The 284,964-nt window shown below is 42.6% G+C and overlaps 16 protein-coding genes across 25 annotated transcripts; 8 read left to right on the plus strand and 8 right to left on the minus strand.

Moving 5' to 3' along the window:
• The first annotated feature begins 40,589 nt into the window (after positions 1–40,589).
• Positions 40,590–49,140, plus strand: LOC139211535 (thrombospondin-1-like). The gene is made up of 22 exons (XM_070841750.1): positions 40,590–40,608; positions 40,717–40,800; positions 41,102–41,661; positions 41,763–41,841; positions 41,967–42,056; positions 42,165–42,274; positions 42,608–42,733; positions 43,135–43,231; positions 43,348–43,521; positions 43,616–43,792; positions 43,887–44,060; positions 44,152–44,432; positions 44,517–44,735; positions 44,841–44,948; positions 45,376–45,535; positions 45,649–45,767; positions 46,191–46,425; positions 46,596–46,823; positions 46,915–47,186; positions 47,282–47,379; positions 47,479–47,618; positions 47,715–49,140. The coding sequence occupies exons 2-22, from the start codon at positions 40,737–40,739 to the stop codon at positions 47,720–47,722; spliced, it is 3,519 nt and encodes a 1,172-aa protein (XP_070697851.1). The 5' UTR covers positions 40,590–40,608; positions 40,717–40,736; the 3' UTR covers positions 47,723–49,140.
• A 2,189-nt stretch (positions 49,141–51,329) lies between these two features.
• On the minus strand, positions 51,330–75,744 carry fsip1 (fibrous sheath interacting protein 1). The gene is made up of 10 exons (XM_070841752.1): positions 75,485–75,744; positions 75,332–75,389; positions 75,053–75,222; positions 74,842–74,923; positions 74,652–74,744; positions 73,497–73,636; positions 73,158–73,277; positions 70,746–70,907; positions 59,947–60,099; positions 51,330–51,550 (listed from the first exon to the last, which is right to left on the minus strand). Exons 1-10 carry the CDS (start codon positions 75,644–75,646, stop codon positions 51,449–51,451), a joined length of 1,242 nt encoding a protein of 413 aa, XP_070697853.1. The 5' UTR covers positions 75,647–75,744; the 3' UTR covers positions 51,330–51,448.
• A 156-nt stretch (positions 75,745–75,900) lies between these two features.
• On the plus strand, positions 75,901–84,773 carry LOC139211751 (sushi domain-containing protein 4-like). The gene is made up of 10 exons (XM_070842112.1): positions 75,901–76,055; positions 76,668–76,809; positions 77,738–77,929; positions 78,176–78,367; positions 80,265–80,456; positions 81,393–81,584; positions 82,413–82,607; positions 82,699–82,831; positions 82,966–83,363; positions 83,446–84,773. The coding sequence occupies exons 2-10, from the start codon at positions 76,692–76,694 to the stop codon at positions 83,469–83,471; spliced, it is 1,638 nt and encodes a 545-aa protein (XP_070698213.1). The 5' UTR covers positions 75,901–76,055; positions 76,668–76,691; the 3' UTR covers positions 83,472–84,773.
• A 378-nt stretch (positions 84,774–85,151) lies between these two features.
• Positions 85,152–87,798, minus strand: LOC139212444 (hepatic sodium/bile acid cotransporter-like). The gene is made up of 5 exons (XM_070842986.1): positions 87,398–87,798; positions 86,987–87,191; positions 86,317–86,495; positions 85,433–85,632; positions 85,152–85,275 (listed from the first exon to the last, which is right to left on the minus strand). The coding sequence occupies exons 1-5, from the start codon at positions 87,796–87,798 to the stop codon at positions 85,223–85,225; spliced, it is 1,038 nt and encodes a 345-aa protein (XP_070699087.1). The 3' UTR covers positions 85,152–85,222.
• A 4,700-nt stretch (positions 87,799–92,498) lies between these two features.
• On the plus strand, positions 92,499–97,696 carry LOC139211942 (protein max-like). Of its 2 annotated transcripts, none has more exons than XM_070842372.1 (4): positions 92,499–92,631; positions 95,013–95,120; positions 96,148–96,286; positions 96,410–97,696. In XM_070842372.1, exons 1-4 carry the CDS (start codon positions 92,596–92,598, stop codon positions 96,592–96,594), a joined length of 468 nt encoding a protein of 155 aa, XP_070698473.1. In that variant the 5' UTR covers positions 92,499–92,595; the 3' UTR covers positions 96,595–97,696. The 2 variants fall into 2 exon arrangements, with proteins under 2 accessions (XP_070698473.1, XP_070698474.1); XM_070842373.1 differs by having other exon boundaries at positions 96,163–96,286.
• A 1,717-nt stretch (positions 97,697–99,413) lies between these two features.
• On the plus strand, positions 99,414–102,683 carry LOC139211943 (ras-related protein Rab-15-like). Its single transcript, XM_070842374.1, has 7 exons — positions 99,414–99,544; positions 101,092–101,152; positions 101,246–101,306; positions 101,400–101,477; positions 101,661–101,750; positions 102,318–102,383; positions 102,525–102,683. The coding sequence occupies exons 1-7, from the start codon at positions 99,421–99,423 to the stop codon at positions 102,681–102,683; spliced, it is 639 nt and encodes a 212-aa protein (XP_070698475.1). The 5' UTR covers positions 99,414–99,420.
• A 1,345-nt stretch (positions 102,684–104,028) lies between these two features.
• On the plus strand, positions 104,029–105,094 carry gpx2 (glutathione peroxidase 2). Its single transcript, XM_070843053.1, has 2 exons — positions 104,029–104,250; positions 104,741–105,094. Exons 1-2 carry the CDS (start codon positions 104,029–104,031, stop codon positions 105,092–105,094), a joined length of 576 nt encoding a protein of 191 aa, XP_070699154.1.
• Positions 105,095–107,051: 1,957 nt separating this feature from the next.
• LOC139212495 (signal-induced proliferation-associated 1-like protein 1) lies at positions 107,052–140,000 on the plus strand. 4 transcript variants are annotated; one of them, XM_070843048.1, is made up of 21 exons: positions 107,052–107,275; positions 122,823–124,535; positions 124,649–124,779; positions 125,887–126,075; positions 126,258–126,432; positions 126,996–127,099; positions 128,951–129,108; positions 132,310–132,889; positions 133,929–134,203; positions 134,324–134,581; positions 134,693–134,836; positions 134,932–135,089; positions 135,192–135,274; positions 135,505–135,920; positions 136,785–137,000; positions 137,572–137,734; positions 138,143–138,344; positions 138,669–138,818; positions 139,022–139,139; positions 139,447–139,525; positions 139,756–140,000. In XM_070843048.1, the coding sequence occupies exons 2-21, from the start codon at positions 123,050–123,052 to the stop codon at positions 139,897–139,899; spliced, it is 5,229 nt and encodes a 1,742-aa protein (XP_070699149.1). In that variant the 5' UTR covers positions 107,052–107,275; positions 122,823–123,049; the 3' UTR covers positions 139,900–140,000. The 4 variants fall into 4 exon arrangements, with proteins under 4 accessions (XP_070699149.1, XP_070699150.1, XP_070699152.1 ...); XM_070843049.1 differs by having other exon boundaries at positions 107,052–107,166; XM_070843051.1 differs by lacking the exon at positions 107,052–107,275 and adding an exon at positions 116,891–116,907.
• A 5,066-nt stretch (positions 140,001–145,066) lies between these two features.
• LOC139211589 (regulator of G-protein signaling 6-like) lies at positions 145,067–184,878 on the plus strand. Of its 2 annotated transcripts, XM_070841848.1 has the most exons (17): positions 145,067–145,329; positions 148,096–148,191; positions 171,440–171,539; positions 172,244–172,294; positions 172,431–172,537; positions 173,891–173,942; positions 174,431–174,495; positions 176,131–176,207; positions 176,982–177,063; positions 177,384–177,458; positions 178,204–178,305; positions 178,447–178,619; positions 178,945–179,070; positions 180,492–180,678; positions 181,462–181,551; positions 184,196–184,255; positions 184,519–184,878. In XM_070841848.1, the coding sequence occupies exons 2-17, from the start codon at positions 148,108–148,110 to the stop codon at positions 184,567–184,569; spliced, it is 1,482 nt and encodes a 493-aa protein (XP_070697949.1). In that variant the 5' UTR covers positions 145,067–145,329; positions 148,096–148,107; the 3' UTR covers positions 184,570–184,878. The 2 variants fall into 2 exon arrangements, with proteins under 2 accessions (XP_070697949.1, XP_070697950.1); XM_070841849.1 differs by lacking the exon at positions 184,196–184,255.
• Positions 184,879–188,227: 3,349 nt separating this feature from the next.
• LOC139212459 (zinc finger protein DPF3-like) lies at positions 188,228–204,526 on the minus strand. Of its 3 annotated transcripts, XM_070843003.1 has the most exons (12): positions 204,480–204,526; positions 198,321–198,481; positions 197,523–197,630; positions 195,159–195,286; positions 194,286–194,381; positions 194,017–194,077; positions 193,313–193,354; positions 192,599–192,739; positions 191,864–191,974; positions 190,873–191,677; positions 189,137–190,236; positions 188,228–188,768 (listed from the first exon to the last, which is right to left on the minus strand). In XM_070843003.1, exons 1-10 carry the CDS (start codon positions 204,509–204,511, stop codon positions 191,517–191,519), a joined length of 1,041 nt encoding a protein of 346 aa, XP_070699104.1. In that variant the 5' UTR covers positions 204,512–204,526; the 3' UTR covers positions 188,228–188,768; positions 189,137–190,236; positions 190,873–191,516. The 3 variants fall into 3 exon arrangements, with proteins under 3 accessions (XP_070699104.1, XP_070699105.1, XP_070699103.1); XM_070843004.1 differs by lacking the exon at positions 189,137–190,236; XM_070843002.1 differs by having other exon boundaries at positions 188,228–190,236.
• Positions 204,527–204,845: 319 nt separating this feature from the next.
• On the minus strand, positions 204,846–213,773 carry LOC139212052 (zinc finger FYVE domain-containing protein 1-like). Its single transcript, XM_070842497.1, has 11 exons — positions 213,189–213,773; positions 212,545–213,049; positions 211,266–211,480; positions 210,966–211,072; positions 210,750–210,858; positions 210,536–210,633; positions 210,213–210,330; positions 209,933–210,103; positions 209,527–209,707; positions 209,294–209,407; positions 204,846–207,462 (listed from the first exon to the last, which is right to left on the minus strand). The coding sequence occupies exons 1-11, from the start codon at positions 213,690–213,692 to the stop codon at positions 207,230–207,232; spliced, it is 2,355 nt and encodes a 784-aa protein (XP_070698598.1). The 5' UTR covers positions 213,693–213,773; the 3' UTR covers positions 204,846–207,229.
• Positions 213,774–215,749: 1,976 nt separating this feature from the next.
• On the minus strand, positions 215,750–216,587 carry LOC139212233 (rho-related GTP-binding protein RhoV-like). Its single transcript, XM_070842734.1, has 3 exons — positions 216,422–216,587; positions 216,282–216,340; positions 215,750–216,199 (listed from the first exon to the last, which is right to left on the minus strand). The coding sequence occupies exons 1-3, from the start codon at positions 216,585–216,587 to the stop codon at positions 215,750–215,752; spliced, it is 675 nt and encodes a 224-aa protein (XP_070698835.1).
• An 11,458-nt stretch (positions 216,588–228,045) lies between these two features.
• Positions 228,046–229,999, minus strand: LOC139212095 (glutathione-specific gamma-glutamylcyclotransferase 1-like). The gene is made up of 3 exons (XM_070842557.1): positions 229,604–229,999; positions 229,389–229,424; positions 228,046–228,852 (listed from the first exon to the last, which is right to left on the minus strand). Exons 1-3 carry the CDS (start codon positions 229,772–229,774, stop codon positions 228,406–228,408), a joined length of 654 nt encoding a protein of 217 aa, XP_070698658.1. The 5' UTR covers positions 229,775–229,999; the 3' UTR covers positions 228,046–228,405.
• Positions 230,000–231,029: 1,030 nt separating this feature from the next.
• LOC139211721 (delta-like protein 4) lies at positions 231,030–237,799 on the minus strand. The gene is made up of 11 exons (XM_070842062.1): positions 237,380–237,799; positions 237,041–237,292; positions 236,488–236,545; positions 235,724–235,987; positions 234,721–234,781; positions 234,294–234,424; positions 234,035–234,204; positions 233,547–233,766; positions 232,704–233,445; positions 232,467–232,572; positions 231,030–232,333 (listed from the first exon to the last, which is right to left on the minus strand). The coding sequence occupies exons 1-11, from the start codon at positions 237,431–237,433 to the stop codon at positions 232,328–232,330; spliced, it is 2,064 nt and encodes a 687-aa protein (XP_070698163.1). The 5' UTR covers positions 237,434–237,799; the 3' UTR covers positions 231,030–232,327.
• Positions 237,800–259,969: 22,170 nt separating this feature from the next.
• On the minus strand, positions 259,970–263,368 carry exd1 (exonuclease 3'-5' domain containing 1). The gene is made up of 11 exons (XM_070842399.1): positions 263,239–263,368; positions 263,054–263,122; positions 262,943–262,976; positions 262,753–262,829; positions 262,607–262,677; positions 262,397–262,483; positions 262,184–262,288; positions 262,013–262,093; positions 261,750–261,893; positions 261,467–261,658; positions 259,970–260,551 (listed from the first exon to the last, which is right to left on the minus strand). Exons 1-11 carry the CDS (start codon positions 263,366–263,368, stop codon positions 259,970–259,972), a joined length of 1,572 nt encoding a protein of 523 aa, XP_070698500.1.
• Positions 263,369–265,397: 2,029 nt separating this feature from the next.
• LOC139211718 (RAS guanyl-releasing protein 1-like) lies at positions 265,398–281,408 on the plus strand. 3 transcript variants are annotated; one of them, XM_070842058.1, is made up of 17 exons: positions 265,398–265,474; positions 267,184–267,359; positions 271,968–272,073; positions 273,552–273,614; positions 273,704–273,835; positions 274,520–274,673; positions 274,849–275,022; positions 275,850–275,966; positions 276,068–276,343; positions 276,739–276,819; positions 277,459–277,563; positions 277,743–277,852; positions 278,303–278,447; positions 278,610–278,646; positions 279,062–279,193; positions 279,828–280,147; positions 280,243–281,408. In XM_070842058.1, exons 2-17 carry the CDS (start codon positions 267,287–267,289, stop codon positions 280,375–280,377), a joined length of 2,160 nt encoding a protein of 719 aa, XP_070698159.1. In that variant the 5' UTR covers positions 265,398–265,474; positions 267,184–267,286; the 3' UTR covers positions 280,378–281,408. The 3 variants fall into 3 exon arrangements, with proteins under 3 accessions (XP_070698159.1, XP_070698157.1, XP_070698160.1); XM_070842056.1 differs by lacking the exon at positions 265,398–265,474 and adding an exon at positions 266,343–266,593; XM_070842059.1 differs by lacking the exon at positions 265,398–265,474 and adding an exon at positions 266,624–266,693.
• The last annotated feature ends 3,556 nt before the right edge of the window (positions 281,409–284,964 follow it).

Raw genomic sequence — 284,964 nt, forward strand, 5'->3', positions numbered from 1 at the left:
CAGCAATAGCAGGCGGTTTTGTCATTAGAGGACATTGATGTCCTTGGCCTGATGACATAATTGGACTCAGACAGACAGGTATGTCCCCTGTCTAGACCCACGAGGATACCTTACGTCGCTGTATCTCGATCATCTAGATAAATCTGGCTTGGATTTAGAGACAAGGCGTGGTGACAATTGCCGTGGTTGACTAGTAATGTAACCAAAGAACAAGATATTGCACTGTTTTTCTGTGCAAAAATAGTAGATGCACGATTTCAGAGATTGGTTTAGAAATATATAATGACTTGTTAGTTAAATGTTTTTATCCATGCTAACAGCATGGCATCAGGGGTGGCAATGTTGTTCAGTCAGTCGGTCCATCACTTTCAGGTTCAGGTTAAAATACCTCAACAAATATTTAATGGATCCTCTACAGACTTTGATTTCCTGACTTTTCCTGTAGCTCCACCATTAGAGTTTTTATTTGCTCAATACTTTAGTTTATGACTGAATACCAACAAAACTAATGATGCTCCTGTCAGCCTCAGCTGTACTTTGGATTTAATGGTAATTAGCATAAGTGTTAGCATGCTAACACACTCAACTTAGATGATGAATGTGGCAAACACTGTACCTGCTACCTGGCAGCACTGTCAGTATGTTAGCATTTAGCACGAAGCACCGCTGTGCCTAAGTATAGCCTTACACAGCTGTTAGCGTAGCATTGGACTTGTTAAACTCATTAAATTAGACTTGTTAAATCAGAAATGTCGTCATTTATATGCAATTTGAATTTCTCAGTGAATCCACAAAAACAAATGTAAACCACTCACTGACAGCGTTAATACATTCTTCTTGGGTGATAACAGAAACAGGTGGTTGCAGTTTTTGTACCCTTCCTTTGGCATTCAAGCAGCCAAGGAAGCTAACAAAACCATGACTTGGAGTGTTTGTTCTACCTTACAATAAGTATGTTTGACCACCCATTAAATGGACCAAGGCATGAATTTGGGCAGAGAGAAACAAATCATCCCATGTTTGGGAATTGGTTTTGTGTGGCCACTGGCCGCTGTAGGAGCTTGTTTAAACAGACCCAGACTGAAAGACTTAATGACCATGCTGACAGCAGTCATTCGAGATGTCTAGTGAGGCTGGAGCGCTGTGGCTGAGAGTCCTACAGCTGCAGAGAGACAGGGAGGGATGTTGTGGTCGCCGTCTTTTTATGTAAGCTCCAGAGAAAAGAGGTGCACACGATTCATTTTTAAATCTGACTTCAAGATTTGTTCTCCCACCAAACCTAAACCAACAGAATATAGGATACGCAGTCCTGTGGCAGCCTGCTGTGTTTTTTCTGCCACCTCAAACGTGTTCTGCCATTTGCTCCAGTGTCGTCTCAATTAAACATAGGCATGTGGACAGAGAACAGCTCAGACTTAAAAGTAGGTTCGTGTTTTTGTAAGGTAGTGTTGAGATTGGATTGCTTCCTAACTATAATCGTACATATTCTGGAGTCAGTTTTGCTGATTTGTTTGATTCCCCAAAACCCATGAGCTATTTACACGTGCTCAACACGTGCCGACCGGCAGTGGATGTGCATATGTAGAGAAAACAGAGACGGGAAAGGTGACGCAGTTACAAAGAAGCAACTTTTGAACATTTTGTTCAAGTGATCTCAAGCTGTCCTAAGCTGTATCTAAAATAAAGAGATGACACTGTTGCAAATAAGAGGTAATATTTTCACTGAATGATATCTCCCAGAATATCTTGATAGTGTCAGCTGCTGTTCATTGGTTTCGACCTGTGATCCTCTGGGTAATCCTTATCTTCAGCCCCACCATTCCCCAAGCTTTAGCCCTGCAGAATAGACCACATGTGCATAAAATGTCCTCAGGTCTTTGGGCCTCTTTATCTGATACAGACTTGGTCTGCTGCTCCGTTTGGATCTCTCTAACTTGGACCAGGCCAAAGCAAAGAAGAAGATCCAGATATCAAATGCTCTGAAGGTCCTCATCAGCTGTGCTCTGTATTCTATGTAGTGACATAACCAAACATTTTCATTATAGAAGATATTTTCCTCTTTCTAGTCGGTTTCAAAGTACCCTATCATAACATTTAGTGGAAAAAGATTATCTTACTTAAAAAGATGAATAGATGTTGCTTTAAAATAATTTCCAAATCATGAAATACTCTATTCATTTAATGTTGTGTCTAAGGTTCACTTTTCTTGGCTCTGTTTGCATCCCCAGTATCTCTTGATGAAAATCTGGATTCTTATGTGTTAAATGTTCTGCTATGTTTACCAGCTAGTCGCTAACTTTGTCTGCTGTTTGGTATTGGGCAGGTAGTGATTACTTGGTTATCAGAGACGCACAGCTGTCTGCTGCATCTGGAAACAACTCTAATAAAAGCAATGAGAGTGAACATAAACGTAAAAACCAAAACTATGAGCTGAAAATGCTGAAAAGCTCAATAAAACTGAGGGGAACCACAGAGTTGTGTAATAATTCACTGTGGATCGCTATGAGCAACACCTTTTACAATACGTGTAGTAATTTGATCCATTGTTAAAAATATTCAATAGAGCAGCATTTAGGCTCATGGTGACAACATGGCTGCTTTCTGTATAACAGAAGAATATAAGGCCAGGGCATGATGGGAGAAAGAGCTTGAAAAAATGGTCCAGAAAGGAGAAAGCATGAGTCTGCAGAATAGAGACAAGCTTCTGTTGGTGATTTAAGACTTCCCAGTCTGGATAATCATGGCTATCCTCCACATTCCAGCCCATAAGAGAACAAGATTAAATACTTTTGGAGAGGAACGCTGGCCGTCCTTCCTGCCGTGGTTAGTGCAATCGCCTTCAAAAGAAAGTCACAAAGGTTATTGTGATGAGATGTTTTCCTATGCTTGTGGAAATCTGGTTTGCTTTATCTAAAAGGCCAATGAGTGTTTGTCCCAGATTCAGCAGTCTGCAGGAGTATGACCCCCGCTTTCGTAAAAATGCCTTCATATGAGAAGTTTCAAAATGTGATGTCTGTCTTCCCTTCTGGGCATCTGGTTATTGTGAAGAGAGAAACAGGTTAATTCCGCTGCTGCCTTTAAGGATACAGTATATCATGTGGGATGCACATGATCAGATATGAAGACGAGCAGTAAGCAGAAATCAACTACTGATCAGACAGCATTACGCGGTTAAACAGAAACACACAATATATCTGAAAGGGCTTACTTTGTCCAGCGTATAGGAAGTGATGGGAGAAATGAACAGTGTGAGCAGCTCATCTTTTTCATCTAGCACAGACCTCTCATATCCCCCAGAGTCTAATTTTAGCTTTGTGTGTCCCAACCTGAAGATCGGAGTCAACTGTGGGTTTAGCATTTAAGTGAGATATTCCTCTTGTGTTTGGTTTAGTACTTCCTGTCTTTGCTTAGTATGTCCAAATAATTTGCCTCCTCTATGGAATGTAAACTATCATAGACAGAGATAGTTTTTGCTTTTTTGCATTCTACAAATACTCTCTCTTTACATTTAGAAAAAAATCATCAAGCAGAAAATGACCTTTTTGATGTGCATGTGTCTGCATATTTGTGCACACGTGCGTGTGTGGGCTCATCAGCACACACTCCTGTCAAGTATACACATGTGGAGTGTCATTTCATGGCTCTGACTCCAGCCATTTCCACGGCTGTGACGGATCCAAACACCAGTCAGTCAGTCACCCGGCCCTGCAGAGAGCCGTGATTCACTCCTTTGTGCTGCGTGACTCAAAGCCCTCTTCCCTGCCTCCACATGTCCTCCTTACACTCCCACTGTCCTCCGTGGACTTGGCCTTGCCATTTGTCCAGCTGCCAACTTGGACATGCTCCCCCAATGGTCAGCTGTGGGCTTGTATACTGTATTTCTACATAGCAACAGTTTGTGGACATGCACTCTGAGGCATACACATGCAAAAATGACAAACAGATGGCTGTGGAATGGAGTGATTTACATTTTTCTAATCAAAATGATTGGCTGCCCTTTTCTACATATTAACTCTGCATAATCTTAATCAATATTGAACCAAGAAAGGCCCTGAATCAATCTGATACAGGCACAACACAGCTCTAGTGAATCAACACGTGCAAATTGTTGCCTTTGGAAAGTGAAGAATTGACTCTTTCATGAGGTGGCAGTCAGGAAAAAAAATCCTTCAAATTGGTCCAACAATGAAAAAACCCACAAGTTCCCAAGTCCAGCTGAAGTATCATACGAAGACTGAGCCCAAGCGGGCGGATCTACTGTCGGGTGTTAAAGAGGACCAGATGATGGGTGAAGGTGTTTTCAGCCATGGGGTTTCCGATAGCTAGATGGATTTCTGAGAGGATTGGAAGAGAGGAGCAGAGCTGCAGATGTTGCGGCTTGTTCTGCTGCCCTGAGGTCTCATGTGTTCATCTTAATTCGGATTGAGCACTAAGTGAATGTGATTATGCAAGATTGGCTCCACAGCTCGGCCTTTGTCGGCTTCATTATTTACTGATCTCAGTGTACTTGCCACTGCAGCATATTCATAATGGCGTGTGAAGTGATCCCCTGGACAGGACAGGCCCAGGGTGAGACGAGGTTTAAACCAAATGACCTCAGAATCCCGAGGCCGAGTTTGCACCGACAGTTTCCAATAAGACACTTTCCCTCCCGAGGACGCTGTAAAAAAGCTTTCCTGTTCCTCTCCTCGTGAGCCTTGAACTAATTTCTTCACTTTCTCACCAGAGCTGTGCAAATAGAATATAAGACTAAAAGCAGTCACTGAAGTCAAATGAGAGGGAAAGTTAGCCTGGCTGGAGTACAGAGGCATGGTGTCATGTAGGCCTGGGAGCCAAACACCACAGCTCTCACACAGGGAGGGGGTGTCCAGTCTCTGCATATCCCACAAGAACCAGAAAAGTCCCCTTAAACGTTTATAATAGTCAACATCAGGATATACTGTGTAATGCTAGTCAACATCCAACAATAATATCTTGATTATCAGTAACTGTTGTTAATGGAGGGCTCAACACAACCAACCATCCAGGGTGAAAAATTACACTTAAGTGATCATTTGTGTTAATGGATCAGCAATTACATTTGAGAACAATCAGTACTCACTCAGAGCGTGGCAGAGCTTCGGAGTTTCATCTGCAATATGCCCAGCCGTCATTATTAGATACATGCTGAGGTCAAACTATTAACAATCGCTGTTTTTATGTAACTTATTCCGTTTTTTAAACCTGGGTCCTATTTTTTTTTTTACATAGTTTGTGTCCAGTTAGGAGCAAGTCAAGTAATGTTAAATGTATTGTACAAAGTTATAAAATGATGTACATTCAGCATCACACACTGCCAGTTGTTCTTTTGATAGGTGAAATAAAACATTTTGAGTGGGTGTTTACAGTTTATAACATTACTCTATAATAGATCTATATAATAGTATAGTCAGCCATTCTTCCGCAGTTAGTTGAACTGCATCCAAGAGTTTCATTTCTATGTATCACAGTGGTTGTGAAACAGCGAACCAGCTGTGTGTCAAACAAGAGCTTACAGGTGGCTGAGTGTTAGAGCATGTGCCATACGCAGCTGTCTCCTTCTGCTGCTCGTGTGTGAGCAGTTTAACCATTTACTGACAGTGATTAACTCGTGTTTTGATATTTGATCAGTTTGGCTCAGCAGGAAAAAGTTACCTCTGAGTCTCCAGCTACTGCTCAAAAACACACCTGGTTAACATGTCTGGTTATGTGACTCTGATTCACGTAGCCTAATTGGTTTAATTATGATGGACAGTTTCATTGTTTAGAATGGTGGTGAGGCAAAAATATTACATTTAAAATATTGTATGTTTAATATACTTGTAAGATTTAAAAGAGGGCTGATTTCAAATAGTTGTACACTGACGAGGTGGAGTTTTAATAACATCCGCACAATATGTCTCATGATCACAGTCTGAGGTGCTGATTCTGTGATCCCCATGATGTGGGAGATGCATGACTGTTCATCAGTCACGCCGATTCCTGATTCAATGATAATGCTTTCATGTTTTTCCTTGGGCCGGATACCTTTTTTATCTCGGCCATCTGTGACTTGTGCTGATTTGAATTTGCACCTGACAGTCAGTTGGATGTGTGTGTGATGTGTTATGATGAAGCAGAAATGTAAGAAAGATTCAACTACCCTCCACATTCAAATATTTTTTTGTTACTGTCCCAAACAGCAAGTGCAGTTAAGGGCACTTGTTGAACAGCTACTTTTTTAGTAATACAATAGAAGAGCAACTGATGGCCTGTCTGTTTGCAGTGCAGCCAAACAAACCCCCACTGGTTCAATAAAGACGTCAGCCAATAATAGTTGCAACTGTGATCTGATTCCATGCAGTCATTGGCAGCACAAAGCAGGTGTAGTTGTCCTTTAATCTAATTTTCACCATAGCATAACTTTCACAAATTTGACCTCTGGATCATTTGTACAGTCTGTGTTAAAGGGCCAGTATAGCAACTATACAAACATTAGCTTTAAACAAGATGGCAAAAAATATACCAGCTCACTGTGGCTGGTCATTCTTGTTTGATTACTACCTGCAATATTTAAAACTGATCCGCTGCCAAATAAATGTGAAAAATGATCATTGTCTTTGTTTCATAGAAGTATTACGATAAACGATTGCCGCTAGAGTGAATGTCAGTGACAAATACATTGCATTTCACTGACGTAATGAAAATTAAGGATTATAACTTAAATTACAATCACTAACATAAATATTCACACAGTAATTTGCATTATAAAGAACAAGGCTTCTACTTGAAGTCATGACTTTATTTACTTGCTACGGGTTAATTCTGCAAAGCTTTCGTTCATTAGAGACTACTTCCAATGAGAGAGGAATGATCTGTTGAAGTAAACTGTGCCCAGTCATCCTCAAAGTTAATGTTTTGGATCATTGAGTGTCTTTGCTTCGGGCAACATGGCCCACTGTTGAGTTGAAAAACAATAGCGCACTGTGCTCTGAAGCTAAAACATCTTCAGCTTGCCAAAGTCAATAAAGTTAGATTTTTGTCAGGCTTGACAAATGGCTCCAAGCAACAATTAATATGCAATGTAGAGATTTTATCTCCCTCTCTCCAGAAAAAGAAACACATTTGGTTCTTTCCACTGACTTTTGCTTTTTCTTAAAAAACTGAGGACAGATGAGGTTGAGCGATAAACTACCCAAATAGTGGAGAAAGGAACTCGGGTAGATCCAACAGTTCTCCACCTGGAAAACAAAACAGGTGAAAAGATGGAGAAAGATCCGCCTTTCTCCAGGAATTCACACTGTATTTTCCACCGAGCCCTGCGGATAAACATGGAGCACAGAGAGGGCTGTCTGAGAGAGAGCTGTCAGCGGGCAGTGACAGATCCAGCTCTCATCTCCACCGCCTGCATGGTCAAAATAGAAGGGACAGGAGATTCCATAGTGACTCCTCAAATAAGCAGCACACGGCACGACACCTCCCTTTACAGAAAACCGGGAAGGAAGATGAGATGGAGCCAGACAGAGACCTGCCTGTCCTTTCAGCCAGCGGAATGCAAAAACTAAACACTTTGGTTTAAACATTCAATGGTGCACTCCACTCGTCCGGATCTCAGCCGCCCTAACAAAAGTGAAGACCTCCCTTTTGTTTTTATGATTCATTTTTGTTCTATGCAGCATAAAAAAAGTACAAGGTCTTAGTCCTACGCCAAAACACAGCTGACCACATCCTCCGTGACAATACCAAGTACATTTGCCTGGTAAATGCTAGTCTTTTAGCCACGCTAGCAGCATGTCTCTAGGGAAAGCAGTGTTGGTCCACCACTTTGGTCCGCGGTGAAATATCTCAGCAAATGTTGGATGGATTGCGATGAAATTTCATACGAACGTTCATGCTACCCACAATGAATCCTACTGACTTTGGCGATCACCTGATTTCACGAGCACCACCAGCAGCTTGAGCATCTTCGATTTTTAGTCGCACGTCTTTTTTACAACTTTCATGTCCCCCAGAGGAGGAATTGTCATAACTTTGATGGTCCTTTATTTTTTCATCTCAGCAACATCGGGTCATAATTTCAGTCTGTCCCATGCTTTGTCTGTTCCATGTTTATGCTGAAATACCTGCAAAATGAGTATCAGCTGCACTGTTTTTAGTGCTAATTAACAAATATTAGCATGGGACCAAGCAGAACTAAGATGTTGAACATGGTAAATCATCAACATGTTAGCACTGTGTCCAGCCAGCAAGGCCTTCAAGACTCTCAGGCTTATTCCAATGTGAAAATTGTTCACATCTATTCGATTGAAATGACGACAGTCTCAGATGGAAGTTCTGCTGGTTTCCCACACTTCCATGTGTTTACATGTCGATTATGAATGTGATGCTTGATGCTTAATATGACACACGCAGCTGATGAGAAGCAAAGTCACCGTACAGATGCCATAATGTATGGAGGTCCTAAAGGAGTCATTGAGACTTTTGCCTCTTAAGAGTGTGTGTTATTTTAAACCCCTGCCCTGCTGTCGGGGCCTGTTTCCTGCTGATGTAGGTGGCCTCTGAGAGAAAAATAGCACTAATCTCTATGATGTACACCTTCAGCTGCTTATGGAAAACAAACTCTTGAAATGGGGCAGCAAAATGAATTTGCAGCTTTGTGCTGTCCAAAGTCGAACACACATGGGGTTTGTTTAAACAAAAGGCCAACAATAAATAAAACCCTTAATTTACATGAACAAAATTGTAATCATCACAGATCTTATCGTTACAGGCCTTTTTGCCGGCACTGAACGTGTCCATAAAAGGGCAAAGGGGAAGTGATGTTGTCAGAGTGTAACGATTCGGCAGCTGGTCTCCTGTGGAATCCTGGGCGATATTGGGGATGACGGAGACCAGCTGCTGAGTCAGTGACTCATTTTTACCTCAGTGGGGAGAAGGAGGGAAGGAGAGAAGGAAATGGGAAAGCAGCAGCTCTCGCCCAGACAAAGAACAGACACAGCCAGCTCCAGCAGGGAGACAGGCCAAACAATTTCAAGTCTGCTGTATCAGTTTGTACTGTCCTTTTCCTTTGGCACCGCACTTGGATCATGTTGCAATGCAATCATTTGGTTTATAAACAAGATATGATGAAAAAGTCATCGTAAAAGTATTCATTTTTTTGGTTATTTCAGTAATTACTATGGGATAACTGGAAGCTGGAACTCTGGAGGAAGGCTTTAGCATGTAGCTTTTATCTTTGTGGCTAAATGACAGCGACTCAAATATCTTTCTTTTTCTTCCCTCTCTCTGTCCCTGTTTCGCTCAACGACTTATGTGTGCAAGCCTGTGTTGTGTCTGGGTATTGGCATTAGCAGTAATTTTATGTTCTGACAGATGAAAATGGATCAGTTGTTCTCAGTCTTGGCAGTCAGGCTTTAGATTCAGGGGTGGAAAGAGAAGTGGCACTGACTCTCTCTTTATTAAAGTACAGAAAATATTAACTTACATTTATTAAAATGTTATTTAAACAAAAGCTCACGGCAGACCTTTTGTGTGCAGCTGTAAAAAAACATGAACTAATAGTTATTATAGAAAAACTTCTATCTCATAGTGTGATCGTTTGTTTTCAACTGATTTTTTAGGGCCCTACAATTTTTATTCGATAGATTCTAAAAATACCTTGCCATAAAACTCTTGTAGTGACAAATAATCATTTTCACTTAGCAGTCCTCGGCTCTATGATGTTTTATAGCATCTTTCAGCTCACTGTTTTGGTTGTCTGGCCCTCTCTAACCGCTCTCATCAGCTTTGTGTCCAAATGCAGCAGTCAGCTGTGTCCACGCAGAGGCTGTGATAAACCCTCTGTCTGCTACTGTATGTGATATGTTTTTACTCAATCCCTTAAGAGAAAAAATTGTTTGAAGCAAAGCTAAAAGAAAATACACAGACAGGGCAGACATTTTGTACCAGTACAGTGACGGCACACCAGTAAGCCACCAGTAAGCTGCTCCACTGAGTCAGCATGGACAATAATGGAATGAATGGAATTCAGCCATCAGTGTTATTAATTATACCTGTGCTTTCCCTGCTATGACGTGTCAAAGGCCTCTATCCTCCTGACTGGGTGAAAACAGCATAAACTTAGTTTACTGTGTAATTCATCCCTTGTACACAAGTACAATGAGTACCTGATACTCAATTACAGCAACAACAGGACTTTTAATTAAATACTATTGTACCTTGCAAGCTTGGCTTATAGAGGTAATGTATTTCCTTATTTAAGATAGTTAGAAATCTCCTGTTACCATAGCATTGTTGACGGCAGATGAACCCAATCTAATACATGAACTCTGGCACACTTCAGATCGCCTGCGCGCACACACACACACACACACACACACACGCATGCATAAACTGTTCGCCACCACAAATTTGACACAGATCTCTGTACCGTTTTAAATCCAGGAAAAGAGCATCTTTTCCGGTAAGATTTCAGATTATTGAAATATTACACAGCTGTTTGTCCCAGATGTTTTATTTCACAGCTTTTAAGTGGCAAATCCACACCACAGAGAGTCTGAGAGATATGTGAGTGTGTGCGTGGGCGTCTTTGAAGATGAATCCAAATGATAACCGTCTTGACTTAACAGCCCCTCCGCACAGTTTCCCCTTCATAAATAAGGTGAGACGATGATTATGGGCACGTCGCTTTCGGTTAAACTCTTTCCACTATTACGAGGAGATGAGTTTGATACACTGTGCCTTAATCATCATTAGACAATACAATGACGTGCTGCTGCGGCTCAGTAGCACTTCTCTGGCCAACGCAGTGAATATGACTGTACTTCAACGACAATCAATCAGTGCAACCTGTTAGCAAAAATCTCATGACATCAGCCCTGACTCCATTGGAAAGAACCTCATAAGATAAACAAATTGCAGGCTCGTACCTCTCACAGCTTCAGATGAGACTGCTGAACACATACTCAGATATAGCAAAAACACCAAAACAAAGATGGACAAACAGCAAACAGATACACATACCAGAAGAGATGAAAGACAGCTGAAATGTGAGAATCATCAGATTTTTTTCTTCTACATACCATTTGTGCTTTGGGAGTGTGTTTCCTCTAGATTAAGGGAAGCTCTGCGATGACGCGGTATTCTTGCCCTTATATGGCGACTGCTGTCCTCTCACTGTGTCCTGCTAAGAAGGACAGCCACTGCAAAAGTCTCAGAAACAGCAGACTTCAATTACATAACAGACTTGGCAGTGGCTAAGTGTGTACGCTTAGGGCTTAAACCTTGTGCCGCGCAGGATTTGTCAATGGAGGTGGCTGGAATGTCTGGTATGGTTGTTGGTACCACCAGCATACAAATCAGAACAATCTGCTGTTTGTTAATGCAGCAGAGAACAAACAAGCTTTTATTGTCCAAAGTGCATTATTATGGTTGTGTAACCAAGCTGAACAGGAAAAGACAAACATATGCATGATACCGATAATCATCCTGTAAAGACATGACGTTTGCAGTCGAGAGTCGGCCTCCTCTACTTAAGTCAGATTGAGCTTTTTCCACTCTGCCTGTAGCATCTGAAGGTTGATTAACTGATGTGTCTTTTACCGAAATCTCCATGAGTCAGAGATTTGTGTCCAGCCCGGTTTTGATTATGTGTTTTTGTTTGCTCGTCAGTGCTATGCACCTTGACTAGCACACACCATTTGGAACAACATGTCCGCAGAGACAGTCTGATTTGTCATTTTATGATAAATGATGTAAAAATAGCATTGACGTTGGTTCCCGTAATGGGAGATGATGATACTTACATTTTCTAGTTTTATTGAAGGTTTTATTGACTCAAAATTACATTTTTATCACACATCTGCAGCAAGTTAGCCATATAAGTACATGGCCAAAAGGAGTAACACAGATTCCTTGTAGCAGTGCTGTGCAGCTTTTGGGAGTCTGTGGTGATGGCCGTGAGTAAACACAGTTGCTATGCAATGAGGGAGACTGAAGAAAATCCTCAAAACTTCCTACAGCTGCCGTTTCAACCACTTAAGTATCTGTGTACACTATATTCACAGAGACTTATCAGATTCAGCTTGTTCACATCATACACTGACCTACGCTCTCTGAGAACCGACTGTTGCTATTAAATTTTCAGTACATTAGCAAGAAATATGCACACTTGGTGATAAGACTTCAGAAAGAAAATTTCCGCAGACAACTCTAAGTGATCAATCATTCGGTAATTTGCAATCTGTGGACATTTACTTGCCTGGAGGACTCTACACTGACTGGACATGTGAAAAAAATTCAACGGCCAGTAGTCCAACAAAATATGGAAAGTAAACTTTCCTGGTCTGGATGCAGTGTTTCATAACAGCGTATTTCGGTAAAAACACGTTCTATATTTCGATTGGACAAGTCACTCTGTTGGAATTCGCCAAAGGAAGTGCAAATGTTTGATGAAAGCGAGAGTGCAGATGGCTTTTTGTCATTATTTTATTGATTACTGGAACTGTTTCTCTTCAAGTGTAGTTACTCGAATTAAGGGAGGGATCACTAAAAGTTCAGTCGGTGTTCCTCTGCAGGAGAGTTAACAGGACTGTTATCATTGCATGATTGTTGAATATGAAGAATAACAATAGTAAGATAATAGAGTAAGAATAAGCATTTGTGAAAAAGTCTTGAAATGATTGAATTTGCATGCTTGATATGATATTTGAACAATAGATGATCTGCTATCAATTTATATGTGCCACTATTAATTTGAAACCACTATTTAGTTAACTTCAAACACTACCAGCGAATAGATAATTTAGCAGCATTTTCCTTTTAAAGCGACTTTAATCCATCTGTTTTATATTAGAAGATGCAAATGAAACACGTTGCTTCCACTGACGAATCCACAGAGAATTATCACCTGACTTTGTTGTTTTTCTCAGCTCTACAGAATATTTCAGTCTCTTTTATCTCATTGTTTTGGTTTTTCTGGCACCCGTTACTGTTTGATTCACTCTTACAGCTCCCATCTGTATTGTTTACAGCAGCAGATGGCAGCAAAAAAAAAAGTAAAAATCCCACTCTACACTACCTGCCCATGTGCCAAAGGACAAATGCACAAAAGAAGAACCAGGTATTTCCCTGAGGAGTTGGTGAAGACCAAAAACAGAGTATGAATTGGACTCACATTCACTAAGTGCCCAAAAACATGACTTCAGATAGCTGTAGCATTTTCCATTGTTTTTTTTCTTTATTTTTTTTTTGTTTTAGTTTAGTTTTTATTCTTTGAAAATACTTAGTTTTAATTTATTTTTTATTAGTCTTAGTGTTAGTTTTAGTTTCTTTTGGTAGAGTGGGGCATTTGTGAGGGATGAGATTCAAACTGGCCAGAAAAGTATTAGCTTATTAAAGTAGTATTAAAGTATTATTATGTGCCCCAGATACTCTGTGGAGCACAATCAGTGATATCTGATGTGAGCGTTAACATGGTGCGCACAGGGGAGTATTAATATTATTATGCAGGTTTTACCTTGGAATAAATTTTAGTGTAAATTGCCCCTTCATACCATTGAAGTAAAGCTTTCAGTGTGGGATGTGACATTGCGCAATAAGTCTGAAGAGGGAACTGCTGGACGTTTTAAAAAATAAATGCAAAACTCTTCGACTAAGTCAAGGCAGCAAATTTCATGTTGAAGAAAGAGGCTTTATTTTCCTCTCCAGCTGTGGCTGTTCTTGCTGGCTGCGCATTTCTCCTTGAGAAGAATCCTGGCTTCAATGTGAACAGTCTCTGCAGCTTAAGTTTGAACCCCGGCGTGTGATATATGAGCGAGAAGTGCTGTAATTCATCGCTACTCTGGTGGGTCCTCGAGGACTGGTGGTGCTATTTTCACCCACACGATTCGCCTGGTAGCTGATGTTGTCACCAACTGTGCTTAACATAGAGTTCAACCGAGGATGATTGAGGAGATTAGAAAATGAAAATGAAATCCAAAGAAATGAAAAGGTGGGGGTCTATTTTTCAGGTTGAGTCAGTTGGGGTTCTGCCTGTAAACTTTGGAATGTGGGACAGTTGACTCGAAGTCTGGTGAGACGTCCGACATGATATATAGTGTTAAAGCTGTCTTGTTTAAATTATATAAAACTGGATAAAAACAAGGCAACTGTGTTTATGTGAAGCCTCTCTCCATCCACAGCTGTGGTTGACCACAGCATTCTTGCCTCAGATACCATTTTAGTCATACCTGCTTATATGCACAAGCCGCAGCAGCAGCAGACAGACACCCAAATAATTATTCCATTTGTCCAGATGACTATACCATGCAGCCACCCAAGAAATGGTGCAAAGTTGAAAACTGATTCTATTTGAGTGAGCTAGAGTCAGAATATTTACTCCTAATGAATTACACCAAAGCTGATGAAGTATTAGTAATAATTCCAGCACCCAAGTGTTGTTCCAAGTGGATATTTAGCTCCGTTTTGCTATGGATTTATGGAAATGAGTATTCTATAATTATATCATAAAGGGAGCACTTGGGGAAAAATAAATCCTGGCGGTGTGATACGCTTTGACTTTAAAGATGGTGTGGTTTTTAATTCCTGGTGTGTGGCGCGCTAATAAATGTCAAAGTGGATATGCTATCTGAAAGTCAATACACTATTTGTGGGAAATAAAACTGCTTTCCAAATTATATTCGTTTATATCAGAACATTCCTTCTCTCCTTTCCTAATGTAAATAAAGAGAAGAACTGAGGGAACTGAAGACTGAAGTACTGAATGAGTGATCATTTAACGTGTCTGAGAAATCATCAAAAATGATTTACTACTCACTATGTAATGGATGCTTAATAGTTTACTTTATATGGAGCAGTAAATTGAGATTATGGACACTTAGTTATGATCATAATTTAGAGTCGCACAACTGAAATTTTTGCATCTATAAAATGCAGCGCTTTGCGAATGTGGAATTGTGAAAGAGGTCAGGGGCCCTTCAAAGTCAGTAGGATTCATCATTGATATCCTCCAATAGCTGTTGGGACATTTCTGGACCACAGTGGTGGACACTGACCAATAGGCCAACATTTCCATCCCTAGAGCTGCTTAAACCTTCTGTCTGAGTTTGTTATCCACGATATCACTAGTACAATGTATGCCGTGATGCAGTTCAGCTTTGCATGAGTCGTTTGTCCCTTTGGGTGGCAGCATTCACCTTCACAGCTAAAGCCATTTCTCTTTCCACAGAATACAGGTTGTCCATCATGCATCATGCAAATAAGGTAACGACTTAATACTTTTAAAGCTTTTAAAAACCTGGAAAACCTGTCAAAGTAGGTGAATCAGTGATTGGTATCAGAATGCAGTTCCTGCTCCTTCGGGGATCACGACTTCTGCTACTGAATACACTGTCATTCCAAAAGGTAAAACAGACTTTGTTTTGGCTTTGAAAGGTCAATATATCATGCGGAGTATTGAGTAACACGTGCCTCTGAGACATTTTTATTTTTCTGTAATACAACACTTTTATTTTATGTGCAGAAAAATATTTTCTAGGAAAATCACTACGGGTTACAAACTCTAAATTGCATAGAAAGTTTTCATTTATTCATTTTACTTTATGTTCAGTGCCACATGAGGTCAGACTCCAGGGACAGGGTTCATTATGATAACATTGTGACCACATGGTGACCCAATGCATTTATTGTATTCACCTCCCGTGTGATTGTGGATTTTTCAATAAAATATCCTTTTCACAGACAGACACTGTTGTGCTTGTGTCGCTAGGTAATAAAAGGATATTATAGGGGTCCTCTCAGTATGAAATTGTTACTATACAGGTCTGCTTTTCATCTTTATAATCTGATGCCTTCAGAGTTTGTCATTTTGTGACAGTTTGAAGGTCAAAAACATCTTCTCTTAGAGAATGCTGAAATATTTGAGGACAATTACATTTAATTCCATGTGAACTTATGAATTTTGCTTTTTGTGTGGATTAAATGGAAGGCTGCTAGCTGTAGTTTTATATTTCCCAAACAGATACGAGAGTGGTACCCGTCTTCTTATCTAACTATTTGAAATAAGTAAACAAGTGTATTTTCCAAAATGTCAAACTGTTCTTTTAAGCTCCGACAGGAGCAAGTGATGGTTTAACTAAAAATATTTATAAAATCAGAATTTATTGCCTCCTGACATGCAAAAATGCTACCTCAAGCTCTTTCTGCTACTTTCAACTATCCATTACTGGCCACTAGTCTTTGCCAGCTCCTTACACCCAAGCACACAGTACTTCTTCTGTCACATGTTGCTCCAGACATCTAATTAGATCCATTTCAGAGGCCATTCTGTATGAGTCTTCTGTCTTGAGAAGCGAAATGTGTGCCAGATGCATTTACATGATAAAACAAAGTACAATGTCATGGTGAAAAGCCATGGAAAATCTCCCTGTTAAGAGGATAATTAAGCTTCTGTGGTTGTCTCATATTTACTTCCCCTGTTGTGTCTGTTTACAATGATGCCTTCTTAGCAGACAGCACATAATTTGGACGTTGATGAGTGGAACATTTTATCAAATTCTGATGCGTTTATGGTGGTCCTCTCTTCCTCTTATCGTTAATCTAATGAATGCAGTCGTCCTCTGGGGGGGAAAAGGCCAAACCACAGGCCTGTTCATGCACACACTCAAACCTCACTGGTTCCACCCATGAAGCACTTATCCAACGTCTTCATTGACTGGATAATTTTGGTTATAAATTCATGTCATACTATGATGATGGAGAGGAATGTTTGGCTGTTACAGTGTCAAAATGTGTGCAGTCTTTTCTATTTCTCTGCCAGGAGCACATGTAAAATGAGAGACGAGAGAAAAGATTTCATTTAGCAGGCATTTATTTCAAGGCATATCACAATGACTTACATCTGTGTTTTTTAATATATATCTATAATAAAGCAGCATTAATTAGTTTTTTTTGACACCTTGGGGGTAAAACTCCTCAAAAAGCTTAACATCACACACACATTTTAGGTATTATGGCATTAGAAGGCTAACTTGTTAGCACGCAGTTGCCTATTTACACATCCAGCAATTTGTAGTAAGATTAGCATTACTTTGGCATTGTGTGTCTGTTGAATGTTACCCAATTTTCACTCTGTTTTAGCTCTGGTCTTGGTCTCCCTGCGATGATAACATGTTTTCCCTTGGCGAAACCAATGATGATATCCAATATTTCCATGGAATGGGCCTAAATGTATGTTCCAGTGAAGAAGAAGTGCAGAATGGCAAACACACAGGCCACAGTGGTGTCTGGCGGAGTATGTGGAAATATTGTTTTTAAAATTTGCTGTCGCCCCAGGCAAACATTTTAGATGCAAGATACAATCTGCTGTAGGATGATAGATGAAAAAAATAACATTCTGATTTTACCATGAAAGATTTGTGTAGAGAAACCCAAATCACAGAGTAACGTCAAACACGTGGTTATTTCATCCATTCTTTATAAATATGTTAATTAAAATGCATATATGAGGACATACAAGTGAAAACTATCATGAACTTAATGACAATACCATCATTGATATCTGCTCTAGTTTTGCTGAAAGTGTCCCTGCTAAAGATAGAGCCCCCTGATCAGTAAAGCACATGTTTTTTTCTTTTAGTGAGGAATGGAATAATTCTTAAGGAGCCATCACTCTGTGAACTGGACCTGTATATGTATTAAAATGTTTTGCTTCATGTTACATTATTGAGACCATAGAACAATCCACAGTCTTTCCTGATCCCATCGCAGGGACAATCTAGTCCACATGTGGTGTCTTTTATCAAGATCCTGTTACAGGAACCACACAATAAAAAAAGAAACAGAAGGCCAACAGCAGTGACTTGAATGAGGCTGAATGGTGACTTGAAGCAAACACACAAACAGCGGCTGTGAGGTCATCTGTGAACCTCAGACATGACGTGTTGGAGACAACCTTGCCACCGAGAAGGCTTCAAATGTTTATTAACGAGCTCCTCAGACTCACCACAGTTATGCTGCTGGATGCTTAGAATGATGTGATCTAATTCAGATTACAATCCAGCCTTTGTAATGTCATCTAAGATGGTGTTGTTACAGATGTTTACCGTCATAATAGGTAGAGTATTTGAGAGTAAGGCAGTGGTCACGTTTACTGAAGTTTTAAAGCTTGCTGAGGAAGTTGTGTTGGAAATATTAACATGATGGTCGAGCCAAACGCAAGTCAAAGCCATTAACGGTCGGATACCCAGCATTTGTGGTATGGATATCTCTTTCTGTGTGTCTCAAGAGCGCGATCAACACAAAAGCAGTGAAGCTATCAGAGCTCTAAGTGATTTAGCAGAAGGAAATAGGTTGTCTAATGTCTACAGAGAGGTTTGTGCAGAGGTATGCTTGCAAGTTTTCCATGATTGCATGTTCAAATCACAATAAATATCCCTCTCTGTTGAGCTACTAAGCCTGAGGTAAAATGTTCTGTTGCCCTGCCAGATGCTATTGCCATTTCAAGAGCCTGGCAAGGTGCTTACAATATAAAATACCTGCAGCAATGCTTACTGCTTGCAGCACTAGAGGAGAAGGGGGGGGGTTCTGGGTCATCTGGCTGCAGAGCTGAGAGATTCAATGTGTATCATAGCGAATTTATATGAGCAGTCTGCTTGGTGTTCAGTCCTGACAGAACCACACCAAAGTGTTTGGCACTTCCTTGACTCACATGCCCTCCATATGCATATTTACACTATATCCAGTCTGCAGCAAAGTTCACTGACAGTGCAGCCACGTTTCCCTGAATCTAAAAGGAACTTCTTGAAGTATATAGGCGACTTCTTCTTGAGTTTACATTTGCTGTTTATTGCCCCTGCTGTCTCCATGTTCTCATATCGAAACACCGAAGATTTTCCTCACCGTATAGGAACCGTGCCATAAACTCAGCCGTACCGTAAATGATGTCATCGGAATAAAGGCAGAAATGAGGTACAAAAAATGGCCTGGTCGCAGTCGTGAAATTCTTTTCGCTGTAGATAATTTGCAGAGCAGACAGACACCATATGAAACTGTATTTCGTAAGGCTATAATCCCAAAAAAGCTACAGCATGAAAGGCCGACAGTAAATTCTTGCTGTTTCATGTTCTGACTTTGTGTGTAATACGCAGATAAAAAAAATAAATAAATGTAAAAACCGTGCTCAGACGACCCTCGAGGTCAACACACAACCGCAGAAAAGAGCTCGACGCAGGAGGCTGCTCTCAGTGTGTTAATCCCACAACTTTCCAGAAAGTTTTTTTCACCTCGGTTGAGTCGACTTTTGGCTGTTAGGTCCGCTATTACTGCAGAGGTATAGGCACAATCAGCTTTTCCATGTGGTGGGCATTCCAGGCCACATCTGCTTTCAATATCGCCGCATGTCCAGCTGTTTCAGACCTATAGGCTACCAGTCTTTTCCCACTCAGTCCACTGAAGCTACTACAGTCAACGGCATCAACACTGCACAATTCCATGCACTACTGTGTTGTCATTGAGAATAGTGTTTATGGTGTTATTATTGTTGAGAATGAGATGTTATGTTCTGAGCGTATCTGAACCACTCGGATGAAATATGACTGCAGACAGCAGAGAGAGTCAGGCATTAATTTGATTGCTGTTGTTTACACATTTTGGAACACCATAACCACATTTATGATTGATGTGGCATCCAGGGGATTGTCATTTGCTTGTAGACGTTAGAAATTACTGCTCCCTGTATGAGCATCCATCTTTGTGAGACATCTGCTTTTGATGTACAATTTAAATCAAAAGAAACAACCATGTCTTTGCTTGTCCATCCACAGCCATGTGATGAGCATCACATCCTCTCAATGTGTTATTTCCTTCACCTCTTATGCGTGGCCACACATGCTCTACAACTGCACTGGGACAGAGCTGTGACAAGCTGATAAAATCTGTATCGGATATCAGCTGCTACCGCCTGGCCTCTGTCCAAAGTTAAGCTGGGTGGAGACGAGACAAGAGCATGTACATTGTAGGACCCTGAGGGACTACAGGGGAAATTCGTCTTGTCTTGATCGCTATAGTACTCTAGAGACTAAAGACCTCCTTCAGATTTATTCCAAATTGCCCTCCACTTTAAATGTGTATAGCTCACTGATACTGTAAACCTAAAAATAAAGTTCCTAAAAAGCATAAATCTCACCTTCATGTCAGTCCTCCAAGTTTGTTTTCCAGTGTGGAACGGACCCATTTTTGCCTTTTGTGCCAACCCCTCTATGCTAGTGGATGGGACATGGGCCAAAGGTAGTTCATGCTGGTTTATGTTCAAATATTCATTTATCTAATCAGTTTAGTTTTTATTAGTTGTTTGATGCTATAAAAGGGGCTCCAGCCCCGAACGCTACTGTGCAGACTCTGGCTCAAAATGACGTCACCAGCACAGGATGGCAGAGGCTGTATCCGGAATATTTTGGTTTTGGCTTTTGTACAGTCTGTGGGTGAGATTTATGCTTTCTACACACAATGGATGAAACAGTACCAAACAGGACCATGCTGACCTTAAATCTGAGATTTTATCTTACTATAATCATTCTGTGGCTTCACAACAAGATTGGAAGCCAATCCTCGTTCAAAACAAGCTGCAAACACAAGACCGGCCTATGATCCCTGTTAAAGTTTAAATTTTCGACTTGTCGCCTGCTACACATCCAGCACATATGGAGCAACATTAGCATTTGTTTGGAGTCATGTTTCCCGCCACTTGGTGAATGTCAATATTCACTATTGTTTTACCTCTGTTTTGGTCCCTACCAACTCCCGTGGGGAGTATCTGGCTCTTTAGCTGCTAAATGCTCCACGAAGTTCACCAGCTGCTGACCTGAACTGAGGGGACATGCAGGTGATCATTCTCTGTGGTTGTGCTGCCATCCATCAATGGTTCATTGTTATCATGATGAAAAATGAAAAACTATTAGCATAGATTCTGGATTTTCAATGACAGAATAAATCATTTTAATAATAAATAATATGAATCAGATGAAATATTTTTACATGTCAAACATGTCTGGAAGGGATTTTTAACAGTTTATTTGTTGTGTGGTTGTTTCTCAGCAGGTCTGACTGTGGAATTTGATAAATTTATGATTAATCTCCATGATAATGTTTCTCAAGAGGGAAGTTTCTTCCAGTAGATGGATTTGGTGTACAACATGTCAGTTTAAAGCATTAAAAGGTGTTTTTAACACATCAGATCAGTGCACCAGAGCCTTGTTTCAGTCTCTCGTCAGCAGCCTTCTGGCAGGACCCCGGAGGAACATCTCTGATGCTTCCTCACACACTGAATTTGCCAGCTGTTGTTGTTGTTGTGAGATAAACGACACAATCTGTGCAGCTATTTTCAGCCCCTGGTCCATGATATGCCCTGTCAATACATTAAGGTTACAACACAATTACACTTAAAATGAATAAAATCACAACGTATTCTAAAATAAAATGAAATGGCATGTTTGCCTCTTATCCAACATTAACATTTCCTTTCTGTTAATATGTACCCTCGTGCAATGCGTCTTTTATTCTGTCCATCACCACCTTTAAATTTGTACTGGCTGTCAAGCAACTATTCCCTCCCCTCGTCAACCCAAAATAGCCCTTTGCCATCAACTCGCCATCAACGACTTGAGAGTTCATGTGGTGATAGAGTCTGGACTCGCCTGACCCTGGTTCTCATCTGGACTTTGGAGCTGTGTCAAGCTGCCCTGGAGGGGAGCTGGTCAGACTGGAAAGATCCTTTTCTGGGGTTCTGCAGAGGGAGTGCAGCCAATCGCTCATGTTGTTTACTTGTCTTTTCCCAAGCAATCTTTTAGTCATTCCCCGACTTTTCCCATGTTTGCTGTCTTTGGTAGTTTAAGATAAGACTAATTATTACATTTTCCTGCCTGTCGGACAAATGGCTGTTTTAATCATCTGGTGGTGAAACTAAATCAAACAAGTCTCAGTCCAGGGACTCCAGTCCTGATTTACAGTAGTAGACAAGCTCTGCAAGTGTACATCCCAACTGCTCAAGTCAGTGCCTTGATCTGCTTCCAGCGCAGCCTCCAAAATGTTAAACTGTTTTACAGATTAGAATCACAATGCTGATTCTCAGCAGATAAATTTGCCCCCTGGACCAGCGTCAGCATTTTTAAGGTGACAGCTGATGCTCACAGGTCAAGTTCTCTTTTGTGTTTAAACTTTCTCCTTCAGTCCAAGGGTCTGATGCCCCGGGCCAGAAGCATGCTTCAGCTTCCACTATGGAAGAAGGTGGGGAGGCACACTGTGGAATTTGCCATATTTCATCTGAGAAATTATGCACTAACTTTTCTCTTTACTAATCTCATAATTACATTATTAATAATATCCATAATTGGATAGTTGAATGCACAACTGCACAAATTTAAAAAACAGTATTGTATTTACGCTCCAAAGCATCTTTTCCGATTGTATTCGTTGACCAAACTTGTGCTTATATGATTGTCAAAACTTACCCCGTCAGGTGGACAATAGATTTAAATGTTCCACTGGAGAGACATTTGAAAATAAAACACAACTAGGAAGAACTGTAAAACTGCTGCTGTGTCAGCAGTTTAAAAGCTGAATCCTCCCATAGGGGAGGGAATTTCCAGCTTGGAAACTACTTGTTTTTGGCTTGTCAAAATTGCTTGTAAATGTAGAAAGATGTGCAGCATCAATGTGTTCCTCTGTCAGTTCCTGCAAGGCTCCCATACTGAAACATCTTTAAACCAGGAGTTCGCTTGCTTAAGAGAAAAGTGTAGGGTGAAATGATATGGAAGCCATACAGTAATGCTTGGCAGTAATATCAGAAAAATGAGTGTGGTTGACACTTCCATATATCATGACCAAAATATTTACTAAATTATAGGTTTTCATGCATTTTTTCAATTCATGCCCCAGACATGCCATCCAGGCTCTTGTCATGCTACTTAACAAGATGCCATACATTTCAAATATCCATTCCCTCTCTCCAAATGCTGTCCAAATAAGAATTTTCCACTAGGTGCATTTTGTCAGAACCTATGGCGACCAGAAGAAGTCCAAGGACTCTGATTTGTTTTGATCCTTCATCAAAAGACTTAGAAAAAAAACAGCAACACCTTAAGTTACTCAGAAACCCTTCATCTTAAAGGGTAGTGTTTCTGTAAAACAGCTGGGAACTGTAGTTTTTAGCCACAGATACTCAAACAGGAGCAAATAGTGTAATTATTGGGGACTATTTTCACCTGTGGATGAATACATAATTGGTGGACTAATATTTAAAACATTGGGACAGTGTATTTGGGATTGATAAATAAACTATAACACAGTGACTCACTGAAGGTTTTCAGACAGCAATAGAGGTGTATGGCAGAGAGCAACACTTGTTGGTAAGATCAAGTCAGTGTATGTTTTGGTCTTTTCATGAGATTTTTTGACAGTAAGAAAAGTACTGACCATCACCAGCCGTATCCTTTAAACAAAGAGGTTCTCTCAGGCTGATGTCAACACAGTCTGTCCCATTGTTACTGTCAGCACAATATAGTGTTTCTAAGACTTTGTAATCCATCATTTTGTGATTGCTATCCTGTGTGGCACTAAAGTAGGAGCTTGTCCAGCAATCATTAAATAGCATCAAAACTGGAATGTCCAAAACTCCAATAACTCTTGGAAAACTAAAGGACTAAAGCCACGTAAAATCACATCCCCATATTTCTGCAATTGCATGAAAATATCACTCACTCTTGACCACAATCCCTCAATGGGCTTAAAACAACATTAAGATGGAAACTGAGCAACACTGCCCTGTCTAAAATTGAGACTTCAAAGCTATGAATTTTAAGACAGCGTTTTCCACTTACAATCAGTTACAAGTTGCAGTTTTCAGAGCAAACATGTGTACATAACCATGCATTTTAAACCAGTATTTAGCAGCAGTTGTGTTAATATTATTTTATCCTGGCAGATAGCTCAGCTTATTTGTCAAAGTAGTACCTTGTCAAACTCACTCACCATCCGGTAAGCAAATTCAGGCATCATACATCTGTCGGATGTGTTGCTCGGTGCTGAAAGAAATCTGGTGAGAAAGTGGAGTTGGGACAGAGTAAAAGTGTAGTCCTTTTCAGAGAGATTTTAACAGATGTTTTGTGATTTGTATACTGATCAGGGATGTGAAGGACATTTATTTGTCATTTGTAACAGTGCAGTGTGCTTTGGATCTGTGTCCTGCTGGATAGCTAACATTCCCGACTGTCTCAGAGATCCAGATTCAGTCACACATCATCTGCTCACACGTTACTCTCTTTCTCTCTCAGACAGACCAAAAGGCTATTTGTGTCCCTTTTTTGAAAATAAAATGCTCACGGTCACAGATGTTAATTTTCTTCTGAACCTCTCAATGATTCAAAATCCCCTTGTATCATCTGGGAAACTTTTTGCGTCAATATTAAAGTCAAACAGACCCCAAAGAGTGTCACAGTACTTGAGTGCTGCTTGAGGTCTTTTTAAACATGCATGGTACTGTTTATTTTGAGATACACTCAACTGTATACTCAAGTTAGCAAAGTCTAACAGCTCTCAGGCTCTGCTTTCATGCTTCCACTTGTGCAAAGCTCTGTTATCTCTGACTGTAAAACGTAACCACAGTAACACTGATGTGCTTAATGTTGCAAAATTGCATGAATTATACCAAAAATACATTAAATGTAAGCATTGACAAGTTTCGTCAGATAGTTGCTCCTGGAATGTGTTTGTTGAACCTGACCAGCTCGGCCTCCTTGGTGGGCCACGCCGGGAGACCTCACATGTTACCTACACCCATCAGACACCCATTCACCCAGAGGGTCTGTCAAGCGTGCATTTTCTACAGCACAACCTGAGACAGGCTGCATGCCGCATGACCAGTCAACAGAGAAGTGAGACAGATAAGTGTCGTACCTTTATACAAATATCCTTTTACAGTCAGTGAAACTCCATTACACAGGGGTGACTCAGTCAGCGGCTGCTGCAGATGACGTGTCTGCTAGAATACTCAGACCAAAATTCATCATCACTATATTTGTGTGTGTGTACTTATGTACTTAATTTATTACAATACGCATAATTAAATTAATGTCATTTTATACATACTCATAAATATTATCATAAATATTACATTATAAATTATTATACACAACTAAAAATGTAGATGTATTCTGCCTCTGACAGATATATTTGCTATTTTCAAAAGGTCAAACTTTGGTTAAAGGTTAAAGTTTAAACAAAAGGTTAACATTTTACAGGGACTGGATGTGTGAATCCTCAAATAAAACCAGGCACAAACACGCACCACACACATTGCACTCACTCCATGAGGTTGTGGTTGTTTGTGTTGCTGAAGTGTACAGTAGCAGCAGATCTGTGCAGACAACAGAGGCTGCAGGGCTGGCTTAGACACGGGAGCCTCTCAGGAGGAAAATGGGATTCTAATAAATCCGTCAGCTGGGGGAGAAGGAGCGCTATAAAAACTGCCCTCCATTAAAAACACTCAGCTGTCATGGCTTGTCCTTATACTGAACACTCTTGAGTGATTTCACAGTCAGCCTCTTTATTGCTGGTGCTTTTTTTTTTTATCTTTTCTAAGGCTAAAGTAAATGGGGTAATTAAAGTCACTATTTGTTTAGGCACTACAAATGCGCAGTTATATAGTGCCATGTGATAACATAAGGAAATTAGGTCTTATTTCTTTGTCATATGCAATAAAACATTTGCATGTGAAGGGATTTATTTACCATCAGCCTGTAGGTATGTTGGCTGGTCCACCATTTTTTCCAGACTGAAATGTCTCAACAGCTACTCGACAGATCGCCAATAAATTATACACAGACATTCATGGTTGCCGGAGGATGAATCCCACGGACTTCAGTAACTTCATGCAACTTTATTGGCTGACTTTTTATCAAGTTGCATCAGCACATTCATGTTTAAATTTGTCAAATATTTTGAATTATGACTAAATCCATGCAAAACTAATGGCATTTCCATCAGCCTCTGCTGTACGTTGTGTTTAGTGCTAAAATATTAGCAAATATTAGCATGCTAACTTGCTAAACTTTGTTGTCACAGTAGAAATATATAATAACTCCTTCAGATCAGCATGTTAGTGTTTCTGAGCATGTTAGCATTTACCTTGAAGCACGACTGTGCCAAAGTACAGCCTCACAAAGCTGCTGGCATTGCTGCAGAGTTAGTTTTGTTTAATACAGATATCTCTACTTCCTGCAGTCCTATAGTAAGTTTAATTATGTAGACTTATACTTTTGATATATTTTTTTTAAGTCACAATTGGTTAGTCTTCTGTACTGGTGATTCAACCAAGAAAGTTTCATTCCAACCGTAGTAGTTCTCCAACAGTGAGTTACATAACGCTGTTTATAAAGAAAATTGTAAGGGACTTTTTCATCTTACAAAATCAGGAACTCTGTTGTTTAAGGGCGTTAATTTGCATGTCAAAGTGCACCAAAATGTAACTCTGCACAATAATGAATCCACAGATTGCAGCTACTCTGTTTAGAAGAATTTATTTTGCTGCGAAACTGTGCCATTTTAAATGCTGCTGTGACCGGTGGGCCTTTACTGTCTTTCTGTAGCTTATCTCCAAATTTGCAAAAAAAAAAAAAAAAAGTCAGTGCTGTGAGAGCAGACTAATGAGCTGTGAGTGATATGATCTTGGTTTGTTTGGAAAAAAACCTCAGAGTGGAACATGTACACACCATTAAGGATTATCTTCCAACTTGTCTTGAGACAACACTATAGAGGCTGCTGACAAAGCTACAAGAAATTCTTTCATGATGCTTCAAACACCAGGGGCCTGATTTTTGTTTTAGACACATCTGCCAGAGCAGGATTTAGAGCTTTAGCTGTTTTGGGTTTTCCAGCACTTCAAATGTCAATGTCACCTTTTGAAGTGCTGTGATTAAATTACATCATCACAACCCTTAATCCAGGAAAGGAAGATGTCCTCCTCCGCTCTTCTCTTTGGTGCTGTTTCCTGAGAATACACACCTGCTCTTGTGTTGACTGGCATCTATTTGTGTCCTGCTGTCAATTTTCTGGATTGCTGTGTCAGTAGTTTGTCACGTAGAAGCACCAGATAATGAGCATCAGTCATTGGGAAGTATCCACGTGGCCCTGTCCAAAGTCTGGTCTTAGTTTTCTGTGATGGACATTTTAATGGTCATTCAAATAGTCAGTTTTAATTACGAGGCCACTGGAATACTTCAGCCAAGACAGCAAACTTAAGTCAAATATTATGAAAAGTTGTCATGAGATTACAGTGATTTATGGAAAATAATTGGGCTCTGTTGTCATTATTCGGATTATTGTTGTTTTGGGCAAATTCTTCACGATACTTTGACTTCTTGATGTCTGCATAACTTGGTCAGTGGGTTTACGTATGTGTCAGGACCCAGAGGCGAGACCGGAGGCCTTCTGAGTCTGCGTCAATCTCAAGACTTTTTCTTGAGGGATCAATAATGAAGCGATAATTGTTATCACTATTGCACCTTCTGGCCTGTTTCCAACAAATATGTTAACTCTATTTTAATTCATAACCAGGGTCCATTCCTGTGTCAATTATGTGTATATGACTTTATTATTCATTCAGGAAACACCCAATTAAACTTAATTACAATCTTTAAAAAGCATTATCGATCATGGTATTCTTATCACTAGGCACTGTAGAATTGAAAACTAATTCATAAAAAGTGAATAATATAGGCCTTTGGATTTTTCTGCAGGGCATGTGAGCCCTACCAGCAGCTTTTCTTGGCAGAGTTTCTGCCTCCTGATGGGGTCTGGAAAACATATATCCCTGCAAGGGCTTCCAGGAGATGCTGCCGCTCATTGCTGCGGCCCAGCAGGCAACGCACCCCTGTATTATGCCTCCCAGTGGGAGCACCACCAGAAAGTGTCAGTCGTGAGACTTTGGCATCTGCAACCTGGGGGAAGCAAAACACTTAGCTTCTGTTTCTCCACTTTCCCTGACACAGCACATCGCCAGTGGCACATGCCCACTGTGCAGGACCTCTAAAGGAGTATCGCACACAATGCTGGGTCAAGGGAAGTGGTAGCTGGACATGAATAAGTTGGGAGGTTTGGCTCCATTGGAGAAACTGGCCTGTGTTGCCTCATCTATCAGCAGCCTCAGTGGGCTTGTGCCACGTCTCTTCTCAGCAGATGACAAAATTCGCAGTTCTCACGTGTCCACTGTTACTATTGCATGGTGGGAGCTCAAGTGGTTCCTTGAGCCACACAGAGTTTGGTACCGCATATCTCTGACTATTCTGGAGCTGTGCTGCTGGTTCTGGTGCATCGTGTGGAAAGCCTCTGCCTTTTGATGTGAATATCAAAATTAAACAGACGTTTCAGAGGAAATATCCCGAATAAGGGGTTGAGATGTTTCCTGGCGCACTTCTTGTCCAATCAGTGCTGTCTAAGTAAAGTTGTCAGGGAAACAAAAGGACTTCAGTGATGGAGTGTGGCGCGGTGCAATCTCTGATTGATTCACCAGTTCGCCTTCATCAGCATTTAGAGGAGTTTGATGAAAGAGGCTTTGACCTTTCTGCTGATTTGGAACATTACTCATCCCTCGCTATTTCTTAAAGCTCTAGATGGAGCTTTCTCCTCTCTTCTTCTGCCTGGGATCATCTGCAAAAGAAATATCCCTTTAGCTCTTTTTGGAAATGGATTTGGTCCACGAAGCTGCACTAAGGACCTCCACTATAGTTTAGAATAAAAAATCACTGGCAGAGAGGGTGTTTAACTGAGACAGAAAACATTATATATTTGCTGACAGTGATCTGACGTGGGCCATAAACCAAAGAGGCACAGTAACATATACTGTAGCTAATGCATACTGTAGCCTAATAAGCCCAAATAATCACATGGAATAAGCCTTTAAAACCAGCGTAAAGGCAGGGGGCAAAAGCAGGAATGTCTTAGCATATGTTTTTGTTTAGTAGCTCTATCTGTTACCTTCCACCAAAATAACAGACAGTGATTAGACTAATTCCTGCATTGCTCCAAAGCTATGTCCGACGTCAATCTGTTCATTGACTTAAAAGTGGATTCATGTTCATATTGTACAAGCAGCCAAAGCTCCCAATTGGAAAAAGTTGCATGCAGCTGTCTGACTGGCTGTAGTGTGCAGAACAAATCACTCAGCTAAATATGGTTCCCAGCATTTGTTGTTGGCAGTTCATCAGAGATTATCTGATTGCCTATAGGAACTGCAGCGCTCCAAGCTGAGATCTTCACTGATAAATTGTCATAAGGAACATTTCCACTTCACACTGAAAAACACACTGAATAGAGGCAATAACTTTGTATAAGCTGTACTTTTTTATGGCATAAAATCTACAGTAATCTTATGCAGCTGCAACAGCACTGCAGAGATCATGCTATTCCTAATTTGGTGTATAAGTTCCCTTTTTTCCTTTTTTCTTCGAGGAAAGCCTTTTTGTCCAGAGGCATCCAGACGGACGCCCACACTCACCTCCCTTCAAAACAGCCGTAGAAAAACGTGGAGTCTCCATTTAGTCCCTGGAGACATTGCTTGCGCATGCTTCAGCTTTACCGTAAAAGCTCAGACATGACAGCAAGAGTTATAACTCCACTGCTGGAGGGAACCTCCGATTTGTGGGGCATGGAAAGATCCGAAACGAGTGGGAGGGGGAGGAAAGGGGTTCCCGGCACTCTTAAAGGTTGATGACCCGATATTTCAACCCCCTTTTTCTGAGAAATCACCATCTTTTTTCTTTTTTTTGGGAGAAGTCCCAAAAACATGGGGGAAAATTCCTCAGATTGTTGCGTATTCTAGTAACTCTGGTAGGGTGTTTAGCATGTTCTTTTATTCTCTTTTTATAGCACACTTGGGTGTTATGTTTGTGTCCAACCCCCCTCTCACCACACACAATCATGATCCAAGAGCTGGAGAAATCTTTTGAAGGTATTTATTGACTGATTATTGGGGAAACTTTATCACACATGTGGCAAACACATGCAGTGAGAATTAATCACTTCTAAACTTGTATGTTTAAGTGAAATGACTCTTACGTGCAAATATTTTTCTATTAATTCTTATTTTTAGAAGAAACATTTTCCCAATCAGTCATCATATGTGTGTGGTGACCAATTCACTGATTTCATTGGGAGACATGGAACTGTTTTGCCAAAAAAAAAAAAGAGAAAACATATTAAGCTGTACTACTTTGTCCACGTTGTACATAAATTATAGCTAAGAGCCTTCCAGCGAACATCTGCATGTTCTGGTGTGTCCTGCATTACGAATGACGGGAAGTGATGCACAGTCCCTCTGAGATGTGCAAAAACAGATTTGGACGTTGGAATTGACCTGTTTTCACAACATGCGTGTTGCCAAGATTGCAGCCAGTACACGAGTCACCTCTGTGGCCTCATTTATAACAACCCGTATCTTACAATTTGTAACCGCGATGTGCTTTTACGGACATGGAGATTAGATGAGTCAAAGAACAGCAATCCAATGCGATGCTTCACTGGGAAAAGTAATAAAATGACATGGTCGCAGGTAGCACCTGCCGTTGTTTCTGCCGGGAAACTCGTATTTACCCTGTATCCCAGGATTTCAAATGAAAGCCATGATAGATATTTTGCAATGTCGGTCAGCACGGCACTGAAGGAAATCTGTTAAACAACAACTACACTCACCATACAAGTCGGAAACTTTGTACAAAATGAACTCGAATGATGTATGATGCGCTGCACCTAATTTTTCATTTTAATGTGACTGACTGCCCAGTAGTCATGCTCAGCTCAATATTCATTGCGCTGCTGTCATTTAAACACAATGTGGTGGTTCGCTGATGTTGAACCACAAGAAAAACAATCAGTCGTGGTCTGTTTTAGTGCCCTCCTGAGCAACCAAGACAACACGAGGCTGAGCTTGCACCCCGAGCTGCTGCTGAACAGGACTCATGCTTGGATGAGTTATTGTATGTGAGCTGTTTAACAGTTGTACCAGGCCTTAGAGTAAGTGTTATGTTGATTGTAACACTGTGAGATGCGTTAAGGCCATCATATACAGCATTTACTTATTCCATTTGGCTCAGCAGTCAAATGTGGTGTTTGAGTCATGGTAAATTACCTGCAAAGTATTTCTCTCTCATCAGTGTTGTACAGGAAAACAAGCTCAGCCACACAGCGCTTACAGTACCACAGTAAAATGACTAAAATGATACCTTTTGAAGAGCTGTAATAACTCATCTTAATGTATAGGTTATGCCTGCGGATGAGAACCTTCAGCTCCCAACAACCCCCTGCAGCTGCAGCTGTAGCAAGAACACTGAGGAATATGCAGTGATAGGTTTTCAAGATGTAGGGACTACAAACAGTAGTCAGCACTCCCTTTAAGTGCTCTCCAAGCTGTTAGAGGCCCTCGTAGGCCGAATGGTAACAGATTCAACTAGGAAAAAAAAATAAGCCGAGACAATATCTGTTTTTGGGTACATTCTTAGGCAGCATTCCCAGACACCGACAGTGGCTTCAGCGAGACTCGGAGGCCGTGCTGGCTTTGCCAAGTATATTCAAAATACAGGGACAATTGAAAGATTGTCCAAGTGGATGATTGATGGAAAGAATGAGAGAAGGCGAGAACATTTTTTTGATCATGCGACCATGTCACGCACACCTCTAGTGAAGGCGCTGAGAATAATCCATTTGTACATGTTGCATGCATCCAGAAGAAACCTTTTTGAGTGAAAGTTGGCGTCTTTGATAGTTTGTCGGTGAAACTTGGCAGAAGGCGTGCCACTGACTGGAAGAAGCAGCACAAGCGGCAGTAAATAAATATGTCTTTATCAAGCACAAAGAAGATAATAAAATAAACTGCAGCCATTAATTAGCTTTTTCACTGTGACCTCGACAGACTCCTTTGATTAGTTTCCAGGAGAAGAGCGGTGGAATGGCTTTAGATGGCACTCTCCCCAGAACGTGGTGGACACTTACTCTACACAGCCAACTGTTTTGAATCAACGGTAAATACTACATGGTACATTTACAGACCTTAAAAGTGATGCCAACTAGGAAAAAACCTTTCAGTAAACGCCACAGAATTGCAAGAGTGCATGCAATCAATGCTCACATGTGAATGTCTGGAGAGGGACAGTGTGTAAACAAACAAGAAAGGTTTGCATTATGTGTTTATATGATGGTACTGCACCCATATCCATATGTTATCATAGGCTTTTGAAGTTATACACATCTCGAATCAGGTCATGCAGTGACTTGGCAAACTTGATCATGTGCAGTATGAGTTGGGAATTCCAGGATAGCTCTTGCAGAAGTGTATAACCTATAGCTTAAGGCAAATCTGTGCAATAAAGCTGGAAAATGTTAAAATCCCACCTGGTTCTACTCAGCTAAAACATCTGCAAGAATGTTAGGAATCCCAAAGATAGGGAAGCTTTTGCTTGATTTTCTATCATAAAGAAGATTTAATCAGAGGGTAGTGTACACAAGCAATGCTTATCTGCAGGGCGACCCATGCAGAGCAGCCCAGAAACTGGCGAGGGTGACAGCACTGCACTTTCAGAGTTTTATTTATTTAGGTAAAAAAAATGAAAATACATGCTTTCGACCTGTACTGTAAATGTAGTTTTTCCCCCTGTTAGCTCAAAAGTAGGTCAGTCATGTGCCACAGGTTGTAAACGGATTGTGAATGTCACGTTTTCCTCCAAAAGTCCCCCAGTTCGCTGAGGGGTGAAGGGAAGGGGATTCATGCCTCATACCTGCCTCAGTGGGAGATCGTCTCTGATCTTCTCACCTAAATAGCAAAGAATGTTCATCCTGCACATGAGTGATGAGGTCTTCTGGGCACGTTCTCAACTTTATTTTTACAATCTGTTATCTCGAAGCACACGTGGGATGAACACCTAACACCTGGGATGAAAAGTGGCCCCCTGACAAAACTGTATTGTTCTGTATGTGACCTATGACCTATGTGACTTTGCAGTATCTTTTCTAGAAATATGTAAAAATGGAGCATTATAGGTGAATTTGTCTTTATAAAGTTGTATATTGACTTCCTATTGATGAAAATGATGTGCCAAAACTGAAAATTTGCTTGCATAACAAAAAATACTACAAGTAATGTGGAAAAGGTCGCTTGTAGAGATGAACCCACAAATAATTATAACCTGACTCTGCAGTTCCCCTCTGCTCTTTTAGCATATTTCAGTTCATTGCTTTGGTTTTACACCCCCAGCTTTGATTAATTTTCAATTTGACAAAAAAAAAAGTTAAACTGTAGCAAATTTAATGCAATTTTAGTTTAGTGAACTTATTTGAAGCTGTCCAACTTCTATATTGTTCAAACTCTATATTCAAGCTACGTGATGTTTACAAGGAGTGAAATATTCCATCCCAAGACTCAGTGTTTTTTAAGGCTACACCCATCCTAGGATAGGAAATATCGTAAATGTCGACTTGTGCATACTTTAATTTACACATTTCCTCTATATACCACCTTCTGTAGTATTTTTGGAAACTTTGGGATCTCCGCTTCACCAGAATTTAAAACAATTTGAGCAAAGTTTGTCTGCACTTCATGACTTTGTCGTGACTGATATACATCTCTGTTCAAGTTTGATGACTAAATAGGCCAAGGGTCGTTCAGTTTAGTTTGAGTAAACTCAGTGCTCCTGTAAAGAGGTGAATAAAAACCACTGGAGGTGTTTAAAGTTACACCGTAGCAGCACTGAACAGCAGGGCTCCCCGTTGGCTCATATCTAACTCCATTAAGTTATTTTGACAGAATTAGACCTACAGTATGATGTCATGGGAAAGATGCAAAGTGGCATACTGTGTTTTAAATGGCTGCTTAGTGTCTGAGGAGGTGGCAGCATGGAGACGTTTGACCTCACCTGGCTGCCATCACCCCAAGGTTGTTGCACTATGAGTTTAATATCCTTCTGGGTCGAAACAGCACGAGCACACTTCCTAAAATCAGTGTGGAATTTTAAGAGAAGGCCAAGAAAAGCAGGGTCGCATAGCAAACTGAAATATAAGTGTGTGTGGGAGGATGAAATAGTGCCATTAACTTTGAGTTTGTTCTGTACAGGTTACTATTACAAGTTACTATTTCCTACTGAGGAATTGTGGGGGAGACGGGCTCTGATGGTGCTCAGTTAGAAGGGTTTGCCTGGGAGCTCTTCTCACTAACATCACTGCAGTGTCAACAAACCCATTTCCGTGTAGTAGGAGCGCTGAAATTATTCAAACGAACTGAAACCTTATCCACAACTTTGATGCAATGCATCCAAAGACAAAGAGCAAAAGCGGAAGACGATGTCGTCATTTTCAGTGACATCTTGTCTTTTGCAATGAAACTGGATGGCCTCCAAACAACTGGTGATTTCAGCTGAAAGAAACGCCAAACTGCACATACTGTCCTGAGGTCAATAAGGTAACACGATGAAGAGTGTTTCCGTTTTGCATCAGACTTATTTCGAAAAATAGTGTCTCCAAAATAGATTGTTCAACATTTTGGGAAAACATTATATATGAATCTACAGGCGAGAGACAGCGAGCTCACAGTTAGTAAAGACTGGAGACAAAGACAAAAAAACCCCAAAAGATATAACATAATAATAATTAGAGAAATATAGATTAAATTTACCTAAAGACAGGCTACCCATTTCCTTCTGAAGTTTTTAGAGAAATGATTATGATAAACCTGATGGACACTAAGGCAGAGAAATTTCTGCAGAGTTGGTGGAGACCAAAACTAGTTTAAAGGAGAGTGAATATCAAACTTACATTTGTCGGGTGGCCACAAACGCGTCTAAATGAATGCAATTGTTGCTCCATGTCTGCTGGATTTGTAAATGGGCAATGTTTGCCAACACTTTAGCCATAAAAACTTTATTAACTGTTAATCAGCCTTTATTCTATGACTATATCCACAAAGTCTTTTTAAATAATCTGTGACAAAACAGCTACTGCAAGTTTTTACTCAGATTTACTACAGATTTAGTGTTGTCTTAAGGTGGGCTTTTCCTTGAAATCTAAGGCCTAAGAGTACTTGTTGAACCATTTAGACGCACTTTCCAAAAACTCATTATCCACTTGTGTGGTCATCAGGAACTTGAGTGTGATGAGCTTCACTTTTTTTTTTCCACAAACCAAACACTCGCTCGCGTCTCTTTCAAAAGACCTTTAACATTCCTGCGTACAGTTCCCTTCTTCTTACACATGACTGGCCTGTGTGGTCTCTCAGCTCATTAGTCAAAGGTGTGCATTTAGCAGGAGAAAAGTCGCCGAACAGCAGCGAGCATTTACTGCCATCACTCACCAAACCTATAGCCCTCTGTGCTTGCACAACTGGCATGCGAGGAGCACCACGGATGACTTGGTGTCAGTCTGTAAATAGTGAGAGAAGGCAAGCTCTCAGAGCGTTCGTCCAACATAATCAGACTCTGACATCACTTGCCGGAATCGAGCGGACTCACTGCAACCAATTAATCATTTTCCTCCTCGCATACATCCAAGGATGAGCCAGCTAACTGCCACCACAAGACGGTCTGATCCCTCTCTGGTTCTTTGCAGTTCATCGCTACAGATTTTCCTGAGACTGAAATCCAATTAATATTTGCACATGCAGCTGAACATGAAACATGATTGATTATTGGTGCATAAGAATAAGTGCAAACTATTGGAAAATGCCTGCATAGAGAATATTTTCAAGGATTGTATTTTACCACAGACAGAGCAGGTTCTTAATAATGTTGTTTCACAGAACATCATCTTCACCAGGCTGCGCCAGCTCCAAAGCCACCAGCGACATCCATATTTCCCTCTTTTATCCCTCCAGGGCAAAGCATGGATTTTGATCAGTGGTTTACAATAGCTACGGGGTCCAAGTCATTTTAGTGCCCTGGCATGTGCTGTGGACAAGACAGCTGAAAGAATTTGGAAAAAAATTAGTCTGGCAACAAGCTGCATTCAGTTTGTTTCATAAATGATATCTTTGGGTTCCCAGACTTCCTTGGAAGAGCATCCAACCACTCTGTTGGTTGCAGTTACTGAAGTACATTATGAACCAGACCAGACAGGATTTAAGGCTTATTATCAGTGCTTTAATCAACTATTGTTCCCCAAATAACAGATGATCAGTGGTGACCTTGCTGGTGGCCACAATAGTTTATCACTGACTCATGTTATGCGTGCGTGTGACGAGTAGCCCTATAGGGCTCTTACTCACTCTTTCCACTTTCATTCTCAAGCTGCTGCATTTTTTTCCCCCCTAAAACATAACTTAGACAAGCTTGCTCCCCCTGGGCATGTTTTTTGACGTTTAAAGTGAAGACTGATGCGTTCGAGCAAGCCGAATGCTTGCCAAATAAAAGGTGTTAATACACGCTGGTCTTTCATGAACACTTTTCTTTCAAATATAAACATACTATTCCGTTGAAACTGTAGCTGCAGGGGACAATGGACACCATCCAGGTTAATGGTGGCATGGATTTTAAATGTCTGATGAATTAGTCATTGTGAATGATGGTAAGTTTCAGTAAAAAGTCTTAACCTGTTTGTACCATAACACTGATTCGGTGCGTCATACGTTATCTATCATAAATCCTATAAACTGCACATCCTCAGATGATGTTCCAGTTCAGCATGCTGTTTCCAATCTCTCATAAACATTAAACTGATGCAGCTTCAAAGATGGAAAAAAACCCCAATTTGCTTGATTTTCTCAAGAGCGGTCAAATGAAGTCAAGTGTTTAACAGACCACAGATTAATCAATTAGACTTTTAGGCATTTAGAAAATATGAATATCCTGTGTAATTTTCAGTTTTTACAGCCCAATAACTTTTTAAATAAGTTTTGCACTATTATAATGCACATCACAATTGCAATATGCTTGATTATTATATGAAAACGCCACAATCCTTACCATTTACAGTGATGAAGCTTAGTTTTATTTCATTCCTTAAGCACTTCAATTGCTCACTCACTGGGTGCCCTCCACCTGACACACACACAAGTGGTGAAAACAAGTGTTAATATCACCTGAATTGCTCAGACCTTTGAAAACACAAGTCCCCTTTTATGCAATATGACCCATATTTTTGTGCATGTGTCACCTATTGCTTGCGAATACAGTAATACATTTCATAGATAGACACCTGCATGCTCAGACGCCATCACTTCACTATAAATGGTTTCGCTCATTCTGTTGTTGAGAGATTGTCTGCGTTGCCATAGAGTTCTTTCTTTCCCAATATCTTGCCTGCGTCATCCCTTTGGATTTGTTTGACTGTTCTGACTGCATAACTGTTGCCAGCATTAAGCCTACTTGACTCTTATTCCCCTCCACGTTGTAGATTCAGTGCTTGGGTGTTATCTCTGAACCATCAGGGCTTTCTGTGACTTTGAAATAAATGTCTCACCTTTTCTATGATGGTGAACGCTCTGGGGCTCAAAGATCTGGGGACTAGAGGAGTAGTAGTTTGACATTTTGGGAGTATGCCTATCTGCTTCTTTGTAAAAAGATAAATGCCTGTACTATAATTATGAACTTACTCCCAGCTAGTCTATTAATTTAAAACAGCTCACTACAAGGACTGGAAACAGGGAAACAACAAAGTCAATTAATCATGTCATCAGCTTTTTAAAGGAAACAATATCATCTGTAAGCACCACTAAAGCTCACTAATTGATATGTTACTATTTGTTGCTTCATATTTACCACATTAGCTTAACTTAACAGAGAGTGGTTATCACTTTCTTATCTAACTCATACGGCTATCAAAGTTACATGTACATAACTCTTTTCTGCTGCTAACGCTGATACTGGGCGCTTAAAACATAAACTCTTTTGTGACCTAGGCATTGTTTGCACCCTCGTTTAATACATAAAGTATAATGTGTTTGTGTGAATATATTATAAATTATTACATTAATGTCAAATACATTCTGGACCACAGCTAATCCAGCAAGGTACTGAAACAGACTCAACTGTACGTGGAGGCCTATCTTGTGTTTTATCTAGAGCCCATGTAGAGAAGTGGACAGAAATCGGCCAATAAAAAAAAACAAATGAACTCTCCCACCCACTGACGGATGTGTACGCTCCCCCAGTAGGAAAGAAACAGTAATATGCTCAGAGTAAACACTTGCTATCAGTGGGCTGTCTCCGCTGTAGTTTTGGCTGACTTTAGTGGGCATTCATCAGAGTTTGGCATGTGTCCTGACCTCCAACACAGTCTTGTCAGTTACACCTCCCACGCTGTCACGCCCACAGAGATGTGCCCAGTCACACCAGCCCATGATATCTCCACAAGTCTTTCCCACGAAACCACAGACTCTTAGCCCACCATTTTCTATCTGAATGACCAGTGAAGCGTCATTACTGCCTTATCACTTCCTGCAGGCTTATGCTTCACCTAGCTGAACACCACATGTTGTAAATCCTGCATGTCACAGAGATCATAAACAATCCGAGTTCCTGCAGTATGGATACACTGGCTGTAGAACAGGTATCCAGATGTTGTGTCTCATCACAGTCAGAGGTCCATATATCTAACCTATTTTTAGGCAGTGCCTCTATTTTCAAGTGTAAGTCATCGCAGCGTGTAGGCGTCTCTGTGGTTCCTCGTTTTTCCAGAAGGCTTTCATCTCTGTCTACACTCAGTCTCTCTCCTCAACCTTCCTCTCAGTCTAAACGCTGACGTGACTCAAAGAGTTAGACATTTTTCAGTTCGTTCAATGAAAGATGCCAAACGCTGCTTTGGTCAGGGGTGAAGTGAAACTAATCTGTCAAGGGGATGTACGGGATTCTGCGTGTTGGTGGTGGTGGGCTGGGGAAAAAGAGAGAGAACAAGGTCATAGGTTAAATACTCCGCCATAAACCTTAATCTTCATCTGCATCTCGATGTCATAATTTGGAAGGAAATATTCAAAATATATGAGAATTTCAAACTAATATTAAATACACTCTTAACATTCAAATGGTGTGGATGATGGTGGAAAGTAACATTTATTTTGCAGTACTATTTCTACCACTATTTCTACTTCACTACATTTCAGGGAAAAATATTTTGCATTTTCCTTTTATTATTCTCAAAGATACTGGTCAAATACTCTTGACCAGCAAAAGCAGGACATAGCTTCCTACACACTGCCGAATCAACAATGTATAAATATTTAATAAATATATTAGTCACAGGAGCCATTTTTCAGTGAGTACTTTTACTTTTGATAAATGAAGTAGATTTTACTGGAAATGTTTAAACATAAATAGGATTTTGAAGGCAGGATTCTTAAGTAAAGGATTTGAGATGCATACGCCCTCCCCCAGAAAGGAATCCAAACAAACAAACTAATGATGAAATCTGAATACACTATTCAGACCATTTAAACAGATAATTCTTAAGAAAGGCAGCTTGTTTATGTATTATCTTTGGCTTTTCCTAACATTTACACAATTTAATGGATGAGACATTCAATGAAGTAATTTTCCTCACAATGTTTTCCACAATAGTTTAGATTTTTATATTCAGACAAAGCATCCCCCCCACACACACACACACACATTATTTGAATCCTCTCACACCTATTTCACACTGTGTATTTTAGCACTTTTAATATATAAAAAGTAATATATATATATATTTAGTATTTATGATTAATATATATTTTTACAGTTTCAAGCTTTAACACATGCCTTGTGCGGACAGTCATACATTCCCATTCCACACTTCTACAACTATAAAGAAAGCCAGACGCTTTTATCCTCCCATCATACCTCTGGTTCTCTCAGGCCACTTCACACTTACATTCATTACTCACTGAGTCCCCTGGCGGCCAGACTGGGAATAGCAAAATGAGGAACACACCATAAACCTGTAAAATAGCCTTGTGGATGCCATAAATTTGAGCTGGAATTAATACACGAGTTTAGATAATGGAATATAACTTAATGTTTTATATGACTTTTAAATCCAGTTTTTACTGGTTTTGAATTACCAGTATACGGAATGAATTGGCCTACTTGCTTCGGATCATATTAAAAACAAAATTATATATATATATGTATTTTTTTTCAAATGAATGACAGTTTAATAAAATTAAGAATATTTGCCGGACAATTAAACTTTTATTAGACCGGAAACGGCCGAGTCTTGGCTCGAGTGTGTGGACGAAATATTTGTCCGATGATGGAAACTCAGCTCAGGAATGCGTTCTTTCCCCACAGTGTGTGCGTCTCGGATGTTACTGTGACTGGCTGTGAGGTAAGACAACAAGGCGGTCCCTCTCCCTCCTGCAGCCACCCCATTGGTCCACACTGGACCTCAGGAATGTCCTTAAACTGTTTAAATAGCTCTTGCGTCGGAGGGGTAAGTCAGAAGAATAAGTCAAAGCATCGGAATAAATCCCGGACAGGAGCTCAGATTCTGCAAACTATCTACCTAAAACGAATGAGCTTCATCAAGAGCTAAAGAGAAACGGGATAAATAATCGGACTTTTTTCTCCTTCTTCAGTCAATTTCCAGAGGGATTTTTTTTTTTTTAATTTGAAGGTTTGTAGAATATTTTTATGATAATCCTTATTTATCAATGAGAACTTGTTGCTCGTGTCCCATAACGTGTAGTGTTTTATGTTTGTGTCTTATTCTTTGTTACAACAGAGATAACTTGAGATTTCGAGATGATGCTGTGTGGCATCTTTTTGCTGTTGATGCTTTGGAGTTGTGAAGGCGCAAGATTGACAGGTAAAGAGTGGGAAATGTTTGTTAATGGTCTTTTTACCTGTAAAACGTTATTAGCCGTTATATATGTTTAAAGTAATCATTCCTATAAGGTCTTGAACTGTTTCTCTGCCAAGTAATTATGAGCTCAGGAATATTAAATAATATTCTATTAGGGAAGTTATATTATTCCTCTGCTGTTTTGCTGTCACGAGCTGTATTGTCCTGCTAAATATATCATAGCTTTGTTTTTTTGGATTTCCATGCACACTGTCATTATGAGAGAAAAAAACTGAACAATGCTTTTTCTTTTCTTTGACCACAGAGACTCGGGATGATAACAGTGTGTATGACTTATTTGATCGAGCCCGGGTAAACAAGAGACACAACGGGGTGAGTCTGGTCAAAGGTGCTGATCCCTACAGCCCTGCATACAAGATCCTGAACGCAGACCTGATCCCCCCAGTCCCCGACAGCTCCCTCAGGGACCTCCTCGACTCCATCCAGGCTGAGAGGGGCTTCCTCCTCCTGGTCAACCTGAAGCAGTTCAAGAAAACCAGGGGCAGCATTCTGACCATTGAGAGGAACGACGGCTCCGGACCCATTTTCGAGATCATTTCCAACGGAAAGGCGAACACCCTTGATGTGGTCTACTCCACCATGAACCAGCAGCAGGTCGTGTCCATCGAGGATGCTGATTTGGCCACTGGACACTGGAAGAACATCACGCTGTTCGCTCAGGATGATCGGGTGCAGCTTTTTGTCGGCTGTGAGGAGATCAATGTATCAGAGATAGATTTGCCAATCCATAAAGTGCTGTCCCAGGAGGTGGCAGACATTGCCAAGCTCAGGATTGGAAAGGGAGCTGTGAAGGACAGATTCATGGTAAGCTCTACAGTGTTTTAGCGCAGTCAAAAACCCAATTACGGCCTAATGATGTCTTAATAGATTTAAGTGTCTCTTAACTGGAATTTATTGTCCTTCAGGGAGTGCTTCAGAATGTGCGCTTTGTCTTTGGGACCACTCTTGATGCCATACTGAGAAATAAGGGATGCCAGAGTGGAGGTAAGTCTGAAAAATAGATCAAATATATGAGTGGCATTATATCAAAGGATACATATGGACTGCCACACTGTACTCCAGCAGACAGGAATTAATTTGTCTTCTCTTCACCCTCCCTCCCTCTGCAGCTGCCTTAACTGATGTCCTGACCCTGGACAACCCTGTCAATAACTCCAGCCCTGCCATTAGGACTGATTACACCGGCCACAAAGCCAAAGGTGAGACCTCTCCTCCTCAAAGAAACAAGTCTGTGTCTCTGTTCTACTGATCAGTTGTAAACTTTAAGAGCTGAAGTAATTTATTGGACTCTTCTCCGTTACACTCAGATCTGCAGTCTGTCTGTGGCTTCTCTTGTGAGGACATCGCCAGCATGTTTAAGGAGCTCAAGGGACTCGGTGTGGTTGTTAAACAGCTGTCGAATGAGCTCCGCAAAGTGGTAAGCTCCAAAGGCCATCAGGGTCTGCTCTTTGTCATCATTCACTCCCACCTTTCCTCTCCGTCTCTCCCTCTGCATCCAGTTAACACATTCCCAGTGCGTAGCCACTTGTCGCTGTAATGTCAGTCCCTGGCCAAATCCTTAATGAGACCCATGTGAATACACAAATACGTCTGGCTGTCGCTTGCATTTGCACTGCTTCGCTAGAGTCGAGCAATGTCTTAATCACGGTGTTGGTCAGTGATTCATTTGTATTGGAACTTTGGCAAAGTGAAAGTTTTCCATCCTCCATCCTAAGTAACCCCCGTCTCTCTCGCTTTCTCCCTCTCGCAGTCTAAAGACAGCTCGCTGCTGAGAAATGAAACGAGGATCCACAGTGGAATTTGCTTCCACAACGGCATTGTGTACAAGGACAAAGATGAGTGGACGGTGGATGGCTGCACCGAGTGCACCTGCCAGGTGAGCATCATTACACCTGCTGGAATGAAACTTTAAAAAAAAAAAAGCCACGAATCTGCTGAGGAAAGACATAGCTGTGTGTTTGAACGAAGTGATAATAGTGTTTGATTTAGTGCCTCCCTGTATAATCACTTAAACACTTCTCAGCTATCAACCCCTCCAGCAACATCTAGTGAAGGCTGTTCAAGTGTTGTGTAATTAGTTAGGTGTTAGTGGGAGAGATGTGGTGAGAACTATGTTTTCTATCAACACAGCAACGAGTGTCATGTCCCTGATGAAGATCACTCACTGTCAAATATTGCAACTAGGCTTGGAACAGTACCAGCAAAGCCTGTATTTCTTTCTGTTACTAGTCAGCTCACTCATTATACATGTAATAATTCGACTATCCCTCTATTCAGAAATCTGCTACTGTGTGTCGCAAAATTTCCTGCCCTCTGATCCCGTGTGCCAACGCCACCGTGCTCGACGGAGAGTGCTGCCCTCGCTGTGAAACATGTAAGCTTCTTTTTTTTTTCATTTTTCACAACTTTCCTCTGACTTTCTTCATTTCCTCCTTGATACCTTTCCCCCAAAAGTAACGACCCCCATACGTTATGTCTTCCCACCTATAGCAGGCAACTTTACAGCGGACGGTTGGTCCCCCTGGTCTGAATGGACGCATTGTTCAGTGACTTGTGGTCGGGGCATCCAGCAGCGCGGACGCTCCTGTGACCGTATCAACAGCAACTGTGAGGGCACCTCTGTCCAGACCCGTGACTGCTACCCCCAGGAATGTGACAGACGCTGTAAGTCACTCAGCATTCTCAACACAGGGACTGTGACAATAAATATTCTCAGTTTGTGGGCGTGATGAATTAATTGTGTATGTGTTGCTCACAGTCAAACAGGATGGCGGTTGGAGCCACTGGTCTCCCTGGTCTTCGTGCTCTGTGACCTGTGGTGAGGGGGTCATCACCCGGATACGCCTCTGCAACTCCCCCACACCCCAGATGGGTGGCAGTGACTGCCAGGGAGAAGGACGTCAAACCGAAATCTGCCACAAGTCCCCTTGTCCTAGTGAGTTGAACTTCAGTAGCAAAGTATATACAGGATGGTAGAGTGTGCAAGTTCAGGGAAACACACTCAATGTTGTCGTCATGATACTTTTTAGTCAATGGAGGTTGGGGACCCTGGTCACCATGGGACACCTGCACTGTTACCTGTGGTGGGGGAATCCAGACCCGAAAACGTCTCTGCTCCGACCCCGTCCCCAAACATGGAGGAAAGGATTGCGTTGGTGATGCAGCTATGTCTCACGTGTGCAACAAACAGGACTGCCCTGTCGGTAAGCATTTAAGATTCAATAGAGAGTAAAGAAATAAATCATTTTTCACAACAAATCACCTTTTTAAAGTACCAATTGTTTTTCTCCACAGATGGCTGTCTCTCCAACCCATGCTTCTCTGGCACAAAGTGCATCAGCTTCCCTGATGGCTCTTTCAAGTGTGGCAAGTGTCCACTTGGTTACACTGGGAACGGCATCGCCTGCAAAGACATTGATGAGTGTAAAGAGGTCCCTGACACTTGCCATACACATAACGGAGTCCATCGCTGTGAGAATACCGTGCCTGGTTACAACTGTCTGCCCTGCCCTGCACGTTTCTCTGGTCCCCAGCCATTTGGAAGAGGAGTTGAACAGGCAACTGCTAAAAAACAGGTTTGTGTACTTACATACTCGCTGTGGTTATGGATAGTAGGCTAGCTGCTTGCATGTTTTTTAATTCTCTGTAATTTTCTTTAGGTTTGCAAACCCCGTAACCCTTGCCAGGATGGTAGCCACGACTGCAATAAAAATGCAAACTGCATCTACTTGGGCGTCTTCTCTGAATCAATGTTCCGCTGTGAGTGCAAGCCAGGGTATGCAGGGAATGGCCGTATTTGCGGAGAGGACAGTGACCTGGATGGATGGCCCAACATTAACTTGGTGTGTGTGGAGAACGCCACCTACCATTGCAAGAAGGTAGCCAGACCCCACATGAACAGAAACACAAAAGGCCGTTTTTACCCATCTGGACTCTATCATTGTGATGATTACCTCCTTAACCGCTCCTTTGTTCCTTTATAGGATAACTGCCCCAACCTTCCCAACTCTGGCCAGGAAGATCATGACAAAGATGGCCTGGGTGATGAATGTGACCATGATGATGACAATGATGGGATCCCCGATGATAGGGTGAGTCATTGCTGCAGTTTATTTTAGCCCCAAAGTGTGCTTCCCCCGGAGACCAGACATAGCAATCAGCAGCACCCGTCCTTCCTTTGGGCAATAGGAATGTAAAGTCTCTGTGTTTGTATGCTTTCACCGGAGAGTGGAAAGCCAGTAGCATAGGAATAGTGTAATGTAATTTCAGCATAATGTCAGAAGTGAGGACAAGATGGCTTGCTGCCCATAATTCTTATTGTGGATTTGGAAAGTTGGGCAAGAAAAATGCTGTGGTAAAAATTACCAGCTTGCTTGCAGTGGAATATCACATTCCAGCTAAAGTTAGAGCAATAGAAAGTCTTGAAAAGCAAAGTTTTGCTCCTATAAATATTATCTCTTTAAGCAATGAGCCATTTTAATAATTTTATTGTGCTTTTCATTGTGTCTATGAATTTAGGACAACTGTCCAAGAGTGTACAACCCTGCCCAGTATGACACAGACAGAGATGACGTGGGCGACCGCTGTGACAACTGTGTGTTCGAGGCTAACACTGACCAAACTGACACGGACAACAATGGAGAGGGTGACGCCTGTGCTGTTGACATTGATGGTGATGGTAAGTAATTTCTCCTCCAGATTTCTTTCAAATTATCTTTATTGCCTTTCCTTAGACTTGAAAAGCATTTTCTCAGTTCTGAAGGCTAAGATAAGCATGTTTTGACTCAACAGGCATTCTGAACGAGAATGACAACTGCCCGTATGTTTACAACGTGGACCAGAGAGATAGCGACAGGGACGGGGTGGGAGACCACTGTGACAACTGCCCTCTGGAGCACAACCCTGATCAGGTAACATCATCTTTCCTGCCATCCTGTGTGATATAGCTTGATCTGTCATGCTACTATGTAGAAGTGCAAACAATATCAAGGCCACAAATTGCACCTGCTTTAATGAAAGAGAGGAATGTGACAGTTTGAGGAAAAAACTAGTGCAACGCTCCCTCTTCCCCTCTCTATTCATCCATCTTTGGAACCAATATGAAATGTGTAATTTTGCTGAAGTGCAAAGACTGGACACTGGACACTTGTCTGAAGGGACATCGCTTGCATACCTGAAAACAAGGGGCTACATTTAAATCATGTGTAGCACCTCTCATATTAAGGCTGGTGAAAAACAGTGAAGGCAGTTACTTGATGTGAGGACAAGAGTCTTATAGTGTGAGAGTCAGTGTTTAAGGAATCTCATCATAAAGGAATTCTGTTCTCCTACAGATCGACTCTGACTCAGATCGCGTAGGAGACAAGTGCGACAACAACCAGGACATTGATGAGGACGGTCACCAGAACAACTTGGACAACTGCCCCTACATAGCCAACGCCAACCAGGCCGACCACGACAAGGATGGCAAGGGTGACGCCTGCGACCACGATGACGACAACGACGGCATTCCTGATGACAAAGACAACTGCAGACTGGCCTTCAACCCTGATCAGGTGGACTCTGATGGTGAGTCAGTCTCTTAATTTCATGTCAGATGTGGTTGGGTTCAGAAACACTTGTGCCATTTGTTAGACAAATAGTGTCTCACTTAGTTGGATATCCTTCAGGTTTAGTTTTATAGCTCCTTATCCAGAGTTTTCATCTTTTTGATTTCCGTGTCTGTCCTTTCCCCTCAGGTGATGGCCGTGGTGATGTGTGCAAAGACGATTTTGACCAAGATAATGTTCTGGACATCTACGACGTGTGCCCGGAGAACTTTGCCATCAGTGAAACAGACTTCCGCAGATTCCAAATGGTTCCACTGGACCCCAAGGGCACCTCCCAGATTGACCCCAACTGGGTGGTCCGGCATCAGGGCAAGGAGTTGGTGCAGACTGTCAACTGTGATCCTGGCATTGCTGTTGGTAAGTAACACACAGACAGACATCTCGCTCTAAGTACATGCTCACAAAGTGGTAGCGAACCAGTTGAAAACCATCTCTTGTCTTAATTCAGGTTACGATGAGTTCAGCGCTGTGGATTTCAGTGGAACTTTCTTCATCAACACGGACAGAGATGATGACTACGCCGGATTTGTGTTTGGCTACCAGTCCAGCTCCCGCTTCTACACGGTGATGTGGAAACAGATCACACAGACCTACTGGTCTCACACGCCCACAAGAGCTCAAGGCTACTCTGGACTGTCAATCAAAGCGGTCAACTCCACCACTGGGCCTGGTGAGCATCTAAGGAACGCCCTGTGGCACACTGGAGACACCCCAGGACAGGTGAGAGAGATTCATTGACTCAGGATTCGAGACACAATTTATCACAATTTTTGCCACTTTTCTCATTTTAACCATTGTGATTCATCCTTTTTTAGGTGCGCACTCTGTGGCACGACCCCAAGAACATTGGCTGGAAGGACTTCACCGCTTACAGATGGCATCTGACCCACAGACCCAAGACTGGACTCATTAGGTGAGTTTGAGTACAGGCACGTCCTTTCATTCAATTACAAATCTGCATAATTTATATTGAAATGGCAATGAGCTCATGTGATTATGCTGTCTTTTCCAGAGTGGTCATGTATGAAGGAAAGAGAATCATGGCCGATTCCGGAAACATCTACGACAAGACGTACGCTGGAGGGCGACTAGGCTTGTACGTGTTCTCTCAGGAGATGGTTTACTTCTCAGACCTCAAATACGAATGCAGAGGTAAGCACATATGCGATGGTTCAATCCTTTAAAAAGAATGCGTTCATCGCCTTAGACTTTATTTGTAACAAATTTTCTGTCTTTCATTTCTTTCAGATACATAATTGGACCACAGTGCCCTACAGACAGAACCAGTATGTCAGTATGAATATATTATACAAGACCTGGATCGATATCTTTTTTAACTTTTTCTTTTGAGAAATGCACATTGGAGGAATGAAGAGCAAGTGAGCTAAAATGAGGTAAACTGACCTCAGGACTCTAAGCCAAACAAATATTCAATGATGAATCTGCACCAAACTCAAATTGTGAGCACAGCTGCTCAGAAGAAATTGGCCCTCTCACTTTGTTGCTCTGATCTACGTTGAAAGGGGGGGGGGGGGCACATTTTATTGCTTTGCACACCTGAACTGTTGTCGGTTTGGAGGTATTCCTCTGTGGATGAGGGACCAAAGGGAAGAGCTTATTTTTAGTCATTTTTTAAAATATTTTCGAGCATTAATATACATCTGCTGTGGACTCAGAGACACTTGTGTTAGTATGAAGAAAGCAGTGGGAGAACTTTCTTAGGCTGGGGTAAATATACCCCTTGAAGGAACCGTTGAGGGACTGTGGACAGTATGGATTGACTGTTACTATCAAAGAGAGTGAATGTTGTTTATGTGTTTATGCATGTGTGCCATCCAACGAGCATAGTTATGAAGACAACCGCGTCAAATGTTTTATTTTTATTTCTTGTAATGACCCCTCACCCCACTTTAATGCAGACCTGTGTATACGAGGTCCTGTATTTAGCAGAGGCTTAGGGCTGGCCCAAAACATTCGTCTTCTCAGGAAAGAGCACTAGAACAAACGAGGAGAGCACAAAATTCAGGACAGCACAGGGCCCAAAGCAGACACACTGAACACTGCTTTGGAACAGTAATTATTAGCAAATATTATGTTAATATCTCTAATTTTTACTGAATGTGTCATAGGGACGCAAACAGTGATGGGCCAGTCTATTTCCTGCAATGAGTAAACCATTGTAAGTATGTTTGTATTTACATATTCATCTTAAAGGCTTTAATTTTTGCTCATCTCTGCATCTTGCCATCGAAAAAAAAAAAATCAGCAACCTATTCCAATCAACTGAACTCAATATCAGCCAAGGGCAAGATATAATATTAAATCTGACCAACACAGTAAAAAAATAAAAGATAGGCATCACTTACGGTATCTCTGAATATTCTGCTTCTGCACAGTGTGCATGACTGGTGTGCCTGAGCTTGTGTGTACATTTCTGAAAAGGGAAAATCAAAGGAAATCCTTTATGTACAAATATTACCTCATTAATTCTTTTTGTATTGAGGCCAGCAATACACAAGAATCACTTGTCTTAGCAACAGAGTATAAATAGGTTGGTTTCTTTGTTTTTTTTTTTAGCAAGACTTTAGTATCATTTATATGCTGTATATAAGATATTTTTGTAGCGAAAGAAGCCCAAACAGGAACATAAAGGATTAAAGAAATGTTGTCTCGATTATGTTGTGCTATATGTATTTCCTGTGCATTTTTTGGATAAATTATTATGTTTGTTTTATGTTGAGGTTATTTCATTTGTGTAGATATATGCTATTTAAATAATTTATCTAGAAGCGTAGCCTCATATGGAAGCGTTTCTGTCTGTATAAACTTATTTGCACACTGACATGAGGATGTCTTTGGTATTTGTTTTTTTTTTTTTGTAAGTGTCTTTTTTTAATTATTAGTGAAGCTTTTCAATAAACTTTGTACTATAGTTTCTACAGAAAGTGCTGTTTATACTCCTACCTGGTATTTTGTAATGTCAAGTGAACAATAAAGACTTCAGGAAAAAAAACTTATCTTGTTTGATTAGTGTCTTTTTGGGCAAATAAACAGTTAAATGGTCAATTGAAGAGCTCATGTTTTTTTCTCAGTGATTTTTGGACTCCATATCTCCTTTGACTGAGGTCTTCTTCCTAGAAAACCAAAGGGAGCCGGGCCATGCTGTGTCAAGCGACTGGAATCCATTAGTTGAGTCGAGTGAAGCCTCGGAGAAAGGGAGTATCCTCGGGAGTCGACAGCAGGAAAACTCGACATGAAGTATAACCCTCGTAAACAGCACATCCACACAGATCTGATTACACATTACACAGGCATCTCCTTACACCTTCAAACAACAAAACTCCACGTGAGAGATAGACATATGGAATTTTGCACCGAACTGGGGAAGTGAACTTAAATTATGACTGTGGTCCGCTCCAGCCAGTGAGAGTGTACATTTAAAATTCCATGCTGTAAGGCCCTGCACCAGTATATCATCAGAAAACAGAACTCAGACTGCTAAGTGAGATCTTTCACAGGGCCAGAAAGAGCTGTAATCTAAGGCACCAGTGAGGGTCGCGCCAGAAAACCCAGACAGTCTCAGTGTGCCGCAGGTCTCTTTACATTAGAAGTGACCTCATTCTTCCCATACTGAGCTCACTGTGTTTCCATTACCCCAAATGAGCAGTATATCTCCCCCACTGAAAATATATTGTATCAATTATATAGATGGTATTTGTAAAATGGACAACAATGCTACATGTGCTGCATATGTGCCTATGAAATTATTGCAAATGTATTAAATTAGTAAAGAATTACGTATGAATTATGCAGTCAGTCTGAAAGGTGTTTGTGTGTGCTCTTGTGCTGAGGTGTTTGTTAAGATTCCCTGACAGATAGCGCTGCAGGTTTCACTGATACGGGGGCTCTCGTTGTGGCTTGACCTTGGAGGCTCACCTGGCCGACGTGTTTTCAGCCCAGAGGAATGTAAGATAATTCCTGCCGTTAAGACGGGGTCAGAATGTGTGGGTGAGGTGAAGATTGAGGCGAACAGGCCCGTAGGTGTCCAGTGCCAGGAGAGAGGAAAGACAGGACCTCTGTGCTGAGGTCAGCCAGGTGCAGACTTGCTAACTCACACTGTGCAAGCAGGAGCAAAAAGGAACCGTGTCAACAGCTCCACAAATCTCCCAAACAATCCTAAAAGCATAATTCTCAAAGCTGACCATCTTTTGTCAGCAGAATCCCATTTTTTAAGTGAAAATTAAGCTGGAGAAAGGTCACAAAGGGTCCAATTTCAGAGGATCCTGCTAATCTGACCCACTCTGGAGAAGATCACCTATAGAAGCAGGAATGAAAGGAATGCTGGGAGCTGAAGTGGATCTGACTATCACTCCTGCGGAGCACACATCATCCCTCTGTCCTTATTAACAGCAGCCGCACATTACTAGCAGAGACATACTATATTTCAAAGGGGAGAGCTTTATTTGGGCTTAAAGTTAATACAATGTGGTGTTCAGCCTTCACCCCACAGACCCGCTGCTATCGGCTGAGTGTTTATGTGTGCAGAAGAACATTCTGTGGCCACTGTACCCGGTTATTAGATTTAATGACGGCAATTTTCTGTTCTCATCTATGATACTTAGGTTAATACAAAGGGTGGCCCCGCTGCTCTGTTTCCTCATGCAGGGCCATAAACACAAATAAAAACAATGGGACGTAATCCAGCTGCATATTGAAAACGCGGAGACCAATTAGGATAAAAGTATCGTTGACATATTGTGATGCATGTTCATAATCAGTTTATATTACTGTAGACAAGACAGGTTAATTATGTCTCAATACATCTTAAAGCTTTGCAGTGTCCTATTGACAATCTGAGTGAATTACATATGTTGATATTTACGTCATCTTTCCCTGACGGTGACATCCCAGCAATGATGCATCTTTTGATGGCCACTCTGACAGCAGACGCTCAGATGGATCACGTCCGTCTGAGTCTTCTTTTAAGGTCTCAATGCTTCAAGATCCTGGATCCAGCTCTCGGTCAGCTCACATTCGTCCAGCAGACTAAGTAACTGCTCCTCAGTGAGGTCTGGTGACTCGTTCTGCAGGAAGACACAAACATAATGTATGCGTGATTTCGAAAATATACACATGATTTTAGACTGTAGGGTTAAATGCATATAAAACCAAAGTGTGAAGTGAGGAATACGTGCAGATGTGCGTGCACACAGAAACCCAGTTAGTAGCAACCAATCAGAAACGTAGAGTAGGCAGCATCAAGGTCACATGTCCCCTTACACTACTGAAGTGATGACAGAATATTTTTCAGCTTGATATCTTCCAAATGTTTCCTTCCTAAATGTGTTTCCATTACTAACACCCTTCGCTAGACTTTAAACTCAGTTCTTGACAAATCCAGACTATCTATTGTATTAATGCATGACCTGTGATAACAGCGGCAGTTTATAATACTACACCTCACTGCTGCAGCTGTACCCTGTGCCTAGTTGGAAGCTGTCCGGGAAAAAAACACTTCCAGTTGGATATAACTGTTGTTTTTGTACTGATAAGTCAGACTCCTCACAGGCAGCCTTCTGGGAGTGTATGTGAGTTCAAGGAGGGAAGCCAACCTTTTGAAAACTGGGTTATGATGAAAAGGGCTCGGAATTTAAATAAATGTCGATATCTATTCATAGAAGTGATGTGTTATCTGGCAACTGTAATGTCTGATCTCAAATCAAAAATGATTTGGCTATGTAAACTTTCAATTCCTTTATCATAATAATAAGGTGACACATGACTCATTTACTATGCACGAGTGCTCGCAGACAGTTGCCATCTCTTGGTGTGAGAATGCTGTACTTTGTTTAGACAGCTGGAAGTCACCATTTGATTTGTTCCAATGATAGCAACTCATTACGTTTCATGACATGAGTATTATCCCAAAACCGTGTCCAGGAAAGCCAGACGGTAAATCTCCGGCCTGAATAGTAATCGCTGTCATCATTCTCTCAGTGTGTGCACTCATGTTAATAACTGTCATCTTACACTGAAGAGAATATCTCTGGTCTCAAAGAAGGGATGTCCTGATCCAGTTATTCTGTCCCTGATCCTGATGCCACCCTTACGGAGGTATTAAATGTTCACACATATTATCACCTTATGAAGTCAATATAGCTCCTCCTGACACTCCATCTGACAAAGTCCAACATTAATGCTCCTTTTAGCTCCGTTTTGGTCTCTACCAACTCCCGAGGAAAACGTGTGGCTCTTTAGTTGCTAAATGCTCCATTATGTTCACTAGATAATTGCTAACTTATGTGTCAGTTGTTTGGTGCTGGGGAGTAGGAGTGTTTATCACAGCCTTTTGCAAAAAAACAGCTGTCTGCTGTGGCTGTGCTAAGCAAAGCTAACAAGTTAAGCTTGGTACAAAAGGGGAAAGTGCAGGGAAACAGCTGACTAGTTTTATCTTGTTTTTACACAGATTAAACAAACAAGATATGAAGTGAAGTGAGAGTTATAGATGGGTGTCAGATGATTTGTTACCTTTGGACAGAATAACACTAGCTGTTTCCATTCATGCTAAACTAAGCTAACTGGCTGCTGGATCTAGCTTCATATTTAGTGTTCAGACCCGAGAGTGGTGTCGTTCATCAGATCAGATCAAAATTCCTCAAACTGTCACTTTATACATTTATACATATTTTGTTACATGCTACAGCAGCCAAGTGCAAACCTGTAATCAAATTTGGGTGTCAGAAAAATTAGAGCTTGCATCACAGTGTGACCCGTCTCAGGCACTCTGTCCTGAGACAGAGAGATAATTATGCTCATGCAGTTGTTTTCACCTCTTCCCCACATCCCGCTGAGTCACTCTGGACAAAATCACATTCCTGTGTCTCATCTATCCCCACTAGCTGAGGCTAATACTCTTCATCGATCATCTGTATTCCTCCTCTGACCAGCCACACAGACCACCCTCTGAAACTCTGCAGCCCCTCAACAGGACCCAGTTGCTGATATACATCTCTACCAGACAATCCTGTCCATGTTCAAAGTGTAATGACACCCCCTAGGTCATGGCAGGTTGGGCCATGTTACTCATTTGTGACCCCTGCAATTACCCAGACGCTGCACATCATCTCCTACCTATAGACAGGAGACCACAGGCACCATGGACACATTCCAGCCTCTATGCCTCCTGCAGCACTGCATGTTTTTGTCCTTTGACATGCATGTAGTAAGAGACATGGCCCCTTTGCCTGTGGACTTGACCTTCACCTCTAAAGAGTGGCGGGAGATGAATAAAGGCCATTATATATGGCATGTGTTTAGTTTTGTGCATGCATGTAATGATATGGATAAACTAGTCCTACACTTGGTAGGTTTATGGATACACTGGACTTCCTTTCCATGTTTATTCTCCAGGAGGTTTTAATAGGTATGATTGACATAGAGGAAAAAATGATTTGCTTGGAATGGCAACTGTAACATAAATTTGCACAAATATAAGTGAGCCATTACTGCAACTTGAGACATTAGGCAAAGGAAAATTCACTGATCAATTACAGGCAGTCAGTGTTCACGAATGGGGCAATAAAAACGTGCCCCACTGGCTGGAGTATTAATGGCCAAAAAATGCCTTTAACCAGCACCAGCCGTCTTGGACATGGGAACTACAATTTAGACTTTACTACAGAGAGGAGAGAAACATAGATGGCAGAGTGGAGCAGTTTTTTTTACTGCTGTGACAAAATGCTGTGACTCTTTAAAAGTATCTGACCTCAGGTGCCCTCAAAACTAAAGAGGCCAAGGGTGTCTGTGGGTGACCGATATGTGTTTTCCTGTCTGTCTGACTGTCTGCCTACTCTCCACACAGCCTGTTAAACCAAAGTGTTACAGAAACGTCAGCTCTTCACAGTCAAAGGCTTCTCAGCAGACACCACATCCATTTCAGTAAGCATCAGAATAAAGAGCTGAGAATAAAGGAGAGCTTTCCAAAGAAAACACATGATGTGTTTGGTTGAAGTGGTTCCGAAGAGTAGCCTTCTTCCACTGAGTTATCACTGAGACAGGAACAACAGTGTTGAGCCTGGTTGGAAGTTTGTAAACACAGCATTTTTATCAGACTGATTCCATATGGAAGCGGATGAGCAGAGTGGGAGATGATAAAACTTGTGTCAAAACTGGACAAGCTTCTGTTTTGAAACTTCCAAGTGTGGCTTTTGTGCAAACATGCATTTAGCACACTGAGAAAGAGGATATAAATACATAATGTTTACTTTGTTTTTTTGTTTTTTGTCAAAGGAAGCGTGCAGTTGCAGCTGCTACACTTGGTTTACACTTTACGTTTTGGAGTTATTCCAAGACATACGTCCTCTGGCATAAACATGTGAAATATAAGCTGGAGGTGGAGAATCTATAGATTGGTTTAACACTGACAATTCCTATGGGGAAAGTTGGGGGGGGTTAGACAGCTCTATGGAAAGACAGTATACTATCACCTAAGTTATACTCACAATACTAAGAAATATCAATGGAAGAATGGCATTTACTGACACTTCATACATATTCATTAGGATGACCTGTTAAAACGCACTCACTACCTGCTTCCCTGCTGCTCAGAGAGTTGCTGTGCACATTTCGACTGATTTGAGACGGAACAACAACTCATCAGCGAGGACATGGGCCTGACACATTATTAGATCATTTTATTACGATTCACACAGCTGATAAGAGCAGCTTTGACCTTAGAAACATTGGTTGCCTTTCATTCTTACAAAAGATTTGCATCGTTCACAACTGACTCATCAGGAAAGTCTTGGAGAAGATAAAGTTAGAGTCAAAGAAATCCTCAAGCCCTATATGTCTGATAGTTATAGTCAGAACGCCAGCATTACTGCTCCACACATCTCACACTGCTTTTGCTCTCCCACCTGCTATCCAGGCCTAGCAGGCTTTAGAGTATCTGTCTCAGTCTGGCCTGTAGCCACACAAAACCATGTGTAGAGAAAGTAAGTGTAAGGGAAAACCTCTTTCACTTTGACTTTGTGCACTGCCATTTGTCACTTCATTCCCCCTCCTTGTGGATTTGAATAGCAGCAGCAGCGGTGTCGGTGAGTTCACTGTGCTGTTTGCCCTCCAGACAGGGGAGTCCCGTTCCTTTCCCAACAAACAACAGCAGGGTGGGTGAACCGCTAACCTCTGGTAAAAGATCAAGCTTCTTGGCCACTCTCCTGTATCAGTTTCACACCTGGAGATGAGTCTGACAAAGCCAAAATTGTTCCTGCCCTCCAGCTATCTGCCTCGAAATGGACCACCACCTCTGTACAGCCCACTGTTGGCTCCTGTACACACAGGGTGCAGAACCGGTTTACCACAAGTGTGGGCTGCTCAACTTTCAAGGTCACTGACTTCAGTCACATACCTCAGCTTTATCGGCCACAGACCCGGGGGCCACTTCTCCACTAATATAGGAGGAAGAATTCTATTCATTGCACTCTATGTGCTCCCATTCAACTCACTACGCCCATTTTCTGCTGTAGTGCACCACTGACATCACTGTGAAGGCATCAACGTTAGAAAAAAACAACAAGTTTGTCAAATGCCAGACAATGTGGATGGTGAACACCCACTCAGAGACTCACAGTAGACATTGTTTACAGAAATATGTCCAAAAACAGCTTTATTCTCCTTTGATGGAAAAATATGGTGTAAAAACTGCATCATCATCATTTTCTTGAGATGAAAATTCAAATTTAAGTTTTAGATTTTTGAGATGAATCTAAACTTTTTTAGGAGAGGTTTAACAACAACAGTCTTCGGTGCCGCAGCATATGGAGTGGTTTACATCTCTCTATACGCAATTAACATCATTATAACAAAAAACGTCTACGGCCATGATTATTCAAGAAAAGCAGACTACTGTGGAGAACCCCTTTTGTCAAGCTGTCTCTATTTCAGGAGATCATAAAGTAGCAAAGAGCGTAACAAGCCAAAGGCTAACAGCCAGTAGCCATGAAAGAGAATCCCCTTTCTTCATGGCCCGTCTTTCCTGCCAAATCTGACCAGCCTCGGTAGTTTCACAACTGCAGGAGTTGGCACAACAATGGGGCTCAGCAAAGCCTGAACAGTGAACAGATTCAGGCCAATGCAGACCTGTCATGAGTGTGTGTTCATCTAATAACCTGCTCTGCTCCTCTTACTTAATTCTATTTACAAGTTGTATTCAGATATTTTTGTATCATTCTAGGATGCCATAGTTACTTTTTGTGGTTTTAATATAACTTTTATCATCCAACAACACATTACATAGCTAAGAAGTTAGTTCAAGAATTGAAAACTAAATATATTGTATTCTAAATGTGCTTAAAGCTAGTGTAGAGACATAAATCTGGACAGATGTTGTATTAATTCCATCAGAGATGAAAAACTGTTATTTTCACAAAAAATGTGGATTTACAGTGATGTAATCTCCCAAAATCCGATTCTTGAAATCAGATAAAATGCCTTCAATTGTGGCTGGTCCAAAACATATGGCAACGCTGTTGCACAAAAAGCATATAAAGCATATAAAGAGAAACTGTTTGATGATGTTGACCTGATTAGACCAAGTCTCCCTGCTGGAAGCAACCTGCCTTAGTGTAAATGTTGGGATTGTCCTTCCTTTCGTAGTTGATCTAGGAATGAAGCCAAATGAGGTTGCAGGAAAACGAGGACTGGATAAGCAAGTGATCACAGATTTAACTCTAAAGAGCTGAAAAAAACACGTTGAACTTATGTTAACTCCTCTTTCGGGAAATGTTTTCTTCTTTGAGTTACACTATAATTCCTGTTCATCATTAACAGAGAACAATGACGGCCATACTGAAAGTACACAGACAAATATTATGAACAGCGGACAGAATAATGGAAAATCAAAGGTGAGAGGAGAGATTCTTTGGCAAAGCGTTGAATTTCACTGGAATAGGAGGGTTATTCGGATTGAGAGAAAGGAGAAGGAGAGATGACGCACAAAATTACAAGTCTCAGATCTGAATCCAACGCAACACAGCTTTTGGTTAAATAAATCACTGTAAAAAGGTAAATCAAGGAGATCTCCAGTCAAACACATGAGTTCTTAACATCACACACTGGAATCAATCAAACTGAAGTAGAGCAGAGAATCTGTACTCACCGCTACAGTAGGTAGTACACCCCAGCGGCAGGCCAGAAAATAAACATAGATCAACATACTTCCCATCTGGAGGGAAAACATCTAATATCCAATCCATCCTGACATAGTCATCTTCTTACGTTAGCTTCCCTCTCTGGAATTCAATGTTCATTTCCTAACTCGTCATCATTAAGTAGACTCTACTTCTTAAAAAGGTTTGACAGACAAAGAAACAAATAGGAATATCTAGGCCACCGGGTGGGTTTCATAGCTTACATACTCATTTTGGACTAGATTCTAAAAATCATTCCAAATGAATGAATGATATTACCTCATAGGAGGCAGTATTAGTGGTTCACTGTTGATGAACTGGGGCTACGTATGCTAAAAGGGGGACTACTAAAGCCAAAGAATAATTGAAATGCTTCAGATACAAAGTTCTTAGTATTTTAATTCAAATACAAATGCTACTACTTCAAAGAATAATTTAGTATTTAGGGAAATACATGTATTTGTTTGCTTGCCTGGGGTTAAATAAGAAGGTTGATACCACTCGCTTGCCCGTGTGTTATGTATGGAGCTGGAACCAGGAGGCCATTAGCTTAGCTTAGCCTTATTTCTGTGTGCACAGATGAAATACAACATATTGATTAGGTGGAGGTGTTGGTAGACATATTTTTGAAGTTTGAAAAGAGCCAGACCAGCTGTTTCCCCTTGCTCCCACTCTTTATACTAAGCTAAACTAACCACCTCTTGGCTCTCACTCTGTATTTACTGTACCGACGTAAGAGCACCAATCAATCTTCTCATCTAACTCTCAAAAGAAGGACGTACATTTTAATAGTAAAGTATTGGTAGAATTTTGAGGAACACTTGCTTCATCTTAAAAGATGGTGGCCTTCGTTGAATTGCTCTGATTTTCACTTAATTGCTCAATACAACACTACAAAAGATGAATTCTTTCCATAAATCGATCTCCTCTCAGTTATCATGCTCTTATAAATGACCAAAGAACTAAGTACAAAGCTTGCAGAGTTGATACACACCAAAAGTCTGTGAGAAGAAGTTTGAGTTACGGATGTTACACAAATTAACTTTATGAGTATACTGCAGCTGTGTGAAACTGTTTAAGCATGCCCTCCCAGACAAATTCCATACAAATAAATCTTTTCTAACCACAAAACAAGCCCGGTGGCACTAAGAATATACACAGTGAGTGTGCTGTATACATTGCAGACATTCGCTTGGTTCGTTTATTAGTGACAGTATATAAAATGCAGTGACACACAGCTAAATGTAAAGACTGTCTAGCTACACCAGTAGTTAAGTGACTAGTGGTTTTGATGTTTTGTGATCAAAATGAGAGAACGGTTTCCTAAAATGGAGCTTAATAAGCAAAAAAATTCCATTTATGCCTCCTTAATTAGAGCAGGAGTAGGTTTGGGTTGCATGGCACGGTGCTTTGTTTGATGTAAGGGTGTGGCTGCCACATAATGTTTTTACTACCTCACTGTCTGTGAGCAAGAGGGGGATCTTTTATGTTTAAATTAGGCATTTATACATCATGTTGTGGTTCATCCGTGTGAGAACTGACGTGTTGGCGAAGTAAAAGCAGCAGCGCCGTGAGGAAGCAAACAGGTAGTTTTGTTGCACAAGACCGGGAGAAGCTTCACATTTGAACAATGATGAAGTCCTTTCGCACAAAATTTAAAGTCATAAATGTCAGAAGAAGCAGAAATCAGCGCTATCCACCTTTGTTCTTCTTACATTCCTGTGTTGTGCCTTTAGCTACAGGGTTTGGGGAAAGAGGTCTGCTGGTTGTAACTCTGCAGAGGCTCCTAAAAGCAGACAGAGCTGAATGGTTTCTAGGGAGCACTGTGGACATCAAATCTCAGCAACAATTGCTAGAGAGCAATGAAACACTGTGGAGGACAAAAGGCAATCAGTGGAGTAAATGACCATCCTCGGCCTCTGATCAAAACATGGGTGCAAAGCAAAGAAGAGAAAGACATCCAGCATCAGCACTGAAAACAAATGTGAGTCAAAACGTGCAGTTTACTTTACTGCAAACTGTGATACAAAGTGAGAGAAGGAAAATGGAGAAAAAATATGGGCCTGCAGAGACACAAATAATGCATGATTTCATATTCCCCTTGTGAGAATGACTGAAAATGAGCTGTGTGCTTGTAATAATTTGTCACATACGTGTCTGCCACTAGAAGCTCCAAGGAGTGTTATAATGCACAGCACAGACAGTGTATGGATGTAAGTGCTTGTGTGAATTGTGTGTGTGTGTGTGTGTGTGTGTGTGTGGGTGATTGAACATAGCTGCTTTGAACTCACAGTCATCTCTTGGCCCTGGCCCAGGATCTCCAGCTGCTGTTGGATCTCTTGAAGCCGCCTCTCCTGCCCTCTCCTCTCCTTTATATCCTGCAGGACCTTCTCTCCTGGCTGCGGGTCCCCGCTGCACTTTGAGCCAACCTCTGAGCCACGGCCCTGACACACAACAGACATGACCGGTTCTCATGGGGAGCAAACAACTCATCTCACATGTGGGCGTGCTTGGGTGCTCTCCTAGAGCTGCACTTCATTCCATTTAAATGGGGGTCAAACCCATATTAAAGTTCATCACAATTCATTTATGGTAAAGTTTTCCATTCCTCCAAAATTCTTGAGTTACAGTATGGTTATCTCTGCTCAAATGTAATCACTGTGCTAGGCCCTAAAAATGTGGAGTTGCACGCCAATAGTTCTTTTCTGCTTTTTACAGACACCACAGTGTAAAATCAGCCATCATTATTAAACCTGAGAAAGTTCAACACCTCGGCTACAGTCCACACGGGGTCCAACATAAATGACACATTTATGGCATCCACGTGCGCTGGGTTGACGTAATGAACCGCAAGCTGCCTTCAAAGCAAACTCTGAAAAAGGATCAAGAAGAAATGGGTGAGTCATGCCTGGAGGACCATCCACAGAGAGCTGATAGGTGAGAGGCTTGTCTTTCTGACCACAGGACGGATCTTTTTCATTGTCATCCCATTCAAATGACACATGATGTCAAATATTTAAACAGGTCGTAATTCTTTGCGGATACTGAAACCCTACGCTACGATGGAGGACTAGTTTCTGCAGATGTAGTGCGGTGAAGATTGGGTGCTGGAAAGCTAGCGTAGTTGTGGAACGGGTGGAAAAACATGGTAAGATGAACAATACTGTAGACACTGACCAGTGACTGACCTGTGTTAGGGTCATGTTTTGACCTCTAAAAATACACAGCCTCTCTCTAAAAGCAGCAGCTAGGCTTAAAGATTGTTGGTTCTGAGAGGATGCTGCCAACCGCAGGGCTGTTTTGGAGTGTTAGTCCAGCACCGTGTGGTTGAAATCTCCATCTCTCTTGGTTAGCCTGGATGCCAGGCAGGCGTATGCATGATCTAATAATGTTGAAATTGATGGATATTTCATAAAATGTCGACATCTCAATAGGGACCAGTGTACTGTGAAATGGTAGGTTACTGGAGACAGTGGGATCTAGCAGAAATTGTGAACTCAAAACCTGAGTTACTAAATCTATTATGACACATTTATGATAGGATGTAATCTTAGTTAAACCCAGGGTAGGAAGGGAGTTCAGTCAAGTTCAGCCAGTATGTTGAGAAAAATGAATGAATGCCTCTGCCCTTGCCTTGTTAAGAAGAAAAACAGACATGCTTACTCAACAAATATCACATATTACATTCATACAGATATTAGACAACTGTCTGGAACCGGTACGACTTTTATATCTAAATCTTGGCAAGAATATTCTAAGACTTTTCCCAATTGTGTGTGGCCTCACCTACCATTGCCCTCTGTCTATGTCTATAGGGAAATAATGACAGCTTCTATGTGAAGCCTCTTTTTAAGTGGTCGTTACTGGAGCCCTTTGGTTAAGCCTCCCTCGTCCAGACTACAAAAGCCAGGACCACTACGGGATCAGACTCCTGTCATGCACCAGAGTGAGAAATACAACATTCCAACCAGGAAAAATAAAAATTAAAGTCTAGCTTTACCACCGTCCTCACACCACTAAATGCATGTTTCTAAAAAAGCCCAAATCTTTGGGAGAAACAGTTTATTTAATTTGGAAACGACCGCTGCCCTATTTTTCAAGAACTATAGACTGCAAACTTTAAAATTGTTTGCAGGGCTTAGGGATGATAAAGCTATCACTGGCCAAAGTCTGAATTAATTTGGCACATGTGTCACATATTTTCTAATTAAACCAATTCTCTGTGGCTAATTAACACCCTATGAATTCTGGTTAGCGTAACAGTTCATTGTCCCTTTGTGTAAACATTTGACCCTAATTACAACAAAGATAGATGGTCCTTAAATTACACATCATCTGCCCTGGCTTTCACTGCCTTGTTGTATCACTGTCTTGGACCCTGATTTTCCTCTTTGTAGTAGCAATCTGTATCAGCTTAATTATAACAAAGGAAAATCAAACAAAGCTTGGAGGTTTTCATAGTTTTTACATACAATACTACTACGGAGCCAAGTGACACCTCACAGCCTTCTTTAAGTCCAAAGATTCCCTTTTCTGTCTTCTACTGAAACCAGTAAGGAGATGTTTTCACAATGCTGTTCATGGGGTCAAAATCATTTAACTCCACTCTTAAGGCATTTTAACACAGGAGGCATTCCAGCTGTGTTCAAGGTTCATCTGCACATAATAGTTCTCGTGTTTGAGCATAAAACAGGTTTGATGAGATGAGATTGAAATACTGTATGTGAACATGTAGTTGCTTTGACAAGTGATAGTTGAAAGCTGTGTGAGAAGTGTTAAAGTGACACACGGTTGATTTTCAGTTTCATTAAAGACTCTTCAGCCTATAGCTTATTATTTGCCGTACTTTGTCTACAGTGTTTCTGAATATATAAGCGATTAGGCAGGAAATAATAAATGAGTGATGATAAACACGTTTAGATCCATTTCCAAGGCTTTGGCAAGGGTAAACAGCACATTGGTGTCTTGTGCCAGTCAAACTGTCGTCATGATTCACTTCTTTCAGAAGACTGGGGGAATAATGTTTCTTGACCTTAATAGACTCCAGAGATTGTTCTAATACATTACAGTATTTGTGTTTCTCCAGCAATGTGTGAGGTTAGACTGAGTGACTTCCAAACTGAGCAGGGGAGAGAGACCGGGGATCATCTTATCTGAGCATCAGCAAAATGCTGGTAATTGGCTCCTTTTGGAGTAGCCACTTGACATGCAGCTGAAGACCTCAGATAATCAGGTCACCCATCAGAGTCACAAGGCCGCTGGGAGGCCACAGAGCTCTAGACTTTGTTTTCGTGAAGTATAAAAGACATGTCAAACATGGTAATCTTTTAAGAGAAAAGTATGTCAGCCTATCGATGGAATGTCAATGAGTTGATGTAAAGCGCAGCATTGTAAATGCAGCGTATTATGCTGCCTGCCAGGTTCACCTTGAATGCAGGATAACTGTTATTACAAAAGAGAAAAGACTCATCCGTGCATGATGTAACAACTCCTGAGAAGCTGTCCTTATGGTTCAGATCATGCTTTCCCACAAAAAGAACAATTTGCCAATTGCCATAAGTAAAACCAAAATCAGTGGTCATTTGTAGTACTTTCAGACGGCTAAAGCACGCATTTCACAGTGATGTCCTCTCATCAGCTGTATCATTTCAAATAGAAGTAATGCATTCCACCCTGAGGTTGTCAAGTGTTAAACAGCTGCAGAGGTTGATGGTTTTATGTTTATAATTCAAAACAAATCTTGGATGCCTAACATTCAAAAATACTGAGTGTGCTATGTTCCCATTAACATATAATCATAGGAACACATAATCATATCCCGTCATAACAAAACTAACTAAAACATTGTTACACAATGGAGGGAGCCACTGACGTTAGTAGCCAGGGGCCTCTTCTCTGCTCCACGGTGGGTTACATCTGTGGTGCCATTTTGCCAAATACAACAGCTGAATCCTCTCATGTAGACACATTCTCAGATACATGTTCTAAACAGCAAGAAAACAGGAAAAATGTCAAGGTCACCCTTATGTAGAAGTGTGTATCATATACTACGCCCACTGTTCGCCTCAGGTTCCTTCTTAGATTGGAATTAGGTGTTTAGGAGGCCAGTAACTGCTGAGAGTGCTTGACGACCCCGTTCACACATTTAAGACAAGCTGAACAGAGACAGCATGTTCTGAGGCAGCTAATCCAAGGAAGTGTCAACACTAAAATCTTAAACGCTACTGCGTATTCCAAACAAAGGCATTCATTCAACGTGTCCTCTTTTCAGTTCTTCAACTTCTTTATGCTTTTTTCAAACTAGCTAAGTCCAAAAACAGACAGAAAAGCTACACATCGTAGGAAGGAAAACAGAGGCCTCAGAGGCAAACATGATGCAAAGAGTTAATAACAACAATAAACCAACAAAGGAAAAACCACTCAGTTGGTTTTTCCTTGCAAAACACTTACGTGATGTGGACACTAGCCCATATTTCAAACAGCAGTTTGGTTTAGCATGCAGAAGCCACAAAGTGGCTCATTGGCCTTGACTGTGAGGGCTTTTGTTATATTAAAAATGTCTGTCAGTCACATTAAGTCACTCAGTCATTAAAAATCAGGCTACTTTAAGTAATGACAATAGCGTGTTTCTGTTATCAATTATCAATTTATTTGGTGGTTTCATCAATAGTCCAGCAATGATTCCTATCTTTTAAAAGATTATGACTGAGGCTCTGATTCAAATCCACAGTATTTTCATTTTGTAATTTTGTAGTTAGTGGTAGTGTGGTGTTGCTCTGATGTGCATTACTTTGAAAATCCATTCCATTTATGCTTTTCAATACTACGTAATACGCTACAATACGGTTCCAGCTGCAGCTTAGAAAACATTATGAATCTAACACTGTGTCAACAAAAAGTGAACATTATAAGCTTCACAAAAAGATTCACCTGATTAGTGGTAACTAAGTGTAAGTCCTTATGACGACGTTTGGCTACACATGGCAAGAGGACAGTGCTTTCACGATGAAAGGGTGCCAGCCATGCTGACTCACCTAGAGATGACTGGTGTTGGTCAGAACAGCCCGTTCCTTTCTTTCTCTCTCTCTGTGCCTGTGTGTGTCTCTCTCTATCTCTGTCTCTCAGCAAATCTGTAGTATAGTAGGAGCTCTGGCTGTGCCACGTGGACCCAGGCTACCTGCCAAGGCCTGTCCACATGCCTTGCCACGAGCGCTCCCTGTGAGAGCTGTTCGGAAGCTATGGCTGAGAGTCTCTTGACTTCTCCCTTTTCCTCATATTTCTTTCTCAGACTGACATTTTACCCAGCTATGACCTGTCTGAGGCAGAGGTACTGTAGCACAGATGTCGGCCATACATGTTATATACCTAGGTGCATGCAGAATCTTAGGTTAGCGAGGTAATACATAAAAATGCTTTTGGCCATGCAACACACAACTTTCACTAAGGTATCATTTAACTCTTCACACCGTAACTCCTTCCCCTCCACAGGAAAGTTAGACCACAAATCAGTCTAATACTGCTCCATGAGAGACCATGTGAGGGTTTGTATATCACCATCTAAAAAATGTCCCAGATATGAAATTTGTTTGCATCCAAGTTGTCTTTTTCCCCTCCAGAGGTCATGTTTTTACATCAGTATTTGGATCTGTGGTAGATGACTTGGTGATTGCTTAACATTCCTGAAGTATTAGAAGATTCACTTGAGGGTCATCTGGACTTTATACTTCTTTTTTTTTTCAGAACTGAGAACTGAGGGTGGTCTGGAGTAATCACTGTTGCACAGATCAAAACCTCCTGTTGCGGCTTATGATCAAAAACGCATATTGAATTTGATACTGGGTCAAAATAGTCACACCGCCCGTGTGTTCTCTGTATCTTAGCATCATCTGAAGATCAATCAAAGGTTGAAAAATGTTTGATCCATTTAAAGTTTTCACTGTTCTGGTTGTAGAACAAAATCTTATATTTCTGATCTCTCCAAATCATTGTAAGTACCTCAGTCTATGGCTTTTACTGTGTCCAACAGACTCCAAGCACCTTCTCCACCCAGCATCTCTTTGCTAATACAAAATTATTTTGGTGTTTGCCAAATAATGACACAGACAGAACAAATTTGAACAAAGAGCTTAAGAAGCAGACCATGTTAAATATTTATCAGAAGCATCTGGAGGGAAGAAATGTCCAAGCATCTTTTTGCACTTCATGGCCCCCAGTGTCACATGCTGTGTATCGTCAAGCACAATATGTGACCTAGATTTCAGCTGCTAAAAGTCATAGGGAGGTGGTGCTTTTTCAAGTGTGAGAGATAAAATATAGGGCTGTGTGCATTGTCAGTGTGATGCTTAAAAAAATAGTCTGCAAGCTAACAGCTGGCATGGCTGTGTCCAAAAATTGCGAACATTTTGCTCAAGTTATAACATTTTCAACTGGACAAATGCCAACTTCAGCAACGTATTAAAATACACAGAATAGTCGGTTGCGATAATACTCTAAATTGCTTTTATGTTGTTTAATTTGGATCATAGGGACAGGAGATTAGAGATTATTTTAAGTATTGTTTATTGTTAGTGTTGTTGTTACTGAATCATCCACTATAGAGTCTCATAATGAGTGGAACAGTCGAAAGTTAAATCTCAACCATGGCAGGGAAAAAACCTCTCTAAACCACTTAACACAACTGCTGCTGTGGATAACACCAGTGGGAGAGGCGTTTATAAGAAGACAATAAAATGGGTCTCATAGGAATTATAGGGTGGGGAAAGGGTGTGGAGTCTATTCTTTTTAGCCAAGATAACCTTGTGAAAATACCCAAGCATGCCACAAACCTGACATCTCAGTTCTCCCCATGCAGCTGTAGAGATACTCCTGCAGACTATGTAAGCCACAAAGGCTGCAAAAGATGATACTATGATTTAAAGGCTTTTCATATTTCCAAACATTTAAATTAAAATGAGTAAATCTCAATGTTTTCATGCTAATAATAAAAAAAAACACATCCGTGCACTGCTAAGTTGATCCATGCTGAGTGATGGACTTCAGCCACTGGTAGGGAATAAAATATTGTCACATCAGTTTCTGTTGTGAATTAGAATATTTTCAATATTTCACCGGGGATATGAACATTGTATTCCAGAGAGGACAGTTTCTTCCTCGGGACAGACAATAATATGTGTTTTCCTGCTGTCATCGCTATTAAAGAGAAACACATTGTTCTGGTTTGGGTTTTTTTTTTAAACTTTCTCGCTCTGGCTTTATTTTTTGTCACATTTCTGAACATTCAGACAATGTGAAGGTCAGCTGGTGTCCTGACTTTCTATCATGAATACAGCTTACATTTGATGATGTAAAATAAGAGCTAACCTACATTTCATACGAATGTAACATGACCAAAGCTTTTCCACATCTGTTTAATTACATGACCGGGCCGAACAGGATAAATTTGCTAACTATCTGCCGACCGCATTGTGTTGGTCAAAAGGGCGTTTGCTGCCCAAAACTCTGCTCTCTCACTTAACATTCACTGTACTTAAAATCATGGGTGCTCATCAGCAACCACACAATGTGACTAAGTGACCTCATGGTCTTACATCAAAATATAGCCAACCGATACACAACAGAAAACACAGCTGGAGTTACTAAGCACACACAGAGGAGGAGTTGAAGCCCTGTTGATTGGGGGAGGGATCCGATGTAGTCAGATATAGTGGGACAGTGACTGAGAACCATACTGTGTAATGCCATTTATTAATTTTCATTGTAACCACACTTTCCAAAAAAAATAAACCCACATTTGACAGAATAACTTGTGTCATTCACACACAAACACTAACACACCCATGTCACCAAACACCCAACAGCAGCTAATTCTCATGACAGAACCCCCCCACTTCTGGCTTCAAACTGTGGGTGGTGCAGGCATTACCACACAGTGGTACAGTAGGAGGGGTGCACTGTACATTAATTCTATGTGCCAACAGATGGCTTTAATGACAGAAAGGCTATTTTGGCCAAAGCCTGGGAAGAGGGGAGAAAATGAAGAACGCCAAAGCCAAAGGAGAAATGCCGTCATAAGCACAATATTGACAGCAATCAAAGAAAACACTGTTCAAAGATTTGGTTTGTAGCTACCTGACCTTTTTTCCCTATCATCAGATATCATCAAAAAGGAGCCAGAGGCAAAGAACACAAAGCTTTTTCTCATTGAGGCTTTTACCATGACTCACAGTGTGACCATATGATGAGTGATACCACACTTCCACCAATACTGATCCTGTGGTTTGTGGCATTATGACATGGATTATTCCATGCCTTATCATTCAGTCAGTACAGTTAAATGTGCACCTGCCACTGCACTGCCTTATAGATACAGACAGAGAAAGAACGCTGCAGCAAATAGCTGGTCCCAGCGCAGTGATGTGTGCTTTATCGCTACACATGCAAGTCTAAAACCTAGAATCCACAGGTGACCACCCCAAAGACATTTTCTTCTTTTTTTTTCCTGTGCAAAAATGTACAAAGTACACTTTCATACATTTTTGTACAAAAATGTACTGTACAAGTAGATGATTGGCTGAAAAATATGGGTTACTGGTCTTCCTAGCCAGCATACAGTAGGCTTTACTGTAGATGCAGTAAGCCTTTCTGCATGTGAAAGGGAAAGCCTTGTTCCTTTTCTGGAGCTGGCACTCCTTTACCTCCACCGGCTCTGTAATTAGGTTCTGATGGGGGGCTGACTCTCCCCTGCGGCAGTATCCCTGCCGGTGCCAGGCCTCACAGGCTGTATCCACCCTTGCAGGCTCAAGTGGAGGCAGAGACTCCTAAGGTGACTGCACAGGAATGTCAGGACGGCTTCTTCCTCAGAATATCAATCAAGACTTATTGGGGAAAAGTGCCGCCAAGTTCTGAAGTCACAGATTCAAGCCGTGACTGATCCTGTATGAGCGAGTGCTCACTGGGGAGAGGTGAATAACTCCCTCTCTTCCATGTAAAACGTGACAGATGATCAATCTAACAACAAGAGAAAACAAGAGACAAACGCAGAAAGCTAGGGTGTGATTTAGTGTCACAGGGAAAAACTGTTTCAGTGATGTGGAAACAGAGATATGATGGTCTTGTACGGTACATTAGACACTGTCTAGTAGGCAAACAAGCAGGTACTTGCTTCACCATCCAAATGGTTTCAGTTAGAAAGTAGTATCGGAGCAAGCTACTGAGAAGAAAGGTAACCGCAAAACAAAAGCATATTTACTTTTATGACCACCTTTAGGATTTATGAGCACTGATGTGGAATGACTGGCCCAGAAAGAGATTTACAGTCAGTGCAGTCTATCTTTAATATTCTGTATGCCACAATAGTAAGGTTGAGGAAACGGTTTCTTTTCAAGCCATACAGTTGTGGTATTCACCAACTTTTCATTTTTTATTTCATACGCTGCATGAAAAACACTAAAATACAGTGAATTTACAATTTGTGCGCCATGCAACCGACCTAAAGGTGAGTCATCTGGAGTTACTTGAGAGACAAATGCTTTGTATCATTGTTTAATTCATATTTTACATCATTTGAAAAGGAAGGCCTGCATTAGCCATTTCAGCACTAATGGAGAGCAGATGATGGATGGATGACGGGGAGTTTTGCTTTCCCAAAAACTCTTTTAACCAGGCAAGATGATTAAAGGGTGGGAACGGTTCGGGGGGTAGGTCACACAAAGTGACACACCCAGCTGCCCAGTAATATCACCGTTTTGTACGATTGGCCAAAAGTCCACTTGGCATCATGCAGGGAGAGCGTAAGGGAGTTGTCATGGGAGTCTGACTTAAAACAACAGTCAGTCAGAGTTATCGAGGAACAACAGTGTTTCGCTCATTCACCCTTCACATCACTTTGGCCATTACCACTAGCGGAAATATCAGTTTAGAAAATTTGGGAGTTTCCAGTGGCAGTAAGTCATGTCTTCATCTCAACACTCCCCACAGTTTGCCTATTGATCATGTACTCACCAACTAATGGTTTCAGCTGTGCATGTAATGGACAGTTTTGCACACCACTTTGATCATAATCGAATTTTCAAACTACCTTCAACTCAAGACAATGGAAATGTTGAGAATCGGTATCTTTTAAACACAGCAGGGCACAGCAGAAATGGCCTGAGTGCTTTGACTTCAAAAACTTAATTTTACTGCCATTTCCTTACAACATCAGATCAATGACTGAGTACATTTACAGTGGGAAAGTGAAATAAATAGGCCAGCAACATAAATATTCTGGACTTTATGACATAGATCATGGGCTATTCCAGCACTGGGGTTAAAGTACTGCAGTTTTTCCTTGTCTATGTCCAATAGTGATAGTAGAAAAGGGCACCCTAGGTTCTTCAAAACTGTGTTGTAAAGTTTTTATGACTTCAGAAACATCATTTTCCTCTGACAGTCTATGCAAGTGATGAGCATGCCATCTGGCCTTTAAAATACAGTGAGATAAGGTCCTGTGATAACTCACTGAGCTCATGTCTAGGAGCAGTCCCAAACTCCAGAACAAGGCCTGGAAAATTCTTACATTTATAAATATCTGTTAAGTTGGTTCTCTGCTGTCTGATGTAGTAGTGATGTACAGATCACAGTGCAAAGCCAGACAATTTACAGTATCTAAAGGATGTGCATTCCATATAAACATGCATTGAATCACAAAAAACACTTCACACTAAGACTAAATGGACAAAAACTGAACGTGTTACAATAAAATATTATATCAATCAATCAAGGCTTGTGTAAAGCACAAGAGGCTTTACAGTACGGCCTTCATATGGAAATATGGAAAAGTGGATGGAAAAATGAGGCAACCCTCAGTTCCGAATTACAGCAGCTTACAAAAGTCTATTTTTCCCCCTCTTACAAATAGGGGTGTGACTCCCTGAGGGTCAATAACAAAAGATTTTACAAGATGCTTCCATCGATGCCATGCTGAGCTGACCTAGTAATAAGACTTGATGACCTCATCTCAGTGCAGTGCTGGGTTGTGTCTAAAGGTGATAATGGTTCTCTATATAAACGATATAATCCCATGTAGACAGTAGTGCCGTTGGATACATACCTGGGACATGCTAATGTCTGTGTATGAGCTTTGCGCTGAGAGAAATTCTTCGACAGGAAGCAGAAGGCGGATTTTGGAGTCAATGTCATTCAGCTGCTCCAGGTCAGAGGGCTCTGGGGTGTAACCCTGGTCTATCAGGACTGACACGGCCCACATATCCTCCTAGAAGACAGCAGTCCATGGAATAAGTCGTAGAGTTCAGGGAACAAGCCTGCCTCATTTTGCGTTGAAGTCAGGCACCGATAAACATGATCTATCTACTGCTTATTTAGCAACTTTGTGACAGTGAGGCACTAGTCTGACTGCAGCAGGCGGTATTCACTGCTGGAAGATGAACAGGGTGCTGATCACTCTTCTCCATGCTGCATGCTAACTATATAGTCAAATGCCTATTCCTAACAGTGGTCATCTATCCCAGTTTATATCCTATGGGAAACAGTGGGAGGGTTGTGAACTCCTAAGAGAATGCAGGAGGGCTTTCATGCCTAAGCTGTAGCCTGTGAACACAGTGAGCGAGAGCTGACGAAAACTGGCAGAAGACAATAGCAAACATAGGGTCTGTCAACTTGGTGGAACAGACAAACAAAATTTTGCTAATGAGATCAACCAATTCATATGACAATGATTTGTGTTTTTCATATTTACAGATCTAATCTGATCCAGACTGAAACCCCATTTACACCAGTACACCAGTGACTGATATACATAAACAAAGCGGCACAAACAATGATAAATAAATAAATAAATAAATAGAGACTTAGATGAGAAGATTGATACCACGTTTGCACATATTAATTAAACAAGACATATGGTGGCAATTAGTGAATTTTAGAGGTGCCATATTAGAGGGATTTTGTTACCTTTGGCCAGAGGTAGTCTAGCTGATCCCCCTCTTTCCAGCCTTTATGCTAAGCTACGTTAAGATAATCATCACCTGGCTCTAGTTTCGTATTTAGCACGAGATAAGCTAAGATAATTTGGTGTTGACCAATTAGCTCATCTTAGCAAATAAGTGTATTACAAATGCCGAAAGCATGGAATATTTTTTACAGCATCAAAATAGATAAACGGTCGATGTCAGTAAAAGAGATTACATCCACTACTGCTGCACAAAAAGGTTCTAGTATTAATGACTGCTACTGTTTACAGCCTATGCAAAAGTGAGGAGCTTCTTAGGACAGGAGTCAGTAATATCAAAAAAGTGTGTGAGGCTAACAGCAGCAGCTTGTGGTAGATGTGTCTTGGGGGATCCTGCCAAGAACTGGGTGAGGTCTTCAAACTAAAGACACATCACTGCCAAAGTCATGGTGACATAAATATTGTGCTTGCTCCGTTATAACCATTCATGATAGCATGTCTTCGCAATAACAGGAAGTCGTTCCTCCTGCCAATAAAAAAATCCAGAGCATCTGTACTCCCCTCAGTTTGGTATCTGCCACCACAATTACTGCAGTATTGTTCTAAAAGTCAAGGCAAACATCATAAATAGAGCAGCGAGTCATAAAAAAAAAAAAAAATCCTGGCAAGCTGTCCCACGGATGCAGAGCTGTCGGGGTCAAGCTAAATGGAACCGTATGTGAAAGGTAAGTATGTTCCCTCTTGGTTTCCCAACAGACTTCATCCCATCTGACTTCAAACTGGCCTCACAGCTGCCAAAGGGGCTATTAAAGCAAATTAAACCTGGAAAAAACATTTGAAGTTAGGACTGTGTAGGTGGGTTCACAGTGAAATAGTCTACTGTTCCAGGAGGCACAGGGTCTCAGATGAAGCATCAAAGAAAAACAAGAGGTCTCTTGGCTCTCTGCTCTATCAGCACACCCTCACTGTGAGTGCAACTGTAGCTTATAATGGGGCTATAGGAACGATCTCGAGCTTGGCAGGAACACCACAGAGGGAATGGTTATGAAAATGTGATAATAAGTTGAATCCATAACATGCGGCATTCCATGTGAACTGCATATGGCACTTGACATCTGGTTCATAATCTGAACTGCTTTGAGGAGACAGAAGCTTCTGCCCAGAGGCCGTCTCAGCTGCCAAGCAGTCATCAAAACATGGATATCTGACCAGTGTTATTCTGCGGTTACTCAATGTGTTTAATAATGCCACTGGAAAGGCTAAATGTTAAATAATGATACACATTCCAACAAATTAGATCATGACAGAAACATTTTCTAATTACAGAGATTGTATTAAAAGGCTGTGACCATGACAATGGAATCAATATTTGCTTTTTGTAAATAATAAACACTATTTTTAAGTGAATATAAGCTCTAAGTGTTGGTAGCAGAAGCAATGGATGGGATCACCTGCTGAAAGACTTGTGGACATAAGGGGGAATTATTAAGGAACTTGGATAAGAGAGGCTCACCCACTGCATATGTTGTCTGTTAGGGCTTCATGTCAGCCTACCTCGCCGTCTGTGCCTCTGGCACTATCCTCTTCCTCTTCGTCTACTTCACGGAGGAGTTCGGCCAGACGGTCTTTCTCTGCCTGGGTCAAAAGCATTTGGTACCCCTCACCAGTCACTAGCTAATACATTACATAAAGTTTAAGAAAGAGAAGAAAGAGAAATCAAAAACAGCATTAGCATACCATTTCTATTAGGCTTTATAGGCTTAAAAATATGTCTTCTTCTTGAACTAGAGACAAATATTTTCCCCACTGGAAAAACAAACAGTTGAGAGACTTGCTCCAAGTCATACGATATACCCCAGCACTGCATTTGGCCCGACGTGAACTTTGACATACCTCAATGTTTCTCTTGACAAAGTCCCTCTGTTTATTCTTGCCTTTAGAAGCTCCACAGTGGTTGCCTTCAAATTGCTCTTCCACAGTCTCCTCATGGCCTATTTCAAATGATTCTGTCGAGCTGTCTGGCCTATTTTCACCTGTCAGGAAAGCCACACTTTAGAGTCCAGGAGGTAAATATTGAAAAAATAAGTCAGAGCTCTAATAATACCCATTTGCCAAATCTGACAGAAAAATCACAGAGTATCTATGGAAGTCATTTTTCAACCGTGAGTTCTATTATCTGAATCCATGTGATCAAGGAGTTTGCAGCTGCCTAAATAATCTTGGGACAGCGTGAAAACTAAACAATTTGTACAAAATTAGACTACTCTAATATAGCCCTGCAAGGTGGCATTGTGGGTTGAAAGAGCATGCTTCAAGTAAACTATAAGAGGTTCAGGCCACCATGATAACAAGAAACCGGCTTAAGTGTCTCTGCACAGAGCAGCACAATGAATTCCTCACAGTCTGGGCTGCTGTTTTGAGGGGAAAATGAGATTTTTTTTTCCATAGGGGATCTATATCATAAAAAGCTACAAGATCTTGATCAGGAAATTGTTCATGAGATGCATTACAGGCGAACTGTTATGCATTCACGTCTGGAAAACTGCTGTAATATCTGAGTACGTTTACGACTGTCTGCATCAGCCTACTATGAAGTGGGAAAACAACCACTTTGAGTTTCCTGAGCTCATGGCGCCATCAAGTGTACAATTTATGAAGTAAAATTGATAACATTGTTTTTCAGCCAACAGAGACATCCATCCATCGTCTATACAGCTTACCCTTAAGGGTCACAGGGAGGCTGGGGCCAATCCCAGCTGACATTGGGTGAGAGGCTGGATACACCCTGGACTGGTCGCCACAGAGACGGACAACCATTCATGCTCAGACGCACACCTACAGGCAGTTTAGTGTCACCAATTAACCTAACCTGCATGTCTTTGGACTGTGGGAGGAAGCCAGAGTACCTTCGCAAGCACTGGGAGAACATGCAAACTCTACTCAGAAATGTTCAAGGTTCAAACCACAAACCTTCCCAGCACTAACCCCTATGGAGATATGCCTTTTGCATTATGCATTCTCTGTCATGTTTGATTTTCACTCACTCACTTTGCTCCACGTATTGTCTGTCTCTGTTTTGCTCGCAGTCGGGAACCTGGGTTTCAAACACGAGCACAAAGTCGTCGTCCTCCTCGTCTGTCCCTTTAAGATATAAACATAATTAAAGATGCCTCACAGTGACTGTGTGTACTAAATGTTTCAACACTGCTGCTCATCTGTATACTGTTGCCATGCTTACCAGCGGGTGCTTCCAGAGCCAAAAACAACCTTGTGTTCAAAGCTTCATGGGCACATTCACAGTGACCTTCAGGTTTACCCTGCTGCAGAAAAAATCCACAGTATATAATATCACACCGAAAGTGACAGTGACTACTTTTTCAAAATCAAAAAACAACACTGGTTTAGTGAACTGATCATGTGAGTACAGTGAATACAAAGACCGTGTGTACCAGGAGCTCTTGCCAGAGTTTTGCTTGAAGTTCTTTTCTGTGACGCTTCACTTCTTTTTCTCTGCAGATCTTTGCAGACAGTATTTCATCAAGACGTCTCATTTCCTCAAAGGCGCTCTGTAGTTTGGGATCTTCATTCTCTTCATCAGTAACATCGAGGTGACCCTGACCTAAAAGATGCACAAGTATTATCCACCATGTGGGGTAACTTCATTAAAACGGGACCATCCTATATCTTAGTGTACTAGTGTTACTCCATTGTAAAGAAGTCTGAACTACCTTTGTCTGGACCTCTGGCTGTGGAGATGATTATAGTTTCTTCGGAGCTGCTCTGTATCTACGAGGAAATTGTATTCTGAAGTCACTGGATGATATCAGTTTTTGTCAGCCAGTAATCATGAATGTTGTAATGTATCGTTTTGACCAAATTACCTGAATATCAGCAGCGTCGTTGGGCAGAACAACAAGGGAAAATGCAGCTGCAGGACAAATTCTGTCACTGTGAGGCAATGACACGCTCGACACACGGCTACCTGTTTGCTCACTCGATGCAGGTCGGGAAATGTCGTCTAAACTGCCTCTGATAATCTCCATAGTGTGATTTCCTTAAACTGTCTCTCAACAACACGGTGTTGGCAGTTATTATTAAATAGCTTTTGGCTAAGTAATACCACCTGTTAACATAAACTTCCCAAACTTCCGCCCTCTTTCGGTAACCAGGGACGCAAACATTCCCGGATGTTGTGAGTATAGAGCTATGCATTTGTTACTATGGCTACCGGACGAAATCGAGGCTGCTCAGCTGACGCTTCAGTCGATTCAGCTAGCGAGCGTAGCGGGTACTAGCTAGCGGTTAGCCGTAGTAGCACCGCTCGGCTCGTTAAATCATATTTTTCTTGTTTCCGCCGTAGCGTTAAATGCCGTCGGTGTAGCTGAGAAATACAATATAAATGTCTACAGCGTGAGAAAGTGAGGGTGGAGGTTTCGAGGCCGTTTTTTTGTGGTAGGTAACGTTTACCAACAAGCTATTGCATGCTTAGCTAGCGCCAGCAAGCTAAAAAGGCTAATATTGGTCGTCTCGGGTACTAAATTAGCTAAGACAACAATGAAAATCAGTTGCGATGTATTCTGCTGGATATTCTTTTTCTATTACTGGTAGCACACAACATTACATTATATATACTCTGCGTGTTATTGTGGTAGCTTTTGTTTTGGCCTTGTACTGTGTAACGTTATCGAACTCAGTTTTCTCAGAAATGGGTGTGTAGCCGCAGAGAACCATTCAGAACCCGAGTTAGATTTTAGATGTGGTTGATGAAATTAGCTTCAGCCATTGCTTCGTTACCGTTGATGATTAATCGGAGGGATTGGCGTTGGTTTGTAATTGCCGTTAGCTTGTTAAATGCCTATGCTCTTATTGCTCGTGTTTTCCCCCCTCGGTCTCGTCACTGTATCACTGTCCCACAATCGCACCCATTTTGCTGGCAGCTGTCCAAGCTCTGCAGAGTACCTGCGCCAGGCAGGTGTCAGCATATGGTCAAGGCTATGGGGGACTGCTTTTTCAACATGATGTAATCATACCTTTTGTAATTAACTCGTTTTCTGGCCATACCAGGTTGAGTTGACTCTGCAGGGGAAGATGTGCAATGGAATGATAGAGTCAATATCAAAAGCCTTTTGGGCCCACACCTCAGCCACTAAACGGTCCTTGTTGTTGCTACTGGTCCTGACTGTAGTTTCCACTGGGCAAGGATCAGGTAAGAGACAGCAGTCATGTAATATAAGAGCTATGTGTTTTATGTCTGCACTTAACCTTTCCTCTGTCCATTGTAGAAACATTATCAAATCAGCTTTGTAATAGCGCAGGTTGAATGGGTGAACGTAAGGATTAAGAGGATCTATTGCTTCTTTTACAGCACAGGAGCCTCTTAATATTGATTTTGACATATGCCATTTTATCACAGCAGATTTATCATCAGTAATAGTACAGCTCAAAGAAAACAGCCCTGTAATCGCCTGGCGTGATAATGCTTAAATAGCATATGCAGCCCTGTTCAAATAAAAATGGTGCAATTCTGGCTAAAATGTTACAATAATCTAGTCAAAACAAATCATTCTTGTGACTGATGTATAACCAGGCCATGTACGTGTTGCCAAAAAAACCCTCCAGTGGTTTTAGATTTAAAATGGTAGGTTCACAAACAACAATTACAGCGAAGTCCTTCAGGCACATGGAGTCTCTCCAACTTTTTTAAATTTGTTACCACCTTAGCAGTACATAAGAATACTGCTGGGGAGAAGGAGCACACCACTGCGAATGCATTACAATATAGTGTGATGCAATGGCACACCAGAAGCTCAGCTACAGGTGCAAACATTACTATTGTGTTGATTAAATACCTGCCTTAACAAACAAAACACATTACAAGGTTTACAATTGCAGTACAATTCAATTACAGTACAGTAAAGCAGTAAAGCATAGTACAAGGGTTTGTGTAATGATGTCTTCACTGTAGGTGGTGCCACCACAGTGCCTTTCTTGTACAGATGGTGACCCCAGGCTATGCTGTGGATGCACTACTTAGCATTTGTCCCAAACCAAGCTCAAAATATTGATTGTATTAATTCTTCTGAAATCTAGAGCAGTTTCACAGAATTTCCTCTTCCTTGGCCTTCTCTTCCCAGGATGTGTGAGGCCATTTATGGTCCAGAACAGCTGGGTAAACCTTACAGAAAACAACAGGGGCTCATTCCCTGTAGGCACAGTACTGCAGTACAGCTGTGACCCGGGTTACCTGCCAGATGGACCCAGCATCCTCACCTGCACCACACTGGGACGCTGGACCTCTGAACCTCCTCGCTGTATTCGCAGTGGTGGTAAGCCATTATGTCCAATGAGGAGTTGCAGCGTTGTGAGAAACTAGCCTCATTTAAAATACTTCTCTCATAAGTAAAAACATCTTTATTTTGAGTTATTTTCACATTTTAATTATTAGGTACTTAAGTCTTTGTTATGATTTTTAACCAGTTTTGCCAATGTATAAGTCTTTTAAAAAACAGCGCACTTTTAAAGTTCGGCATTACTGACTTTATATGTGTTCATGTGTTTTTTTCCTCCATCAGCCTGCCTACCCCTCTCCAAACCTGAGAATGGGGGCTACACCTGCCACCCATCCCCCTGCCGAATGTTTTCCCACGGCACTGTCATTGAGTTCTTCTGTGATGAGGGCTTTATTCTCAGTGGAGACTATAACTACCTGACCTGTCAGGATGGACAGTGGGACGGCCCCATGCAGATCAGTTGTGTGAGCCAAGGTTGGTCACTCCTTAAATTTAAATCAGTACGTTCATATATTGGTCTTAAACCATTCTGTTCAATATCTGACCACTTAATGCATAAACACCTTTTACTGACTGTATGGGCACTTTTCATTGACTACATGAGCGTCTTTTATCATTTATATTCTTTTCCGTGTCTGATGTTAGGTTGTTTTGTATTTTTATATTTACTGGATATATAAATACGTACATATGTGTATTGCATTTATACCTTTTGCTGCTGTCATACCTCATTACCTCATATTGTGTTTCTTTTTATTTATTTGCTCTCTCTTTATATATCTTTATTTTATTTTTATATATACAGTGGTGTGAAAAAGTATTTGCCCCCTTACAGATTTCTTCTGTTTTTGCTTTATTGTCACACTTACATGTTACAGATCATCGAACCAATTTTAATATCAGACATAGATGACCTGAGTAAACACAAAAAGCAGTTTTTAAATGATGATTTCATTTATTAAGGGACAAAAGCTATCCAAACCAACCTGGCCCTATGTGAAAAAGTAATTGCCCCCTCCTTGTTAAATCATGAATTAACTGTAATTAACCACATATTTGAAAGCTCACTTCAATTTCACATGCCACACCCAGGCCTGATTACTGCCAGAGCTGTAGAATCAAGAAATCACTTAAATAGACAACATGAAGTAGGCTAAAAGATCTCAAAATGCAACACATCATGCCCCGATCTAAAGCAATTCAAGAACAGACAAGAAACAAAGTCATTGACATCTATCAGTCTGGAAAGGGTTACAGAGCCATTTCTAAGGCTTTGGGACTCCAGCGAACAACAGTGAGAGCCATTATCCCCGAATGGAGAAAACATGGAGCAGTGGTGAACCTTCCCAGGACTAAAATGACTCTAAGAGCGCATCAACGTCTCATGCAGGAGGTCACAAAAGAACCCCAAACAACATCTAAAGCACTGCAGGCCTCACTTGCCTCAGTTAAGGTCAGTGTCCATGATTCAACAATAAGAAAGACACTGGGCAAAAATGGCGGAGAGAAAACCACTGCTGACCAAAAGGAACACAAAGGCACATCTCACACTTGCTAAAAAACATCTTGATGATCCCCCACACTTTTGGGAAAATATTCTGTGGACTGACGGGACAAAAGTGGAACTTTTTGGAAGGTGTGCGTCCCGTTACATCTGGCGTAAAACTAACACAGCATTTCGGAGAAAGAACATCATACCGACAGTCAAACATGGTGGTGGTAGTGTGATGGTCTGGGGCTGCTTTGCTGCTTCAGGACCTGGACAACTTGCCGTAATTGATGGAACCATGAATTCTGCTCTCTACCAGAAAATCCTGAAGGAGAATGTCCAGCCATCAGTTCGATGAAATCATCATTTAAAAACTGCTTTTTGTTTTTACTCAGGTTATCTTTGTCTGACATTAAAATTGGTTTGATGATCTGAAACATGTAACTGTGACAAAAAAGCAAAAGCAGAAGAAATCTGTAAGGGGGCAAATACTTTTTCACACCACTGTATCTTCTGGAATTTCACGCGAGTGTACTTGTACAGGGACAATAAACATCTAGAATCTTTAAAGATCCAACTGTCGACAAAATACTGCCAGCAAAAAATATGCATTTTGTAGATTAATCAGTCCATCAAAGAGATGGTCTTAATCCAATCGAAAGTCTCAGCTGTGGAAGTTGATGTCTTCATTTAAACCTTCTTCAAAACAAATATGTATGTTAAGCTCTTGTCTTAGTTATTTTAATGGTTATTTTTTTGTCCCATGTGTATCTTTTTTTATCCACATTGAACTGCCTTTACCTGTAAAGCACTTTGTAACACTGTTATTGAAAAGTAATTACAGCTATTGACTGTATTTGTGTATGTTTTCTCCTTTTAAAGGATGTATAAGACCCTCCATGGTGCAGCATGGCTCAACTAATCTAACAGACACCAACAGGAGCTTGTTCCCTGTGGGCACAGTACTGCGCTACAGCTGTGACCCGGGTTACCTGCCAGCTGGACCCAGCATCCTCACCTGCACCACACTGGGACTCTGGACTTCTGAACCTCCTCGCTGCATACGCAGTGATGGTAAAGACAAACCTCTTCACAGTATTGTCTTCAGTGACACTGCCTTTTGGCAAAATAAACCCTGTTTATACCTGTTATCACTGTGCACTTTAACCAGGGTGAATAGGCAGGGTCTGCTTTAGGTGTATTATAGTTTGAGAATTTTCATTGTCTTCTTATTTTGATTTAGTTGTTGTTTATTCCAGTTTCATTTTCAATACCGTATTGCTTTTTCTTTGTATGATGAAGGACATCTGTGTTTTTAAAATCAGGCGTTTGTTTACATGAATAACATTGAGCTAAAATGAGTATAACTGGGAATCTGTGTCTCAGGCCTCTTTTGGGGCTGGTTTGTATGATCAATTTGTGTCTTAAATCAACATCCGGCAACTATGATAGTGAAAATGGACATATTACCCAGATTGTATCATAAAAAGAAATATCCATCAATGGAGACAAAGTTTTTATGACAGATACACCGAGATGAGCCATACTTACATACGACACCTTAGTGTACCCATGCGGTTCACTTTCCCACAGTACTGTGATTTAGTATTTCTGTGCACCTGTCAGTATGGGAAATGGGATAACCTCATGCTGATCAGCTGCCTCATGGAGGACGGTACATTTAGACTAGCTGACACTTCAGAACCATCGGAGAAATAATTACAAATTCTGTACAGAAAATTATGTCACCAGTTTATCAGAATCAGGACCAGTTTTATTGTAATGTGCACGCATATATGGAATTAAACACCAGTTCCTTTCACTGTACTTACACACCTTTCCAAGAACAATTTACAGGAAGATGGAAATAAACATACAGCTCAAAACAATTTTCATGATTTTTTACTACTATCTGTTTATCAAATTGAATTATTAACTATAGCTATAGCTAATTAGTCAATAACTACTGTTTTAACAGTTTTTTAAAAAACTTTTGTCCCTTTTTTTAAGGTTGTATAAGACCTTCCATCGTGCAGCATGGCTCAACAAATCTGACAGAAACCAACAGGAGCTCATTCCCTGTGGGCACAGTACTGGAGTATCACTGTGACCCAGGTTACCTGGCAGACGGACCCAGCATCCTCACCTGCACCAAACTGGGACACTGGTCCTCTGAACCTCCACGCTGTATACGCAGTGATGGTAAGGACAAACCTTATAGTACTGCCCGCATTCCTGACTCTGCCTTTTGGCAACATAAACACTCTTTACACGTGGTCTCAGCATGTACTATAACCTGAATGAGGTTATAGTACATGCTGTACAGGCAGTCAGATGTATTGATGCTGAGATAGCCTATAAGAGACATTTTGCTGCCAGATAGATAGATAGATAGAAATACTTTATTGATCTCAGGGGGGAAATTCTGGAATGCAATAAAGGACATAGTGAGAGGCAAGGCAAGTTTATTTGTAGGGCATCCTATTGAGTCCCTTAATTTTTGTTATATCCTTAAGGTGATAGGAGGCTGATTTTGTAATTGTCTTTATAACTGACTCCACAACTACACCAAGATTTCTGGCTTGGTTTGTGGTTTTTAACGTTAAAGATTGATGCTGAGCACTGACGTGTAAATTGTTCTCATTCGGCTTCAAACATTATCTTTATTTCTGTCCCTGTTTAACTGGGGAAATCTTGGCACATCCAATCATTTATGGGCTTAATGCTCTTACTCAGTACAGAGATCATAGTCACCTGGTGATATAATGAAAATGTGTGTTGTCTTATGATTATGGTAATATATTTAGCTGTAAGCTAATTGGAGCATGCAGACGTAAACAGTGGAAGACTGAGAATGGTGCCTTGGGGAGATCCATGGAAATCAATTTTTGTATAATCAGATATGTAATTGACACAAAGTAGTCCCTGTCCTTCAAGTGGGATTCAGACCAGTTTAGCACTGATAGCTTATTAAAGGAACATGGCACTAGAGTTGATGTATTTCTGTTTTTCCTTCATTTCCATTGACAGTATGTCAGACTCCATATCAGCCAGAGAACGGGGGCTACACCTGTCACCCCTCCACATGTGGAAGACTTTCTCATGGCACTGTGATTGAATATTTCTGTGATGAAGGCTATATTCTGAAGGGAGACTATAAATACCTCACCTGTGAGTACGGGGAATGGGACAGCCAAGTGAAGCTCAGCTGCCTCATGGAGCAAGGTAAAATATTAGTGGACACATTTGGACTATTAAATAGATAATTGCATTAAGTTCTGTAGAGATAACTGTCAAATGTTTATCTGTCTCTCAGACCGCGACCCAACTTTACCACTGGGGATGCCTGCCTTGTCCATAGTGGCATCAACAGCCAGCTCAGTGGCCCTAATCCTGCTCCTTGTGGTGTTGTTTGTACTTCTGCAGCCAAAACTCAAGTCCCTCCATCGGTGAGTCTGCCCTAGAAACCCTGCTTTTTAATATCAACATTTTTTCCTTGAAACCGGAGGCATTGGTTGGCACTTTACACTGAGAATACTAAGTAGCAAGTTGACATGTTTGTAACTTTGTCTTCCACTCCTAGACGTGACCAGGGTGTGTCTGGCCAGCCCGTGTCAATCATGGTGGAAGGCGTGCAGGTGACTCTGCCCTCATATGAAGAGGCTGTGGGTGGCAGTGGAGCCTCGGCCTCAGCTCTCAGCTCTGAGTCTCGAGTCCAGATAGTGCTGTCTGAGGGTCAGCACGCCACATCGCCAGAGGCTGGCCCCTCTAGGCCTTCTTCCCTCAAACAGCAGCAGTCAGAGATGGTTGTGGTCCACCCTGTACCACAGCCCTCATCCTCGTCATCACCGTCACCCTCATCCTCTGCCTGGGTCCTGGAGCATGCTGGTGCTGCAGCTCCTTCGTCCTCACAAAGAAGGCCGTCTGCAGGCAGCGACCAGCACAGCCTGTCTTTGGACTCTGAGACGGACTACTCCGATGGTAAAGCCCTGCTCGGACTCACTTATCACTTATTTAAAATTCCCACTTTGTACTGATGCAACCGTTTGTCTGCTGTCTTTAGATATGCCATTGCTGAAGGAGGCCTGAAAATGCTGCAGCCTTTGGACTTTCCCAAGACAACCAGTGTTGCTGCTGACCTGTACTGGTGAGCGGGGTGTCTCTGTAGAGTTTGTCAACACAGCTGTCAACACAGACAAGCCCAACTGAGGAGGCTCTGGGTGAAGCTGTTGGTCGCTCAGAAAAATTCCCCTGACCACCCCAAAGGAGAACACAGGAGGGATTCACATGTACATACATGGTTACATTTTTTATAGGAATTCCTACATTATGTATGTATGTCTAATGTCTGAAGCCCCGTTTGAAACCTTAGAACAAAAACAGAAAGGAACAGCCACCTCTGAAGGAGTGTGTCTTAAAGGTTGTTGGAAAAAAATGACGGATGTAGTTCAATTGAATGCGCAAAGCTGCAATTTTTTTTTTTTCCAAGCTAATAATCTCATCATTGTCTTGTTTACTGTACTTTCATTTAACCACATATCACCCCACTTAAAACACACATTGGTAAAGATGCATGAAGGCCAGGTAATCTAGATTGTTGTCCAAATCATGCACACGTACTAGATTATCTTCCGAGATTTTTGTGATCATTAATCATTATTTACGTCACTCCACATGTCACTGTACGGTCTAAGGCTGCTTGTCCACTCAAGAGTTCACTCTGCTTCTTTTTCACTGGATTGATGCCAAACATTTTTGAGAGATTTGTTGTTTCAGGCCTGCGTTCAACACCCCCCCCCCCTCTGCAAAGAACTCAGATGTATTCTCTTCACACTCATACCCTTGCCCCCAATGGCCTTAGCTTTCCACTTCTATGCACAGGTATCTGTAATATGTAAAATAAGGAATTTTAAAAATGAATGTCACTTAAATGCCTCCACTGCTTAGTGATATTATGTGTGGCTCCGTCAGACACATCACTTGTACACCAGAAAATATTATTCTCTTAATTTATGCAGGCTGCTTGGAAATTCCTGTTTTAAGTCTTAACAGGAAACTAAAAATGTATGTTTAATTTATTTGTGTCCAGAACGCTGTTGATCAGCCATGACTTCTGTTGATGCTTCCACAGCTCTTGGAAACTTCAAAAGAAAAAAGTCTGTTCACTTTGCTGCTTCAGTTTTAATTCTGCTGCAGGCACGTTGTATGTGACACTGTAAAACGTGGTTGGGAAGTTCCAACACACAAATGAGTAAGTGTACAGATAAGTGTAACGTCAGTGTTGACTTTGTTTGGCTGTCTGTTGAATTTCCTTTGGGTATTTTAATATATGTAAAAAGTTAAGTTAAGTTTATTCTGTATATACCATGAGATCATTTTGATTAAATATTATTTGAGGTGTTCAAAATGTCCGTTTCCTTCTTTTCATTAGACGTATTTTATTGTTGTTAAGTATTTACAACATACAGCACCAAAGAGCAAATGACACATGAATGATCGTGAATTTATGAACTCCTTTATTCATACTCATCAAAATGTGCTAAAAAGGCTTCAGTTATAAAAATTAAAAACGTAAGTGTCTCAGATATCTTGTATACAAAAGTATAAATACAAAATCTTATTGTGAGTCACTGACACTCCCTACTCCACTTCCCGTAGTATACATTGTACTGGCTCAGTAATTAAAGTATTAGTTGCTGCACATGCTCTAACAATTTTCAATATCACAGGCCTGAGTGACAAATATGCAGATGATATTAAAACAGTGGGGGCGCATCCTCACAAGGTAGGATTCAGTTCCTCCGTTTGCCCCAGCAGCACGGGGTCACTGTGTGCCTCCATCATGGCTGTTTCACCTCCTCTTGCTTTCCATCAACAACGTGGTATGTTGTATCTGTGTAGGAGAAGGAGGACATTACAATTTCTTTAGACTAAAGACCAATGGCTACAAATCTGTTGGAGATTGCACATGTTGGCCTGACCCCTCCACCCCTCCACCCCTCCTCCCAGCCTCACTCTACAGAAACACACGGGGCAGCTGTGACATTTACCCTCAGCTGGTGGCTTGAGTGCTCGGTAACATCTGAAGCCCAGGGCCAGGATGATGGCCTCAGTAGACTGGAATACGATGTATATCAGAGGAAAGAGAAACATGGGCCCAATGTCCTGCTGGTCGAAGGCCACCTTTAGGATGGCAACGCACAGCTGGACATTTTGACACCCTGTTTCCATGGAGATGGTCCTGCAGGATCTAAAAAGAAAAGAGTAGTTATTAGTTTTAATATTTCATTATTTGAATGTGAAAAAATATATTGCATTGTAGATATGTTTGTGCTTACAGTAAATTATCAAAAGTACTCACAGCACAGAAACATGGCTCTTGTGAGGCTTTTACTGTTTTATTATTGGATTATTATCACTGATAGATTAATGCGTAAGTAGCGTTTTAATGTCAGAGATGGGCATGGTGGAGTTCATTTGAAGTATTTACTGCTTTGTAGTTGAATCTATAGCAGTGTATCATATTTTATGGAACCATTCAGTGGTGTGTATGGGAGCCATAAGCTCTCATTCAATGTAGTGGAGTAAAATCAGCACAATGTTTCTCTTGTTGTGGAGGTGGACCCAAGATGAGTTCATAAGAGGAATAAATGGGTCCGTCTCATCATAAAATACTAAGCGTGCACTAAGACCACAACCTTTGAAGAGGGATCACCAATAATTTTGCTTAATATAGTGGTGTCAGGATGGAAATCAATGATGACGCTAATTGTAATGATGATATTGGACGGTCGTGTTTTTTCTGAAGTTCCTTTGGCTGTCACGTTTATAATATAAAGCATACTATGAGAGATAGTATTCAGCACGTTTGCTCAGTGTTGCGTTTGATATGTAGCAACTGAGAAACAGCTACGGACAGACTTGTTTCACTTACTGTGGACTGAGTTTGCATGTGATCGCCATGACATATCCCAGCGTATAGCCAGTCAGTGGCAACAGTGTAGCCACAGCCAGAACATCGGCGGTGAGAAGCAGCCACAGTGTATGTCTGTAGGCAATACCAGACAGGGCACACCCTATGATGGAACAGATGACCAAGATGCTGAGACCAGTCTGTTTAGAAAATGAAAAGATTGTTACAAGAGTCAGTTTATCTCCCCTTACATGCTACTTGAACATGAGCATTAAAGCATGAAATGTCTCTCTTTGTCTCTGTTTCCAGATGTGGAAAACATCATCTGGAAGCATCAGAGGCTGCTGCTAGTAAGCATTAAAGGACTGTGGCTTCCGGTTGCACACACCATCCCCCGCAAAAGTGATGAGAAGTAGGCTTTTTCTCTCAGAAGACACGATGTGTCTCATTCTTAAAAACATAGGTGACTATGGTAAAATTAGCGATGGCTGAATTTTGTTTAGCTGCTTCATTTTCAGTGTCCTGGCACTTTCAATGCCGGCTCACCGTCACACTATCAAGGCCTTTTCGCTTGAATACCACAGAGCCATCATTAACGTTACTGATAAGATACTTTTCTCCCTACGACAAGACAGAACGTGCGCAGTGAAAAAGGTCTATCTCTGAAAGATTATGTTTGTGTGAAGCTCACTTTTCTGATAACCGCTGAGTACTTTGGTTTGTAGTGATTAATGGCGATGCCAATGCCACAAGGCACCAGGATCAGTGTGAGAGCAGTGATGATGCCAACGTACGGCACAGCATTTTCCAGATTTTTGAAGCCTTGGCAGTAGATAAAGAGCAGCAAAGGCATCATACCCAGGGCTACGATGGAAGAGCATGTGGTCATTAGGATACTGGCGGGGTGTCAGAGAGAGAGGGAGCACAATTAGACTGACATGCTTGAAATGTAAATATTTCAAATAATACAAGAAAACTTTCTTTTTTTTTTCTATGGTGCTGACTTAAACTCTAACTGATAAACTCTATTCTTCTTGAATTATTGTAGACATTTGAAATCTTCCAACAAGACAGGGGATAAATACATCAGTGAGGTATTTACCTGAGGTTCATGTCCCCCATCGCGGCCAGGGATAAAACATTTGATAAGTGTCCCCCTGGACAGCAGCCGCAGGTGAGCACAGCTATGGCCTTAATGGAATTCAACTGCAAGATTTTGGCAAGACTGAAAGCAGTCAGGGGCATGATGCCGAACTGAGCCAGCAGAGCAATGATTACTCCTTTTGGCTTCCTGATGTGGGTCTTGATCTTGGTAATCTCCATCGTAGAGCCAACGGATATCATGGTGATGATGAGGACGATGATGACAAAGAAATTGATGGTTTTGTTTAGCATGGGGAACTGCTCCGAGACAGCCACGCTTTCATTGCCAGAGACATTTCCCTCATTGTAGACGGTAACTATTCCGTTGTAAATCTCCGTCACATTCATCACGGCACTCATCCCAACACTGCGTGTGTTTCACCTGTCAAATGAAACACATTAACAGCAAGAATATCAGTTTGAGATTCTTCTTTAGAAATGTTATACCATCTATAAATGCAGCCATTTATATTTCATTTCCATTTTCAGTGTTCAGGGTTATGTCACTTAAGTACTTTTTTAAATTTGGTTTTGTTTTTATGGTTTTTGTATGTAAAGTTTCTCATACAACTGGGTTAGAACTCACTCACAAACTTGTTAACCTACTCATAGAGCAGGTTGCAAGATGCGCACAATGGAAGCTTTTTGATCATTCTCAGAGAGCTCTACAATCCTGCCTCCTATAATGTATAAGTTACAACAACAGTTCAGGCCATTTAGGCTGCAGGTATTTTGATATTTTCATTAAAAAATATTGACATTAAGAAAATGCATAATATCACCAGACTCATAGTTTAAATACACAAATAGAAACACACTTAAGCTTGTGGATGTGGCGCACTGTGGTACATTTTTAACATTAGTCAACCAATAAAGCTGGGGGTCTCTGTCCGTGACTGTTTTGCCAAGTGCCCCAACTGCTGCTGACCCCCCAGAGCCGAGGCAGCTGGGTCAGACCCTCCTCTGCTCAGCGGAGCACCAGACATGCCTTGCCGACCACTTCTCTTTGAGTTGCCAGACCTCTCCGTAGTTTCCATGGAGCACAGGGACCTTTACAACAAGGCGCGTGCCACCCTCCTCACTGTCCCAGCGGCTGCAGCATCGACCTCCTCCCCAGCTTTTCTCTACCCAACACTCCTGATTTGTTTGCCCAACTCCTGAGTGTGTGATGATGAGGAAGAGGAAGAAGAGGGGCTGAGCCCTGGACTGCCCCAGACGAATTCAACAAGATACCAGAACACAGCGATCCCTTTAGTTATATTAATGATTAAATTTGCCATCACACAGCTGGAACATTAAGTGCATCTCCAAATTCAGAATGGGCACTTTTGGTGCCACGGTACCAGTAACTTCATCAATTATTGATAATTGTTAAGTATCACATCTGGGTAACAGAATTGGTCAGGATCTAAAGGTAAATGACACTTTGCACTTTTCTACACATCAAACGAACAAGCTGCAAAACAGCGATTCCAAGTTTATCTAGTTTGTTCCCCTTTGTAATTCTTTAACTCATTCCTCCATGCAATTGTTACTGCTTTGAGTCAAAAGGGGGGTGTGGGGAACAAACTGACTTAGCTAAAAGGTTAATATTGCAACAGTTTATTAAAAACTAGGAGCATCTTTCTGTGTTAGAGCTGAATTTTACTGAGTGGAAGCCTATTGTCACGCGAAATGAAATGTCTTTGCTCTGAGATTACACCACTACAAACTACTGCCTGTATACTGTACTATACTGTGTATACAGCATGTATACAGATACATTATTTTTCTGTTGCGATTGCCAGAAAGAGAAAACTAACCACATTTGTACTTAAGGGTCACTATTGTCTTCTATGGTAAAACATGTTTAATGAATGTTATTTGTTGCAGCCTGAGATTGAGGACATCTACAAATATTTAACAGATTTAAAAGCAAAACAAAATCATAAATCACTCATCCATAAAATCAAGGGGTTGTATTTGGGGAAAATTTTCTTTTGAAAGATGGCTTCTTCTTAAGTGGGCTAATAATAAATACAAAAACGGACCAATAAAAATTGGCTCAAAAAGCTTATAAAGATATTTCCATTTGATAAGCATCACTGTCTAAGAACTGTAAACAGAGACGTGGGAAAAGTTGAAAATGGGGATTAGGATACTTTACAGACATGTTGTCATATGAAAGAATATTGAACTAAAGAAAGCAGGTGAAGATGCGGACAGTCCAAGCACCTCAAGAGCAAATTACAGCTCTATGTAGCCTTCATTCCTAAACTAATAAACACATATAAGAGCCATGTTGTTGCACTGTGTGATCCATTTATTTAATATAACACACAAAAGTGTAGTTTGCAAAAACTGTGTGATATCACCCACTCAGGGATTCTTTCCTTGTTCTGGTTTTCACTGGTTTGCTTCCACTGGCTACCGTCATTGTAACGAAAGAATTTATCACACTGTACAACAAAATGGCTCTTTTGTGTGTTTTTCATGGAAATTGCTGGCAGTAATATAAGAATATAACATTCTTGCCCTTAAAAAAATTATTATTATTATCATGATAGGCAAAGCAATAAAGCTACTTTCTTACCTTAATTCCAGACCAACTTCTGCAACTTCACTCTGTACTCTCCCGTACGCTCATTACCATCTCCCTTCACATTCTTGTGTCTAACTCCTTTCCTCTGTGTTTGGACCTCCTGCCCTCCTCTCTCTGTCACATGGGCTCATGACAGCAGAGTAAGTGTGAACAATCAACAGCATCAACCCTGCCCTGTGGAACACATGTTTTCGTGTCCGTGTGTTTCGCAGAAATCTAGTGAATCCAGCTTTAAAGACAGTTAGTGGAAGTCACCCCCTACCCGTAGCGAGTTCCTTCGGTCCCTGTTTTCCAGGGCATCGTGGGAAAGTTGGGCATTGGTGGGCTCGATAATGAGGGGAGAATGTAAATGCCTCAGTACCTCTAAAGAGGCACTTTATTCATGTGGCCTCACTTGCATGTGTGAATAGACCTTCAATTAATATTATGCAACCAGGCAGAGGCATCAGTTCTCCTGGCAGCCTTTTTAAAAAGGCCCTTAGTTTATTGTGAGCCTGGGGCGCTTATTTACAACTCGCACAACAGATGAGATGTGTTAGACAAGGCTCAAATGTTGCTGCCTTAATCTCTGAAGCATGGCAGACATTTGATTTTCAAATCTCAGTGCACCACACATTCAGTGATTGGTATTAAAAAAAAGTTTTTTAAGAAGTAACAGTTAACAGTAACAGCGCACAGCTCCACATCTTGAACAGTGTCTGAGCATTGTTGCAGCAGGATCAAAACAAACAGAACCCCACAATTTAAATAGCTCAACACAACTAATATTACAAATGGTTTCTCCAAATTGAACACAAAATTTCACTTTTAATGACTACTGCAGTCTCAAAATCATCCAACCCTCTGAATATAATCTCTCATAAGAGCACTTATGAGACTTCACTTCAGTTTCTACAATAAGGCGCATACTAAACGCCGAAAGGCCTCCATGCCTGAACTCCAGGACGTACACCACTACTGATCCAAAAGCACAAGATGCTCGGGACCATATAAATAAGCTGCAGAAGTTTTGGGATTCTGTTCTGTGGAGCGATGAAACAAGACTGCAACTTTTCAGGTCTATGGATCAGCGGTATGTCTGGAGGAGGAAGAACGAGGCATACGCTGAATAGAGCGCTCCGTCTACAGCAAAGCATGGCGGTGGCTCGGTGATGCTCTGTGGAATAATTTTGAGTGCAACTGGATGCCCAAGACTGGAAACATATAGCAAGAAATATAGAAAAAACAAAATAGAAAAAATCTAAAGAGTTATATAACCCAATACATGAAGATACACATGCATATCATTTTTGTAATATCATTTTAATATAATATATTTTCCCTCTACAACAAACAAGAAGTCTAAGAAGATCTGTGAGTGCTGGTGTTTTATTTGGACATTCAGTGGAATCTCTTACAGGAACAACAGCCTATGATGTCACAAACCTTCTCCTATGTATGCACCAGTCTTGCTCAAACACTTTTACACAGCAATGAATGATACAACAAAACGGCTGTGCAGCAGAGGATAAAATCCAGTTAGCAAAGTGGTAAACATTGACAAATAAATGAAACAGCCAGAAAAGGAATAAAAAAAAAAAACACCCCAAACACTGAACTACATCAAGAAATCCTTTTGCTTGGACTTCTTGTGAAATTATTGTGAATTATTTGCACTCATTGGCCACTTTGTATTTTTGGTGGTTTGATTCCTGTTCTTTTTTATTTATTTATTTATTTCATTTTTTTATTGGAGCGATGAGACAGTGATGACAGTGAAGGTAAAAATGCTGATGCTGATATGCACAATGTTTGGGAACATCTTTTTTCATCTTTGAAGTGCTGCAGTAGGTTTCTAAGCTGTGTTCACTTGCTGCAGAAGCTATTTAAAGGTCCCATGGAGGCACAGTGTGCAGCCATGGATGGAGAGTGGGGGAGGGCAGCCAAAGTGAGCTAGGCCACCATCTGGCCTCATAATCATATGCTGAGAGAGGAGCCTTATTATTGTAGTACACTACCCTGCTGACAATGACCACTGAAACAGCAGATTTTAGCACAATGCATTCTGGCCCATGATACCACAGAATCATGTTGGCATGGAGGGTTTATTGGTGGGTATTATGTATGTTACATAAAATATGATCATGTTTAAGGAATTACTTGTTTTTTAATGGCAATCTAACAAAACACGTGTGCCTCATATATTTGTATCATTATGCATCAAATAATATTATTGTCCACCTGTGTAACTACACTGAAGGTGCTGAGGCTGCTGTGTTTGCAGCTTATAGGAGATAACGGTATATTTTGGTGGGCGCGTCCATAACCGTGGGCTTATGGGAAATATAGTTTCAAATGTCCGGAAAAGGCATTAGCGAAAATTTGGCTTAGCGTTGACAAACTACTACATTACCCACAATGCCTCACTCTGTCGCGCCTGCGCTGCTTATGTTTTCCCGTCCATGTGTAGGCGAATCACGTGTAGCGAACGCGTCGATCGTCATGTATCTGCTGTAGCAAAGCTCCGTGCTAGATCTGTCGCTGCACTTTGTTTTGACAGCTGCCTGTTTTCTTTTGTCATACCTTTTTACCGAAGAATGAGCGAAAACGATGACATCGAAGTCGACAGCGATGTATGTGGTTTAGTTTCATCTAGAAGTAGCTAGCCAAATTGTTAGCCAAAACAGCAACTGTAACATTTTTGCCAACCTACGCTATCTGATTTAGTTAGCTAGCTAAGTTAGCTAAGCTAGCTGGGTGTCTTGGCTAATACTAAACATGAAGAGGAATAGGAAGTGAGATGTCAGGGTGAAAGTGTGTTTTTGGAGTGCTGGCAGACTGGCTTGCGCATAAAAGTCGAGCACATTTCGTCTGGTGGATAAATTGCGTCGTTTTACTGCGAGCAAGTGAGGCATGTTTGCAGAAACACTTAAGCCATCCGCCGTTCGGATTTGGTTGCGCGTCTATTTGGTGAATTGAGGTACGGGTGCCGGGAGCAACCAAAAAGGACGTTTAAAAGTTTTCCTGAAGACTTTTTGCTCAAAGCAAACTGCAATGATGCAAAACAGCTAATTAAAATATGAAATATAAGACGTCATTTGACGATATATGTTTTGTTGACAATGTGGAAAAGATGCGATGTATGTACTATATACAAATTCTCCTCCACTGCAATTACGTATTGTAATATATAGAAAAGCCCCCTCCTGTTTTAAAACAGATGAAACATGAATCCCCGTGGATCTCTGCGCAGAATACTCTTTAACTGTGCAGATATAAAAATGCATAGTAACACAGAATATGTCCTCACATTTGAATTCTTATTTAAAAACCCCAGTGAAAGCCTGTTCAGGGTGACTGATCATAAAAGAGTCGTAAAGGTCATTAAGTGCGCAGCTGTGGAAAAAGTCACATTTCATGTAGGGGTGTATTCTGAACGGGATCCATTGAGATTGTAATCAAAATGAAATGTAAATACAAATATGACAATATTCAGCGTGTTGCAAATTATTGTGACTCTTCCTGTAATGCTCTCCATAATGTGCACATTTAAAATGTTCACAAATCATTACAGTGGGGAGGGAACTTCCCATCCATCACAGATGAGGTGAACTGATATTTTTATTTTTCACGTATTCAGCTTGTAGTAATATGACTCCTTTTCTGTATGGCACATTTTAAAGCAGTTCACTTTAATGGAAACATATAGACACTCGCACACCAGGACGAGTTAGCCTTTTAAAAAGTCATATTTGGTTCAGGATGAGTGAGATAATGTGGTTTTATTACGAAGTGAACTTTTATCTGCAGCGACTCTTTAAACGTCCATTTTGGCCGCTCTCTGCCCCAGCGCCGTATTTGCTTGAATAGAAGCGCAACAAAACCTAAAAGACAGCTCACTTGACCGCAGTGCAAAAAAAAAAAAAAAGACACGAGAGAAAGCTCGTGTTGTTAATGTTTAGTCGATCCGGGATCCGCCGGGCTCGCCTGTAGTTCGCTTTCAGGCCTCTGGTCCTTGTTTCAAACCCGTCCGCCTCCCAGTGCTGTTGCAGGAGTTTACACTGCATTTAAAACACAACTGGCCTAATGCCACATAAAACACACTGTACATGCTGATGTACATCCCTCACGGTGTACAAACCTGCTGCATTTAATAGCCCATAATGTGCTGTGGTGTTTTAATTGAGTGTGCTTTTGAAACCGTGCCAGATCCTCGATCCGGTCACATATTTCTCAGAGCCGTGGATTCCCCTCCCCCCATTTGATTAAGCTGGGATCTCCTGGTGGATCCTCACAGAGCCACAGTATGCATGTACTGTTAGGCCTGTCACGCCTACACAGTGGAGCATTTCAACGCACAATAGTTCGAAGGCAAATCTCAATATGAAAAGCAAGTTATGAGTTTAGTGGCAGCACTTTAAAAAAAAAAATCTAATTGTATATATTTATAATAGCTGGCAGCTATTTCATACTATTCCCCCCCATTAAAAATCTTAGATTGTTCTGTGTTTTCTATACTCATACAAGGATGAAGAAATGCTTGCAACTCTTTACTCATAGGCAGGAAATGTCGGCTGTTTTCAGTGCTGTCCACCCATCCCAGTGAAACAGCTGAGCTGACTGACTCCTGTAAAGTTACTGCAGGTGCTGAACGTGTGAACGTTTGCACACTAGTTTGTCCAGCTGAAAAAGTGATCCGAACCTTTAAGCAACCGAAAGCAAATAGCACGTCTTCAGTTGAGATTCTTCAAACAGATCATATGTGCTCGCAAACAACACACCGGCACCACAGGTTCCTCCTGTGTGTCAAGAAAATGACATGTATGACAAGGACAAGGAGAGACAAGACCACTGCTTATTCTACTTATTTATGTAAAGCAGCGTTTGAATATTGCAGCTTTAGACCGCTCCGTCCTCTTACATGTTAGAAATCAAGTAACGAACTTCCTTGCTTTTAATCGTGCGTGTCCTTGTGTGTGTGTTTTAAGTATGAACGTACCCTGTCCGTTTGCAGGCAGACAAGCGAGCACATCACAACGCGCTTGAGCGCAAACGCCGGGACCACATTAAAGACAGCTTTCACGGTTTACGAGATTCTGTGCCTGCATTACAAGGGGAGAAGGTGAGAGGAAAATCTGTTCATTTTATACATTCTGTGTCTCTACCAGCAAAGAGTGGAAATCTTTTTAAACCAGTTTTACATTTTCTTGTCATTATGCCACATCAACGAGTTCCTAATCCATTTAAAGAAAACAGAAAAACAGTACATAAGTAAACCAATGCGCTAAGACTATTTATTCTTTCACATTAAGGCCAGCTAAGTATTGGCATAAGTCTAACCTGCATGTCCTCAGAGGCAGTCAAACAAGCAGTTGCTAAATAGTAAGCATGATGATTTCCTGTACTGAGCTTTGTTGTTACATCTAGTTGTGCGCATGCAAATCACCTCGGCAAAGCACGAGGAGTGTAAGCCGGTCTAAAGACTGTTGGTACAAGCAACGTAAGGCTCAGGAGACGGCTGCATTTCTCTGACCAGCAGGTGGAAATGCAGGTTCTCTCATCTTGCGCTGCTGTGCGCTGCTCTCCAAACATGGTCACCCGCAGCAGCAAAGTCTGCAGCTGAGCCTGTGCTGTGCTACAGTGTTCCGCACGGACAGCTATCTCAAGGAGAGGGCAGAGAAAAAAAATAGGAAGACGGGCAGCTTGACATGTACCAAAGTTTTACAAAACAAAGTAACCTTGATGTTTCGATCTGAGATCTGAGATTGTTAAAACATGTCACAATGTCTGGGAAACATTGTCACAACTGCAGGATGAAAAGAGGTACGTTTCTACAGTCCATTTTAGATTCAAACTAAATCTGAAAAGTGCGACAGGCGGTGGCATAGCCAGCATGCAGATGTACTTAGTGTGTTTTCCTTTCCTCCTTTGTGTTAGGAACCATTTTGTAATCCGTCAGCACATGTGCCAAAGATTTGTGGCCCCTGGAATGGCTCTTTTGTTTTTCTTTAACCTCTAGTTATTTATTTATTTTTAATACAGACTAAAAACTAATTGCGTCATACATGTGTACAGTGTGATCTGTGTTTTACCTGAACAAATAGACACTGCAGCTTTGTCCCATGGCTCTCTGAAATTTTTGCTGACAGAACTCTGTCAAACAGGCTTCCCGAGCACAGATTCTAGACAAAGCCACCGAGTACATCCAGTACATGAGGCGGAAAAACCATACCCACCAGCAAGACATCGATGACTTAAAGAAGCAGAATGCACTGTTGGAGCAGCAGGGTGAGTGAGGGAAGTGCTGTCTTGTTATGACACAAAAGATGCAGTCTTTCAGATGCAATACGCAGTGTTTGATGAGTGTGGTGTTCACTGCAGTGTTTTTTTGTGTGTCTTTCTGTGCTGCAGTCCGTGCGCTGGAGAAGGCCAAGGGGAACACTCAGCTCCAGACAAACTACTCCTCTGACAGCAGCTTGTACACAAACCGCAAAGGCAGCGCGGTGTCCGCCTTTGACGGCGGCTCCGACTCCAGCTCCGAGTCGGAGCCCGACGAGCCGCCCAGCAGAAAGAAGCTGCGCGTGGAGCCCAGCTAAACCCGGGTCGGCCCCGGTTCTCCGAACAGACTCACCCAGCCCCGACCCCCTCCTCGTACCTGCCCACGCTCAGTCCTGCCTTCTTACGCCAGTCCAGGAGACAAGGTGGAGACTGTGTGAGAGAGGTGCTATTATGTATAAAACGCTTCTACCTTCCATTATTCCTCCTGGCAAGCATCCTGTCACTCCTTTCGTGGCCCAGCAACAACTTTTAAGACCCCCAAAGCGAGGCAGCTCTGCAGTTCTGAAGGACTTTCTGCTTTTCAGACCTCATGATAACCATTCATAATCAAATGTGGAGATGACAAGATGTAAGGCTTTAGTAAAGCCACATAAAGTTAACTTTTTTTTTTTTTTAATTATTATTTTTTCTTTGTTGGAGACTTTACGACCTTTGACAAAATGGTAATTAGGGATAGTATACCTTTTTAATATTCATACTTTTTCCAGAAAAAGAATGTGAAGTTGCTGTTATGCAAGAGGCAACCCTCCTTATTCAGTGTAGGTGGCTCAAGTTTTTGTCTTTGAAGATGTTTGTGTAATCAAATGAATCCCTCTATTTATAGTGATGCACCCAAATTGATTTCTTAGCCTCATGTCCGACCTCCCTCAGCTGTTTGGCTTGAGATTTTCCAGAGAACGGGAGGAGGAGCTAGTTGACCTGCCGTTTTAGTGGATTCTCCGCAGGTTCAACTATTTATTTTCCTCTATTTTTATTATTACCAGATAAAACGTGGGTGTACAGGAAAAAAAAAAAAATCCCCTAATGGATGCTGAATGTTACGCAATGCAGTTAAAGGGCAGTGACCTTAATGGAAGTCCATTTCAGTGTGTAGTATATAACACTGTATACTCTTAAATGGTGTCAGCTCTGCAAAGAAAAGCCTTCCCTTGAAATATTTGCCTGTGCTGGGAAAGATCTTTCTTCTTTTTTTTTTCCTTTTTGCAGAGGTATTCTAGTGTGTGCGTAATCAATATTTGTTTGTTCCATTCCATGGAAATTACAGGTATGTTGTACATACTGCCAACGGTTGTCTTGCAAGTTAAGGCATACCTTTATTATGAGACTATAAATAAAACTATTTTATCCTTTTGGGATGTATTTGTGACTCAGCATGCTTTTGATTATATCTTATGATAGTTTGTGTACATTACGCTTCCTAAGTTGCTATTATTTTATACAGTAGATGTTAAAAAGAACTGTTTTATGTGTGTTTTTGTGTGTTTGGGTTTGGAGGGGAAACATCTGAGTGGTGGAATGAACTCATCTTCTGAGATAATAGGATGTCTTTAATCAAATTTAAAGAACCGCTAATGGAATTAAAGCAATCAAGGTGGGTAATTCATTCATCTATTTGAGGATATTAACCATTTAAATGTTGCTAGATTGTTGTATTTGAACTTGGGTGTCAGTTGAACAAATAGAGGGCTCAGATTTCATTGTTTTTCCACTCAGTTTCTGAAAATAAGGAGTCAGTTACAGTAGACAGGTGCCGGTATTCAGGTTACTACTGAGGACACACCCTCAGAAACACATATCAGGTAATTTGACATAAAAAAGAGTTTATGTTGAGGAATTTTACACATTTTACACTGATTCTTAAAGTTTTAGTCTAAACATTTTTAGATTTGGTAGTTTTTGAGCAAAAAATGATCTAGTTAAATGTCTGCATTTCAGGATTCTTCACCAGGAGGACGTGGCAGTACAGGGAAAGGTGAATGACAAACGTTCTGTGCATTCTAAAAATATATATATATATTGGTCTCATGGCCTTTGTAATAGCTGACTACAGGTCTGCCTTTATTGTTTGTTTAAATAGCCCACTGTGATGTGTCCCAGGTGACACTCCCACTGCAAGAGGCAGCCTCTTCAAGGATGCAGGTTGTATGCTGCCTTCTAGGACCGTAGAAAATTTGAGTACATGTGGGAACGTAAAGTGTACCTGAAATAATCTACTTGAGTATTTGACGTGTGAAGGCTGTAGAGGGCAGAGCATGGAGGCCACAGCAAAACAGACGGCAAAGGTGATGCATATATAACGTGCGTATTTTAAAGGTCCCATATTCTGCACATTTAGTAGTTCAGACTAGTATTTGGAGGTCCTGTCAGAACAGGTTTTCATGGTTTAATCTTCAAGAGACAGTATTTTTCTCAGACCAGACATGTCTGCTGCAGCTGACTGTCTGAATGCTCCGTTTTAGAGGAACAGAAAAGTCTGCAGGCTTTGCTCTCGCCTTTGACATCTATATCTTACCAGTAGCTGGCAACAAGCGAAGGAAAAAAAAGAAATTGCGGATTCAGGATTTCGCTGACCTACTGAAGGGCCAGAGGAGGTCACGTGTTCAACAGACCCCCTAGTGACATCACAAGGGGAGCCAAATCTTAACAGAGCGTTTTCACTCACATTTACTGAAAGATGGAGCAAAAGAAAAAGTGAGAGGAGGATTTTTTCACAGTTGGACACACTGGAGACACATATTTATGCTGAAAAGACATTATCAAATGGATTATTCTTAATATATAAAATATAAATAATAAATATGATCAGTAATTAGCATTGCTAATGTATCTACAGTCTTTTTAGCTCGTTAACCCCTACATCTAAAATGCTATATTTCTAGCAAACGCCACCAAAACAATCTGCTTTTGCGAAATATTCAAGTTGGAGCGAGTCGCAACAGGCTGCGCTTGTGTTCGCAATTACCGATTTAAGAAGTAGGAGTGTGTGAGGGTCCGTGAAGGCAGCACGCCGCCACAGTGGGTGAGGACATCAGTCAGGAGCTACATGGGAGAGTCATGCTGTCCTCTGTGTCTTAGCTCCGATCATGGCTAAACAGTACGACGTTTTGTTCAGGCTGCTTATGCTCGGAGACTCGGGGGTAGGGAAGACCTGCATGTTGTGCAGATTCACGGACAGTGAATTTGATCCGTTACATATCTCCACCATCGGTAAGCCATCCATCAAGTTTTTCACAACTCCTCATATGGGTCTGCGTTCACCTCAGAGAGATCCGGACAACACTAGCAAATACTTTTTGCTCAATGAATGTTGAGGCTGCAACTTTTTTTTTTTTTAAATTGAAGTTTCAAGAGAATGTGCTGTAATTTTCCCTTTTGTTCAAAGTGTGTAAGCAGGCCCACTAAGCTGGTAGGATTAGTGCAAAATGCCTCGGGTTATAACAGCCATGAAACTGGCTGAAAAACATGTCAGAGCTGAGAAAGCTTCAGTGATGGTGACTAAAATAATAACATTTAGAAACATTTACAAACACACTGAAGGGAGAGCAGATCAGTGAACTGTGTCACAGTAACAATGGAGAGGAAGGAGGTCTACAGGAAATAGGACATTATTTTCTCTGGCCTCAAAGTGAGTGAAATTCTATCCTGTTTTTAATTCCAAGAATCAAACTAGTTGCTGATACACACATCAGTGCTTCATTTCACCGCTGCCTCTCTTCCTGTCTCTGGCACAGACTAATGACTTGGGGGGAAAATGGTGGCTCGGTCTTACACTGAAGAGTAAATCACAATAATGTAATGTCCACATAAGCAAAGAGAACATTTTAAAGAGAACCTCTACCAGCCAAATAAATCATTCACTGTTTAAGTGCCAATGGACCAACTCAGAGAGGGTCACCTGACCAACAAAGGGCCGGTCCCTCAGAGCAGAAGCACAAGAACAGGTGTGGTATAGTATAGTATAGTATAGTATAGTGGAACTGAATTAATTGATTAGCTGATTGTCTGCTGTGGAAAAGTTCTGACTATAAATTAAACATTTTAGTTTACTTTTCAAGCAAAAATGTCAAACATCTTATCAATTTAGCAAATTTGCTGCTTTTCTTAATTTTATATATGTCAGTAAACCTGTGCCTCAGGGTTTTGGACTGGACCAAATAAGCAGTATGAGCATGTGGAAACACTGATTGATTGAATAGTTGGAAAATAATCAGTTGATTAATCATTATTGAAAATGATATATATGTATAGTATAGTATAGTATAGTATAAAGTCAGAGAGCAGTGACTCCAAAAGCAGTGAAGTTTAGACAAAGGGGTTACAGATTAGAAGTTAATTTTGGCCAAGTATGTAGTTTTATTAGTATCTAACATAGAGGTAGCTTGAATTCAGTTGGTGTGGTTGTGGTTGGCAGCAGTCAGAGCTTCTCTGTCACATATGTTAGCTTTCTTGTGCTGTTACCCAGCAGAGAAAACACCCCCTTGTGGAGACGCAATGATTTAGAAGTTGGCACTATGCAGCCCCAGACATACTATTCATTAGGGATAATAGTGTCTGTGAACAACTCTCATTAAGTGCTCACAGACACACAAAAGCCCACGTGAAAAAAAGTTTTTTTTTTCACCAGTTAGTCTCAGTTGCTTGAATGATTCCAGTTTGATGTTGCGTTTGTGCAGCTGCATCTCAAATAGCCTCTGGTGCGTTGTGTTCAACCTGCTTTCTGTGAAGTAAAATGTAACTTTCCTCTATTTCGGTAGGAGTTGATTTTAAAATGAAAACGCTAGAAATAGATGGAATCAAGGTGCGAGTGCAGATATGGTAAGTTCTGTGTCATTTCATCGCAGTTGCAGTATGCTGGCGTGTACACTGTGTGATCCTCTCCTGCTGATGTGTGTTTTGTCGTCTGCGCAGGGACACGGCCGGTCAGGAACGTTACCAGACCATCACCAAGCAGTACTACAGGCGGGCACAGGTGATCCCTCCAGATGAGCGATCACTGTCGTCAAGTTACCTTCATGGTTTGCTGCAGCATTAATTCTCTAATCGCTCTGTTTTTTCTGTCCAGGGTATCATCTTTGTGTACGACATCACTAACAAGGCGTCCTTCCAGCACCTTGCCAAGTGGGCCAGTGATGTGGATGAAGTAACGCAATAAGCTCTCTCATTTCATTGCACTTTTGATTGCACTTGTTGCCTTTGACCGTGACTCAGTGTTTGTGTTACCTTGCTTGCTGCTCTCCCAGTGGCTTAGTGTGAGTGACGAGATGATGAAGTCCCTTATGTCTGTGCCGTCTGTCATTTTTGCTGTTGTTGCTGTTTTTTGCAGTGTGCCCCAGACACTGTGCAGAGGATCTTGGTAGGAAACAAGTCTGATGAGGTACTCAGGAGGCAGGTAACAAAGGACCAAGGAAGCAAGGTTTGATTCGACTTCATTTTGTTGTCTTTGCATATATGTTTTGCATTTAACTTCCTTGTTAAGTAATAATGTACTGTGTGGGACTTTGTAGATATATAAAAACATCCAGTAGTTCCCAGTGGATTCTAGTTTCCAGTGCTAAGTGCTAAGCAGACATTTCTATAGGACACACAGCTGAGTGTGACTGTTTTGTGTGCTAGTTTGGCAAGTATTTCGCCAACTATCGTTCAGAAATACTGCAGTAATTTAGCTTTCATTACTGCATAGTTTGCTTGCACAGAATTTGAAGGTTGGTGGTGGAAAAAAATCTCTAAATAGTGGGTGAATTTAAATTGGTCCAAAGTGGTCCCAGCATATCAGCAAATTTGTATGAATATTTCATTAAAAACAAATTGATAGGCAAGCTAATAACTGCTAACAACCTCAGTTACAAAAGCAAATGATATGTTTTTCATAATCGAAGTTGACCATCCACACTCCTAAACCCTGTGATCATGTACATCTGAAAAAAACTGACTAAAGCTACGAAATCCGTTATTTCTAATTACATCTAACTGGATCTTGCAGCTAGCAGAAACCTATGGGATGGAGTTCTTTGAGACCAGTGCTTCCACCAGTAGAAACATCCAGGAGGTAGGACACAGAAAGAACAGAAAGAGCAGAAGAACCTGTCTGTTCTTACGTTAGAAATATGCACAAACAGGGGGAACAGGGAAGTCCCCGCCACATTCTCATTCATCATCCCTGTTTATTTTCACTTCCTCCTTCATTCAGTCCTTCACCCGTGTGGCAGAACTGGTGCTGCAGGCTCACAAGAGAGACGTGGATAACTTGTTGGGATCTCTGGATGATTATCTGGAAAAGGCCGCTTTGGATGAAGAGAATGACAGTCAAAACACTGGCGGCAACGCTCAGAGGACCTGCACCTGTTAATAAGGGGTCACAGTGCCGAGGCTAAAGACATTCACTCCCCACCGACCGTGACTTGACTCGCCCTCCCCCGCCTGTTTCATAGAGGACTTGTTTGCCCCGGAGGGTGCTTGATTTGCTTCAATCAAGTCGGTGACATTATATGGTGGTAAATGCAGTTAGCAGCAGCAACCAGCAGAGGGCCCATTTTGTTGCATGATCGGTGAACTCTGTAGCCAGTGAAGAGTCCATCTACAGTGCATGAAGGTAGCTCTCCAGCAAAACTACCAATGCACACACGCTCTCTTCGTTTTCCTCAGTGAAATGCACTACACATCTAAATCACCTTTGCCCTCTTGTCACTTTTTTAAAACTCAATTCGCAGGCTACGCATCACAAATCTATTTATTAAGTTGCAACGAGTATAAATGCTACGTCAAGGTAGCCAGGGGACAAAGCTGAATTATTTACACGTTGAAACTCAAGCCGAGCAGGGAAGGTTTCATTTACACAAATGACTTACTTCCTCAAGGGAGACGATGTGCCATGTTCAATGACCTTTCTGAACACAGTACAGGTTTAATTACCATCTTGAATGTATATGTACAGTTTTATGAATGTGGCTGACATTGCCTACTGTTTGTAAGTACTGAAGCAGTGCTACTGCTGCTGAAAATGAGGTTTTCGGAGTCTTGGCTGAGTTGCCACAGATGTGTCATTTTAATATGCTTGAAACTCAAGGATGATGCAAAGAATCAATGTATAAGCGAATAAATTGAACTTGTCGGATTTACAGCTAATTAATGGGATAGCAGGGCCTTGCTGAGTCACTAAATTTGGACTGAGAGTGAAGTTGGGTCCACAGAGAGTTCAGACACTGGGTTCATTCATTTTTTATCACTGACAGTGAAAGACAGGACATCACACGCTAAATTTTTGATGACTGAGAAAACGGATACATGTCAGAGATACCATAATGCTGAATACATCCGATAATAAAGACTATTTATTGAAATGAGCATAAGAAATACATACTCAGGAAAATAATCAATTTTTAAAGAATTCCAATGATTGACAGTCCATGGCAAAAAGTGAAATTTAAATACTTTTGAATCCAAAATAGGGTAACGCACATTGTTGCAAATCATGTAAAAACTACTTCATACAATGTGTTGTTCTACAATCAGTTACATCAAACTATCTGAAACTGAAGAGTATAGTATGTCAGGTGTAGATCAGTTTCTTGCAGTGCTATTTGACACCCATGAAAGGCAGCTTTCTGCCCTAAGTGAGTCAGGTGACCAAGCAGTAGGATACAGTCACACATCGGGATCCCATCCATCTCCAGAGTGGAAGCACAGGAGTCGAGATGACGTTCATCGCCAAGACCTTCTACGACCTGAGGGCCACCACGCTGGAGGGAGACTCGGTGGACTTTAACGTGTTCAGGGGCCGGGTGGTCCTGATAGAAAACGTGGCCTCGCTCTGAGGCACCACCACCCGGGACTACAGCGAGCTGAACCAGCTCCAGAGCAAGTACCCCCATCGGCTGGTGGTCCTGGGCTTTCCCTGTAACCAGTTTGGATATCAGGTCAGTTGAGCGGCATGGTTTCCTCCGGCATGCTGGTATGACCCTGCAAAATCTTGCATCGATATTAGTCAGAAATCTAAAAAAAAGTAAATAAAATTACTTTATATGGTGATGATATTGAATTATTAATGTCAAACCTGCATCAGTTCACCTCTTAATACTAACCACTGGACACAAAATACAGCTTTTCAAATTGGAAGTTACACCCAATTCTCCCATGTTTGCCCAATGAGAATGATTCCCATTATATTCACCTATATATCAGTTCAAAAGAAAAGCACGAATTGTATGCAAGCTGTAGCTGCAATTATATTTTAAGTGTCTGCCTGACACTCTTGCAGAGAGTGATTTTGTTTGCTACATACAAATCATCTTAATTCCTGTTACCACTGAAATTAGAGGCAGACTATGAGCCATAAAGCCTTTTACAATACTGCTGTGGAGTTTGAAACAGCCGGACAACATGAAAATGAATTCTGGTGTTTTGCAGGAGAACTGCTCCAATGGTGAGATCCTGAACTCCCTGCAGCATGTGCGGCCAGGCGGTGGCTTTAAGCCCAACTTTAACATCTTTGAGAAGTGTGATGTCAATGGAACAAACACACATCCGGTCTTTGCCTATCTTAAAGACAAGCTCCCGTATCCCGACGACGACCCCAACTCCCTCATGCAGGACCCCAAATTTCTGGTCTGGAGCCCCATCTGCAGGACGGACGTCTCTTGGAACTTTGAGAAATTCCTCATCGGGCCAGAGGGAGAGCCCTTTAAAAGATACAGCAAAAAGTTCCCCACCATTGACATAGAGCCTGACATTCAAAGACTGTTAAGATTAACCAAGACCTAAGAATAGCCTTCAGTCCTAATGACTTCTCATCCATCAAAGTCAAGGCCGATGTGTCGTCTTCCACTCTTTTAAGCCTTATTAAATGAGGGTAATATTCTGAAAAGATGAGGGAATATTGTCTGAGGTCTTATAAGTGCTTAGGAGCAGTGGAGAACTGCATTCAGTATATGTAAAAGGGTTTTAAAGTAAAGCAGGATATTTCCTTTTGCATGTCCTTTCTGTTCTTGTCCTAAGCCAGCCTGGCCAGCAGATGGTGCTGCTGATTTGATCATACAAAGGATAACTTCTGTCATGCTCCTCTGAATTAGCATTCACCACACACACCATTCACAAAATGTTTTCGCTGGAATAAAATCCTAAAAAGCAATCATCTTTTCTCACTAATGTATCTTGTTTTAAATGGAGCGTATATGCAAGGGGCACCCCCCAATAAAGATGTGTGCCTTTGGTGCAAAGGTTGACAGAAATGGATGTTGTCACATCTGAAACAGCTCTGTGTGGGCATAGTAATGAGGCTTGAAATACAATAGGAAGTATGTGGAATTATGCTGCACGCTCACTAAAATAACTCACAGGACATTCCTCTGCATTATGCATCATCTAACGAGCTGATTCAATCTTCAGTTGTTGAGATCTGCTTTCTCCACCAATTCATTAGATCCACGTTTCAAAGTAAGATCTGCTGATACCAGTGGCCTAATGCAACGGCAGGAATGCTTTACTACCACAGTGACACCTAAAGACAAGTCCTAAATCATGCTTTTAGGAAAACAGCAACCTCTCCACTGAGGTAATGAGCTCTTATACAGATTTAGTTTTCTATGCACAGTGTGTATTGTTTGCCAGCTCTGCAGATTAGCTGTGGATTTTCTGCACATCCGCTCACATCCACATCAGCTGATGATGTCAGAGCCACAGGCTACATGAGCCAGGCAGTGCCCTAATGTCTTTGGCAGGTTGCTGCGGGGACAAACGCTCAGTCACCTGACACTGTTTTATTTCTGTTTGTAGACTTGCTGTCTTTGCATATCACATTTAAATATTTGTGTTGCTGTGATGCAGCAGGCCAATTTGATTTATATATTTCCCGCAGCTCCACCGGTCTGTGGTTGACAGTCAGGTAAGTAATGCTGCTTATTAGAGGCAGCAAATATTGGAGGAGGAATGTCATGGGGCCTCTCCTCCACTCTCTGCCTGCACTGCTCCCCTGCTCACACAGCTTGCAGAAAAATACTATCAAAGATCGCCTCTGTTGAGCGATCAGTCACTCAATTCAATTCTGGAAAATTATGTAAACTACAATCGATTAAAATAATAGAACAGAGGAAGTATCTTTTACATCTGGATATAGTATAGGATGTCACACACATTCTAATTTCATCTCTCTGAGTTACATGTATTTTGGCCCAAATAACCCTGGATGTAACTACTGCTAAATATTATCTAAGATATGAAAATAAGCACAATGATTTGTAAATAAATAGTCACTGTATGCCATTGTAAAATACCATCGTAAGACAGGACATGAGCAACAACAGGTCAAAGGTTACAGGTTTCCATGACCAATAGGTAAATGAGTCTGGAGCTCCTGAACTTCACTCCTGTGGGTGGAAAGATCACACGTAAACAAAATAAAGCAGAAACATCCGATTAAGTTTGTTCAAATTTGACCAAACGTAAACCAGGTAAAACACAAAACCGTGTCCAACAGGAGCCACAGAGGAATGACGTAATTAAAAGCAATATGTGAAAAGCGCATGTTGTAAAACGCAGAGTGAGAGCTCTTCGCTTTCCGTCCTCTACGTCTACCTACAGGTGAGCGCTGTTGCCACGGAAACGTTTGCTTTGCCCCCTTCTCGCGAGACTCCGGGGCAGAGAGAGAGAGAGGGAGAGAGAGAGAGAGAGGGAGAGAGGGAGATGGGAGGCTGCCTGAATGATCTCATCCCTCCAGCAGCTGCATAGCGCAACGAGGCGAGCCCGTAACTTTCTATCAAACTTCCAAGTTGCCTTTCGGAGGAAGACACGGGGCCATTTTCAGTTTTGAGCCGGAGCGAACACGTCTCGCCGCCAAGGTAAGAGGGAGCGCTGCGCAGTTTGGTGTTTGGGGACTTACTGGACCTTGTTACGAGTTGAAACAAAAGGAGGAAAAACCCGCTTCGTCTTGGGTGACATCCTAAAAAGGTGAGTCGGGACCGCGGTGTGGTCATGTGTGTGTGTGTGTGTGTGTGTGTGCGCGGTGGTGTTCGCGGTAGGTGGCTGTAGGAGCACAACATCTGTCGGCTGTCTGTGGACAAAGCACATCTTTGTGCAGTGTGGAGCCAGTGCGCAATCAGTGCCACTGTCTTTTTTTTTTGTTGCAACTAATGGTGGTAGACTGAGGTGGACGTTTCCACCCGATAAAATATACGTATCCGCTGCGTCGTTGTGTGTGTCAAGGGCATTGTTCCCTGCTCTGCTTTGGGAGACGACTCACAGGTGGTATCAGCACACCGCTGTGTTACATATAGCATGTGTGCATGTCTCCTTGTGTAACTGTCACCATCACTGATCTACAGCATGCTATATCCCGTGTTGGTGCCACACGAGGAGGGATTCCAGGCAGGTGACTTCCTTGTGCCACATCTGTGTGGCCCTGGGAGCTCTGATTTGTTTACAGCCCTGCCTGCCTCATCTCGTTGAACAGATTAGGCCAAGCTGATTGCATGGTGAACGTAGAGTTCAATCTGAACAATATGTTAAATGTCTGCTAGTTGTGGGATTTTGATGACAGAGTAACCCAACTACACCCTCTGGTTGCTCATTTATTAACGCTAAATGTGCAGGATCTACTCAAAACCAGCCTGTTTTTGTCCACTTTGAAGCATCCAGACTGTTTTGGTGTAAAAAACAGAATCCAGATTGTTACAATGGTGGCAACATGATGGAGTAGGGAAGAATCTGGCAAAGCAGAGCAACAAGGCAAACAGAGGTTTGTTTAGATAGTAACAGCCAGGAAACTGTGCCAGCTTTCAAAGTTCAAACACATGCAGCATTGTGTCCTAAATCAGTGTATTTACAAAATACCAACTGTAACAAACCTGTTGCAATTATGCAGGTAGGGGATTAAAGACCAGCGCTGTCCCCTCCAGCAGAATGCCAGCTCCTGCTCCAGTAGCAGTGCTCCTTGGAGTTGGATAACTTGGCGTGAGTCAGGTGAAAAAAAAAAAAAAAGGAAGCCTTGGAGCTGAGCTTTGGGCAAGGAACGAGGATTTTTAGCATTCTTGATGGGCTTAGCTGACCAGCGATGGGCATGGCTGATCACAGAGCCGCACTGCCATTTTTACTAGTGAGTCTAATCTCAGCTTTGCCCCGTCTGCTCGGTCTAAACCGTGGCTACTACTCACACCGGACTGCTTTTTGATCCGTCAGATGGGATGGATTCTTGTTGAGTATTAATCGAACGCATCAGCTCTGCATGTTGTTATTGGGGAAAGCATGGATGCTCTGTTTTAATCTGCTACAATGGTTCCCAACAAGTCTGCGTTTTATGCTGCAGATAAAAACACTGCGCAAGGTGAAGATAACTGCATGGGCCTTAAAACATCTCATTGAGAGAGAATAGTTTGCAGCCATAGCAGCGAATCCCAGATATGTAACAACTGGTTGACAAGATAAGTCCAAAGATGAGTTTTTTTTTTTCTCTGGCTGCTCTGTCCAACTCTAACAGGATTGTTCCTTGAGGGACAAGCTCATGTTTCTATCAGTACAAACACTCCTCCCCCTGGTTTATTACTGAAGGACAGTGTTTCTATTTTCAAGTTTTGCATCAGATGTCTCAGAGAAACAATTGTTATTGTGCTCGTTGTAGACTCTCTTTAACGTGCCCACACGTTCACACAGGGATGCTTCCTGTTGCTAAGTTGAGCTCATGTTTCTATTGTCTCATGTGCAATGGCTCGAAGGGAATAGCTTGAGCAAAGATAAAAGACAACAACAAGAAGAGCATTGTCTGCTTCATAATTTGCCGCTGTGGAATGTGTGGGCTGCAATTACGCTAAGTGGCCATCATGAAATCCTTATACTAACTGTTTACATTTTCTGATGAGTAATGAGATTATTGTTATGATTAATTCCCAAGTTAAGAGTGCATTATTCTTTATTGGGTTAATGATGGCGATGTCTACAGCAGGTTCAGATCAAGCAGTTTTTCAGTCGATGTCTCAAACTTCTCATCCTCACTTTTTGGATATGTGCAGCACTGGCTGCTGTTAGGCAGTTAGAGGCCCTGCCACCTTTAACTGTCTGTTACTGATGACAGACTAAACAGACCTTGAGAAATGGCCCTGGATGATCTGGTGCACCAATGTGACCAGTTTCTGCTATAAGGCCAATTTCTTCATGCTTGTTTATTCTGTGACAGACACCAAAATGACACAACCTTCAGTAATAGCTTTAGATATATCACTTTTTTTTTTAGAAGAAAAAAAGGAGAAGCTGCGCACCAGTTTTAACATGAGTGATGTGTCTGACGAATATTAGTCAGCCCATAGTCAGAAGTCAAATGACTTGATGGTTAATATGGCCTTCAGCGTTTTTTCATCTTTTTCCCGTGCCAATGTCTTTTTGCTGGTGACTGAGGGTCGATGAGTTTGACTGTAATGAGGTGTGATTACGGGTCGGCGTTTCCTGCTTGCTAAACTGTTGGAATGCTTCATCTTTGTCTGGATCGGACGGTCCACTGTATACCAGCCAATGGAGGAAAGCAGAGGGCTCGGAGGCCACAATAGTGATGATGTAATCCCTTTTCAGTGCGCTGTCACAGAATAAATGCGTGCAGACAAAGGAAAATTCCCCTCCTGTTCACCCCACCTGCCACAAAGTTTGGGGAATTTTGACCTTGCAAAAATGCACGGCAATCCGGACTCTGTAATTATCTATGTGGGAGCTTCTGTAGGGCTGACTGACGCTGAGCGAGTTTAGTAGCGGGACAGGTGCTAGTTATTCAGATCTTGACCTTACCTGACTAACAGTTGGGTCTCCATACGGTGGTCTGTTACTTATACGTTCATGAACTAAAGCAAAATCTCTGACTGCTTTCTGCGTCCAACTCTCAACCCGAAACCAAAACCCACAGTCATGCGGAGATCAGACACTGTAATTCCCCTTTTCTGCTCCCATCAAACCTCATACGTGCTGAAAATAGCACGACACGGCTTGGAGATCGAAAGATGGAGAAAGAAAAAATGAAAACACTTTGACAAACGACCACTTAGTTGAGAAAACTTAAAGCAAGAGAAGAGAAAAAAAAAACTTTCCATAATGAAATCTGGGATTCTGATGATGATGATGTGTTGCTGTGGGCTATCAGTGCCGCCACACAGTGATGACGTGCTCGGTATTGTCTCGACATGTCTGCCACTTGGTACACTGTCTCTCTGTTTGGCCTGCGTGCTGTCTCTGGAGCGGATTACAAGACTGTGCACAGAGAAGAATCAAAACATCAAGCAGAGTTCCAGCCCCTGCCCCATGCAGCGCCTGTGTGGGCAGCGGTGGAAAATGATTCCACATACAAAAACCACAGAGGTTTTGCTGTTGTCCCTCCTGTGGACCGAAATCTGAGAAGCAGACAGGAATGCGTGAGGGCTTGGTCATGGCTGAGCTCAAGACAGATCTCGATGCGTAGACAGGTCTGTTCAGCTTGTCCTCATTCCTGTTCGTGCTTATTACAGCTTTCGTTACTTTCAGGAGCCAGTTTTACCATGTGTAGAAAAACAGGAATGCTGGCACAACAATACACTGCGTGAGGTTTCCCCCTGACCACTCCTGCTTCAAGTTCTCTGAAATAGGAAAAGTGTTCTTGCTATAGTTTGCGTTAGTTAGTTTCCTGTACTGAAACTCAGAAAATCTCTCCTCATATTGCTCCAAAATTCCACATCCTTTGCTTTGGAACCAGGGAATCCATTTCCATCCTGTGAGTTCCTGCCTTGCTTTTAATAAAGCTGAGAGGGAAGAATGAGTCCACTGTGAACCAAAGGCTTCCTTTGCTAGATTCAGATGACTTTTTAAACAAATAGAAGTTTCAGCTGGACTGAGTGAAGTGTGGAGGGAAATGTCCTGCTGTCACTGTTCATGCAGTCTGTCCATGCCCTTCTGTGCTATCACCTCAGCCTTTAAAATAGATAGAACTAAATATTGGCGTTGAAATAATCAGGCTATACACAGTACAACAACACACTGTCGGATGAATTAGTCCCTTTTCCATGTTTCTCCAGGTGCAAAGGCCAGATACGGTTGGCTAATAACAAACATGGCTGCTTTCCCAGCCTTTCCTCTCCTGCTGCCTGTTTCCTGTGTGTTTCATTGATGTATTCCTGGAGGCCCTGCCTACAGATTTGCTACACAAGAGATTCATTTGAAAATGAAAGCTGTCATGCAAATAAGGAAATGGATATATGCTTGTATAATGCATGCATATAGAAGCTCTTGACACCCCATTTTGACCATATACTAACTGCTTCCTCCATTGTTAAAGTGCATGTTGTGATGCGTCTGTAAATCTCTACAGAACTGGTGCTTAGTTCAGCAGTTATACTTACTGTTTGTGCAAGAGAGGAGGAGAGGTGGTGTTGTTGCCATCTTTGTGTTTACATGGTTCTCGTACTTGTCTTGAATGCTGATTAAGCAGAAGTCACCAGCGGCTGTTCACTACTAGAAAGAGAAAACCTGCACCTGCACACATCCTGGTCTGTTGCTGCGCCCTGCATGTTCACCTTTCGCCTCATTTTGAACAGACTCTAGAAACCTAAATCAGGTGTTGAAATAGCCAGCGCCAGTTAGCAAAACACTCGATGCTAACGAGGCACTCAGAGAGCTCCTGTCAAAACTTGCATGTTTTCCTCCTCTGTGACTTGTGGGGATGTAACGTCCTGATTATTGCCAGCCAGGGGAGGGATGTGGGTTAGGGAGGTGTTAATTGGATTGTGCTTCACTCTGTATCCACAGTCTAAGATACAGAAGCGTTACTGGGACAACTGTCCGATGCTGTCTGACTAATAAAGCAGATGCTGTCATGTATTTTAGAATCAGTGTTTGTTTTTACATTTACAATGGAAACAAAAGCATTGAAGACCCTGCACTCTGCTTAAAATGAGATGTTGCTTGCATTGAACAGGCTCGGCAGCACGATAAATCACAGTTGCAGAGCTGGCTGGAGTGTCCCAGTAAGTGCAGTGCAGTGCAGTGCAGTGCAGTGCAGTGCAGTGGAGGCCAGGCCAGCAGCAGCATGCTGTGCAGGTTTTCACTGTGATTGTCTGACACAGACTGTGATTTAGCAGGGCACCACTGTTATGCAACACTAGCTGACTTATCGCAGTCCAAATGACTCTGTATGAATTGATTAACTCTGCGTGCCTGACTGTTTATAATTGGATTGGAAGTACACTGGACTATCCACTGGACACATGCCAAAATCAATGATTGGAAATGGTTTAGTGTATAACTTTGCTACGTTGTTGTTGTGGATTTTGTGTCTCATGCTGTACATTTAAAAACTACTTGCCATTTCTGACAAACAATGCTGATTACTGAGGCACACCTGAGCTTTCCATTGAGTCCTCTGTTGGGGAATTAGGCGGCCCTCCAAGCTGTATGGGACAGCACAGTCAGTCAGCCAGGCTTCTCCTGAACCATGGCAGAGAATTCCCCCGAGGTTTTCTCTGAGGATCTGAGGATAATAAGCCCTTCCTTTGTTGCCCCCCCCCCCTTCTTCACTGCGCTGGCCCTCATGTCAACTTACACCGAAGCTTCCCCATGTCCCCAGCACTGCAGCCCATGGTGTTACCTTGTTAAATCGCTTACCTAGCAAGATCCTATTCTTACATCTCTGCCGCCATCCTTGCAAGTGAAAATGGTTAATTACAAAATTGTACAGTACATCTTGTGTGCTCGGCACACAATTAATGTGCGGTGGCAGCACAGCAGCTATTTGGCCAGTGTGAGGGGATATTAATCAAGCTTTCACCTTGACTCTGGCCTTCCACGATGGCTGCCTCTGTTTTCCTTTGACTGCCGCTCTCTCATTTAAGGATCCTGTTGTTTCCTAGAAGCACTCTAATGCTCCTCTGTCACTGATATTAGTCTGTGGGGAGTCCTTGCACAGTTGAAATGCATCCCATTATGACAGCCTCATTCATCTGTGCAATCAAATTAGTTGATGTGTGTTACCCGGTTTGCTGCAGAGGTGTATTAGTCTGCCAAGCAGCTGTTGATCGATTGGCAGATCAGTTTGACTGATGGGAATGAACTCCAAAGGATGTTTAGAGGATCTCATGATAAATCTGATGGCGTTCCCTGGGGGGCCTTTTAAACAGCCTGTGGTCAATGCTGCTGCTGTGGTGCAGCTCATGTTTCTCACGTTTGCTCAGCAGGGTCCTGCCCCTTCCAAAACCGCCTAATCAAACGACTGCTCCTTCTCCATAACATCACCTTGCCACAACCTGTCCTGACAGCCTTGTCAAAATGAGGAATAAACCAACATGTCACCCCCAAAGTTATTTCATTGGTAAAATGCAGTTTCAGCAACACACTGAGTTCCTGTGTTGGGTCTCACCTTCTCTGAGACCTATCCATTCCTTTGTTGCTGACAATGTTTTCATTCTTCAGACTGTTATCTATCTAGTGATTTCATTAATATGTCTGTGTTTTAACAACATACTCAATGTTGTTGCATGTGCACATACGCTGTTTTTTCTCCCCCCCCCCCCCGGGTGGTTTAATCAGGATTCTGTCTTCTTCGTCCTCAGTGGTTTGGCTTGTTTGCCACCTGTGTAATCAGACAGGGGATGTTAGAAGACAGGGCAGTGGATGACTTCCAAACATCGCAGGGATCTGTCATTCTGACGCCTCTGCTGTGAGAATCTGTCAGGCAACTGTCGACTGACCTTGCTGCGCATACACGGTTGTACGCGAAGACCTAACTGCTCTCACCTCTGACCCTGTCATCATCCCAAATCCCCCCAACATTCATACCACACACACATACTCGTGCCCGTAAATACAGTCCCATTTTTGCAGTTTGAAAAACCTTAGTAACTCAGAATCACATGGAGGCTCAGTGATGCAAGACGATCCGGAAACCAGGAAGAATGAAAAAAAAACAAAAACATTTATTTACCCAAAGTGTCCTGTACCTGCCCCTTTAGGTTCCTCTGTCTTAACTGTACATATATTTTTATATCTCCCCCTGTCTGCTGTGACATTGTAAATTTCCCTATCGTGGGACTAATAAAGGAATATCTTATCTCATGCTGCTGCTTTCACCTGACATGACCGGTGTACTTTAATCCTGTTAGCAACCAAGATTATCATCCTCTGAGCTCTAAACTATCACAGGCACGACTAATTTTTTAAAAAACTGATATGTTTGCTTCCAGTTGGGAACAATTGGGTAACGTGGTTGGTATAAGGTCTGTATGTGCAAGCATGATGATTTTCAGGATAAATAATGACTGCCTCCATTTTATTTTCATTGTCAGTAGCCATGGGCCACAGCAATTAATGGCAGTATTGGCCTGGGCCGTGCTCGGACCGGCCCCGGGCAAGTGAGCAATACTCACTGATGGGCACATACATGCTGACAGCATGGCTGTCTGGCAGTGTGTGTGACCACCGGATGCCCCTTGCCTCGAGCAGCCAGCGGTGCACGCTACACACTGAAACATCTAATCTCCGGCACCAGCCTTCGCTCGAAATGCCATCATCTAATTGACATTTTGATTGATGTCTCTGATGACTTTCAAACTTTCCTGCAGTTCCACAACCCTGCTGCTACCAGCGGTAACGTGACATCGATCCAGTGGAGCAGTCAAAATGAATTAGAATATGCTAGATACATGAGATGTGTGAGCAGCACTGTGGATTTGTGTTGCTTGTGAGTGCCTGTGATCCCTGAATGAAGTAATAGCAGGCTTGGAAGTGTTTGGCGGGCCCCCTGGCTGAGCCCCATCCCCCGTCTTCTGGCACGTGGAGAGGCTGAATTATAGACGGCAAACACACAAACTATTCACTCAGCCCTCCTCCTTGCATCAACACTGTTAATTATACCGCTGCTACTCGCATCCCTTCTATTTTAATCCTCAACTGATGGAAATTGCTTCATCCCGACGCACACACATTTGAGCACACACAGAGGCGTGTGCCAGCCCCATGCTGAGCTGGGAGTATTTGTTTTGTAACACATAGGCTCACAGCTTTTCAGATATTAAGGACGTATTTACCTTTTATTGGGGGAGTAAGGGAAACGGAGTACCCTTAAAAACACCTCTCTGCCCTGTTTAACAAGGCACACTGCTGGGAAATGCTCCCATTGCATTAGGGTTAGGCCAATCTGAGTGGCCTTGTTGCTCACTTCTGCAAGACAAAATTTTGTCAAACACCAATTATGGCTGCATTTCTCACTACAGCGTAACAAGGGCAAATATTCACATTCAATAGCAATAAGGCTACAGTTGTTAAATTCAAATGCATTACTGCCAAGGCGGGAGTCGCCTTACAGCCCCTTTCAGGAGCTGTCAGCAGAGACAGTGGGTGAACGAGACTATCCAAGAGCGAGGGGTTACTTTTGAAATCCAAAGCTTTATTGCCGAGATGTCACGGGGAACATTCTCATATAAATCACAAAGCCTTTTCACCTGGAGGAGATGGTGCAGTTCGTTGCTGGGAAAAGGTACTCTGTCTGGCAGTGTGCCTGTGTGGAAATGGTTGTCACTACCAGTTTTCCGTGTGGAGCAGGATTAAAGTGGAATTGTCATATTGAATTTCTCAAGATGTTTTTTTTTTTTAAAGCTCCTGTGGTAGTTACGCCCATCAGATAGCATTGTATTTTTACCTCTTCAATGAACCCCGGCAGGCTGATTTTCCTGATGTGGTGAAACTGCAGCCGAGGACACTGATTACTCTAGCAAGTCATGTTCAGATGAATACATTACCAGAGGTACTGCTTGTGGTAAGTTTTTAATCTTCATCGTCCTGCCTCACTCCCCCTTCCCCATAGTTTGTGTACCTGGTCTGTGGTTCTCCAGAAAATTAAGTAGTAAATTAATGTCAAAATAATAATGATCTGTGGGGGATTTGCAGGTTTTGAATGCTCATGCACAGTGGCAATAGTCCAAATGCCAATGATTACAATGTGAGTGTGCTTATCAAGCACCTGCAGTTGAGAGTCAGAATGGCAGTTGACAGGTTGGACTTTGGGCTTCATCACCAGCTTTTGGCACGGTGCAACCACTCGTGGCAAAGTTTACTGCAATTACCTTTATGGTGCTCCATGAGTCTAGTGCCACTTACACGGCCAAAACGCATGTTCACAGCAATGAACCTGCTGAGAATCAACAAGTGTTTGACCCATTTATACCAGACTTCAGTAACAGGTAAATCCCAGATCACAAGCTATTACACATAACCTGTGGTCTCTAACTACATTTTGCCACTTACACCACCACTAATGCTGCCACCACACAGTATTACTAAAATACTTTACAACTGAACTCTGTTACACAGAGACTTTCAGTTCATCTAATGTGGGTATTGGAAAGTTTACAACAGAGATAACATATTTCAGGCAGTGCAGATATATGGGTGTAGCTTTCCAGGATGTCTTTCTTCATTACCTTTTAGGAAAGATTCAGAAGAACAACGTTTATGATTGAGAGGGCCACAAATCCAGCCAGTATCTACTGTTAGTCAATGAGAATATAACCCTCCACTGACTTCCCACCTGAGAACACTGCCCGCTAGGTGCAATTTGGCACCTGACCAAGCAGGAAACACCACAGCAGGTAAACCAAAGTCTATGCAGCGGTGGCAATTTAAAGCTTTTTTTTTTTTTAAGGTTTAAATTTAGACATGACCACCATGTTTATGTGTATGCATTGTACATTTTGTAGTTAATTCATAGAAAGGGCGGTGCGGTTTTTGTTCTTTTTGGACTCTACCCATAACTTGCATTTCAAACATGATTTCCACGAAAAGGTGATTTTAGTCGAGACAGGTGTTGCAGAAATAGCATCTCTACGAGCTGGCAGGGGACAGAAAAGTGCAGTTTTTGATGTTTGCAAAAACCAAAAGCATTTTTTCAAATTCAAAAATAGCTTTAGTCCCCTGAGTTCCCAGACTATATTCTTTTGAGCCAAATCGACTGCTTTGCACTCTTGTACTTTCTGTAGAATTTGGTGTTTTATTTTCAGGGTTTTGCTCTGTCGCGTATGTGTGTGTGCGCGACTCTTTGTCTCTGTGTGTACCTGTCCATGTGCATCAGGAGCTCTCTGTGTCTCTAATGGAGTCCAAGGGTTGGAGGCGGGCAGAAAGGGCAGGGAGAGGGAAAGTGCAGCCTAGAGCAGACTTCCACTTTTAAACCCCAGCTCTCAACTGCTGCAGTTCAGCAGCTAGGCAGTCACCTCATAAGAATGTTTTACATTCCTCTTAAGGCAGCAGCACACTGCATCCTCTCCATTGCTCTTTATAACACACAACTTCTGAATCTGCGCCTTCTCAATAAAGCCAAGTCATGTATAACCTCACATCAAATGGTAGACGCTAAACCAACTCCGGCTCGGTCTCTGGAGAGTAATGTATGGCCCATAAATTTGTAAAACTTCCTTGCAGACTGCTGAGGATAGCTTTGCATACTTTAAATCGACCGAATACAAGCCTGTAGCTAATAGGTCAAAGCATAAGAAGCAGTAACCCTTCTTTACTCTGGACAAGCAGACCACCTAAGCTGTTAGCGCTGCAATTAGATTTTTTTTAGTGGTAAATGGCCCTTTAGGAGTTGGACAATGGCTTTCATTGTCAAACTCCTGGCCCACCCAGATAATGACATTGGAAATAGGAATGGGTTTACCATGGCTAACTATAAACTATGTCAAGTGTTTCAAGTGCCTATTTATCCCGCCGTCTCTCCCACCTAAAACGTGAAACCCTGGTGGAGCACTTTCTGGATAAGAAGAGAGGAAGGATCGAGGACACCCTGCTGGAGATAATGGCAAGGAATACATTCTGGCGCTCCTCCAGAGCTGTCTCCTCGTGTAAGGCTGTGAGTGAAATTCACTTTGCCAGTGGTTAGCTATGCCAATTACTCACTGAACTGTGCTGCAGTGATAGCGAGGGGCCCAGAGTTAGGGCAGAGCGGCAGCACATCACAGAACAATGGTGATGATGAATGTTGATACACTGCCACTGGTTTTTGAAGTGCTCCAACTACACGTGGAATGTGCATCACATGTGTGGTCAGTTGAACAATTCAGCGGCTCAGTTGTCATGACATTGTGGTATTCCACTTTATCCAGAGCTGGTATTTCATAGATCAACGCTCTAATAAGATAGAAGACAAGCCTGTATTTGTGAAGTCGTGGCAGACTTTACAGTGTTTTTGAACAGACTATCACAGTCAGTGTTGCACTTCTCTCTAAGAATTTTGCCTGAACATGCCCTACTATTCTCTCTCCCCCCCCCCCCCCCCCCCCCCCCCCCCTCACACAGACGTTCATCACTTCCTCCACTGACATTGGTGGAATTCCAGGATCTCGGCTCGCGGTTGGGTGACGCTAGTATCGTTTGGCTGCCAGCAAGCCTGCCTGTTTTTCTCTGAAGGAGTCAGGTTCTCAGGTTTGCTCAATCAGACGGGCAGGTTTGTGCCTGGTTCTCAGCCAGATGCACGTACAGGAGGAGGGAGCAGACTGAAAAGGAGTAAAAAAAGAGCATTGCAGATGGAGACAGGGGAGTGGTGGAGATGTTTTGTTACTTCCTGCGCATCTGTTGTGCCCCTGGGCGGCCGTGGTTAGGCTACACCTCAGTGGATGTGTAGAGACCCCAGTTCACCTCATAACTCCTTCCTAGACAGGAAATTATATTGTGTAGGACTCAGTGGAATTACAGTTCCCTGAAGATTTTTTCTTTCTTAAATTCTCTGTCTGACCGGTGCCCAACTTTGTGGGAAAGCTTGCTCGCTGTGGAAGAGTTTAAGAATTAACTGCAGTCTACCTCCAGTCTTTGGTTGCTGCTTTCATCACTGTTTATACAATCTTCTTCAGATAGGAAGGGTTTTCTCTTGTTGCTTCCCCAAATCTCAATCATCTGTCCATTAAAATGTGTTGTAGCAGTGAGTCAGTGCATTACACAACAGATCCTAATGGGTTCAACACTGATAATTTTCTGCTTTTTGTTGTAAGCCTCCCTGTGCTCATCACAAATGTATCCTTCTTGGTCTTTGATGCCTCTCTTTCCTTTGTTTCTGGTACTGTGTTTGCTTCATCTCTATCTCTCCAGTTGCCCTCGCATCTAATTAATTTGGTTTTCCTGGCCGGCCCTTCTATACACAGCCATAGTGAGGTTCCAGTGCCAGGCAATTTTCAAAGACTTCACTATATTGGAATGGGGCCCCAGTCTTGCCCAAGCCAGGACAGAGAGACCTTTGTGCCTGCTGCCCAACAGCCCAGTCAGCTCTTAGAGCAGGGAAAGATTAGGAGACGGGGAGAACCAATGGGCTAAATGGTAGGGTGCCTGTTTGAAAGCCAATGGTGTCAGCCAAACAGCCCCTTAGCCCCATTGACGCACGCAGTAATTACAAGCTTGTAGGGCAGTCCTTCGGCTCCTTTGTCTCTGCTTTGGAGACACTTGCCCAGTCTACTGGGAAAGCTTCAATCCCTCTCTGTTTGGAGACCCAGGACGATGATTCTCTCAACTCCAGCATGTTGTCCTTTCTCTCTGGGACACCAGCTAGCCAAGACAACTCAGCAACAGAGATTTGCCCTCAGAATCCCCTGGCTTTGAGAAAATCCACCCCCCCCTTCCTGTGTCTTGATGATGACTCAGGTCTCATCCTCTCAGTTGCTCTGATTTTTACGAGTTAGATTTGAAAGACTCAGACCTTAGGTACATGTTTCTGATTCATCACACTACAGTGTTCATCTGTTCTGCTGACTGACTGCTGTCTGTCTTCTACCTTTAATTCCATGCAGTACATGTGTATGTGTGTGTGCTTTGTCACAAGAGGGCCTGCTGTCTGAGTCACCTGCAACACATGCAGGCTGAGTCTTCATAGAGGCATGTTACTCTATTAGAGAGCAATCCTCTGTGTCTACACTCATCCTTACAACCAGAACAACAAATTGTAGCACCTCAGAGGTGTGTCATGATATCACCAGCCCTTCGTCTGAATCTGAACCACCGTTTTGCTCATCCCTCGACAGGTCTGACAGACCAGCTGGGAGGTCAGAGCCCCAATTAACAAACGTTAACCTCATTTAGTCAACAGGCTCAAGCTGTCTGGGCATGTCCCACAGACTTATGAAAAAAAAGATTACTGTTTAATTCTGCTGGGGATGGATAGAGGATGGCAGGGTGGGTTGAAAGGCGACCGTGACTGCATTATGTTGTGGGTCTTTTGTTTTTACTTTGTTTCCTCCTAAATCCTAGTCTCCATGCCACTCTTCCGTTTAATCTGAAAAGATCATGAAGCCAGTCGCCTGCATGTCCGTCAGCGAGGATATTAGAGGCCTGTTTTCTGGGACATGTGTGTGCGTGTGTGTGTGTTGCTTCTATTCTTCTGTATGTCCCTGTGGACACTCAGCAGCATGTGGGAATGAGGCCCAACACTCTGGGAATGGACATGCAGTTTAACTATTTTCACTCTTATTCATGTCAGAGAAATGAGGGTGTTAGTAGGACATGAATGAGTTTTTTTTTTTTTTTTATTACTTAATGAGTTTTTATTAATCTGCTCCAGACACTCCCTCTACTCCCATAGCCCAAAGAATAGGTGCCCATTCATTAGAGGAGTGTACAGTTGAAGTGGCAACATTTTCTTTCACCTTATTTGAATTTCTTGTGGCTGTGATATTTCATGTAATAATGAAGCTGTTCTATCCTGGGTTTGAATCTGAAAATTGGCATGACCATTTCATTTCACGGTCTTAGGCGAAGAATGTTGCTCTTATCTGCTTATTATCAAACTGATGTTTGGATATTAGGCTCTGTATGAAACCCTGTAATGGATTTCTTGGTTAGCACAGTACTTTATGTTTGTATTTCACAGAAGCTGAAATATATATGAGCATAATTTTGCTGCAACACACTTTTGGACTAGAACAGGAATGATGCCTGTTAGTCCTCCTGCAAGACTTTATGCTTGCTTTTGCTCGACATTGGAGTAACCGAAGGGGTTTCTGAAGCATAACATGCACAGGTTTAGAGGTTTGTTGTCAGAAAACACTCTGTGTTTTGAAAAAAGGCTGGCTGGGGATGCTTTGCCTCAGGCATTCTGAAAACTGAATCATCTCCAGAGCCTTGAGATTTTACACTTGCACTGCTTGCCTGACTGTTAAGTCGATGTTTATATTATGAAACAAACTGCATAGTCTAGGGAACATTTGACCCATCTCGCAGTTGACTGTGTCACTGGGTTGATGCCATTGATCATACGGTATTATGCGCTACTTTCCATTTCTTTGACTGCGAAACACAACTTTGATTAATTTTATTGTTTAAAGCAAACTTGAGCATCTTCTTTTCAACAAGTAAGTGTACGTTGCTTAGTTAGCATAAAATTGGCCCTGATGCAGGGATGCGGTGTGAAGGTGGCTGTGCTGTAGCTGTCACAGTGCACTGATTGCTAGTGGCTAATGTGATCACAGCCACAGCCAGGCAGGGCTGAGTGAGAGTGGAGCTTAATCTTGCCTCAATGTCTCGATGCCAAATTGGCCCGATTTGTCAGGCAGAGGATCATCACCCACTTCTCAGATGACTTTCAAAGGGCCCCTTTGCTTTTTGATGTGCAGCTTGGGATATTTGAGAAAACAATTCACCAATGCTTGCTACTAAAGGGGGCACGCAAATAGACATCAAACAAGTCACAAGACAAGAGTCAGTGAGGGAGGGAGATTCAGTGGTCTGCTGGCTTGAGAGATTTAAGTTTATTGATCGATCCAGATAGTTTTTCTATCATTTGTATAGTCTTGGTTATGACAGAAGTCCTGAACAGGCTCGTTAAATTGCAGTCACCTTAACTGTTCTCTTTGGCCAAATGAAACTGATTAGGGCAAATGCATGATTTTGCCCAGACTTTTAGGAAAAAAGAGGCACATTGTTGAACCCATTTGGAATTTGGCTGAGCTTTCATGTTTCCCCCTTGATGCTTATTCTGAAATTGGTTCGAAAAGTAGGCCCCCTTATCTGAAATTGAACATGTCAGTGACTTTTCATTGGCTCGTAAAAAGCCGTCAGAGAAAAACATCCACATTCTGTTCTGCAGGCAGATGGCCTCACACGTTTTCAGAGCAACGGTTACATGAAAGATGCCATGTTGTATGAAGACAGATACTGGAGTTCTTTTACTAGATGCCCTACAACCAAATTAGCGCAGACATAATGTAGAAGAGTGTCAAATATGAAGAATCTTTAGAGTAGTAAAAAACTGGCGATATTTGCTTGCTTAGGTGAAGAGGAGAGATTGCAATTACCATTGTGCTTTCTCCCATGTCAGGGAGAGTGTAACAGGGCACTGCCACAGCCAATCAAGTGTAATGTTGTAAAGATCTGATTTCATCATCTTATTAATTTAAGACCTGCTATCAAGCTCTCTCTCTTATTTCCAGTCTTCTATATGTAAGAGAAAGTTGTGTGATTCAAGAAACAGATGTGTTTAGATTATCTGCTCTTATTTGTGTGTACTAACTGATTTTTCTTTTCTTTTTAGGAGTGTATGCTTGAAGTAAGGAAAATGCCAACTGGCAGTGTCGACGCAGTTGAGGAAGCAGTGTGCAGGCTTGAGTGCTGAAGTGGTGGGCTTGTCACTTCCCTTTTTCTGCCTCTTCACTTGATGATCTAGACAATCAACCTGCTCATGAAGTCAGGAAGCAGCATCCCATCCCAGAGGCAGCCATGTCTCCCTGCTAAGTGCCTTTAGCCTTTGGCACTGGTGTCATGACCAGCGTGAAGCGCCCATCCATGGAACGCACTGTTGGGGGTTCCATCCCCACCACTGATGAGTCTTACACCCGCCACCTCCGTATGGTCAATGGAGGAGCTGTGCCGACCCGCACAGACAATGTCCATGCCACTGTGAGCACAGGAGTGCCTAAAATGGGTGTACGGGCTCGGGTGGCTGACTGGCCCCCAAGAAAAGACATTGCAGGGACTTTGTGGCACTCAGCTACAGAGCCTGAGAACTCTGGTGTGCCCATTGTTGGAAAAGGTCACATTAAATTAGGCGCCATTATGAGCCCTCAGGACTCGTCAATGCTGCGTAACATCCACAATACTTTAAAGAATCGAACACAGATCCATGCTAACAACTACAGCCCTGACGCCCGTTACCTAGCCCCAGGAGACTACAAAGGTCCTGGACATAGAAACCCACGGCAGAGACGCATTCGTCAGCGCAGCAACAGTGACATGACTATCAGTGAGATGGAAGGCAGCGGAGACAGTGGAGAGGACTGGGGTCCATCATTGGGAGCTAAATGTTCCCCTCTTCATCGTGAATACGGTAGCACCTCCTCTATAGATCAGCATGGAGCATCTGGAGAGAGCTTTTTTGAAATGCTTAAGGGCTATCAAGGGGAAAAAGTTGACCAGCGTAGCCCTGCTCCAGAGAAACTGGAGGACATGCTGAATGTTGGGCCCAAGCAGGCCATCATTGATCTTCAAGAGAATGTCTTGGACAACCAGCCTCCTAAAGCCAAGGACAGAGAAAAGCCCCCAAAGAGACGAACAAAATCTGAGACGGGGGGTGAGTCGATATTCCGCAAACTTCGAAATGTGCGGGGTGAGTCGGACTCCCCCAGAGCAGGCTCTGATGCAGAGGACAGCCGGACAGATGATATGGGCCCTCCACTCAAGCCCTGGGTCTGTCAGAAAAGCTTTGCCCACTATGATGTGCAAAGCATGCTGTTTGATCTCAATGAAGTTATTCAGTTACGGCAGTCTGCAGGCAAGAGGAAAAACACCACCACGGGAGCATCTGCTGCCGCTGTAGCTTCGGCGACCTCCACCCTCTCGTCCACGCACAGCCTGCCTTACAGCTCCCCGAGTGGCAGCCAGGAAGAGCTCAGTTCCAGGGACAGTCCTGGTTTGGACGCAGGGGATGAACAGAGCAATGAAATGCTGCTAAGTTGTCCCTGCTTCCGCAATGAGATAGGTGCTGATGGCAACGGCAGGCGCAGATTAGGTGGTTCAGGGTATCATGGGCTTATGGTTAGTGGAGCTGGTAACAGTAGCTCAGGGACCCTCAGTGTGGAAGGCAACATGTATGAAACATCTGTGAGCACGCACTGCACAAATGCCGGAGTAGCTGTGCTAGAGGGACCGAAGGAAGGCCCCAGCACTGTCAGCGAAAAGGGCAAGCAATACATTGTAGAGCATGTGGACTTGGGAGCCTACTACTATAGGAAGTTCTTTTACCTTAGGGGTAAGATTCATTTAATTCCTGTCATTACATGCACTCATTAGTCTATGAATATGTTGTTTAAAACGATGTTTCTTTTTTAATTTGACTGTTTCTCTGCCACTTCCTCCCCTCAGAGCACTGGAACTACTTTGGGATAGATGAGGCACTGGGTCCTGTGGCAGTGAGCTTGCGCAGGGAGAAGCAGGAGGAGGACAAGGAGCACGGCCAGCAGTATAACTACCGCCTCATCTTTAGAACCAGCGAGGTCAGCCATAGTTTCCTATCCTTCCTACACCCCAACTTGAACCTCGACACCACATCACATCAATCCCTCTTGCCATGGAATGAATCCGCCCACATCATTTAACAATGCAGTAAAGTTAAAGAAATTATTTTGGTCGGAGAAGACAATTATTTTGTTGTATTTTTGTGTTATTTATGTATGTTACTTAAGTTCAATTACTTCAATGCGTGCTACATACTAGGAAGACCAGCTGGAGGCAAAACCAGTCTCAGTCCTTGTTTCTTATTATGCAACCAGCCCTTAGGCTACTCGGCTGTCTCCCAATATCAGCAATGTGTGAAGAAACTTCAGGAAGTGCACTCATCTTCCAGCCTCTAAGGCCTGTCAGTGCCCAACAACCTCAAACCACTGTGTGGAGAGATTTACATGTGTGTTTCAGTCTGTGCCTCAGTCATATTTAGTTGCAATGTTGGCTCCCATTCTTCGTTTGGTTTGGGATTTTGGGTTTTAAATTTTTGGGTACTGGGATTTATTATATGAATGTACATTCCCAGACGGAGGGTTTAAGGCACCTGCCTGAGGCTGTTTGTTGTGGACTGAAGCAGGACAGGTGCATGTGATTAATCCCCCGCACTTTAGACTGAAGTACTGCAGGACCCCTGCCCTTATCCCACCTTCCAAACATCAGGAACACAGGTCCATTGTAAACACAGGCCTGCAGAGCCTCAAGCTTGTAGGAGAGAAAGTCGAGGTCCGTTCCAGCTGCTTATGATAGCTGGGAGATGGAGTTCACTCCCAGAGCCTAACACAATGCAGACTTTGTATGCAGAATGCTTGGATAAGCCCTCCCACCTCTTCTTCCTCAGTTCCACTTTCTATTTACCCAAGGCTTTGGGTCATAATTGTCTTGTTGTTTTATGCCAGCTTCTTTAAGGGTGCAATATGAGGATGGCATTACCTTATAACCAGCAGTGACTTGTGTCTTTGTTTACTATGTTTAATGTCTGGCCTGGCGTATTTTGCTATCAGTATGTTCCATCTCCAAGAGAAAATTCAAAGCACACCAAGGATTCCTGAGATGCATTCCTTCTCTTCTGACACTCCTCTCTATAATCTCCACCCATTCAGCTGACAACTCTCCGAGGCTCTGTCCTGGAGGATGCAGTGCCTTCCACCTCGAAGCACGGCACCACCAGAGGCCTGCCCATCAAGGAGGTACTGGAGTTCCTTCTCCCTGAGCTGGATCTATCCTGCCTCCGACTGGCCCTCAACACACCCAAAGTCACAGAGCAGCTGATGAAACTGGATGAACAAGGGGTAGGAGGAAAAAGTTTGATTTTCCAAAACATAAATGTATTTATTTTACAGAATCAGTGCTATGTTCAGTTACTTGCCTGTATTTGTACAATTAGGGAATTTGTATTTTGTGAGTTCCTATGTTGTACTCGGCCCTGACATGAACTGCTAAAGAAATATTGTGTCTGACTGTTTTTCCCCAGCTGAGTTTTCAGGTGAAGGTGGGCGTGATGTACTGCAGAGCAGGCCAGAGCACCGAGGAGGAGATGTACAACAACGAGATGGCTGGTCCCGCCCTGGAAGAGTTCCTCCAACTCTTAGGGGAGAAGGTTCGGCTGAAGGGCTTCACCAAGTACAGAGCCCAGCTGGACACCAAAAGTAACAACTCCCAAACACCCTAGATCACACACACATATGATATGAAGAGTTTTAGCAATGAAAGAATGGATGGTGTTTTGGCTATTTCCTTTTACTGGACCTAATTTTCTCCTGCCAGCAGTCGTTTTTCTTTTCTTTTCAACTCTCTTCTCTCTAGTATCCTTTTCTCTTTGATGTGTCCATTACAGCAGTCACTCAGTGGTACTAATAATTATACAGTTGTGAATGAAAACGTTTATGTTCATGGCCTCATTGTCCACGAAGAAAATTTGAATTTTGATTATTTGAACATTCTGTCCATTGTTCTGGAAACTAATGTCACATGCAAAGGGCTCACTTACAGAACGTCACTCGAGTAAAACAGTTGATTGAGCGCTGGTTTTGACATTTCATCCAGACTGACATTGATCCACAGCTCCCTATTGTCTAGTTGTTTGGGCTATGGTGAAATTGCATCCTGTCTTGTGCAGGAAACACTGAGTGCACTGAATGCGCATGTGAGAGAGATGGATGGCAGTAATTGTACAATGGGTCTCAATGCTGTATTACTATTTTTCCTGCAGCGGATTCCACGGGCACTCACTCCCTGTACACGACTTACAAGGACTATGAGATCATGTTCCATGTGTCAACTCTGCTGCCTTACACACCCAACAACAAACAACAGGTAAAGATGGAGGGCCCGGCCTTTGTCGTATACCATTAGTTGTCTATCAGGGAATGGAAAACTCCTTTGTTTGGAAATATACAGTGGTGTGAAAAAGTATTTGCCCCCTTACAGATTTCTTCTGTTTTTGCTTTTTTGTCACACTTACGTTTCAGATCATCAAACCAATTTTAATGTCAGACAAAGATGACCTGAGTAAACACAAAAAGCAGTTTTTAAATGATGATTTCATTTATTAAGGGAAAAAAGCTATCCAAACCAACCTGGTAATTGCCCCCTAAACCTAATAACTGATTGTGCCACCCTCGGCGGCAACAACTGCAACCAAGCGTTTGCAATAACTGGCGATGAGTCTTTCACATCGCTGTGGGAGAATTTTGGCCCACTCTTCTTTGCAGAATTGTCTTAATTCAGCCACATTGGAGGGTTTTCGAGCATGAATGGCCTGTTTAAGGTCATGCCACAGCATCTCAATTGGATTTAAGTCCAGACTTGGACTAGGTCACTCCAAAACCTTCACTTTGTTTTTTTTTGAGCTATTCAGAGGTGGACTTGCTGTTGTGCTTGGGATCATTGTCCTGCTGCATAACCCAAGTGCGCTTGTGCTTAAGGTCACGGCCGGACATTCTCCTTCAGGATTTTCTGGTAGAGAGCAGAATTCATGGTTCCATCAATTACGGCAAGTTGTCCAGGTCCTGAAGCAGCAAAGCAGCCCCAGACCATCACACTACCACCACCATGTTTGACTGTCGGTATGATGTTCTTTCTCCGAAATGCTGTGTTAGTTTTACGCCAGATATAACGTGACGCACACCTTCCAAAAAGTTCCACTTTTGTCTCGTCAGTCCACAGAATATTTTCCCAAAAGTGTGGGGGATCATCAAGATGTTTTTTGGCAAGTGTGAGATGTGCCTTTGTGTTCCTTTTGGTCAGCAGTGGTTTTCTCCTTGGAACTCTCCCATGGAGGCCATTTTTGCCCAGTGTCTTTCTTATTGTTGAATCATGGACACTGACCTTAACTGAGGCAAGTGAGGCCTGCAGTGCTTTAGATGTTGTTTGGGGTTCTTTTGTGACCTCCTGCATGTGACGTTGATGCACTCTTGGAGTCATTTTGGTAGGCTGGTAGTCCTGGGAAGGTTCACCACTGCTCCATGTTTTCTCCATTTGGGGATAATGGCTCTCACTGTTGTTCGCTGGAGTCCCAAAGCCTTAGAAATGGCTTTGTAACCCTTTCCAGACCGATAGATGTCAATGACTTTGTTTCTTGTCTGTTCTTGAATTGCTTTAGATCGGGGTATGATGTGTTGCATTTTGAGATCTTTCAGCCTACTTCATGTTGTCTATTTAAGTGACTTCTTGATTCTACAGCTCTGGCAGTAATCAGGCCTGGGTGTGGCAAGAGAAATTGAACTCGGCTTTCAAAAATGTGGTTAATGCAGTTAATTCATGATTTAACAAGGAGGGGGCAATTACTTTTTCACATAGGGCCAGGTTGGTTTGGATAGCTTTTTTCCCTTAATAAATGAAATCATCATTTAAAAACTTTGATGATCTGAAACATGTAAGTGTGACAATAAAGCAAAAACAGAAGAAATCTGCAAGGGGGCAAATACTTTTTCACACCACTATGTATCAAAGATCCTTAAAGGAAGGGTGGATCATTTAGAGGAATGCATGATATGACTTGTGTCAGGTGTCAGCTTTGATTTCCAACTTTAATTTTAAACTTGTATTGTGTCCAAGTGCCATGTTTGTAATTAAATAGAATTTAGCGAATGCTTGGTATGACTTTGCTTTCAGATTCAAGTCCCATTTTTCTCTAATGAAGAACTTGTTTTATCCAATGACTAGTTGCTGAGAAAGCGCCACATAGGCAACGACATAGTGACCATCGTGTTCCAGGAGCCTGGAGCTCACCCCTTCACCCCCAAGGCTGTTCGCTCTCACTTCCAACACGTCTTCATCATTGTACGAGTTCACAATCCATGCTCTGACAGCACATGCTACAGGTGGGTCTTTGTATTTGAGCAGCAGAGATACAACTGTGTCAGGACAATGGAAACAAGTCTAAGTCTTTGGTTTTCTTCTACGCACGTGTACATGCTATGTGGTTTGTTTTGGTCAAAGAAAGAAAGGAAGGAAGAACTTACCAGAAAGCCTTGAATTATGCAACTGACATTGAGGTTAAGGTTAGCCCACCAGCTATGAATATGATTGTATCAAGAGACTAAGGAGACTCATTACAATTTTCAGTGGGCCGGGCCGACCAAACCAAGTAGCAATACTGAATAAAAATCTGGTTCTAACTTCCCAGCTCCATGCAGAGCTGCACCCTTTTTATAGGACTCTTAAAAGCTCCACACCACTTTCAGTGCTACCAGCGGTGTTGTTTTTATGCAGGTAGCCACAGTCGCATTAAGACAAAAGCTTTGACTAGAAGGCATGGGTCGAACATAAAAGCCTGCTGCGTGACCGTCCCATCTTTCTGGATTGTGTGTGTCTGGATTGTGTGTCCACTGTGTCTTTGCATGAGCATAAATTTGTTTGATTATAGTCAAATAGATGGGAACTGATGGGAGTTCATCTCGTCTTCTCCACCGCTGGCTGATTCTTGGCCTTTTGATGATCTGCTCGCAATGCTCTGTGGCATTCACACTTATGCATCGCTACACCACCGCACACACGCTTTCTATGTTCTGCATACACAGATATTATACACACTTAGTTGCTCCCTCTCACTCTCGTACCCGCGTTTCTCCTTTTTTACCTGTTTCTCATGCTCACTTGCACACATTTACACACACACATGCACGCACTTTTGCCCTTGCACAGTGATTCACTCAGAGGCTCACTCTTCACACACTCATATAATACAAGCCCCCTCCCCATCCTTACCCTCCTCCTCTCCCTGCCTGCCACTTTGCCTTTGGGCAGCATGAGCCGGAATGGTCTGAAGGAGTTAGCGCCATGCACATGAAGTGCTCTCTTCACCCGGACATGCATGTGAGCGGGGAGGATTGTTGAGAGCAGAGTCCCCTCAGAGCTCACAGAGTACATCTCAGGAGCGGACGGGTCAGGCCAGCTCTCACCCGCGTCAAATTTGGGCTAATTTATTTCGAGCCCTTCTTGTCTTCTCACCGGCAAGTTCCTTTTTTCTGACCAGCTACTCCATCCCCTTCGACAAGTGGACACCTTCATTCAGCTTGCTTTTTGCCTAAAGGGTGCATCTTCTAATTCACACTCTTGGAGAGGGGAAAGGGTGAAATGCTGGTTCTCCTGGTTTGCCTTATGGATGAAATGGAGAGGCGCGGGACACAGAACCCTTGAGGACAATAAAGCTACCCCACCCTGAGACACCTACACACTCCCAGCTTTTGGCTTCTACTCAGATTCTCTGGATCATATGTTAAGGCTTCACTCCTGACTGCTAGTCACAAGTCTTTCCATGGATGCCTTTCCTTCACGGTTTGGAAAGAATTCTGTGTCCGGACAAGAAAACACAGACTACAAGGATTCACTACTAGCTACAGAAGAGAATCCAGTTATCATCGACCCATGAAATTTATTTTTGTCGCTTCGTATTGATTGAAGTTTCAGGATATTGTGCAGTAATACTTTGAAGAAAATGATTGCTTTTTGATGAAACCAGGAGGTGAGTGTTTAGTGTTTGTGTTGATGTTTGGAGGTTGTGGTGTTTTTTGTTAAAACTATGCAGAGTATTGGATGCAGTGATTCGACTTTACCACTTATTGGATACAAAACTCTATGGATTTCAGCTGAATGCTTGTCACACACTTGCAAACATAAACAGACACACTGATTCTTAGACACACACATACTAGCTTGAAATTTGATTTCCCACAAAGAGATTATTGTTTGTTTTCGTTTTCTTTGTCATTTTATGTGATGTCCTTATACAGTATCTTGCATAAGACCATGTCAATTATGGAGTGTCTTTACTTCTCTAATCTCTATTAAAAAAGAGTATGTTAAGATTTGTTGAGTCATCCAGTTATTAATAGCCTGTTGTTGCCTGCTGCTGAGATTTGGTTAATGCTCAGGTCATATTGAGCCAGTCCGGAGCATTAGAGGAGTAAGTGGCCTGGGGCCAGCGGGGTGCTAATCTGCTGCTTTCAACCGCTGCCTCAAAGTCACACGGGGCCAGCAAAGCAGATTGCATAACTAGATCTTTGTTTAGGAAACGTACGCCGTTTGTGTTTGTTAGCTCTAGCCACGAAACTGCTCCTCCATACTATGATGGAGCAGAGAGTGGCAGGGTGTCTGCACTGGAAGCTGGCTTGTCAACTGTGTTTGAATGTATAGTATTTCTACGCCGGGTGTAGTCAGGCATGGTTTGCAACATTTCTGCTACAGGCAATGGCTGTGTTATCTGTTTAATGGACTGGATGGAGACTTGTCAGGACTGTCGCATCAGCTTATCTAAGACCATGTCTCGGTTCGCACACTCCTATGGGCTTCTAGTGTATATGCTACTGACTGTATGTGTTTATGCACTTATAGCCATTTAACCTTCATACTTAACAGTGTGAACAGAATGGGCATAAACCATGTATGTCTTCCCAAATGGGAAATGAATCCCTATCTGTTTAAAAGCACACTTTGCTGAATTTGTTCTACACAGAGCCCATTTCCTATGAACAGCAGGTATGAGGCAGCATTACCTGCACCTGTTAACTAATTTAAAGTAATCCAACTCAAGAGCAGCTATTGTGTGCAAATGGAATAGGAGCAGTAGAGGGTAACAAGAGGAGAGCCTTACCCGTAGGTATTTGAACGCCCTCCTTTATACTCACAAGTGAAACAGGTCAAAGGCAACAATACCTTAAGGGAAACTATGTTAAGATGTCTCTGCTATACTTTTTTTTACATGTGTTGTATGTCCTTGCAGTGTAATGTTTTCTCCTGGACCATCTTGGAAATAAGTTACGTTAGCTTTTACTCTTTGATCCTGTGTCAGGCTTCAGTTCTATGCATAAAACCATGTTGTGTTTAATGCTATTTCTATTTTATGTTGTTTTATTTTGATGTTTTTGTGTTGACGGAATCCAACCAAATCAACCCATACTTTTACAGTGTTCTGCTGCAAAGGTCTAAAAAAAAATGGTTTACAGGTACGAATTGTAATGTTAATTTATTAACAAACTATTGCAGTGACCTCAAATCTCTCCTCCTTTGTTTTCTCTCTGCAGTGTGGCTGTCACCCGTTCCCAAGACGTCCCCTCCTTTGGCCCGCCAATCCCCAAAGGCGTGACCTTCCCCAAGTCCACTGTCTTCAGGGACTTCCTGTTGAGTAAAGTCATCAACGCTGAGAACGCAGCCCACAAATCAGATAAATTTGGTGCCATGGCAACACGCACACGGCAGGAGTACCTGCGGGACTTGGCAGAGCGTCATGTGACCAGTACTCCAGTAGAACCCACTGGGAAGTTCCCCTTCATCTCTCTGGCGCACAAACGACGGGAGAAGGTGCGTCCATACAGTGGGGCGGAGCTTCGGAGCCTAGGAGCCGTGACGTGGCAGGTTCATGCTGAAGATCAGGTAGCCGGTGCTGAACGTGAATGCCTGTTGGCCATTTCAAATGACTTCATCATCCTGTTGGATCAGGAGGCCAAAGCAGTCGTGTTTAACTGCGCCACACGTGACGTGATTGGTTGGTCGACGGGGAGCCCCGCCTCCATGAAGATCTACTATGAGCGTGGTGAGAGTGTATCGCTGCGCTCCATCAATAACAACACAGAAGACTTCGGAGAGGTTGTCAAAAGACTGGAGGTCAGTGGGGCACCAGGACTGTTCATGTCATCAGAGGTTACACTGAACCAAACACTCCATCTCTAACGAGCAGCTTGTCACAAACAGCCCAGTGCTTTTACCTCTATTTAAATGCATACATTAATCGTTATATTTACAATTTAGCAAGTTATGTGGAAAGCGTATCCAATACAGATCAATACAGATCAATTGATGAGTGCAAAGCCTTTTGGAATATCCCTGTGGCCAGTGACGTGGTGAGAAGTGCTTAGTGAAGTGGCATCAGTGACTTTCAGTCCCATGATGTGTGAGGGCATAATGTTCACCCTGTCCACTTCCTTGACAACAGAAGTACGAAATAATAACAACAAAGTATTGTTGATGCTATTGTAGCAACATAAGGGCGTATCATCAAATTATATAGTAACTAACTAGGCACCACAGCTGTTGTGTTGACTCATACATAGTAATTTGGTGATATGATATTATTACCTCAGTGTGGTGAAGGTAAGGCAGAGCTGTTTGCCTGGGCATTTGGGTCGTTCTTCTGACAGTGCAGTTCTAGTTGGTGGTAAACAGCAAAGGTTTGCTGTTGCCTGCTACCAGTTCTGGCATGAGCCCTCGCTTGTAAAGCAGGAATGTGTTGTGTTTTTTTTTCCTTTTTTCATTTCCTTTGTTTTGGGCATCATAACATGCATCAGAACTGACTGGCTCCCAGGCTGTACCATCTATTATTTTGTCCTCAGTTAACTTCCCACAGGTGGAGGGAGAGCTAGACAGGTTATCTAATGGTAGTTGTCATGGGAGCGTAGTGAATAATTTAAATGGAAGTGCTTGGTATTCATAGTGTGTGACTGAAATATGTACCCCATTCTTGGGTGGGATTAAAAGCTAGTGTCAGATGCATTTTAAAAGATGTGGTTTGCATGGAAGACGTAATTTAGGGTTTGTTTGTTTTTTAAACAATGTTTTTAAAAGTTTTATACATTATACATTACTCTTTCTCTGATTCGTCTCTCTCCATTTCCACTTCCACTCCCTCCCTCTATCTCTTCTGTAGCTGTTGACCAAAGGCAGTCACACCACAGAGATGACCCTGCGGCGTAACGCCCTGGGCCAGCTGGGCTTTCATGTCAACTTTGAGGGCATTGTTGCAGAGGTGGAGCCTTATGGTTATGCTTGGCAGGCTGGGCTCAGGCAGGGCAGCCGCCTGGTGGAGATCTGCAAGGTGGCGGTGGCCTCGCTGTCTCACGAGCAGATGATCGACCTACTCAGAACCTCTGTTACTGTCAAGGTGGTCATCATTCCTCCGCATGAGGACTCCACACCTCGCAGGTAGACTGGCTGTAAATGACGCGAAAGAAACTGTACTTTATGCCACTTTATGCTGTCGTCTGTGGCGTTTTGAGGCTGCCTTTAAACTATTCTGACTGTGAACATTTCATGTGCCAACAGAGGCTGCTCAGAAATCTACCACATGCCGCTGGTGGATTACAAGAACCACAAGGAGGGCATGCCCTACGAGCTAAAGTTCCCCTTCCGCCCCACCAACAACAACACCAAGTGGCCACGCACCTCATCCAGCCCTCAAACACGCGCTGCTGGCACAGGGGGAACGCTGATCAAGGCCCCGCCTCCAGATTTCAGTGACCGCAACTCTGCTGCTATTCCCCGAAGTGTGTCCAGCGACGGACGACCCCTCAATCCCAAAAGGTCACAAAATAAATTTAATGCTGTTATGAAACTTGCAGACACACTGAACACGCAGCTGCCTGGCTGCAGCGTACAGCTCGTCTTTAACGGCATACTTTTGCATGGTCACAGATATTCCCCAGGGAACGACAACTACGCTCTTGCTTGCTCCATTGTGATGGGTCGCACACTGCAGAACACAAACTCCCCTTCCAGCCTCTCCTACACAGACACCATGAGCTCCAGCCATTGGAGGCAGAAGTCCATGCCTGATGGGTAAGTTCGTCTGCTCTCATGATGGGTTACATGACGCTAAATAGGCCTGCCTCCCTACCTGGCAACATAGGTGACCTCCCTCATCTCCCCTCTAGGTTTAACAACAACAACTGCCAGTCCCCTGTGTCGTCTGTGCGTCAGGTGGCAGGTGAGGGGGTGAATGGGATCAAAGCGTGCTCTAGCACTGGCGTCGGATGGTCCCGAACTGGAGAGGGGGAAGCGACCAGCAGACTCGGGGATAAAACTAGTGGAGGTAAAAGAAACTCCAAACTCTGGTCTTGATATTAGCAATAGCATTAAAAAAAATAGACCTTTCATACAGGCTTCATTACTCATATGTCTTTGCTTCCTACAGACACTGTGGTTTCCAAGGTAGTGATTCCTCGACTCCAGCCGTCAGAGCATAGCAGCCACATGTCTCCTAACAAAAGCACCAAGGTGAGCAGGAATCAACAAGCACTGTGATATATGTAATTTCCTCACTCTTATTTGATGGAAGGTTAGAAGTTGATAAAGTAACCAAAGGGCTGCTGTTAAATCACTGGTTATGATCATGTGCCTTTGAGTGGGAGGACAGTCATTAAAATCTTGCTTGCAGTATCATTATGTGTTCTCCAAGTCATTCAAGTGAAATATATACTGTATTTGTAATCTTATTTCTAAAACAGCAGGATGCTCCGTACTCATCCAGCCAGTCAAGTAGCAACACACTCTCGAGCAACGCCTCCAGCTCCGCCCACAGCGACGAGAAGTGGTATGAAGTGGGCTCACGCTCGGGAGTGCGGAGCGATCTCGAGCTCAACGGCTATCTTCAAGGCACCTCCACTGACAGCGGCATCGATGCCACCTCCTTCACTGCCACACAAAGCAGCACATCTTCCTCCACCGGTGCCTTCAGGGCCCAGGACAAAATCGCGTGGCAGGATGACCCAGCAAGCAGCCAGAGGGCGACAGACACCCCACCACCAGCACCAGACTCCCTCGCCATTGGAGGCAGTGAGATCCCAGCAAAGAGTCCATCAGCCTTTCCCCTAGTTCCCGATAGTGGCTCCTACAGCCTGAGCGATGCCGCCTCCCACTCCAGGTGTGCTGCTGTTACAGTCAGCTGAGGAATTCATGCCCTCGCATCAATGTTTCATTAAACAGACAGTGATTCATTGTAGTCCAGATATATCCTGTACCATCCCAGATGGAAAAGTCCAAAGCTCTGCGGTTTGGCATTAACAAAGGGAGAGAGGATGAATGAACTGTGTGTGTGTGTGTGTGGTTTTGCATTTGTATGTATCTCCGTCTCCCGGTGCCATGATAGAAAGGAAGTGCTTGAAGTTGCTAGAAATGCAGACTGTGAGCTCAGCACTGTTCCCCCACTTCTAAATCCCACTTCCTTTGAATCAACTAAAGCTTTCCCCTCTCTCTTCTTCACTCAGCCAGAAATAACTCAGCTCCACCAGACCTGTACATTGGCAGCTTTGTTTTATAGTATGTGCACGCACATGCGCTCCTGCACACAGACGCAAAAGTTGCCGTTTCAAAATTCAAGCTTTTATGCCACACTACGGAGAAATGTTATTTGAAGAAATGAAGTGCAAGGACACTGTGTCCTATTTTTATCTATAACTTTTATCAGTTGATCCCATCTGTCAAGGTAGTAAGAGATGTAGTGATGGAGCAGGATAACGAATGTTTTTCATGAGAATCTGACAGTTTGAAATAGAGGAAACATGGCCATCTGGGCAAATTCATTTTCAGTCAAATTAAAGATGCTGATGCTCAATCATGCTAATTGAACCAAGGCCAAAATGAAATTTAGCAGAAACCATTACATGAATAATAGTGCACCGCCACTTTTGCAGCCACCGATTCTGCCCTTGGTGTTTTTATATTATGTAATTACATGAATACTCATGGATATGTTTTACCTTCCTCCCCCTCTCTCCATCACACTCAGTTCTGGCCACTCAGGGAGTCCGGTGGGCCAGGGCTGCAGCCCCATGTCGCCACAAGACGAGGCAGCTGCTGCGGCCACCTCACCCACATCCCCGAACTCCCAGTCCCCGGGGTCCAAGACTTTCTACCCTCGGCAAGGAGCGACCTCAAAGTACCTGATTGGCTGGAGGAAACCTGGAGGAACCGTCAACTCTGTGGACTTTGGCAGCACTCGCAAGTAAGATGGGAGGTTTTTACTAAACATCTGTGAATGTTTTAAGCGGTGTCTCCTGCAGTGCTGCGTGCTGTGAACATTTTCCTTCAGTGCAGAAATGCGTCCTGCTGTTGGTGGTGTTGATGTTGACTGGGGAAAGGAATGAATACTGTCATATTTTGCCCCACTGACTGCTCATCTAATATTAATGCTTTTTTGATTTGGCCAACACTGCCCCCATGTGGTGCAGCTGGGTGGTGAACCTGTTTTTAACAAAATCATTTGGTTTCCAGGGAAGGATGACTAAATATAATTGCCCTTTTTCATTCATTCGAGGCAGCATATGTCTCATTGTTTGGCCCAGAGGGTGACTGCTTCATTTGTGGTTGCTGACAACTGCTGTTTTCTCACTGTACAGCTGCTTTACAAACCACAGCTTTTCATGGTGAGGCAATTAAGTGGGGAACTGTCATGTTAAGGGCATGTAAACCCGCAGCTCCGTAACATTCACAGATTGCCCATCCAGTCTTTAAATCACAATGTTATTTGAATTTAAGAGGTACCTCTCTGAGTTAAATCTTGCTTTTATCCCCAGGCGGCATCAGAGTGATGGTCTTCTGGGTGGTCAGCCGCAGCTCAGGGCCAATCTCCGGGGCTCCCAGTCGCCCCAGCGGCACACTGCCAAGTCCAGTCTGGAAGAAGACTTGAAGAAGCTCATCACACTTGACAGCCCTCCACCCACCACAAGCGAAGAGAAGGTACTGGCTGTGTCTATACTGATGCTGGTAACATAGTAACAAACCACAGTTATTCCCAGGGGGTACCTCTTCAGCTCCCAGAGTTCATTTGGAAAACTCAACTAATTAACTTAAGTAAACTGATCTAACAGTAGAAATTAAGAATATTTACGCATTTGTGTTAAGGAGGAAAGTAAACAAATATGACTACGAATTGGTGTGATGCATAGATGCATAGATGGATAGATGGTTGAAACATACAGCTGTGACATGCAAACTTGAGCAAAGCACCGCCGTAAGACCCACTGTTTACTTACATACTTGTTTACTTCGTGTTTATTTGAAAGTGATTTTTTGAGTTCAATACCATTTGCAGTATTTCTCACTTTGGCTGACCTGTCTCTTACCTGTTTCCATCCCTACCTGAAGCCATTGTTTCCAGGCCCGCCGCCCTCTCGTCGCTCCCTCCAGAGAACCCTGTCAGATGAGAGTATTTACAGCGGGCAGAGGGAGTCGTCCTCCAGCGGACAGCGTGACACGCCGACTGACCTTCTGTTCAGCTGCTCCACCATTCCACGCTCACCCACCACTCGCCATGGACCAAGCCGGCGAGCGTCACATAAATCCTTGGGTGAATCTTCAGTATTTACAGCTGATCATAGAGGAGATGGCGGTGTGATACACAGTGTCCTGTGAACCATTGTTTATAATTATAACAAACGTAATGAAGTATGATAACATGATTTGCAATACACAGTAAATCCTCCTTAATGAAGTTTGTAATTTTAATTTAAAAACACAGACAATAGACACATCTGAATGTTAGAAATATCACATACAATCTCAATTGTTTGGTGCTTCGCTGTTTGTTGCAAAATGTCTCTGTTTTTCTGTCATGGGAGAACAGATTCAAATGCTGTCCACTTTGTTTTACTTTGCTGTTTGTCCTTCCCAGGAGATCTGTCAGCCCCAGAGAGCTCAGAGCTGGAGCAGGAGAGGAGGAGGCAGCAGCTGCAGGACTCTGTGCTCATGCCCCTGCCTGACACTGGGGCAGATGGTCCGCTGGACTGGGCCCACCTGGTAGACGCTGCCAAGGCCTTTGAGGGTAGACACACGTCATGTTTTCATTTCCTCCTCGTAAAGCATTGGAAGTGAAGCTTAAATACTGATTTTACTTTTCAGTGGAAGGTGTGGCAGAAAAAAAAACAACTGCTTGCTTCATACTCACCAGAAGAGGGCAGTGTTGTCTGTATTTGTTCTCTCACCGGGTCTAATAATAACAACATCTTTTAACTGTTTCTTTTTCAGAGCAGAGGCTGGTCTTCCTAGCAGCCCAAGAGGAGAGCTCCATGGCTGAGAGCGCAGCAGCCACCAGCCCCCAGCAGGCTGAGCCTCAGGCAGCCCCGCTGAGACAGCCCTCGCCTGGGTAAGAGGCCTCAGGTCATGGCCCGGGACCAGTGTTGGCTTTAATCTACTGGTGTCCAGCACCGTGCCCTGGAAGACCCTGCACATTTCACTCCAGTCGAACACTACTGCAGCTGATATCACTAATTAGATCTCCACTCTGGCTGACTACGTGCTAAACAGTAAAACCAGCATCTCTGGTGTTTCCTTGTAATGAAAGCGTTTGTAAACTTAAATAGGACAGGACTCAAACCTTTTTGCTTCACCCTTCAACACTGTTTCAGTGTTTGTTCCAGCTAATGTCCTGTTTTTTTTATCCTTTTTTTCAGAGAGACTCCAGCCTGCCTGATGGGGAAGGTCAGCCAGCTGGAGTCAATGGTGAAGGCTCTACAGGACGACTTGAAGAAGGTGAGTTATGGTCTCATTGTCCAGCATGTACCAGTATCCAGCATGTAAAGCCACTATAGCCATTAGAGAAGCTATGAGCATCTAAGGAATCAATGGAAAACTTAATTACATGTGACACAAAAACCAGACATGCAGATTTAGACTGACAATATCCGATGTATCCAGTTTTTTATTGTTTTAATGTCAAGATCTAAGATCAAATGGTTCACGCATGTCTTTTTCACCACCAGGAGAAGGACGCTAAGGCGTCGCTGCAGGCTCAGATCCAGAGCCTGCGAGAGGACAACCAGCGTCTCCTGGAGGAGTCCTACAGCGCCTCAGCCAAGCTGAAGAAGTTCACAGAGTGGGTCTTTAACACTATCGACATGAACTGATGCACACAGCCGCTGACTGCTCTACATTAGGAGTCTGACCACTACTCAAACTGGTCTGAAACTTGGTTGTTCAGCCCTGCACACAGAATTACACGTAAAAACGTACAACACAAACTGTTTCTCTTTGGCTTTTACAAACTAGTGCCAGCGTGGACTTACATGTCGTCCTTCCTCGGCCTTGTGGATCTGTGGCACACTCACCACGGACAAACAACATTATTTTTTGAAAGACCAGGAGAGTTGAAGAAAAAGAGCAGAGGTGCGACGGTGCATCAGTTTCGATCAGCATGCACTCCCTTCCTTAGAATTTCACAAATATGATGCTTTGTGTCCAATTTAATGGATTGTTATTATCCCTGCATGTCAGAGATGGCAAGATATTGAAACTAACCTAAAGGGATTTACAGTTGCTGTTCCCATTTAGCTCCCCAGCTAACCTAATTACAAGTGAACAGATTTCCAATTAAAAAGCTCCAACACGATTTGAAATGTGTTCATCCCTTGCAAGAGCTGGTGAACGTAGTCCCATATTCCTCAGACAGAGGTCGACGCTTTCTAAGAATAAAGTGACAGTGTGTTGTGCGTTAATCGCTGTTGACTTTACTTTTCCCAGTTCGACGACAGCAACACTGACTATTTTTTATTAGTTCACCAAAAGAAAAGCTAAATGAGACGGTGGGAGATGTCAGCCCTGGATAAGACACTATGCTTTTTTTCAGTAGCAGTGTGGGTAGGTAGACGCAGACACACAGACAGACAGACAGACAGACAGACAGACAGACCCTTTGCTTAGCACATAACTGTAAACACTGTAAGGTCAAGTGCCTGTCTGTACTGCCAATGTAATAAGATTGTACAAGTATATGAAATGTTTAATTTCGTGAGGGGTTAAAAAAAGGCAAAACTTGTATAGGACTACTGGTCAGAAGCTGATAAAAAAAATATATATTATAAAAACACAGAATAATATCGGTGCCATAAAGACAGAGACTGACAATTCAGTGTCACTTGTTCAGATTATTGTAAATAAATGATGTTAACATTTATTTTCTCACTGCTGCCCTTGATATGATATATAAAGAGTATTTATGACAAAGATGATGACCGAGAGAAGACAAACAGCCATATGCAGTTAGAGATCTGCATGTACTTATAATGGCCAGTCTCACACACACAGAGAATATATATCCTTTTAAATTTAAGCAAAGTTTTTAATAGGAGGAAGCTACCTTGTTATCAAAAATACTAATTCTTATTATGTTTTTTTGAAAGTCCTTAAAGTTTATTTCCAGCCTTGCCTGCTGCAGCGGATTAATTGACAGTGCCACCCAGTGTTGACATCATGTAAAGTGCTACATGGAACAGATCCCCTGCTCTATCCATAGCATGCTAAAAGGCCTCAATCTGACCCGGAATTTCCTCAATAGATTAAATCGGTACTGTTCGGTAAATGATTACAAAGTAAGATATTGTGTAAATCCCTAAAATTCCAGCTACAGAGTTTTCTGTAGTGTAAAAATGCTTGTAAACCCGACCTGGATTTGGTCCGATGATGACCACACAAGGGTCCTTATTTAAGCCTCATATCTGTTTCCTTTTGTACTCAGATACTGTGCAACTGTACATAAGGAGACTTTGATATTCATCAGAATTTGCACCTTCATTCTTATTTTTTAAGATTATTTTTGATGCATTTCTGCTTTATTGGCTAGGATGTAGTGGGGAGTGAAAGGACCAATAATAACGATAAACAGGGGATAAGACAGGACATAGACCAGGAGCCGGAGTCAGACGTATGAGTCCCAGGGCCCCAAGCACAGCAGATCGCCCCTGCACCTTCATTCTTAACATGTGTGACAGCATGTGATTCTGTTTCCATTGAGCTGTGACGTGTAAAAATGTTTATATCTATTAAAGATATTTTGTTGAACTACACTTTCTGTCTTGCAGAGTGGTCTTTGGGCATGCTGTTTGGTGGCAGATATAAACCAATTTTAAACAAACCATTGATGCCAACAAAAAGATAAAATGACAGAATATATATATAAAAAAAATGTTTTGAGATAAAAACAGGAAAAGTAATTGCACTTCTGGGGCCATGTGAGGTGGCTTTAAGAGAACGGATACCTGCCTGTGTCCTGGCAGGAGGTGTCTGCCTGCTGTTGTGATTAACAGAGACCTGCTGTTTTTCCACTTAGGCCCGATTACATAAAGCAGTGGCCCTGACACAGACGAACCTCGATCACACAGACTGATGGATGAGGATAACCTGAAAGACCCTCTTGTCAAGACGTGGATGATTATGGATCCGCGAAACGACTGGCGTGTGATCTCTTGCAGAGTCCTGGCTATACTAGTGCAAAGCTGGTTTTGGATATTCACTCAAATTAGATTAAAGGATAGGCTCACATTTTTTTATAAAATAATCGTCTCATGGCCGCATGAGGTTTTCGTCCAGGACGGTCCATAATGGCCATGAAGAGATCCCTTTGTGCATGAAGCCACTACGAGTCTGAGTTACACTTTAAAATGTGTACTTTTTAAAACTCCATGGTATCGCCAGCACGCTAAACACACTCACAGTGTCTGCACTTACATACTAACCTTTCACACTTAACCACAGTAGTTTACCCTGTTAGCATGCTAACTTTTGTTAGCTACCACTAAACACCAAGTTGAGCTGAAGTATTGGGGCATTAACAAACTTTGGCAGATTTAGATTTTGACTTGATACCGGTGCAAGATTAAATGTCAGATGATGCCCAAAGTTATAAAAAAATGTATCCTCTGGGGACCTGGAACATCTGTAGCAGATGTCATGGCAATCCAAGCAATAGTTGTGGGATATTTCAGCTGACTGACCGACACTGCTACAGTAGTATGGGCCAAAAAAAGGAATTTTATATATGTTTTGCAGCTTGATTCATCTAACTCGGACTGCTGATGTCTCATATTAGCTTTGGCTGAACTTCAGAACACGTTTTGCACAGAGGAAGTACTGCAGACATTCCCCCCATTTCCTACACTGAAAACACACCAGGAAGAGAGAAGGAACAATGAGAGCAACCAGTTTCTCTTTCAACATACATGTGACTATTACTGTAAGGCATTATTCTTATATACCTATATATATATTATATTACTTTCCTTTAACTGATTTCTTTCTCCACTGTGCCCGCACGTGTTTAAATGCATTGCCAGCCTCACAGTATGTATTTGCTGAGCTAATATATACACAACACTCCCTTTCCGTCACTAAGCAGGATCTCGGTGGTGTCGTGTGTGTGTGGCCAGTAGTGTTGCTCTCTGGCAGTGGTGTGGCTGTGAACAGGCTGTTCAATAATTTAGTATTAATGCAGATTATAGCAGGGCTGGCCCCCTTAAAGCAGATTAGAGAAGTCCCTGTCTGCCTGCCTGTATGTCTGTCTGTCTGCCTGCCGGCCTGCCTGTCTGTCACCTTGTTAATGATGGCTCCTTAATGCCAGAGCAGCTCGTGGGACAGGAAAATATGCTGATCGCAGGTCGCTGCAGCGTGGGTCATGTGTGCGGTTTGCTGTAATGGCGGGGGATGGGTGATTATGTCATGTGGCTAAATGGTTTCTATACAGAAGAAGACATGTAGTAGTGATAGCAGAGCTCTAATAATGTGTGGGATGGGGTGGTGGTGGTGGAGGGGTTATGATATACAATCCTTTTCCTGCTGAAAAATGTGTGGGGTAAGCACTGTGGGCTGACAAATGCTTTCACACTCCAATAGGAACGCCACTCACGCGGGTGTGTGACCTCGGTTTCCCTTGGTTACCACTTTTACTGAGAACAGCAGTTTTTAGTCGTACAAATTTTCTGACTTCATCTGCTTTCGCCTGAGGAAAAAAAATCCTGAACTGAACACTGAACTTTTAATAATGAGAATTTGGCTTTTCAACTGTTTGGCTTCATAAAAAAAAATAAACCCCTGTTCATTCAAGGTCTTTTCTGCAAGGGAAGAAATATTCAAGGCACCTCTAATATTTTCAAAAGCAGTGAAGAGCGAGGGCTTCACAGAGCCAGACCATTTGCTTAGATAGCAACACTTTGCTGACAGAGACGAGGAGAGAAGAAGAGGAGACGGCGAGGAGAAGCCAGATAGTTCTTTGATAACTAGTGAACTGGTTCTGTCAACGCAAACATCTGTATGTGTGTGGCTGTGTGTGTTCACTCTGCATGCATGCGTTCACAAATTGGCTATGCCATGTATTTCTGGAGTATCTTCCTCGGGGGGCTTTTGGGATCTCATTTATTGCGGGAGAAAAGGTTCATTCGTTCGGGTTGCCATTTAAGCTTGAGTGATTCCAGAGTTTCCACAAAGAGAGAGGCAAGGAGGAGAACATGCAAGAGAGGATTGCTGGAGACAGACGCAAGAGCGCGTGTTTGCCGTCCTCAAGCACAAAAATGGAATTTGTGGTAATGTGAGGAGATAAAAGCTTCAGGATCACCGATGTAAGTTTGTGGAAATGTGTCTGAGTTTGGATCACAGGCTGCTGGGGGAAACAGAAACAGAAAACACATAAGCTTTGAATGGAAATTGAAAAGCATTATCTCTGAGGCTGCTTGCTCAAAGAGTCTGGGATATGTATTTATAGCGTGCCTCTGTGTGCGCGCTCAGTAACAGTAACTTGTTTTTATATTAGCATTTCAATATCTTCCTAATGAAATGTTTCTCATTTTCAGCATCGGTGGGCGCTGCTGCAGTGTGCATCTCCCTGTCCTCCTTTCCTCTCTGTGCAGCCACCGCTCCCTCTCCCGCTCTCTCTCCCACTCTCTCTTTCTCACACACACTCTCTGCCTCGTGCACACACACACACACACACACTCTGTCTGTCTTTCTCCTCCCTCTATTTCCCTCTTTATATTCTCTCTAATTCCTTCATCCCTCCCCCTTTCCCAACTTGATCTGTCCCTCTCTATTGCACAGTACCTCCCTCCCTCCCTCTTTCTCTTTCTCTCCCTCTCTCTCTATCTCCTTCCCTCTCTCTCTCTCTCTCTCTCTCTCTCAAACACTCACTCTTTCGCCCTCGCTCAGACTCGAGCACATGCAGACAGAGGGAGAGGGGGGATGAACAAGGTGCACACATGTGAGGATCTCCTGAACTGCCGGGGCAAGGCAGGACTGGTGAAGAGGGAAGAGGAAGAAGAAGAAGAAGAAGAGGAGGAGGAGGAATAGAGGATACTGCAGTGACCAGCCAGCTTCTCTCTCTGTCTCTCTCTCTCTCTCTCTCTCTCTCTCCCTCTCTCCCTTCTTTTTCGCTGCTTCACTGCTTTCATCACCCAGTCTTCTTCATCCCCTTCTCTCCCCCTCTGCCAATTATACAATGAACCTGCCTGCTGCTTGTTGCTAAGGGGGAGCCAGCCGGGGGAGCAGAGTGGACCAGGAATTATTTTGTTTCTAAGGTAATGAATGCTTCAATCATTGCAACTGTCAGGTGTAACAGATGTTGCATTGCACTGGGCTGCTCGCCTGCTGAGACTGAACAGGGGTTTGGGTCTCACAGTCACAATGTGGTTCTGGGTGTATCTGGTTTATTCTGTACATGTAACTCTTAGCCAGTTTATTCAGTTTGTTTCAGAGAACTGGGTGTCTATTGGATTGTTTATTTGAGCCACTGCAGGGGAGCTCTCTCCTATGAATATTTGTGTGTGTGTGTGTAATATTCTGTGTTTATCTCCTCATAAATTGGTGTTTGCTTGGAGTGCATGTGGAACATACACTGTACACGAGGGCATGTTGGTGCTTTCTGGTCGCCGGTCTCTCAGCAACTGTCAGTGTCCGTACTCCAGTTGTTTCACTTTGACACAAGCTTTCAATTAACATGTTGGATGGGCCCCTCTGTGGAGTTTGATTTGCATGCTTGAGCAGCTTGATTGAGAGGAAGTTGTTCACTAGAATTACAGCCTCCTATCCACAGGGGACGCATTGGCACACTATTGTTTCTTTTAAGCAGGTGCTATGCAATCCATACCGCCTGCCATTCTATACGGCCCCTGAGGCAGATGCAAAGATTAGCTGTCTAATGTGCTCAGACTCTAAAAAGAGCACAAACGCGTTAGCCAATAGAGAGTGCTGCACTCCGCACTTCTGGTGGCAATAACAAACAGTAAGGCGAGAGCGGATGATTACTTATTCACTCATGCGCACCACCACGCTGTGTGGTGTAATAGATTAAAGCGTTCAACTACGGCGACAAAGCCACCTTACGTGTGTGCCGTTGTGCAAGCTGGTGGCACACACTGAATTTGGACTATTTCAATACTTCTCTCTCCACCAGAGCCATTATGTGCAGTTGCTGAAACTTGTAACATTGCAAAGCTGCAATTAAATAATTCAACTACTCCAAATCCCTTGCCAGCAGCTGGCCCTTGGCAAGATGCAGTCCTACTAATTCAGTTCATGTATGAAGGTTTGATATTGTGCCTGCTCATGAGTGCATGACATGAAATGCTGTCTGTATTCTGCATGTCCTCCCTTCAATAGCTCATCATAGTTCTTTTTGAAACACAAATAGCTGTTACAGTGAATAGCGAGGCCCGGTGAGCTGTGTGATTCTTTTTTTTTCCCCTGTCAGCTTTATCCACTCGCACTTTGTGTTTTATAAGTACCAAAAATTATGAATGTGTCGAACTGTGTAATCCACCCCCCCATCCTCCTCCACACGATTAAAGGACTAACAAATGCTTTAACCCATTTAATACACACGGGAGCCTTCAATGGCAAAGGGTAGACGGGGCTAAGGAGGCTCGATGAAGCCCAGTCGTCAGCGTAGGTTATGGAAATCCTTAGTTAAGCAGAATTAATTCTCCTGAGAGAGTGAGGGGGAGGGGAGGGAGAGGGGAGACAGCCTAGAGAAAGTGATGGGACTGTGTAGAGGTTGTAAATAAATCCCTTAACAGCAGCTCACAAAGAATGAAGCCTGGAGAGGTTAATGTGGGGAGCGCAGGCAGATCAGAGGTAACCATCATATGATTCCAGTTAATGGAGTGAACACTTACTGATGCTTAGCATAAAAACAACAGCAAACAGCGTGGCGAGCAGTGAGCGCAGTTTAACCATCAGCGTCACCTCAGCGAGGGTTCATTCATTATGAACATCATTTTTTTTTTTTTGTTAAGAAAGATGACTCATCAGCCACACAGCCTATGTGTTGTAGACACACATCTGTGCTGTATACATAATTACTGCCACCCTGACTCCCCTGAGCTGATATGCCACTGCAGTGGTTCTCCATCCCGCCATTTTTTATCAGATGGACCCTTTAATCAACACCCCATGTTCCAAATGCCTTCTTTTGAATTCGCAGTTGAATGTTAATCAATTACACGTGTAATTAGGAGGATATGGTGCAGTATTTCTTTTATTCAGCTGAACTGTCAGTGTGGTCAAGTTTGCGTTTGGACTCCTACCATGCGAGTGCCAGAAGTTTCCACCATTTATCCGTTACTGCTAGTCAATTGTTTCAGCTGTTTAGGAATTATTTTTAGCAAACTGTTTTTTAAACCATTTATCCAGTTAAGTTTAGCAACTTCAACTAGCTCCACATTTATAGATAGATAGATATCTATTTCAAACATTCATCCTTAACAGTTAGCTAAATACTTTAACAGCAAGGCTACCTTTAGCTGTAACTATTACGCAAAACAGTTTGAACTGTTTTATTCATTAGCTAGTTCTAACATATATCCAGTGAACTTTAGCCATTTCAATTGGCTATGAATTTGGCTAATTCAACAGTTATCCATTACTTTCTGTTTCAAAATTTGGGCATATGGGACATATTATTGTATTACATATTGTAGTATTTGAATTATTCATCCCTTACTTTTAGCATTATCTATTTAATCCATTTATCCACTCTTTGAACCCCTCCGCTTATGCTAACTAGTTTTCATGCTCAATCGCAAGTGTTCAGGTGTTACAGCTATTCATCTTACATCAGCCTACCTGAGCTGTTATCTGTCCCTACTGTGACAGGCTTCTCCTCTCTGAGACAGCAGCACATATTTTGGCAGCTGAATGTCATGACGATAAAAGCTGGAGGAATGTTGTTCCTCAGAGGAAATGGAAATGCTGTCTGATATTTATCAAGTCGTCATTTTGTGTTCTCCCACCGCCCGGTGGATGTAAGGTGCTGGGTTCATGCGGTTCATCTGTTTCTTCAACAGGATTGTGTGAAAATGGCGGAAGGGTCCAGAGACCAGGGAGGCGTGGGCACCACTGATGCGGAGGAGGACTCCCCGAATATGATCGTCTACAGAAAGGTAAGGCTGACTTCATGTGTGTGCTGCAGCATTTGGCCTATATGAAGGGAGAAGCCTTCGCTGAGAGGCAATGACCCGTAGACAGGCTCTTGACAGCTCCACTGGTCCGTATCAGTGTGTATCTACCACACACTGGTTTCACTGTCAACCTCAGGTGTCAGGAAGCCTCTCTTTCAGCTGCACTCTATCTCTCTCACTCAGTCCTTCTCTTCCTTCAGGACCGTCTTCCTACCATCACCCATCACACGTCTGGTAAACTTCAGCCCTCCAATGTTTTAATAAGCTCTGAATCCCATCACTGAGGGTCTGGGCAGTGAGAGGCCCTTTTAGTGTCAAGGGTAATTACCTCGTCCCCGTGGTGCCTCACTTTTAATAGCTGCTGTTTGATTGGAGAGGATGAGCAGTTTTGGTGGTAATTATGTGGATGTTCGGCAGGGAGGAAGTGGTTGATTTTCCAGGGCCGGGATTGGAAACACCCAGTGAGGGGGTGGTTATTCCTCGTCTACCAGCAAATAGTTTGTTATTTCTCTCCCAGCACTGTGACAGCCCACTTTAGAAAATAGAAAAAAAACGCGTCTTTTGATCATACTTAAACCACGGCATCCACGGCTGCTTCCACGGAGCCTGCTGTCTTGATTATGGTGACAATTGTCCTATAAGCAGGATGGAGTTGACGGATCCTGTCCCACTGTCCCAAATCTGTTGTTTCATCCTGCTCCTAATTAATGTCCGTTTATAAAGCGAGGTAAACAGATTAGTAGAGGGATGGGCGAGACAGGATTTGAAATAATTGTTGACAGTGGCTGCATTAGTGGGAAAGTTTCCCTTTTAGGCGTTGATGACTGTGTCACTGCGGAGTTTGGAGCCAGGAGACGACTTGAAGAATCTCCTGTAAACCTGCATCTTTGCAATAAACACCTCCAGTTGGCAGCTCACCTGGAAGAACTGTCAAGGCCCCCCTTTGTAGTCTGCTAAATCTCTCACGCTACTTCCGATAATGATGCCACTAGAATTGGGTGCTCTGAACAGCGTGTCCAACATCAGCAGCTGGCAGCACAAGGGCTGGTGGAAATGCATTGCAAGCAACAACTCACATGTCGACTGTAAATAATCCACCTGATTTGGGCATTTCCAGTCACCTTAACATCCCCGCCAGGAATGCAGGAATGATAATCAATGATCAGATCAGAAGTATGACCATCTTGAGAGAAATGGCACCTCTCCTTGAAGCCCAGATTTCAATGCGTGTCCCGGCTGTCAAAAATATGTGCATAGTACTGTATGCGGGCCTGTTTTGTGTGTTTATTCGACATAGTAACGCATTCATTGTTTATTCAGTGTTGTCATTATCCTCCATGTATTCTAAGAAGCTGTCACGCTGGAGAGAAAACATGCTGTAGCTGCATGTAACACTGGGTATCTTCATGGATTTCACAGCAGAGCCTCATTACGTAACGCTACACATGCCTGGAGGCAACACATTTAAGAGGCTAGTTTTTGCTTGTCAGGATGCTGCCTGAGGGAATATTCATCATTTCATGTTTTAGTCATTCACAGTGACAACAGACAGATGATTCTGAGAGTGACGGGATCCTCCCGTTCCTTCTTGCTTTGAAAAATTTTTTTTTTGATTTGCAGCTTTTGAGGAAGAAAGCTGAGGATGCAAGTGCAGCTGGTTAAGCAAAAGTGGTTTTCACATACAAGGAATAAATAATTTGTCTAAGTATATTTGTCTGAGTATATGGTCCTAAATTTAATTTATTAGTTGCAGTTTCTTTGTATTTTCTCATATTTCATCTCAGTGCCAGTCACTAGCTGAAGACGTCAAAGAGGCCAAACGATAGAGAGGTGCTGGGGCATTGAGGGCAGAGTGCCCGTGGCCTCTGGACTCTGTGGGTGGGCAGCCTGGCGCAGTGTGAAGGTGCTGCTTGCAGAGAGGCAGATGGCCACCAATATGCTCAGGCGCCTGGGAAAACACTGGCAGCTTCATCCCAAAGGCCTGAGCCCCTGTCAGCTGGAAGACATCAGCATCTTACTGCAAGGAGCAAAGGCTTGTGTAGACCTAGGCAAGAGATAAAAATATTTCAAAGTGTGGGTAGCACCTTTGTGAAATATGTATAGAAAGTAAGGGTTGAAATACTTATATTGCCGTTATCTGTTGCAAAACGATTAAGTAAACTGTGTAGGCAGTTAGATAAAGGCCATCAGAGAGGCTGAGTGCCCAGGAGGGGAGGAGGTTGTCTCTGTCCATGCAGTGTTGGTGCAGCGCTATCTTGCTCTGTCTCTCTCCTCCCACGAAAAGAGGAAGTGAAGCAAAACAATCCAATAACTGCAGGACGTCTTGTTGCCTCAAGAACTTGTGGAGAAAATTTGGTCTAGCAGAAGTAGGTTGCACACATACTGTAAAGTGCACACGCACACAAACACATACGGGAAATCACACACAAGGCTTCATGCTGCTTTAATGCACGTGTTTTTATCCTTACTGTGTTTGGTACAGTTAGCAGACAGAATGTGGAGGGTAAATCAGTATGATTGGCACCAAGAGACACACAAAACAGAAACTCAAACCATGATGAGAAGCACTACTGTGCTGGGAAATGCAATTAAACCAAGGAGAGAGGCCACTTTACTGCTCTGATGGGGTAAAGCTCACAAACTATTAATAGCTAGCATCCCCTTAGCGCTCGTGTGTGTGTGTGTGTGTGTGAGTGTGTGAGTCTTTCCCCTTTCCCCAACCTGTGACTTGCAGGCCAAGACTATTGCTGTGATGTCTACCTGGTTTTTGACACACGCGGTTAATTGTTGCCAAAGGACTAAAACACTCCTGTCCTACCCAGGGAGAGTTAAGGCTTTGTGCTCCATCCCATCTTCTTTTTATTCAGATCATTAAATGTTTGATTGGATAATTCTTGGCAGTCAACTCATACCTGAAGGCGGGTGTTATAGCCATAATATGTGTAGTACAATCACACAAAACATTCATTCAAATGAGTTTTAGGAGCCATTAGTGGATAAATATTAGTAATGAGCCTCGCCAGGAAGTTCAAAGACATTACTTGATGCGAGTGGCCTTTGGGTGTGTGTAAGCTTCAGCACTCTATTAGCAAAGAGTATGCTTTGGTTCATAATTGCAACTGTGTAGTATTCTAGCTCTCTAAAAGCTCCGTCTGTGAAGTGAATCAGTACAGAAAATCTGCTTTTTAGCCAAGTTAATGGCACGGCGCTTAAGGTGGCAATGTCAGTCTGTGGGTTGGTTAGTCCACCACTCTGTGGGTTGTCTCAGTAACTCTCAGTGGGTGCTGTACTGTGTTGGGACCGCCCATTGTTCCGACAGCCAATTATTTTGAATCCCAAATAGCCTGAAAAATGTCCCACCAAAAGCAAATTTATCTGACAGCCTATTTTCTTGAAAACCAATGTCCATTGCTCTGTAGGCTCATTGGTCTGAAATTATACACTCTCCCTGCAGTTCAGTGACTGAGTTTTACCTCAGTTGGTACACGCCACCGTCACCTGAGACCTTAGATGTAGTCGATGTAGCCTGAGTGTCTGTCCATGCCATCCAGAAAGCCATAAAAAAAACTGTTAGAAATATTGAAAACATCATGCAACACTCCTGGCCCAGCCAGGACTGTACCTCCTTAGGCGACTGAAGAAGTATAACATCAAGAAACATCTGTAGGTCCATTCTATAAAGCCACCGTGGAGCATCCTAACAAATGGAAGCCTCCAACATCATTGGTCTCACCTCCAAGTCGACCGACTGCACGTAAAGAGCGGCTTCAGCCAGGCAGCTAAAATAACCAGCAACCCATCGCACCCAGCTTCTACCCTCTGGGAGAAGCTACAAATCTCCAATACAGTATCACCTGATTCAAAAGCAGCTTCTTTCACACAGCAGTAAGAACACTCAACACTCCCTGCTAGTCCTCTTTTCCAAGACGCATACACGTACCTAAATGCCGTGTACGCACTGGTCCGAAACCTGGCTGGACTTAGTTACAACGGTAAATCATCATTAGACATTCTGTCTGTTCATCTAATTAACATGTTTAAGGTTTGGGAACAATCAAGGTTATGGAAAAAAAATGAAAATGAAAAATAAAGTTGATTATTGGCTGGAAATGGGTAATGAAAAGCAGTCAAAAAGCAAAAAAAAAAGCTAAAATCACTTGAAATGTTGCTTGGTGTAAAGCCAGAAAGATGGCCTGTTCAGGGCAAAACCCCAACCGATTCAGCACCATGGACAGGCCCAGCAGGAAGAGTGTATTCTATGAACAATGGGCATTTGTTTCCAGGATAATGGGCTGTTGGACAAATGGGCCTTCGTTCCAATGGGACATTTTTCGGACAATTTGGGTTTCTGAATAATGGACCATCAGAACAATGTGAGGGCATGGCTGTGTCACTGTTAAAGAGCAAATGGCTGCATTTATATACTACTTTTAGGAGGAGCTTGGGATTGGAACAAAAACAACAAAGATGCTACAAGCCATGGCTGAAGTCTTGTTTTTTTTTTTTTTTTTCTTCATTTTAACAACCTTTCCCTTTTCTTTTTCTCCCCCCACATTCCTTTTTTCAGCCTTTCCTCAGCTTCTTGCTAATTAATAATTGAAGCTCATTTCAAGCATTCCATCTCTGGAAAAATATCTGGTCCTCTGAGACATCATATCCCCTCCATTCATTTATTCATACCCAGCACATTTTTTATCATCACTTGGTATTTTTATCCATGTATGTGCGTCTAAATGTGAAGACGAGGGGACTAGGTGGTGAAAAGGGAATAAAGTCTCAACAAAACACAGTATTTATTAGTTAGTTGGACAGATTTTGAACTAGCATCTGCACGAACATTATGTTGTGGTACATGATAGTGGAAGGTTTCTCTTGCAGCAGGACAAGTTATGACGACTGTGCCACTCCTTCAGACTGGATAGATGCTGAATCTAACTTAGCCTGAGTGACGAGTTAAGCAGAAATTACTGTCAGTGCTGACTGCAACCTCCCACACCATCCACATCGCTGACTGTCAGCCGGTTTGGTTTAGGATGATTTAGAGACCGGACGCAGAGGGAGTTTGCTCCTCTCCTACTGTATCAGTGTGGATAATCAATCTGGAGATATTGCAAATATGTGTAAAATTACAGCAGTCACACTAACAGAAAGATGTAAAATCTTCTTAAAGTGGTAAGAGCAGCTGTAAATTACTGTAAATGGTAGCTTCCCACATCGTGCATTTATCTGCCACGGCAGGGACTGACAGCTGGTTGGGTCTGAAGGGCCAAGAGCACTGAATCGCTCTAGTTTTGCTGGTCAGGGGGAAGCTTGCTTGCCTGCCTGTCTATCCGTTGTCGCCCATGAGTCACACTCTCTTCTCTCTCTGAAGTGCCCCCGAGGCCCATGGAGGGTATATCTCTCCTCTTTTAAGACTAACTTCCATCCGAGGTGTCTACGGGCCAATACTCTCTGTTCCTCTGCGCACTTAAGATAGCGCAGTCCGGTCAACTCTCAGGATATCACTTCTGCAGCTGTAGGGACGTGTTCTCTCAGTTCTTTATCATATATGACTGTTTTAACACCGTCTCCACTTGCACCATTGGAGCCTTTATCTGACGCGCTGGTATGGGCTCAACTATCAAGGTCAGGCTGAAGCCTTGTGTGCCTGTATGCTAAGTGCCAGTGTGGGTTGCTTTCCCAGTTGGGTCAATACGATAAAACAACAGTAACAGTGTAAAGCTCTGTCTCTTATATAACCAGCTCGTGCGTGTTGGCCTGTCTCTTCTTTCCAGTTAAGCAGAAGGACCAACACATGAAAATCCTGGAAGTCCATTGGCAAACAAATCATAATTGGATAATAATTCACAGTGTTTTGGCGGCCTGCGCACTATGTTGACAGGATTATTCACCTCATCCGTAGAGAATCACTGCAACTGAAATAAAAGGCTTTTCTCCAGTGAGGAAAGTCCTTCCTGTGCCAATGCCTCTCCTGGTCTTCCTCCCTGTTTGCACACTGCTGACAGTGTGCTCTTAAAGGGAGCACATTTAATAATGCAGCTAGTGTTTCTGTGCCTAGTATTGGGATTGAAGCTTAAAGCTGCACATGCATGCATAGGGTGATGCTAATAGGGAGTTTGCTGGGTGAGTAGGGGGTCTGCTGGCACCACTGTGTCCCACTTCTAAATGCCCTCCAAAACCCCCTGAGCCTCCTGCTTATCGCAGGCTGCTTGGAAGCGCACTAGAGATGGAGTATGCCTTAAATACCTCCTACTGTACTCTGAATAACCTCAGTATCTCTGCAGGACACTGAGGGAGCTCACTGCGCTCCTACAGAGTGGATGATGTGAGAATACCAGAGATGTGTATAAAATTACAGCAATTTTCGAGGAGAGGATTTCCACATTGAATAAAATTTCCATTAACTGTCTTGAGGTTGATGTGTAATAGCATCAGCGTGGAAACTGTTGCCCGGTTAAACTGTTGTTGATGATGCTGCTAAAGAATAAACTGTCGTGTCATCATGTATGGTGAATACTAATGGGTTATTGGAACTGGGTCTGACATTAGTATGTTAAAAGCCGCTGGTCCTCCGTGCCTTGGGGTGACAACTTTGACAGCAGTGACTCACTGGACAAACTGTAGGCCTGTGGTAGTGCTGACACACTGAATTAGTGAAGAATAGGATGTAAAAAGAGAACAAGCTGTAGCAGTCCCACATGGTTTTGTCACATTTTTGAAACCAAATGCATTCACAGTAACAGTGACAATAATTCTATACATACACTGGACTTAAAGATAGACGCACAGATATCAATAGGAAGTAATTCAGCCCTAATGACAAAACTACATACGCTCTCATACGTCTAGCCCTGGAGACAAACCAGAAGACCTCATATAACAAAAACTAAAAAGTCAGCAATGTGTCAAGTTGGCCAGACAAGACCCAGACAGGTGACATCTGCTGAACAGCCTAGATTCTATTTAGAAAGCAAGATTAAGCTCAAAAGTCCATGAGACAGTCAATTAAAATTACATCATCGACTGTGCTGGATGCTTAAAATGAGCATAACTGAGAAATATGCTGCATCTAAAAGGCAGGAATTCACATGTGCGGTGAAAACAAGCTGTCAGCATATCACCTTATGAGGTTGTATAGCAAAAGCAAACAGTTGCCTCATCACACACTCGCTGTAAATGTAAATTAGTGTTGGCATACATTTGGAGTCGTGCTTCTGGCCACCTGGCGAATGCCGGCACATTATTCTCTCTTCTTTTAGCTCGATTTTGGCCTCTACCAACCCCTGATCAAAATAGCAGCCGCTTTTGCTGCTAAATGCTAACTTTTCTAATGCTAACTTTGGGTGTTTGCTATTTGGTGCAGAGCAGGTTATGTCCAGAGGGTTTTTAAACTTTTTGTGTTGCATACTGCATCCACGACTATTTAATTGTAAATATAGAAACATTAATCATCTCTGCTTTAACAACCAGTGTCTGTGCATAGCTGCTGTAAATGTTCAAAAATGTTGTGAAAAAAGCGTGATCTATATTGAGTTATATTTTCGGTTAAAGATGTATGTCATTTCTGCACCTTCAAATCCTTTCATACTTTTAATAATATAGAAAATATTTATAGGAGGTTTAGTTTGTATATGCATTAAGCTTTTCTGTCCTCTCTTTTCACCACCGGTGTTGCGTCATTAAGCTGTGGAGATGGATTAACTTTGTGAACTGATCTAGTTTTCAAGGGTGCAGTAGCAACCAAGGCTGATGAGCATAGGTCATTTAAGAGGCTAACCAAATCATTTGTGTGCCCAGTGTGTGTGCAGAATGAGCCATGAGTCTGCTTTTACTCAATTGGGCTGATGAAAATTTAATAGTTCATTGAGCGTTAAGGATGCAGGAGCAGACGGTTCATTTGTTCTGCAAAATAACAACTTTAAAGGAACATTAAAAAGCGATGCTCGTACAATCAGAGACAATCAGTAGACAGTGTAGAGCAAGTATTCAGTATCGGAAACACTTTGGAGATACACATCAGACCCTGCCTCTGGAATCTCACTTCTGCCTGCTTTTCTTCTTCTACAACTTTGTCTTCTTTATGCTTCAAGTTCAGCTGTGTCTCGAAATGCTCCTCACCTCCCCTCGTCCAATTTTCAGTCTCACCACACTGACGACACTGAATTCGAGAAAAGAACACATTTGTCTTTTGTTGGTCTCTCATCGTATCCTTGAATTAGAAAAAAAAAAGCTGCACTCTACTTACCCGGGTTCAAGATATTTCATATTTTGGTCTTTGAATGCCTCATTAGGCTGCTCTGCCTCTGCTCAGACACTACATCAAGTTGGAGAGGAATGGAGAATATCCGAAGAACCTAGTCTCACTCATTCAAACATGACACTGACGTGGCTTTTAATTAGCTCTGACAAAGACAAAGAGCATAATACAACAGGGTACAGCTTGTCACACAATGAAGACTGCAAATGAAACATGCTGATCAACAACCTTACATATGTACGGTAATTGGAGCACCATCTGCCAGCACTCCCATTTGTATTGTTTGCAGACACATGTGATGGGTTCATAGATCGAAATTAGTTCCTCTTCAAATAGAAGGTGTGACTCAGATTGCAGAGCGGTCACCTTTTCAATTTAGTTTTAGAGATTATTTGTTCAGTGGTGCATTTTTAAGAGTGTGCCCTCATTATACACCATCTCTCCTCAACCCCTGGGACTTTTGTTTAAAACGTTAAGCAGCCAAAGTCACAAGTTTAAGGCTTTTATAGGTTGAAAGCTGAGTCAATTCGCAAGGGCAGTGAGGAATAAATATTTGTGATCAGCATACTGTCCAACCCCCAGATATTCTCCCAGGAAATTGTTAATTTCAGAGAGTTTTCCTGCATTTTTGTGAATTTATGGAGTAATTTTGTTGCCATCATGTGGAGTTGGGAGGATGGGGGAGAAGGGGGCATTGAAAAATGTAAAAGTCATGTCTACGAACAGTAACATTATATGAAAAGTTAATGAAGGAGACAAATATTTTATTCACAGACAGTGGATCCTAAAGGATAATTTTGTCCAGAAAACAGACAGACTAGATTTTAATAATACCAGAAAGCCTAGAAATAGAAGAGAGGGAAAGAGTTCTTAGCTGAACTATTTTGTTTGGATTTGTCATATTTTTCTATTGATTATGTCAGAGATGCTCTCACACACACATATTTACTGATCAGACAACAAAGGCAATTCATGTTCTGACACCTTGCCAGCTAAAATTGCTGTATTGGACTTTAGAGGCTTCCCCTACAGGACAGGCTTTGCTTTAATTCTGGTGTACTCTGTTATAACTTCTTGTAGAGGACAGACACTGACAGCGTCAGAACTGTCTGTCTGTCTGTCTGTCTTTTAGTCACGTCACATCACAGCGTTATCAGCGTGCACGGACGCACTGTCCAACCCCTGATACATTTGTTTTTCGCTGCCTAAGAAAATGGATGTGTGGCATGACCAGAGAGTTGGCAGCCCTGAGAGAGAGGCAGACAGAGAGTGTCATCTGTGCACTGTTGAACCACAGGTAATGATGCAGTGTCTGTTCGCTGGAGTGCTGTGACTCTCTGTAATTGTCTTTGGGTCGAGGCTGAAGCAGAGATGAGTCAGCCAGGCCCCAAATGTTAATCACCATTACCCGCCAGTCTGACTAAACAGCCCTGGGAGGAGAGACCAGACCATTTGGCCTCACTCCAGAGCATGGACCTGCATCCCCAACCTCAGACCACCCTGACTGTGTAACTTTGCCGCCTGGGGTTTCTCAGTTAATTTGTATGCTGTCACTACAACTCCCCAATCTTCAAAAAGGAATTGGAAAATTGACTGAAATGTCCTTGTGTGTTTGTCTGGTTTAGTCACAGCTGCAGTCATAAAAGACTAAACCCATTTGTCAAAAATGACAGTGTTATCCTCTGGTACGCAGGGAGATTTCCAACGTAGTCTGTGACGATAAGGAGGTTGGACTATCTGACATTATGTGAGTGAGTTAGATAATCAGTGGCAGATTTTCTTCTTTTTTCCTCCTCAGCTTGAAAATAATAGAAATGTCCTTGTGGGGGACCTTGCTTTGTGCCGACTCCCATTTCTGCTCCAATTTCTTTGTCAATAACTCACACGGCAGAGGCCAAATCCATAACAAAGTCGTGATCACTTTCATCACACTGAGTGATAGGAAAACTTGAAAAAAGGTCTTTTTGAACTAGGCTTGATGAAGGTATATGAAGGCTTATATTTTACTTTCTATACAAGTTCTATTAGCAATTTACATTGGGTTTGTATTGCAAGCAGTACAGTATACTGTTCAAATTTCACAAACACATACATGAATGACTCCTCCAAACCAAGTAGTCCATATCTTCTACTCTCTCCAGAGCAGGAAACCTTTATTAATCCCAGCTTCCTTCTCAACTACTACACATGTCAGGCAACATGATCCTAATTTCTTTATACACACCAATACATCCAACTTTGAAACTGACACCACTGCATTTGCTTTAAATGGAAAGTGGTCTTCATTAACGCAGAAGACAGTAGGAAGGGAGTGCTGAAGCTTTTAAGCTCGTACTCATCAGAATCGACCAGGCTCCGGCCAGGGAGAGAAGCAATGACGATGCTGCAATAGGGTGGTAACACGAGAAGAGGCTAACAAGGTTATTCCCACGCTTCGGAGGCGCAGCTGGCAGCGAGGAGCAAATGCACATTCATAATTGTGTCCGTTTTTTCCACAGTAAGGGCTATAGGTTTGAATATTGCTAAGACTGTAGCTGACAAATATGTGATACATATCAGCTTGTATCAGTCTTGTGCTTTGCTTGTTGCACCCTCGTTTTAATGCCTTTGTTTATCTCCTGTGCTGCAAAAACATCAGATGTTCACACAGAGAAAGTAAAAGTGTGCAACCACATCACAGTTCACTTATAAAATCCGAGCAAACCACGGAGCATCCCTGCCGCCAGGCTGCTGACAGTGCCGCCACGGCAGTGGGGAGGGTCTGAGGTTCAGGCGTAGTTTAGCCAACCTGACTAACATACAGCACCAGAGCTGAGAGTGAATGAGGAATGAGGAAACGATAAACTGTGCTTAGGGCAGGGTTTCTACAGAGGTCTGAAGCTCGCTTCTTGTAAACTGAGATTGAATGCCTACGAAGAGAGACTCTCCAAAAACGTGTGCCATTATCCATATTTGTATGATTAATAAAATCCAGACTAAAAAGACATGCAAAGACAAGACGGTAGACCTCAGACTGTCCCTCAGAAAGTCTACCGTCTGCAGAAGATTTTTTTTTTAGGCATGGTCAAACAACCGGTTATACAGACTTTTTCCTTTGAAGTACACTAAGGCCATTGGTGGCTCGCCAGTTAAGAAGACACAACATTGCACTTGGGAGTTCTTGGTAGATGTTTGTCTTTTAGTGGAGTCCCCCAGCCTGCAGCCTGTATGCCAAGCTAACATGTCCTGGACTGGTTTGTCCACTGAGTTCGCTGAGATGAAAGTGAAATCAACCCTCCCTTTAAGCTCATGATAAAATAGTAAAATGTCGAGGTAACAACACTAGAGGCATTATCTCTACTGTTTGAAAATGACTGCATTTAAAGAAAACAGTAATCACATGCTATGATACTATAACTCATCAGGGCCATCCTATTAAACTGGCTATCTGTGCCTGTTTCACATTAACATTCACACATGATTGTTTCAATTTTATAGGAAAGCACCAAATCAGTTTTGGAGTCACACTGTGATAAGTTCAATCCTCCCTCTAGCCAGAAAATGCTGTTAGTTAAACCAGAATCTCCCTGAGCAGTATGACATCCAACCTCAGCGAAAATAAAGTAATTTTGCAGCATGTCTGATGAAAGGCACAGAAAAAGTTTTAGCTCTTATTATGAAGTTTTTGCACGTCAGGATCAATTAATTATATATGCACTTGCATTACAAGGAAGAGGGCACATTAGCAGACGCTAAATCTTTGCATAACTCAGGTCATGGCCTTTTTGAAATCATTGTCTAAGGCTATGCAGAGTTTGATTTCAATAATTCAAAGTCACCAGTGCCCTGCCTTCCAAAACCAGACGTCATGATTAGATGTTAGAGGACAATTTACAAACTTCGCTGCTGTGGTGAGACAGTGATATTGGGGTTTTCAGACTGCAATATTTTCTTTTTTAGAATTATTCTTTTAGTTATTTTTTTCTGTGTAATATATTATTCATAGTTCATAACAGGAATATCCTAAGTCCTGGTTACAGAAATGCTTTTAGCAGCTGCTGTTGTGGTGGAGAAAACAAGCCAATTCTGAAGTGCAAAGTCCTAAATCAGGTGTGGCTGAGCTGATCGCCTTGCTAAAAATCACAGCCAGCTGTCACGCACAGATAGCATACAGCCGGGGATGAAAACAGAAAAGAACACTTCACTTCACTTTGAAATATGTTGAGAGGATATTAGATCACAAAGCATGGCTAGTCCCTTTCTAGGAAGCTTATTCAATAATTCAAGGGGGTGTGATGGTTTGGTTGCAAATTTTAGCTTTGCAGACATAATAGATGGTTCATTTTTGGCTCCCCTGAGGTGAAAGAATAAAAGATTTATGAGCAAATTTGGTCGCTGCCGAGCAATGCATTAGCTAGCACTGAAGGTGGTCTGTTGACATCATAGAGAATCAATCAGCAGTGAGTAAGGATTTGATGCCATAAAACACCACGTTTTACTATCTATTGATCATTCAGTCAGTCAGCCGGCCTTTAAGGTATTACAGCTCTCTAACACATCCTGTCATAAAGCACTTTTTTTTTTTGCCTGTGATGCAGTTGTAGGAGCTTCCCTCGGCCACCTCAGGCCTTATTCGGTTTCATTAAAAGATAGTTAGAGGATGCTAATTGGGCAGGGTTGGCGTGCGAGCGAGAGGAAGGCAGTGTGAGAAAGGCCAGCGCTACTGACACGTCCTCTGCAGGTCCCTATCAGGAAGAGGAGTCATCCCTCCAGGGACTGAGAGCAGCAAAGCACATTACAGGTGTGTGGCGCTGCCTGCTGCCCTGTGGCACTGCGAGATGAGATTTTCCCTCCACATGTCAGCCCAGCCTCGAGAATTTCATTACCAGTACCTGCGAGTTGGAAGTAACAAGGCTTTATTGCCAGCATTGGAAATCTGTCACCCAGCAAGGAACAGAGTTGTTTTCATAGCACCTCACCAGATTTGAAATGATGCTCTAAGAAAAACATCCTGCTGCTTCTCGGTTTTACACACAGAACTGCTGGTCAGTGTGGAGCTCGCAGTCTGACAGCAGCTTTGGCTTGTGTGAGTTTCTAAAGATCTGTGCTCCAATACGCCTCCTCTCTCTTTCTCCTCTCTTTGCCCCTAAAAGCCCGTCAGCATTCTCACACTTGCCGGGGAGAACCAGCACAGGTAATAAGAACGTCAGGTCTGCAGTAACAACAGTTTGTGAGTGACAGTCGTGCCCCGGTGGAACACGGGGGAAGGGATGGAGCTTAATAATACACAGCAGAGCTATAAAAATCCCCTCTTATGCCAGTAGCCATGACAGGAAATCCATGCATCTTGAAAGGTCAAGGGCCTCTCTTCCCCACTGACTGAGTGTGAGCACACAGGAACAGACCTGAGAAACAGTAAGGTTTTGAGCTAAGGTAGAAAATGTGCGGAGGATTCAAACGTACCCTCTCCTGAGAGATCGGCAGAATTAAGAGCAGATGGCGTCATAGAATGATGACACACACAAAAAAAAAGGTGCTATGATCCTTTAAATCTATACTTTGCTAAGCTGATTGAGATGTATGATGCATCATTTGGCTGTTTAGGCACTCACACCATACCCATTTAACAGTTTACTAACGACAGCTAAAGAACCATCCGTGTGTGTTGCAACGGATGGAGCTGAGTGCTGACGGGACAGTTGCCCACTTCTTGCATTTTACTGTTACTGTTAACACATCTTGTCATCTCAAATAACCACCTCAGATGGTGGCTGCATGTCTTTTGCAGAATCTGGTGTCAATATTGAAGGGAAAGAGGGACGTTGCGGACGTCTGACGCTCAAACCCGTCATCGTGGCACCCGCAGTCCTCTCCTCTCCCCCGGAGATGAGTAAACCCTGCGATGAGAGTTTGTCTCCTGTGTGTCAGACATCAAGAACGGGCTTGTGGGCCCAGTGAGGGACGAGGCAGACCTGGGCTTGATGACGCCTGCTCTCCTCTCTCTCTCTCTCTCTGTGTAACCCAATTACCACCAGGCCTTAAGGAATGGGACGGGCAGGCGGCGTGTCAGGGGACGACGCCAACATCAAAGATAGACAGATGGTTCTGAGGTTTTACCACCTCAAACTAATCTCCTGCAGATATTATTAAAGGATCAACTGGTGCAGTGCCCCAGATATGGAGCCAGAATGAAGATATATCGATCAAGAGAGTGAAAAATTGAATTTAAATTCAGTGTCACCTCTTTGACACGGGTAGCAACCAGCTTCCATCAGCCACTCGGCTCCTAAATTGGCAGCAGCAGAGAGAATTGTGCCCAGTCTGGGCACCCATAGGGGCTCTAACTGGTATGCATCCGCTCTCGTATCCTCAAAATAGCACAGTGTTATCCACCCGACACTGTCACACCATTGTTGATTCCCACTTTTACATTTTAGCAGCTTACCTCTGTCTTGCATAACAGTGAACACGCTGCGACTTAGAGGCGAGACTTTTTCCTGTGACTGGCTGAAGAAAAAAATAGCTGATAAATGATAGAAACCCCTCTCTGGAAAGGACTCTGAAACTGACAATGAGGCAGATAGCAGCAGATGTTTTTTGTTAGCTTTCTCCACAACAAGCTGTCACATCCCACCTCTCCTCCTCTGTTGTTTTTTCATTACTCCGCATGCAAATAGCCTTCCTTCGCTTTTCTTCCCTAATTACAGACTTGCGGCTGTGAGGATACTGAACCTTATTAGGATCCGAACCTTTACTGAGTCCCACAGGCACTCAAAATGCAGGTGGTGTGAGAGATGTTGCCGGTGAAAGGAGCCTCTCTGCATGTAAATTGCTAGTAAATGATCTCTTAGGTAAATCTTGCACGAGAGAGAACTGCAGGTAATGTGATTCTCGCTCTTTGGAGCAAAATGACCTTTTGTGGCTTGTTGTAGCTACGGTTCATTTTTCAGGTGTAATAGGTTATGGACTCATGCACAGCGGAGTAAAACCAGGCTATAAAAGCAGCCAGTCAGATGTGTGGTGTGCTGATGCCCTTCATTTCAGACAGTGTCTTTTTCAGAAGTAGCCCCTCGATCCGCACTGGCCACTTTATTTTAGAGTGGACTGTCTATTCAGAGGGGCAGCAGACTCATGTTTTCCCAGCACTCAAGCCCTTAGCAACCCGTTGAGTATCTAACAACAGACATTTACAAGAGGGGAGATGATCTTTTTCTGTCCTCCTTGAGTCTCATCAACAGAAAGGTGACCTGATGAGTCACTGTGGTTTGTGGGTAAGCTTATACTCTCCTGAGTATAGCCTGTCTTAGCCTCACTGCGTTTCCGTCTGCCTTTTTGCTCATAAGATTCCAGAGCTTTGATTTCAAGTATCTGCTTTTGATTTGGAGGATAAAGGGGGATTATTGCATTTTTTTCATGTAAGAGTCAGAAAGCACTGACAACAAGATTATCCTTCCCTTCCAAAGTGCTCGATTGTAATTTAGTCAAGATAGCTTACTGCCCATCCTGGATCCAAACTTGACAAACTTTTAATTGCTCAGCTCCTCTTGCTACTGTGTTGCTATGGATATGGAGAATCTAAGCTCACGCACGCACACACACACACACACACACACACACACACACACACACACACACACACACACACACACACACACACACACAGACCCATCCCATCTCCAATCCATATCGCACCCACGTCAGTTACCATGAGGGATCGTCAACTGGCCCAAACAAGTGACTAACGTCCTCATCAACACTCTCTGTCCCAACATATGGGTCTGGTTGGTTCAAAGTAATGCGTAGCAGCCCAGTTGGACACTTCTGGATCTGAACATGTTTCCCCGAGGTGTCCAATCAAACAGCAGCTAATTGGACTCTTTGTACAGTCCTGCGCCTCTTTGTCAGAACAGAGTCTCTATTGTATTGTTGCCACTTGAGCTAAAGAGACTGCTAATGCCTGGTATGTGATTGAATTACACGTGAATCCACAGGGCAACGCCTGACTTGAGGAGAGACTGTGACTGAAAATTGTGCCGTCATTGCAGGGGCTGGTTCGCAGCAATAGATGCTCTCAGCCAAGGGTCTCGTTGCTGCGATGGATTTGCAATTGTTTGCAGTTTGCCGACAGGAAACACGGGTTGCATCCTAATGCTCTTGACGTGTTGCCTCGTCTTTGAGAAAACGTGAAGAAGCCATTTATCAGAACAACACAAAAACCTGCTGTAGCACGCTTTTAACCTTCACCAGGCTTTTCTCGAAATAATGTAACCCAGGGAGCCCAGATTTGAGTGGAAAGGATTCCTTTTCTCAGCGTTCAAACAATTAACTGAAGTGCATTTACAATCCATCGCCACAAATGATTACAGGGATTACATATGGAAGGTATTGGCAAAAGGGAACACGGCTTCACTGAAGTGTAAAAGGCTTTTTTTCAGCTGCGGGACCTGATGGGAAAACAGTTGTTTATTGCAGAAAAGAAAAGCCTTTCCCTGCAGGGCATTCCTGCGGAGATGGCAATTTGGAGAAGAAATGGATCAGTGAATATTTCTTTTTCAGAACCTTTTATGACATGGTTGGTGCCTCGCTGAAATGCAACATTAGACGTAGCAGGTGATTTATTTTGTTCGTTATTGATGACATTCACCAAGCGACTGTTTATGTTTTTGCGTAAGTGTTCATATGCACATGCTCCACACATGACTGCGCATGGGTATGTGACAGCGTGTGCAAATGTGATTCATTCACACGTCTCCAACGCAGAAGAAGTTTCCAGCCATCACACTTGGTTGGCAGGGCTTTTCCAGTCTGCTGTGTAGCTCCTTGTGCGGCTGTCAGTGTCCCTCCCCGGTGTGTCAGATCCAGCAGAGAAGCTCTCGCAGCTCCCTCATCATGACTTGGCATGCTAAGAGAGTTGGATGGTGGTGGTGGGAGGGGGGTCTTCTCTCTCCAACAGGCATTATTCTCGCCTCCTTCCCCAGGGCACCGCACACCAGCTGGAACTCACTTAATTATGCGCCCAGTATGACGCAGAGGTCAAAATGGCTCTCAAAAAAAGTATGGTGTGACAGGTTGTGTACTTTGCAGAAGTTTCTTCAAAATACGTCATCCAACAAGTTATAAGCCAGGAGAAACTGTGTGCAATGAATATATATTATTATGTCATTATCTCATATTTTGTAGCTTAAAAAAATGTAATTTTGCACATTGTCAACTTTATTAAAGTAAATTGGCTTGAAGATAAACAAAATATGTCAGAAAACTACAGCATATTAAAAGATTGTCCCTCTGTATGAGGGTGAAAGTGACTCAGGAGAAGAACTTTATTACTTAATTAAATTAGCAATGACGGGGACCTCATCAAGTAGAAATAACAGCCATTTTTTATTTTCTGTTAACATTTGCAAAAACAAAAGTCAGAGTGAAGAAGTACACGTGAAACAAAAAGGATGGCTACGGGCCAAGTGCTGAGGGAGGTTACTGTGCTAGTAATGTCCTACTAGCCCACAAGTGTCTGGAAACATAAGTAGTGGTGAAAAAGACAGCGAGGGAGATCGCCTTGGGAAGGCAACCGTTCAATGAGCCAACGGGGGCTCAGCCAGCCACAGACGCTCACAGTGAAGGAACGGTGCTTAAGTTTAACACTGCAGTCAGCAATCCAAACAATGTACAAAAAAGAAAGTGGGTAATTCAGTGGTGCTTTGAGGTAAGGAAGGAAGTGGATGTATATGAAGCAAGTTTTATATAATGGAAGGCAAAGCAAAAAGGTTCATCTAGGCCTAAGCTAATTGACTCAGCAGCTCACTTGAGGCAAATTACAAGGCAAAGCAAACCAGCTGACATACAGCTTCAGGACTTTTAAAGAAAAAAGAAGAAAAGAAGAACAAATGTCTTGTCTCTCTAAGCCAAAAGCATTCAAACATATAAAGTCCAAAGTTTAGAGTGTTGTATCAAGCCAGAAGTCTCTCAGAATGAGGAACTAGTTTATGAAGAGGCCAAAGTCTTAATTGTTGCCACGTTCTGGCACAATGTGGTTTAAGAAGCAAATTTAAAGCATTGTCACTTTTGCTTTGTTTAAATTGCATCCAAGGCTCTGTGTGGAGAGTAACGTGGTCTTAACCTCAAATGGTGGAGTGAGAGAAGCACAAGGAATCTGTGTAAAGCAGGAAAGTTCGGGAGTGCAGTAATGATAGCCTCCATCATGTCAAACATGGGACACTAAGCAAACTGTCTCTCTGACCTGTTTGATGCTGGAAAACCACATAATACAAACCTCCAGCTGCCTTGGCAATGCCCCCAACCTCTATGTTAGAAGTTAGAACGACCCACCTATTAAAACATTCAACTATGAATGTATTCAGGACCTGTGGTGAGATAATGAATAATCATTTATTACATTATATCCATTTGTTGTCGAAGGTTACAAAGTAATAATTTATTCATAAGGAATTTATCGGACTCTAGAGGATTACACTGCAGGAGCTGGAATTGTTCATTTCAATAACTGGAAAATATTTAATATATTTTATGTATCAATATGATAGTTGAGGCTTATTTAAAATGATTTCTTATGCTGGGCTCTTATTTTCGCCCCAGATTAAAACAGAAGAAGAAGAATGGAGGGCAGGCCTTCATTACATTATATCATGCTGCTGTATTTCCAGTGAACAATAAAATCCATCCAGCTGCTTCTTATTTATAATAGCATTATTCATAATATAATACAATGCTAATGAATCCTCATACATTTAAAATATGGTTCTGTTGTAATATTCTTAATGTGGTAATATAGGTTTAATATAGGTTAGAAAAAAACAGGACACAGGCTTTTGAGTATATTTAAGACAATTAATGTATTTAAAAAAGTACGACGGCTGATCTAGGTTTCTGAGTATGAGTTGGCAAACTTGAAAACTTTCCAAAGACCCATCAGTATTTCATTTTAATCCAACTCTCTCCGACACGTCATAATTATCTCTGGGCCAGAAATGTATCACCTGGACATCCATCGTTTTCCCTCATAGACCCAAAAGTCTTTCAACAATGACAAGTGTGCCTGAGCCCCACTGATGGCTCCTGAATCATTAATGGCACTATTACCGCCTGATACATCTTTTAGCAGCAGCTGTCTCATTTCTGAGGACTGGGCCAGTTTTTAATAGCTTCGTCTCTGGGCATTTTTGGAAAAGGGGCACAGTGTTTCAATTAGTAGGAGAAGTGACTGTTTCCATACTTGCCGCCTGCCTGTGAGAGTTCAACATGTCGCATTTACTTAATGGTTATTTATGTCGCAGACGCTCTCATTTGATTTCACTTCATTAAGCCCCAATTACAAAACCATGTTGCAGGAAGTAGTTTTAGACATTAGAGCTCACTGGCCTGCCCTGACATGAATGTGGACTAAATGCTTTTCATTAACTGGTGGCCTTAGTCGCTGGGGTCGTACTTCACCTCCTGCTTCTCCCTTGCATCCTCGTTACACCTCTACCCTCCTGGATGAGATATTCAGAGAGCTACTGCTGCCCCAAGGGCCAAATAGATAAGACGGACAAATGACAACACACACACACACACACACCTCTAGAGGCAAACACACGGCCATGCACTGGCACAAATTCGCACACACATGTGCAGCAAATGCAAACATACAGTGGCAAGATACACAAGTGTTCTCCTGATAATCATTTATAGAGCTTGGTGGCGAGGGGCAAAGTGCTGTTATCGCATGCTAGCAGCAATTTTCAGCTCTCGAAACCCCTCCACACCAAGCTGCAAACACCATTAGCTTGTACATCCAGGAGATACAATGTGCACTTTCCGTAGCTGTGCCAAGCACTTCTTGTCTGCTGTCATCCTATAGGGAGATAATGAGTTCTTCTTTCTATACCGCTATACCCGGTCCAAGGTCCATTATCATGTGAGAACAAAAGGGCTTAATCCTTTCCATGTTGTTGTGTCTCAGGGGATTTGGGAAGTCCTTCAGAGTTGGATCAGAGCTGATTTCAAAGCTTTTTCCTTGTTGTTCTGCTCAGAAGGTTTGTCTTCAAAGGAAATACTGTGATGTTTCACTGCTAATCTGCTGTGCCCCTGATTGTGCTCATGTAAAACTGTTTATACTCACGTGTAGGCGAAAGCAGGCCTAAAATACCAAGGCTCCGTTCTCAACACAGAGAGCAGATGTAGCTCCCCCCTCTCTCCCTCCTCCCTCCCCTCACTGAGAGATTTATCAACAAGAGTTGAGGCAGTAATTCTCCATTGTGGATGTTCAATAATTCATGCCAAGACACTCTCTCAAGCTTATGGTGAGAGATTGGTAATTGTCTTGCCACGCATTGCTCTCTCCCTCCTCTCTGCTCTGCATTATGTGTGTTATTAAATCCACATACATCTGGGTGTTTTGTTGTAGATTTACAGGCTGCGTGTATGAATCATCCAGTTAATGCTTTGCCAGGGAGTATGATTACCTTTGATTGTAATGGTGGAGTAAATGTGATGCTGCATGCTGCACTCGCTGCCTGTTGGTCTTTTTTTAACCTGCTTTCCACTTTTCCACAAAATACTAGATTTTGGGCTGATGATAACTTAAAGGCTGAATATCAAATTGTAGCAGTGTGACATATTGGTGAAAATGATTTATGTATAATGCTGATGTCATCCCAGTGCATATATTTAACAGGACACGCATGCATTTAAAACACAGGCTTGAAAGTCTGCACCCTCATTGGACATGAATGGTCAAATCCAGCATACTAAGAATTGTGTGAATGTAAATGGTTAAATGTGCATGTAAAAGTACGGATGTATCATCAACTACAAATACATGTTGTCGGACAAACAAGTTGTACTAAAACACAGCTACTTGTGTTTAGTGAGGCTGATGGGAATTTTTTTTTTCATTTTGCAGATGTGTTATTTGGTCATAAATCAAATTGACATTTTGAGCTGATGGTGGCGCTAGATGTAACATTAAGAGATCGCCAGAGTTTGTTACAATCAACTGAGGCAAACATGAATGTTTGTACCAAATTTAACGGCAATCCATCCAGTAGCTGTCGAGATTCATCAGACTGACAGAAGACAGAACAACATGGCTAAAAATAGCAAACACATAAACATTAACAATGTCATACATACCTTTATTCAGTGCTTTAGAGCGTGTCTGTCTGCCGTAGTGGTGGGAGTTCATTTACAGATATGTGGTGTTAAATGTTGAATGAACAGGGGAGGAAGGAGGAAAGAGGGAGAGGGTCCAGACGCATCCTTGAAAGGCCCGAACTAGAGCACAGCGTGATGCAGTGTGCCTGTGATCGTGACGTGAAGTCATCTGTGAATATGGTGGGAAAATGAGGGAACATATTATAGGCCACTGTGGATGAGAAAAAAAAACATAAAAGGCTTCTTTAAATTCAGTGTGTGTTGAGCCCATGAGTATAACCCTTAAAATTCCCCTAATCAGCTTTGTCATACTGTAGCAGAGTGTGTGCGCTCGTATGCACGTGTGTGTTTGTGTGCGTGCAGTGTGTGCTTACTTACTAGACAGATGCTTAGGGAGCCATAAAGAATTTAACAGCCAGCACAACGACCTTAGCAGCTACTGAACTGCATGTGGTTGGCTGCTGATAATACAGCTAAGTGTGCAAAATCAGGATGTTTTTGATGGTCATTGATTTGTAGTGATACTCCATCAGGCAGCAGTGCACTGAATGCTCACATCAATACGGGACCCGACCCGACTACTTGAGCTCATAAACAACCTGTTAAAGGACTTGACTCAACACAGGTTTTAAAGAATAAATTGTTTCTCTATGTTCGTGTGTTTATATATAAATCCATATATGGATTTTATTTATGTTCGTGTGCATGTTTGTTCATGTGTGTCCGTGTCCTTGAGCGACCGAATGTTCACTCGTTTGGTGTGTGTGCTCTCCCCTGTGTAGTGGCTGAGTGGCGAGCTGTGCTGTGCTGTGCTGTGCTGGGCCTAATTTTAGGCTGCTGATGTGCGCTGTGTTCGGGGCTCTGGCTGTGTTGGAGGTGTGATGTTTATCTCTGCCTCTGGGGACTAGCTGTGACAATTTTTTTCAATTGACCAAAGCGTCTGACCAAACCCTTGTTGCAGCTAAATAAATCATGCTCCTATTGTACCATGTAAATATGTGTGTGTCAGTAAACCATTCAACCTAGTGAACCTTTGACCCAAACCCATTCTGTCCTTAACCCTAGAACACTAACGTCTTGTGATTTTCACCCACACGATTGTGGTCACGTGATTTTCATTGTGTTTCATTGTCTTTTTTTTTTTTTTAAGGAATTTTTCATTAACGATTCCCAAATTTTTCACTAATTTTAGAGCCTTTTTATAGGGTCCCCTCGTGATACCTTTTTTTCGTTTTATGAGACGTATAGGGGAAAATAAAAGAAGAGTACTTCAATTTGGCATGTGTTGTTGTACTTTAATATATTTTGATGAGAAGTATTTTTTTATCGGGTATATTATATCGGGTAAAATATCGGGTGATGGTGTTACTAACTGTTAGGTTAGTGTTCTAGGGTAAAGGTCTGAGCTTCACTTAATCAGGGTGGATGAAGTGACACCCAACTCTGTTGTTCCTCTCCAATCTATGTAGCGTTTTAGCATCTTTAAACATGTAGCTGCCTGATATTACCCTCAGGGGTTGATGGAGACCAAAAACAAAGGTAAAGGGAGAAAGCTTTCTTTGCTGCTCCCAAGTGGCCAAAATATCAGTTGATGCAGCTTTAACTCAACGTGAAAACAAATTCTTCACTCTAAAAAAGGTCCTTTAATTTAAGGTTTAAATGTCCTTACATTGGATGTTTTTCTCCTCTATCATCATGATGATTTTATTTCAAGAAGAAAGAACAAAATGTCCGTGGTATTCCCAGTTGTGTTCTTAGAACCCTTTTAAATGAGGGCTGTAGAATATATAACATGTATTTTTTTTTAACCTTTAACACACTCCTCCTCTGTCCTCCCCACAGATCGAAGATATTGTTACACGAATACAAGATGAGAAAGCAGGAGGTGTAGCCATCAGGACTGTCAAAAGCTTCCTCTCCAAGATCCCCAGTGTGGTTTCAGGTTAGTATATGTGCGTAGGTGTGCAAATGCACATTTACATATGCTGCAGTTCCTTGTGTGTTTCTTCCTTAATGATGAAGACGATGTTGGTGTGCTGATAATTCTGTGGGTGTGTTGTCTCATGCAGCAAGCGGACTTACGAGTCAGAATCAGTAAAGCAAATATGACCTTTTGGGCTCATTTAAATTGCTGCTACTATGGTTGGAGGCAGATGATGTCTTTGCCAATAAGACCTCAGCCACTGAGGAAACTGCCTTCGGTGCGATGCTGCCCTTGTCACACTGCGGAAAAGCTACTTAACTTCTCTTTTTCGTCTGCGTTTCCTCTGTGTGTATGCACTGTACTCCTTCGTGTGTTTGTCCATGAAATGAGTCACCGGTGTTGGATGAGGGGTTGCTCCCGCTCTCCCAGAGGCTTATTCGGACTCACTCCTTCACATGGCTTCCCCAGGCCTGATGGTCTCACAATGTCTCTCAGCCACTTCTGCCAAACACAAAAGCCAGGCCAAATATTGTGTTCTCCAGAAGTAAAGACTGCAAACCTGTTGGAATTATGTTAAATTTAGACACCTACTCAGCGTTGACACCTTTGAACAAAGACAGACTTCTTCAAAACTCATTCGTGTTTGGGGATTGCAGCTTTTGTGGAAACTAGTGCAGATGTGGAACTGTGACTTCTAACCCATGTCCTGCTCTGAATACCAGGGGCGGACATTGTTCAGTGGCTGATGAAAAACCTCTCCACTGAGGATCCAGGTATGCCCGCTGAGAAATCTGTCATTAAATCTAAGCACAATGGAGCTCAATTGAAAAGAAAAGGCAATCATGTCAAATCATGTCTCTGCCCCCTTCCTCCCCACCTCCACCTGTCTGTGTGCTCCCGTGTCAACAGCTGAAGCCATCCACCTCGGGAGTCTGATCGCTGCCCATGGCTACATTTTCCCCATCTCTGACCACGTCCTGACACTTAAAGATGATGGAACCCTTTATCGCTTTCAGGTAAAGAAAACTACACCATGGGAGAGTCTTTGATAAGTGTCAGGAGGCCTTTTAATATAGAACAATAAGATGATGGTACTTTATCAGAGGGATATGTTTATTGCATGATGCTAATGAGAGCAATCCTTGCTAAGCCTATTACTCATCCCACCAAGGTCGATACTGTATATCCCTGCTGGACGCTGCGTCAGAGCAGGAGGTGGGCCACAGAACAGGACCTACGGGCCAGCTGTGCAGCTTGTCAGAGGGGTGTTTTTTTGCTGCGCTCCATCTGATCCAGCATGAACTTTGACAGGTCCCTCTGATGGCTACGGGCTCCGCAATGACTCATTACAGTGACTGGAGCATTAGAATCTTAATCCAGCCAGCCAGGCAGCCTCCCCTATGGGAAGCACTGAGCTGGCTGCACGCTGGCTCTGCACTTTTCACTGTCACCAGCCTGCTCCTGCTCCTCCCCCTCAATCTACCCCTGAATGCATTTATCTTCACCTCTATTGCTCAAGATTAAAAGCCATTATTGTGCCTGCGCATGGAGGGCAGCGTGTGTCACACTTGCTCATTCAACAGGGGCTAAAAATATTCTCTCTGATGTTGTCGTGATGCAACAGGCCCACGTCATCAGAACATCTAAAAAGAGTCCACGCTGCACATGAAATGTATTGGCCAGTCTCCATAGCTGTGCTGTACGGATTAGTGACGGGGAATTTTGGTTTGCTCCTCTATAAATAGATACTATTCCGGTAGAGATTTAACCACAACTATCTTCTGTTGTTTGTCACAACTTTGCAGATTTGTGCGTGCAGTAGCGAAGCCTTGTAGATCGGCTTCATCCTCTCTGAGTTGAACTGACAATTATCATGCCGAGTGAGAGCATGTTAACCTTTTTGTTCATTACATTCAAACAAGCACATACATCAGCCTCAGCCTTTTGCTCCTAGGCTAATTTCCATTATGAGTAATAGTGGAAGTAAAATATGTGGATGAGTACCACCAACTTCTAATTCTGCCCTGCTATTAAGAATGCATGATAGATGTGAGTGATCCATTATTAATAGGCTTGGGAATAAACTTAGAATATGTAATAAATATCATTTGCAATAGACAATTAAATATGGATAGAGAGAATATAGCTACCATTGCTCCCCAGATAGTTATGTGGACGTCAAGGATCATCATCAAACACAGAATCGTCTTTCGACTTGGTGTGGAGGTGCAGAGGGAGAGTGGGTGGTGGGAGAAATGAGATTCCAACATTCACATTGGAGAGTAATATTGTTTATCTAGAAAAGAATGTAACGCTGATTGTGTGAGTAAATAAACAAGTTCTATTTCAACCCCTTGTGTTTTCATCAGTCTCCGTACTTCTGGCCTTCAAACTGTTGGGAGCCTGAGAATACAGACTATGGTGAGTCATACACCGTCTTTCAATTCTTGTCTCTTTCTCCAAGCCAGCAAGATCTCGCTAAAGCCTTCGGCTGTCTCTGTTCCTCAAGAGCTGAAACACAACTCATTCTGTAGGTCTGCTGTTGACACTCACTCAGTATTGATCCACGGGTCCGTTCCCTGTAATGTATCTAGCCCCGAGGAACCCCCACCACAGAAAATCCTGTGGGATAAGATTAGCCTAACCAAATAAAGAGACATTCACTGATATGAGCACATCTCCGGCTCTCTGCATGGCATTTACTTGAGGCTTGTTATTTCAGAAGACAACACACCGCCTGTCTGTTCCATTCATTAGTGTCGGTTCACACAGCTGAGACCTCAGTAAAAAACAGAGCTGCATCCGTTGGAGATATTCCTTTTTTGTTTTTGAGTTACAAAGCAGACGAGCCATCTGACTAACTCTGTTGCCCTCTTCATGTCTCACTCTGTCTCTCTATCCCCCTCCAGCCATTTACCTGTGCAAGCGCACCATGCAGAATAAGGCCAGGCTTGAACTAGCTGACTACGAGGCTGTAAGTATACTGTCATTTTGGTTTAGCGATTGCCAGGAAGCTATCAGTTCAATGCTATCATTGTTCATGCACCATGATATGATGACACTCTGAATTTCCTGTTTTCCTGCTGAAACTGTGTCCTCTGGGGCCCCCGAAATATCAATATCTATTCTTCCCAGCAAAACTCCATTATAGAATTGTAGACTTTTATACAAATCTGTCAACATCCTTTTTCAGCAGCACCATATGGCAGAGGACGATGCAGCCATTTACTGGCCCCAAAATATATACAGAAGTGTCTACGGGCCTAATTGGCATCAGCAGATCAATACAGTCTCATGAGGGGCATTACTGCAGTGCAGATGTCTTCCTGTTGTACAGTAACAATCACACACTGCACTTTACTATTCTAAATTACTCTTTGCAACTATTGTCCAGTAGACTTCCATTCTCTCCTATTCAGGTCACTTTATACCTCTAGGCCTCATTTCTCTCACTGTGAACATGCCTGTTAGTTGGTGCCCAGAATTGTTTCTCTCTTTGTAATGAGGTCATGTACTGTATCTTTGACAGATGCTTGTTTGAGTGGTGTTATTAAGGACACGCGATTTAGCATGCAGCTGTGTTATGTGTACATTATGGACCTTTAAAGAGCTTCTGAAGCCGTTTTTTTTTTTTTTCTTTTACCAAAGCAAAATGCATCACACCACACTGAGTTGCATTCAGTGTAGTCATGAGTTTGTGGCGAGTCGAGACCTTTGTTGGTAATTATCCTCCTGCTTTTTCACCTCAGAGATGATATCCAAAAATGCAAATTTTGGCAAAACATGTCAAATTCTAGCCTTGTAATCCAAACTATTTTATGCTTTCAAGTCCATATTGTACCTGGTGGCAGGGAAATATTTAAAGGAATAGTTTGATATTTTTCAGAAATATGTTTTTCCTCATGTCTGTGCAGTAAATATGAAGTCACGGCGAGCAGCCAGGCAGCTTAGTATTATACATAGACTAGGAACACGGAAGCTGTTAGCCAGGCTTTGTCTAAGAGTGACAAAATACGGTAGCCAGCACCACTAAAGTTCACAAACATGTAACATGTTAGTTACATGTTAGTACAAATGTACTGTAGTTTCACAACTTCAGGAAAGTTACTTGGACTGCGCAACCAGTCATCGCCACATAACCACAATCTGACATTTTACAAATGAGATACAACAGTCGATCAGATTTTGCTACCTTTGGGCAGAGCCAGCCAAGCTGTTTCACTCTGTTTCTAGTCTTTAAGCTAAACTAAGATTACCAACTGTCTGTGATGCCTTCGCATTTACCATACAAACACAAGAGTGGTGACTCTAACTCTTAACTCTAGGCAAGAAAACGAAAAAAACGTGTTTCCCAAAATGTCGAACTATTCCTTTAAGAATACAGCTTACGGCTATTGCACTTCAATCTTAGTGTACAAAAATGGTGCTCAAGCGTGAAGCACAAATACTGTGTGGTAGCAGCAGTTCAGAAACTTGTTCAGGGACATGTTGGTTGGAGGTAATCCAAAGTCATGGCATGTCATTACAGTGAATGGATAATGTAATCATCTAAAGGCCTTGAATTCAAATAACCTTCCCCCCTAACGCCGCGCCTGATTGGTTCCTCTAGGAGAACCTTGCCCGGCTGCAGAGGGCTTTCGCCAGGAAGTGGGAATTCATCTTCATGCAAGCGGAGGCTCAGGTCAAGTGAGTACTCGCTTGTACATGTGAGTCAGAACGTGGCAACTGGGAGATGATGATGAAGTCAGGTTTATACATTCATACGTATAAAACACCAGCATTTGTCTCCATGCATGATTTGAGTGTTATTTCCCCAAGGAAGATAAAGGGATGCAGTGTGCAGTGTCTGCCGGGCATCGGGCCATTGCTTCTCTCGTTAACAATGCTCTGTTTTCATGCCCTGCCTTGACTGGAGGTTAACATGCATTAGTTACAGCATGTATTCCCCCACACATAAAGTAGTCCCCCATGGAATTAAACACACGCACAGTTCTCCCTAACCACTACGTCTTAGTAAGACTTCCATCTGGTGGCTTGCATGTGTAAGCACAGCACTGGTATCTCATGTCATTCAATGAGGAAAGAAAGATCCTCTTCATGTCTTGTTTCTAGAAATCTTCAGTCATGCCATCGTTTGTCGGCCACTGTTTTGTTGTATTTAAAGCAATAATTCCCCTTATACCTGCACAGTAAACAATAAAGGCCGATCAGTAAATGTCAGTTATGTAAGAGCTCGGCCCTACCGGCGGTGAAACCAGGCATCGCTTGGTGAGGCAAGCAGACAGGTTAAGACATACACTCTTCATCCTTTTGTTCCCTAGTCTGGCCTGTCAGCGTGCTTGTGAGGCTATGTGACTTAACTCTGGGGCCTGTTGTTTTTTTTTTTTTTTTTTTTTATTTGACCTGATATTTCAGAGGTATGTGCTCTACGTATGAGTGGCCTGCTTGCTCTGTTCCCAGGATCGACAGGAAGAAGGACAAAGCAGAGAGGAAGATCCTGGACAGCCAGGAAAGGGCATTCTGGGACGTCCATCGGCCAGTGGTGAGTCAGGACCAAATTCGTTTGAAAAGAAAAGGGAATTAAAGAAGTGTTGGAAGAAAGAGAAAAAAAGATAGTGTTGTGTTGTTGACTGTTATCATTTAAAGCCTGAAAACAGCAGACTCAGCTCTACTCACTGTTCAACTGGGAGCCCTGTTTGGGTGTTAGTAGAATCAGATTCGGTCACTTTGCATATGAGCCTTTTGTGAGCGTGCCACTGCTGAATATAGAAACAGCTTTGTATTGTGTGAGGAGGACAGACTATACACGCTGTAGAAACACTCTTATCTGAAACACACTCTGTCTCCTGTCGCCTCCCACAGCCAGGCTGTGTCAACACCACAGAGATGGACATCCGCAAGTGCCGAAGAGAGAGGAACCCACACAGGGTTAAAAAGGTGAGGAGAGGAGACACAGCTGGTGTGATGCACGAATTTAGCTTTCCAAACCTTAATATTCTCATCTAAACCCTGGAACACTGGTTTTTAGCAAACATATTGACCCATGACTGTCCCACACAGGGAGCCATAACTCCAAGTGGATTTGTTCTGTATACACATGAATATACACTATAGGAAATATTTAAATGAAATATTTCATCTTGTTGAATAGTGTTTATTACAAAATCATTCTAAAATGTAATTTAAAAAACATTTTTTGTGTTTTTATTATATAATGACAATATACATTTTTAAAGATTTGAATGATAATCTCTCAATAGATAATAGATTTTTAATAAAATATGTTTTGAGTTATAAATAAATACTAATCAAATTCACAAATAAGTATGTGTAAAACCAAATCTAAATAGATCAGATCTAAATATCTAAAGATATTTATTCTAAAAATTTCAATTTCAATTTCTTTATTGTCATTGTAAGTCGAGCAAACAACAAAACTGAGGCAGCAAAATCAAAAATCCACCATGTGCAATTTTTCTTCTTCAGGATGTTAAAACCCCAATTTGCCAGACACAATATCGAGGTCATTGCCTTGGTGTCTTCAATGGAAACTAAGGCCCTGGTCCCTCAACTATTGCCTGACATTTATCAAACTGCAATATTGGCCTGTCAAGGTTTGTCAAAACCCTTCGTCATCACAACAAAACAAGGTTTAATATGTCTCTCTTCCTGCCCTCTCCAGTCAGTCTATGGGGTACCAGATGACGGCCAGAGCCAGCCGAGCCCGGTCCACATCAGCTCCCAGCCGACCAGGAAGCCCACCAAAGAGGACGTTCAGAAGGAGGTAACTCAGTGTGACGGTCCTCTGCATAGGTCATTACCACCGGCCTGCCTCGCCCATCCATCATAGCAGCAGCCGGGGACGCTGACTGATGAGCTGTTACCTTATTTAGCCTCCTCATTACTCTCTCTCCCTCTCCATCAGATTAGCTTCTTGAACATCCAGCTGGACAGACACTGTATGAAGGTTTCCAAAGTGGCCGACAGCCTGATGAGCTACACAGACCAGTTCATGGAATATGACCCGTTTGTGTCGGCCACAGAGCCCTCCAACCCCTGGATCAGTGATGACACTTCCTTCTGGGACTTGGAGGCAAGGTGAGGCTGGAGGGACCGTTTTGGGATACGGACTGAGAGTTGGAGGCTGATAGTGCCTCAAACCAATGCTGAGGTCAGGTAGAGCATGGAGGCCTCGGTGCTGATGAACCCTTGTTGTCCTGAATTAGGAGGGATCTGTCTGTTTGGATCTCATATCAAATGAAAGCTAATGCGGGCATTTGCCAAAGGTTTACTGTGTGCTGACACTCTGGCCTCTGCTCTCTGTAGACTGTGAGGAAAAACGACATGCAAACAATAAACCCCTGTTTTTTATTCTATCCTATGTATTCTATTTATTTTTTCTAATCTGTTGCGTTCGGAATAGTCGTGACCCCAGCCAGCAGCGTGTGAAGAAATGGGGCTTCTCTCTAGAGGAGGCACTGAAAGATCCAGCAGGACGAGACCAGTTCCTGAAGTTTCTGGAATCGGAGTTCAGCTCTGAGAACCTGCGGTGAGGATGTCACTGTACCTTATGTGCCTTTCCTGAAGAGGTTATATAATATACTCATATTAATATATACTTGTATATAAAATATACAAATATTCCAAACAAGCTGCAAAAACACTGTACACTAAGAGCCCAACATCAAACTGCTGACAGACTAGCTATTGAACACAATGGTGCAATTAGCAGCTAAAGAGCCAGATATCCCCCTCAGGGGTTGGTGGAGAGCAAAACAGAGCTAAAAAGCAAATGTTGCTCTGTACCAGCTGAATAATATAAGTGCTAATATGCAACTGTTTGCTAACGAGTTTACAGTATCAACTTAAAAGCATGAAAAGGCCAATGTTTATTACAGCTTTCTGAAGCCCTTAGTGACAAAAAAAAAGTAATTATTGCGGGTTCAGGGATTTTTCTCTCACTACAGTATGGCATGCTGTGTGGGGTATTGTAGTATAATGATGCATTTGCTGTGTATACTGACTAATGATGAGTGCAATAAAAAGAGTGGGGCATCTTTCTGCATGAATACTAAGGCTTTTATGATAATTATTACAACTCCTTAATAATTTTTAGATACAAGTGACATTAATTACCAAACATTATATCCTGCTCATTTTCAAGTTCACGCTTGCATTTGGGGGTCCTACTAGATTAAGTTTACAGGGTTTAATGGTCATAAAAGCTAATTATTTTTCTCATAGCAGTCATGGCTGTAACCAGCTTCTGTCTGAATGCTTCGTTTCAGAGGATCACAACAGTTTATATATTTTGTTGTGGCTTTCAACACATTTATTTTAGCAGGAGCTGACATTAGTAATGAAAAACAATGGCAGACTGTTGGTTTCAGCAGGTTTTCTGTGAGCAGAGTCTGCCGAAGGGCTGGAGGAGGTCATATGACCAACACACACTTACTGAAACATGGCCCAAGACAAAAAGAGAGAGGACAGTTTCTTTTAATAGTTTGGTGATCTGGAGGCACACCGAGGACTTTTACGAAGAAAAGAAAAAAGAAGAAAGAAAAGTGCTTTTTGCATAATATGGGACCTTTAATCAAGTGCAAGCTTACGGTTTTTTGCTTGGATACTTCTATTTTATGCTGCTTTATATTTCTACTTCACTACATTTTATATGGAAATAATATCCATGTTTATGTGACAGCTTAAATATAAAACGTGTGATCATCTTCTAAAATATAGGAAATTCTTGTCAAGAGAAGTATCTTAACATATTGCAGAAATATTCATCCTTCATCAATATTAAAATGAATTCATTAAATATATTCAAAGTCATGGTCGGCATATATCATGATAATGATCATAATTAAATAAGCAGATTAACTGCCATTTTTTATACATATCTTTATACATATGTTCTCATATCTCATATGTTTGGGGACTTGTTATTAATTAGAAATGATGCTGTTGTAGGTTCTGGTTAGCAGTGCAGGATCTGAAGCGGCGGCCGCTCCAAGATGTGGCCTCCAGGGCGCAGGAGATCTGGCAGGAGTTTCTCGCCGAGGGAGCACCGAGCTCCATCAACCTGGACTCTCACAGCTACGAGCGCACCAGCCAGAACCTCAAGGACCCCGGACGATACAGCTATGAGGACGCTCAGGTGGCCCGCGTTGTTTGTACCTTGTGGATGAATTCACATGGTTATACATGTCCCTGCATGCATGAACACACACTTAAAATAGTCTCAATAAACACCAGACACATACGGTATCTAGGTGTGCACCTGCGCTAGACACAACACCAACAGCAGCTCTATAGTGCTACAAAGAGAACATTATTTAGTGGTGCAGAAAAGGCATACTTTGCTAAGAAAACAGTGACAAAATAAATATTGTGTATTTCTTTTCTTTAAATTATGTCCTACTTATACCTCATCAGTACTTTCCATGGTACAGATGGGTTTATCGTCCACTACGTTCCAGTTTACCACACACACACTGCAGCCATTTATTGCCACTTGCCCACAGAAACACTGAGCCCTTCCACCCCACTCATGTTACACAAGTGATTGAATGAGAGGGCAGGGAGGAATAGAAAGAGAGAGGAGAGAAGAATGACGGAGTGTGTTTGTGCCAGGGCCTAATGAGGCGAGTAATGCCATGAATAGGTTGTTCGCTCGGTTCACAATGGATTCCTCTGGTTCAAAGTGGGTTGGGGATGTGTGACGTGGAACGCCCCCCCACTGGCAGGACATTAGTCAGCTTAGTCTCACAGGATGCTGCCGTTTATGTCAACACGCTCGGTTTGCATTACCCCCTCAGAATCACACATACATAATCATGGCATAATCAGACCTCCTTTGTTTCTCTACACTTCTCTTTACTTTTCATTTCCCTTTTTTTCCAGGCCAACACACACTCATCAGGTTTTCTTTCCATTGCAGGAGCACATATTCAAGCTAATGAAAAGTGACAGCTATGCACGTTTTTTGCGATCCAACATCTACCAAGACCTCCTGTTAGCCAGAAAGAAGGTGAGCTGCACTCACTGACCCCAATGTCACCCCTCTTTCTTTCTGTTTTTTTTTTTTTTTTTACAAAAGTTTGTCAGTTTGCATTTCTAATATCATTTAATGATTTAATGGATATTCCAGGTTCGTATCTATTGTATGTGTGTAGTCAGTAATGAGGGATAGGGTCCTGCAGTCTTAGGTCTTAGGTGCAAAGCATGTTATTGTTTGATGCTAATTTAAGTGCATCATTGAAGTGTTTAATTAGTTTATTTACATTGTGTTACACTGTTTGTGCCAAAAAAAAGGGCCATAGTTTGACTAATACATGCTGCAAAGTAATTAGTGACAGTGGTAAAATGTATATTTACAAGTAAATTTACTCAAGTACTATACTTGAAGACAATTTTGAGGTACTTTCCATTTTGTACTACTTTATACTTGCACACTTTTTGGATCCAAATATCATATTTATATATATATACATATATATATATATATATATATATATTTGACAGTTTAGTTCATTTGCTCTATTCAGATGATTAGTACAAAACATAATCAAGTAATAAATCATAATAATAATATAGTTAGAATAAGTCCTAACTTTACTAGCTGCAACATAAGTGATACACACACGCACACATAAATCTAATTTAAGAAAAATCGAATTTAAATCAATATTTGGTGTGACCACTCTTTGTCTTCAAAACAGCATCAGTTCTTCTCGGTACACTTACACAGAGTCAGGGAATTTGCAGGATCATAGTTAGATGTATGATTAACCAATTATACCAAACAGGTGCTAATGATCATCTATTTCATATGGAGGTTGAAACACAGTCATTAAGTGAAACGGAAACAGCTGTGTAGGAGGCTTAAAACTGGTGGGTGATGAACACAAAGTAGTTATACTGCATCAGCAAGGTCTCTCCCAGGCAAAGATTTCAAAGCAGACTGGGGTTTCAACACGTGCTCTTCAAGCTCTTTTGAAGAAGCACAAAGAAACGGGCAACGTTGGCACAGCGGTCGGCCAAGGAAACTCAGTGCAGCAGATGAAAGACACACTATGCTTCCTCCCCTTTGAAATCAGAAGATGTCCAGCAGTGACATCAGCTCAGAACTAGCAGAAACCAGTGGGACCCTGGTACACCCATCTACTGTCCGGAGAAGTCTGGCCAGAAGTCTTCATGGAAGAATTGTGGCCAAAGATCCAAACCTCCGACGTGGAAACATGGCCAAGTGACTCAACTGTGCACGAAAACACAGGAACTGGGGTGCAGAAAAATGGCAGCAGATCCTCTGGACTGATTAGTCAAAATTTGAAATATTTGGCTGTAGAAGAAGGCAGTTTGTTCACTGAAGGGCTGGAGAGCGGTACAATAATAAGCGTCTGCAGGCAGCCATGAAGCATGGTGGAGGTTGTTTGCAGTTTGGGACTGCATTTCTGCAAATGGAGTTGGGTATTTGGTCGGAATCAATGGTGTCCTCAATGCTGAGACATACAGGCTGATACTTATCCATCATGCAACACCATCAGGGAGGCGTCTGATTGGTCCCAAATTTATTCTGCAGCAGGACAGCGACCCCAAACATACAGTCAATGTCATTAGGAACTATCTTCAGCATAAAGAGGAAGAAGGAGTCATGGAAGTGATGGTGTGGCCCCCACAGAGCCCTGATCTCAACATCATAGAGTCTGTCGAGGATCACATGCCCTGGCAGCCAACATCCACAGAAGATCTGTGGTTAGTTCTCCAACATGTTTGGAATAACCTACCTGCTGACTTCCTTCAAAACTGTGTGCAAGGGTACCTAGAAGAATTGATGCTGTTTTGATGGCAAAGGGTGGTCACACCAAATGTTGATTTGATTTAGATTATTCTCATATATATATATATATATATATATATATGTGTGTGTGTGTATTATTCAGAAATTGAGTACTTCTACCTTTGTACTATGATGCTAATACTTTTATACTGAACATTTTGAATGCATGACTTACTTGTGACAGAGTATTACTATTTTTACTGAGTAAAAAAAATCAGAACATTTCTTCCACCTCTAGATATGAATGTTGTTTTAATGCACACAGGAAAGCAAAGCAATTCAAAAAATTGGCTACAAAGGTGGGTCACTATAGTGTCATTTTGGCTGCATTTGTCGACTCTTAACCAATCATATGCCAAGCGAAGACAAACTGCTGCATAGAAGAGAAATGACCAACATGCTCTACATACATATGACGAAGAAGAGACTGTACAGAAGTGGTTGACAGATGCAGCCTAATCTTGTAGCAGTGATGGTGACTTGGTGATGGTTTTATGTTATTTTTTTCTACCTCCTGTAGGTTATTAGCGTAATTCTTAAGACTTGCACAGCTAAACAAGCTAAATTTAGCTGTTACTGTGTAATATGGAGCTTTTCAGCAAATCACAGCTGCCTGTGTTCATGCTAGCCTCTCTGCCCTTTCCCCGTTTGGACACTTTTCCCTCTGCTGGCCTGTCACTGACCCCACTCCATGTCCTAAAAATGCAACTCCCACATTGTCCCCGGCCCTCATTGTTGCAATGCTTGGCCCACTTTTTCCCCCCACTAACAACACCCCCGTCAACACCCGTACCTGACCCAAACACTCACCCTGCTTCCCCCCCTCCCAAAACAGCAGCCAGCAGACACTGAACAGGGCCGCCGCACCTCCTTGGAGAAGTTCACCCGCAGTGTGGTAAGTCATTTGGAGCTGGGGCTGTTCATATCACAAACCACACTGGCTGGCTCACTATCAGTGGCTTTTGCAATTATAACCATATTACACTATTATGGTTCTTTATACCTGTAATAGGATGTGTAGTTCTGAATAAGATAACACGCTAGTCACATGAATGGTTGCAGCCAAGCATTTTAGATAAAAAGGCACCTTGTTGTTAGAGATTTTGTGTGATTTACAAAGTCAGTCTAGTAAGGTGTCGGTGTTAATTGACCTTTCAGGGCAAGTCATTGACGGGAAAGCGCCTGACAGGCCTGATGCAGTCGTCCTGACACAGCCTGTGCTGGAGGGGCACAGCCACACCCTGTTGGAGGGGTGACGGCCACGCGGGGGCCAGGGCCAGGGCACAGACAGTGGAGCTGAACTGGACGGGGCTGCTGTGGAGGCTCTCAGACACTGCTCCAAGGACTGCTGCCTAACTGGCAGCGCAGCGCTGGGCCCGCTGGGGCGAACACCCCAAAGAGAACCACTGAGGAAAAGACTATGCCGACAAGGGGAACCTCAGCCAACACACCACATGGCATGCAGCATACAGTATAAGCACATTCAGACTAGGGCTGCCCTCTTTTTTATCACTTAGTCAGCAAATTGTTCTTTAGGCTCTTTGTCGACTAAGCTGATCAATTTATATTGTTTTCATTTTGTTTTATATATATACGTGTTCGTTGGATATTACAAAGCACATGTCTGGTATTGAAACAATATTCTTTGAAAAAAAGTACATTTAAAAGCTATTTACCACAACATTTGCAATTAATAGACTACAGCTGGAGCCAGCCCTATCTCAGACATACTTGGTTGAATACAAGGTCAAAGAGGCACATTAAAACCAACTCAACATTTTGCAAATGTCTCTGTACTCACAAGGCAGCCAGCAATAAATAAAGTGTGAGACCACTTCTTTCTTTTTTTTAGAAATGTATCCAACCTCTTTTTATATCCTTGAAATTTCTATTATATCTGTTCCTTACAAAGCACATGACATGTCAGATAAATAGTGAGGCTGTAATCAACAATACAGAGTTGGGTTTTTTCCCCAATATTTAATGGCATCTACGAAACAGATTTTTGAATTTTTCATGCTTCATTACATTCCAAAATCTGGCATAAGGGCTTAATGTAGCATTCACACTGCACCGTTGCATGTTTCATCCAAATGTCTTTGTTGAGGATTAATGTTTGGGTTCTACAACAGCGCTTTGTAATGAGACTTATGGCAAAGATGAATTTAATCCATTTGGCAAATTGGTCCACTGCTGTCACAATATCAAAGTCCAAAATGTTCAGGCTGTGCAGTCGAATCAGTCACTTCTGAAAGTCTGTGTGAATAACTGAGAGGCTTCAACATAAACATGACCCACTGTGTGAATCACAGTGATTTCAGGTCTTGCTTTAGTCACAGTTCTGGTCTTCACAGTCAAACGTGAAATAGCATCCTTTTTAGGCTCCTTCGATAGTGTCGTTTTTTGTGTTTCCAGTGCCATGGGTCCATCTAGTGGTGGTTAAACCACAGGACCAGCAACAGAGGGTTACAAGACTGTATTAAGCTGTGTTCACATCTTACTGAAGGACATCATGATGTCAAAACTAGCTGTTCTCTTATCATGGAGAGATTTCAAGGCCTGCAGCCCTATATGGGATCATTTATGTTTTGTTGCTTTTTTACTGCATGGATATCTCATCTTTGTTTTCTAAAAACATGAAACTTGCCCACTTTTGTTTTTCAAAATGTATGCCGTGACTCTCCATCAAATAATCATTATGTGTTTTAATGACTATGGGGGGAAAATGGTGCATGTTATTGGACCATAATGGAGTGTTAACTTTGGGGGAAGAGGGATGGCTCTGACTTTCCAAAGACAGCGCACAGACGGCTGAACTGGAGCAACAGTCCTCAGTAAATGGAAATCAATGCCCTGATATGCCAACGGGAACACTATGAAATCTGTCATGGGCGCCGCACACTGGACATTAAGGCCTCTGTGCTCCATTGTGACTGGAAGGCTTCTTCTACAGATAGAGAGTGCTCAGACTGAGGAGATTTTAGTCTCACAGCTCCCCCGTGAGGCCAGAGACTGCTACAGTGACAGAACACACTGCTGAGTGAGTGAATCATCTATTATTTTCTATTAGAGTCGTTGCAATGCACTGTACAGGTCATATTGATAATCATCATTATTATCATAAACCAATAACCTCTTCATTATTAGGTAGAGAGAGATGTTTAACTCCATATACCAAATGTTATTCTCAGCACAAACACAATGACACTTATGTACTGGGTGCATTGTAGATGTAAATTGGCTAAATTTCATTATGTAAAAGCACACTTTATTATGATATGGGAACATTACTATGCATGTAACATATTCAGGGCATTTTGTGCTTTTTGGCAATTTCTCAGTCAGCAAGGTAACTACTGGCACTCCAAAACACTCAAGCACCTGTTATCTATTCATGGGTACCAAATAAAAAGAACTCTGGACCTGTCACTCTCTTATTTGTGGTTGCATCATGAAAAAAAAAAAAACTAGTCAAATCTTTTCCTATCCTCTGTTTCAGCGCGGATCTGATGTCTTTTTATTCAGACGTGTATTTGTGGGTGTTCACTGCCACAAACTCATAATTTCTATACCTGATACAGTAGTACTCGCCAGCACTAGCTTTCATCTGCTTGCATGAAACCACTTACTGAGCTTTACCAGATGCTCCATGCCAACATGTATGAGCGAAATGCCAACATGAGCATGCTAACATGAGCGTGTTACCATGTATCACTACATGGTAATATTTACTGCGTTCACTATCTTGGTTTAGCTTGTTAGCATGCTAACATTTGATAATTACCACTAAACACAAAAGCTGGGGATTCTGGAAATGGCACTACTTTTATACGTATTTTGTCACAAACCAAAGCTTTTAGGCCTTTTGGTGGCGCTTGACAAATCAAAACAGACAAAAAAAGTTGTGTAAATTCATCTGTGGTTCAGGAGCATAAGTATGAAAAATTACCCCTCATGATGTCATCAGGGTTATCTCAGTTTGGACCTGGGGATTTCACACATCATAACAGAAAGCCTGTGCAATTAACTGGAAGCATGGAAAAGAAGTGGGTGTTTATCTAGTGTGAAGCATCTTGTGAAAAAATGCTTTCAAATTGGATTATGGGATCCATCCATCCCTATGGTAGTGCAATACTAGATGACTTTAAATTATCCAGAAAACAAGCTGCCCTAGGAAATAGACTGAGTGGAGTGTTAAACAAAATAATAAATGAAGAAAACTGATTTCCATATGTTGGCCTAAAATGAGATCTCCCCTTTCCTTCTATTTTAGTAGTGAATATCCTGCTGCTTCAGCTTGTCTGATCAGAAGCTGTCGCTTTGACATTTATGTTTCTCTATTCCAAGAACACGATCATAGTGATCAGTTTCTTGTTCAAGTACTAATCTACTGCCACTCTGTGATGAAGTGACTTGACATATTAACAGGATCCATGTGAACCCTGCTCTCATAGCACTAATAAATAAGTTCCCTTCAGTCATTTGTAAGACTCAGAACATTTGTACTTTATACCTGTGGTTGACATTCGGATCCCATTTACTGCTAAAAGTAAATATCCCTCTCTGCAGGCACTCTATTGCTCATGTATGACCTCTGACCTTTTTTTGTGATTTCTCAAGGAGCACCAACCGATCGATAGGAGCTCCATGTGCCGAAGCCTCTTTTAGTCGTCTGGTTCCTATTTAGAGCCCAGAGTTACCACTGCTCTTACAAACTCGAGTGCTGTTTTTCTCCCCGTTCGCCTGCTCACAGGGTCTGAGGGTCACTCCAACCTATTGATCCAGTCTAGGATTCTTCTACTTATCAGCTGCCTCCTCAAAATGACATGGTGGTCTTTCTCAGACAAAAAAAAAAAAAAAAACAGCATCGAGCATTACTGTTTATTCTTTATTTTTTCAGAACAATAAAAATAGTTTAACAAACAAAGACTTCTTCATTTTCTCCATTTCGACTTGTATTTACAGCTGAAGATGAAACAAACACCCAGTCATGTCCATTTCATCTCCTCTTGGCTCCGTTCCCACCCCGATCCTCCCTGTCCACCCCCGGCAGGCTTGACAAGAGGGTACCAGGGCCTATTGCTGTGTCTTTGACGAGGTATACAGGCTATTCAATGATTGGTGACACATAACTCGAAGCAGACATCACTGACTTTTGCATTTAGGAGCTTCTCCTTTTGCTTAGAAACTGCACCACACTAGGCCTGTTCCTATACGGTAGGTAACATTAAGCAGGTTATGATTGATGACACATGCTTTCACTTACTGGCATGACTGGAAGATAAAAAGACACAATGACCCATTTTTACTGTGGAAAACACCACATCACTAGAGAAGAGGATGAGATAATTGAGAAGTCTCGGATCCATTCTTTGTCCAGAGGAGATAAACTGCTGTGTGGAGGGTCCCTGAGGGAAGTGAAGAAATATGGTTTGAATGCACAAGCACTTACGCAACTCATACCAGACACATAGGATTAATGGTTAGCTTCAAAAACGGAGCGGCTGTTATTACATTGCAGCGATACTGAATAATCACATGGAAGGACACCGACACCTTACACAGTATGTGCAACCTATGGACCTAAAAGGGTTTTTGATGCAGAGCTTGAAGCACCTTCTAAATGTCATAAAGCAATTAGGCCCTCTAAAGCACTCAACGGAAATGTCACAGATAAGGTGGACTTTACAGTTTTCACTTCTCGCTAAGTATGTGGATCCGAGCAGAGTTTTGTCTCTCTTGCAACACTATTGGTTGTGACAGCAGTGAGAATCACCTTGATCTACTGAAAGTGTAGATTTCAAACAGGAAGTGGAGAGGTTTTGCATGGCGAGTTTGACACCTGGTAAAAATCAGCAGAGACCAGACAAAGCTGAAGCTTGTTATTGCGATGTTTTCCTATAGCATGAGGCCGCAAGCATCCTAAATCCCTCCGGGGAGTTGATTATTAAGGGATCCTTGTGTGGCGGTTGGTTATTGTCCCTCCGTGCCATCTGAATACAATCACATGAATCAGGGCTGAGCAGCTGAACAATCAACAGCAGAGGAAATGAGAGATGCCTGAGTAGTTGTGGCTGTTGTGCACCTGATCGGGACAGAGGTATCAAAGCAGTCTGAACAAACCCAAGAGGTCATACTAATCAAACTTTTAAGAGTTCAAAACAGAGAAATATTATACATCAGAGAAAAGAAAAAAAAAAAGAGAGCTAAATTACTGCGATGCATTCGAGTCAGAGAGGAAAATAGACAGCAGACAGAGGGACAGAAGCAGAAAGATAAAACCCTAGTTTGTATCCATGTCAGAGTATTAATATAATAGTCCAGAGGTCTGCATGTAATAGTGGTGGATTTGAGCACCATCTCTATGGCTGGGGGGGGTCAGAGGGTCACTGGTCCAATCAGGTTGGAGGGTCATGGCTGTCAGAGCTGGTTTCCAGTGCAGAGCGGCAGGCTGGCACAGTGATGAGGATAATGACGTCTTAGTGTCACATTGGATCACACAGCAGACACAGTCACAGAGCAGGAGTGGGCAGGCGGGGCCCCAAATGCACCCGTTGGGCACAAACAGTCCAAAGGCCTGGCCTTTAGTGTTCCCATAGTTCAGTGGAGCTCCAGCACAGTGCAGAGAGGATGAAATGAAGCTGGATCTGCTCACATTTCAAATGTTCAAAGGGAATCGATACATATCGTCAAGGGAGCAGTTGCTTCAATTAAGCCACATGGCCTGCAAAGGTGATGGATGTCTGTGCATCCATTTCAGTCTGTCATTTTAGGCCCAAATCAGGAGGAACATGAAGGCTCATAGTTTGAGAGTTAAATCCTCTTCTTCACTGGTCACCCCCACTCATGGGCCACATGCCAATGTGCTGAGTGCTCCTACAGCATATGACACATACAACATGGGTAAGACTCACATAATAATCCTGAACAAGAGCCTACAGCCAAGCTAGCAGCTCTGTGGGCCTATACTTAGGCACAGAGGTGCTTTGGGCTAAATGCTAACGTCAGCATGCTAACATGCTGAGATTTAGCAAGTATAATGTTTACCATATGTAGTCATAAACCAATACTGGCCAAATTGAAATGGTGGTGCTAAAAGAAAAGTCAGGGGATCACCAAAGTCATTAGGATTCATCCTCTGGGGATCACGAATGTCTGGGCAAAATGTTGTCAATCCATTAGTTGCTGAAATAATTGAGTTTGGATCAAACTGGTGGACAGACAGAAGCATCATCAAAGCCACTAGCATGGCTAAAGTGTACAATAATGTCCGATTACTGTTCTCATTACTACGACTTGTCAGATTGATTTGTGCAGCTTAAAAAGACAGGAGATTGAATGTAATTTGGCTTTGCAAATTTCGATCACTCAATCTGTCCAGCTGTCCAAAAAACTATTCCCATAACGGGCTAGTTTAGTCATCCAGGATAACTCATTAACAGTCTGAATAGCCAATTATCAACCATCTGCAGAATTTTCAGGACGAGAAAAAAAACAAAACCTGTTGCTTACCTTTCATTTATTTAGTCCCTGTATCTGTAAAGACTATATTTATAGGTTTCTTCATCTCCAAGCAGGTCCGGTGGCTGTCCTTTCATTGGTTCCTTCATTTTCATACAAGTTTAATCCAGAGTTAGAGCGGTAGAAGAGACCTTCATAGTCACAGGGACTACTGATATAAAAAAAAAAAAAAAACAAACAGAAAAAAATCCAGTAGCTCAAGTATGGGTCTGCAATGACATTCAATCATCTCCCAAACACACCGTCTCATTTATGCCTTTAAAATTTTCAATTGTTCAAATTTCTCCAGTGTTTTTTGTTCAGAACATTAATGCTCCTTCTGCTCCAGTGAGGGGAGAAAAACAAAACACTCAAAAAAAACATCTTCTGTTTTGCATGGAGACCAAGTCACTTGTCAAGAAACACTGACAGTTGTTCATTGCCTTAAAAGTTAATATATATATTTATATATAAAAAAAGGTGTTCATAAATTATTCAACAATGTTCAGTAGATAAAATACCACTTGCATTTCTGTCCTGAAATTATCACTTTGTGCTTTTAGCAAACAAAAAACATTGAAAAAGAAGCAGCAGCTTTTTGCCAGAGGTTAATCCGTATAAAAAAAGAGTGTCTCTTTAAATCAAAAAGATTCTCTCTATCTGTGTCGGTTGGATATTCCGTTGCTGTTTGTGGCGGGCTCCTCCAGCTCGTCGTCCTCGAAGCCATGAAAGGTGGAAGTGTCGCTCTCCGAGGTGGTGCCGAACAGCTCCTCAGCTCCAGTAAAAGTCCCATCTTCCTTCTCTTCTCCACAGTCAGCTGGCACGCACGACGGAAGAGGAATAGAGTCAGGTGACGGATCACAAGCAAGAGCAGCACAGAGTTAGTAGTTAAGTCATGAGGCAAGAGCATCCATTTCTTCCTATCACACATTATGTCGGCATGTTCGCACTCACTTAAAGGAAGCTTATGTATTGTATGTATATCATGCTTTGCTGTACTCACTTTTGCATTGGCAGGCTGAGTAGGGAGACCCCGATTTACCCGTTTTCTTGTTCGAGCCCTGGCATTTGTTACAGTAGTTGGGAATGCTGGTCCCACCTGGACCCTTTGGACCTACAAGGAAGTTTAACATTTTTTGCTGAGGTTGTATTCTGGTATCTATAAAAAGAAAAATGTTTGCATTGTACCTTACTTATAGTCAATTCTCTGTTTTATAATAATGATAATAATTTAAATAAGAAACTTATTTTGTGTCTTATCCCCATCAGTCATACAAGATGATAAAATCTAAATTATGGGGGCACCTGGTGATTTTGTGGCATTTCATATACTGTGTAAAGGTATTGGTGTTTTTCTCAGAGTGACTTATTTTCACTTCCTTATTCAACATTTAAGAGGTTCTTTATACAATATCTCAGCATCTAAGACAAAAACAAATGGTTAAATAAATGCACTGGAGTTATGAGTGTGCAGTTTTTGCATGCTCATCTCTGTTAAAGGCAAAATGCAAAAACAAATCTTTCAAAAATAAAATGATTAGAAATGTAAAAATGTAACCAAACATTCATGCAAATGTTTTGTGTATTAACATATTTTTAACAAAACTACAGTGGGCACAACTATATGGAGGAATTGTATACATAACATATAGTGCATATAGGAAGTAATGGTCATGATGTTTGTTTGAGGACACCAAACATTCTGATACATCAGAGGTGCAGCAGTTTGACTTCTTACGTTTGTGTCTGTCAGTCTGTTGTACAGAGGGGGATCTGGATGCCACGGAGCTCCTCTCTCCGGCTCTGTCCTCCTCTGCCAGGTGGGAATGGGTGTAGTGGTAGCTTAGTCCTGTACGGTTCCTGTAGCGCTTCGCACAGACTGCAACAGATGGCAGATGCTCAGTCCTACTGCTGTGACTGGTTGCATTTCAATATCTAAAAATACATTTGGCAACACATCATTTCTAAATGTGGGATTTTTCCCCCCTTTTCTGACCACTTGTGTTAGACACCGCAGTACGGTTTGATTGTAGCGAGACCTTCACAAAGCAAAGAGTCAAACACCCACCAAGTGTCTGGCAAGCTGGTAATGCCTGTTATTAAGTTACAAAGCAACATAACTAAAAATACATACAGGCAGATTTTGAAATTGTAGAAAAAGCTTAAGTGCAGAATGATAATCTCATCAAGTCTTGAAATATAAACAGGTGATTCATAGAGCACTTTTGATAACAATACTCCGTCAAATAAAACGCAAACACAGACACATAATAACCATGTCTCAGTTTTCCTCACAGCACAGCACCACAGGCATTTTTCTGCTTGAGAAAAGTAAGATAATATAAAGGGCTAAATCAATACTAACAGGACATGTGATACTACCACTTAACAATCTATCAAAACAAACACCTTGAATAACTACTGTAGAAAAGTTTTTTCAAAATCAAGGTACCTGAGGTCGAAGATTTTGAGTTCTGCTTTTGTCTGTATCTGTCTGAAACAGAGAGGACGCAAAAGCAAAGACAGAAAAAACAGCATGAGAATGTGTGTTTACAACAGAGGAAAATCCAATCTCCCCTGCGGGACTTTCCATATGCAACTTGCATGTACAGGAGTTCTTGAGGCTACAGTGACACGAGTTCACCTTGTTTCATCCAGTGGCTCCATCTCAAAAACCTGTGCTGGTGATTGAGTTACAGTGGGGTTGACTTTCTGACAGCAGAAGCCCCGACGCTACTCACAGATACATTTACAGTATAAAGCTAATAAGTAGGACAAGTGGGCCACATTTTTTCCACTTAAAGGAAATATATTTAGTGAGCATGAAGAAGGTCATTAATGCAAGGAGATGATAAATTAGGTCTGAGATAAATAAAGGAAATCACAATATCAAATTCAGTCTTACATTTTATTGTATATATATTAGACATTATGGATAAAAGTACAAAATAAATATTTTGACATTCTAAAATGGCAAGTTGTACAAATTTAAGAGTAAATATTAAACTAAAACTCAATAATGAACAAAAGGCTCAATAAATGCCACAGAAAAGATCAGACTATACTGAAACAACCATATTGGAAAGCCAGCATTGCACAGTCACCGATTAAGAGGACATGACACTAAAACAAACGTCACGTTTCATCTCTACTTACTGTCACAGACATATGGCTTGTCGTCATCCAGATCTGCCCTCCTGCGGCCCGAACCCCGACCCTGAGGAGAAACATCCAGATGCTGCAACGATCTGCAGTAAAATCTACGCTCGGAGCTTTCCGACATGCACAAAAAAGCTGCTGCAGAAGTTATGCACCACAGGTGTGTGTAACACAGTCAGTGGATAATGCAATTCTTCTCAAACAGCTTCTGTGCTGCTTACAGCAAACTGCAGCTCATGACAAGTGATGTCCACGCAGTCACTTACTCTTCCTTTGCCACGATGCCTTCTCTTGGGGGTGTCCACCTCGTAGTCGTCATCGTCATTGAAAGCATCTTCTGCCGCGTCTGCCTCCAGAACCCTCTGAGAGACAGAGAGAGAGAGAGAGGGAGAGGGAGAGGGAGAGAGAGAGAGAGAGAGAGAAAGAGACAGAGAAAGAGAGAAAAGGAGACAGAGAGAGAGACCATTTCAATACTCAGCTCTAATTAAAACACCGGCTTGCTGAAAAATAAAACACTGAGCAGCCACAGCAGAGAGGAAAGATAAATCAATTTTCCAATTCTCAACACATTCTGGGTGTTTTTGACAGATGTAGTGTATGTTCTGTTTTTCTGCCAATTTCAAGTTGAAATGCTTAAAGATCATAGGCAATAACTGTTTATCTTGGGAAAGATGAGCCATTATGCTCCAAGCCCCCTCTTCCTGTCGACATACATGTGTCCACATGTGCGTTTGGTGCAATGTGTGATGCTGAAAGTCAAAAGCAGTCACACCTCAGGAGACAATAAAGATCAACAATGTTTTGCACTCATAGAGCTCCTGCATTTTAATTAAAGTTGTGGGTATTTGGGTATCACTGTATATGACAATCAGTAAATGGGAGTTGAAGTGGGCTACTTGTCCAAAATGCCTCTCAGTGAGACAGCAGTCAGCTAACGAGCCCTGCAGGTCAGCTGGAAAATCTTGGCAAGTTGCCTTGACAACCGGTTGGGGCGCAACACTTCACTCTCCGTGCCAGGGTTCTCAATCGTTTGAGTGATATCACTGAACATTTACATTTGAAACGTTTGGCTGACGCTCTTAACCACAGCGACACACACACACACACACACACAGGACAACCTTTCTGTCTGAGCTCACCTGGATCTCAAGCAGACTCTCCTCATCGTTCTTAGAGTTGTTCCTCTTGTCTAGACCCTCTCCCCGTAGCAGAGCCTCCAGCGTGGTGCTCTGAGTGGGCAAGGTGTCCTTGGACCTGAGGCTGCCGTCTGCAAAAAGACAAAAACAGACAACACTTTATAAATCATCAAAATACCAGCTCTGTCTTTACACTTCTATTAAACTACAGACATGCAAACATGTCTATTGTTCCACAAAAAAGTTCCACAGATTTATAATGGAAGCAGTGGTTCTGATAATGATGAATGAGCTGCAGTATGTTACAGTCCTACTATTTTCCCCTGAATCACCATCAAGAACTGTAATTGTGACGCGAGGCATCTGTGCTACAACGTCTGACCTCTGTGAGCAGCTTTCTATCAGCATATTTCCATTATGTCTCCTCTCTTCCACTAGACCTAATAAAAACATGTGGTAAATTGCTAGAGCATGTTTGTTATAGCAACTGTCATCTTTTTTTGCCTACAACAGAACGTGTCATCACAACTATTTTCACAGCACTATATTACTAAAAAAAAAAACACGTACGTGTTTTCATTCTGAAAGAGACCACATTGTTATCGATGAGCTCCTGAAAACGCTGCACTATGAAGACATTAGGCCGCCGTTGTCCACAGGAATCTCTGAGGTACAATGCAGTTAAGTAGCTTATCACTTTAACCTGAACTGATCATGCAGATATCTCCTCCTACAGTGAGCTGAAGATCTAAATAAACAGTGGAGGAGGCAAGCAGGTTCAGCAGACAAAGCAGAACAAACAAAAGCTTTGACAGTTTGTCTGATCTGCAAATCTTATTTACACAATCTCTTCTGCACAGACAGCCTCATGGACATCCATTGCATTGTGGATGTTTGAAAAGAGGACACACTTCAAAGCCCTCTCACTCCAGTCTTCTATGAGCCCTTCATCTTACCACGGCGCCCACTAGAAAGACTTTTGCAGAATACTGAGCATGAAGTGCTGAAGCAACAGAAGACGGCATAGAGAGGTAGATATAGGAGGTAGGCGTGAGAAGCAGATACAACACACTCCTCTAAAATGGGCCCCTCCACCATGCGGTGGCAGCCCCTCACCATTGTGTCTGCACACGTTGACTTTCAACTCTCCGCGACGAGACAGACCCCCCCTCCATCTACTCCCCTCCCTCCCAACCCATGGGAGCTGGGGGGCTAAAAATAGAGCCGGCAGCAGCCTGCAGCAGGGAGCTGATTCTGCATGCAGCCCCAGTCTCTAGCACACCATCAGTTAGACAGGCTGCCGAGGCAGCGAGACAGACTCTGGCTGCTGCCCTGTGCTGGCCACCTCTGGCCAGCTGCACAATGTGCTCCGTGTAAGAGACGCCAGGTTAAATCAGGGTACGTTTCCCCTCCGCTGGGTACTCGCAGACAGCACATACAATCCACTGCTGGAGAAGGGAAGGGACAGCAGGGTGGTGGTGGCGGGGTCTTAGTGAGCGCAAGCTCAGTGGAAAACAATAGGCTACAATGGGATGTGTTTGGGAAACAAAGACTTGGTTCACATGCTATCTCTCCATCTTGCTTTCTCTTTCCAAGCCCACTCCCTCTTTCATACTTGCTGTCCTTCCAACATGCACTGCTGAAATTTAATTTGAACTAAAGCATCATGATTGTGGAGCTTTCAGTCATAACAAAAAGAGGTAACATGAGGTGTGTGAGATTCTCTCTTTTGTCATGTTCATTCCTAAGGATAATGTAACATCCCAGTGGGTATGCAAGCCTTGGGCACAGAATGGACCAGTTACTTGAGCTCAGGAGGACTGGCTACAACACACACACAGACGGCAAGGCAGGCTACAGGGAGAAATGGAGAGATGAAAGAGGTGCCAGCGAGAAAGAGACAGAATCGGTCAGCAAGGGAGGTGGTAAGGGGAAAATAAGGTAGACGGAGAACGTAGAGGAGAGGATAAATGTGTTGAGTGAGCTGTTTCGACTGGCAGCCAGAGAAGGCCAAACTTCATTCCATAACATTTATTAAATACTGTCTGCAGAGGCCGAACTCTGTCTCGCTGCTCCCAGCTGTGGTAAATCTAATTACATGTTCTACTTCTCACAAAACAAGTTTACCAGTCGGGATGAACACAGACACATTTTATCCTCGGAAAAATGACTGGCAGCCTGTTCTGCTCAGTGCGCCGAGACAGAGTGATATGCTTTTAGCCAGATTATTCCCGATCATCACCAGTAATCACATGAGCTGAAGGAAGTGGTGGAGGTGGGTGGGAGACGGCTGAGCGGGAGGAGAAACTGAGGGGAGCAGAAAGAGACGGGCAGGTGGTCTGTGGAGGGGAGGCTGAGGGATCTTACCGAGCTGGAGCCCATAGATTCCCAGACGGGGATCCGTGGTGTTATGCAGCCGTCTCTTCTTTCTCCAGCAGCGGGCCGGGTACGTGTACATCTGCCCGGCTGCAACCCCTGCACAATAACAGTTGTAAACATGCAAGACAAGACAGTTTCAACTGAGACACATTGCTAATAGATAGTAAAATAAAAACTGAGTCTGCAAATAGGATTATATTTCTTTGCTTTCTTTTTCTTTCTTTTAAGATTTACACCATTTTAATTTCTCAGATATTACCACTTTGAGACCACTCAAAACATTAACTCAAAAATTATTATTAAATTATTATAAAATTAGACGACTGACATTTCTCATAATCAAATGATTGTTGAGGTCATTCTTACTGCAAAAAGACTAAGAGTCTACAGCCATGCTAGTGGCTCTGTATGGAGGCATGGCAATGCGACCAACTAACCCCCTTTGGACTATTGGTAGAATAAAAAGCTGTTTGGAGACATCACTTTGGGCTGTGTTAAAATTGGGAGCGATATTCTTCACAATTTTCTGACATTTTTTTAACTCAATAATGAATATAATAATAAAAATAATGAAAAAAGACAATAATTAGAGTAATTAGGTCATTAGAATAATGAAAATAATCATTGTTTACAACCCTAGATGATGATGAGAAGAATTATTTCTATAATTACCATCATTATTATTTATTATGTTGGTGCAGACACAATTTCTACAAGCTTAATAGACAAAAATAGGAATACTCTTAACTCTAGTGTAAAACATTGTTTGTGTGTGTTTTTGCCCACCAGGGCTGCGGTGGTGTCGCTCCATCCAGATGTAGCAGTTGTTCTGGGCCACGCCGGTTTGTGAGTCCAAGAATGGCAGGCGGACGCTGCGTTCAGCACACAGACGGGCATTGTAGCTGCGGCACTGCTCAATGGCGTCCTTATAGAACTGGTCACCCAACCTGCAGGGGAGGGGGGGGTAACACCAGCAGCAGAGGTCAGTGAAGCTGGATGATGCGGATGGCACGGCAGAGCCACTGATGTGGCAGCTGGTTTGAAGAAGAACCGTGATGTGATCCTATTTGTAGAATCTCTTTTCATCATGTATCAATGCCCTGATAATGGCCTGTTTCTTTGCTGGCGACAGATTATTTAATCAGTAAGCTGATGCAGCTACAAGATTTGTATGCAAGTCCCTAAAAAAAAAAAACTCAACCCACATAATGCTGTTCAAACTTATAACCGGCACTGTTCAATGAGTGTCAAACTGACAGCCGAGTATCTCTCTCCTCTTCCAGCTTGCCACAAGGGAGAATTTGTGGAAAGAAAAAAAAAAACAATGCAACCCAGTTACAACACTGCAACGACTCTGCTGCTCCCACTCCTGAAGTTAAACATATTATTACCTCTGTGGGCTCTTTGTCTGATCTGATTCTAGATGGGCTGTGAGCTATGGTGGCTCTGACTGAGTCACATTATCACAACAACATAGGATCTGGGAACTGATATGAAGTCTGTCCTCCGATCAGGAAGCAGCTAAGACTCTCACACTTCAGTTCCACTTTTCTTAGTGCCACTGAGATTTTGGCAGTCCCTCAGGGCTTCAATGTTAATATTCAGAGTGAAATGGGGGAGGATATTTCACATTCAAGCCCTCAATCGCTGCCACACGCCTGGTATGGTAATTAGCCTACTTAATTAATCTCAGCAGAGTGCCTAGCACAAGGGCAGGTTCTAATTTGACTATATCAAAGATGGGGGTAAATGCTGAAACTCTAAAATCACAGCAAGGTACTTTGTCTGTGATTTCCAGTCTGCTGTTATATCACGGGCTCAACAGGGCAAATCATAGCTACTGGTTCTTCTAGTACGAATACTTCCACATCGGCATAATGAAGTTCCTCCACGTGTTCTCAATTACAACATTAGGAAGACGGCCATTTTGAAGTGAAACTAATGAGCTGCGGGCTGCGAGTCGAGTCTGGAATCTTAAACCAGGGGCGGAGGAGGTTGCAGCCTGATTTGTCAGCGTCTTCCAGATCCTGCTCTCCCTCCCTCTCACTGTTTGCCGCTACCCCTCCATGAGACGACGGCGAGCAGATGAACAGCCGAGCAAGGAATGCTGTCCCGCACAAAGCCCACTGCTCTGCGGTTCAGACAAAGCCACAGTGTGTGTGTGTGTGTGTGTGTGTGTGTGTGTGTGGCTTCTGGGAAAGAGAGGCTTCGTGTTAGTGTGACTGAGAAGAGTAAACAGTCACAGGTACAGAGCGAGCATGGGGAGGGAAGGAAAGGTGTGAGAAAAAGAGAGAGATGAGGGAAGTAGGGAAATAAAAACAAGACAGGGGCTTCAAAAAGGCATGACAGAGAGAAAGAAGGTCACAAGCCAACAAAAAGATCATGAGTTATGACTATGAGACTTTTTCTTTCCTGGTGTTGCAACCAGGCCAAGATAGTGGCTTTATTGTTGTTAATAATCATGTCATTACTAGTCTCTGCCTTGCAAAGGTGTCATAAAATGCTTCTTTGTGAATGCAAAGCCAAGAAAACACTGGTTTCTGAGATGTAGCAGCACTTTCTCACCCTTTAAGATGAAAGAGTGAAAGAATTTTTACAAGAGGAATCACGCAGAGATACACTCAAAACAGATTGGCCACACAAGTTCAGTGGTTGGTTGTCTTCAGCAGTAGCTTGATCAAAAAGCTACACAATAGTAATAATAATAATAATAATAACTAGCTGTGTTGAAATGTGCATTTCATAGATTTATACCATATGTGGGTCAAGTGTAGGGTGTCCAGCAGTAAATCTCAGTCAAACAAAGCCGCTTCACTGCCTTTCCTTGATATCAATGCACATGCTCTGATGAGATATCAGTTTACTAAAAGCAAAGCAGAAGTCACGCTCAAAAGGGTGCGCACCGCGGAGCGCCAAGACACTCCTGAGATTTCTCAAGTTGAACACACCCAGAGAGGATGCTGATCTGTCTCAAGTGAAATATGCAGGGGTTTGGACGGGGGCAAGAGAGAGAGAGGGAGAGGGAGAGAGAGCAAAAGGTGAAAGTGTTCCGGTGGGTGCTGGCTGTCTGTGCGACGACAAGCTCTCCATCAGGGCCCCCGCTGCCCCGAGCAGCAGGTGCTCTGGCGTAGGTGAGAGATCTCTCTGACACTTGTAATGAGTGACAAGACCCACACCACCAACAACACGGGAGGAGAGAGAGAGTCATACTGACAGACAGACACACACACACACACACACACACACACACACACCTTTTTCCCCACTTGTCTCTTTCCGTTTTCCTCACTGTTCTTTGAAACTGAACTGGTTATTTTAACAACTTGGGTCTCATTTTTATTGTTTTGGCCGCCATTCAATTATGAAAACTGTATACTCCCCTAATTACTCGATTGCTGAGATCTGGGAACGTAAGTAGATGTCAGATGGAGTAAAAATACACAAGCAATCTGATAATCATACAGATTTTGGACCAAGGGTAAAACTGAGGTAAACAGTAAAATCACAACTGTCTGTTGTAAACATCTGTCACAGTTTACAGACCAGCTTCCGGGTTCACTTTGACCTACTGTACTTGCCATAGACGTGCATGCACACAATTTCCTGCACAATGAGGGATTATTACAACATTTGACGTGCACTCAATTTCAGTTTCACCTCCATATTAGCTGGTTTAGATCTGAGATCTCCAAACTTTTTGGCCTGTGATTCTTAAAACAATGGCCACCCTCATCACTGAATATGCATCATTTTCCCACAAAGGGTAAAATTATCCAGTAATTAAGAAAGATTTATGGGAAGTCTGGAAGAAAAAAAGGTGCATTATAAATATATATTTTTTGCTTTCCTAGCCCTATAGTTTTTAGTGGGGTTACAGTTTGGGAAACACTGGTTTCAATAATCTCACTACGCTGTTAGCCTTTTACTATTTTTTCCCAGTGTTCCTGAATCTCAGCAATTAGTTTAATGGATCCAGTTCTACCAAAACTGACAGAATTTAACTAAAAAAAATGAGATCCATGCTGTAATAAACCAGCTAGCTCTACCTAAAGATGTCAAAATTGTGTGGAATCAAACTGAACTAGAAACACTCATTCTTGTGTGGAAAGGTGCCTCAGCGGTATGTGCTACACATCCTCAATATCTTCCAGTTGAGTAGAGAAGGTGAGTGTGTGCATGAGGGCGAAGAACAAAAGCAAATCTTGTGGCCAGTGGGGCCTCTGGTATCAGCACGTTCGTGTCAACGGTTCGCCGTGTCACATGACTGCATCCGTAATGTGCGTGTGTCAACACGCATTTTGCATATCTGACGACAAACTTAAGTTTGCAGGAGAGCAGCTTACAGAGGCCGTCTTCTCCTAAATGGTGCAGCACTCGGGAGATCTGACTTGTGAAAAATACAATGAAAAATGAATGAGAATAAAAATCTTTGATCTAAAAACACAACTTCGGTCTGTTCAGCTCTGTTCAGGAGGCTTCTCAAATTTGCAGGTGCACTGCTCCTTCACAGGAAGCTAGAGCTACCACATAACAAGAGAGATGGAGGAGGAGGAGTAGCGGGAGGAGGAGGAGGGCGGCCTACACAGTGACTGCATCCTGACAACAACCTCTGATTACACCAATCAGAACAACACAGTCTGGGTGAGGGCAGGAGTAAAACCAGACCATACACCTCCACACTGCAGCACCAATAAGCACCAGGCCTGACTCACTATACAGGCTCCTCAACACCAATAACAAGGTAGCTCACAAATGGGGAAGGTTCTCGCAGATGTAATGTCAGGAGAGCTGCGGCTGGAAGACGTGTCCACCCCACAGGAAACTCCAGGTGTGGCTAAAATTTTTATGAGCAGCTTCATGAGCTTCTTTACTAATCAAATATTCCAGACTCCATTTTAATCAGGAGATTCTGGAGATTACTGTCCTCCCCATGCTGGTAGGAGGGCCAGACCTCACACACAGACGAGCACAGGCTTGCACGCCGCGGCTTCATCCGCCACATCTCTACAACAAAGTCAAACCAGCATTTCATTTCCCTAAAGTGAATCATCTTAACACAAAAAAAAGGTCAAACTGGTCCACGGGAGCGACATCCAATTAGTGTCAAGTGTGACTAATTATAATCTGACAAACGTGTGAAATGAAGTCAGAAACCCAAGACAGGGGCTAATTATAGCACACTGAAACACTTCATTAAGCACAGTTTATAGCAAGGAGACATTCCACATCAGAATGCTAAAACGTCTGCGAGATGAAAAGGCAGCGTGACGGCAGACACACACTGCAGCTTGTTGGGACTCAAGACAGGGAAATAGTCCAACAAGGTAATAATGAAGTGTACTTTCCGACATAGATCATGCACTTCTGACAAAAAAAAAAAAAAAAGCATATATATGTGATGAGAGAATGAAAGGAGCTACAAGTAAGTATTATTTATTCAACACATAAATTGAGCACTTTAACATCAGGCGCTTCACTCAGCTGTACAGGTGGCTGTGAGTGTATTGGGCGATTCCCTGTGGCAGTCTGCAGCGCATGAAGGGCTATAAATTCTATAGAAATTTTGCAAATGGCCACCATCCACTGCAATGAGTATGCACAGTGGGGTTGTCTTGCTGAAGGCCACTTTGACAGGATCCATGGCCCCTGTATTCAGCCCAATTCAACTGTTATTGTATCACTGGCCAACTAATCTCTGAACTGGACACATGCAAAATTATCTCCAGCAGAAAATGTTCACAGGTAATTAAAAAAAAAAAAAAAAAAAACAGTCTGAAGTGGACACTCAGGTAGCAGAAACACCATTCAGCACCCGTCCCTAAGTGTAGCAGCAATGTCACAACAATGGCAACAGTGTGGGTTGGTGTGCAGGGCGCTGTGTGGTCCACTCCTCGTGCTTACAGTCCACAGAGGTGCCAGGGTACCTCTGTGGAGGAGCAGATGGTTCTCCTGCTTGTGCCCAACACTTCCTCTCTGTCGGAGCATCTCTCTGACAGATGGGCCCAGGATCCTGGACCAAGCTAATCTCCAGCACTCCTCCACTTAAAGGCACAGTGGAGAGCCTTGCTCTGCCTCCACAGTCCCAACGAGCCATGATGGTGAGAACACATCAATACAGGCTCAAACGCCTCTGTCACGTCCAACTGAGTGCGTGCGTGTCAGGAAATGTCACATTCGTATCTAGTTTAAAGGGAAAATGACAAGAAGCGGGGCGCTAACTTACAGTAGATATGTTCACCAGTGGAAATGGCCAAACAATACAGCAGAACAAAGGAGAAAGGGAGAAAAAGGTGGAGCATTTCTTTCAAGTTGAGGGATAAAAATTGAGCATGCCAGGGGCCATTCGAGCACGGAGTGACAGCCTATTTCCACCGGCGGACTCAAATTGCTGTCACTTTTGTCGAATTCGCCAGCAAGCATGCAAATACAAAATGCCTCCTCCCTTGCTTTACCGGGTCCTGACCACGTCTGCGCTCGGAGGAGCTAAAGTTGACATGTCGACAATTCACACTAACTATAAACGACTTTCGGAATGTCGGCTGATATTCCGCCGCTATGCCCGACCGAGCACGGAGGAAATCGGCTTTTAATTATTCGGAGCAGCGCAAAGGCACGTTGTCGACAGTTTTCAAATAAATTTATAGCCCAGGAAAGACGACATTCTCTTTTGTTGAATGCACGGCCGTGTGGAGGAAAAGCTCCTCCGGTGCACCCAAAATGTCAGGCAGCCGTACGCACATGTTAAAGACTAAATGTTAAAAGCTTGTGGAATAAAAGAACTGTACGAGGCTACTTTGCCATGCAAGAAGTACACAAAATGAATTTGGACAGCTTAATCTGTCATATGCACACGGCTGGAAACCACATGCACGGGCAGCCAGTTTTAACATACAAGTTGGCAACAAAGTAATTATTCACAAATTGCTAAATGTCTAAATTACTTACGCTTTTAGTGGATTCTGAATGACAGCCGCCATTTTGCTACAATGTAACGCAATATCGGCGTCTTGCAGTTCTGAGGGAAACCTACGGGAATTGACCAATCAGAGCTCGGGGTGAATTCGTGGACCAATACATCTGCAGCATACGCGGATGGGGCGTGGCCTTCTGGGGTAAACTGTCAAAATTATTTTAAAGGGTTTTCCCTTGTATTTATATTGTGCACTGTAAGTGAATAACAGCACTTTTAAAGAGACCCTTACTGGAGCTTGGATACATTGCAAGTGCACCCCCCCCCCACCCCTGGCGTACCGAGACCATGCAGTGCAACTGCAAGTGGCACAGAATATCAACATCGAAGCTTGGGTTTAATTATTTATTAAAATAATTATAAATCATTTATCATCATCAATAAGCACCAAGCAAATATTTTTCCCTCTCTTAATCTGAAGCTGCAGTGTTGGTGAGGAATGGAAGCAAGGCTTATAACACACAGGCGTGCACAAGATCTATTCCTCCCACATACAGTACAGTGAATGGTTTGACACAGCGAGATTGAAACACACAAACACACAGACTCACACTAAAGACATGGAGGCAGTTCCATATTATGTTTTTGACAGACGGGAGCTGATACAACTTTAATTTTAATCAAATCTTCCACCATTTCGGCATGTATCCACACATCATCACCTCAAGTTATTGTCCAACAGTCTTAAATGCAGCAATCACTCCCTCTTGATTTGTAGTGTGTAGGTGAGAAGTGTCGATAGCACCCAAGCCACTCCGCAAACAAAAAAAAAAAAAAAGGATGTCCCTATATGTGTCTCTCAAACACCACAAAGGATAGCCAAAGCAACAGACAGCACAAATTTCCATGGAAAGTAACCCCAGTGTGAGTAATCTGCAACGACGTGTTTCGTTTTCTATACTGTGCAATATTACCACCTCAGAGGAGGATGTGCGTGTGTGTGTGTGTGTGTGTGTGAGAGAGATGCAACATTCAGACAGATAAATCTATTTTGAGACAAGGCAGACACAGCATCTTCTCATCAGACATCAGAACTAAAAAGTTCCACGTTAGGAGCAAAGGGAGCAATAACTTTATCTACAAAGCTTACAATCAGCAAAGACCCTTTTTTTTCTCATTTTTGACAACAAAATACAAGCATATGTGTTAAAGGCATCACCTTGTGCTTTGTATGATATCCAAAAGTAAAAGCCTCATTCCTTAATAACTCAAAACTAGTGATGATGCAAGACAAGTTAAAGCTGTCAGTCACTAGAAATGACTCAACAATTCATCATTGCCACAATTGAGCATCAGTTTTTTTCTGTGTAATGCTGAAAGACAAAATGAAGAAAAAAGGTAATATGGTTAGAAAAGGTGGTTCACATACAGCTACTACAAAGTATATAAATATCTATGCAGTAACTAACGTCAAACAAAAAAAAAATAAAACAGAAAAAGAAAATATACAATAGCTTTCAATAACGGAGGTAAAATAACAGGAAACAAGCTACTAAAACAGGACAAAAAATGAAATGAGTTGACCTTTGTCAGGAGTCCTTATCATGTCAGACCTACGACGGCCTGGAGGCATGAATGCAATTTGTAAAACTGGTTTCAAGATAAATTTGGATATTCCTCAGGTCTGCAAAACAATATCCATACAACCACACAGACATCAACTGTAAGTATTTAGAAACCAATTAAAATCAAGATGTCAAGAAAACAAATTTGAACATGAAACAGAAACATCTTTCAACATGTGCACACTACAATGCCGTTTGGTAAAAGACATAGTGAGGTTAATTCAGAGACCGTCCTCTGAACAAGTAAAAGGCCATGGACTTCTCGGACTGTCATGCATGCCAGAGTGCTAATAGGTTTTTTTTTGTTTTATCTTCATACATAAATAATTTTCAACATTTGAAAAGTACACTCCTCTAACATAGTTCTATGTCTTCATACGACCACAAATACATGATAAAATATAAACATTATACCAGCACAGACACAGTGACCTGAATGATTTTTGGCACACCAGATATCCACAATCTAGTCCTACTGTAGTAGATTTCAGCTCAGTTTGGGACAGACAACTTGATCATCCGGATATCTGGATTTTGGCCATTGTAAGCAACAGCCTATAACAGCTGAAAAAGGCTTAGTGCAAAAACTAAAATCTTGCAATGCAGCATGCAATGGAAACTGCAGTTACACCTGCACGGATATAAAATATCTCCTCGCCATTACACAGACGACATCAGAGAAACAATGCTCAATAATAAGAATTGCTGGAGACTAATCACAATAACCCCACGGGGTTCTCAACTAACTAAGATTCTTTAAATGATACATTTTTTTTTATATTTTCTGATAGTAGAAAAATAGCTCAACAGCCTTATTTAACGTAAAATCGGGGATTTGTGTCAATAAGAATCAAAATATTCCCTCTGTGAATAATCAGAGTGGAAATGCAGGTTTCACACTCAGTCAAGTCATCTCACATGTTCTGGCTGTTCTACAAAGGCCACAGGAACTCTGACGTCCCAAATCTTCTAAATGTCCTATATATACTGTATACGTACATACATACATACATACATATATATATAGATATATATGCCTAAAAACTTCCTTTCCACAGATAACAGACAGAACCATTAGAGTAACAGAGGTAAGGCAGTGACAGACTGCGAGCTGAGTGAGTGGTTCTCTCCGGTGCTCCGAGGAAGGAAGGCCGTCCCTGTTAAAGTTCTCCAGGTTTCTGGTTGCAGCTGGTGCACACGCGCACAGGGTGGTCCCAGCCCCGCGATGGGACCGACCGACGCTCCGGGGAGCAGTCGTCACACACTCCTTGGCCACAGGCGCGGCAGTGGTGCTTGGACAGCTTGGCAGTGAACTCGCGCTGGCAGTTGTGGCAGGAGAGGATGTCCTGGTCAGGCACCCAGTAGGCTGGACGGGCTGCGTCTTTCACTAGGCCTACAGGGAACACATGACACAAATACACACAAGCACATATTAGATATAGTATAAGGTACATGGTATAAGACAACAGTGTTTTCCGTTGACACCACACATGGTCGTCTGTTTAAATCACATTAAACTTCATCATTCAGACAGGCTCACTCCAAAGGACAATGTAGACCTACACTGTATATACACTGGCAAAGGGCATAGATCTACAGGTTTTGATAACCTTATATCACGCTATATCAGGTTACCTCTGTCTAAAGGTCTGCTTACCAGCACTATCCAAAGCTCACTAATCAGTCAGTTATATCTGGTTTGCTTAACCAGTGCGAAAACTGAAATGTATAAAACAGCAAATTGTGTTTTTATGGGGGTTATAAGCCAGACTTGGCAGGGCCCAATGACTTCCTGGAGGCTCTGCTGGTTGCCTGGCAACTGCCCCACCCCACCCCGCAAGTGTGTATTTCCCAAAACGTCGAGTTATGCCTTTCATTTACATCTATGGCCAATTTCCACTATAGATCTCATCCATTATGATCAAATGCTGTTCTATGCTGAAGTAACGACATTTATTTACTCTACTTACAATACCGACTGACATTAGTAACTTTTACCTCGGCTGTTGGTGTCACAGCACGGTCACTTCTCAAATGTCCAGGCTTATTTGTCCACACTACTGTTTAAAATGCACCATAACTTCATGTCCTTAGCCATCTTGGTTGGGGTATCCATGGAAACATAGAAACAAGATTTGGATTTGGAAACAAGTAGGCTAATTTTGTTGTGATTGGACCAGACGTGGCTCGGAGGTATTTTTGAGGTGGTGATGGATACATAGTTTTCAGCAGGATATCAAAAACATATGCATCTAAGCCCTTTTATCAGCAAATATAGGCTTACAGTACACTTATGTAGCAGACTAACATACATTAATAACCATACTACTTTAGCTTTAGATTAGGCAAATACTTGTGGGTTTCCAAATTTGATTAAGACAACAACCTGAAGGGAAAATAAGGGCTATAATTTGTGGCGTGTATTCGAGTGGAGACAGCATTTATTGTTGCCAACACTTTGCAATCTCTTTCCATGCAGCAGAGCCAGTTTTCACAATCTAAAACACATTTTGGATTATCTTGGCAGAAACGCGTCATATCAGCTGTTATAAAAAAAAAAGTTCTGCTAATAATCATCAGCCCAAAGTAAATTTTAGGCATCAGAGAACAGCACGGTCTATGACAAATGCTTCAAGCCACTTCAAAACACATATACAGCAGGGAGTCTCATAAAACGACATGAGTAAACAGGGTAAACAGTCGTCTATCTCACCTCTCACAAATCTAAACAACAGATACAAGGTCTGACAGTCTACATCAAACATTAGGCAACTGAGCACTTCTACATGGAGGCACTGCCACTTATACTTCCTGAAGAGCTTGTCAAAGGCAGTTTTAGGTTCTGTAGTAAGTGTGTGTGGGAGGAATTTCATTTAGTAGCTTATAAACATTTTTGGCAAGAATAAGCTTGACAAATGCAAATTCAGTATTTGAAGATCCGCATGCAGTGAGGGAACAGAGACCTGTGAGCTTTTAGTTGTGCAGGATCCATTACAGTACAACTAGGCCATTAGGGCACCCCGTATTCCTCATAGGGGAGGCTTTAACAGTCTGACTTCGGCATTACATCTTTGAGAGTTCAAACCAGACACAAAGCCTAAATACTTACTGTAAATGAGCAGTTTACATCTCTGCCAACAGAGGGCATCATATCCAGTTACTTACATTTACTGGGTCATTATCACCCTTACATAACAATCCTCTTTAGATTGGGCAACACTCACCCAGTGGGATGTCAATAGCAGTGACCACAACCCCTATGGTGTTGGTCACCGCTTCTCCAACCTTCCTGGCGAGGGTTCCACCTTCTTCCTCCTCGAGCTCTGCCTCAAGCAGCTCTGCATAAAGAAAATATCTTTGCTAAAGCCGAGCTCACCCAAGCTTTAAATGGCTGCATGAGACACAAAGAGGAAAAAGAGGTAACACTTGACATTACTGGAGGTGTGTGTGTGTGTACCTGCGTATGAAGCTCTCTGCTCGAAGCAGACGTCACAGACTCTGACAGGGGCGAGACCCCAGCCTCTCTCTGGGACGGGCGCAGCTTTGGAAGAGCAGCCGTCACAGAAGCCCTCCCCACAGGCACGGCAGTGATGTTTGGTGTCATTGTCCTGGAAGACTGTGTGACACTTATGGCACACCTTGTAAAAAAGAAAAAAAAAAAAAAAAATCACAGGAGTTGTTATTGACCAAGAGCTGGCTCTGTGAGCAATCTGAGTCTGTCCAAGTTTTATCTTGTGACATGCAAACATAGATTGTGTAATAGGCACAGAGCACCACAGACAGTAAACATCCCCCTGGACACAAAGTGTTGACTTGGCTGTTGCTGGCGGGTGGCAGAGGGTGGGGCTGTGTGTGTCACTCACCAAGATGAAGGAGTTGGGTTTCCAGTAGGCTGGGGCGATCTGATCTGTCAGCCAGGAGGTGACGGCCTTGGCAGGCTTGACACTGAGCTCTGACACAGACTGTGCCACTAGGTTGACTCCATCCAGAAGCCGCTGCGCTGCATTGCTGTTGTCCTTTAAAAAGCCATCCGACTGCAAAAAACAGATGGGTAGATAAAGGGTTACCTCTGACCATATAATTACAGGTCTGTTTAATTAAGAAAAAATCTGATGAATTAATTAAATGGCTTGCTTCTCTTACCCCTGGCCATACATGCTGGATCTCAGTGCGGACGACGGTATCCACAGGGTCCTGGTTCCCATACCAGTACTGACGGCTCCGATAGATCACTCCACAGTTGGGGCATTCGATAACGTACCTGAACATACATTAGACATATAAATGTGTAACTGAGTTATTATCTGTGGTATTATTTGGAACATGCGGGTTAATATAAATAGAAAACATTGATTTTAGGTCAGAGTCTGCTTTGCCAGTGCTAAAATTAGGCTCTGTAAAAGTAACATAAGCCTAACCCGAGCGTAGTTACATGTGACCCTGTAGGTCATTCAGCTGCAACTCACCCAGACCAGGCGTACTTGGCGAGGCCCATCCATGGAGAGTCTGAGGAAGCTGAGGTCTTAGGGACAACTACCACCTCCTTCCCCCCTTCATAGCAAGCCTGAAGTGATGCACCACAGAATGACTTTAAGTCGGAACTCATCAGTCATGAAGTCAGTGGCATAGGTGAGAAAGCTCAGTTGTACCTAAGTGATGCAGGTGAACTTCTGGGCTTACCTTACAGGTGTAAATGCGATTATCATACTGAGCAGAATAACGACAACGATGCTTTGCCTCGTGGCACGCTCCTTCTCCCAAGTGGTTCATGCTGTTCTTGCAGCCGGATCTGGGATAAAAGTAATATGCTACAATGATTAACAATCTGGAAAGTAAAAGATTAAAGGAGAGACTGTGATTGTTAAAATGCCTTTTGAAAAGCAGGGAGGTACTCACCCACAACTGAGGCACAGGCTGGAGCAGGTGAAGTACTCGTCAGGAAAGAAACAGCTGTGGGCAACAAGCTCACCTGTAATTTCCCCATTAAAGCGCTCACTCAGTGCCTGCAGGAGAATCATAGACGAGCAGAAATTAGCAAGAATAGGTGCACTTTCTAAACAGTAAAATGATACGCTTAAAACTCGCACTGCGCTAATTGTATTAAAATAAGCCTTCTCTGAATCCAGGAGCCAGTTTATCAGAAAACTGTGAATCACTTCAGTTCAGTGCTGGTCAGAGGCCGGATAACTGCCCTACCTGCAGGGCTTTAAAGATGACCACAGGGGTGCGTGGGGAACGGGTGGCGTTGTTATCCAAGAGCTGCTCCAGTTTATTCTGCAGGCCATGGAAGTCAGTAGGGGGGCTGAGAGTCTGAGTGCCCCAGTACTGGACTGAGCTGAAGGCCTCTGGGAAACGGGAAAGTTTCTTGAAGCGATCCAACAGCAGCCGATCTATTGACTCAGATGACTTGTCTATGACAAAACACGAGTGGAGACGTTACCACAGTGTGTACTCAGAATATAGTGTAGATATTCAATCAGTGCATCAGATACAACATGTGTTCAGGAATATTCAAGAAGAATGTTGTAGCATCAGCAATCAGTCCCCCCCCCCCCCAAAAAAACATACTTAATAAACAAGGAAACACATGTAGCTCAGTCATTTACATTTGTTGTCCGAAGTCATGAAGCTCATACAAGTGTTTCTTCACATTTTACAACATTTACTACAAATCTTGTGTACACTCCAAGGCCTACCACATTTAGAGTGTTTTTCTCCCTCATAAGCATTGAGATCATTTCCATGCGTTCATTTCTATATAGAAGAACAACTTGTAACTTACTTGAGTGAAGTAGAACACCACATTTTAAATAACACATTTTATTTTCATCCGTTTCTCTACTATTGCATAGCAACGGAGCAAAGACTTCATAAAGAAATCTGTGTTTGCATCAGTAGCTATAATCTGACAAGAGGAAAAGCAGACAAATGCTGACCGTTGGAGGTTATCTAACTAACACAAAGTGTTAGTCTAGAGGACTAGAATAGAAGAATAGAAAGCAGGTGCCTGTTTACAAAAACACATTTAAATTGTGGTGAATATCAGGCATTGGCAAAAGGCTGACAGCAATGCAAAGTATGAGCTGTAGAAAATGAACTAAAACATGCAAAAACTGGTTCTGTCTTTCAAGTGTCTTCAAGCTGTAAATATGTGGCTACACAGTTTTTTCACACCTTTCATGGAATGCAGATTGCTACCTCCAGCAATACAGAAGAAAGAAAGAGAAACACCATAGGCTAATATTTGCTAAACTTGTAATTATCTGCAGTGCTCAACGCTTAGTTTACTTTGAAGGTGCTGCCTCCTGTCCCTTCCTGTGATGCAGAGCTACAGTCATGGTGATACAGTCACAATGTACTGTCCCAATGGAGGTAATATTCTATTAAAAGCTTTGACATGTCTAATAAGTGTGTAACAGATGAAGTAATGACTCTCAACACTAGTGGGAGTAACAGAAGTGTTGAAATATTTTACCTGAGCCAAGCAACTTAGTGTGGACAGTTTCATGGAAGATGACCACCGCTGGACCCAAGGTGGACAGTGGGACATCCAGGCCACAGCGGGCCGTTGTGGCCTTCAGTTCCTTGGTGAAATGCTTCAAGTAAGCATCCGAGGCGTCCCCGAGGAACTTGAAGAGGTCATCATGGAGACGGTCGGCGTGGGTGCGGTAAATGATGAGGTCGGAGATGGCGAGCACCTTGAGCAAGAGTCGGGTCCTCTGGCCCTGTTTGGAACTGTTCCCAAGCAGCCCCTCTGTGTCGATGACCACCACGTTACGGATGGGGTCAAGTGCCGCCCACACCCCCACCGTGCACGACTCCTGGGTGGGAGAAGTCTTGAACACTTCCCTGCCCATGAAGAATGTGTGGTTCAGGGTGTGAGATTTACCCTCTCCGGTGTTGCCAAAGATGGACACCACCTTCAGTAGCTGGTCAGGGCCGCAACTCAGGCGCTTTACAAATGAAGTTTCGTCTTTTACCTTCGGAGAAACAAGAGTTTAGAGGCAAAAAGTTAGTTAAGCAAACAACCAAATGTGCAGTCTTGGCAAAGAATTTAAACTTGTAGGTATTCTGATTCTATTTCTATTCAATAACATGCATCACTTTTATGTAACTCACCTGCATTTCCTCATTCTCATCAACCAGGAGAAAACTGGAAACCTTCTCCAGAAGTTTTGCTCTCTGAGATTTGATCTCATCGGCTATTCGGGCAGCCGGTGGGACAGATACAGAGGTGATCTCTGCAGGTTTGGGCGGTGGGGGATAGGATGTGAGCTGGTGTTTCTTCTTGTTCCCTCCACTGTGGGTGCGTTTCTGACAGTCTTGACACATGTTAACTTTGCAGTTCAGGCAGCGGACCACAGATCTGTGGCGTTTGCCCTGGTCTCCATTGCTTCCTTTGCAGTTGTCACAGTAAGGGACGTGCCCTGGACCTATCTGAACCCGCTCATGGTTCTTCAGACGCTCCTGATTGTGGAGCTCCAGCTCACAGCGAACACACTGCAAGCTTTTGCATTCATCACACTCAAATGCTGCTTCCTCGGAGCCACCACAGGCATAACTCTCTTGACATATTAGACTAGTATTGACTCCCTTTTCTGAAGATGAGCCATGCCCACTCATCGTTTCTTACAACGTAAACTTGAACACAATGCAGTGCTTATTGGAGCAGCTTTGACAACAGCTCTAGATAAATCGCTAGCAGGTAAAAATGTACAAAATGCAGTAATACTGACAACTGAAATGAGCTAATACAGTGACTAAATCTATGAAAACAGCTGCATGGTAACTGGGCTGGATGGCTGTAACAACTAAGCCCCAACAAACGTAAAATTTATCTAATTAGCATAGGCAGAATGAATTTGAAACACGGTCTTAATAATGTCATTTAGTGCATCCAGCAGTAAAGGCAGAAACAGCCGTCTCCTTGAGTTACACCTGATATCTGTTTTACCACCAACAGTTAGCTTGTTTGTGCATTAAAGTTAGCACTTTAGCTGCAGCATTACATTAAATATATCTAAGGTTAGCGAATAATACTAAAATAATACAGAAACATGTGCAGGTAGCTTCTACCAACCGAGACAATGAACTCTCCCTGAAAAGATGAATGTGCAAATGTTGATGCTAACAACAGGCTAGCTAGCAAACTGACCCTCAACCGCTCGCTGGCAAAGTCGGTGGATAATTTGGCAACAAAGCACCAACACGTAGCTCACAACTAGCTGGGTTCGACGCGCAGTTTTAACTTTTCTCCACAGAAAAACTGTAATTAGCGAGCCAGAGAGCCCTAACAGTTCATTGTCGTCCCAACAAGCTGCTAGCCTCCAGTCTGTCAACTGAGCTGTAACAACATATCAACAAAAACAACAGCCAGCCGATGTCAAAAGCTCGGACATCCGCGGACTATTTTACTTAAAAACGGGAGGAAAATCCGCGCGATTCGGCTTGAAAAGTCTTTAAAAAGTGTTACTGGATTTGGATCCTTCCGAGCAGTGTCATTGTTTTGTTCTTCAGCCCCCTCCCTGGCAGATTTCTCTAGCTACGTTATTTTGTTGCCAGGTCAGATCAGCTGATCAGATTATTTTCAGTCACAGGGTCAGAGGAGGGTGGCGTGCTGTTGCATGATGGGAAGCGTAGTTCTACAAGACAAGCTAGCAGTGAGTTTACTCTCTGTGGCTGTGGAACAATGTTTGTGCCGCTTCTACAATGTTTTTTTGAGCTCATAAAATCCATCTTGTTTGTTTGTTTACCTCAAATAATTTCACCTTTAAACAAGCACTACTATTGCACCTAATTCTGTAACTGTTGGCTGCAGAGCTGCAAGATTTAGAGTGTCTTGCATGTAAAGTGATAAATCTTTCATGATAATAATCCTTCCTGTAGATGCATAGTAGAAAACCACCACTTTCTACAAGATCAAAGAAAGAAATACAATCACATATTTAAGTTTGCCTTGCAGACAATGCATGTCCTATTGTTTTTTTCAGTTGTCAAATATTAAGATATTGGTCTGAGTTGGTGTATTAAATTGCTCCAAATTCAGCTGTGCGCTTTAATGAATGTATCTTTTTTTAGATTATAATAAATGGTTTAGGGAAAACCTGAATTTTTGTAAGTTAAAAATTCCACATGGGTGGGTGTTTTCAAAGCAGTTGTTAAAAACCTGCATCAGCATAAGCTCCTAAACAGAGGATGGATTTAAATGGCTTTTGTCTTGTAAAGTAGCGCTTCAAAGCATCAGCAGGTGACCATTTGTCCCAAGTGGCAATTTGTGTTTTCCCTCCATTTCTTCACTGACAGTATCTTTCACTGCAGGTTTTTTTAGATTCATTACATAATTCTTTAAAAGAAACACAGCAACTGGCATTAAATATATGTTACACTGCAGTGCATTTATTACAAAACTTTAACACACACACAAACACAAATATGAACAAATAAAACACAAAACCATCAACCACTGTCCTTACACAATGATCTTCGTATGAGGATTGTCTTGTTTCTTACAGGTCCTTAAGGATGGATGCCAGTGCAGGTTATTAGTGATACTTGATGATGTTTTGTTAGTGCACAGTCCACATCCTGCAGAGAAATACTTTGATAAAAATGCACCATTTGTCCCAAAAATCCCCAAACAGACCAAGCTGAGTACAGTTAATCCACTCTTTGGTTCCACATCAGATGAGCCTGAAGATTTTCCTCCATCCACAATCGCAAAAAGTCTTTAAGCGTTTAAGAGGGCTGAGCTTTTTGGATTTTGAGCCAGTGTGCTTGTGCTTGACAGCAGCAAATATAGCAGAGTCAAACACATCTTTGAGGTTGTGCTGCGTCAGGGCCGAGCACTCCACATAGTCGTGCGCTCTGACCCTGTGTGCCAGCCTTCTGGCCCGGCTGAAGTGCACTGGTTTGGCTCTCTGCTGGTCCAGGTGAATGAGGACGTCCACATTGTGGCGAAGGTCTGACTGAGTCCCGACCAGAACGATGGGAGAGGTCGAGTTGCCAGCACGGATCTGTGGGATCCATTTGGAGGTGATGTTGTCGAAAGAGACGGGGTTGACCAGGCTGAAGCAGAGGATGAAGACGTCCACGTGGGCGTAGCACAGAGAGCGAAGATGGCCAAACTCCTCCTGGGCAGATCAAATATAAAAAAAAGATGAGCCAGGAGGGTCTAACCAACTAAAGAATCACAACGTGGTGTGGGATATCTACCTGTCCTGCAGTGTCTATGAGTTTGATACGAGTTGGAACTCCATTCACATGAACCAAACCTGGAAGTGAGAAATAAACATCAAGATTTATTCCTGCAGAATTAAAGCAGTCATTAAATTTAAAGAATAACCCTCACTCACCAGTAAAGACATCAAAAGCTGTTTGTCTGTACTCGCTGTTGTACCCATTGAAGATGTAGCTGATGATCATGCTGGTCTTCCCCACAGCTCCATCACCAACCAGCATGCAGCTCACTTCTTCCCTCAGCCTGTAAGGTTTGTCATGTCTCTGACAGGCCTCTGCCATCTTTTCCTTACACTGTTACTCCATTATTCCTGCAGCCTCAAAGTCCATGCGGCAGTGCAGCCTTACTGTAAAAGATGTCTTCTCCCCCAGGGGCCCGTTGGTGCCAATAAAAGGCGAGGGGACACTTCGATTTGAAAGAACAAAGGCGCCCAATCAGATGAGTGGTGTCCCAACACTGCCCGTCTCCGTTTGATGCAGATTAACATAGACACACCCACCGAGAGGGGCCTGAGTGCTGAGCAGAATCAGCTGATGCGACCTTTTAGTTAAAAAAAATAAAATAAACAATCACTAACAATAATGATCTTCTGTTCATAGATTCCTCGACTTCATACACTTGCATGTCAAATTATGCATTTGAAAGTGTAACCTGCCACATGTGGAGACCCCAACTCCTACTGTAACAGGAGACTGAAATATGATCATTGTGTAATATATTTTATCTATCATGCCAAAAGCTCGTGCTTCTTATATATTTGCGTCTCCGTCTCACAGTCTGCCGTCCAGAACATTAATATTGTCACTAATTGTGCTGTAATACCACCATTGGCCCATAGAGGGAGGTGTTGCTCCAGCATCTTCTTCTGCATGCTGGTGTTCATCTTTGTGCCTCATCCAGAAGCTCGTTTCAATTTCTTTTTGTGTGGTTCGACTTCCAAGCTGGTACATAATTAACTTTCATAATGAACCTCGTGTAATGCACAGTGGCCTCTGTGCTTTTTTGGTTCTCTACTGGGACGTGGATGTGATTAATTTCAGTAATTAACTGTCAGCTCGGCTCTCAGGACGCATGCTGCCCAAACATCATATCTCAGGAACTTTGGTGTCACAGGGCATTTAAATATTTCCAGGCTTGCTCGCCACCTTGTCCTGTTGTTCGTGTATTTTCAATCTATGAATTCAATTTTCTGAAAGCTCACACAGGCAGCTTTATTCTCTCGCGTAAAAAGGGGCAAAGGGCACAGCTGAGGGGGCATTGTTAGGCTGTCACCACCTGCAGTTTATAGCAGAAACTTCATATGCCATGTTTCATACTGTCTTATCCAGGGTGAGAGGGTTCATAAACACACACACACGCACAAATTCTATATTTATTGAAAATAAAGTCACAAATGATAAAGGTTCACTTGCACATTACACTACAAAACTACAATTAGTGATGATGATAAGGCATTATTGAAAGTAATGGTCTCTCGGATGCACATTGACCAACACGCTTGTGCAATAACATTATTAAAACATCTGCAGTGCAGAAGAAAGTAAGATACGAGCGTTGTAAGATGTGGTTTCAGAGATTGGGACTTGTTTGGGGGTGAAAATACAGCTTTAAACAAAGTGTTGTTCCTTATCTGTCTGAGCCTGCAGGAAACTCAGCGAGCATTGTGTTGTAAAGTCTCTGCTTCCTGTTTGCCGTTGTTTCTCACTCACTCGTTCTCTTCTCCCTTTCTCTCCCCCCTTTTTTCCCACCACCTGTGATAGAGTTTATTCCCCATGGTAGGAGGACAACATCTGGTCCACCCCCCCCCTCCACACCCTCCACACATGCACACACACACACACACAAACACACACACACACACACACACACACACACACACACACACACACACACACACACAGTGTTGCCAGCTCGGCTCCCATGCTGCACCTCTGGCAGCTGTGAGTCACAATGCTGTTCCTTGATCCAAGGTAAATGTCAAACACAGGAAACAGTCTTTAAATATCTCTACATCCAAAGATTCTGTTTCCTGCAACAGCCTCTTTTTATCGTCATACATCAACCAGCGAGCTGCTCCTCCAACACTACAAATGCAAATACAAGCACAGTGATACTACATGCAAATGTGTTTGCATGTTTGCATGTACCTTAACTTGTGCAGCAGATGTCAGCAGCGCACTGATGACTTTAACAGTGCCTAGAGCTTGTCAGTTAGGGTGTATATCTGATACTGTAAACATGTTTTGTCTGCATTCTCACGCTCTCTCTCTCTTTGCATGACTAGACATACAGAAATGTATCCTGACATAGATTTATGGAGGTAATCTGCTTAGTAAGAGTCTCTCAGTATGTGCAGCTTAGGGAGAGCCCCCAATATACACGCAGCACACTTCAAAATTCATTCCACCGTGCTGACGGACTCACTCGTGCGAATTTATGCAAATACAGGCTCTAAGATGAGCTCAAATACCCCTCATGTCTCCCTGAAATATTGCTCCGGTTGTTAAAATGTAAACACTGACTCATGTTCCTGCTGTATGTGAAATCTGACAACAATAGAGAAATCTGCCAGATAGGTGTTAAAAGATTATGCTCCTCCCTAAGCCAGAGATAAGCGTGGCACACTGGAGACAGGGCACTAAACAAGTGGCTGATACAGAGATGATGTGATAAACAAGCCATTTGCATAACATTTCCTGCATAATGTCTCTTTAAGTAGATATTGCCTAGGCTCTTAAGTGGTGAGGATTAGAGCAGAGTCGGTGCTTCCATCACATCGAGACCTCACATAATAGAAATCTGGCCTTCCCCTCTTCTTTAGTTCCTAGGTGTGACTGAAGGGTCGTGGCTGGGGCACACTGTCACTTGCTATACATATATTCACCATAATCTCTGTAATGCTGTTTACGCTGGGCTGTCAAAGGTCCTGACCTCGCATGCTTGAATTTGACACGAAACATAGACTGTCGTGGATTAACTTTTATTGCCCTTTGGCCAGTTCCTTTATTTTTGCTGTAGACTGAAAACATTTGGGTTTGACATCAAAATATGAATATGAGACAAGAGATCAACATTTCAGCTTTTATTTCCAGGTATTTACATCTGGATCTGATACACAACTTAGAAGATAGCATTATTTGTAACGGAACACCAAATTTTTAGGCGAGCAAAAGTATTGGAACAGATAGACTTAAAATACATTAACGTGAAAAGACTTAATATTTAGTTGCAAATCCTTTGCTTACAATAACTGCATCAAGCCTGTGATCAATTGACATCACCAAACTTTTGCATTCTGCTTTTGTGATGCTTTTCCAGGCTTTCACTGCAGCCTCTTTCAGTTGTGGTTTGTTTTGGGGGGGTTTCTCCCTTCAGTCTGCTCTTTAGCAGGTAAAATGCATACTCTATAGGGTTGAAGTCTGGAGATTGACTTGGCCAGTCTAAAACCTCCCACTTCTTGCCCCTGATGAACTCCTTTGTTGTTTTGGCAGTGTGTTTTGAATCATTATCTTGCTGCACCATGAAGGATCTCCCAATCAATTCGGTGGCATCTTTCTTTAAATTGGCAGACAAAATGTCTCTGTAGACTTCTGAGTTCATTTTGCTGCCATCATGTGTTACATCATCAATGAAGATGAATGAGCCCATCCCAGAAGAAGCTATGCAAGCCCAAGCCATGACATTACCTCCACTGTGTTTCACAGATGAGCTTGTATGTTTGGGATCATGAGCAGATCCTCTCTTTCTCCAAACTTTAGCCTTTCCATCACTTTGGTAAAGGTTCATCTTTGTCTCATCAGTCCATAAAACTTGGTCCCAGAATTTTTAGGCTTGTCTCTGGACTTTTTGGCAAATTCCAGCGTGGCCTTCCTATTCTTCTTGCTAATGAGTGGTTTGCATCTTCTGGTGTGGCCTCTGTACTTTTGTTCATGAAGTCTTCTGCGAACAGTAGACTGTGACACCTTCTCTCCTGCTCTCTGGAGGTTGATGCTGATGTCAACAGTTGTTTTAGGGTCTTTCTTTACAGCTCTCACAATGTCTCTGTCATCAACTGCTGCTGTTTTCCTTGGTCTACCCGTTCGATGTCTGTTACTTAGTACACCAGTGGTTTCTTTCTTCTTCAGGACAACGTCAGGAATTGGCCTCACTGTTCCAATACTTTTGGAGGGGAGTGTAGGCTGCATTTTGTTGTGTTTCCACATTAAATTACAACCACCAATTCAAACAAATTTCACATTTTAAATGCTTGTAGCACAATTGCACAGCCTGCTATCAGAGCAGAAACCACACTAAGTGTCTACAGCCATGCTAATTGGCTCTGTGAGGTTTTAGTAGTATTTGGAAATGTTAACATTAGCATACCACAGTAACATGTTCACAGTGACAAAGCTAACATGCTAATGTATAGCAGGTATAATTTAGCGTAATATCATGCTAATATTTGCTAAATAGCAGAGGCTGTTGGGACAAATAAAAAGTTTGACTAGATGATGGCGCTAGATGAGTTATTACAATACATCCTGAGAGGATCATGAATGTGTGTACTAAATTTAATGAAAAAAGAAAAACAACCTTTAGTTTAAGATATTTTCAAGACCATAATGTGAAATTTATTGTGGCGCAAGAGGAAAAGAAAGGGGATTAGAGATAAGTCATTAGGACTCTTCACCAGGTTTCATAACAAACCATCCAATAGTTGTTGAGGTATTTCATTCAGGGGTTAAAAATGCAATACGTTGTCCTCCTATTGCCCAGAGCATCAGTTTAAGGTCCTCTATGATTGATGAAAGAGTCATGTCATGTATCTCTCCAGTTTATTAGTAACAGGAAAAAGCCCCCTTCCCAGGTTCACTTGCACCTCAACTCAAATTTTTGCACCTTATGGCTACTGCACCAAGTGATTCATGGGAATTCAGTCCTGTGTGGATCTCCCCTACCCGTGCCCTACCTCCTGGCTGACCCCTGTTGTTCACATTCTTGAATTGTCGCCAGTTATTCCAGGAAAGCATAAACTATGTCTGTGAATACAATAATCGTGTGAATCAGGATATGCATGTCTTGCCTTTTTTGTTGGATCAGTGCATTTGCAGTTAATCTGAATTAATATCATAACCAGTATTGTATCATTTGGATCTGAACCAGCTTAGGGTTAAGTCAGCATGTCCCAATTTTTAAGTAAAGCCTAAGTGTTTTTGGGCTTTTGTCGGCCAGCAAGGATCCCCGTCAATTTAGTTACTCCTGCTCCATTAAACCCTGGCAGGGGTCCAGGAGCAGTGGACTAATCCCACTTTACCCTCCAGAGAGCATCACAGGGGGTCTGTCCTCTGTGCCTCGTGGGATAGACAGCAGCCCTGCTACAAACAAGTATCCTTCAGCTCATCTGCTCAGTGACTGTGGCCATGGGAATATGCATTTACATTAACAAATGCATTGATTTAAGACACATTTAGAGGACCCTGAAATTTTTTTTTTCTAAGGATTACATGGACACAATTGATTTTTGCCAAAGTGTGGACAGTTTGGGATATTTCACATGAGAAATTTACATATGTGCTGTTTTATCTGTGCTAGTTTGAACAGGACGAGGCTAGTTTGCAAAAGGTGATCAACAATCATGATTTAACAATCTCTAAATCAAAATGAGAAATGACAAAATGTGACTGTCACTGTCAATCAAATCTTATCAAATGACCACCACACACACAGGCCTGATGAACCAGAGAAGTTTTCTGCGGTCAAACTCTAAAATGGCACAAGAAATATGAAGCTACTGGCAGCAGCCTAGTTAGCTTTTATAGTTCACTTATTAAAACATCAAATCTGGTTTGATGCTACATGAGCTACCAGAACTGCATTCCTCTCTGAGTTGGTGTGGTTGTCACAAGGCTTGGCAGCCACATTGTGGTGCGCACATATTATGTGTCACCTGGCTTCTGAATGCTTGCGTCTGTGCTTATGTGCCATGCCATGTAGTCGATAAGAGCTGGCTGCCCTGCTTTCAATACACGCATTAAGTTTATTGTTTTCAAGTGGGTCGAGCATGATGGCACAGATTGGAACAGAGACAAGTCAAGAGAAGGGTTATAGTTCAAATGAAAGGCTAGCCGCTTGAACAATGCCAGACTGCTACAAGAATACAGACATTTTTTAGAAGCTATTCAAGTTATCATGATTCCACGTACAAATACAGATCCACTTTAGTCCCCCCACGTTTGAATGTTTGATCTGATGCACCACGGGGAACTGATAACAATATCACCAGGGGCCTCACCCGTTGGCCTTTGAAACATCTGTGTTTTCTTCTTATTTGAGTTTCATTTGGCTCCACATCAATCCACACAGCAGCATATGTTCTTGCAGAGCCCCGATTAGAATCTATTTAAACAGGAAAAGCTGCCGCAATTGGCTGATTAACATGAGAACACGATTTTTTCAAAGGAATAAAACTTTCCAAACAAACAACATAACATCATTACTTGCCATTATACATTTAGGGAACCTTTAACTCTCAAAAATGAAACATTAAAAAAAAGTTGTTTGTGCTGGTCAACATCTCAGAGTTCCCTCGAGGTCATGTCGAGATTGCTTTTATCTAAATCTGTTAAGTAAGGGTGTCAGTATTCAAGTGAGAATTCAAGACTGAAAAACATAATTGTGTGAACAAAATAAGATGCTCTTTTAATCAGTTAAGATACATTTACCAGCAGCAAGAGGCTATAATATTGCAAAGTTCCCCTTGTGTGATGCTGCTGCACAAAGCCTCTTAACTTTCACAATGACTCTGCAGCTGCTTGATTGTCTGCTGCAGTGGTCCCACACTGTAAAATGGCATTGATATCGAACCTCTGTGAGTGTGTGGGAAACAGAGCTGCCTTTCCTGTTCTTTGAGAGAAAACACTCCAGAGAAAAATGGCAGGAAATCTCCAGGGTCTTTTGATTCAGACTGCGAAAGTGACTCAGAGTACCTGTGGGCTTAGAGGCCTCGCGCTGTCGGGGTTCCTTCTTTAACAGCAAATGTTAAAGTGAAGCCGAGGGTAAGAAAGTCTATCAGGTATTTAGAATGAACAATTCAGTGTCGTTGCACGTATCAATTAACTGAGCAGTGCTTGCTGTTGAAATACAGCTTGAATCTGCCAACAGGGGGGGCTGGAGCCTCATCCCACTTCTGCATCCCATCCACTGAAACCTATTTTCCCTTTTTTCACAAAGGCGTCATTCATCTTCGAGTGATATTCTCACAGATCATATCTATAAAATCAGGCAAAGTCTCAGACATTTATACCTCAAAATTATCTGTAAAGTACTAAAGTTATAGAAAGAAATATTTAAATCACACCCCTTAATATTCCCGCAGAGTTTATTGACATCCCTTGTTTTCTCTGTCTACATTTATCTCTTTCAAGGGGGGTGGAGGAGAGAAGGTGTGTGGTGCAATTGTTTCAGGGAGAAACATTACGTCATTCCTTCGCAAGCACAGAGTTGCTCAATCATTCTGTGGCACAGACCTGTACCTCTCTGCACAGAGTGTGAGTGGCACCCACTGCACTCACTGACGCCCACTTATGGGTCTCTTCCCTCAACAGAACGTGGGTGTTCAGTTAGGATTGTGTTTTACTGTTTTGGCTGATTCATCCTTTAAGAGAAAACTTATTAACAGGCTGATAAAGGAGATGAAGAATGAACAAATATGTCCTCAAACTGTACTTGGAAACAGGCCACATCCTGAAGTCATGAGAGGTTGTTTGCTAAACATCTCTGAGGCACTGCTCATGGCACTAAAAGGAACCCTACCTGCTTCAGCCAATTATTCTGTTTGCACAAAATTAAGACAACGAGAGGTTTATTTGGCTTCACAACAGTGATCATAGACGTGCACGCTGCCAAAGCGAAGCAGGACTACACTGAAAGCTCAGAGCTTTGCACTTGCAGATGAGCCATCAGCAGAAGTGAAAGAGGTTTGCAATGCCTAACTTAGGTGGTCTCAGATGTTTCCTGGAATTCTTGCAAAGCAGACCAGGAAGCATATGTACACCCCACTACCTCTCCTCCACTTAATACCATTGTTAGCTCAAATATGTTTTTTTTTAGTCTTGTCTCGTACACAGTAAAAGTGAAACAAAAACATAACAAACCCCTGGGAAAATATCCAACTCTGTGGCCTTTGGAGCAATTGATGGATACCAGACACTGGCTTTGGAAGCTGTCACTAATGTGTCCACCATGGCATCCCAGAAAACCAATTTTAAAGGAACAGACTGACTTCTTGGGAGACACACTTTTTTTTGCTTTCTTACCAAGAGTTAGGTGATAAGGTGCTGATTCTACCAGCAGCCAGTTAGCTTAGCATAGCATAAAGAAACAGGGGGGGGAAAGCTAGCCTCTGTCCTAACATAAATAAACCTACTTATAAGCTCACTAACTTACACGAACACTTGTTGGTTTAATCAGTACAAAAACTGAAATGTGAAAACAGCATGTAGTGGTCTGCGGATGGATTCTTGGGAATCGTGTGGGTTCTTTACCAAATGAACAAACAAAATATAGCACCCAAACCACATGCAGCTGTTTATTTCCTCTTTATTAGTGTTAACTATGGCCATGCCTCCATGGAACTTAGCTACTAATAATTTTTATCAAGGCAACAAGGCTTTATAGATCATGCAGCACAACATACTAGGTGTACAATGCCAAAATACATGTGTTTCAAGTTGAAACAGATAAAAAGTTCAGCTCGCTCCATCCCTGAGGATGAGAAGGATATTCAGGGAATAAACTATTCAGGGAATAAAGCAGGAGGCAGCTCTCTGGCTGGAGCTTTAATTTTGTCAGGCGCCTGTCCTGCTGCAAACAGATTGGATTAAAAGATGCAGAGGGTGTGAGTCATGTTCTGTTTGGATGAGAAGAAACAATTTTGACATCAACCACTGGCGATGATGAATGGATTAAAGAATAGCATTTATCATTGCACAATCAACTGTGTTCTTTCTTTCCTGCGTCATGGAAGAAACCACAAACCAGACTGAGTCTTTTGATCTCAGCGTTCAGAAAGCTGCTCTTTTAGTTGAATATAAAAATGGAACATCAGTTACACTTTATACTTTGCAGACGGACAGAGGGTCGAAAGATGGCATGTGGTTTACTGCCAAATCATTAGCCTTAGTTTGTGCCTTTTTAATGGACAGTCTTCCTCTCGTGGTGAAGTGGCCTCCATGACCACACAGCACTCAAGTCCACTGGCAGGAGCCCGGCGAGGGATGGAGCTGACCTCCCAATATGAGACAGCTAGGGCTCTAAAGCGGATGGACTCCATTAGTGGCCCAATCGCTTTCTCTTTAACACACTTCCAGGGTGACCTTCAGCCCTGCACTGACCAAGCCACGGTCAGGGGTCAGGGTTCAGACTCGGTACACATTAGCATGCAGGTGAAGGCTGCCAAAATGCACCAACAGGAACAAGGTTTTGGACGATGTATGATCGCCATTCTGGGTAGCGGTAGGCCAAATGCGCATCCTTAGGACATGACCTCAATCTCCACTTGTGTATTGTGTGTGCCCCTCACAATCAGAGTGTGCTCTGTTCAGAGGATAATGACTGACACCTTTTCCTGGAGAGCATGTGAACTCAAGAGGGGTAATAATATTGATTTTGAGTGCAGAGTGCAGAGTGCATAGAGAGCACAGTGTCTCTATGTATGTTCATAATTTTATGTCAATAGAACAAAATTTTACATGAGATTTTATGTAATGTCGCTGTGTATTCACTGCAGATGCACAAAGAATAGACATAGTGGTGCATGTGAATGTTTTTCACCTCTCTTTGTGCATAAGTATCCTCTAACACGGTGACCCCAGGGTGTCATATTCCTTCTGCATCTCTCCATGGAGCACTAACAGTGTAAGGGGCATTTATTGATTTACTTATCTTTATTATTATAGCTCTAATGAGAGGTGGCAGAGTGAGTTGTAAATCATGATGCGCTAATGCAGCACAACTTGAAATAAATATTTCATGAACACGCTATAACTACCTTTATAGAGCAGTAGGTGTATTTTCTTGAGTAATGCTGACGATGATTTTGACAGTTTTTTGATATAGCTGAATATGCGTCTTTACTACATCAATTTTATGGGTGGAGCGGATGAGCTTTGGTATTTGTTGGCTTATGGAAATGGATAAAAATGTTGATGACTATCATTAAGTCAGAGATGAATTCTTTCACCAAGTAGATACCTTTGTAAAAACAAAAACAAATTAATGTGGAGAACTAATAATTGATTGGGTGTGGCAGAGAGTACACCATGTTCACTGTCTAAACTCATTGTTGGACAAAAACTGGTTGAGCTTACCACACGTTGTCATGTCATGCTATGAAACCACAGATGATTGTTTGTGTTGTTGACTGGCTGACTAACTGTCTGGCTGAAAACAGAACACTGTGTCTCTAACAGCTCAGGGAATTTGATGTTTCGCTGTGGGCAGTAAACTGATTTTCAGTGGTGATTTAGCAAGAGCACGACTCACCACAGGAGTTCTACCACAGCTTCCAGTTTAAAAGACAGCCAATGGGTACAGCGCTTTAGTTATGTAATGATAGGTTATCATGGTCTGCCCATATCAGCAGTCTGTGTTGTTATACATTACATGTTCTGGGCATGTGACTCTCAAGTCTCACCGCTCAGCTCAGACCTTTGGCTTAGTTTTGGGCTGATTTCTAGGAAAGTAGAGCAGTGTTCCTCAAAAAAGGTGCAGCTTAAAATGTGGGCTTGTTTGTCTCGTGGATGAAACTATTTTATGAGTCTGACGTATGGCATGCGCACATGTTAAAGTAACGTGCTCAAGGCTTAGACATGGACAGAAACCCTATCTGTACCCCCACCCCCTAGCTAGACCCTCATACAGTCTGTGTACTGAAAGCAGGCAGTCTTCCATGGTGGGTTTTTTCTCATATGGCTGACTGTGTTACTCTACACAGATTTTGCACCAACACCAGCAACACTGGACATTTCACTGATTTATGCTTGATTTTTCCTTTAATTGTCTCCTGAGGTTTCTTTATTCTAAGTGAAATATTTGCATATCTTAACGTATGGCTTAACCATAAAATAAAATGAATCATTCTAGTTGTTTGTGCATCCCTTTATATGCATTTCCGTATGATTCATCCTGACATATTTATTGTGTCTGGGAACATTGGGATCTAAAATAGATTTTTAAGTTATGTTTTATGGGTCTGAGAAATGCTTGGCTGCACAATGGGAATTTAAAAGATGGACCACCACTGTGCCTGGCAGGAGTTAAAGAGGTAGGAGACCTTGGCAATTTTGGCATCATAAAAGAAAATGTTTTTATAGCCTGTTGGTTGAGACATGAAGTCAAGACCTGCATAGAACTGGATCACAACTGCACATCCAGGATTTAAGCAAACACATGTGTACTATATGGTGTAATTGCACAAAAGATGGCTAGAAGCTGCTTGGCCTGTGCACTTCGCAGCTCCCTGAGGAAAAGTCAGCATTTCCTGTTGGCCGGAGGCTCTAGCTGTACATTCCTCTGCCACGTGATGTGGGAGCATGAGGGAAGGGAGTCTGTATGCTATCAAGCATTCAACTGAAAACATAAACATAGTGGAGACTTGTTCAAACTCACAGTATGCGAGAGCCACAGATATTAGCAAATCACTTCATACAGATTTTAGTGCTTTTATTAAAATACATTTCTAAAAAGTACACAGTGTAATAAGACCCTTTTACAACAAAGGTGTAGGACATGTCTTCATTAAGTAATCTCTTTCTGTGAATTTTTAAAAGCATTGCATGCTTCAGGCATTAGTGTACAGTATGTAGTAGAGTATGCATGACCTAGATATTTCAAGTTCTCTGCCTTTAGTTGCAAAATGTCAAACAAGAAGGTCAAAAGTAGAGCACTGAGGAACCTGAGAAGACACTGTAAGATTATGTTATGAGCTAAAAATTCTCTGCCACCAAAAATATCACCCATGTTATATTTTCCTTGAAACTGAGTCAGTTATTCCTCTTTCAAACACCACATAAGCACCTTTAACATATGTTGCAGGACCCAGTTTAAGCCAGTATAAAAACATTAGCATTTTTCTGCCTTGTGTAGTCTTTTGTGTAGCTCCCAGCAGTGAGGGTTTTGAGTCTGTTGCTTTGATCCCTCCACAGTCATGCCAATGTTCAGAACAGCCGCCTCGATAGAGAAAAGGTGCTCATCCTCTACCTCGGGACAGTAGAGCCTCATGAACTCTGCCAGGCGAACGAGGTACTCAATATTGTGGCCCGTGTTGCCCCTACAGACGGCAATCTGGGCGGCAATCTCCCTGTCCGAGGCCGGGCCGAGGTAGATGGGGTTGTCGGAGGTGGCGATGTAGACGAGGGCCAACAGAGGAGCCTGACCCTTCTCCTTAGAGATGAACTCCACCATCTCTGTTATGTAACCCCCCAACACAACCTCTCTCATGTTCAGGTACTGGAGGGACTCTTCAATCTGCGAGTCCGTCACCTCGTAGGCCACTCCCCATGTGCAAGCCTGCAGGGAAAACAAGTGATACAGTGTTTAGTATAAATGACTGAATATAAATGGAAGAATTACAGTATGTAATGGTAATCAATGTAAAGTATAACATATTTTGTTTGATCTAGATATAGAGAACATTCAAAGCTGGGAAACAGAAAAATTAGACTTTCTGGGAACTCTTCTTAAGAGTGTCCATACTGAGTGTCGGTGATCGCACCTTTTTAACTTGATATAAATGTTTCATGGCCACATTTGAAGGAATAAATGCTGCTGTAGTAAATCAGGATGAAATAAGTCAGGAAAAGTTAAGCTTAAGGGTTTACCCAGTTTTTTTTATTCCACAAAGTCACAAGACGAAATAGTTTGGACAAATGTGGTGTGAGAGCGAAAGGTGGGTCGTCTTTGTGAGTGTTGTGAGCAGTTGTAAAATTGTAAATTTGCTTCTGTTATTTATTTTTTCTTGGAATGGCAATGGTAGGGATATAGAAAGCGAGTTCACCACTGCAGTATGAAAATAGACTGTGAGCTTGCAAAACAAGGACACTTACCTCCTGATCTTCCACTAGTGTTACCACTCTGCCTGGCTGTGGAAAGCAAGGACAGCACAGTGAGGACATCACATCACACAACCACAACAGGTTAGAAGTTTTGCACTTCAAAACAACACAGAAAACACAGAGGAAATAATAAAAGTGCGACTAGATTCATTCCAAAGTCACAATAAAGCCTTGAGAAAAACATCTGAACTAAATCTAAATCTTACCCTTTCCTTGTCTCCTCTATAAAAATCATCGCCATGCCAGAAGCGCCTTTTGTATCCCTTAATGAAGCCAATTTTGCTCCTCTTATAAGCAAAATTAGGTTTCCACACTAAGGAGCCATATCCAAATATCCACAGGTTGCTCTTTTCTTTGATGATGTCCTGAGGTTTCATAGTGATCGCCTGGCTGTGCTTAGAAAAGGTGCTTTAAATCGCCACTCCTGTCAACAAGTAGCTGCTCTCCGATATTTCCTCTCGTTTCTACTGTCTTATACATTCCAGTACATCCCACTGTCTGTGTTAAAAAGTGCTGAAGGCACAAAGTAACCTCCCAGCTCTCAGTACAGTCTTGTAGCGTCTGTTATGATAACCAGAGACACTGTTTGGATGTGTGGATACTGTCCGTTTCTCTTCTATAGACCTGATGCACATACACGTGTATTTGTTGTGCAGAGCACATCAGAGCGAGACGGCCTCGACCAATCAATAGGCAGAAGGGGCGGGATTAGCAAACGGATTAACCAATCAGGATCATTTAAGTGGTAACACTTCCACACCAGAGTCAATCAGTAGAGGAAAGGAAAACACACAGTCCTCCAGTTATTACAAGAAACCAGTGGACTCAAACTGCAACTGGCAAGTAATTCAATTCTTTCTTTCTCTTTCTCTTTCTCTTTCTTTCTTTCTGTCTTTTTAAAAATACTCTCCTTTTATGACACATGCTTATGGGCCTTTCATTCTAATTTTAATAAAATAATGTGCAAGCACCTCTGGTACCCTTGAGTGTCAAACAGTGCCAGTCCCGCAGGTAATCACATTACCTATAAATAGCTGTGACTGTTATATCTGTGCTCTCTTAAGCTCATTACGTGTCTGTGTACAGCTGTACAGTCTGTCTAGCACACTATTGTGCCCACACAGGCTATGAAAGGACTGCCTGAGATGACCGGCCTTCAGCCCATCACTTACTGAGCGATATCTGATGAGATAACATGAGACAAACAAACTTCACACAAAGCTTACTGCCCCCAAGTGGCAGTAAAAGACACTGTTCTATTAGTGAGATTTAGCTGATGGTTTAGTATCAGCTGCAGGGGTTCAGGTGAGTGACATGAAAGATGCTCTAAGTGTGATTTGCTGGTGTGTGCTGGGTTGTTTTGGTCCCCCACTTTGCTGCGCTCGTGCCTCCGTAGTGAAAGGCCATATGCAGATTGTCCCACTGACACATGCACAAGCATATGCAGAGTTAGGTTCCTCTCGTTTCACTCCATCCCCTCCCCCTTTCAGTTTATAGTCACAGCCATAAGAGATAACATATCATCAGAGATCACAGCTAGCCTCTAGTGCCTGAGTTACTCAGCGATATGCTATCTAGAGATACAGTAGCTGCTCAGAGAAGCAGTTAAGCTCTGCAGACAGACCACACGGATTCTTTATTTTCACATACAGATGTTTTTTTTTTTGTTGTTTTAAAATATATATCCTTTGATCGAGTAATTCCTTACATTGCTGCCAATTACAACGCCGTCCACTGAATGACTGCTAACACATTGATTTCACATCACACTGACACAGACGTCACGGACATAGACGTGGAATCACTGGAAATGTTACCAGGCCGAATATAAGACTCTGCATCTATAGACAATGAAGCCGCTTCCACACCGGCTGACACAGACAAAGATGATTCCAACATTTGAAATCTCTATTTGACCACATGTACACTCGGCCACTGGGGAGCAACAAACAAACGGTGTACCAGATATGTGTTCATTGTTTCTTTTTATGACAAAAAAACAATCAAACAAAACACCAACGACACTTGAAAAATAAATTCACCTTCTCTGGGCATCGACTTAAAAACATACTTACATACTTCTAATCTCAACATATAAATATACAGTATATACAAAATAATCTTATAAAACATAGAAAGAGAAAGATCAGTGCTTCATATTCTTAAATTACTAATGAAATACTAATCTTACAAAATAACATTATTGGTTCAGTAATTTCCTTTGAAGGCGTCCTTGGTGCGATAGTCACTTCATGTATTTCTTTGTCTTTATTTAAGGGTGATCTTGCATAATATAAAAACGAGGCCTCATCATGAGTTTCCCTGCATGGCGCTACAGCGTATTTCATCTTTTGATCTCTTACGCCGCCTCCATTTTGCTGTGCAAAGGAATCAAGATAAGGTGGGGCACAATGTTTTTAACACATACATAAGGCTTTGTGATCTAGGCTGCATACATTCTTTATTAAAAAAAAAGGATTTGATTTATAAAACTGATAACCCTAAATATCCTTCAAAAATGAACCGTTTTCAGTAGCCTTTGTCATTTCTTTCTTTTTTTTTTTGATTTAGCACAATGCTGATTTTTGTTTGCATAGCGCAACGCAGGCCAGGAAGAGTGGAAAAGGCTGTCTCCTTCCACGGGCTTGTTGGCAGCCTAATGTGCTGATTGCTGATTACTGCAATAAGGTGGAGAGGAGTCCATCAGGATCCTCCTCTTCTTCCAATCGACGCGCAGATTTGCTCATTATTTCAGTCTTTTCAGTCTTAACATTCTCACAAAGTTTAGTAGCTTCAGTTCTGTTGAATTCCCATCCAGTTATCAAGTTTTCAAGAGCAGCAACTTGCATTTAAATAAATCCCAGTCCCTCCACGCTTGTAAACAGTCCACAAGAAATCCAATGTTGACAGTGAATAATATCTTCGGTTTATTATACCTGCAAAAGAAGAGGATAAAAGGGCTCAATTGGCTGCTGAAACAACAGAAGAGAAAATGCTGTTTCCTGTTATTAAAAATGTTCATACTCTACAGAAACAAGAAAATAGACTCCTAATTGGAAAAAAGCTTACCTCAGTTGCAATGATGCATTCATTTTTCTCCTCTGCTATTACGAAGACAGACTGGTACATTGAATCTGAAGAACATATTGTTGATATTCTACACTCGGGGCTTTCACTGTGGGGTGAAGATACGTTACGTCAGTCAATGAGCACATAAACAAAACCCATCAATGGCCTGATGTTCTAATCAACATATTCAGATCTACAAATCTGAAAAACAGAAACAACCCTGTCTCGAGCACTCACCTGTACATTCTACTCAAATGCTTTTTTTCTGCTATTGTCTTTTCACAGTTTTCATCTTTGTCCAGAAGGGACGGTTCATCCTTGTACCTCGAGGAGCTTTTGTAGTCCAGGTGGTAGTGGTTGATGTGTTTGTGATTCGACTTTTCTCTGGGACACTCCACCTCCAAATCGACCATTTTATTGTTGTTCTTGAGCTCTAGAGTGGAGATGAGGTTCTCTTTCTGAAAGTCACCCTTGGAGAGGTTGTTCATGGTCTCTGAGTCCCGCTCCTTCTTTCTCTGCTTCTTTACGTGACGAATCACCACCACCATCATGCAGAAAAGCACCAGAACGGCCACCAGGCCTACTCCCAAACTGATGGCTGCCAAGCTCAGCCTGTCATTGGTCTCCCAGCCTATGTTGGGGCTGGGGGTGTTGGGTGAAGGCATGTCGTTGGACTGGCACTGGGGGCCGCTGTACTGGGCGGGGCAGATGCAGGTGGGCTGGCCTTTAGCTCCGGTGGTGCAGGTTCCGCCGTTCAGGCAGGGCTGGGAGGCGCAGCGGTCCGTTGGCTTGTCACAGTGATGGCCCTCGTACCCTGGGGGGCAGATGCAGGTGTAGTCGTTGATGCTGTCGATGCAGGTGGAGCCGTTTGCGCAGGGGTTCCTGGCACACTCGTCGATGTTGATCTCACAGCGCAGGCCTGTGAAGCCTGAGCGACAGCTGCACAGTCGGATGTTACCAAGGACCATGCAGTGTCCACCTACGCAGAACAAAACAGCATTATAGACCCTTGTGTTTCAGATTATCTCTAAAACAAATATAGAGAAAGGGAGGAAAGATGCTGAGAGAATGGTGTATTACCATTGGAGCACTGCAGCGAGGTACATTTATCCACTTTCTTCTCACAGTTACGTCCAGTGTAGCTTGCTGGACACTCGCACATATAACTATGCCCATTGTCCCTCTCTCTGCACTTGCCACCATGAAAACAGGGTGTATCTGCGCACGTCAGCATCCTGTTCTCGCAGTGTCTCCCTTCATATCCCTGAGGGCACACACACTCATAGACATCCTCAGAGTCCTGCAGAGAAAAAAAAAGATAAAACGTTTATCAAAAAGCTCCCCATCAGAGGTTTTTTTTCCCCCTATCATATCCTGTTCACGACTGGCCCAATGAACCCCATTATCCTTAGTTTGAATTCTATTTACAGTCCCCACTCTGTGAACTGGGTCATCTACTGACTTGACAATCGATAGCATCCTCCTGGCCCAGCAGATAGACCGAGGCAAAAACAAAAACAGGAAAGCCTGTGTTGTGGGAAAGGAGAGAGAGAGGCTTCCGGACTCACCAGGCAGTGGCCTCCATTGCGACAGGGCTGGCTGTCACACTCCCTGACCTCCAAGTCACAGTTGACCCCGGTGAAGCCTGGCAGGCAGGTGCAGGTGTAGCTGCCCTGGCCTGTGTTCATACACGTGGCCCCATTGCTGCAGGGTTTGTGGTGGGTGCAGTAGTTTAGATCTGCAAACGCACGGGTGGAAGCATTATTGTATCTACAGTACTAACATTTCGTTCTGTTTCCTTATTCTGAGAATGAGACGGATGCGCACCTTGGTCACAAAAGATGCCTCCCCAGCCTTCCTTGCAGGTGCACTGCCACGGCTCTGTGCAGGTACCATGTTTACAGGAGGGATGGAGTTTACACACATCACAGAAAAGCCCCTGCCAGCCCTCTCTGCATCTGTCCACACATTTAACCACATGACACAAATCAGCACTGGTGTCCTGCCCATAAAAGTCACAGGCCTACTCATTTACACAGACGTTTCTATTTATCCACTAAGTCGCAGCTTTGACACTCCTAGAGATTATTTTAAAACAGCAAGACAAAAGAAATCAAATTATTTTGTTACATAATTAAGTACTTACAAAAATATCTAATGGTTTATCTGGTCTTAATGGAGGTTATTTCTGTAGTCACGTGACCAGAAATGAACATTTCATCACACAATAAACAGATATTAAGTGAATACTCACTTGCACTCTCCAGGTAATGTGCAGTTTCCATTCCTTTCATTGCACCCTTCAAGACAGATTGCTGTAAAGCAAACAAACAAAACAAAAAAAGAATATTCAAAACTCAAGGTATCATAATTTGTCATTTACAATAAGGCTTTTTATCATCTTTAAATGTTTTTTTTTTTTGCTTTGCATAATAAAACCTGCTACCTGACCACCTCAGAGGAAAACATAATTTGCTGTATGTCACATTAGATTCTGTTTTAAAGAGTTAAACGGCTGGTTAGTGCGCAGCAGATGCCTGATCTCAAAAAAAAAAAAAAAAAAAAAAAGAATAAGCGGGACAGCTGCCCCATTGTTATGGGTGGGCAGTTCGAGCCCCGTTTGCAGCTGCTGCCCTGCACCGCTTCAACAATAGAGTCCGCAATTTAGTGGCGCGTGGCGGACGATAATGCCGCGATTAACCCCGGCGCGCGCTGCCGGGCGACCACCGCCCTGGATTAAAAACCGCACGCGCCCTCAGAGAAAGTGCGCACCCTGTGTTCAAATTTCACCTCGACGGCTCCTGTTTCCGATTGTGTTTGGCTGCCTCACACACACACACACACACACACACACACACACACACACACCTGTGATCACCTAACAGGTCATTTAGTCTCCAGAAGCTCTAAACCCAGCTAATTCATTATGAAATGTACAATAAGTGTGCAGCTTGTTTATCTGCAAGTTATTTTTTTTTATTTCATCATTTCACGGAAGAATTAAACAAAATGTACCCATGTTGCACCAAAAAGCCCATTTGTCCCCCTTTTTTTTTTTTTGTAGTCTAACTTTATTTTAATTTGTGTAACACACAAATTCACAGCCTTTAAACTTTTAGCTCATTTCCAGGCAAACTTCCTCTTGCAGCAGTGTGTGCCCTCTCCTAAAATCTGCCTTGTGAAGGTTTTTTTTTATTTTATATTTTTTTATCACAAACAAAGCAAAGTGTCCATATGGTGTCTTTACTCTTGCTTACGTTCTTGGCAGTATTCTCCCTTCCATCCCGGTAGACAGGCTATTTGCCCGTCAGGCTTGCAGGTGTAGTGGCCAAAATGGTCGTCTCTCGGAGCGCATATTTTGGAACAAGTGTCCCCGTAGTAATTTTCATTGCAGATGAACCGGTATGAGTACCTTAGCTCCGTCTGCGTCCCGTTCTGCACACCCTGGGACCACTCATGCCCTATTCCCAACTGTCTTTGGATGGCAAAAGAACTAATCAAGAATTCAGGGTTGGTGGTTTCTGCGAAGAACAGGTCAGACAGACAGGTCAGATTAGTTAAAAGCAGTTTGTGGCTCAGATGATAAATGAACAATCATTCCATTAATAATTTGTGTGACAATGCACAATCTGTACACTGAAATTTCCTTTTCCTTTCACGTTACCCCCCCGTTGTGCAGGACCTAACAAAAAAGGTGTAAAATCCAGGAAAAGGCTGCCATGGGAATTTTTTGGCAAGGCTTCATATTCTCACTTGAGCCTGTGCACTTTCCCATGCATGCCCGAAATAAAACAAGGGAAGTGCAATTGTGTTGGGGCGATTTGATTGTAAAGGATTGTCGTGTGACTCATAATGAGTCCTAACAAACGCGGATCCACGACGCTGGGAATGGCAGATGCCCGTGCCAGCACGCTGAGCAAACGTTATTGATGAGATAAATGTGTGACAGGTAATAAGACCGTCAGGGCTACACGTGTGATGTCTCCCTCTAGTGGTGCACTGATGGTGCGCGTCTCCTCACCTCCAGGTAGGTCCGCTGGGGGAGAAAACCAGGCTTCGATAACTAAGGAGAAGGAACCCTGTTGGGGACAAATGAGGACATAAAAGTCACCAAAAAAACCCTGAAAACGTATAATGATAAAACAGTCACATTTCGCTTTAATTCGCTAGAAATTATCCAAATTTGAAAACATACGAGAACGCATGCTTCCAGGGTTGTATCTTTACGCACGTTGAGGACAACAAAGATGCAGAACATGCCACTCAACGTTTGATCTACAACAGCTTTGATATATTATATAATGACATTTAAAAAGACACACTTCTTTGGCAATGAAAATATTGATGGCATCTATAATTAACAGTCCAGTAAGACATTTGGCGCTGCAGCAGACTATGCGATTAAATAAAAAAAAAAACATTTTAAAGGTAATTTTTGTCACCAGGAGGATTTTTTTTTCTGTTCTCTCCAATTCATTACTAAATCATGTGACAATCGTATTAAACTTTGCTCGTCCGCATTTGGTTGTGTTCACCATAAAAATGCGGCCATGCGTCCGGACAGGCGCTCTTACCGGCCAGGTGTAGTTGAGCGGCAGACGCAGCCTGGCGTCCTGCTGGATGCTGAACGAGTCGGTGCCCAGAACAGGTGTGGCGGCTTTGCCAAATATACAGTCTCCGGGAGACGGCACCGTCTGGAAGTTCTTCAAACAAACCCTGAAATAAGTCCTGCAGCCTGTCATGCTGCAGCTACGTCCATTTGCCAGCAAACCTTTAGTATTCTGAAAGTGATGGAGATCTATCTCGAACACACCTGATCCCAGAACCTAAAAGGATACAGAAAGTGAGCACAACAGACTAATGCAACATTCAAAAAATAAAAAAATATTCTAAAGACAACAAAGACAGGCTACCTGAGTAAATAATGTTATAACTATTGCGAGGATAGAGGTGAACCAAACGGCCATCCTTTAGAGTTTGATGTGCGTATCCTTAAAAAATCAGTTTAATGCTCCTATTCCAAGTGCTGGTGGCGACAACAGGATCGATGACAAAAAAAAAAGTGATCAGAATAAATATAATCCTTCTTCCAAAGCTGCAGGACGAAATCCAGCTCAATTCGTATCCAGAAGAAGAAGAAGAAGAAGTTGGAAAAGCCCGAGTTATCCAGTGCTAGAGGTTAGACAAATATCAGTAACGTCAATATCCACAAGTGACTCTGTCTGCGGTCTTTATGTTGCCCATCCATCGTGCCGGTCAGATGTTGTTTGAGTTTGCTGTGCTGATGCGCGGCTCGTGTTGCCAACAGTGATGCGAGCATGTGGCGGAGCATCAGCGCATAGTGACTCCCAGTGAAGGATGGCTGACGTCCCTCCCAGTTTATATACGGCGGTGTAGTGCCATTACAGACACTGTCAGTCACGAAACACCGCCCACTCTCCCCCTCCACCTTCTCTCTCCTTGGAACATCATCATCATTCATTATAATTATGAAGGATATTGCATTCAGCCTCCAGAAACACTTTTTCTGCGCTTTTCATGCAGATTGTTCATCCCTTAATCTTAATTTTAGAGCACTGCAAAATCAAATTAAGGTAAAGAGTAATTTATTATCAAGTTTACGAGTGGAAAAGGTCAGTGAGTCCACTGTTGGTCACCAGAGACACAACCGTACACAACCACTCAGGGATCACTGAATAACTGGCTGTGCGTCTTTACGCGCCTGGACGCCTCGTGTGCTTCGTTTTTTTTTTTGCTTGTGACCTCGCAGCCTTCTCTCTTGTTTCTTGTGTTTATTTTAGATAGACGAGAGGACACTCCACAGCTGTATGATAATGGATTCTTATTTCAAAAACATTGTCTCACTCATAAATCAGCTGGGGGGAAAAATCTGGCGAGTAAACGCGTAAAAATGGGACGTCCATGATTTACTGTAAATGTTTGAGATGGATATTAATGTAATTTTGCCTCTATTGATACATTTGCACATCTGGTTCACATACCATAAACAAACGCCATTGTTTTTTTTTGTACTTTAAATGTACTAATGCGTATTTGGAAGCCTTCTTTGAGGATAAACACACTATAGAAGGAGAGGAAGAGGGAGCTTATGTCTTACTTTAAGTTATTGTTTATTATGCTTAACATAACAAGTGCAAGCGCCCAGCTATTCAGGCACTTCATTTAACAACATAACTTATAGGGACCCTCAATTGAAAGCGCATTTGTATAAATTAAAGTCCAGATTGTATCCGACATGTAGCATAACAGTGTTTGTTGAACTAATATCCACAAGAGCCAGTTGAGAAAACTTTCTTCTCCTTTCAAGTGTATTTATAATTGTTTCGAGAGAAGAAAAATGAACTCAAAACAGTGTATAAAGGCTGCTAAGCAAATAAATTCACATGCCATATACATTTTTATCACATGTAAACTCACGCTGGGCACAGGCATTGTTACCTTTATCACCCCAGCAGCAGGCCAACTTGTCTGGGAGGATTTACAGTGAGGGAACAGGATTTAGGAACTGTTCCCTGGCCATGAAGGTGTCTGGCTGAACGGCTCTCCTGCCGAGATGACTTCATGTGTGAGCCCCCACCTTTGACTTATAGGTTTGAGGTTCCACTTTAAGGCAGAGACAATGGACTATTGAGTCTGGAGCAGTGTGACTAAGAGGCCCGGACATCTCACAACTCTGCTGTATTGAAGCATTTGGCGTTCCCACCATTGACCAAATCACACAGATCCTGTGGAGGATCAATGCGGCCCAGTACAGTGCTTTAATTCCTCCATTCCTGTTCTGTTTTTTTTTGTTTGTTTCTTTTGTAGAAAAGTGACTCCAATTGACTTATCTGTGAGGCATATGTCTGCCATGGAGTCTGGAGCCCAATTAATCTCTTTTGTAGAGAGAAGTGTATCGTGTAATGGTGCTCCTGCCCTCCCTTCATACACGTCAAAACATCCATACACTTAAATATTTGATGGGCCATGGTTAAGGTTTCCCAACTGTGCCTCAGGTTACAATTCCTTGTAAAAGCGTTGGACTGCAAGCACTTCGGAAAACACGGTGATCTTGGATTGGAGCTTCTTGGTGCAGCATGAAGGAAAACATTGGATCAGATGTGGAGAAGTGCTTTCTTAATATTTACCTATTAATCTCTCATTTTTATTATTCTTTTTATTAGATTTTTGTGTATATAGATAGACAGAAAGCCTGGCCTGAAATAACAGGACATTTTAGCTGTACGGGTTATTTACTCTTGGCCAGTGCAAACAACAATCTAACAGGCTCTTTTCTGCTGCGTTGCTCTAGAATAAACACAGCCTTGGAAACAGACATCGGCCTTGTATAGGACATCATTTTTCTTAGTGACAGTGTTTTGTAAAGCTGACTTCTGATTGTTCTATGGCTTTTCATCTGGCATCCAAACTCTAAAAATAACATTTTGATTGGGAAATGAAGAGGTATGAAAGTGCCTCTGGACTCGGACTTATTAGGCAAGTTGCTATTTATGAGAGACTGTCTGATGCAAATGTTTGGCTCTTTGGCTGACTAATGTTTGTTCTCAGGAGAACACTGTTCATAAGTTACAGAATTCAAGAAGATGTTTGAAATCTCATTACTCTAAATGCTGATAGTTTAATCCAATCAGAGAGGTGCTATTTCTGTTCTCTTCGTTCCCGAGCTTTTTCTAAAGGAAGCTCAAAACACATTCACCCCAAATGTTGGCCACACCAACATACTGTTGATACTTATTTATTTCCAAAACACGTGAAGATTATTGTGTCCCCTATCAATATAGCAGGGATCAAAGGCCTTCTTAAATTAAATTGTCCCCTGCTAAATGCCAACATGTGTTTACTGTTCATCTAAACGGTACAGTAAGTGACTAAAACGCTGAGCCTGATGACGCGACAGAAAAGTCACCTGAGAGGCCACCTGCAGGTGCATTTATTTTCCATTCTTCTTACATACTCGTATCCCTGGATGCACTCAAACCACCTTCTCCTCTTTAGGACTGCTCCAGTAGCATCAACAATGTGGGCAAGTGCAACAGGAAATTAGCTACAGTGCTAACAGATGGCCCCTTTTAGTCCAGAGATCTGCCCTGTTTAATGCACAGCAGTTTAACACTTCTTTGCAGCGCATTTGATCCCTACACCCCAATCTGTCCGGCCAATCAATGGGGCTTTTGATGTGCGCTGCCAATGGATCTGAGGCATCTAAGCATATCGCCCTCGGAGGAGAAATCACCTGCTGCCGCAATTAGAAAGGCAAGGGGTGGTTTCCTTCCCTCGCAGCGCCGTTCTGCCCTCTGTTAACTGCCTTCAGATACAGATACATGTTGGGGGGTTTTGGGGGATATTTGTTTCAGCCAGTTATGTTAAAATGTGTGTGCGTGTCGAGGGTGTAAAGATAGTAACTGCAAAAACTGAATATGTTTAAAACAAGGATTAAAAGTGAAATTCCCTGTTGAATGATGATTGTAATTGATAATACTTTAGGAACCAAAGGTGATTTCTGATCAGCTTCTGCATTTAAAAGATTTCAAAAGACCATGTAAGAGCTTGTGTCACACCTGTTACGAATGTCTACGTTCACTCAGTTTAAACCTTCAAACCTTCAGCTGACATTTGGCTGAATTTCAAGACCCTGACATTATGGTTGCCTGTCTAATAAGAGCCCTGGTCTGTCTGTGGAACTTTCCAGCCGCCCTCTTGCTACGTTGTTGACAAAACACAGCCGTGTCAGCACTCCTCTGCCCTTACGGCGCAACCAACAACACACTTTGGTCACCGACACCTTGTCGTGTTGCGCGTAGGTGTCACTACACCTGAGGGAAGCTACTGAAAAGACGCGTGGTGGATGGCAGCATCCGGACACCATTTATGTCTGTGGTGTAATTTACGGCTCAACGACGCATCTTTTAAAAGGCTCCTGCTCAGGTTGAAGTGTGTAAATCAGGTCTGGGTAATCTGAGGCGGTGTGTGTAACAGCTGTCTGTGTGCCAGAGTGCCAGGAGACAGCAGCATATACCCCCCTCCCCAACGGGCAGGCAAGGTATATGTTCCACTTCAATGCTTAATATTGATCCTAACAGACCAGCTCCACCTTTGACACATAGAGCGACAGCAGGCACGACCACATCTGTCACTGTAGTCGAATGATGTCACATCCGGCTTCATTTTACATTTCCGTTTGATTGTGCATTCCTGTTATTTGCCGTTGTTTGTGTCTGAACCTGAATAAATACACGAAGGACACTCCCAGGCACACAACACATGAAAAAAAGGCCAAACATGTTTTTCTATGCGAGCAGTTCTTGAGTGATTACCAGTGCAAGGCTAATTGTGTGTTTGGAAGAAGCTACCGCAGGATTGAGGAAATCCTCCCTCGCCAGAGTCAAAGCATCATTGCCTTACGCAAGACAAAACCTCACAGCAGGAAAAGGAAAGAGATAAATGGAGGAGAGGGAAGAGCATGCTGGTGTGAAGAGGGCTGTTAAAACCCCACCATTTAGCCCATCAGAAAGACCAGCCTGGGATTATGAACCCTCAGGCCTTAATCTACCTGTTAGTATGAGGTGTGAGCAGGTGCTTTCCCTTTATGTGCTGCACAAATGTCCTCAAATGGTTTTGGCAATAGAGTTTTAAATAGTTCCTTTTAATTGCCTTTTATTGAAGTTGCTCGGCTTTGTGAATCAGAGGAAATTGTCATCAAAGTAATAGCCAATATTAATCTTCAAAGTTAGGATTTTGGCTTCAGCGTCACCATGGGGGAAATTCAACATAATCACTGAACACCATCAGCGTGATTAGCGTCCAGTAATTTCACCTTGGCATGCCACGCTGTTAGATGCTGTGATGCGGGGTGATAAGAGTCTGTGATTCTGGTTTAATTATCCAGAGACTTAATGATCCCTAATCTGCTTTTCTTCCTGCACTTCCTGACCAGGGGCAAATGACCTCTCACGACACTATATTATTGTTTATTTATATAGACGGATCTAGAAGTATTTTTGGAGGGTCCCGTGTTTTTTCCGTTGATGATTTGAAATTCCTATTTGTCCTTTTCCCATTTGGTCTATGCAGGAGCCGTTTCCTACCCTTGCTTCCGATTTCACGAAGAGATTCTTGGGAATTTGTTGTGCTGGCGTTGCGTGTGTGACTGGTATGTTTCGGGGTAGCGCGTGAGGATGTGCGTCTTTGGAGGTGAGAGGCGCAGAGATTGTGTGGACTCTCAAGAAACCCTCTTTTCTTTGCCCGTGCGAAGCCCTTTTCTTTGTCCTACCAAGAGTCATCAGGAGAGTGAAATGTGACCTTTTGTTTGGATTCCATTTAGCTAGCTGAACTGAAGTTGACCTCATAACTGCTCACTGTGTACATACACACAAACCCATCTCCACTCCGCAGGACAAACAACAGATGCAAATCCTTTTGTGCAGAGTGACTGTTATTCAAGTCAACTTAAGGCCTGCCTGTGATATTAACAGCAGTGTACCGCACAGATGGAAGATGTATACGTTTCCACGGCCAGTTTGTGTTCCTGTGGCCAACGAGCCAGTGGGCTTCACGCCATGTTTGACATCATTTAGGCCTCTGTCAGCGCTCACCCAGCCTCGGCCTGAGACAACGGGGGCCGACTGGATGTGGTTTGATTAATTCTCTCAGTGGGACCCCGGTGGAGAGGAGCCTGGGTGCAGCCTGTTTGTCTAGTAAAGGCTCATTGAGGTCGGATCTTCACTGATGAGATCGTGTAGAAGGCCTTCATGTTTATGGTGATGAATATGTTCTGCATCAGTGATGCATTCGGCCTAATTTCTGAAGTCCCTTGCTGCCAGGCCTAATGGTCGTGGAGTGTTGTTCCAACATGACCCTGTGAGTCCCGAGTTGCCCCAGTTATTACCCCTCTGACTTGGCTCTCATAGGCAATTTTCATATCTCTGTCCAATATTTGACGTCTCTCAAGAACTCTGTGCTCTCCAGACCATGCTCGTAGGAGAGATGTCATTCTTTTAATGTTCCCTCATTTCAAAAATGCATCACACTGAGCAATTCTCACATTTTAAACAACCAATTTTCTTCCTTATGAGGTAAAACACTGCGGAAAACAAGCACGTAAGAGCAGCGATTCCTCATCGCCGTCCAGTGGCGTAGTGACATAACGATGCCCGTTATGCCACTCTTAGATGCACACATATGGATTTTTTTAAAATGTTTTCTTTCAAAGCTGGAGCATTTTTAATGGATTTAGATGAATAGTTAACTGTATCATGCAAATTAATCTTTCTGTTCAGAGTTTGTGTTCTCATACACTCCATGATGATTTATTAGCCAGGGTGATGAATGACACTGGTATTATAAGTGCAGACCTTGCACATTTTAGCAGGGCTAATGTGTTTATCTTGCAGGCCTGTGTTGTAGGACCAGAGCAGAAACCAGTGCAATATTCTGATGCCAAGTACTTAGATCTATGGTCCCAATATGTCAGAGTACTGTTTCGCAGTAAAGAAAATGGTTCATGTTGTTCATATTTCCATCTGAAGGGAGACATGGTAAATAAGTGGACAATATTACTGCCCATTTCAAGTTGATGTTACCAGTGATCAGTGTTGCAGTCGGTAAAATGTACCACTTCCGGAGAGTGGTCACAAGAGGACCGCCAAAGTAAACAAACAAACACATCAGAAATGTTTTAATCCAAGCCTTCTCTCCCTCATGACATTTCATTAGGATATAACTAAATATGAAATAATTTGCTTTATTGTAGAAGATGAGTTTTATGCCATAAAGTGCTCGCGAACTGTACGATATGTTGGAGCTGATAAGGCTCTGTGAAGGCAGCAGTGTGTACCCTCTCACGGCAATTATAAATAGTGCCGGGAGGTTTGAGTGTTATGCTTCCTCTGTACACCAGGGTTCGGACCTCTAAATGTATTGAGCATTTTGAGTTTTCAAGTATTGGGTGTTGGGCACCTCTCAGGTTCAAAGTTCAGGGCACATTAACACGATAGGATGGTATCAGAAGTGGAAGCAAAACAATATGTCTCCTTATCCTCCCACTATATGAAGCTGTTGATGATTAAATGATAGCATCTGTGTGGTCAGATGGTGGCTTGACGCTACATGCTCAGGTCTGCTAAAGTGTGGAGACTTTTATGGAGGAAAATGTTTGCGACAGTTTGGGAAGCGGTTATGATTTCATTTTATGGGGTTGCATTGAGAAGCTGAAGCTAGAATTTGATACTGAAGTGTGTGAGATGGATCATAAAGTGTTTATTATATGAGGACTTCGGTAATGACTCTGCTGCCTTGACATGTCATAATTTGGAAAAGGTACTTTACTTTCCCTGCTGACAAGTGTCCACTAGTCACCCGCTCTGCTAACAGCCGTTACCCTCCGCCCTCCACCTCCCGCCCTCTCACCCTCACCCCATCCTCGGCCCTACCCCGAGCCTGGGAGCGGAATTCTGGGAACATTTTTCCATGTGAAATGCCGAGGTCCAGTCGAGGGGTGTGACGCTAGTGCATTGTTCCAGCGGCAAAGAAGGAACCGCTTGTGATGAGGCCAATTCCTGTTGGTCTCAAAAAAACAGGCACTTTCTCACACCGACTTCCTTCCTCATTGGACAGCACAAAACAATCCCAGACCAACCAGCAAAGCGAAAAAGAGAGAGAGAAAGAAAAGGAGCAGAAGGAGAGGTGAGCCTGGATTTTAAGGGGTGTTGTCAGTCTGTGCAGGTTGTAGCTGCAATCTGCAGTATTCACCTGACTGTCCCTTTCAAAGGTAAACGGCCTTTATCTGCAGACACAGACCCCTGCAAAACATGCATACCATTATGTCCTCTATCCTAGTGACAAACAGCATGCTGCTCTTATCTTTACTGTCTACGCGATCGTCATCACTTCACTGAATCTCAAAGCACTCTGCTTTTTTTTTTTTTTTTTTTTTACTGTTCCACTGTTTGCTTTCAGCCCCAGTTTGAAAACAACAGGCAGTGACTGTGGGTTGAACTTAAACCTTGCTATCGTGCTATGAATGACACTTTTAGGAAAAAACCTTTCGCGACAGATTGAGAAAGCAGAAAAAGAACGAGGAAAGCAGCAAAGTGAGGAGGGCAGCAAGGCCCAACTGATTGAGAGAGCGGGACTCAGGAAGCACCTGCCTATGCAGAGAGCTGAGCATTTATCTGACCCCACTCACATCAGGTGGTTTCCTTGTTTACGTTATCTCCCTGCAGCTCCCTGTGGCCCGGCCGCTATTGGCTGCCCTGGGCCACTCCTTTTTCCACCGAATTCATTGATCTTAAGAGTGCTCACCACTTCCCTGTTTCTCCTTTCCCACCAGAGTGACTGTATAGAGGAGAAACTTACCCTTCACCAGCCTGGAGCTCACTGTCAAACAGAGGAATGAGTTCAATGATAAGCTAAAAACTCAAAGCTCTGCTTGACCTCTCACCTCTGTCCTCAAAACACAAACATGGCAGCCTTGAAGACCGCTTTCCTGTTCCTCTTGGTGCCTATTCTTGGGCTCAGTGAAAACAAGTAAGCTCATCAATTGGCCTGACTGATAACCTTGATCCTGCTGTCCTCTATGTCACCTGTATTGCTCAACCCTAACCCAGCTGGCAAGATTTAAACCATGAACTGCCTGGGGGGTCAGAGGTTTTTAAATGTTTTCATGCAGCGGTGCTGTAGTTCATTATTCCAAGGATCCTATTGAGACAGTGCTTTTCCTCTCATGATGAAAACACAGCAGCATTTTTAATAGTTATTGAGTTGTACTGCTGCTGAAGGTTTCCTTTTCCCCCTGTTGATATAATTACGGTTAAATTGCTGCTTGGCATTCGTGGTAATGACTGCAGGTGGGCCAGGCACAGGTGCTGTCTGTAATTACAGTGCACATGAGATCCAGAAATGATTATCTGGGTTAAATACATATAATCAGCCTCTGCAGACGCGCATCTTAACTGTTTCATCAAATGTTTATTCTCACCGGGAAGTCAGGGCTGAGCATTGTGTGTGTGTGCATGGAGATGGAGACAGTGCAGTGGTGGGGATGGATTTGTCCTGGAGCTGGCCTGACATCACAGGTTGTGATGGTCATTGAAGCAAGGGCAAAAAATCAATAATTTCATATCTCAATCAGCTTAGTTATGCCTCAGTAAAACAATATGTTCTGCCAAAGACTAATTCTTTTGACAGAATATTCTTCTGCATGGAACAAAAGATTGAGGACATGTTTACAATGTTTGCACACACTGTTTAAGTGGTGAGCCGTCCTCCAAGCAGTCCTCTGCCTGGCCTTTCAGTGGCCCTGCTTTCCTTACTATCTTGTTATCTCAGCAAGTGTTTCCTGCGAGCACCTCGCTCTTCTCGGGGACATGTGGTAGAGCTTGCGCCGTGTTACGTCCAAGGGGTATTGTTCTCCCACAGTTTGACCATCGTAAATTAGCTGGAAACGATTTGTCAGACATGAGAAGGAGGGAGAGCCAGGAAAGGGAAAAAAACAACAACAAAGTCAGGGCCCTGATGTGGCCCCAGCACTGAACCGTACACTGAACAGATATGTTAATTGGCCCTCTAATTACTGCAATTCAGGCTATTAGAATATATATTATCCAGAACACTTAACTGGAAGAAATCATCTCATTTCATTCCTTACTCAGGATGCTTGACAATATTTCAATTCCATGGCATTTCTATATTAATCACTTTATATTATGTGATGTACAGTGAGAAGTTGTTGGACTAAATGACAAATTCACTTAAAAAATGGACAATTTTTGCCTTTTAATGTCAAGGAAACTACACAGTTTTTTTGGCCTACTACAAAGGAAATGGTGCATTCAAGAAATGTACATATTTGTGACAGCCATTTCCATGTTGATTGTGAAAAGTGTGTTTATTTGAAATTGTTGGAGGAACTAACCCTGTTTATTCCTCAGGCTGATTCCTATTGAGCATCAACATGACCCTCTTTAATGAGGGAATTCCTGAACATCAGAGGATGTCTCACGCACATCCTGGCTCTTAATCAGCCCTCATGCTCTCACCTATATCACCAAGGTTCTGCAGAAGTGACCTATTCTAGGGAGAGGTGACACATCCTTCTACTCCCTAGGCCTCCCGGAAGGCCCATGTGGCCCGTCCATACAGGGAATCGCAGGCCAGCCCGAGTGTCGACTCCTTACAAAATGCCCCCCTAACCTCAAACCACTTCCATTTGGCTGCAGCACAGAAGTTTTGAACTGCGAAACTATGCTTTTCTGGCCTTCCCGTGATTTTCTGTCAAGATCTACCCTGTACCATCCCCTCTGGGACTCCTACTGTCACAACCAATGTTCCCATGGATAAGAATGACCCCCAGGGATGCAGAGATTGACAGTCGGCAGAGTGGGACCAGGAATTAAAGGTCTCTGAAGAGTCAAGAGTCTTGTCAGAGGAGCGAAAATAAAAACATGCTGCAAAGTATGCCCACATCAGCATGCCTTTAGCTGTGACATGGGAACCCCCCCACCCCAAACTACGCCTGTAGTAATTCCCCCCTGGACAGCGGGGGCAGGTCACACAAGAGGCCCTGTTTGCAGCTGGGTTTACTCCCTGCTACCTCATGCCAGGCTGAACTATGCTGGGAACCGACTAAGTAAAGCACACAACTTTGAGATTAGCCCTTGATACACGCAGAACCTCAGCTTTTGATATAAAGCCAAATAAGTAACTGTTTTACAAAATTGCTTTGATAAGGAAATGTTGCAAGGCGAGGGACAAGGGACCCTGGCAGTCATCAGGAGCGTGAAAAATGACTGTGATTCAGTACAAAAACAAATTCCCCCACTGTAAAATAACAATATTTCTGCAAGTGTAGGGGAAATCAGAAGGAAGTTCCTCCCTTATAGGAGAGTGGATTGTTCTCCGGCTTTGATTGTTTATGCAAAGCTAAGCATGTTTGCTTTAAATTATGTCACAATGTATCACAGGAGTGCTTCCAGTTTAGTACAGGAACAAATACTGCATGCCTCATTTGGAATGACTGTGCATTTGTTTAGCTCTACATCTCTTGATTTCCTCATCAGCAAAAATGAATCCATAGGGACATAAAAAAACACTACAAATTGAAGCTCATCACCAGAACCATTGACAAACTGTATTTTGTATTCAGTATTTTTGGCTCTTTCCTAATCTACTTTAGATCTACTTTCCACTGATGTTTTTCTTGGCAGTATTTTATTTGTAATCTCTCTTAACCTTAAAAAAAATCTTGGAGAGGGCTGTCCTGTTTGGCAGACTGTATAAAATCATTTAAACTTTATACATAATCTCTGGGTCTGAAAAGTGAAGCCAATGTGGAAGTATCTTAAACCTGGCCAGCAGGGGGCGACCCCACTGGCTCCAAAGAGAAATGCAATAGGACTATGAGAAAAGGACCATACTTCTTATTTGATTTATCACCTCAGTAAACAGTTTCTTAACGAGTTTCTGGTCTCACCTCGGCTACATTGTGAGTTAACATTCAGAGGCAGTATTCATGGCATGAACATCACTTCTGGTGCCAAAACCAAGATGGCGACGTAAAGCCAAACTCGGCAGTCCACATACCAATGGGTTACATCATGACGGCTACGTCCACTTCTTTTTTATCTCTCTTCCATGGTCCCTGTCACTCTCTTCTATCAAGTAAAAGGAAAAAATGCCATAAAAAAGTCCTAGAAGTTAGCTAAATCTCTGCATTCCTCTCCATAGTGTAGGGAGGTAGTCTAGACACACCCAACTTTTAGTATTAGAGTCCCGAGTTGGTCTTGACGGCAGAAGTCCCCCTCTGCTACCTCCTGCCAGGCCTGTTTTGTCCCATCATCAATCTCCATCAAGCTTAAAAAACTGGCAAACATAATGCAAGGATGTTAACGAATGATATCAAAAGATCAGAGATTTTGTTCGTTTGAGTTATTGATCATTCACCTTTGACACTTTTTTGGCATTTTATTTATTGATTGTTCACAGGTTAAAGGAATAGTTTGACATCAACACATGAACATTATAGCCAACAGCCTATTAGCTTAACTTAGCTTAACACAATGACTGGAAACAAGGAAACAGCTAGCCTGGCTCTATCTAAAGATGACAAAATTCAACTAACAGCACCTCTGAAGCTCACTAACAATAACTAACATGGCATATCTTATCTGTAAAGACAGCAGAGCCAGCACTCTAGGCTTTCCCCCCCCCCCCCCGTTTCCAGTCTTTGCATTGCGATACACCGACTGTGTCCTGGCTGCAGCCTCATGTTTACCATGGAAGTGGTAGCAACCTTATCATTTAACTCTTTGCAAGAAAGTAAAAAAAGCATTTTTACCAACATTGCAGACCAAACAGCTTTTTTTCTTTTCTCAGGCTTTGAGTTGAACGGTCTAACTTGAATGGCCGTCAAAGTAGCATTAGTGGCATTTCATTTCAAAAGCAGACAGTAGTCATGGGAGCAACAGATAAGCATCTGGGCCACATTCAGACTGGTTCCTGTTTGTCCTATGGGAGAGAGTGACTCCTTATTCCATGCCGCTGCTGGTAAACCTATCAGGGCACAAAGGAGAATGGGACCCCCTGTAGACAACATGGCTCCTCCTCAGACAATAAGGCTCTCCTCTGGACAAGGGACAATGTGGGAATCCTGCAGGACCACCCTTGCCTGCTGAGTATGCGGAATTGTGCTTTATACCTACAACATTACATAGAAGTTTTTAATTCATTAATACATTTAGACATACATTTCTCTTTATTGTTTAGCTTGAAAGCACCAAAAGAGTAAAAAATCGGAGAAAACAAAACAGCTCTTTGGAAACCGCTAATTTAATGATGTCATGCTGCCATTAAAACCTGCTCAAATTAAACTTATTGAAACTCTGGACCTCTGCCGTTGTTTTGTCTGTTGCACAATTACATTTGGAAATTGTGTCATTTCCCTTCCTAATCTACACCCACTTCCCCCCATATGGGTGTCATCCTCCGGTGTAACTCATAGAATTGGAGGGGTTTGCCACTGTCAGACATCACAATGCTCATTGTTCCAATGGCTGCCTCCGGTTGACAACCTGAGAATAATGCATGAAAGGCTGATAATATATACTTATTCATCTAAAATACAGCAAATGTGAGGCTGTGTGTGTTCTTGTACTTGCTACGTTGTGAGGACCAGAACATGCATGCAAGAAGCAAAGTGAGGACATTTTTGTCTGGCTGCACAACTTCAAAGGGTCGTGTCCTCACAAAGATGAAAGCACAAGATGTGTGTGTGTGTGTGTGTGTGTGTGTGTGTGTTGGGGCAGGGAGTAGATATTTTTTTTATGTTAAGTCATGTCACTGAGACACATTACTACTGTGCACTGGTCCACAGCCTCTTCACAGTTGACGAAGTTACCTGCAACCGAGCCTCCACCTCCTCTCACCCCTCCCTCTTAAAATTAAAGAAGAACCTGGAAACCATTTTGCTTTTCTTTTCCTCTGGAGCCCTCATAATGACGGGAAAGTGCTCTGGCCCTGCTGCCACGGAGAGCAAAGGCACAGGCTTGATGGGAAACTGTAAGCCTCTGCAAAAATGTCTCCTTTTAGGGCACTGTGAGCTCTGTTACACCCACACTCTGCAACCATAAATTTCAAAAGATGAAATAGCATGTGGCTCTTATCTTTATTTACACAATATAAATTTTCTTTCCACATAAGGGAGAGTGAAAAAAGTGCCCTCTAGAGTCCAGAAAGCCTTAATTTCTCATGGAGGAAGTCAACTTGAACTAGTTCGAAAATTTCATTTTAAAAAAGCAGTTTCACCATCTTGCTAAATCCCATGCCAGTTTTATTTATGATAGGTATTTGTTTAAAGTTAGCATAAAATTAAGAATATCATGCTGTATGTATTATTTTGCTTTGTTGCCATACCAAGTGTCTCCCTGTAGATGGATGGCCCCTTTAGTTTAGAAATGAGCTGTTTATGCACCCACTCTGCAAGGGCAATCACCACCATGCAGTTGGATTGTGCCTGGGCATTGGTACAGCAATCACTGCAAGCTTGTTGTTGATGAGGAGAGTGTATAGTGCTTATCCAAGAATATAATCCTCTCTGTAATCAACTCATAGTCAATCATGTCCTGTAAGCAAAATCCAGTTCATTATCAGAGATCGTCAATGTGCGATTACAGTGGAATGAAGCAATGCATCACAGATTATGTCATTTCTGGACAACACGGTCAAATGATCGATGACTAGCGTTGATTCGCTCTTCGGCACAGTAACATGGAGGTAAACCATGGTTGTTAATTGAGTAGACTAACAATTTAAGACACTCCACAGATAGGGATCCAGTTGTGGGCAAGTGAAGGACAATGGGCAGAAAGGGAAAGGGACACCCACACACCTTCTCCTCCATAAATTACCAAGACAACCTCCAGACAAACATGGCTGCCAAGAGCCTCCTCACCTGTAAGAATCAAATCTTTCATGACCTGCGGCTTTTACAGCTTGTGTTGCTGGTATTGTGTCGGCCTAACAGGTTCTCAGGGTCAGCCAGGGGCCAGGCAGCAGATAAGGGCTGTAGCACACCTGCCCGAGTCAATAAGCTTTATATCCCGTCACCTTATGGTTTTACTATCCTGTGATGGCTTAACATACAGTTGACTGCTCACTGCTGTGATAAGGCACTCCTTTCTGTTTCAGTTTGCTTAGCAGGCTCATCTTCGCTCACATGTATGTTGTTCAAATATCTTACACTTGGTGTCCCGATTCAAAGACACATTTTCAATATCAACTGAATGCAACATTTTGGCAACTACTGGACAATAACACCAACTGTGGTGTATATAAAATACGGGCTCATCTGGCTCCTATACTTTCAGATGGCTGCAATAATTAGCTGCCCCACTTTATCCTCATTATACCAGCAACACCAAAACACTTTGCTCTCATTAGGGCCGAGCCATTGTCCGTCAGCAGTTAGCAACCATTTTGCCTTCCCCATTACAAAACAAAGAGAGGGGAGGTAAAACAGTTTACCCACAAATCTCCCTCTGTGTGCCCACTGGTTCACTCCACTTATTCAGGCGAGGAAGTAAAGACCATCTGCTCACTTTATAGAACTCCAGTCTCAAAACACTCACTAACACACATTCACAGATTCAATTGCTGTCAGCCAGCAGATTATTTGACCAACACCCACCAAAACTCCCTCCGAAACACATCTCAAAGAAGGCCAAGGTTGATCAAGCCACGGCGATGGAAGGCGGCCATTGCTTTGAATGCGAATGTGGGAGTCTTTGCTCCTTGTCTCCCACTGGCGTGACATGAATGGCATCAGCCAAACGAGAAGTTGGACGGAGCACGAGCTGAGGCATTACAGCAACAGAAGTAGCCACTAGTAAGAAAGATGGACAGCTGCTCTTCGGTCCTCCCACAGCCAGACATGAAAGGGCCAAAATATAAACACAGTTAATGAGCCAGTGTGTTACAGCAGCTAAAATCTATCTTCGAATTGTACATTAGACGGCTCATTGTTCTGTTGCTGTGTGGATCTCATCGACCCTTTTCCACGTTTTTATGGGACTGACCACATTGTTCCCCTACATCCTCTCCCCTCTCAGGCAGAGGTTAGAATCAGAAATTGTGGGAATTTGCCAATCACGCCGCAGTAGACGTCGTGCTTTTACACCTATGACTTCTTTGGGCAGTTTAACACTTTGGGCTGCTCGACGGCGCTCCATGTGGGGCCAGGCAAACACATTAATCTGCACTTTGTATGAATATTCAGACACAGCTGTCTGTGACACGGAGATAGCAGCTGGTGTGCTTGGGCCCCACAGATATCCCAGTGCCATGCCTGGACAGAAGCTGCTGCATCTGGGCCAAGACTGGCCCAGCCGGCCCTGGCAGGCCCAGGATCTCCCCAAATCCCACCGGTGACACCCTCTACACAAGGGTTGTTAAAGACTCAATAAGCACCTTTAGCAGCCTGCAGCAGATACACGATGACACTTTGAGTATGTCAGTACAATGGTGATAAAATAGCTGGATATTGGCACTAAAATGACGGTCTGAAATGGCTATTAATTCAATTATCTCTGTTTTTACAAGCATGCCACCTTAGATTCAAGACAGCTATCAATACACAGTAAAATAAAGTGGATGAGAATTCCTATGAAAGCCCAGTATTCATGTTAAATGATGTTTAATATGAATTTTCAGTGACTGAAATGGCATCAAAAGATTTCCTTCATCATCATATCAAGATTAGAGTTCCATAAAACCATTTTCTTTAAGTCACTGCAGTAACAAGTAGGTGGCATAAAACAGATGGCATTGCCATGTGTATCACATTTAATTTACCATTTAGGGCTTTTGTTGAGCACTTTTCACAAAGAGTTTGAACTAAATTGAATTTCTCTTCAGTGAATCATACAGACGGTCTTTACTACAGCCAGTCACGGGACAAAGCAGAGCTCACTGAATGTAACACCTGACTGTTTTGGAACCAAAGGCTGCTTCAAAGAAAAAACCGTAATGGTCACATTTTTCATTATGGCTAAATGTCATAACCAGCTTAGCATGACATTTACATTTTCCCTGATGACATGAATGCATTTTCTCCTTTTTAATTACCCAACTTAATCTCACACTAATCCATTGATATTGCCATAACAAGTAACACAAGTATGACGAGCTGGTTGGAGGACAAAGCCTGCTGTGGTGAAAGAGTTTGTGTTCGGTGGGCCTGGCGTTACCGCCTGCCCAACAGTCTGCTGGTTGGCCCTGACAACACAGCGCCACAGTGCCAGCCTGTCAGCATGCCAGGCTCAGGGAACAGCTGCCAGGCCAAACCAGCGGGCACTAATTCAGGCAGCCACAGGGAGCCTCCCTCCACCCCTTCTTCTTCAAGGCCCTCCCCGTGGCTACAACTACCCCCTCATCTGTGCGAGCACACACACACACACACACACCTTACACAATGCAGGCTTTAATTATGACAAACTTGCCAAAAGCTAATCTCCCATCTTTTTAATCAAAGACATTTGTAACTGAGGGGGATGCCAATATTCTAATAACTAATTACCAGAATTTCTGGTGAATAAACACCTTTTCCTTTGACCAACAGTGGCCTTTCTCAATCGAGCAAAGCCTGAAAATCTCTCAAAGCTGGCGATGCAAGAAGATCAGGGTGACAGTTTTTGCTTGATGCTGTTGCAGAAGATTAATCACAGCTACCGGGACAATATTTTAGATATGTCCAAAGTTATCATATTTACAACAATTTCAACACCCTCACTTTACCAAAATAAGAACAAACATTATTTCTCAACATTAGGAGCTTGATGGGGGGCCTTGCATCATTAATTTGCATGCTTGTCACTGACACATGTCCGTGTTCATTGCACAAATCGCTAACATCCCGCTCGTTTTGTCATTTGAGAGAGCAGTCACTGAGCCCGGGGGAATGTGACCGGGCCATTTACTCTGTGGTTGGTTAAGTGACAGCCAAAATGCTCAGAAGCGTTCAGCTGCTCTTCTGATGTGATGAAGACTAAATCCTGCTGTGTCCAGGTCTCTACCCTGGAGCTAAGCTTATGATTGAAAGGACAAACTTTTTCTCTACACAGAGTGGGTGGATTAGAGTACTCATGTGGCTGAAAAACTACTTGCAACGTGAATGCCTTCAAATTCAGCTTTGGATTGTTGTCGCATGCCGTCCAAATTTCTCTCTCCCTCCTTCCAAGTCTTTTTTATTCTTTTTGTTCACATTACACAAAAAAACAGGAAGGAATGCTCATATAAGGGATACAGCGAGCCAGTCATTATTGCAAAATGAATCCAACATTTGATGTTGCATCAATAGTAACAGTCTGTTATAGATGGCAACAGTCTGCTATACAGAAATAACAGACAGTAGAATGCTGTGACTGACCAGAATTGAGTCTTCAACAAAGCTGTGTAAAAACATAGTATAAAGTTTACGGCAAATAGCTTCTCTTACTTTTTCCAATAATAATGATTGTGCCCATCCAGACCAGGTTTGAAGGGCATCTCTGACCATGTCTCACTCTCTGTAATTACAGATGTAAAAAATACTATAATGCACCTCTTTTTACCACTTTTTTGAACCCATCTCAGACACACAGCACTAAGAGTCTATGGCCATGCTAGAAGTTCTGGGGGGCTGAACTTAGGCTGAGCTTAATGCTAATATGCTGAGGTTTTGCAGGTCACATTTACCCAGTTCACTATCTTAGTTTAGCATGCTGACATTTTCAAATTAAAATTGCACTAAACACAGTCCCGGGTCAGGCTTGGTGCCCTTAGTCCCGACAAATATCTGTAGAAAAGTAAAATGTCCCAAATTTCAACATTCAGTGGCAAATTGTCCCAGTTTCCACCACAGTTAGAATAATAATTGCATTATACTGGTTTTCAGCTCTTACAGAGATACTGTCCCACTCGTTGTCACCCAACCCAGTAGAAAACACAATGTACCGCACGTCTGAATTCAACACCAATTGGTCTGTAAGTGTGTCAAGTCAGTATGCTAACAGTTATCTGTGATGTCAAAGAGAAAGTAAATTTCTTCTATAGAGCTAAAGGGGCTGCATTCATTGAGTCAATGGTGCTGAAAGGTGCACCACGTAGGTGTGCTAACTGCTGAAATAACTGTCTCCCATCCTGATTTAAACACCTATACTGAGTGCATAAGGGCATACATGTGTGTGTACCTGGATGTGTAGTTTACTTAAGTGTCCCAGTATGGGGGTTTGAAAATATGGTACCTCAAAGCTGAGGCTGAAGAGAATTTCATGTAGTTTTGTATGCATCTCATCAAAAACCAAAATATTGGGCAATGCTGCCAGGGGAACACCAAAGTCATCAGGATCAGGATTCATCCTCAGGGGACCTTGAATGACAATCTATCAATGGTTGTTGAAATATTTCAGTCTGGAACAAAGCTGTGGGACAACCAACAAACATTTCTGTCCACGGAGCCAAACTGGTAGTGTTCATTAGTGTGCTTATGCATGCACAGTCGGACCAGCTGAGGACTGACATTCCTGAGGCCCGCTCCCTGCATCAAACACATTCTCATCTGCACCCTCATCTGTCACTCATCCGCTATTCAAGTTCGTCTGTCCCAGCTGAAGGTCACAATATGGCTGGTTCCTTTGGAGAGGCCCTTAAGGTCCCGATGCTCCATGCTGTCAAAGTAAACATGAAGCAGCAGTTCATAAAGATGCATATTGTGTGCCTGCATCTGCGTGTGGGGAGAACGAGCGTGTGCATATTGAGGGCTCTTCCTGAGTTGGGTTTCCTGACCGCAGGGATACATACATACCGTTAGTGAGGCGGGCTGAAATATTAATGCTGTGTTTTGTTCTCATTTTTGCTGTACTTGAGAGGCCATCTGGATAGGTCAGTCGTTCTCATGTTAAATATTAATTCTCCCGGTGAATATAACCAGGGGAGAGCAAAAGAGGGTCATTTTGTAACGTGAGAGAAAGACAGAGGGAGAGGGGGGTGGGGGGGTTGTGGGGGGGTTGAGCAGGATTAAACAATAGGTTTTTCCTAACAGATGGAAGATTGGCTGCAGGGATATAGTTCAGTGTCATAGTGGAACTTGATATCTGATTATATTCCTCCCAGCCTGTGAATACAAAGGGATTACATGTGGTTACATGAATAATGAAATTGAGATTATTTTGTTGACATGTGTCTAATTTGTTGTGCCTACACTTGCGAACTGCTGAATGCTGCCTATCAATCTGTCTCATTGTACCGCTTCACCCAGGTGAGACCAGCAGATCAAGTTTTTTCAACAAGCCAATCAAATGCGTCGCCTTGGGCCAAGTCTGCCACCTAAGGCTAAAGCAACTCCCAGATGACATGAGGTTTGTAATTAGTTGAGAACTGTTCATGTGGCAGGACGCAATCATGAGTACTAATTTAAAAAAGCTCACAAACAAGCTGATTATTGACAGTCGAGTGGTCCAAACCGTGCGGTCAGCTTTTCCCTGCCTTCAGCATTAACAGAGAAATGCACTGTAACCTGAATGTGCACTTAGTCAGCAAACGCAACAATGAATTTTAATGATGTGCTTGGCCAGCCAAAACATGACGATTATTACAAGGTGCCATTTAAAGGGAGTGGTTTTGCTGAATTGTCCCTCCATTCTTAATAATTAACAAAAGCCTATTAATTATGAACAAATCTGTAGCCTAAGAGGAGGGATGGTTGCCTAGGAGCAATGGCCTGTTCTGAATACCTTGTTGCTTTGGTGTTTTTGGTAACTGGAGCTCCTGTTGTATGACAGCATTATGGCGGAAGGTAAATAAGGCGCTGGGGTAGGAGAGGGGACACAATACCATTGTTTTGGGTGCTGTCAGAAGGGCGCCACAAGTCAAGGTGATCAATAATGCAGTCTGGCACGTGTGCGGGTGTTTGTTGCCTGTTGATGCTGTCTGGTTGAGCCATGGTACAGAAAAAAATACATGTGATTGAGCAAAATATGTGCAATTTTAAGTGTACTTCAAACGGATCTTTAGGAAAATGTGTGTAATATCTGAAAGTGCTAATCATTGTTTACGAGTGACCTATTTTAATTACACTTTGAGCAAACAGCAGGTCTCCAGAGCCCCACTGCTCAGTCAAAACAATAATTGGTCTTACACTGTTGAACCTCCATTTTCGGACGCTAAATCAACACAGCTGGACATCCTAAAGTTTGTGTTTATGTCTGTGCGCTACCTTTCCGACTTGATCCTAAAAATAGCACGGCAGCATCCTGCTGTGATGCTGAAGGTGCAGTCATCTTTCCCCTGTGAAGGACACAACACTGTCTGAAGTTTGGGAGCAGGGGGAGGCAGGGAGGGAGGAAGCGGTGACTACCGTGTGACAAGCGCCCTGTTCCTTCCTCCCAGGCCTGAGAAACAGGAAGTGCTGCACATAAGGCATTATTGTGACGGAGAGGAAATGCAAGGTCCTCTAAAATAAGAGCCCCCAATCTGGTTGTCAATGACAGGAGCCTGTCCTCCACAGCCCCACAGAGACCTGTATCCCCCCCCTCACCCACACAAACACCTTCACTGTCGGGTGACGCAGGAATCTAAAACAAGCTCCCATTCTGTGTGTAACAAACCCTAAAAATAAGCACAAACAAAGCGAGTCAGTGCAGTTAAGTCTACATATAAAGTTGTGGCACAGGAAATTAAGTTTTGCAAGATTTGAGTGCAGCAGCTCAAAGATAACATCAAGTGAATCCGCTTTGCGATGATGTGTTAAACCTTTTGTTCCCTGCTGAACCCACCCACATGCAGACTGAGCAACAACCGCATTTCAGAGGGTTAAAGGAGGCATATGGGCAGGATCCACCCTGCTTGTGTTTAGCAGAAGCTGAGGAGGAGCTGGTTGCTAAGAGAGATGGGAGGCTTTGTGCCGGGCTGCCTCCCAGTTAATTAAAATCCTACTTTATCTGTTTCATGCTTTCAATTAGAAAGCTCTGGAAAGGGCCCAAGCCTCTGTATGTAGATAACCATAGCAATAAGATGTGATTAATACGGAGGACCCATTTGTGCTGCAGCAATGCCCTGCTGTTATGTCCACGCCTTGTTTTGATCCCAGACGCACACCTCTGCTGATCTAGGCAAAAATGGCTGTACAGCGCCTCTCTGCAAAACCTGCATGGAACCTCAAGCAGCAAATTAGATGGATAAGATCTGCTATTGTGGAACATAGCAGGTGTTGGCCGAACTATGATCATCTGAACTGCAGCAATGACCGAAGCTGCAGCCTGTGCCAAGTCGAATGTTTTTGGGGTTTTTTTTTTGGTCATCCATAATGAAAAGAAGTGTCAGTTAGTAATGTTTTTGCTCAATTAACAGCAGATCCATCAATGCCATCTCTGCTTTTCACAATCAATTAAATACAACACAGAAGCCAAGCTGTACCCACAATCAATCACTCTAAGCTGAGCACATTATTCTTTAATGGGCTTGTGGCGCTGGTTCTGGTTGTACTTTGTCTTCCAGCAGCCAAGGCTAATTTTTTTTCTTGGCACTGAAACATACAATCAGGGCACATTCTGCACGATAAAAAGATAATCAAATAATTACATTTCTGAATATCATTCAGATTATCTAGATGTTACTGTTGAGAGTGCAATCAATTACCACTCAATCAAAACAAGATTTAGAATGATTTAGAGGCAAAACACTTAAAGTACAAAACAAATAAGGGAACAGGCAGGCATGCTTTTTGTCAATACAAAAATATTTAAGTAAATTTGAATGCAACATCCAATGCAATATAATGCCTGGCACCTGGCATCAAAGAAACCTTTGCCCAAAACAGAATATTTACTGCCATCTACTGGTCACACTAGGAAATCACAAACAATTGAACAGCAAACGTGTAAGACATGTACGGCTTTGTAATACCTCCTTCAGTGTTTGAAATGACTGCTTGGCGGACAAAGACAGGAAAACTCCTCTCAAGTGTCCTTTGGCAGGTCATTGGCTGTGGTGCCAATGACATTGGCGAGTGTATGGCTCCTACCTGGAGTTCCCATGTCCCCAGTGCTCTCTCTGGGGATCTGAGCTAGTGACATCTGGAGAAGGAAGCCCCTTCCTAGAGCGGGTAAGGCCGGGGCGGATGACTGCTCTTTTACAAAGGGCCTTCCTCTACCCACCCTGTCCATCAGTGCCTCTGTGTGCCCTCTGCCTACACCTAGAGACGGGGGACCGTCAGCAGACATTTGTTTCCAGACTGGTGCAGTCGCTGGGACTGGAGCCGGAGGTGCTGGGCCGGTGGCTCTTGGAGGGCTCACGGATGGCTTGTGTGGGAGAATGTCCACTGGTATTGATGAAGGTGCCTCCACAGTTGAAGGTTCTAAGGAGGTCTGGCTATGCTCCTGTGCTGCAGGTGAGGCCTGGGGTGGAGACTGGGTTCGGGGGTTGAAGCGAGCCAGCAGACCTTGCTCTGTGACAGGGTAGTGGTCAGCAGCCCACTCCTGCCGCTCACGATGATTGTACTCCAGCTGCCTCAGCTCTCTGGGCAACTCCAACACACTGTCCTGAAGGTGCAAACAGGTAGACTGTATTTTTACCTCCTTTAATGTATGCTTCTAAACTATTGTTTATTATAACAATGGTCCTTATTTTTACAGAGACTGAATATTTCGTCCCTCATTACTTATGCTGGCATCATATTAGGAAGAAATCTTGACAACCAGTACGGACAGAAGGAAGAATTAGTTACAAAAACTGTTTCAATACAATAGATGTTAGCTTGTGCAAACTGTATTAAGATAAATATGTAAATGAGCAAGCTTTTATATTAAAGTACTACACAAATTGAAGCAATTAAAATCCATCTGAATAATCTGAGTGAGCGAGTGGGGAAAAAAGACACCTACAAACCTGTACAAAAATACAGTTGGTCTGGTGTAAATTGTGAACACACTGTTAGGGCTGAAACCTCTGCCAAATATTAAGTGCTGCCAAATGTTTTATTTTACCTTGGCGTATGATGTCCTACCACCTTTTAATGCTTTGAGAGTGAGCCTGTGTGTGAAATATTCAATGAAAAATAAACCGCTGTATACACCTGAATGAACACCAATATTACACAAGCCGACTATCCAGAGAGAAAGAAAAAAAAAAGATGCTTAGATCAGTAGACCAGTGAAACAGAACATGAATGAGAAGCCTGTTAGTTAAATATACGTCATAAATATATATATATATATATCTTGTTCATATATTTGCTTTTACTTGATTGGTCATATTGGTGGCATTATGACATGTCAAAATGGAAAAACTATAGACTTAATAGGCGGTGCCTCCATGTATCCACTAAAGATGGACTGTGCCAGATTTGGCAGTCTAAGGATGGTGACCATATGCCCTGGAGGTGTGTGCATTTGTGTTACTATTAAATTAGTGACAGGAATTTTAAAGAAACAACTGCACGTTTGTGAGTTACCCACCATGGTGACATGCTCTAATTTGTCAGGTTCGTAGTGGCTGCTGTTGATGTAGGAATCCACCAGGGCCATGTAATCTGTCATGAGAGTATCCAGCAGCACCAGTCTGAGAGGCTGAAGGTGGATCACTGACAGAGCCATCACCTTGAGCAGGGCCACAGGACAGGGCCGCTTGTACCACATCTCCCTTTCTTCCTGAAGAAAAAAAAAAAGACACACAGATTACAGCACACACAGATATAACTGTAAGGTGAGAAGACATCTCGGGTAAGACTGTGTGCTGTACCCTGGTGAGCTCTGACTTCATCTTCAAAGATAAGAGCTGGGAGGAGGGCACCTTCAGATGGAGACTCACCACCTCCTCCAGAGTACTGACTCTGTCGGGAAGAAAGCCTCCCGTCTCTGAATAGAAGCACATGACATCTGCCACCTTGACACAAGCAGAAAGAAACGCAGGAGGAAAAAAGTCAATTACACGTACAGTAGAGAAACATAAAAAGCCACGAGTGAAGCACAAAGTACAGAGGGTTCTAAAGTCGGCCACTGTACCTGCGTGTCAAAGACGTTGGTTAGCTTTACCCCGAAATGAGCCATCACACAGCCAGCAATGGCCCTGCAGTCATGAATGACCTGTGCCGAATAAACAACCGACGCAGATGTTACGGTAAAAATCACCACTGTGACTGAACAGTACTCCTCTAGTCTATTTACACTACTCACCTTCAGTATCTGCTTATTCTCCAGGATCATGGAAAGACCGTTCTTAAAGGCCCGGGCTCCAAGCAACAGGATATCAAATAGGTACACCTTGTTTTTAGTGGAAATCTACATGAAAGAATACCAGTTTAAGGTGTTATTCTTGTGATGAATGAAGGAGACAGGAGATGGGAGTGAAGGCCCAAAAAAAAGAAACAGGGACTGAGAACTTCTCACCTGCAGCCAACACAGCCTGCTGTGCTTGAATACCTCCACTCCATCAGCTGCCACACCAATCACACGCTGCTTCTTGATGTGCATCACCTGAAGGACAAGACCTCAAGATGTTATACAGTTTTTAAGATAACGGGTCGGAGTAAAGACACGTCTCCCCGTTCTATAGTCCACACACTAAAAAACACAGAAAGGACCTGAAAATCAACTCACAGCTGGCCCAAACTTCTCATGGAACTCATCAATGACTACAAAGTTGATGTACTCCTCTTCATCCTCATCATCTGGGAAAAGACATGAGTTTTGAATATGAATACAGCTTCAGAGAAAAGAATATCCCACACTGTTATAGTACTCACCCAGTGCGATCATTTTCCTGTATGGCTGGAACTTTTCTACATTCAAGTGCTCCTCAAGTCTGAGATCTTCACGGTTTCTGTGCAACAACACAGCTGGTTACAGCTCAGAGATCACAGGCAGCACAGTGTGTGTGTGTGTGTGTGTGTGTGTGTGTGTGTGTGTGTGTGTTTGTTGGTGAACTTCACTCACCCACTGTCACCGTTTGCTTCATTGGTGAATTCCACTGTTAATCATACAAAAACATCATGTCACATATCAATCATGTTAATCAATATAACAAACACTTGGACTTGAACTCACCATTCAGAATCTCGTGGCCGAAGAACATTTTTGAACCCGGGATTTTACAGCCATCACTGCCGCTGACAACTGACACAACACACTACAGTTAACATACAAATGTCTTTTTTTACAGGCAGCAAAATACTTTTTAAGTTAAGTTATGTCCTCAACACTGTAAAATACACGGTGAACATTTTTCGAACCGTCCGCCAAAATCAACGTTTTGTTGGGGTTGATGCGTTGGACGACGCCGAGGTAAGAGGAGGTCTTGAGGGTCAGTTTGATGCGTTTTCCCTTGAGGATGTTCAGCAGCTGGATGTCGTCCACGACCATTTTGAAGTTACTTTAAAACAATGACGCTGTTATCTTGCAAATATCACGCTGTCAATGCTGTTATTTTCCGCTAATCGCTTCAAAGCACAGACTAGCTTTTCCTACAACTAGCCAGTTAGCCTAGCTAGCTAGCTAGCGGAGGCTAGCTACGTTGCGTTCAAAAGCCCCTCGTTAAGTTCGCTTTGACTTCCTCGTTCTTGGCTAACGCTGTTAAAATTACCCAAGTGATCCCGCAAATGGTACTGCAAATAAGTTTAAAAGCTTCCTTAACTAGATAATTTACTTTATGTAGATTATTATATACGCAAACTGCACATCAGCGTATTTGTTTTGAGTAAAGCTGTTAACGTCATGTGATTCATTTGAAATGTGGTGCCCCCTAGTGGAATAAAAACGATTACCGTAATGATTACTCATTACTGTGATTATGTAATTAATAAGACTAATAATAAGTATCATTATTAGTATAAGTATGTTATGAGTTCATTTTTGTTTCAGATAACCTCATGTGTTTCAAACTGTATTCAGGGTTGCGTGAATCAGGCCAGTCCAACAAACACATGCATTAGTTATTAAAATCAGGGGGAAATCAAGCTAAAAACGAAATGTTATTAAATAAGAAGACAAATACAAATGAAGGTTTCAAACATTTTTGTTTTACAGAATGTTTCTGCTCAGATCTGCTCTAAATCCTACTTTTCCTGATTAGTGTGCAGTCTGAGAAGTGTGCAGAAAGAGCTTCCACAGTAAGTACCGTCAACACATTAATGCAACAGTTTAACACCTGAGCTGACCTGATCTTTCCTCTAATCCAACAACAGCTAATTCTCAGCAACTACAAAAGGCCAGTGTGCTCCCAGCTGGTCAGTAGAGCATCCAAAATATCCACCAGGGGGTGGTCACAGCCCAAGTATAGAGCTAATGGCTGTTCAGCTCCAGCCCTTCACTCTTTTGACCCGTGTTTGTGTCTTAGAAATGTGACCATTTTCAATCTGATAATGACACATAGTGACAAAGTGTGTGCATGTGACCATTTTCCATTTGTCTGAGTCTACAGTGTGTCAGCGCCCCAATGCTGGGCTGTGTTCGAGAGGTACGCCTTGGCCACAACACTTAAATATTGTCTAATTGGATAATTTATCAAGGAATCCCTCACTGCCCTATTTACTTACACCCCACAGACATCAATCATCACGCTGCCGGCTGCAGCGGCTGCCTGGCTGACTACCAACTGGCCTTGCTGCATATTTTGTGTCTGATCACAGGGCAGATGACAGATCTGGTACTTGATCACCTTTAAATGATCTGTGTCCAGGCATGCAGAGGAAACAAGTCAGATATTTTTTTAAAGAAATGAAAAAATTAAATAATAAGGAAAGACCAATAGTGATTTCAGCCATGAAATCCAAAAACTGTTTATTCTTATAAATATTTGAAACTTGTTTTCCACTGGTCACTCAGAAAAAGCTTCCTGAGGAAACATTTACATCGCTAACTTTGTGATACTTTTGGGTGGGCCATATTTCCACAGCCTCTTATAATAATGCACTTTGAATTACCTCATGCATAGTGTCAGAAGCAGTGCTGCCGTGAGATGACTTTAACTGGAATACGTTGAATCAAGTCACTGCTGCAGTAGAAGTACTACTACTACTACTACTACATGTCTACAAGTCCTACTTTCAGTTTTACAGTATGTGTGTGTTCTTGGACTCAGGTTGGGTGGAAACTCGCGATGAGACGATGGTCACAAGTAACACCAACACCAGGTAATGTATGCTGCTTCCTTCTTTCTGTACTGTCTGTAAGTGTGGACATTTCTGTCAGCGGTGCGATGCTCACTGTCATGACAAAAAAGTGGAATCAGATTTAGATGTTCCTTTAGCCACATGGGGGCAGGCTGCAGGCATCACTGACTGGTCTGATAACAGCAGCGACACAGAAAAGGGTACAGACAAGCTATCTTATCACAAGTAGCCAGCTGCTAATACACATGTTCTCATGACTTTACTCTGCCTGTGGAGACGCACACAGACGGGCACCTCATCAAAGAGAGGACGCTTTGGGGAGGGGGCCACAGAGCTGTCTCAGATTCAATCACAGACTGTATGTACCTCGTGTCATTTTCCTGAGCTTATGCCTGCAGGTTAAAGTCAAGTGAAAAAAGGGAAAGCTCCAGTGCTAATTTAACAGCATCCCATTTTGCTGAAATCGAATGTTTTGTGGTAAAAGAGAAGCTGTGCTTACTTGCATTTCCACGTTTTCACATTATCTGTTACAGAATAGAAAGCTGAGGAATGCTGTAAAGTAAGAAGGAGCTCTTTGGTAACTTGTGTCATTCATTGAGGAAGAATGTCTAAACTCGCCAGATGTAATTTTTATGGCTCTTGGTTCCACTTAAGCAATCACACGTTCCATCCAGCTTACTGTCCTGTTATTCATTGACATCATGGCTACATGTATCCCTTATCACAGAGCTCTCCACCCAGATACACCTGATAACACTCACTTAACCTCTTAAAGCAGCTGAAAGACTTGTGGACCACTTACAGTATGGTACAATAACTTAACCCCCCATATGAGCCTTAATGGAACCTGCAACCACTGTTATCTTTAGCGGATGGTCCACCCTTTTCCTGGTCTGCACACTGAACAAACAAGGAGTTTTAGTAAACTGCAAGAGGGATCCCACCGATTTTCCAAAGTGCAGTCATGTGAAAGACCCGAGGGGACCTGGTTTTGTGTGAATCTATTGAGATTTTTGCGTAATATGGCTGAAACGTGTAGGTGTGGGGAGTGAAATCTCTGATCACATCAGTAATCCTTATTGTGAGACGGTACAATCTATGAGCTGCTCCTCATTTTATATATATTCTCTGATTGAAGCCGTACAGCACAAAGCTGCAGGGACTCAACTTTTGACGCAAGTAGTGAAGGAGTGGTGTGAGCGACAAGCCCGGCACCACCACCACGGCCGCCCACTCGCGGACGAGGAGCTGGGTGACTCTTAATTGTGTAACGTTTATTGACGACTCAGCACAATGCTGCCGAGCCCGCGGAGGCGCACATAGCCGAGCAGAGCGATGAAATGCTCCCATCGAGGAGGACACAGATGGACAGCCTAGTTCAGCCGCTCGTCGCCCAGTACCTCGCCATGGGATGTCAATCAAAAGAAAACTGCCAAAACGAAAGTATAACGACGGACGAAAAGGGAAAGGATGACGCGTAAGTCAGATACTCTTTTCACGGCTTTGGAGAAGAGCGGGCGGTGTGCTTTGGGCGAAAATGCGCACACTTATTCGGCAGCAGCGTGACTGTTTTACTTGTGAGAGTTGTGTTTCTGATCGGTTCTTAGTGATATATAAACAGGCGTGTCATGATTTGTGCGTAAAAGCGAATGGACGCTTCCAAATTATTTTTGCGCACAAGCGCGCAACATGCTCCTTAACCAGAATTCGATTTTTTTTTACCACCTGCTGCGGTTAAAATGCACGTTTCGAACAAATTCCTTCTTGTTTACTGGTCATTCAACAGTTTAAAGTGGATGTCCGCAATCAACCGGTATTTCCCCAAGTTGAAGGAAGGAAATGAGAACAATGAAAAGCAAAATCCAAGAGGGGCTTTCTCAACTTCAAACAATGTCTTCAATTCTTTCAGACAATTGCACAAATCGCCTCATGTGTGATAGTTTGCGGTATCATAAGATCATGGTTTAAAACACATGCATGCAGACATAGTCTACATCCTCTGTGCATATAGAGAAACTTTCATTACAAGTCCTGTCCCTCACTCTTCTTGTGTTGGTGTTTCTCCAGGAGAGTGACTCCAGGATGTGGCTCCAAGTCTAGAGTTTCTCCTCCAGGCCGACCCCACAGGTTCCACAAACCCAGCCCGGTCCAAACCGCCCCGGGTAAATCCATGACGTCCCTGGGACACCTCACCAAGGGGGCGAGCTGGGAGGAGCTCATCCAGGCCTGCCTGCAGTCCTTCGGTGAGTCCACGCCGACCTGCCTTTGCACAAGTGTTGACAAGGAGGGACACTGCAGTGAGGTGTGCAGCAGGTGTTTCTGCTTCATGTTTGTTTAACACTGAAATCTCACAATTCTTTGGATATTTTTTTGTTTAAAGCCTGACTCATGCTCTTCTGCAGTGTTTCTTCATCTCTGCTATTAAGAAACGAGATAATAATCCCAAAAACGGAACCTTTAGTTCATTAGACATCATGCGCTGTTGTAGTTTCTGACCTTGTTTTTTTACTTTACTTTTCCTGGCATTTTGCTGCAAATCTCCTACAAGTTTGGGCAGGCCTCTTAAAAAAAAAGGGAGTGGGAAGCTTTGCATTTGAACGTGAAATGGACTCTCTGAACACAGCTGCAATTAAAGTAGGATTTTATGTTTTGAAGATGGTGCTTACAGTCTGTTTTTTGTTTAATGTGATTTGCAAACATTGAGGGAAGTAGTATATGGTAGTATTTAATGATAGCTCATACATGGCAGGCTGTGCTGTACTTGTTGATCACTGTATTAATATCCATATTTTACTGTATGCAAGATATATAGAGGGGTTTGTAAATGAAAACAAGCACATCAGTGATTGAGTAGGCTGTAGTTGGATCAATCAAGCAAAGATCATTGGCTTCATCAAGTTGTCTGGAGTGCTCTCAGAGTTATGGTGATTGCGTCTTTGAAGAGACAAGCTTTCAAATTGCCGTTGCCTAGTTACACAAATGGAGCAACAGCAATGGAGAGGTGTTACAATGGGCTGTGCATAAAATGACATCCTATCACTCCATTTATCTGTGGAGAGGAAGAACAGGGCAGTAATGACAGCCTGCTGCTCATTTCACATTCACGAAGGAACCAGCATTAATCAGAAGAGGAGTTGAGGAACCCCAGTAGTACAGTAGTGCTTTGAACACTTGCTTAAAAAGCAAATTTCAGTGCCACAATGCAAATCATAAGAACCATACGCACATCCTCGAGACGGCATCTCACTGAGTACAGTGCGTTACGACTGGGGGTTTTCCTTGAGCAGCTTCTCCTGATAGAACACACAGGCGACATCACATCACAGGCGAACCCCTAAGGTCCACAAGTCCTGCCACCTTTTCAAATGTGAGAGTGCACGTAAGAGCTATTTGAAGGATTACCTGATGGCAGCTTCAAGCCTGGCTGAGCCGAAAGGTCAGCTCCCCTAACAGTGGACCTTAGATGCTGACCAGCCTTTGAAAAGCAGAGCGCTATGAGGTGTGGATCAATAGCTGCTGACGACATCGCTGTCGTTAGACCACACTTCAGGCTCCGAACATTCGACCTAATTCATATGCAGTTTGTTTTTGATACATTTATATTGGGTGTCATCTGTAAAATATGTAAGCCATCAAACAGTATGATTCTTACTCTGAGAACTTGTGTTATCCACCGATTATGTTAAAAGCCCTCAACCTCTAAAGCAGTGGTTCCCAACCTTCTTTGTCCGATGCACCCAAGTACTCATTGACCCCATCCACCACCATCCAAATGTGTTAACTTCAACTGATTTTTAAATGAGATATAATGTTGTTATAAATGACATAACAGTGGATGCTTCAGTGTTCTTTCACTATTTTATTGAAACTGTTTCAGCCGTTCATCCGTTACTTTTAGCCGTTTTATTTACCCCTTACTTTTAGCTGTGGATTTTAATAATGTATCCATCTCTTTTCACCATTCAGCCACTGCTTTTCACTGCTTAAACCTTTTTGCTTGCCAACTAGTTTTCACCCACTCTCGGTCATATGGTATCCAGGTGGTGTAGCTGACTCAATATGTGGACTTATTTTTTTTAACCAAATAGTGATCTTCTGTCTCGTAAAATTAGACAATCTGCTTCACAATCTTTCAGCTCTCTGCGGTACAAATGCACCTGATTGGGAATCGCTGCTTTAAAGTATAAATTCCAAACATAGGCCATAAAGTTAGTGAGTTCTGATTTTTTTAGGAGAGGTTTGTTCAGAGTACAGAGAGATAAACATTATGCATCTGGCTTACATTCCTTTTAAACAAAGAGATCATCCAGTCTGATCTGTTCGCTGCTCTGTCAAAACAAGGAAAAGTGACACGCAGGTTTGAAGCGACTGATGAATGATAACCTTAACGTTGGGTTAGGTGCTGTGTGCCCTCTGCAGTGTTTATCACCGTACAGTATCGCACCGCTCCAGTGTAGCGGGCGGCAGCCCTCCTAATTTTCCAGTCAGGAACAGACAAACCAGAAGGGATTTCCTGTTGTAATTAACCCTGTATAGGGAGGGTTAGCGGTTGGAAAGTTGTGAAAAAGAGGATGAAGCAATTGTTTACCTGATGGAGAGTCATGGCTTCCTGTTGTGCATCATGTCTGAGTTTGGCTGATTCTCATTGGATTATTACCAGCTTGTGAACTTAAGCCTGAGTATATATTGACGATTTTAGTAAATCAGTCGTATAGTTGAGTTTAGTGTCAAGAAGAAGAAGTGGGTGTGTTTTGTCCATTTTGTACATTTTAAATGCATCAAAGCGTTACTTCCTTATCAGCCATGTAAGTTTGAATACTAAAACATGCTTCACTTGTCTCTTTCTTATTGACTTAACTGGTGAGGGCACTGACATTGGTTTGGCTGGTAGCGGCTGTGTGTTATAAACAGAAACACACCCTATGCAGGATATGAGGGCTGGATTAGTCAGCTGCAACTGGAGTGGCGAGTTGCTTACAGATAACAAAGATTAGAGAACGTGTTGCCATGGCGTCCAAGGTATTTCCAAGGTGATGTGGTTTGAAAGCTGGTCCACAGACGCCTGATGTCCTTGATGGTGTCAAGATACTGGAAGAGCTTTAAGGGAAAACAATGCTCAGTACGAATTCACAAATGTTGCTCCACAAATGTAATGCACAATCTGCAGATTGTGGGAGGAACGTGTGAACAGCCTAAAATGCCCCATGATATATAAATAATATTTTCAAAGAAGCAATTAAGTGCTCTTCCTCTGTATGTCAGCCACTAATTCACTGCATGTATTAGCGGTTTTAAGTTTCGCAGCAGGTAAGTGGGCAGGAAAATACATTTTCTGCAATTAGAGGTCAGGTCTGGCAGACGTTCTGTAATGTTTTGTACACATGAAGTCTTGAGTCTCTCACTGTGTGGGAGTTTAGTGTAGCATCAGACAACCAAGATTAGGGAGGGTGGTCTGGTCACAAAGCGAGGAAGTGAGATATACAAGGGGGAAAAGGAAGCATGAAAAGGTAGTGAGACAAGCACACCGCAGAGGTTCACACAAGCAGAGGAAAAGTCAGATCTTCAGAAACGTGGTCTGTGGACAGTATGACGAAATGTATCACAGTTATGCATCAGTTGATCTTATTCCTGGTTAACCTTACTTTCTTTTGTCCATTGATGGAAACCTTATCTAGGTTATGGTTTTCACAGTGTTGAAGAGATATATAATCTATTTTGTAATCAGAATGATCTATAATAATCTGTAAAGCACTGCATCTATGGATATGGGCTTCTTTGCAAAGTGTGGGCCGTCCGTCCTCACAATTGATCTCAAAAACAGTCATTTCACAAAAAGGCTGTGATATTCTATCCTATCGAATCCCATGAAAAGACCAAACTTTATGACTGAATGAATTGATCCTACTCACAGATATTGCCAGTGTACCTTAAGCTTAATATAGCTCATTCCTCTCTGCCATAGACCTCCACAGTTGTCCAAACACTATTAAAGACAAATCAGTGAGCCACACCGCACTGGGTGTTTATTTTCAGTCAGTCACACACACACTGTTCTGCCGCTGAAAATAATCAGTGGAGTAGAGGCTAATGTGAACCAACCTGCGGCTGTAAATAGTCCCAAACAAAAGCATTATTTACTCCTGTCTGAGTAACATTTGCTAAAAACACACAGTGCCGAGCTGTTTTAGGAAATGTGTATATTTGTGGCCCATTTTTAAAGATTTACATTTTCATAAGCAACCAAGGGGCTGAGAGCCAGAGACAGGAAGTCAGAAACTATTGAGTAGCGGTATAGCACATTGTTGGTTTTGGTTTTTCATTATCACTAAAAAGAGAGATAAAGAACACCAGCAGCCTTATCCTTTAAAAAGGTAGATGCTACTGGTTCTGGTTAAAATTTAGCAGATACCACCCAAACGAGAGGAGTCTGGTGTCACTGACTTTTATTTTAAGAAGATGACATATTGTTTTTTCTCCACTGAGTAGCAATACGGCAAGGTTACCGTATAGTTAACTAAAATTAAACTGATAAGTTAAACTAGTTGTGACAAAAACATAGTTAACTGAAATAAAAAATAACCTTAACTAAACACTTATACAAATTGTGAACTTCCTAAATCTTGCTCCTCACAAATACCCACCATATTATAAAAAGAACTAAAACTATGACTGAGACTAATAAAACTAAACTTTTTTTTTTTTTTTACAATAAAAACTAAACTGAAATGATCAAACCCTCTCTGGAAACTAAATTAAACAAAACTGAATTGAAAATAAAAAAAATGAAAAATGCAAAAATGTAATAAGTCTGCAGTGAGGGTAAACTCAAGTGTGTGCATCCTGTCTTGCAGACTCGGAGGGTTGTGTGTGTGGGAGCAGACACCTGTTGAACATCAGCCTGACCATGCACCGTCTCCTCATCTCCTCCAGTGATCTGCTGGACAAACTCATCACGCTATATCCTTCAACAGCCCGATACAAAGCGACAACCGCTATCACAACGCAGCCACACGTAACATGGGATCAGATCAGTGGATCTGGTGTTCGCCGCTTTTCTGTGGGTTGTCAACAGCAACAGGCTTGCACTTGGCTTCCAATGCAGCCTGTAGCTGTCGGTGTAAAATGTGATAGGCAAGTGGCAGTTTGTGTTTACTGCTGCTGTCAGCTGCTGTGGACCTTCTACATCTCTGTCTGTGTGCCTGTATCCCATTCATCCAATAACAGGGGGTCTATTTCCATCACGTATTTAGTCTTTTTCAAAATGTTTGATTTCTTCTTTCATTTTTTCCACTTCACACCTAGAAAAAAGCTTTTTTTTTTTGTTTTTTTGTAGTGCCTTGAGCCTCGAGTGGAGGGCCTGTAATCTAGGCTCCCATTCAGGAAACAGCAGTTGCGTCACTTAGCCTCTCAGAGGAGCCTACGGGTCCGGCGAGCAGCCTTGGGGTTTCAGGCTCTAATTAACCCTGCCTCTTTCACATACAAGTCCTCTTCAGCTATATATAAACATGGACCCTCTCTCGCTTAAAGAGGCCCTAGCTCACACGAACCCGCGTCAGATCTAGCAACGCCGAATGCCCCTCTGCTATTTTTAACCCTCACGTTGTGAGCCTGACACCCAAAAGGATACATCAAATAAATTCAGTGTGTGAGTTAGGATCGGGGAAGAGACACAGGGGCCATTAACAGCCTTCATCACAGTCTGGCCTTGGAATTGCGTGGGCAGTTCTTCTGCTCCCATGACGCAATTAGCCTTTTTATGTGCCTCACTTCAAGCTGATTTCTGCCAGTTAAGACCCGTAGTCTGTTTATAGGGGCTGCTTTGTATAATAAGCTTTTGTGTCCACTCCGTAAATTCATAGGTGTTTTTGTGGTCAGCCTACTGAAAATAGAGGGCAGAGCAGCCGGAGTATTGAATAATTTCAAGATATTGATTAAAACATCTTTAGAGTCCAGCCACTAAACAAAGCACATGAATCAGCAGTTGTTCTACAGTATATGAGGCATTGACTGTGTGTTCTCTTTGTACATTTTGTTATTCGCGTACTTCTGTATGCCAGAATGATTCAGTGATGCTCATCAGAGTTTTGCTTCATGCAGTCGCCTCCTCCCACATTACCAAATGCCACTTCTGTTCGCCTTTTAGTTTACTGCAGTTGCTGGAGGCTTTATTAATGAGTTGTTTGCACGAAAGAAGCTCTGCAGTCGAATCAGCCATATGTTCATTATTTACTAAGAAACACACCTGTCTCAAACAATGACGGAGATCAGCAGGTTTTCTGGCAAGCTGTTTGCACCTAAGCAGAATGTTGCTGAGCCTGAGACACTGCTGACTCCTGATGTGATCCCCAGCGTTGACTCACATACAAAACAAACTCTTTTTACTCAGGTTAGTTATCACTGTGAGTCAGCATCAGCTCCTTAACCAAAGCCCTTACATTTAAACTAGCGGTGGACAATGAGCAACCAACAGAATGCCAGAGGATATGCTACCTCATCAGGTCAGTTCAACACTCTTACGCACTTTTAAAGAGTCTAGCTTTAATTGCATGTTCTGTATCTGTCTTACGGTATCGTGTCTAATCTCCAGGCATTGGATCCAGGAATTCTGGATGATGTTCAGGTTGCACCACAGCTTGACAGACAGCCTGGACCAGTTCAGGGAGCTGATCAGAGAGCAGGGACAGGAGCATCTTTGCTCTCTCCTAGAGACCAAATGGATGTAAGTGTTAATATCTGACCAGCTGGCCACTGAGACATTAGGCCGACACGACTCAGTCATGGAAAGTACTGAAATCAGTCACGATCAAGAATACAGACTTTGAATTGTGAACAACATAACTTTGAAGCTGCTAATGGAGTGTCAAAGCTAGATCAAATGCTTGGCTTTCACACCATTTGACATCACATATAGTGTACACTTATGTCCTCTTGCACCAGTGTATAATAAATCTACTAAATGTCACATTTGACGATTTAGTATACATTAAATAAATAAATTGATTAATCTGCCTGTTACTTTCTTAATTAATAATCATGTGGCCTATAAAATGCCAATCAAAAATTATTTTAAGGGAAAATAATTGACTGTTGAAGCAATTATCAAAATTGTTGCCAATTAGTTTTCTGACTAATCCTTTCAACCTTATTCAAATCTTCAAACTGTGCAATTTATGGCTGCACCATTATGTCAAATAGAAAATTTAATATAAATGCAAAATTTACTGTTTGCATCTCAAGTAGAATTCTAAATAATGAGCAACGCCTGGCCACATTAACACGAGCCTGAGCTGACAGACACAGCAATGTCCGAAGCTGTACTTTTACAACTCTATGAAGTCACGCCATCACGTAAACCTTTGCTGATTGTGTTTGTGGTCGTGTTGCGTTCCATGGTGTGTTCTAGAAATGAACGGGACTGGTCCTGGAAGGCCAGCCAGAAGATCAAAGCCAACAGCAGTAAAAAGAGGAAGGTCTCTCTTCTTTTTGATCACCTGGAGCCCATTGAGCTGGCCGAACATCTCACCTTCCTGGAGTTCAAGTCTTTCTGCAGGATATCAGTGAGTATACACTCTAAGAGACTATTTGAGTGTGTACAGGTTATCTTTTGCACTTTGATGCTTACTTGACATGCATCTCTTTGAACTACAAACCATTAGGTGTTTCCTCCCCAGGGGAAGTGCCTTGCAGTTTCCGTGCAGCACTTTATGCTCGCCTCTCTGCTCTCTCTGCCAGTTTGTAGACTATCAGAATTACATTCGCAACTGCTGCATGAAGGACATCCCTGTGATGGAGCGTTCCATCGCCCTGTGTAATGGTATCTCCCAGTGGGTTCAGCTGATGGTGCTGAGCAGGCCGACCGCTCAGCTGAGAGCTGAGGTTTTCACCAAGTTTATCCATGTGGCCCAGGTAGTGGTTAAATCAACCCCTCACTACTCACTCACACTCTCAGGGTTTCTGTTCCTGCTTTAGAGGGAAAAAAGGAACTCTATTTGTAACATTTCCTCTTAGCTTGCATCTACGTGCTATTGTTCACACACCTTATCTAACTAATGACAGTCTATTGTCACAACATTGTAGATGCTACATAATTGGCAGTTGCATAATGCATATTCACAGAGAACTGGTAATGATTCTCAAGAGCTCTGCTGCAGGCTTTTAGCCTATCCAAAGATTGTACCAAAAGAAAAATATTAACTGAATGCAAGCTAATGGAGTCATCAAGTGGAACACACTTAGACGGTGAGGAGTTTGTGGAAGTGGAAAAGAGAGAAATGACTCGTGAGTGTAGGCTCTGATCAGACCTTGCTTGTTAAAACCAGTCCAATGTGAGGCTGCATGCAGCCTGCTGAGAAGTGATGCGCTGGCTTCAGGGAAGCCGTTAGGCAGGCTTGTACAGTGGAGGACCTCTTGCACTGTTAACACTAATGCACCAGTCTGCTACTGCTCACTGCTGTCAACCTCAAAACCCAGGGGTGTGGAAACGAATTTCACACCATAATGCTCCAGTGACAGCACAAATTAAAGAACTGAAAAGAGAGAGAAAAAAGCACTTCCAAAAAAGAGTGAGATATCAGAGCTCAGTAAGAAAAAGGCAACAATATAAGTGGCTTATGTAACTGCAGTGTTGTGGATTATATAACCATGGCTACCTGGAACAAGTTTAATTGTGCGTGTTTGTATGTGTGTGCGTGGATGGATTGATATATGTGCTTTTTTTTGTGTGCATCCACCAGAGTTTACATCTCATGCACAATTACAACACACTAATGGCCGTGGTGGGAGGGCTTTGTCACAGCTCCATCTCCAGACTGAAGGACACCACCTCACACGTACCCAGTGAGGTCATCAAGGTAAATGACACCCGTAAGATCCAGCTGATATTTGAGACAAAACACCCTCAAATGAATCTTTACAAATTAAAAAAAAACAACAAAACTGACTCACTCTCCAGGCACTGAACGAGATGACAGACCTGCTGTCCTCCTGCAGAAACTATGACAACTATAGACAAGCTTACAACAGGTGCACAGGTTTTAAAATCCCTATCCTGGGCGTCCACCTCAAAGACTTGATTTCGGTCAACGAGGCTATGTCAGACTACGTAGAGGACAACAAGGTGAATGTGCAGAAGCTCCAGGCACTCTACAGCCACATTAATGAGCTGATCCAGCTTCAGCAGATCCCTCCCAGGCTGGACGCTAACAAGGACCTGGTCCATCTGTTGACGGTAACACAACTTTGCATTGAGACTCTTTTAAAATTGTTATGTAGCTTCCTGTGATTCACTGGATTGTATTGAAGACAAGCACAGATGCAAATCAGCATGTGGATTGTCCGTGCTCGTGTGGGTGTGATGAGAGTCTATGATCTATGAGTGTGTGGGTGACGAACTAAGTGTGAATGAGAGGGAGTTCAGATTGCTGCATTGTTGTGCTATCTGCGCACGGTGCTTTTATCGTACTTGAATGACAGAATGCCCATGAAGAGATAATAGTTACCCCGTGACCTAATTTTGCCCTAATCAAAACGAGTTTCAAGGAGGAACATCTAGACAAACACAGAGCTCTTTCTCTTTCTGTTTACCTCCCATGTTTTGAGATGTGCTCTGTCCTCCCCTTACAGCTGTCCTTGGACCTTTACTACACTGAGGACGAGATCTACGAGCTGTCTTACGCCAGGGAACCTAAGAACTGCAAAGCACCTGTGAGTGATGAAAACACTGACACATTACGTTGACAACTGTTAAGCAGCTGGTTTTGAAGCAACATGTCGACATTTTGAGAAACAGGCTTATTTGCTTTCTTGCAGAGAGCCAGTCTCGTGTCTGCATGCAAAATATGAAGCTACAGCCAGCAGGTGGTTCAGCTTAGTTTAGCACAAAGACAGAGGGGGAAACAACTAGCCGGGTTCAGTTCAAATTTTAACAAAGAAAATCTAACTGGCACCTCTAAAGCTCACTCATTATCAATAATGATATATCCTTTGTTAAATGTGTAAATACAGTTTGTTTACTGTGTAAAGACTGTTTGCGAGTCTTCGTGCTAAGCTAAGATAAGCTAACAGGCTGCAGCTGCATTTTTACAGACGTGAGAGTGTTCTCAATCGTCTCATTAAACTCTGTAAGAAAACAAATAAGCCTATTTCCCAAAATGTCAAAATACTTAAATATCCTTCCAAGCATTACTCAGCTTTTAAATTTTTTTTTTTTAACACAATTTATTCGACTCCTATCAAGGTGCCAGTGTTGCTTCTGCTTTAGAAGAGCGTTATAATATAATATTTTACATGTTTATCTGCCTGCTTAGACTTGTTTTTGTTAATGACAAATTAATCTTTTATCAGCCAGCCACCCCTTCTAGACCTCCAGTGGTTGTGGACTGGGCATCAGGAGTGGCTCCTAAACCTGACCCCCGAACCATCAGCAAACATGTGCAGAGAATGGTGGACGTAAGTGCTTCCCCTTTTTCAAGTGTAGCCCCCGCGTAGGTACTCAGTAGGGCTTTTATATAACCACAGTCATTTATTTTAACTATGCTTCTGGATGCTGCCATTTTGACAGCCTGCTCTTGCGGCCATTGTTCTCCAATAGTCGAGCAACATCTATGTTTGCCTCTTGTCTTTCACAGTCCGTGTTTAAGAACTACGATCACGACCAGAACGGCTTCATTTCTCAAGGGGAATTTGAGAAAATTGCTGCTAGCTTTCCTTTTTCCTTCTGTGTCATGGACAAAGAGAAGTGAGTGTTTGACAGGTCACGTACTCTCTGCAAGTTCATTTGTGGAGAGGAAGAAAAAGTGGTATTTGTAGTGTCGAGTGAAGCAACAGGAAACATAATAGCTGCAGAAGTAACCCTAACCACCACCACTGAATATGCACTGTTTTATTTCTCATGCACACTCTGTGGTACATGATACCCACAGAAGAGCATGTGATGTGAGGTCTCACGTAGAAGATAAAAATCAGCATTGTTGATGTCATTATTTTCACATTACACAGTGGCAGAGTGTGATAGTTTTTAACACACGGGGCTGGATGAGTGGGTGCAGTAATACATAAATCAGTTCAGACAATACCAAACAGTAAAGCAGGAAGTTAACTCTGTCAAGATGTTCCCATATAACCCTGTATCACTTCATGCTGCATTTCCTCTATTAAATTCTACTGTATATATGATGGGATTGTCCAGGGAAGGCCTCGTCAGCAGAGAGGAGATTACAGCCTATTTCATGCGGGCCAGTGTCATCTGCTCCAAACTGGGTCTTGGTTTTGTCCACAACTTCCAGGAGACCACTTACATGAAACCCACCTTCTGTGACAACTGCTCAGGATTTGTAAGTCACCACGCAAACTCAAGCATGAAGGTGTTTGATGAAGTGTAGAAACTCCTTCACAGCTACATCACGGCCTACAAATTCCCCAACAATACCTTGCTTTTAGTTTTGCTTTTGCTCGTTGATATTCAGCAATACTTTTCTGTGTATTCTTCTCTACAGTTGTGGGGTGTCATCAAGCAAGGTTACAGATGCAAAGGTGATTATTGCACTCTATGTTGAGCAACTCGGGCATGTCTATCTTTGGCCAAATGTCAGTGAGTAACACGCTTAAAAATGAGGATAGATACGCAGTGTCTTGTGGGGAGCAGGTAAAGCGATGCAGTCTTTAAAAAGGTGTAGTGTGGTTTTCTGTGTTGCACACAGCTAGCTGAACCTTGCAGCACATGAAAAAAAAAAGGGCAGGCAGACGCACAGTTTCTCCCCCCCTCCCCCGTTCCCCCGAAAGATCTGAGAGCTATTTGTTTGCTTGACTGTAAGCACGCACAGCTCTGAAAGCTGCACTTGCAGAACAGACAGTGCTCAAAGAGAAGTCAGCAGAAGTGAGTTTGTGGATGTTAGGACTGACACTAGTTCCTGTCCTGACATGTTGTGCATTATTTTCTCTCGCTCAGACTGTGGGATGAACTGCCACAAACTGTGCAAGGACCAGGTGGCGTTTGAATGCAAGAAAAACACCAAAGTGACAAACACCATTGACAGTCCGACGCCGAGCTCCACACCTGTCACCATGGGCACCTCAGAGGGTGGGTGAAAAGTCCCATTGACACACACACACACACACGTAAAGAATGAAGACAAAAACATGAGTGTAAAGCAGCAGCAATCAGTAAGTCCCTGTGACGTGCCATCTGGTGGCAGAAACCTTTTAAGGCAAGTGTTCACCATCTAAACAATAATATTTTCTGTAATCACTGCCGGCCACACCGTACAGAAAACAATGAGAGTCAAAATTTACATGATTTCTCTTCAGTGTGCTGCAGCTTAAAGAAAACAACTGCAGAGCGCCAGGTCTGTTGTGAGGGTGATTTCCCTCCAGCTGTCATTTGGAACTGTTTCACTGACAGTAATACTGATGCTACCCACCTATGGTGAGAAACTAGCTCACAACAGAAGAACTTTCAATTTTACTTATGGATAGGAACATCAAGACACATCCACTGGGGCTATATTAACTCAACCCTTCTTCAAATGAGTTGTTTTGACGTGCTATTTTGTCATATGGTATATTGATCTTGTGTGACCTCATACTGAATTGAGTCATCTTGTTGTGTGGCAGTCGATTGCATATGTTCAGTAACCTTTTTCTGTTCTAAGCCATGATTGAAGACAATCTGCATTTTTCTTTTGTCTCATTACTAATAATGCTCCACTCTCCAGGTTCAGAAGAGTGTCCTTTCCCGTACCCGCCAGACGACAGCAAAGACTGGAGCCCAGACTCCCCAGTCACCTCCAATTCAAGGCCTCAGAGGGTCCATAGCAGCACCCAGACAGAAGGACCCCAGCCATCCTCTGCAGTCCCAGAGACCAGCCGCCCTCAGCCATCGCTGCTGGTCCCTGCAGCACCCACCCTCACCTCATGTCCCAGCCCGGTGCCGCAGAGAAAACAGCGACACTGTGCCAAGTGGGAGAACAGAGCATCTGTTGTGCCCAAGGAGCCAGAGGAGGACAGCAAGCCCAACTATGAATCTCTGGAATCAGTGAGTGTCAGGACCAAGTCTCCTCCAAACAAATGCCCCGTCTTAAATGTTCCACAGTTACTCTACATCATATAAATCTTCTGTGTCTTTCCCAGGACAACCAGAGGCTCCAGAACGCCAACGAGACACTACGTAGGAAGCTGAAGGAGGCAGAGCGGGAGGTGGAGATACTAAAGACACTGCTGAGGAGGCATGCTCTCCACCCTGTGGAGGAGGACTCCTCCTCGTAGACACATATGCACGCCGGATGTCCTTTAGACAGACTGCTGCTGCAGACCAGTATGGCAGCATGTGCAAGTCTGGATCCAGTGTCAAACTTATTGGTTGTGGACTGTGCCAGTATTTTATAAGTATAACAAGACAAAGGCAATTTGGCATCGCATAGTATTGGATAGCTGGATACACTGCAAATAGCCAGTGTTTTAATGCTGAAGGTACACAGTCAATCAAAAAAAGCCAATAAGTATGTCACCAGTAATGAATGGAAGGAAGCTACACTACGCAGTGCAGAAAATGCAGTAAAAATGGTAAAAAGGCTGAAGCGTTATATGTAAAGGAGAGAAGAGAAGGAGCCCCTTCGCTGTATTGTATAGCATAACTCACTTTATTTAAGGAACCAATAGGAGTAGGTGGAGTTTCCTGTGTTAAAGGTATATGAACGTAAAAAAAAAAAAAAAAAAATCACTTAATGAAGGAGTGCTGTATTTCGAGTGAAAATAGAGCAGGATTTGTTCGATCAGTTATCGATCAATCGTGAGACTAGACATTTATATTTAAACATAAAACAAACAAAAAAGCAGAGGCTGCAGTTTTCAAAAACAAGACACATTATTGTTATTATGATGGTTCTATAAAGTTGGAGGCCTCAGATGTACAGAAGTGTTGTTGCTCTGCGTCATTGTCCCTCTTCATATCAATGCACAGGATGTTTTCAGTGCTTCTGTTAATATTTATTGTCTCAGACACTACACACTTCATATAGTGACTTCATGAACATTTTGTACAGTATACTGGTACTTTCTGTGAATTATTTATGCTTGTGTGTGTTGGCATCATATTGATACTTTTTCCATTTCTATTGTGCAGCCATGTCATTTTATTATCGTGGTCCATTGTAGCAGTGTTGAACTGTCAACATACGTGTGTTTGTGACGTGCGTATTGTATTGTAAATGCAAAGTATACATAGTGCCATCTTGATTAAGACAAGTTTCTCTCTCAGTATTCTTCTCTTATTGTTATAATAAACAGATAAAATCTCAGCTTGTGTTACTCAGTGTGACCACTGGGGGTCACTAAAGCCTCGTCATACTTCTTCAGCTTCCTGCTAATGATTATTGACGTTCAGTTTTCAGCCTCTCTGGGACTTGTGTCAAACATACTGTTCTCTAATTAGCTATCTCTGTGTTCAAGTCAGACTATTTCAAGTTAAAGAGCAAAAAAACAGAACAATCTGATAATTTTCTCTAATAAGTTGTCCTTAACTTTAATGAGATAACTTTAAAAAAAAAAAAAACATTTAAAAATAGAGTTTCATGAGGGAAAAAAACCCTGCAGTTAGGAGATGAATTTAAGCATCATTAGTAAAGTGTTGTGTGTATATATATATATATATATATATATATATATATCTATAAAATGGTGGAGTGATGGATTTGTGAGACATACAGCTTTAAAGACCGGCTGTGTCACCCTGTTGTCTGGAGACAGTGCCAATCTGCCCTGTCCCTTGGGCTTGCTGCTGGTAATGAGTCCCGCTCCACAGTTAATATGGGCCTGTAGATAATGAGAGGGCAACTGTCTGCTGTGGAAGAAGCACAGATTCAACCCAAAGTACCCAATCCTTCAGCTTTCTTTAAGCAACACTGCAAACAGCAGGTGATTCTACACAGCTACATGCGTTTCTATACTTGTAATTCATCCTCGGATAAAGAAAACCATTTGACCCTAATTATATTGCGCTTCTGACTTGGCAGTGAGCAAAGATCTGGTGAAAAAGGAGTCTCTGAGGCATAGCAGCAGCTCCCAAGCTTAGCTTTGGTGACAGCTAATTTACTTCTATATCAATGTGACGCCCAGTTGCAAGGGAGTAACACCCCAAGTCTACCAGGCTCCGTACACACTAATGCTGAATAATTTCCAATATCATGGCTGGCTGAGAGAAAGTGACAGAGAGACCATGTGTTCAACTGCATGCTCCGATAAGGGCTGCTCCCCCCCCCCCCACCAAGGCTGTAACACAAGCTTGAAAGGAGAAATGTAAGTGCACTGACATGTTAAAGTAGACGCCATGAAGATAAAACATATCAGTCTCAAATCCATTTCCAAACTCAACACAGGATGTAAACACAATTAATTGTGATGCATAGAGTCTGAAGGAGGTTGCAGACATATGTAAGCAAGCTGATACAGTGCAGCTCTCCATACATTCAAAGTAAAATATGACACTTCAAAAGTCTGCGTAATTATAGTGGGCAGACAGAGATGATTTATCACCCAGACATCAGTGTACTTGGGGGAATTGGGCCATCGTGAGATACCCATAAGTTAACTAAATCTGCTAAGTCTAATGAACACACTCCGAAACTAATTAGGGAAAGATGTGGAACATCCCATTATATCCCCCTGATGGCACAGTGTGGGACACAGAGAACACAACACATTTAACACGCAGGTGTCGCCACCACCACCACCACCACCACCACAATGCCTGTAGGACACAGCGACGCCACTGCTGAACTCCACTCCACTAATTCCCTTGGTTATTAAAGCGAGTTCATTAAGTTCTAATGATGGCCAAAGGACCCTCGTGGAAGAGCAGCGAGAGGAGCTGCAGTGGAGGTGGTGGGAAAAGAGAGAAAGACGCACACTTTGAGGAAATTTTCTGGAGGTGGTTTGAAAATTGTGTGAAGCCATGGTGAAATTTTTAATTAACCTTGATGATAGCGGAGGAGTGTAACAAGAGAAGGGCTGTAACAGGAGTTTGCAAAGAGAAACATCATCACTCAGCCGTGTCCCTTTTTGGCCTTTAACAATCATGTAGTTTTAGCTTCATAGTACAGACTAAATCCACTTATCAGCTCCTGGTAAATGCAGAATAGAGAGATGCGGCAAAGCCTGAAGCTGATACGTGGATAATGAATTTGTGGGCAACAATGTAGACCGAGATTGCCCACAAAGAAACATTAGTTTACATATCTAGCTCTGAGCTCCCCACAATGAGGCTGAGCACACACATAAAGCAATCTACAAGTCCAGAATTTTATACCCAGTGTATTTCTCTCATACCAGACAATGCAGCTTCTCTTCCTGTAGTAATGGCTCCCCAGTGGGTTTGGCACAGACATATACTCTGGCTGTATACAAAGAATCACACTTAATGACACTCACAGGATGAGCGGTTTCAAAAGCCAAAAACATATTCCTTATTTAGATTGTTTTGTGCATGCTGTCATAGTTAGACTGCTCGCTCCTGTTGACTAACAAGTCACAGGAGCAACTAAAGCACATCACGAGAGAGGAAACAGCATACAGCTTTGAGTTACATGTTGTTGAGATTCATGTTAATACATATGTCACCAGTGCAGCCGTCAGGGTGATTTCTGATTGATTTTCATTCCCTATTCTTGCTCCTCAAGGTGTTCTTTGCTGGAAAGTGGTGGCGTAATAAGGAGTTCAAGGTGTCGCAGCTGCACTGAACCAAATGCATCATTGTTGGGTCACACTCAGTTGAACTGAAGAGCAGATTGTCAGAATGTCTAAGTCTTGTTTCGTGTTTTATGTGGTATAAGCCGAGAAGTTGTGCAGTGCCATGTTACATCATGGTATTTGATATAAAGTGCTCCCTCATGGCAAGAACTGAAGGCTATATGGTGTATAACAGAACAAATGCTGCACAGACCGACTGTAGGAGAGGAAGCGTTATTGATGAAAAAGGGAAGCAGGTGGGTGAGGGAAAGAAGAAAAAGTAGCAAGAGAGGAGCAGATGCTGCAGTGCTGAGAGCAACCAGAGAGGCTTCGGCAATCAGCAGAACCTTCTGAAACAACACATGGCCAAGATCAAGGAGAGCGAAGCGAAGCATTGCAGCAAAGGAACAGATATAGAGCGAGGACGGGAGGAAGTAGGAGGGGAGGAGAGCGAGTTTCCCCCGGTGAGATTTCCTTATGAAGGTGAGTAACACAGAGCAAATCAAGCGCTGGGTTGAGCCGGTGCGTGTCTGCCCAGTCCAACTCAACATCTACCTCCGTTTCCACCGAGCAGAGGGACACAGCTGGACTCCCCCACCTGCCTAATAGGCACCACAGTCTGCTGCTTACCCCAACACAAAAATAGGAACATGCAATACAGATCGCTGGAATCAGAAACTGCCATGGTGTTGTGATGGACAGCTTTTAACACAGGAGTCTGTCTCTTCTGCAGAATCCTCAATTTAGACTTGCTATACCATGAAACACCAGACTTTAAATGCATTTTAAGAATATCAAATATAAGAATATTTGAGCTGTGATACAAGTGCGGTTATGTTTAGTTGTAACATAAGAAGTTCTCTGTAATCAAAACATTACAGGGAACAACAAAAAAGCAAAAAAAGTTGTCATCACATATTAAGTTGATATGGACAACTTGTGAGCAAACAGTTGCTTTTTTACACATCCAGCAGTTAAAGAGAAATGTTAGCATTCATCTGGAGTAAAGCCTCAAGTGGTTTTCGCTCCCTTACACTCTCTTACATACTTACATACATACATACAAGATTACTATTAGCTGCTTTAAACAAGCAACTACAGCCACATCAGTGTTACACCCGGCCTAGGGGA

Source organism: Pempheris klunzingeri, chromosome 13 (assembly GCF_042242105.1).
Source record: "Pempheris klunzingeri isolate RE-2024b chromosome 13, fPemKlu1.hap1, whole genome shotgun sequence".
Taxonomy (NCBI): Eukaryota; Metazoa; Chordata; class Actinopteri; order Acropomatiformes; family Pempheridae; genus Pempheris; species Pempheris klunzingeri.

What these genes read in the sequence shown, in the direction of transcription:
- LOC139211535 (XM_070841750.1), top strand. Translation starts at nt 40,737, where the DNA reads ATGATGCTGTGTGGCATCTTTTTGCTGTTGATGCTTTGGAGTTGTGAA. An exon ending in CTGTGAAGGACAGATTCATG is followed by an intron (nt 41,662 to 41,762) that starts GTAAGCTCTACA and finishes ATTGTCCTTCAG; the next exon opens with GGAGTGCTTCAGAATGTGCG. An exon ending in TGATCAGGTGGACTCTGATG is followed by an intron (nt 46,426 to 46,595) that starts GTGAGTCAGTCT and finishes CTTTCCCCTCAG; the next exon opens with GTGATGGCCGTGGTGATGTG.
- LOC139212095 (XM_070842557.1), bottom strand. Translation starts at nt 229,774, where the DNA reads ATGAAACCTCAGGACATCATCAAAGAAAAGAGCAACCTGTGGATATTT. An exon ending in ATAGAGGAGACAAGGAAAGG is followed by an intron (nt 229,425 to 229,603) that starts GTAAGATTTAGA and finishes TGCTTTCCACAG; the next exon opens with CCAGGCAGAGTGGTAACACT. An exon ending in CACTAGTGGAAGATCAGGAG is followed by an intron (nt 228,853 to 229,388) that starts GTAAGTGTCCTT and finishes TTTTCCCTGCAG; the next exon opens with GCTTGCACATGGGGAGTGGC.
- fsip1 (XM_070841752.1), bottom strand. Translation starts at nt 75,646, where the DNA reads ATGGAGATTATCAGAGGCAGTTTAGACGACATTTCCCGACCTGCATCG. An exon ending in CAGACAATACGTGGAGCAAA is followed by an intron (nt 73,637 to 74,651) that starts GTGAGTGAGTGA and finishes CTTTCCTGACAG; the next exon opens with GTGAAAATAGGCCAGACAGC. An exon ending in CAGACATTAGCATGTCCCAG is followed by an intron (nt 60,100 to 70,745) that starts GTATGTATCCAA and finishes GTTGTGTGTCAG; the next exon opens with GGCCGTGGCTCAGAGGTTGG.
- LOC139211751 (XM_070842112.1), top strand. Translation starts at nt 76,692, where the DNA reads ATGTGCAATGGAATGATAGAGTCAATATCAAAAGCCTTTTGGGCCCAC. An exon ending in GATCAGTTGTGTGAGCCAAG is followed by an intron (nt 78,368 to 80,264) that starts GTTGGTCACTCC and finishes CTCCTTTTAAAG; the next exon opens with GATGTATAAGACCCTCCATG. An exon ending in CAGCTGCCTCATGGAGCAAG is followed by an intron (nt 82,608 to 82,698) that starts GTAAAATATTAG and finishes TCTGTCTCTCAG; the next exon opens with ACCGCGACCCAACTTTACCA.
- LOC139212459 (XM_070843004.1), bottom strand. Translation starts at nt 204,511, where the DNA reads ATGGCGGCTGTCATTCAGAATCCACTAAAAGC. An exon ending in ATTCAGAATCCACTAAAAGC is followed by an intron (nt 198,482 to 204,479) that starts GTAAGTAATTTA and finishes CCTCCCCTGCAG; the next exon opens with GTTGGGTGACCAGTTCTATA. An exon ending in CAAGCCATATGTCTGTGACA is followed by an intron (nt 193,355 to 194,016) that starts GTAAGTAGAGAT and finishes TCTCTGTTTCAG; the next exon opens with ACAGATACAGACAAAAGCAG.
- LOC139211721 (XM_070842062.1), bottom strand. Translation starts at nt 237,433, where the DNA reads ATGGCCGTTTGGTTCACCTCTATCCTCGCAATAGTTATAACATTATTT. An exon ending in TTATAACATTATTTACTCAG is followed by an intron (nt 237,293 to 237,379) that starts GTAGCCTGTCTT and finishes GTATCCTTTTAG; the next exon opens with GTTCTGGGATCAGGTGTGTT. An exon ending in AGGCATCTTTTGTGACCAAG is followed by an intron (nt 234,205 to 234,293) that starts GTGCGCATCCGT and finishes GTGCGTTTGCAG; the next exon opens with ATCTAAACTACTGCACCCAC.
- LOC139212052 (XM_070842497.1), bottom strand. Translation starts at nt 213,692, where the DNA reads ATGAGTGGGCATGGCTCATCTTCAGAAAAGGGAGTCAATACTAGTCTA. An exon ending in GCCAAGTACGCCTGGTCTGG is followed by an intron (nt 210,331 to 210,535) that starts GTGAGTTGCAGC and finishes ATGTATGTTCAG; the next exon opens with GTACGTTATCGAATGCCCCA. An exon ending in TCCAGCATGTATGGCCAGGG is followed by an intron (nt 210,104 to 210,212) that starts GTAAGAGAAGCA and finishes TGTTTTTTGCAG; the next exon opens with TCGGATGGCTTTTTAAAGGA.
- LOC139212444 (XM_070842986.1), bottom strand. Translation starts at nt 87,798, where the DNA reads ATGAGTGCCGTGATGAATGTGACGGAGATTTACAACGGAATAGTTACC. An exon ending in ATGGGGGACATGAACCTCAG is followed by an intron (nt 87,192 to 87,397) that starts GTAAATACCTCA and finishes ACACCCCGCCAG; the next exon opens with TATCCTAATGACCACATGCT. An exon ending in ACTCAAGCCACCAGCTGAGG is followed by an intron (nt 85,276 to 85,432) that starts GTAAATGTCACA and finishes TCTCCTACACAG; the next exon opens with ATACAACATACCACGTTGTT.
- LOC139212233 (XM_070842734.1), bottom strand. Translation starts at nt 216,587, where the DNA reads ATGGCAGAGGCCTGTCAGAGACATGACAAACCTTACAGGCTGAGGGAA. An exon ending in AGCTTTTGATGTCTTTACTG is followed by an intron (nt 216,341 to 216,421) that starts GTGAGTGAGGGT and finishes TCTCACTTCCAG; the next exon opens with GTTTGGTTCATGTGAATGGA. An exon ending in TCATAGACACTGCAGGACAG is followed by an intron (nt 216,200 to 216,281) that starts GTAGATATCCCA and finishes TGATCTGCCCAG; the next exon opens with GAGGAGTTTGGCCATCTTCG.
- exd1 (XM_070842399.1), bottom strand. Translation starts at nt 263,368, where the DNA reads ATGGTCGTGGACGACATCCAGCTGCTGAACATCCTCAAGGGAAAACGC. An exon ending in GAAGCAAACGGTGACAGTGG is followed by an intron (nt 262,830 to 262,942) that starts GTGAGTGAAGTT and finishes GTTGTTGCACAG; the next exon opens with AAACCGTGAAGATCTCAGAC. An exon ending in GCAGGCTGTGTTGGCTGCAG is followed by an intron (nt 262,289 to 262,396) that starts GTGAGAAGTTCT and finishes TCTTTCATGTAG; the next exon opens with ATTTCCACTAAAAACAAGGT.
- LOC139211589 (XM_070841848.1), top strand. Translation starts at nt 148,108, where the DNA reads ATGGCGGAAGGGTCCAGAGACCAGGGAGGCGTGGGCACCACTGATGCG. An exon ending in GATCCCCAGTGTGGTTTCAG is followed by an intron (nt 171,540 to 172,243) that starts GTTAGTATATGT and finishes TCTGAATACCAG; the next exon opens with GGGCGGACATTGTTCAGTGG. An exon ending in TTCAGCTCTGAGAACCTGCG is followed by an intron (nt 179,071 to 180,491) that starts GTGAGGATGTCA and finishes ATGCTGTTGTAG; the next exon opens with GTTCTGGTTAGCAGTGCAGG.
- LOC139211943 (XM_070842374.1), top strand. Translation starts at nt 99,421, where the DNA reads ATGGCTAAACAGTACGACGTTTTGTTCAGGCTGCTTATGCTCGGAGAC. An exon ending in AAGGTGCGAGTGCAGATATG is followed by an intron (nt 101,153 to 101,245) that starts GTAAGTTCTGTG and finishes TCGTCTGCGCAG; the next exon opens with GGACACGGCCGGTCAGGAAC. An exon ending in GGGCCAGTGATGTGGATGAA is followed by an intron (nt 101,478 to 101,660) that starts GTAACGCAATAA and finishes TGTTTTTTGCAG; the next exon opens with TGTGCCCCAGACACTGTGCA.
- LOC139211942 (XM_070842372.1), top strand. Translation starts at nt 92,596, where the DNA reads ATGAGCGAAAACGATGACATCGAAGTCGACAGCGAT. An exon ending in ACATCGAAGTCGACAGCGAT is followed by an intron (nt 92,632 to 95,012) that starts GTATGTGGTTTA and finishes GTCCGTTTGCAG; the next exon opens with GCAGACAAGCGAGCACATCA. An exon ending in CTGCATTACAAGGGGAGAAG is followed by an intron (nt 95,121 to 96,147) that starts GTGAGAGGAAAA and finishes TTTTGCTGACAG; the next exon opens with AACTCTGTCAAACAGGCTTC.
- LOC139212495 (XM_070843048.1), top strand. Translation starts at nt 123,050, where the DNA reads ATGACCAGCGTGAAGCGCCCATCCATGGAACGCACTGTTGGGGGTTCC. An exon ending in GAGGACTCCACACCTCGCAG is followed by an intron (nt 134,204 to 134,323) that starts GTAGACTGGCTG and finishes ATGTGCCAACAG; the next exon opens with AGGCTGCTCAGAAATCTACC. An exon ending in GATGCCGCCTCCCACTCCAG is followed by an intron (nt 135,921 to 136,784) that starts GTGTGCTGCTGT and finishes CATCACACTCAG; the next exon opens with TTCTGGCCACTCAGGGAGTC.
- LOC139211718 (XM_070842056.1), top strand. Translation starts at nt 266,457, where the DNA reads ATGCTCCCATCGAGGAGGACACAGATGGACAGCCTAGTTCAGCCGCTC. An exon ending in AGTTTATCCATGTGGCCCAG is followed by an intron (nt 275,023 to 275,849) that starts GTAGTGGTTAAA and finishes TGCATCCACCAG; the next exon opens with AGTTTACATCTCATGCACAA. An exon ending in GTGACAACTGCTCAGGATTT is followed by an intron (nt 278,448 to 278,609) that starts GTAAGTCACCAC and finishes TCTTCTCTACAG; the next exon opens with TTGTGGGGTGTCATCAAGCA.